Genomic DNA, 223,723 nt, shown 5'->3' on the forward strand with positions numbered 1-223,723 from the left:
CCCCCTCCTTTTTTCATATCAAGGTGCTAATCTCCTCTTCAAGTATAAGCCATTATGTTGTGGATTGGAAGTGCTTATTCCCGATCTAAAGATTGAAGGTTGCTGGAGGCAGAATCCAGATTAATTATCAAAAAAGAATATGTACTTCTACTCCATTAACAGTTATTCACAGACAGAATTAGGTATCCAGCTGAAAAACAGCCTCACTGGAAGAAGAGGTTCTGCAGCAAACTGAATGGCTTATTTGTTTGATTTTTGACACAGATTACCACAGCAAGAATTGTTTCCCCAAACATCTCAATTCAATACCTTAAACTCATAACAAAGCTCTGGTCTGCAAATACTTACGTACTTGTCCAAGTTTCCTAATAGAAGTAAAAGAACTGTCATATACAGTTCGTATAAATTGTCATATACAGTCATATGAAAGAACTGACAACTGGCAGGCATGTGCACTTGTAGGATCAGGTTCATAGAGCATATAATCACGTCAGTTGGCAGACACTTCTGGAGGTCATCTAGACGGAAGTCCTTCTCAAAGCAGGACAAATTACCAGGTGGCTCAGGGCCACATGCAGTTGGTTTTAGTGTCTTGAGGATGGAAATTCCATAACTTCCCTTGGTTCCTGTTCCGATTTCTGACTTCTTGTATGGTGACAATTTTTTCCTAATGTCTAATCAGAATTTTCTATACACCAACTTCTCTCTGTTGCCTCTTTCGTATCCCTGTGCCCTCTGAGAAGGGTCTGGCTCCATCTTCTGTATACCCTCCCATTAGATAGTTCAGGACAGCAGAAAGGTCTCCCTTAGCTTTCTCTTCTTAAAGCTAAGCAAACCCAGTTTTCTCTCTTACCCCTTGTGCTCCAGCTCCCGATCTTGGTGGCATCTGCTGGACTCACTTCAGTATGTCAATGTCTTTCTTCTACTAGGGTGTCCAAAACAGGACACAGAACTCCAGATGCGGTCTTATAATTACTGAATATAAGGGAACGCTTACTTCCTCAGCCCGCTGGCTTCATTTTACTAATGCAGCCCCAGATGCAGCTGGCGTTCTTTGCCACAAGGGCACACTTCTGGCTCCTGGTCAACCTGCTTTTGAACAGAACGTCCATCCCCTTTTCTGTGAAATGTTTTTTCAGCCAGTACTACTGCATGGGGTTATTCCAACCCAGATGGAATACCCAGCCACACTTGCCCTTGTTAAACTTAATGAGGTTTAGTTCAGCTCATTTCTCTTCCCTGTCAAGGAACCTCTGAATAGCAGCTGTGCCCTCCAGCATATCATAACCTACCTGGTAATCTACACTGCTCTTGATGGAAGCAGCTATTCTGAAAAAATCAGGCTCCTTACCTTTGTAGAAGCAGTAGATTTTACAAAATGTATTTATTGATTCCCTTTGCTCTGAACATGCTACACGCTCACATTAGCAGCTTTCTGAATGTCTTATGAATACAGAAGTGTTGCCTCTATTTTCTTCTATGGGTTTGAGCTCCTTCTGGCATCACCCAGGATGCATCAGCCCCCCATCCGACTGGTTTGGTCAGTGCCAGAGGGTAACATCAAGAAGTACCTAGGCCACAGAAGAGAACTTAGACGATTTGAACTAAAAAAACCATAACGCATAGGGACCGTGCAGAAGGACACAGACTGATACTGAACTGGGACAACAGGAAATGTTACAATTCAATTCTACAAATGCTGACAAGGTTCAGATCAGGAATGTTTAACTATTTTATATTAATAAGAAACCCTGGGACAAAGCATTATAATGGAAATCCTTTCCAAAACTTTGTTCCATTACAGATCAACATTTTCAGCTGACACTGGATAGAAACAACTTTTTTTGAAGTAAGCGTTTCTCATCACATGAGAATTCTTCATTTGTTTGTTTTTTTAAAACCAGTGCTAGACTAGTAAGAATAGTGTGATTCACTGTCAAGAAACATTTACCATGATTTCTCATGAGAGCTAAAAAGGGAACAAAAGTTTTGTCACAGAATAATTCAAACAGATAAATCTTATGCCACATTTCAAAGGCTGACATCAAAGCAATTTTATGTAGACTCTCTTTATACAGTAAATAGTTACATATAATATGCACGACAAAAATATGACAGTTTCAGTATTTATTATTTAATATCCAATTTAAACATAAGTATTCAAAAGGAAGTATTTTTATACCATTTCAGCAGTCACTTAGCTCAGTAGTTGGTTGCAATAATCCTTACTGTTTTCAGGAACTGGATGGAGCTATAAGCATAAAAACTCCCATTAAAGTTAATGCGTGACAAAATTCCACTGCAACCCTCTGAAAAGCAAAGAGTTACATTAAAAGAAATACAGACACTGAAGTACATTGAAATGTATCGTGTCCTACAGTAGCGTTTGATACTCTACTGGTCAGAAACATGATGGTAACTTTAAAAGGCACTCTGAGTTAAACTACAGTAACTCCGGTCCACAGGGATTTTAGAATCTTGGTATTGTATAGTAGAAAAACCCCTATATTTATTCAATATAAATTGCTTTAATCTCTGTTCTAGCCCCAGAGCAGTCAAATTATATTGCACTTTTAAAATATTCTGCGTAGGCTGTGATAAAAATCTAATATTTACATGTTGTGTTTGTTAAAGAACAATGCATTACTTTGTAAAGTATTTTAAGAACCAAGTTTTAACACTTATTCTTGCATTATTAATATAACCAGAGGCTACACCAAATATGGTTTTTTTTTTTATTAGCTCCTATTCTAGAAACAATTTTGGTCCTTCAAAAAAATTTGCTATGCTGCAATTCATGTTCACAGCTAGTATCAATGTTTGCCTGAAATTGCAGTAGTTAGAATATTTAAATAAATAAATATTTAATTTCTAAAGAAGTAATAGCTATGGAGTTTTGTAAACAAACTGCTGTGGAAAGTCTGTAAAAAGACTCAATTTGGCATGTTATGACTTTAATTGGCAATACTTTAGAGTTATACAATCTCTGCCAGTGTATAAAACAGTTTGGTAGGCACATCTTATAAATCAGTCTGGAAAAAAAGACCCAAAAAATACTTATTGTTCCTTAGGTTGTATGAATAAATAAAAATGATCAAAGTAACACGATCCACTGAAACCAAAATTGACATTTATGTGATCCGTAGGAGGAAAAAGAGAAAAGCAACTCTATTCTTTTTTAAATACAACCTAAAGGAATACAAGCCATAAATGAATATATGATAACCAAGATATACAAGACACAAAGGCTGGCAGAATAAAATGAGCATTATGAATTTATAGAAATACTGATCTAGACAGAACTGGTATTTTAGCTGCATTGCACCAGAAGACAATCATCATTCATTTTTCAAACCAAAGTTGAAGAAACATTCCAAATCTGTGTTTGGTAAAACAAATTCAGCGCAATGCACTAGCTCTGATGAACTTTTGCTGACATCTAGGTTGCCCTACATTCCGTTAAAATATGAGTGGTAACATAAACAAAACATAACAACAGATGTACAGTTATGCCATTTACATACAAATATATGTATATGCACGTTTTAGAAATTCAAATGATGTCAGGAGGTCTCACAGGCTGTGTTGGATATATTTTATATAGTACAGTTGTAGTTTACACGTTCAATTTCATGACATGTCCAAGTGCTCTACATATGCACCCCTGTGCTTCTCTATACTTTTTTATTCTATATAGAATAGCTTTCTTTTGGTTTTCATCACTAAAAACTGATGGTTTGAGAGAGCAAGGAAAAGCTACTCGCAGGCTTTTGTGGAAAACACAGGATTTACTCCTTAAGATTGTTATTGATTGATGAAATGATTAAACGTTTCTGTTCAAAACCAAGAACCATGTTGGTAAGCTTGCTGTTAGTAGAGATTAAGAGCTGTCAGAATATCTAATTTAAATGCCTAGTCTGTATAGTTAATGGAGCCTTCAAAGGGCAATTGAAAATCCTTCAGTTCAGTAACCTACCCTTTCTCATTGCCCATACAGAGAGATGTTTCTAAATTTGGTAATGAAAATTCCTCTCCTTCCCTTCCTTCCAAAGTAGAGAATTAGAGTAATATCCAGTGCTACATCAAATTAAACCTCTGTCCCATCACTAATAAACTGCATACCTTGCAAGCAAAGGTCAATGTAGTTTGAGAGGAAAAAAACAAAAACTCGTATCAAGAATTAATATAGCTCATTAAATACTACACAATGTGATTTGTCCATAAGTTAAACAGTTAAGCTGCAACTGTACTATACTTGAGCATATACATTAAACTTAATTGTAACTGAGTTAACAGCCACATTTGCCTTTTTCTTGCTCCTCATTCAGTTGTTCTGTAGAGCTGTGCCCATTGGAGCGCACCACCCCTTCTGGGATCCAGGATTTATCCACACACCGTTCCATGCGCTTCATTATGAGGTCAAGCAGGGTTTCAATGGCTTTGCTTACATTATTCCCATTAGCTGCACTCGTTTCAAAATACGGTATTCTGCAGAAGACAAAACCCACAAACTTACATCACACAGTTTATATTCATAGGACCAAAACCAATGCATGCCTACTGCCACATACTTAGAAATCACACAAACACGGTTATTGCTACTCAACAGCAGAAAGACACTAAGTGGTCAGTGGTCTGAAATGCAAAAGAAATTTAATGAAATGGCTGATTCTGCAGGTAGGGCAGAAGGATAAGCTTTAATTTATATCATGGAGTCCACAATTTACAGAGGCACTGTAACTGTAAATGTTACAGTGTATATGTAAAATAACTTCCCAAAGTTATGCTCCCGAGGTCCGTTTTTTTCAGCTCCGTTCCCCACAAGAGATGCAATTACTTTATATGGCCTTGTGTGCGTAAGTGTTCTCCTTACTGATTTCTATCTACATCAGCTAGGGTGTCATTGCAAGAGCGGGAATGCTAGTATGGACGTAACCCTGCAGGCAAGGCAGTAAAGACTCCTAATGTGGTACTCTTTTCACTACAAAAGGTGACTGTTTCTTCTGCTGACACCTCAACTATAGACTCTCTTACACACAAAAAAAAGCCCCACTGCTCAGACCACCTATGTCTTTGTTAAAAAAAGGTTTCTGGGCACCTTGGTATTGAAGGTATTGAAAATACACAGCTAGTTTTCATTATCGTTGTGGGTCAGGATGTTTCAATGGCGGGTCTGGAGGCTTTTGACCTGTGCTCAGCGCTCCCCACAGGGTCGTGCTGGCATGGCTACGGTAGTGTCACTCCCCAGTAACGACCGAAACAATCACTTCATAATTTTAAGTATTTCTTACTTAACTTGCAAGTTAAGCAAGACCGCATGAGCAGTCAAAAATATTATATTACTGTCTCAGTGTGTAGGTTTCCTGCAATCGTTTTCAAAATATATCACTTACCAGTACAAGGCCTTTCCAGAGAGAGAGCATATTCACTATCTCACACACTTGTTACCAGAAGACCGTTTGCTGCAGCAGGATTTATCTTGCTTCCCCTCAGGAGCATTTGGGAAACTAATTGACTCCTAGCAGCTATCCTGTCTCACTTCTACAGGGCAGAGAACTTTGTAACTGCCTACAGATTGAATGTGATCTACAACTTTGACTTTTAGTGACCTATTCCTAAATTAAGTTGGCATTTTCAGCCACAAAGATAAACATTTCATAAATTATTTCCAGAAGGTGAAGTCTCATGCAAAGAGATCTCTTTCAAATCTTTAAGAAATGGCTACATGCCATCTGCTGCTGTTCAGAAGTTTTTGCTCCTTCACAAGCAGCTGGTTAAAGTACCAAATGCACTTGCTGTTGTGTGTGTGACAGGGACTTCAACCACGCATTGTCACAGGTGAACAAAAAAGTAAGAAGGTAATACTGCACTAAACCCATTTGTCTTTAATAGACAGTTTGCTCCTGATTTGCCTCCAATGACTCTTCAAGGTCAAAGAAAGCTAATTTGTGACTATGTGATAGGAAACACAACAGGACTAGACCTGCAGAACTTAGCACTGAGGACCTAGTGTTCATACTATGCATGTTTTGTGGGCTTTATTTTGGACCAGCTCTAATCTAGTCCCTCAGACTGAATGCAGATTACTGGTCCAGTTTAGTTTTCAGCTGAGAAGGAATCCAGTTCGCATGCTAGAAAGCTGCTCCACTGTGTGAATCAAACCACAATAAATGGACCAGAAGATTTGCTGCAAAAGTGCACCTCTGATCCACACTGAAATGCAAATGTAATCCAGAGATGAGACCCATGGAAGAGTTAAGGGAGTGTAAGAGTACTATGGGATTAATTAGTATTTGATAGGAACAAAGATTTCACATAATTCCGTTAGGGATACATGACCTGTGCCTGTAGGGAAGGGGAAGGGCAAGGCTACCCTGTCTTCCTGCTGGTCTGACTTGGTTTTCAGACTCCTGGGAGTCTCTGAGAGTGCGATGCCTGCAAGAAAACACTGCTGACCCCTTTGAGGCTAAGTCACTAAGAATTCACCTAAGGTACAGTCCTAACAAAATGGCTTGAACAGTTGAAGGAAGATTGAATGGGGAGGGGCCAGAGAACCAGGGAACGTGGTCTGGGCCAGAACTGCTCTTCTGTGGGAACCCAGCACTCTGTAAGCAGACTGTCCAAATGCCGGTGAATGGGTCCCAAGGCTCTCCAAGAAACTGAGGCCGCATGCTTCCATGGCCCTGCCAGAGACAACGGCTACTCTACAACAAACTTTTGTAAAACAACTCAGCTTGTAAATTAGGATATCATTGCTTGGTATTATTTTTGTTTTCCCTAAAATCTGATGTGACACTCATCACCTCACCAAATGCTCTTTCGGATTTCACTTTTTAAGAGACCTGGGTTTTCTGTGCCCCATAGAAAGCCTCACCACAGGCAAGAGCAAAGAATTAGACCACCATCATTCCCTGCCTCTCCAGCTAAATTCTGTCTCTTTTCCAGAATGTTTGTGAAAATTTACTTTGTTTACTGCCAAGGAAAGAAGAAGTCTCCAGTGCAAGGTTATTGCCATACTAAGTATGAATTTTTAGGCAATGCAGAAAACATTAATCTCTGACAGAAAAAAATATACCATACTAGCCAGTTAAGCATTCTAAAATGCTTATTCTCACAATAACCTTTCAGTATACAGAAAAGGCATTATAGAAAACATTTCATTCTGCTTTAAACACAGCAATAACTGGAAGGAAGTTACTTACCCATATTTTTCTGCAAGTTCCTTAGCCTCTTCTTCTTTCACCATTCTTTGGTCTTCCAGATCACTCTTGTTTCCACATAATACAATGTCAGGGTTTTCACAATATGCATGCATTTGTAGCTGACCTAACAGCAACAACACGAATAGGGGTCACAACTTACTGTCACACATAAAGCTCACTAAAAACACTACCACATTTCAGGCGATACAAAGTTCTTCAGGAAAACGACTCTTTGAAAGACAGAAAACAAGCATGTTCTCTGTTATCTCACAGGACTTCTGCTATTGCACTAAGGAGCCAGAGAACAGGTGGACATCCACTATCATGTACCCTGTGAAAAAGCCAGGGAACAAGCCAGGGAAGTAGAAGACTGAAAAAGTTAGCACAGAAGCTGTGTATTTGTAGCTTAAAGAGTTACGCTCACCGAACATCTTCAGTGAGCTGCCAGGAAAGGATATGCTTCCATTTCCTGATGGATGATAAAGTTTTGGAACTCCTTCGCCTAGATACACCAGCCTAGTAACATTTGCCTTCCATTAAGTTTTATTGACAAAGCTTCAGGTGAGTCAAAATAGAGTTTTGCATAGGCTTTCCACACACTTAAATTACTGAATATCACCAGAGTCAGGGATATGATGTTCTCTCAGCTTGCTTTTATATAGGTTAAGATTCAAGTTCAGTAGACAAAGCTGAATTTCAGGTAAACGCTAGAAGCCACTACTAGCAGCTATTACAGTTTTGAATGCAACATTTACTTTCTTTTACTGAGAAAGCTATAAAAAAACCAGTATTTTCAGTTCTATTTCTCAGTGAGACTCCGTATTTACAAACATAACCCCCTCCCCGCCCATGCAAAGAAAGAAAGAAAAAAGAAAGAATAAAGAAATGCCATACTTATCCAGTTCCTGACATTCAGAAAGCTTTGCTCATTTGACAGATCAAAGAGTAGAAGAAACCCCATGGCATCTCTGAAGAAAGCTGTTGTCAAGCTACGAAACCTAGACCAGCAAAGTGAAATTAGTTGGCTCATCTGACAAGTTACTTTGAAAATATAACTGCATAGTCATAAAACTGAGGTAACTTAAGGCTGAATTACCTAGAATGAAATAGTCATCATAATTGTTTTGCTCACGTAGGGACTGGATAACAAGAATTGCTAACATTACTATGGCCTAATCAAGGCCTAAGGAAGTCAAGGAGCATGACAGCTTTAGATAGTGTCTTCTACTATAAAGCATGACTTGATCAAGATTCAGAAATTAAAATAAGAATGAAATTCAAACTTCTAACAGGAATTTGTCCCCTATACACATCAGTTCTTGATTTTAAGACTATGAACTACTAGGATGCTAGTCTTTTGATGAACAAATAGAAAAGAATCCTTTGAGGTGATTTCATCTGTTCCCAAGACCTCAACATATTTACAGAAATTTAAAGAAAACTGAAAAAAGAAAAGCTTTAAAAATACCTATATGCATTGGCCATGAAAAAATAAACTGAAAGTTTCCGAAAGACAAAAAGGAACAATTACAGTTTTAATGTTCTACAGTTATAAATTACAGTTGTAATGTAATGGGTATTCATAGGAAACTTTCCATCACTGTTAAAATTAAAGTAAGTGCACTTTCCCATCTCGAGTCATACAATTAAAATGTAACAATCAATAAAGAGAATTCATCTACTCAGTTCCATTTGCATCTAGCTTGATGACAACTGCCTTACTTGCTAGGTGGGGGGGTGGAACATACCTTTCCTGCCCTGCAGTATCCCAGAGCTGAAGATGTATCCTCTGTCCTCTGCCACCAACGCCATCTGGCCCATTGGGTCTATACACCTGTAAAAGGTAAATTTGCAAGACGGAGTGTTAGCAGTCCAGTCTCTACAGAACACAAAATAACTGACATTTAAAGTCATTAAATGCAGCAAAACTAGCATTGCCGATTCAAAGATCCCAACTACAACTCAATCCCTCTGCTTTATAAGACAAAGGTAATATAGGTTGCATTTTAATTTTGCATCCAACTGAATATTTAAAAATAAGGGTAAAAGTGAAACCGGAAAAAACAGTATCCAATAGATTACGGACCCCAAAAGATATTTAGAGCGGCCATTAAGTTTCATTAGGCAAACTTAATTTTAGTATTTTGATTTTTCTATTTTTTGCTATTATCTTGTATCATGTTCAAATTAAAATGTAATTGTAAGAAAGCAACAATCGGATCATACAATCTGGCAATAAATTTGTACCACTAACAGAACCTCATTAGCAAATAGAATATACTCATAAAGACATCTCTTATAAGCTGCCAAAAGATTGCTGAAAAAGAGCTGAGGGTAGATCTTATCATATCACATCTTAAAAAGCAGAAATTGGATGATGATAATAAAAGCTGAAGAGTTTACTCAGCGTGAAAATATAAATACGGGCATCAGTTAGCTTTGGAAGGATCAGATAAAAATAGACTCATTTCTTGTTTAGAACACTTCATGTTAGGTGTTGTTCTTTACCTTCAACTGTCATTATACCTGAGATTACCAGAGCTACAAACATTACCTTTAGAGACACATAAACTTGCTGATTTGTGGATTTTATGATTCAGGTTGAGAAACCTAAATCTTATCCTGAGTTATCAAATATGCTGTAAACCCACCATGTTTACTATCCTACAAAAGGAATACTAACTTATGCAAGAGACCGGGTTTGCATTTCACAAAGATATTTACTCCTTCCACTACTGTGGTAAATGTCATCCATCAAAATGGATGCACAATGCCCATTACCCCATCTGGACTTCTGGGCACTTGGCAAATCATCAGACTACACTGGAAGGCATTTAATACTTCTACATAAGAATGAAAAAAACTTGTGCCAACTCAATTTCTCAGTGCAGTAAGGACTAGCATCCAATTGGCTATCATGCTCAGCTTCATGTCAAAAGTACATTTGCCTAGTTTAATAACAATTCAGGGGTTACTACCATATTTTTCACAATTCTCTAGTAGTGGTAACGGCTTGGAAAGCCAGATCAGCTCCATTTATCATGCTATCCCATTTCATTCACATGTTTTAAAACTGTTTTAAAATCAACATTGCAGTCTTTGTTCATTAGCCATTTCAGTTCACAAACAGCAAAAACATTTTTACTACAGCCCAATCCTTCCTCATGAAGGGAGTTCAACAATAAAAGTGCTAATCCAGGTACTATGTGCACAACTCACAGAGTAGATACACTTGCTGAGCAGTAAGAAGTGGTCGCTTAGAATCAGCTCTTCTTACTTTAACTTTGGGGGAAATGGGGGGATGACAACACACAACAACAACAAAAATAACCAGGTAAAATGAGATTATTTCCTTGTCACAAGATTAAGTACACAACAACTACTGATTGCATGCCTACACATAAGGATCAGCAGGTTAGATTTTTAAAAAATAGATTCTAGCCATCACCAAGACAAATACCATTAAGTAGCACACGGTTTGTGAAAACTCACCACTCTCTTTTCCCGAAAGTCAATGCCCACCGTTGTGATAAATTTGGAATTAAATTTGCCATCCGTATATTGGTAAAGAAGGCTGGTCTTTCCTACTCCAGAATCACCGAGTGCTAGAAATTTTATGAGGTAATCATAGTCCCCATCAGACATAGTGAGAATTCAGGAGACACCTTAAAAAGCAAAGCAAAAAGGATTAGTTAGTAAACAACTCTGCCAAGGCTTCTTTTGACAAATGTTTAAAATAAAAATAATTATTTGAACCACAAAGTATCCAGCAGTGGGACCAGTTCTGTACTCTTATACACTGGTTTCACCTTAAACTCTCAATTATGCCAATTACCAATATCAAATTCAGCTGTGACTGAAAAACTGCATAGTTAATTTTACCACATTCCTCTTATTACAAAGAGAAGGCAACATAATTTTAACTTCTTCAGGAAAGACTGAAAAATCAAGGTCAAAGTATTCAAGATATCTGGAACATGAACTGCAGAACTGTTTTTAACCAGCATGGAAGCTGGCAAAAGCTACTTAAACGTACCAGCAATGCAATTCTGACCTCACATTCACTGTGACATTATTAACATATGCAAAAAAATTTTTTTTTCCAGACTGCCTACTATAGTTAAATAAAAATGACAAAAATTTTCTATTAATAGCTATTTTTCAGTCTTGAAAAAGTTTTTTCATACCAGGAGGAAAAATAACCAAGCAACATTTTGTGGTTGTTGTTGATTTTGTTGGGGGGTTGTTTTGTTTTGTTTAGAGGACCAATTTTCAAAGTTTTAAAAGTTTTTATCATGATGCTAGTTAATCATTTAAACTAAATCTTGATTCTGAATTGCCATTAAATAACACACACGTCTTCCCGTGGCCCATACACATTTAAGAAATTTCTCTCTATCCTTTTTGTGCCTTTGAAAAAATAACCATATTAGTTACAGTCTGATCAAAGTGCAGTAACAGCTAGAATGTATAACAAAAATCACTGGCAAATTTCATATATACTAGAAAATATGACGTAAGTGCACTAGTACTTTCCTGTTGAGTACTTACTAAGCCTCTCTTCCCCCAAAACAAACAGTAGAGAGTTGCCTTATGTTGTTTTCAAAGAAATGAACATGAAAAGATAAGCCTAAAATAACCATTCTAAAAGCAACTAAAAGTGGCATTAAATTGCCTTTTGTGAAGGAGGGAAATAGATACCAAAAGACAAAAAATAAGATATATGATGAAACAAAATACTAAAAAAAGGAAAATCTGCTGTTTTAGCTGTAAATAGTTATTTTTGGAACTATCTGTAGCTTGAACTAGATAAAATTATTAATTTTAAGTCAAACACTACAGTAGTTTGCATCAATGGCAAAACACCAATTCTTTTCTTGAACAGCAACTCACAGCTTGAGGTTTGGAACAAACTCCGTATCTCAAGTACGTGGGCATCAATCACCACCATTAAGCTAAAACCATAACTATCTTTAAAGCTTCAACTTTATGTTAGTACTGCTCCTGGTTACAAGACAGAACTGTGATTAGCTGACTTAGCCATGACTGGACTCACCGCGATCAAACGCAGATGACGGTCAGATTTACACCCAGATACTCTCCAACTGAAGAGTCAGTGGAAAGCATCTGACATTTTTTTGCCATTTGCAGTTTTGAAGTCTCCCTCTCCCCAGCCAAAGCATATTTTACAGTATGCCCTCACTGACAGTAAAACCTCGCAGGAAAGGGGTTTTAGGTGACAGAGCTCACACTCACTACCACACCACAGCCAGCTAATTCACTTTCCACTGTTGTGTTTTAATACAAAGTTTTGCAACAGAGCAAAAGATTGAAACAAAAAACCCCGCTATAATAGTTATCAGTGAGCTTTTTACATAAATACACCACAACTGCAGGCCTGCATCCACCACGCAGGTCTGTAGGAGCGGTATGTTCAAATGAGCAAGTGGAACAGGCAGCCACACACTGACATAAGAACATTTTTAGAAGAAATTAAAAGTCCTGATCCATTAGACACACTCACACATAGCAGCAAAAGGGGGTTTGGGGTTATTGTTTCGTTTTTTAAATCCTCCCCCCTGTTAGGGAAGGAAAAAAAAAAAACAGTAAAATCAGATCGCCTACCTTGTAGCTCTACAAAGGGTCTTTTCATTGAAATGCACTAGAAGAAAGGGAAAAAAATATTTTAAAAAGCAAACAAGGAGGTTTTTACTAAAGACTGGATTTGATTTAGACTTCCATCTCTTATATGGTGTTTTTTTTGCCCTCAGATTTCTCCAAGGGCAAAGGGCTGTGTAAGCTCCCTCTCTACTCAAGTACATGTTCTTTCAGCTTCAATACCCCTAAATTAATTGCTGCTTAAAAAGGCTTAAATGCATATCTTAGGGCCAGTATATTATACAAAAACAAGCTAGCTTCATGTCTTTCACTATGCAGTCCAACTTGTACAGAAGTGTTTGCCTTGTCTTGTTGGTATTTTGTTAGCTATTTTGTATATAGAACATACTTTTAATAAAAGATACAAATGATAGAGCCACCTAATCACTGCTAATTTATGTTGTAAGAAAGCTAATTTATCTTGTACCCTATGCAAGGCCTTATGGAGGAAGAAAGGGCGCTACAGCTCTTACTTGGAGCTGTAAGAAACTGTTACGGTTCAGCTGCACCCTTCCACTGGACAGAGCTAAGTGAAAGCTCTGGTTAAAACAGAAAGGTCAAGGCTAGACCTCGGGGAAGTACAACCTAAAGGTATTCCTAGTGTCATATCTGATTTGTAGCATATCTGTTTGGACAAACACACCACATCACTCGGACCACTTAAACCTTAATTCTCCATATGGTTGGTAACGAATGCAATTTGCAAATGACTGATAGAGGACTAGGAGCCCTTCACAGGAAGGGCATAAAAATGCCTCCTAAAGGATTTGCTTGAAAAGGAAATTTTCTCCTTAGGCTTTTGAAATGCCCACACCTTTCACTGCACCCATCATGTCAATTATTCAAGTATCTCCAGGGAGTGGTCCTTGTGAAACTCTGCACAGTTAACCTATCATTGGAGACATGCAAAGAGCTATTTTCATAGCAGTTTCAAGCCCTGTCCTCCTCCCTGTACAAATATTTAAAAAGTGATCTCCACCCTCTACTTCCGAGACCTGCAGTCCTAGGGCCAAGACACATCCAGCTCCACACAACAGAAATAAGAATATATTCACAGCAAAGTATATTCATAGCAAAAACTGCTGTGGATTTTTTAAATAACTGCTCTGTTACTATAAATCCATCCCATTTTTTCCTTCCCATTTTTCTTTTTTTAAAATTAGGCTTTATAGCTTCACACCTTCCAGTCTTTCCTTCCACATTTCTATACCTCGTATATCAGGACAGTGGGAGGTAGAAAAGGAAGAATCAGAAAAAATTGGTGATACAGTTAGAATTCATCAGGTCACCAAAAGAAAAAACAACTGAATTCATTTTAGAATAATCATTCCCAAATCTTGCTTCTAAGAGTAAGAACTCCTTGGCTGAAAAAATTCACTGATGGACAGAGTTTTAAGCTCCACATCAAGCCCTCCAGGGTTTTTGCCTTTTGTAAACCCCTCCTTGAATCCTTGCACTTCGCCTAGCATGCAGATGGACAGAGGCTATGAACAAGTGCTAGGAAAACTCCACTGGCCTTTTCCATTGCGGACAGGACCCCCACAGCCATCACTTAAGCTGTGCCTGTACAGCTGCCACTCCAAAGCCTCCACATACGCACACGTCCAGATCATGGCTTGCCAAGAAGGGATGCTCTGCAAAGCAAGTGCTGCTTTTGTTCAGTGGATTTCCTAGTCTAAGGTACTTTCACATTAACAGGCATCAACGTTAATAGGCTTGTATTTTTGCCTCCAGGACACAAATACCACAATCCTATTGTGTGATAAAACATTCAAGACTATGGCATTGTTGTTCCTGAATAAATTAAGGAAATTGGCTTGGCATGCAGGATTTCCCCTGTGCAGTATGGGGACAGGGAATATGATTTCTTAACAAACTGGCCTTGCACAAAACATGCAACTCCTGTGCTGCTACAGAGCTGATGGAGGGGAGGAAGAAGGAAGAAGGCACAAAGAGATGAATAAATGAAAACACAAGCCAAAAAAAAAAAAAAGCATTGAGCTGCAAATAAAAATGTGTACACACACACACAGTGTAAAATTCAGGAAATTTGAACATGCTCTTAATCAGACAGTCCTCAAGCACATCAATTTAAAGTAAAGTATACCACTTACCCCAAACTCTGCTAAAGGAATAGTTAGGGCACACTGGAGATACTACTTCCAGTAGGAATATTTTTCTAGCACCACCTCTTTAGCACACAACCAAGAGACTTACGCGTCACCTGTTTGCATTCATGTTGATGGGTGCTCAGAGATAAAGAGGTGTGCCTCATGTCTCCATGTCTATGGAAGGTGCTGCCTGACAGCACGGCTGGGAAGCAATTACACAGTTCACATGTCCCATTTATTCCTAGAGGCAAACAGCATTTCAGAAGAGATTTGTGCATGACCTACCTGGGAGCAGATGTAAAGTACCTGCTAAATCACCCACACACCTTACTACAATTACATCGTTCCTAGTAAGTGTTTTCATACAAAAATGTGTTAATGATGGAGTATATGGATCACAGGTGTCCAGTTCCATTCATAGCTTTACATTCTCTCTCACATGTAAGGAGGATACAGCAGTCTCAATGCAAATTGCTGTTTTCTTTCTTTCTCTCTTGTGCAGACTCAAGGACACTGCGCTGCCCCATAGGTACCATGGTCAAAGCCATCTTTACCAAAGAAGAGAAAAATTACTCTTTGGCAAAGACTGGAACATACGGTATTACATCTGACATGACTTCAGACCACACCTGCAACACCACCCCATTTCGCAGAGAAGCAATACATATTTAACAGAGGAAGCTTCTGTGGGGTTGGGGGGTCCTCCCCACACTACATCACCTAGCCAGCCCTCCCAAGAGCAAAAAAGCCACTATTCTGTATGAAACTACTCAAATAAAACCATTTGTTTGACTCAGCCCACTCTTCCCCCTCATACCAAATGAAATGACTCTCTGTACACGAACTCAGACATCACCCCAGCATCCCAGATCTGCAGTGCAGCCAGCCATAAAGCCAGTGACTAACATGGTAGGATATACCACACAACTATAAAGAGACAAACTAATTTGAATTTGCCAAAACACAGAGACTAGATCAATAATTAATTTATATTTTAAGGTACCACAGGATTTCATCACATTATCCTTTTGGGGATGGACAGCAGGCACTCAAGGGTTACAGTTAACTTTTAACAGTGTCCACCTTCTCCAAGTGTCACTCAGCTTTCAGTTAGATCTTATAGACAAAGACAGACAAGTTGTACCTTGGCCTTGCCTTCTTTGCTCGGGAGAACCAGACCCCCCTGGAATAGTGGGACATTCACTAGGCTGTGTCCTAGAGGTAGGAGCCAAACTGCAGTGAAGTCTGCACATTCCTCCTGCAACAGAGATCCAGCCCTCAATGGATGGAGGGAGCGCAGTGAAGGGTTACATCCCTTGGCATCTACAGGCAACAGGCATAGATGTGCAATAGGCAAAAAAGCTGGAGTCTGCTTAAGAAGGTTCCACTGCATTCATATATAATCGAGCCATATTTGTAAATATACTGTGAAACAGTCAATGCTGCTTAGTGTTCAAAAATGCTTTGCAAATGAAGGTTTCCCCAAATATGGCTTTATTCTTAAAAAGCAGTTGAGACTGCATGCTTATGATTAAAGAGTTGACATGGGCATCGGGGGAAGAGGGTCCAAATCCCACACAGACAGAAAAGGAAAATACTGCAGGTCTCTCAATGGACAATGTGTAAATACAAGTAGATGGTAATAATTTGTACTGGTTTGATCATTCTGCAAGTGCAAGTAAATTCATACTAAAAAAGCTTCTCACCAGGGCACTACACAGACTTAAATAGTTGTTTTATACGTCACCTGATCCGTTACAGAAGCAGCACTGAGAAAGCGATCTGGACCTCAAAGGAATACGTTCGCTAATCCTGTCATACCAGCACTCCCGTCACACTACAGCAAAGCAATAACCACATTCTTGCCTAGTGTGGGTGAAGCATAGCAAACATTCTCACCCTGCTCTAAGGCTTCAATAGCACCCTAACGCTTGCAAAACTCGTCACCATCAGATACTTGCCAGCTCTGTCAAAACAAGGGACAGAGAGTTAAACAGTGTTCCTACTTAGTCAACACTTTATTAGAAGTGCCTTTGGCTAAAAGATGCCAGATATGTACAAATGTTACATAAACAAATTATGACAACAATTTTCTATAAACTCAAGTAACTGCTATGCTGGGGGAAGAGAGTTAATAAATAAGCACTTCACCAAAATATTCTGAGCTGCACTCTTTTTTCCTCATGAAAATATATGACCTGGCTTGCTTTAATTTTGGCCAAAATGACACTTTCTGTGACTTCTGCGACTTTTCTGTAATGTAAATAACAAGAAGGAAAATACGCCTTCCTCTCACAAATGAGAGGAAGAGATGCAGTTGCTCTGAGCATTTATCTTTTGGTTACTCTCATTTGCTTTACTTGACATTTCACTGTTATGATTTTTTTCGTTTCAACTATAGAGGAATTCTAAGGAATTGTGGGATCAATGTCTAAGGATTGTCTCTTTCCTGGAAGGATCTAAGTCATTTTAAGGGTGATCAGGATACATACAGGAGTCTGCAAAAACACATGCGAACAAATAGACTGCAAGGCTTTAGCTTCCAAATGCTGATGTCACTTTTATCTCAGCTGAAAATGCTCTAGGACACTTTGTAAGCTGTCAGCATTGCTAAAACTGCAGAATTTTGCAGAGCAAGAAGAACTGACAGGCACACAAAGCACTCTGAGAATGAGTTATAATGGCAGATGCAAGGCATAAAATCATGATCCTACCCAGAAAGGGGGCACAAAAGGGGTAAGTGAAGCAACAGGTCTGCAGATGTGGCGAGAACCTTGCACAACAGGCCGAGCAAGGAAACAGCAGATTCTGGATTTCGTTTCCAGACAGCCAGGGGAAACTGGGAATGGAGAAGCCAGGAAAGGAAACAACAGTTAGTTTTGCAACTACAACTGCATTTCAGCATAACCAAACTACCGAAAAGGAGGCTGAATTTCAAAGAATGGCTCAGTTACATAAAGGAACGAAAGGCAGCATGGAACTGGAAAAAAATGGAAAATAAAACCAGGAATGTTGCAGGTGCTACTCCAACATCACCCATACTGAAGGATCTCTCTACAGTTTCAACTTCGCTGCAAAAAGCACAGCAGGATCTCTTTTACCTCATCAGTTTCTAACAGTTTCATGCTTCATGATAAGAAAATACTGTAGATAAATAAAGATTTGCAACAGTATCTGATGAAAACAGTTGAACTCCCTGAGAGGACCTGTCCCCCTCCTGGGATCTTTTGCCTCCCAAGTTACCTCTTTGAACTCTCATCAGAAGTTGCTTTCAAGTTGTAGCAGTGAAGCAAACGTCTGTACCATGTGAATAAACTCCAGAGTAGACTGGGAAAAACAAAGCAAAGATTTATTTTTTTTTTTAAAAAACAACTCCATACTACTTACTCCTTCCTCAACCATTCAATTGTTCCTCTAATAAATACATTAAGCCACAATGCCTTACAAGTTAACATGCCATGCTTTTTCACTAACTTATAAACACGAAATTCAGAGCGATGCCCAGCATCCTTCCTTGATGTGACAATTCTGACTGCTTTGGGACCCAGCTCATAGCTTACCCACAGCCTAACCTTAACATTTATAACACATCACTACACTGTACCTCTCTTGACAGTATCAAGGAATTATAAATGACAGTCTTACATAGATTTCCACAGTGTCCAACTCTTTCAGTCAACACAGGAGCCACCAGGATTTCACCCACAAAGCTGGTCGTATTCACAGAAGGAGGGAAATATCCAGAAGTTTGCCCACCCACCCATTCAGCAACACTTCCAACTCCAGAAGGGCACGGAAAAAGAGTACGCTTCTATTTCTGCCCTCAGAAATAGTCACTGAAAGATAAAGGAGAAGATAATAAGAATCACAAAGGGTCATAAGAATTGAGCATTTCTTTAATGAGTGTTTGGGTTTTCCTAGAGATTACAAAAATCTCCAGCAGACAGCTAGAATAAGCAGACACATGAAAAAGCAGAATAAAAGGAATAAGAAAAGGTAAAAATCTGAAAACTGAGAAAGGAAGCAATTTCATATATGCAGTTAGAATATGAATGAAACGACATCTCAGAGAAAACATGTGCATGTACTCATGCTAAAGAAAGTATTACATTTTATGCTCTGCCTATGTGGGCGATTCAGTAGGCTGCAATACACATTACTCAGGCCAGGTTCTTTGTTTAAGCCCGTTAAAGCACATACTGTGAAGAGCCAGCGGAAAATATTTGCGGCTTCTTTAAAAAAAATTTTTTTTTTTTCCTCCTCCAGGGCAGGAAAGTTCTCAGCTGCCTTTGTGGTGGTGCATTTCCCCCCGGCCTCTCCTGGGCCGCTCCACGACCTCAGGAATTCCCATTAGGCCTTGGCCTTTGTATAAAGAGTTGGGCCGTTAAGCATCCCTGGACCATCACTTGCATGGCGAAGATGGGGAGTGGCACTGACCATACCAGGAATTCCGTTGCCTGGCCAAGGTGGGGAATGAGAGTGGGAATAGTTCATCATCCCCTGACAGCCTTGGAACATCCCTTACCTGGATCGTAGCTCGAGTGGAACGGTACCAGCGTTACTGGAATTTGGAGAATTTCAGTAATTACCGACCCGCATTGTGGCCAGGATGGAAATTTACCGATGACTAAAGCCAACCATCTCGCGACCCTATAAACAGCGGTCCTAAGTGAGGCCCTTTGAGCTCTCCTGGACCACAGCGGGCTGCAACCAGCATCTCAGAGCTCACGAACTTTCAAGTTTGCGAAGTGTGGAGGACCGTTGCTGACAACAGGATCTGGGCCGAAACCCTTCACTCCTTGAGGCTCAACGCCTGCCCACTGAGAAATGCCAAGACATTTGAAGTGAATATTTTACCAAACTTGAGGGGAATTTTTAACAGGTATACCTTTGTACCTTTGTGCCTGTGTGTGTGCGTGTATGAATTGATTTAGGTACCTGATAATTATAGATTCGAGATGGTAATATTTAAATCACTGTTGTGATTGTAGTAAATTCTATTAACTCACTTGGTAAATGTTAAATCAGTCAATGATTAAGTGCTGCTAAAATCTTGTGATTCACCTTAAAACTGTGAATGAACCTTAAACAGCTGCTAAACACTGATATAAACCATTGACCAAGTCTGGGACTAGGAGTGGATCCAGCCGCACCCAAGCTCCATCAGGAGCTTAGAAAGCAAGAGTGTCTTCTCTGAACCTCTTGACTCAATGGAGAGTCTCCCTTACCCTTTGGATCTTCGGTCTCTGTATAAATCATTCTAGCTCAATTCTAACTCGATTTTTCCTTTGTATATTTCATGCATATAGTAAGTGATAGAGTGAACCTTGCTGTCGAACTTTTTTAAGTCACACTTTTATAAATTCCTATTAAAACCACTTTTTGCTAATACCTTTGACGGTGATTCTTTAAGCGGCCTCTAAACCACTCATTCGCGACAGCCTTCCACTTGTTTTGTAGGACACATACATGGAATACAGATAATGCTTCTCCAAAAGATCACAGCACCAAGCTTATGAAGGATACAAGATACATGCTGCATTAGAGGGAAATAATCTGGCAAAAATAAATTATCATGATTAGGTCAATTAAAAGTCTATGGAGAAGGTCAGGCAACAGACAACCTGAAGATACCTGCTAGTCACTGTTAGATAAAAGTGAAATTCACACAAATATGATACAAATGGGACTATAAAATAGAATGCATCATTCATCTAACATGATGTGGGCAAGCGTACAAAGGGGTGAGGCAGGAAAGAATTTCAGTGCAGAATTTAATCCATCTTTTCATCCTTTGGGTTGGGAAATATCTGCTTCTCTTGTTTTTCATAGAAGATAAACTCTTTTCCTTGCTAACTCTGGTTTTTGATCGGAAGATGCAACAAAAGTTACTTTTTTTTGCAGCTGCTGCCATTCTTTAGCATTATTGCTTTTCTGTAATATTGTGATCTGTCCTTATTTTTGGTGCAAGTTACTTGATTTAACTCAACAATAAATAACAGAGGGTCACAGTATATAGCATTTCCTACATTTGTTCTGGCTATTTATTCCTCAGGAAGTTAAAAGTTTTCTCATTACTTAGATGACCCAAAGATTTTTAAGTCCATCAGAAGTTAGTCTGTCTACATCTGCCAAATGAAAACAGTTAACCACAAGGCATCGCAGCCTTTTGGAGCAGGGCTGATGTGTCAGATCACACTTTCAGCCACCAGTGAAAACATCCTGTTCCTCAGAAAACTTCCTGGTTATCAAAGTTATTGACTGAACAACTGTCCTGGTTTCGGCTGGGATAGAGTTAAATTTCTTCCTAGTGCTGTGTTTTGGATTCAGTATGAGAAGAATGCTGATAACACACTGATATTTTCAGTTGTTCCTAAGTACCTTGTCAAGGACAACTACCCTCTGCTACCAAGCTAGACTGGGAGGAGGGAACACAGCCAGGACAGCCAGCCCAGCTGGCCAACGGGGTATTCCATACCATGTGACGTCATGCTCAGTATATGAATGGTAAGCGTGATCCAGGAAGTACTGGTCGTTACTTGGTTATCGGTCAGTGCGGGTGGCGAGCAATTGCATTGTGCATCACTCATTTTGTATATTCTATCATTATCATTATTATTTTCCCTTTTCTGTTCTATTAAACTGTCTTTATCTCAACCCACGAGTTTTTCTCACTCTTACCCTTCTGATTCTCTCCCCGTCCCACTGAGGGTGGGGGGAGTGAGCAAGCGGCTGCGTGGTATTTGGCTGCTTGCCAGGTTAAACCATGACAACAACTGATCAATATCCATTTCTAATGAGCTGGAAAATCCCTATTATTTATGAATATCGGGCATGACATTAGGAATAATAAGTTTTTTGTGGAAATATTTAATCAGAAGGGTTTCTTAAATGGATCTAGCAAAAAGGGCAAAATTAAATTTTTAGTTATCTGTGGCAAAACAAGGGAAACTGCCAGTTGAGAAAAACCCTGTCTAGTAACTAGAAAAGGTTATTCCTTCTACTCCTTAATCTCAAACCCAATGTGATTGGACTTGAAATACAAGGGACAGTCAGAGATGCTAAGCAGGGAAGTGGTGCACATGGACGGAGATGAAAGGATGTATCTAGATTGATAAAGCTGAGGCTCACAGCTAGCATTCACCTCTCCCAAACTTTTAGAAAATCATAAAACAATGACATAAGCATCCTTGCAGGTGCCAAGCTCACTGGGTCTGCTCCAGATCTTCTGGCAACCACTGAAATGTGGAGACAGTCAGAGCAGTGCAGGCTGGCAGCATGACACTTCAAAGAAATTGAGAGATGGGTCAGCTGTGAATGATCTGCTCTTAAGAGGTCTCAAAAAGAGACTGAGCCTTTGTTTTCAGAGTCTGTAATAGCTACAGACTGAGAGAGATATTTCCAGGCAGGATTTTTTAGTAAACATGTCTGGAAATAGTAAGCATATGTGATGCTTCCATGTTTCAAAAATGCTATGAAAAGGTTAGAAATAACTCGCTGAGAATACTCTGGGCATAATTTAACTTGTCCATTACATAATAAAATACCACTTCTGCCTGAAATAGAGCCAGGCAGTATTCAATAGGCCACGACCTGTTCGCTTCAAGAAGTTACTAACATGCAACAGCAAAGCAGAAATCTTGATCTGTGACAGCAAGACAGTCATTTTGGAGCATGCTTGTGGCTCAAAAGTTTCACTCTTAAACTCTTCTAACAAAGCAAAGCTAAAACTACAGGGTGGTTTTTTCCCCCCGCAAGAATTGAAAAACAAGCCCACACTTTCAACAAGTCACTGAATCTTCCATTTGAACAGCTCCAGAACTGCAGCATGTATTAACACTGTCCAAGCTTTCTATTGAGGCTCTGCAGTCTGCCAAAATATTCAGACAGTGCTTTGGCAAAATGTTTGCTTCAATTCGTATCCTAGCACGGCTTCTTTTCTAGAGCCTCAGGGAAGGGATAATTCAAAAGAAGCACCGATTAAGCGGGCTGAACCGCACAACACAAAGCTTCCATTCAAGCAGCCTGCTGTTTTTCAACCTTTATCTTGCTACTCTGATCAGAATCCCGTATTACAGTATGAATGATAGTTAAATCTTGATATACAGCAAAGACTGCTCAGATAAATGGCACAGCAAACTAGAATTTCTTACACTAATTCTTGTCATGGAGGTACGCCTGAGCCCTGCAAGGAAAGCAAAAAGAATCACAAGTCTAATGCCACAGTTTGCCTATACTACTTACTTTAGTTATTCCCGGATAGAGGGAGGGCCCCCAGATGGCTGCAGAGTAACACCCCTGGCTGAAACCTGGCAGCTGTTGCCACTTTTTCATGAATTCTTTCTTAACATTTCAGGCAGACATACAGTGTCCTCAAGTTTCACTTTAACTGACCTACAGTAACAGGCAACTTCCTACCTCTCCCCCCAGAAGTCTTCAATTAAAATTATTCTTCAGAATGTTTCTGCTATAGCTAAGAAACAGCTTAGCAGCACCGAGCTTACAGAACAACCACCTCTATAACCCAAGTTCCAGAAAAAATATGCAAAGTTATTCTAAGAAAGTAAATTGCCAGTCAGACTGCTCTAATTGATCCAAGCAGTGCAAGTTCCCTGTAGAAAACTGTGTCAGGAAAATGCATATGTAGTTGTCATACCACAGTGGATTCAGACTGCTTTCTTGACTTAACACTAAGTATAAAACTTTGCATACTTATGAAGAATTCAAAAATCTCACACAAACTGACAAATCAACTTCATAAAACGATTTGCAATTTTTTACGTTCTACATTATGACTGAGAAAGGCATCAAACCTCTGAAATGAAAAACGGGATATAAAGAGTAAGTAGATATGAAAGAATCAGTTCACCTACGCACTTCTGTGCACAAGTCACAAGAAACTGGGAGTATGCAACGGTACTGTCCAACAAGAGTTTCTATTTGAAAAGACTCATTAAAGTAAGCGCTGCTGTTTCACCTTCTGTTAGAAGACTGACTTTGGCTTGCAGTGTTTGGTTTGATTTTAAACCAGTGCATATGATTTCCTACAGAAAGAAATAAAAACCCAGTAATGTGATCCAGTAAAAACAAATTCAGTATGTGAAAAAAGAAAATCTCAGCACTAATCAGTACAGCTGCAGTGTCTATAGTGGACCTATGCTAACAAATATCAACCCACTCACTCCCAGAAAACTCTCACCTCACCAGGATCCCAGTTCTGCTTCTGTTGATAACAACAGTTGCACCTTAATGCATCAAAACTGAATTTTTGTAAAGAAACTTTATCCCTATGACACAGTGTTTAAACAAAATTCAGAAGCAGGAGGAGCTTTATTATTTCCTAGTTATGAAGCCAAACATTTTAGACCAAAGAAAAGTTACTCTTAACTTTTGCTCCTTAAAAAGTTATTTCTACTTCCCTTTGACTGGAGCTCATTTCCCTCATTCCACTAGGATATATTCCAGGTCTTTTTCCATTAACTGCTTTCAAGATTTTTTTAGTTAATTCTTTAAATTTTGTATAGTTTCAGAATTTTTGTGGTCTTCTTTTTTTCAATTTATATTCTTAAAGGCAAAAAAAAATTACAATTTTTCTTTGATGCCATTCTTTGTGACATGTTTAAAGAATTCCAGCTGAATTAGATTCCTAGTTTGTCTTTACCAGGCTTAATTACTAAGGGTGTTTTGTTTAAGAGAGTGTTGTAAACGAAAGGCATGCTGCCAAAGAGCAAATATACCGAAAACCACTGGGAGCAAGGTGAGGGAAAGTGGGGCAGCACCACATGCTAGAATATTGTTTTGCTCTATACAACAGAATCCCAACATTATCAAAATTTAATCCTCAAAGAACTTAGGCTATTAAAAATCACTACCCTAAAAAGTGCTGGAAATTGTTTCTGTAACACACATTCAACATGCACATGTAATGCAGTAATTGAAAAGCATTATATAAATTACAATGAAGCAACTATGACAACCAATCCATCTGGCACAGCACAGAAAAAAACCACTAAATCAAGCATCAATGCAAAAATCCTTCCTCCCAGTTATTTTATATAAGCTTTTTCACACACTGAGGATGTCTACAAGGAAACAGCAAGAAAACATATTTATTTAACTACATTTATGAATTTGTCACTTCTTTCTCATAAACACAAGTCAAGGGGTGATGATCAAGACTATAAAAATCATCTTAAGATACTCTATGCTAGACATCAGTTAAAACCCTGGGAAAGCCTTGTGACCTTCCCACAGAAGTGGAGGAGAATACTGTTTTCTGTTCTCTGAACAATTCCTCCTTGGTTACTTACAGTCCACAAAAACCGGAGTTTTGGTTCATGATTAGAAAAACACGGGCAAACACATGGGCTAGAAAGGATGCCTGATTGCAAATTCATGCTTGGGGTGGCAAGGAATGACCTAGTCAGATGGGCTCATACATTTTGAGTTTCTTCCAGAGAAGATACAAAACACAGTAATAACATCCCACCCCCATATTGCCTTTACCATAATTAATTTTAAGGTTGAAACCATTACTATATGATTGAACAAGGAATGTGAACTAGATGAGCTCTCATGGTTCCTTGCAGTCCAATTTCTTTTGCTAATTAAAAATAACACACTGTGCAACACACCATTTTTATTCCTTTTATCACCAATACATTTAGTATACATGAGAACAAACACGGTGCGCAACCCAGTTAAAAAAACCACCATTCTAAAGGACTGTTTTATTAAGTGTAATTTATCTTTATATGTTAATGAGAACACAGGAATAAATAGAGGGGGAAAAAGTTCAAGCAGTACAACATTTAAAAATACCTAGTTACTTTGTTCTGTATTATGAATCGTTATTTGTGCAGTACAGTTTACTATCAAAGGTCTAACTCCACCTTCTAACTGTAGAATAAGTTTGACTTAACACAGCAGGAAATGTAGGCTGATGACTTGGGCCCAGAAAGGGCATCTTATGGTTACTGAATCCAGACACTGGTCACTGCAATCATGTATTTTAATCTTATTGATAAGCTTATCCAGGTTTGTCTTTAAACCTGACCGATTTCCTTGCAAAAAGCAATGACCAAAGACATACCAAAAAGCTGCAGTTTTGTCATTTAAACCCAAAGCCTATGTTTTACATTAGGCAGTATACTTCCCAGTTTTAAGTTTACTTTTCCCTTTAGAACATGAGGATGCAGCAATGCTGAACTGTCTCTCAGAATCAAAATATTTCAGGCAGTTTGTCAAAAGTACAGCAACATTGTTTCACAGCTCCTAACAGAGGAACAGTTAGCATACAACAACTGTCAGCTCAAGGAAAACAATGTAATAAATCTTATGAAAATAAATAAAAAAGAGAAAGTGTTTACATACCTATGCTTAACAGCTGCAAATGGATCTGTAGTTTTCCAAGGGTACTTCAGTGACGAGTTTCCTGACACAGTTCAGATCTCTTGAATACCATAGTCAGGCAAAAAGAGACGTTTCTCATCTACAGCTAGTATCAGCAGAGAAAGAAAATAAAAACCAAACAGTATAGTTCAGAATAATAGCTCTAAAATTCGCACTGACATGCCAAGCTGCCAGCCCCACAGAACCACCCTACCCACCTAATTACATTCAGCTGCTTGTCATGTGGTCTTGCTGACTGATCAAGTGATCTCTTTTCCCCTTAAAACTAAGCAACGTAGTTAACTAGATCTCCCTAAACCAGGTAACAAACATTGAGCCTTTGCTCAAACTACTGACCCTCCCCCTTCTTGTCACAGGGAGAGGAAGTTGCAGTATGTTTCATTCCAAAAAAATAGAATAAAATACAGCAAACACAGTAGTCCACTATAATGAAATACAGTGAGCAGCAAATGCTTGCAAAACCTAATGGAGAATTTCAGTTTTGAGCCTGTTTTTATTTTATGCCTTTACAGACAGCAGAAAAAAGTTACCGATAACAAAATTGACGAAGACACCTGAGTGAGACCACTTGAGAAGGAGTTGGAAGGATTCGGGCGGGCAGTGGCAGCAGTACCCGGGGCTTTGTGGGCATCCATGTCCAGCCCCTACTGCTGGAACCACTTCTGATAGTAACAAGCTCCAACAAAAGACAAGAGTTAAGATGTTGCCAGAAACTTTCTGAACAACTGCAGCTAAATCTGCAAGCCCCCTCCTCAAACCTGAGAGACATATGCAGACATTTTACACATCTAATAATTTCAAGGAAATAAAGTTACTGATTTAATATGTAAACCAACTCTTCCTCAACAACAAGTCCATTCATCAGGGCCCGTTAACACAGACACCCAACAAGCAAGATTCATGTCTGGCCACATTACGGCACTGGTGTCTGCACCAAGGCACTCGCTGGACAGAGGTCCCTGCGCTGGGTCCAAGGGATAAGAAAAGAACTGCGCAGCCGCCTGCGGTCACCACGAGGCCTCGTCCCCTCTCACAAACGCTCCTGACATTACAGATGCTAACAGCAGAGGACTGAAAGGTGTGGACAAAGTGAGTTTTGCACTCACCATGTAAGATGTAGGAGATGTGAGCTTTTACAGAAGATGGGTCGCCTTGCACAACCCTTTCTTGTCTCAGTTTCTTTCCTCACGGTGTTTCACAAGCAGAAAAGTAAGAAAGCAAATTAAGAACGTTTCTAAGACTACTCCCCAGTCTTATAATTTAAGAAGTGCTGCAGACAGCCTGCTACAGCATTTAATGTATCCTTAATGCATTCCTCTACCAGTAATGAAAACAACTCCACAAGCTCCTTAATTCACTTGTCTCAACTATCTTGCCTCCTTTCCTGCAAATCAAAGCAATTTTTATTGCCCTTTCCCCAGAGAACATTCAAGTTCTGTTATACTGGCAAACAACTACCTGTGGTGGAACGCTTTTTCATGCCCTACTTTAGCATTTGTACAGATTTAACTAAAATCCTTTTCTTTGACATTTTGTTACAGGTTATAATTTTTAAAACTCTACCCATTCTTGGCTCATTCCAATCTATAAATTTCACCACAGTTTCAGAAGAATACAGAAGTCCCTTTTTTACTCCCACATGCAATAAAAAAGTTTGTGTTCAATTTTCAGCAACGTGAACACTTGTAATCTTTAACTGCTTCCCTGATCAATACCAGCGCATTTGCTTACTGTGAAGAAATATTCAGACCACAAGCACCCAAGAATTTCTGGTAACTGCTCCAGAGCACAGAAGGAGGAACAGGATAAGAAGTGTTGACAGACAAAGCAACAACTCTTTTGCCGTGTTGCAAACAGCCTGGGGGGTGGCTACACATGTTGAACACAAACTGCCTATCTGGAAGTCTCAACCAGCAATGTAAATGGAGTTCAAGCTCTTCCACACAGTAAGATTTTTGCTATCTTTGAGGGGAAAGCAATTCATAAATAATTTCCAGACTTCAGTTTTTGATTTCAGGACAAAACGAGGCTTCTTAACTTTGCTCTTACCAACCTGGTGTGAGGGATACCAACCAATTTCCACTTCCCCCTTCCAGGAAAGGGTTTTAGCCAAAACAGTAAGACTTTGCTAGGAAGGTACAGCTGAAATAAAGCTTATTTTCTGAGGGTGAAGTTACATTGATTTCAAACTGCAGAGTTAGTACCAAAACAGAGGGCCTCAGTTTACAAACTGGTTGAACATCAATGTTTGGTTATTTAAAGTATCTGTTTTTAAATAAACACATTTGCAGCATCTCAGCAAATGCTGCACAAACAGCTGAGCCAACCCTACTGTGGTGGCAGGAAGCACCCGCAAACGGTATGGCAGCAGCTGGAACAGGAACCACTGCAGCCAGCCCACGGTAAGCCTTCCTCTCGCTGCTACCCGAATCTCAGGGGGTTGTAAGAGCTTGGACATTTTCTAAGTTTATGTAGGGGATCAAAATTACACCAGTAAAGTCCTGAAACCATGAAATGCACTTTTGAAGCTACAGCTCTACAAAGGAATGGCCACCTATTTAGTTATTAAATCTTCCCACCGTTTTTGTGAACAGGTTTTATGAACAGGTTGTATGAACAAGATTACCTTAATGCATGGAATTTATGGCCGTCTTGTAAAAAAGACCTATGCTACACAGGCCTAGGAATTTAGGAGGAAATTTGAGGAGAGTCAAACACAGTGGACAGTGTGGAGCATTCTTCATCACAAGCATCAGAATATTTGCCTTCATACATTTCCATGCTCTTGAGACAATCTGCAAGTGTCCAAACTGTCCTGTAGCAGGTGTTTCTTCTAGAAGAAAATGCTGGATTGTTACCTGTCTGACCATGGTTCATGCAGGAATTAAGACATCTGCCACTGGAGACAGAAACAGGGGAAGAAGAGGATCTAGCAACAGTCCATTTCAGATAATGCTCCAGAACAACTCATCTCTCTTTTCAAAGCCAAAACTTTGAAAACTTGCCTAACATCAGTGTCAACCGCCTCCACTCTCCCCACTCCCCAATTACCCAATTCTGTTGGAGGTCTCCTCTTCAGCACTTTGACCAGTTAATGGCTTTTTCCAACACACACTGAAAACTCACCATGCCCTTACCAACGGCCACAGTTTTTACACGAGCATTCAACAGATGACCTGCAAGACTATGGAATGAAAAACCAACCAGCAGGCAGCCAAGGCTAACGCTATTTGTTAGCATCCACAAATCTGATCTGTGCCACAAAACCTCCACTGGCAATCAAAAAGGAAACTTAAAAAATGCAAGAGGGGGGAAAGCAGGCACTGGGACACACTGCCTATGAACTGATTCGTGTGTATGCTGGCAAACTTCAAGAAGAGCCAGAGCACATGCTATACAGCAATTATTTCACAGTGAGAGAAATACTCTACAAAATACAAAAAGAAGTGAGAAAAAAGTAAATAGGCAAAATATGAACATATTACTTGGTACAGGCAGATTCCTACAACTGTAAAGCAGAATTATAGTTGTTCCCTTGGAAGAAAGTCAGCTTCTCATGAAAAGACACTCTGGAAAAAATTAGAGGGGCTGATGGGATGTGCTGCAAAGGAAAACTGACCAGCTGTCATGTGAATGAGCTTGCTACTTACTGCCGCAGCAGTCCATAAATGCAGTAACCGCCAATACCTCAAGACAGAACTAAAAAGATCTGAAAGGAGGAGACAAAGTCCTTTATATTGAATTTTTTCTGCTTTCCTCTCACCAATATCACTCCAAGAAAAAAAGAAAGAAACCCACGCTCAGAAGATCAGCTTTCACACTAGAAATGTAATAGCTGAACTTTGCCAGCATCAAATCATTAAATACCCCTTCAGTGATTAAAATGAAAGTAGGTCAGGCAGGCCTTCCTGCTATCCAAAAGGCACATCTGCTAAATATTTAGTAATACTATAGATCAAAGTAAAACTTTCATGTTTTGTTCTTTCAACTATAAGCCAACCTAGGCAGTTTCTAGTTATGGTGACAGAGCTTTCTTTTAGCATTGCAAGAGATAAAGTATTGATATGTTTAAGGTCAGTAGCGTTTTACACAGAAAAGAGCTTCTTAAAAATAGTCCCCTCTAAGAAAGGCTCTAGATTACTAACTTCCAAGAGTTACCAGGATCTCTTCAAGGATAAAAAAAAGTTAACCCTAAAATAATCAACAAATTAAAAGCATCAATTTTGTTTTCATGGAACATCATACTGCCTAAAGACAGGAATCCTTCTCAGCAATTGGGCACTAAACATCAGCACTTTGGAAAACTTTAGACCAAACTCTGCCATCTTTTTCACAGGAAAAACATCAAAAGATTGCTTCCTGAAGTAAAATTTGCTTATATTTGAAGAAGCTGTTAGTATCTCAGAAAAGACCAGTAAAATTATCCCAAACAAGGGGATCTAATTGATTTGTCAATTCTGTTGAACTACAAGTTTACTGCCTCCACATCACTTTCTAGTGATGTGTGTAGGCACAGTTTACCCTGAGGCACAGTTTATCCTGAGGCAAATCCAAGAGTGTAGGCGCTTGCTCCAGATCTGAATGAAAAGGGAAAGAAAAATAAATTTTTAATTCCTGAGTGAGGTTCTCTCTCTCTTACTACAGTTCTGAAATATTAGAAAGAAAATAATAGAAAAAAATACAGTGTCCACGTACAAGGTGTTAAGGCACAAAGAAATGGTGAATAAAAAGTTCTGTATTTAAAATGGCAATAAAATATATTAGTGTAAGAACAAACATGATTATTCGTTTTGACGGAAATGAACAAATTTGATCCTTTTGCATGTAGGAAACGGTATTTTGGCAACATTCACACTATTCAAATTACATCATCTGTACTCAAAAGAGGAATATTTGACCTAAAGATGGATTAATTACTCAACATGCTACAACTCTTCTGTGAGACTTATGTTGGTTCCACGTTTTGTCAAACTTATGAAGTGGCTGCCTGATCGCATGATGAGAGTGCCTAGAACAGTAATGCATGCAGATAGAAGTGTCCCTGCATTTTGGTAAGAAGCTGTAAAAGCACGTTAATAATCTGATGTCTCCATCTTCAGTCTGAAGAGTTACAGATCTTATTTTAGATCAATGATCTTTATCTACGTATTAAAAGGGTTGATGACTAAGTGTATTTTTTTAAATTAAAAAACGCAATAGCTTTACAGGAAGCTGTTGTACCGATGTAAAGGAACATGTACACTACAGCTTCCTTAGAAAGGATTTTCAATGTTTTACAATCCTATAATATTAATACAGTTTTGAAAGTTGATTTGATATTGTTACTCATGCTTAAGCTTAATTGATATGCATTTGTTCTTTGCACTACCTGATCCAATATGTCATTGCCAAGTAGAAGACACTGCTTTTTAAAACTGATCTCAGCAGAGTTTCAATTTGAACACAGCTGGGCTTTCTTTCCAGCTCAAGACGACCCTGTTCAAATCTTTCGTAGATCTACTTAACAGGACAAGTGGTCCTTCATGGGGGAGCCATAAGCTGACAACAGTGTCTTTTCCACTTTAAATTTGTTCTCAGGAGGAAAAATTGAAAGGGTAGTTATTTGCACTATTTGACAGATATAGAAGCATGCCTCTTCTGAGCTACAGGAAAGTATTCCTTTTGTCCTATATTATTGTTTGATCTTCCATGCAATGAAGCATATGAAACCTAACCAAACACCTGTGATGCCTATTTTTCTCCTCTACCATTCCTTAAGCCACGAACATCATTAACATTAGAGCTCTTTCATTTCCACATTTATTCAGTGACTCCCTAAGTTAAGTATGACTAACCTGACTGGCTGATCTTACCTCCTTCAGAGTGTGCGAGAGGAACGAGTGGGCTTGTAAAGATGGTGGTTCTGGAGTACATTAGCAAAGTAGGTCTTTCAGTTCCATTGGCCCTATTCCACTCCCTGTGCAACTCCCAGTTAAGAAAAATATTACTGCTCCCATTCTTTGTGATCCCTCAGGATGCTAGGCTGAAGAAAAATTCCCTAAGGCTCAACACACCACACTGGAGATTGCAAATGCAGTAAGGACTTCTTGGAGCAAAGCTCCAAATTTGCAATGCAAAAAACAAAGCTGAAATGAGGACGTGCCTCTTACCCGGTTTCCTAAGGAAACAAAGCTTATTAGAGAGAGGGGCAGACACATTGAATTTCTCTCATTTCTGCCTTCTCCCCCAACATTTGAATCCGTTGATCAGTTTTAACTCTCCTTCACAGAGGGGAAGAAGCCAAGATATGAAGTTCCTATACACTTTGTGAAAAACTGGCAGCTGGATAAAGGAAAGAGTCAGATGCACGCCTCCACTGAAAGCTGGCAGTTACAGTTTTTCAGTTCTAAAGGGGCACCCACTCGCTGGCCAAGCTGTACACGCATTGCTCCAGGCTAGCCGCAGCACATACTGCCACAATCATTCAATTTTACACTTACTTTCAATTTTGATTTAAAGACATTTTCTATTTAAAAGCAAATTAAATTTAAACACATCTATTATTAAAAATAAAAAGTTAATAGAATAAAAACTAGTTCAGTTTCACTGTAGTAGCAGTTCAAATTTTGGGGTTTTTTGTGTTTTGTTTTTAAACCTATTAGAAAGCATGATTGTACTTCTGCAGCACGCTCTTTTCATAGGTCTTCCAAAGCCTGCTTCTGCTGACACACAGCAGGATCTCAGCACCCGTCCTGTGCATTGGGTGCTATATCCAAACTGACTATTCTAGAAAACTATCAAATAAAGATTTATAGTCACCTCTTCTACTTCATAGCTAAAGAACTAAAAAAACACGACTTTAACAACTCCAACTTCAGGCTACATTTATCCAAACTAAAATTATGAGAGTTTTGCTATCAAATTCAGAACAAATACAATCAAATTCAGACAGTACTGTCTTCAAACTTGGATGACACCATCTCTGTACAGAGACGTCTATCCTGACACTATTCTGATGCAAGAAAGAATATGGAAAAATTACGTACAGCAAGACAGTTCAAGCCCCAGCAGAAAAGACCTGTCAAGTTGAATCATTGTTAGAGGAGAAAGTCAGCAGAGCATGTGCACAGGATCTTACAATGCTGGATGAGAAACACTCTGTTGCAAATGGATGATACCAGCAGGGCTTGAACCAAACCCGATACCTGTATTTTGGGTCACATTCAGTCATGCATACAGTTTGGTGTGGAACCAAACAAGTGGGGGGTAGGGGAACTATGATTAACATTTGCAATGTAGGGAAAAAAAAAAAACCACAAACCCCACAACTATTCTACTTTTTGCTATAGTCCACATTCTGAATGTTAGCAAGGCTTCAAAGAAGACTTGGAAAGCACCACCCATTGGCAATAACTATAACAGCAATTCATTCTCTCATGCAAACCTTATATAAAACAGTTTCACAGCACAAGCAACTCCCGCAACTGCTAGCTTTGAGTGATACCCTGAAGTTTTCAAAATGCATCACACTCCATGTTAGTCATGCAATTATCAGCACAGATTTGCAGAAGGAATACAATTTCCCTCAGCAACTACTAACATTATACTTGCAAGACTGGCAGATACACACAAGAAAACCAGAAAACTTGCATTTTTAATCATAATCATAATTAATCAACTTTTCTTTTCCTCCTACCCAACATACATGCTTTATTAGTCCTTATCACTGATAGCAGCCTTCAGTCTAGTCCAAATATTCCCGTTCCCCAAGGATGTTACTGGAAAGAATTGCTTTCTTCCTTTTCAGTTCACAGAGCAACCTTTCTCCTTATAGCTCTTTCACTGAGCAGCTAAGAGAACCAAATGAAATACCCAACAGTTATGAAAATAATGAGATAGGCCCTCAGAGTGAAACTTGGTTGACTTTGGAAGCACATGCTGTTCACTTTCATGGTTGTATAGCAGCTACCGTGACAGCACTGCCATTTTGAAGTGTTTAATTAGAAATGGGAGGATGCCTTTAAAGCAGCAGTACTTCTGCAAGAGAACCTTCATCACCTTCTAATTACATATGCTGCCCCATGGGTTAATACGCTTAACAGAAGTACTATAAAAATCGTGTATCAATTGTTTTCAATTTTGTTTTCTATTCTGCTGTTTCTAATTCAAACCTGAAAGGGGCTTACATACCTGAAAGCTCACCTACCCTTTCCAACAACAGAAGTTGATCTAATAAAAGGCATTACTTCTACCCATGGAGCTCACCTTACTGAAAAGAAAAAACTGAATCTTGAGTAATACTTAACTATTTTGCTCTTTATTCCTTTATCCTTTTATCACCTTTCCAACTGATAGCTGTACATACAAGCAGTAAGATGGCCAGCTGCAAAACTGCAATCACAAGCTCCAAAGTTAATCTGGAATCAGCTAATTGATTTGTGTAGCAGTTGCCCTTATACCCATCCAGTGTTTTATTTGCATATAAAATATTTCAGCTAGGTATACTCCTTACAGTCCTTTCATTCACATAACTCTCTTACACAAAGAATCACTGCAGAAGTATAGAGTGATTTTCAAAATACTATTTGCAAGTGCCCACAAATTTAACTTTTGATTTAAAAACACTGCTCATATATCTACCAACTCCTTTTTTCCACTGCAAACCACAGATTTCTAGAAAACCTGTACTCCTCCTAAGAAGTCTGTATCTTCATTGCTGCTTCCTGCCCCTTTCCTACCTTATTACCAGTCTTCACATTGTCTTCCAGAAATGCCTTTATCTAATATGGTTTAGTCTTACCCATTTCTCATCAGTAAAAGTATCAGACAGAGCAAAAGGGAACAGCTGTGAGAAATGGGTTTGCAAACTCAGGTAAATAGCACTGCATTGGTTTACACTTCGATATTATCTTCAGAGCTGTAAAAGCAAGGACATTTGCTTTTTTTTTTCCCTGAAGTAGTTTAAAATACTGAAGAACTTGTCAGGTCAGCTCCAAAGTGCTGGCCAGTACGTGAAAAGCATTCCAACGCCCAGTACTATGCAAAACTGTTATACATATATCAGAGTATTTTCAACCCCTTGAAGCCAAGTAACATCACAGGAAAAAGTTATGCTGGTTATATGTCATATTTTAATCTATATGCCATAACTTAATCTTCAAAGCTTATTAGATTGGAAAATAAATCACAGATGTTGAGACTACTTATTACAATAATCAAAAGTAAATTCTGTTGTATTATGTATGAAAACAAAACAATGTAAGGATGTTCCAGGAAAGAAATTAGGGGCTAGGACTTCTCATTCACTATGGTTTTCCTCCACTGGAGATAAAAGGGTATGATCTCAGCTGATTTAATGTGGTTCAAGTTAGTCCTGCCTCCTGACAGGGATGCAGTTTTCAGACTAAGACGACTAAAAAAGAAACAAGGAAAAGAAATCTCATAACCAGATGCTACTCCCAGAGGAAGACTGTTTGGGAATATATTTGTATAAATAGAAAAAAAAATGTGTTTCTGCTATAAAAAGCTGCCTTTTAGGTAAGTATTTCTTAAACCATGTACTTAAACAACTTTTCAGCCATGTTTGAAGTCAGTTCTGTAAACATGATTGTATCTCCAGCATGAGTGGTATCTGCAAGACAAGAGGAGCGAAAGCAAGTCCTTGAGCATTTGACATGCCCAGCCCAGCAAATGCTTAGCTATAAATATGTAAGTAACCCTTTGAATTTACTGAAGAACAAACTTAACTATCTGCAGGATCAGATCACATGTGCAGCAGAATACAGTAACGCAGCTTTAATACAGAAGAGAGTATTTGATGATTAAGTATTTAAATCATAAGTTTAATACATTTTAAATGCACCTTGTTATAATTATTTGCTGAGACGTTAACAGGGGAAAAAGAGTTGTCATTCCTTATACTCCACCTCTAGTGCCAATTTTGCCTGTTTCTAAATTAAATTCTTACTAGCCCTCTGTTGACTATGACAGACTGCTCTTAGTAATGGTGTTGATCTGCAAGTCCAGGGTTATGCTGAAAACTGACAGACTAATTAATGGTCATTATGCCAGCACAGCAGATACCTGGCAGTAACAGAACAACCAAGAATCCAAAGAAGACACACAAGGATTACTGCTCATAATACTTGTTTCTATACACGCCAAAAGCTACTTGAAATTTTTTTTATCTCACCAATCTTCTCTTTGAAAGACAAGGAAATGTGTAGTCAAGTGATAAAATAATGTGTTCCCATGTTTAATGATAGTGATGAAAACAAACTTACAGTCTGGTTTTAGATATGTGGTTGCAGATGAGAAATTTTATTAACTGTAAAAATAAAACAGTGTAAGTTGTAGCACATTCCCCCCACCCAGAACTCCTTTGTGCAAGAGATTAAGTAGATGTAAAATTAAAACCCTGAACTAGAAACACAGGAACATGCTGATCTTTTTTCCATCTTTTTAACCATGCTTTTGAGACATCCATTTAGCATCACAAATACTATTCCTACATTTATGTATCAACATTTGAAATGCATATTGTATTATATGCTCTTCCCTGGCCGGAAAATACTTGGAACAGTCACAAAAGTAGTATAAGTCTATGAAAAGAAACAAGGGCTGAGAAGACAAGTCTATGTAAGAATAAATTTCCAAGAAAAGGCAGGTAAAATAGATTTTATTCTCTAAGTATAGAGAAACATCACCTTGCCAATAACACCTAGCAGAACTCCTAACTCCAAACATGCATATGTGTTATCCTGATGAAAAACTCATAAGCACTAAACATTAGCAAAAAAGTTTGAGGAGACATACGATCACAAAGCTCAAAATACACCTGATGCATCTCTAAGGAGAGATAAAAATTAAAGTTGGGTGTTTTTGACAGTTCTAGGCATGTCCTTTATACTTTGCTAGCACCATAAAAAAAATACTACTTATTAATATAATCTAGTCACTTTATTAATATAATCTAGTCATTATGTATTAATATAATCTAGTCACTTACAGAGCTAGAAAAACCAAGACGTTTTTCTGATGGATTTAGCTTTCTTTAGTTCCAAGATCATCAAAGCGTTAGTTTAGCCCACGCATTGCAAACCAGGTTGAAGAGACCCCTGGAACCCTCTCCACAAGCAGACTTTGTCAGACATGCAGTGTTCAGAAAGAAGCAACAGATCTGTTGATACTCAAATACAAGATTTACGTTCTGGCTAAACAGATAAAACACACTTATATTGCTCCCTCAACAATTTAACATTTTAAAAGGCTTTTTTTCTTTTTTAAATCAGACATGCAACCCACTCCTCTTTTTTACAAAAGAAATGCACGTCTTGAGCTGTGGGAAACTCGCAGGCTCTACAGCTGCTACATGTGAAGGCCTGAGAGGGACTATTTGTGTAGTCGTGTTCACGGCAGCGGTTGTAAAGTTAGGCACACGCACGGGCAGTCGGGAGGCCGAGGCTCCAGACTTCTTCCTTTAACCTGACGAATGAGGCCCGCCTGTTAAAAGCCCCACGCAGCCAGGTTAGCGAAGCGGCCGGCCCCGCCGGCTGCGGAGGCGGCAGGTGGGCGCGGGCGGCGGCTGAGCCAGGCCGGAGAGGGGCTGCGCCTTCTGCGCTCCCGCTGCCTTAGGAGCGAGGTCCCCGCAGCCTGCGACGCTGGCCCGCTCCGAGGGCCCTGCAGCACAGAGAAAGCACCTTTTTCCCAAGTATTTCGAGTTCCCTGCCCAAACCACTCGTCCTGAGATAATTTATTAACTCCTTTTGCAGCGGAGAAGTTCTCTGAAGCCCGCTCCCCTCCCCTGCCTCCCGCAGCGGCAGCTGCCCCGTCGGAGGGTGACAGGGCGGCGAGAGCCCCGCGCCCCCCCGCCCCTCAGCCCGGCTGGCTGCCCTCTTACCTGCTCGCCTCCCCGGCCACCGGGGCTCCCGCAGCGCCGCGTCCCTCCGCACCTGCCCTTTCTTGGGCTGCAAGCGTGCGTTTTCCGTCAAGGCAACATCACTTCCCGTAAGGCCCGAGGTAGGGGCGGGAACGGCCCCTCCCGGCCGCGGGGCAACAGCGGGCAGGGCGGGCAGCACCGCCCCGGCGTGGCTCGGCTCGGCCCCCCCGTCCACCGGGAAAGTTGAGCGGGCTGGGAGCAGGGCCCGAGGGCAGCGCCGCACGATGCGGCTGCTCAGGCACCACCGTCTGCTACTCGCTTTGCTCCAATTTAGAAGGCCGTTTTTAATTAAACAGGCTGGCTCTTCAGTCGTACTCCTCCTCACTTTTCTGACAGATCAGACGCCGTTTAATAAAAATTCATGCGAGGCAAAACAGGTTTTGAAGAGAAAATACGTGGCGCCAGGTAACGTCCACCACTGTGGATTTAGCCAGTTGTTTCTGCCGCCCGCTGGCTACCCTCCCTCAGAAGAGGAACGTACTTCTATTTGCTCTCTCGACAGCTGCTCGATACACCCACTTTATACCCAGCAGCCTCCAGAATTCAGCAAGCACAGTCTTAAGCTCAGTTGCATCAATAACCCTTTCTGTCTGCATCAGTTCAGATATCCTCTTTCTTGAGGCTTTTTAAAATCAACTGCCATCTTTATGGAGAAACTTCCAGCAATTATGCTTACGAAGAAAGTGCCTACTGGACTTCAGTTACGCCTTTTTAAAACAGGCTTTTCAATATATAATGGTCTTGTAAACAAAGGAAGCTGCTGGAGTCACCACAGCAGTTCTTCTGTGTTTGCACTCATCACAGACTTGTGGCTTTGCCTCATGTCCAAACTATCACGCACTCAACTGCACCTCCCAGTCCACCTTCTACTGCTATCCTCTCATCTTAGCTTCTGCAAAGTCCATCCACTGCTCCCGGCTGCCACGTCGTTCCTGGCTTTAAATAAAAGCACATCCAGGGAAAGAATTTCTTCCCTCAGGCTGGTGTTGAAACCAAAATCTGAATAAAGTTCCTCCCAAGATCTGCAGGTTTTGGTTTCTTTTTAGATTTACTAAAGTCTTGAAATACCTACTGATCTAGTTTCCTTGAGTCTCAGATGCTGTTCTCCTTGTCAGACTGATCCACACCCGTTGCAAGATTAATGCTGTCCTACTGAGCTACACGCTGAAGCACTTCTCCAAGTACAACCTTTCAGGCAATCCTACCTATTAAATAGCCCCTCTAGTCTCATTCTTTCAGGAAAGATGCGTATATGCATGTGTGGTACATATGTGCATGTATATACATACAGGTATGAATATAAACGAAGGACACCAAAGTTGGGTGCAGTTCCCTTCTCAGCCATCAGTACAACTGCATTCCCCACAGAACCGAAGTATTAAGAACTGAAACCGTGACAAGCAGATAAAAATGGTATTTATCGCTTGGAGGATCAGATCAGAGGCAATCCAAAAACCCATGAAGTGTAACTGTACAACAGTGACTTTCTTTTTCCAGTTCCCTGGTGGTTACTTAAACTTAGACGTGAAGACATTCCATTAAACATTCAGAATTTTATACAAATTTCAACATTCACGTCCCTACAGGCTGGTACGAAACACACGCGTATGCAGTTACATCTTCTGATGGCGGATTGCTTCAGGGCATGGCCGGGCTGCAGAGGAGGCCGCCCGGGCCCGCCACGGCTGGCGCACGGCGCAGAAAGGACCTTCCCCGCCAGGCGACGAACGCCCCGACTCCGTGAGAGGCTTGGGCGCCATTTCCTCTGACGGGAGGCGCGGCGGTCCGGGCGGCGAGGCAGTGCCGGGGAGCGGCGTCAGGGCAGCGGCGCGGCTCACAGGACTCCCTCAGGGTCTCTTCTCCGGTGCGGCGTCCGCCGGCGGCTCCGCCGTGCCCTCGGAGGGCTGTCGGGGCCCGGGCGGCTGGAAGACGGGCCGGTAGATGTAGAGCCCGCTGACCACGCCGAGCGCCACGGCCAGCGCCACTTGCGGCAGCGGCAGCCGCCCCCACATGCCGGCAGGCGGCGCTGCCGCACCTGCGCCCGCAGACACGCGCGCTGAGGCGCGGCGGCCTCTCCACGCTCCTCGGCGGCACCTTCGCCCCCCGGCGGGGAGAGGGGGCGGGGGCAGAAAGCTCGGCGCTCCCCGGCCCGGGACTGCTTCGCCCCACGGCCCCGAGCCGCGCTGTGCCAGACCCGGCGCCCCTCACCTGAAGGACGGGAGACCACAGAGCGGAGACCTCCCGTTCGCTAGAGTGACCGGAAGGAAGTGCGGGCCGTGTCCTCGCGGCCGTGAGGTCGCGCATGCGCCGCCGCCGCAGGCCCGCCCCCGCGGATGGAGGCGGCCGGGGGGTTCTTGGCGCGGGCGCGGGCGCGGAGGCCGGAGGCGGTGCGGCTCCGCAAGCGGCGGTCGGTGCTGTACAGCGCCCCCGGCGGAGGCGCCGGGCAGCGAGGCGCCGGTAAGCGGGGCGGGGCGGGGCGGGGGGCGGCGGCGCTCGGAGGGACCCTTGACGGACGGCCTGCCCTTCCGCAGGCGCTGCCGGCGGGCCGGCGCCGCTGCTGGCGCTGACGGTGGCGCTGCGGACGCTCAACTGCTTCCTCGTCCAGACCAGCTTCGTCCCGGATGAGTACTGGCAGTCGCTGGAAGTGGCGCACCGCATGGTCTTCAAATATCCTTGGCGGTGCCAGCCCCCCGCCGGTCCTCGCGGCCCCCTCGCCATCGCCGTCGCTTTCTGCGGGCCGCAGGGGACACAGCCCCGCGTCCCGCACCGCCCCGGCGTGACTGGGGCTCACGGCCGCAGTGTCGGGAGTGGGAGGCGCGCTCGGGAAGAGGTTTCCACGGCAGTAAGGCGCTAGCTTAACCGGTAACAGAAATCTCGCTGCTTTTGGCCACGAGGGTAAATGTCTGGACCCGGACCAGTCGGAGAGTAACGGCTCGAGTGAAACTTCTCCTTCCAGTTGTTCGTGATCGATCCTTAATATTAATAATTATGGCTACCTAACTTGGGAATGGGCAAATGGCTTAAGGGGCTATTCATACCCACTGATCTTTGCAAGCATCTACAAAGCTTTACAGCTGCTGGCTAAGGATGATGTGCAACTGCTGGTGAGTATAATCAAAAAATGCATCCACTACTAAAATTCAATTTAAAAGCACTGTATTTAAATTCAGTGTATTTTTATCATTGTCCAGGTAAAGTACAAAGCCTTGAATTTGGCAATTAGAGACGTACGAGCACAGACACCTCACTGGAGTGTTTCGCGTAGGTGCAGAACTCATTCATAGATCTCCAGTCGCAGTACTGACGCCTGTGACTGCAGAGGATTATTCTTGGCCTCCATCACTCTCCTTGAGTTTCATACTGATACTGTTTGCCACTACATCGTAATTGCTTAGTGGTTCAGTTTTCCGAAGTGTTTAATAATACATATTTGTACTAAACTTAGTAACAACAGCCCCTTTTGACTTCTATTGGAGATCAATGGCAAAGAATTCTACTTTCAATTTCTGAACACTTTCAGTTGAACTTTAGACTTCCTTTGTTTTGGCAGAAATACTAGTCTTATCACAGGACATTACTATTTAAAAAAAAAAATCCTAAGAAGCTACAGAGAACATCCACTAATTCACACTATTTTCATGTCAGAACAGTCATTCACTAATTCGGTAGTCCTCTCTCTGAACTTGGAATTTAACAGGTTTGTTGCAAGTAAAATTCTCTCTCTGCTTACACAGATATGGGTCCCTAGACTTGCACAAGCAGTGCTGGCCGCTTTTGCTGATGTGAAGCTTTACTCATTAGTGCGACACCTTGAAAATGCAGAAACAGCAAAGTGCGTGGTGAGTCTCAGCCTTTAAAAAAATTTTATGCGTGTTAATAAACACTGTTTGTTGCAGTGTAAACAACAGCAAAATGATAGTAAGTCACACCTTGAAGAACTATCACCTTCATTTAAAACTACAGCATTTGTTTTAACATTTCTCCCTGGGCATCCTGTTGTTATAATTATTTTCAGTACTTCTGCCAGCTGTGTTCCTGGTTTACATGGTATTCCTGTACCAGAACTCTAACAAACACCATGGAAACTCTTCTTACCATTTTTGCTCTTTCCTACTATCCGATAAAAGGTTCCAAGATGGGAAGCAGGTGAGAAACTTTCTACTAACTACTGATAATTTTGGGCTTGGGATAACACCAATCTACCGATACTGTTTAAAATGCTAAATTTTATCTTAAAATATAAGGCAACCAAAACCACTTCATTCATGTAGCAAGAGCTCTAAATCATGGAAGGAACAGCAATTGTGGTATTTCCGCTAAAAATTTTTTTGAAGCTGTGATATAGCTGGTATGTAAAATTATTATTCTCCAGTTCCCTTATGCAACATATCACTTTATGGGAAACTTTAATTTAAACTTTAAAGGACTGGAATTTGTGGTAACTTGGGAAAAGATAACAAAAGCTTTTTTGGGTTCAGATATAGGTGAATTTGTGATCACGACTTTCTTCACCAGCTATCTATTTTAAAGCAAGTATGTGCTTCTAGTTAGCAACTCCATTGCTAATAAAGCAATTATATAGTTGGCAGCCTTCCAAGCAAAACAGAGTATCTGGATTGAGAGAATCAAAGTTATCTGCAGTACAAAAAACTTTTGGTCAGAGACATGACAGCATTTAAATTGTTGAAATGGCACTGTCTGCAAAAGACTTGACCAAACCTTTTGATAAACTTTTGTTTTTCTTACGTTCTCTCATTCTAGTTGCAAATATTTAGCTTTGATAGCATTTGCAATTGTTATTCGTCCCACCGCTGTTATCCCATGGATACCTTTGGTCTTCAGTCATTTTTTGCAAGAACAGAGGAAAGCAGATCTTATCCTGCATAACTGCATTCCAGTTGGGTAAGTTCTTTCTGAATTTAAACTATGACTCTGCACAGCTGTATCTTAAGATTGATTTTACCATGGCAAAGGCAGACAACCCAAAAAAGCTGATTTCATGTAAAAACCAAGCAAAAAAATAGAGTGCTTTTGCAAAAGTTTAAAGAAGGGGCATGCTTCCTTTAAATTAACGTATATGCTGCAAAAAAGCACTAGGAGAGATTTCAAGAGGATGAGACAAGAACAGCATTCCAGCTTAATCTGGGATTGTGCCAAGGATACTGGGTGATGGCAACTGGCCACTGTAAAATGGCCATGAGTATGGATAATCTCAAAAAAGATGAGGAATCAGGGAGTTTTGCCAGCTGTTTGGAGAAGAGTAGAATCTGATACAAAAGCAATTCAGGCAATATCAGTGCAACCAACTTTCCATTTTTGCAGATTGGTCACAGTAGGAACCTCTTTAATAATTGACCGTGTGTTTTTTGGTGAGGTAAGTTGTTTTAAACTTGACTTATAAGAAAAAGCTTGGGTTTTAGCATTTTAACATGGACAGATGTTTCAGACTTCTCTAACTTCTGTTATTTCTGTGACTGTGTCTGGGCTATGATCTCTAAATATATCCTAAGCCATAAACCCTTAAACACTGACTTCTCAGTTATTTTAAATGACGGACTGTTACTTAAAATCAGTATGCTCAGCTCAATAAATCAATAGTTATCAATGAACTACAAAACTTACACACTTCTGTGCTTAATTGCTGAATATAGGAAGTCTGTGACGAGTCTTAGGAGAAAAAAAACCATCAGTATGAATGAAAATGCTGTATCATTTAAGGCCAGCAATGACTGTGTAATTCAATTTAGCTGTTGATTTTCACCTTGGATTTGTATTTAACGTTTTTGCCCCCTTCCTCTAAATTTCCCAGTGGGTACTGGTTCAGCTGAACTTCTTGAAATTCAACGTGCTGCAGAATTTGGGAACGTTTTACGGATCTCATCCTTGGCATTGGTACTTCACTCAAGGACTACCAGTCATCTTGGGTACCCATCTACCTTTCTTTATTCATGGCTGTGTGCTGGCACCAAAAAGGTATCACATCTTTCTAATGGCAGTGATTTGGACAGTGTTGGTATACAGGTAATTTCTCCTAAGTGTAACTACTATCTTTCACTGGTTCTGTTCTTTTCAAAGCTCATGTTCTCTCTAGAATAAAAAAAGAATAGTATTCAGGTTAAGTGACAGAAAACTTTAACTATTCAAACACTCCAAGAAATGCAGTCAATTATACAACAGTTTCTAGAATTTTATGTAATACAACTTCTTGTATCATTACCAAACATGTATTTTTAGAATTGATTAGACCCTTAAAGAATAAAATAATTCAGCATGAAATTCAACGGAAAATGAAAAAAACACTCAATCACGAAACAGGTGTTTAAGCAACAATAGAATTAGTTAGAAAACTCTGTTTACTAGATGCCTGTTAACAAAAATACCATTTCAATTGGTTCTTTAATACATCCCTAGTAAGATGAGATGTTCTTGGGCCTCTAAAACTTACTCCATTCGCAAGTCAACACACAGCTCTTAACATTTATCATAGGGCTGTATGTCTTATTTTAAGCTGAGAAGTAGAAGAAAAGGTAAGCTATTTCTAAAGCTTCAGAATTAACTGTAGATTAAACAAGAGAGACACTTTCAGACAAGAAAAGACACAGCAAATTAATAAATACTAAGTAATAAATGGTATTAGACTACAGTAGTAACAGAATACAGCAGAACAGTAGGGAGGCCACAAATGCCATCTCTTCTTTCAGTCCAACTCAAAACTGGATGTAGTTCTATTGGTTTTAGGACTTTATCTCCCTTAGTCTTATAAGAACCTGTTTCGTTCCCATAATGTAAGTCTTGCAAAAAAGCCCCAAAAAAGTCCCCCAAAAAGCCCCAAAAGTTGGCATGGGAAATTGTGTAAAGTTGTATTAGCAGAGGTGAATGACAATGATAGACACAAATGTGTACTTGAATCTTAGCTTCTCATCCACACTTTTTATTATGTTTTATTACAGAAAGCAAATTGGTGAAGTACTGGCTAAGTTATATCTAGTAGTCATAGAATCAGACGACTTAATTGCTATAGTGGTAGCCAGGTACTTTTATTAGTGCTTGGTTTAAACTGACCCAATAATCTTAATTCGAATGTACTTACTATGTTCTTAAAAAGTGACAGTTTGGATTTTTACCCTGAACTGCTTCAATGCCAAAAGCTTTTTAGTACATGCAAGTGCTTTTCTTCCAGTCCTCCATGCTCTAAAACACATTTTGTCAACAGAACTGATGCATTTAACTTTCTCGCTGTAGTATTGTATCTGTTTCATTACAGCACGCTGAGCCATAAAGAATTCAGGTTCATCTATCCAGTACTGCCACTTTGCATGTTTTTTTGTGGTAAGCATTGGTTTCAAATGTCTTGCAACCTTCCCTGTATATAATTTTTACCTAAAGACAGATTGTTAATAGTCAATGTAGGTATTTGACAAAGGATTCGTAGAACTGGCTTAACCTTCTCTCACAGCTAGGAGAAAAACAAACAAACAAACAAACAAACAACAACAAAAAAGACGAGGAGCAGCAAGAGACTGAAATACAGATGGAGAATCCTTAGCATGGATAAAAGTACTTCCTGCAAAAAATATGAACGTTGCCTCAGTGACTTTTTAGCAATGCCACCTTTACAGTGAATTTTGTTCCTTCGCTCCTTTGGAGTATTTTCCACCCAGTTCTCTCAAATATGCCTGACAAATGCCTTTGATTATGCAACAAAAAAAATTAAGTATTCAAAAACTAAAATTATCCTTTTCTAGATTCAGATGTTAGTAGATGATGCTAGTTTTCTGTCTGCTCTTGACCAACCACCAGCTGGAGGCTACTTTCCACAAAAGTTTTCGAGCAGTTAATGTGATAGCTTTTTCCTTCAGGCATAGTAAGGTAAATTTGTTAAAACAGGAATAAGGTCCCTAAACTAATGTGGTTAACTTAAAAATTAATTAAAGAGAATCTGTCCACAGTTTAAACTGTAAAGCATATTGATTTTGCTAATGAAGATTTTTCTGATACTTTCAACAGAAACTTCTAAAGATTTCTTTTTTTTTCCCGTTTTGTGGTTTTTGTCTTTTAAACACAGAAAAGAACCTAATAAGGAAGTATTTTATATTTTAAAAAACTAGGTATTAACTACAGCAGTGTACCTATAGGAAAAGTAAAATCATGATGTAAAGTCTAGTATGCTGAAAAGTTACAAAGGAAAGATTAAAACTTCTGGAACATGAAGCTGAATAGCTTTAGTTTAAATACAAGTTCAAAAGAGATGAATCAATGAAAATCGTACTTTAACCTGTTTTGCTAGTCTAAACAAAAGAAAATCTTATTTCAATAATTTTGCTCTCTGCTGAGATCAAATATGTAGTATGTCTTGGCTTAGTTCAATAGCAGATTTAAGATGAACCAGTTCTACCTCACATGCAGAAAAATTCCAATCAGACCACTATTTTTTGTTAATATCCCTCTTAACTTTCATGGCTATAAGGGAATGAGGTCATCTATGCAATTTATCAAGAGCTAATTATCATCTGTTTGGATACTTCAGTAAAGAAAAAAAAATGACAGAAGTTATTTCTCATAACTCAGTTACAAAGAGGTCTTTAAATTGCTCAAAACATTCTAAATAAAAGCAGAAAAAACCCCGCATGAACTTCAAAGTCATTCCCAAGCAGACTTAAATATAAGAGCTTTCACAAAAGCAGTAAAAAAAATGCCTATAATAGAATGTTTCCACTTGTTTTTAAACCACAGACTAATTAGTGGACTTTGTTTTCATCTGAGATAAAGATCTGCAATTTGTCAGAACAGACCAACTAAAGACTAATTTAACTTACTTTTTACTGACTTTTGAAACAGGCATATTTTAACTTGTTTCTTGTGATTCAGTAAAGGTGGTCACATAGCTAGGCTGCATAAAATATTTTTATCTCCCGATACTGACAAGCACGTGACTTGGTAAGGGTTTCCAGCCTGACTGCAACATGAAGCTGTCTTCTGGGCCAGGTTCATCTAAGTTGTGATTGTGAGAAACAGGTTTATATCCTATCGCCCACCAGGAGAAATGTCTCTTCCTATTGTTAGCTCCTTCAAGAAAAGCAAGGGGGGAAGGAGCAAGGATGAGAGATGGGAAAAGATGGAGGAGTAAGCTTTTCCAAGGATAGCAGCTCAAAAATTAATAACAATAAGGGAATGGTGTAGCTTCCAGCATGTTGGAGAAAAAGAATACCACAGCCATACCAAAACACATGTAGTTACCATTTATTCTGGCTCTACTTGGACATGCATGAATCAGAACACATCAGTAAGCCGCCACATATCATTCATCCAAACTACTGAATGGACTATTTTTCCCCCACAAGAAATGAAAATTAAGCTCTAAAGAGGCAAAGCACTGGCTTTAAAATCATACTTCTGTACTTCAAAAGACAGGTATGGGCTTAACATTTACACTGTTAAATTGAAGACTTATTAAGAGCAAAGTCTAACCTTTGAATTTCCATTCAAAGAGTAAAGACTGAAAGAACACTGTATTAAAATACCTCAAAGCAAGGTACTGTTATCAACTGAGTAATGGTTTTCCAGGAAGTTATGGTACTTTCAAAGATACTATGTGGAACTGTTAGTATATGCTCATCTCTCAAACTTACTGAATGTTTCTGTAGGATATTCTCTGAAACACCTGAAAGCATGGAAGAAATCTGCAGCAAGTTTCCTGCTTTTATCAAATTTACTCCCAGCCCTGTATACAGGCTTGATTCACCAGCGAGGCTCTCTTGATGTTATGAGTCACATACAGCAACTCTGTAATAACTCTTACCAGTCACAAGCTTTTGTCTTCATCATGATGCCATGCCACTCTACTCCATTTTACAGGTATTAAAATAGTTAACAGTGTACTATATTAAAATCCATACACTTAAGCAGAAATTAAGATTTTTTTTTTCCCCTAAGCTTAATAAATTGAGATGGATAAACATATACAGGAAGAGCTTTGATTTTTCACACAGTTAATACAGAATGAATAGGGGAAATAAGCCAAATGCTTATACCACAGTGTAAAATTGAGCATCTAAGCTTTATTCAGTTTTTCTAAAATAGCTTTGTATGAGGATATGCAGTAAATCTTACGGCTTCCGAAAGTAAGTCATACTGCTTCATTATGGTCACTTTTGTAGCAAAACTAAAGACTTATTGTTACAGTCAAACTGTATTAATTTTACCTTTACTAATTCTGCTAGAGAATAAAGAAATGTAATTACAACATACAATGACTGAGGTCACTATTCCAAAAAGTTTGCAATAGATCCTGGCAAGTAAACAAAACATTAAAGCAGATATAAACAGTGAAGCTGATATGGAACAGTATCTTTTTAAGAAACTGATGTTACACAGACAGTATTTTTATTAAGATAAATCTGCTTTCTGTGAACTGCCAACAACATAGTCACAGCAGTTTGCAGCTGAATCCACTTGTTCTACTTTTGCTATCATATGAAGTACAGAAGGGAAGAAAATATGACTCTGGGGGAAAAAAACGAATTACTCAATTTTGGTTTTGACTGAGGTATCTTTAAGTGATGAGTCTTTTCAAATCTTAGATCCTGAAGTGTTTGTTTTGTTTTTCTCCCTAGTCATGTTCACTGTCCTCTAAAAATGAGATTCCTTCAGTGTCCTCCAGACCTAACCGGAAATGAGAGCTATATTGATGAAGCAGATGTATTTTACTCTAATCCACTTGGCTGGCTTAATAAGGAGTTTTACAATGATACATTATTACCCAGTCACTTGATCTTCTTCAGTGTGCTAGAACAGGTATGGTAACTGCAAGGTGAAACAAACTAGCTTTGAGGCCAAGTTAAAAAATAAATTAGGGGACAGTTACAGTTGAAAATTGTTGTCCACAACTTTTTAAAACACAGCTTAAATTAAAATTGAACCCTCTAGTCCATAATATAGTAGAGATACCATTCCAGTGATATATACTTAACATTCATGTATGCCCTTTCCTCTGCGTGAATTCTACATGCCATGAAGTAATGTTTTATGGAATTCTCCTCAAGCCATATTAAAACAAACGTGCGGTCTGTTCCCAGAACCATACACTTTTAAGTATGCAACAATGACAAGCAAAAATGCCTGCAGTCGGAGTACCTTTTTCCCCTCAGTTCTTTTGTGAAGTCCGTGTACTCAAACAACAGTGTCTGGTGAATATCCACTCCGGACAGGATCAGACAGGATAGGTACCTTTTTTTCTAGCAGTCTTTCCTAAAATAAAGGATAAAACTTCCAGGGGACAGTTGAATTGATGGTTTTCAGAAGACTTTGGAACACTGTTTTGATGCTCCCAACTACACTTTCTGACTGTGGAAACTAATGTATGTTCATTTACAGGAAATATCATCATTTCTAGCTTTAAGGGGCTATGAGAAAACGGCCACTGTCTTTCACACTCATGTACCTCAAGGACGAGTTGGAAGCCACATCTACGTCTACAGGAAAAAAACTGAAATGAACCATACCTGAAAATCAGTTTCTAGACTTAAGATCTAATGAGATCAGTTTTGCATAGCAGTACTATGCTTAAAAGATCTTGTACTGCAGAAAGGAGAGAGTAGTGAGTCTGAAACCGGGTAAGTCAAATGGGGAAGTCTGATTAGGCAGCCATTGGCCGTCTGGAAACACCTAAACCTCTTCCTGAAGGCAACTTCAGTAGCAGAATGGCAGGGTGGGGGTGTTGACCTACCTTACAACACTAGAAAACATCAGGAAGACCAAAAAGTTACCATATGACTACTTAAACAATAAGAAATTAGACAAGGTTGGGCCATTTTTATAGAACTGTACAGCTATGCTAGGTTTGTTTTATAAATAAAGACTTTTACCCACAATGTCTCTTTATTTTTCTTCTACAATATGCAGATATGCAAGACATTTCAAGTGCTTAAATCAGCAAGCTGATTAGAATGCAGCACAGCAAATTCTTCACAATTCAACAGGCTCTTGAACCCCCCCCCAAAGACAAGAAGCAAGTGTAAGATTACAAAACACCAATAAATGCATTACCATAATGTAGACCTATTTTTTGAAGGATGAGATGAAGTTAGTATATCAAACATTGGTACATTACGCATGACTCAAGCTTGAACTACACTAATGGAATGCAATTAAGCATATTTTTCATACACAAGTCATTGCATGCCTAGTTTCTGCAACAATACTGCTGGCACCCAAACTATCATCACTTCCAAAGAACAGTTAAAGCAACAGTACAGAATATGCAAATTAGAAAGCTTGACTTCTGCCTTTTAACAAAGATGTGTAAAAATCAAATTATTTAGAGAAAAACCTTGGATCTTGCTGCTTTGTTGAAAAACAGTTAGTTTCCGGAGAGGATGTGAATTATTAATTCTAATCTTATTTTTACCATAAATTACTCAATATTTTGGATCAAAGGGTAATTGCCCCAATTCTATTTCAAGATTTGCCATGTGTCTTCCATTAGTGCGACCATGTTTATGCCATTTACCTTCTCTTTTATTACGGTGGTGGTACTTCTGAGCTTGTTTTTCATGTCTGGAATTTTCAGTTTGTGTAAAAGAAGGCCTTTTAGGTCGACTGCAAGGAGTAAACAAAAGCTGTTATTACTACTCTTATGAAGGCATCTCTCTAAAAACATTTTGAAACACAATTACATTGTCAAGAACAGCTTTTAACATGCTGAGGTTGACTGAAAAGAAAACAAAATTAGTATTAAGTCCTTTCTCTTGTAAGCAAAATGGGTGGGATTTATTTGTTTAAATCATCAATAAGTTGGTATATTTGAAATAAATCCTTTTTAAAAATAAAAATGCTCTGCAGCTGGTTGCCTTAAGTTCTTTTTAGAACAAAGCCAGGTAAACAGCTGTTTTATTATCCCTACTGTGATGCTTCAGTGAGGTCTCAATTTATTTTTCAGTTATTCTATGACATTCTGCTCTATAAAAATAGTGAAAACAGACCCTTAGGAAAGCATGCTTTGTGTAAACATAGGCACTTCAGAAGTTTTCATGTACAGTAAGTACATTTATACTGACAAAACAGTTGCTCACCTGTTGCAGTTTTTGATGCAAACAGTCCCATTATACTACATGCTGTTACATGACTAGCATCTCTAGCCTTCTGCTAAGCTGAGTTAAGGCTATTTTCATCCTCGGCATCATACAAACATCTGTATAATACTATCAGTAAATGAATTTGAAATTCTGTTTTTCTGCAAACTGAATTAAAGTACTCAAAAATTAAGTATTTAAATTAATTAAAAATTAAATTTCATTTTAATAATAAATTAGTAAGAAGTACTTGGACTATGAACAAAAACATAAAACTTGTGTCATGTGTTTGCCAAAACTACACATTAAAAAGGCTCCTTGGTAGCTGATAATAGGAGTATCATCCTCATGGTTCAACTTTTACGAAGAGAAAGTACTACCTCACATAATATTTAGTAACCTCAAAGTAGTTAAGTATTCAGACTTCCTGCTGCAATAAAACACCTGAAATAATAAACAAGTCCAAAAGAGAAACCTGACTGAAGAAACGTACCTTGATCTAAATACTGAATATGCTTTGCACTGAGTACCAGCACAGGAAAAAGTTCTGTTATGGCTACAAGGACAACTTCTTGTGTATTATAAATTAGTTAATATATCACATTTTTTCTTACATGATCAAATAAATATTAGTACAAGAGACTATATAGCCAATTTTGTAAAAGCAATGATATTAAAAGCCACATAAAATATACACGAGTGTTCCAGGAAGAGCAAGTTCCACACAATATATTAAGTCTGTTTGCTTAATTTTCCTTCACCAAAGTCTACGCAGTAGAAACAGTCCACCACATCTAGCTCCATTGGGCCAGCCAGGCAGCGTACCACAACTGCTCTGTAGAAGCCCTGAGAATACCGCTAGATACACGGAAGTAAGGTAGGAAACAATTCATCAAGGACAAAGGACCTTTGTCTGAACAAACAAGTCTGAACAAAATGTAGTCAGGGTCAGGATCTGAACTAAAGCCTGCCATTTGAGTAGCTCTGCTCTGGGCATACAGACTGACTCGGTATTACACTAAGCTACAAGAGAGTAGTGAAATTCCTGAAAAGCCGGCAGGGAATATTACCTGCTGGAACCGGACTTTGAGACTCTCAAATATATCCCAAAACCTTCTAATTCAGGGAAGGACAACAAGGAAGTCCTAGTTAATGCTTCTTCGGAGTTAGTTATTCATTCCATCAGAAAGGCAATCATAGCTACTCAGTCTAAAGTAATCCTACTTGCAGTTACACAGTTTTCTAAAGAACTCAGTAGAAATACTAGATTGTGCTATGTACAGTGGATCTGTAACAAACTAACATCACACACACACAAAATTTATATATAAGGTACTACAGATCCACTTTATATATAACACAATCTAGTATTTCCATTGAGTCCTACAGGAAGTCTTCTAGTGTGGATATATGTATATACACATATACATACAGGCTAGAAGACCACCTATTAGAACAAGGACACTAGTTGTCTTTACACAGACTACTTCATTGTGTTAACAAGTTCAGGAAACATGGAAACAAACCTGGGTCCATACTGGGGTAAATTATCATAATGAAAGTAGTATCTGTAGATGTATTTGTCGAAATCCTCAAAAACCTTTTCATTATTATTTTGGTATTCCTTCATATCTTCCAGGTAATCCTTGACATCATTAACAAAATCAGTGAACAGCATCTGGTCATGTATAAATATCCCATTATGAAAAAACTTATTGATGAAATTTTCTAGTTCTCTCCAGTGATGAAAGTTATGTACAACTTGTTGCAAATACTTTTTCATTAGCCGATTAAATTCATCCACCCTGATAGGATCCGATACTCTGTTAAAGAGACTAATGAATTCTTGATGAGCACATTCAAAAATACCAGAGCAGCCCTTTAGGACAAACTGATGTTTTCTATTACACAAAGGATCATTGAGACATTTCTGTGAATCCGTATCTTTTTCAAATGTTGTAAACTGATGTTTTCTTCCATCTTTGAATTCTTTTGGCATGTTAGGTCCCCTGTAATGCATGTGCTTCAGATTCTCATAAGAGTTATGTTCTCGGTAAAAAGTTCGGGCTTTCTTGTTTGCCTCGTGTCTTTTATCATTTGACTTCTTCTTTTCATCAAAGATGTTTTTTGTGGTATCTTTGAAGTGTCTGAATGTAGACTTCACAGAATCAGAGAATTTCTTGAGGTTTTCTTTCACTGCTTCTTTAGCCTGCTTAATCTTTTCTTTATGATGTCTTACAAACTCTTTTGTGGAATTTTTCATAGCATCAAAAGTTTCTTTAACTGAACCAAAAAATGATTCCTTTGATTTCTTTTTAGTCTTACTTTGCCCTTTAGCACCTTTCTTTTGTCCCTTTTCATTCATTTCTTGTTTTTCAGTTTGGTCTTTCGCTTCAACATACAGCTTCTCCCATAAGTCAGAGCGCTGTTGCTCAAAGTTTAGCTTTTTTTCTAGTTCTACTAGTCTTCCTCGCAGAGTTTCTATTTCTTGATTTTCTCTTGAAGTATCATCATCGGCACTGTCAGGTGTGTGACGAGAACTTAACTGTTCCAGTTCTTTTTTTAGAGCTTCTGTAACATGACGTTCTTTGTCCAGTTCTCTCCTTAACATCTGTGCCTCTGCAAAGAGTGTTTCCTTTTGCCTAAGAAAGTTGTGGTTTCTTTGCTTTTCCTCTTCCAAATATTCCCTTAGTTTCTGATTTTCCATTACAATAGACTCAGTGCTAGTACCTTTATCTTCTAAGTTTCTAATTTGTTGTCTTAGCTTCCTTAATTCTTCCTGAAGTGAGGCCAAAGCTTTTTCTTCCTTCTCTAGAGATTCTCTTAAGTGCTGATTTTCTGCAGCAAGACTTTTTTTTTGAGATTCAAAGGACTTCTTCTCCACCTCAGTAGAGGTCAAACATGTGGCAAGATCTCCCTTGAGTGACTAATACAAACAAAAAGAAAACAAGCAAAAATACTACAATTAGAACTGTTACAATTTCAACTAGAAAGATGAAAGACCAAGGTAGCCCAGACAGAGTTTACTTTTCATTTTGGATGCAGTGACACGTTACCGCAAGATGCAAAAATAGAGCTAGTTTGTTTATCTCAGATACACACACAAACACTGTCTTGGCAACAAAGACCATGTGAGGGGCTCCCCCTTCCAACCAGAGATCATCGCCCTTCACTTGTATTGGGTTAACTAGCTGAAGTATAGCAAACTGGGTACGTGAATTGAGGAAATGAAAATGTGCATGTTTGCTGTTGATTTATGTTCAGCAAACTCGATTTACAGATTACAAAACCAAATACATTGGCAGAAGCAAGGGCATTCAACAGTTGGGGCAGAAATTCAGGAACTGATCTTGAACCAAATTTGCTGCTGAAAATACATGTTCATGTAACTATCCTAACACAAAAGGATCTCCCGAGTCTCTTGGCATCCTTGACAAACCCTAGAACTAAACATACTGAATTGTGTATAAATGCTGCTATCAGCAACATAAAAGAAAACTTTAAAAAAAAGACACACACACAAAGCACTCCCTTATCTTCTCTCTGAATGATCTAACAGTAAAAAACTAAAAGTACAGGTTAAGTATTTAAAAAAAATTAATAACCACTGACAATTTAGAAAGCAAATTCACAAAACCTGTAGGTTCAACCTGTCATAGGTTTTTACCAGCATGTTCTACTTCAGCTGTCTTCATTAATGACAACCTGGCATTATGTCATAGGGAAAGAGTCAGTCTCTGTGTCCAGATAACTCCTAGACTACATACACAAAAAAGAGTATGTTTAAACACATTCCAGTAACAATTTCATCAAAATACAAAATCTTTGTCAAGAATTCAGGGAAAAGAAAAATGACATTCTCAGAAAGAACTTACGAAAGAAAAAAAAAGTAATGGATTTGTGTGATAAATTAATTTCACTTTGTGTAAATTACACACATAATGACAATAACCCAATGACTTCCAGCTAAACTCACACCTACCCCCACTTTATGATGCACTTTATCTCCTTGCTCTTGTTGGCACTGGTAAAGGTCATCTTTCATATCCTTTAATTCACGTGTCTTTGTCACCAGCTGCTGACGTTTCTGGATCTGTATTGTACCTACAAAGATAAAAACCTTCTTTTCATAGTCTGACTTACATTAAGTAGTTAGAGGAACAGACGAACCTAAACATAATCTTCATTTTCTCTGCAAATTCAAAAACATTCTTACCTTGCAATTTCTGCCCAGTACTTACTAGCAACTGTTTAGCTGTAACAAAATAAAGATTATAAAACCAGATTGTTATATACCGATTCTGTTTCTTCCAATGAGAAACAGTTTCTCAGACCCAAAAATTCACTGTCTTTTATTTGATGATAACAAATGAAGGAATTTTGCAACACTACATAGAAATAAGTTAGATACGCAAAACAACAGAAGTTATGCAGGAAAGTATATGTGTGATTTTTTTGTCGTTTTTTTAGTAACGTGCAAGCCAATCAGGATAAAAGGGAGACCATTAGTCCATGCATTTTCCATTTCAGAACTACAGCTTTTACTGTTAAGTAAAGTTACATGAATAAGAGGATCTTAACACAGTACTTAAACTTTCATGCAGAAACACAATTATTACACACTGCTCACAAAGCAGCAAGTATTTGCAGGCCCTATCTTGTCGTTCTTATCCATGAGTGAAGGCTGAAGAGCAAGCAAATAGCCTATCTTGCAATTGTCAGATAAAGGCTGAGACACACTATTTTTCTGAAAAAATATCTTCATTGTACTAGCCACCAATTTTTTGCATCAAGTAAAACTTCTTTACTGGTACTTCCCTACCTATACACATGTTCTGTAAATCCTAACACCGATGCAGTTTTTATTTCTTTGCTTTTAAGATTCTCTTGAATTGACTCTACAGCAGATGGCAACAGCAAGTTTTAGGTATTTCTTTCAAAACCAATGCAGCATATGTAGAGTTCTGTTTCTGTATTTAAAGGATGGGGTGTATTATTAAACAGAAGAAATTCTATAAATACTATTATACTGAGGAATTTTTTGTCCTCTCTTAATTTCTGTTTGAAGTATTGTCAAGTATGAACCTAAAAAACAGACAATGCTCTATTAAACCAAGTTGAACCTCAAAGTTCAAAATTCAGCTAAGGGAAAGCAAAGTTTTTATAGCAATGATTTTAAGTTTGCAGAGTCCTAATAAACACATATTGGAAGCATAGACCCTTGCATAAGTGAATTTAAGTATACTGACAGTAAATTTGTTTTTCATATTTATGTTTTATAGATACTTTTGAAGAAGTCCATTGATCCTAAGAATCTGAAGACTGCCTCTGAAAAATCATCATTTAGTGTAAAGGGTTCATGTTAAGAGGAACCTGAATTACAGAAAAACACTTAAACTCTGTTTCTCTCCTTATCAGGAATCATAATTTAGATACTGACACCCCCACCCCCCAAAAAAAAAGAAAGTAATTTCATAAAAAGTAACCCTTTCCAATCCTCCTACACGACAATTAGCCTAGCATTAAAAGACTGCTGTGGAAGTCCATTCCAAGCTGAATCACAAAAATGCAAAGTAGTCCTCTACGGAGATGGATTTCTCTCTGCAAGGTTGTGTTTAAAAAAACAAAACAAAACAAACAAACAAAAAACAGGAAGATGGAAAGCAGGGTTTGATTTCCTTTCTAGTGGTAGAAAGATTAGTTATCACATAACCATGAAGAACTTCCACTTGAAGAAGCAAAAACTAAAGCCACACAGAGTTGCCTTCTTTCTGCTGGGAATGCCGTCAGCACTGTCATCAGCGATGACAATTTTTCTTTAGAAGTACGAGTCAATGAATGAACAAGTCAAAGTGAATCCCTTAATAAAGATATGACCCTGAGTACATTTCCAAAAACTATTTCTCATCCATAGATCTCAAAGTTCTTTAAAAGGATAGTATTTATCACTAACCCCAATTTAAACACAGTAAAATGATTAACAGAAATGAAATCTCAAGTTACCACCACAAAGCACTGTCATAGATCGGTCTAGCCATAGTACTCCTCTCTGCTTCTAGCATGCCAATATACATCAATCAGTTTTTACATCAGCTACTATGTGCTGCAGCTGCTAAATAAAAAGTATTTTACAGGACTGGATTAGTCATTCCTGTAATCCCGCATACTCTAGTAATTCTTAAGACTTGATTTTTTTTTTTTTAATGTAAGTATGCATACATATATGGATGTGTGTGTACACATACACCCACACAATTTAAAAAGGAAATCTGAATGCAAGCACAGCATCCACAATACATCACTCATGACTCTTACCTTCAGGTTTACCTAAGAACAAAAAAAAAAAAAAAATCAGGGTCGAGTGAAAATTAGTATAAATCTCAAAACAAATGTCAAAATTTAGAGCCCTAAGAATTAGTCAAAGTCAAATCCAATTAGAATCATATTCCCAGCCTCAAATTGAATCACAGGTCTTCTTATGAAGGCACATTTTCATATAAAACTAAAACTACTCAGGAAAAATTACTATTAAAAATAAATGCTCTCTATCATTTTTATCATAACACATTTATCTTAGAAGATCAGGATTGCCCTACGTAGATTTAGATCTGTAATGAGTTCTGCTGTTTTGTTAAATGTAGTAACAATCTGTGTAGTGCTTAACTTTAGGCAACGTACTGAACACAGAAAAATTGCTGCTATGCTAGATTCCCTAAACCACTCTGAAATTGGAAGGACAACTACAGCATATTTTTCACCACTGGAGAGAGAAAAATATATAGACTATGAACTCCTGTAAAAAACATGCCTTGCTCTTACATTTACCAGATGAGCACATATGGGACAAAAGCCTGAAATGACTCTGTGAATGCTGTTAAGAACGACGAGCACTACCACAAATTTATTTCAAAAGAAAAGATGTGAAAAATTAAAGGTACACACTGCATTATGAGAACAACAAGAAATTTCTATCTGGAAGGGCAACCAAAAATTAATTTCTTTTTATTTACTTTAATTTTAAAGTAGTGTATATTAAATACAATTGCATCGCTGAAGGGCCTCCCTGTATTATCCATACATTAGCAGTTGCTTTTTCTCACTTTTAGGTTTAGATTGTTAGCAGAGAACAAGGGCAGGGGGGGAAATCAGTCTCACAATAAAATGATATTTGTTATGGAAGACGTTGATTCTATGTATTTCGTTCTCTATAAACTCACCATAGAAGTGTCCAAAGCCCATGCTGATTGCAATCACCAAAGCTAGTATGATGCATCTGTTAAGGCCACTACTGAACTGGCGTTTGTGCTGCTCTTCTCTGGGAGGTTCCGACTCCGGTTCAGCAGGTGACCCACCCTCAGCCTCGCAGCTAGAGATCAGCCTCTTCTTAGCCCGACGTTTTCGTACTGTGGGACTGGACTGACTGCTAGTTTCATCACTACTTGATTCATCATTGCTAGCCTGAGACGAAAAAACTGAAAACCAACACAGAACAGTCTTTAAAATGCATTAATTGTTGCTTTAAAAAATCAATGTGAGTACCAAAATCCATCATATTTATGAAAATGTATTTGGCATTTATCTTATAGAACATGGATAAAATAAAAATTCTCAACATGATAGTTTATGCTGGATATTACACATGGAATGCTTGATGTCCAAAGTTAAAAATTCATTTTTTAAAAGGAAAAGATAGAGAATCAAGAAATCATCAGCAAAAAACTGTATGGCACTTCCCCATACCTTATCATTCACTCATTAGAAAGTGTTTCTTTCAGACAATCCTGCTTCTTAAAGCACCTACATGTATTGCCTCTGCAAATTCTTGTGAAGTAGAAAGGTTAAGAATTCAGTTCTCCTTCTCTTACAGATATTGAGACTGAACTATTTAATAACAAAAAAGCAACAGAAAGGCTTGCTAAAATAAAGCCTTCTAAAAGACAGACATGGTTTTATTATATTCTCTAAAAAAATTTCACTGTGATCTACATGCAGCTGCAGACAAAATGCCATTAAAGTTCCATTAATGTAGGTATTATAAATATCCAAACAAAGCTTTGCATTACAAATTTATTTAAATATGTAATTTTGTTTACTTTTAATATCTACCATATACTACCTATTAACATCTTTACCCACCTTTCAATAAAGCCATTTTGAACCACTACTGCACAGGAAAAGAATGAGTCAGGTGCTTCTGTGTTTGTTCCTCCCTAACACTATGAATTCAAAACGCTTCTATTACCTGACTGATGTTTTGGAAGATTGAATCGGCAAAGATTTGAGGTAAGAACAAATTCTAACCATAAAAAAAAAAAATCATCTTTTATAGCATTTTTGTAAAATGGTATTTATGATACCATTTGTATGTTTATGTTCCTATGGCCCAAAAGCTATATATTCTAACTAAGAAAATAACAACAGAGCTGTAATTGCTTGTTGCTAGTAGTGGTACAAATGCTTGCTGCATGTACTGTAAATAAATTTATATAATCCAGTATATAAGTAATGATTATTTAATCTCCCTCCTTTGAAAGCATCATTTTCAAGTGTAAGGCAAATATCAAGGGGAAGCAGTAGCAGGGTGAAAAAGCAGCTTTCAAATATCTATGTTCATGTACCTAATTCACATGCCTGAAATAGACTCAATGTGATCAATGAAGCCTCCAGCACATGACAAAGTGCTCGTGCTCCTGCTCGGATAGTTCTAAATTCGATGCCTGCAATTACACAATGCTAATGCCCCTTCTAGAAATGCAGTTGTTCATTCTCGTATCAGAGATCATCACTCAAACGTAAAAGTATAAATACAGAGTTACTGTCCTTGAACATTTCACAACTGAAAATCATTTGAGCAAAGCCATGCACAAATCACTGAATAGACAAGAATGCCAAGCAGTGCTAGCCATTATCTATAAAAAGCATTACCAGTTAAGATTCTTCACTGAAAATAAATTCCAGCTTCACAGAAGTGATTGCATCAACCCCAGAAAAGATTACCAATTAGTAGCTGGAATACATGTCTAATTTCTGACTCCATAGACAAGCAACACATCAGACAATGAAAGATAACTTCCCCTCTTACTAAAAAAAAAAAAATCCATTTTAGTCAATTAGTCAAACCAGACTGACCAAGCAGACATTGCAATAAAGACAAATCATTTAAACAGCTAGTTGACATGCAGATTCTTCAATGAATTTATATCACTTGGCAGAAAAGGACACTATTTTAGAATCAGTCATTTAAACAGATGCATACTTCCCCAATCCTGGACAATAAAGACAAGCATTCAGAAATTAGTCAGGAAAGAGGTATTTTTCCTAGAATGCAGAGGTCAGACATTATAAAGGATTATACAGGACATACTTAATAAGACAGGTGTTATTATTGCTTATTTGGTTTTTTAGGGTTTTTTCAACAACCAAAGAAGCTTACACATATGAAATACAAAAATGGTTAAGGAACAAGCTGTTTCTAGCCAAATGGGAAATTCTTTGATATACTGGACAGCAAAGTATAGGAAAGGAAAAAAAAAAACAATCAGAAAGCAAAGAGAAAAAGCTGTAAGACACTTAGAGCCATTCATAAGCACTTACTGGCAAGTTATTAACAGCATTACACTTTCAGGCAAGAATGACATTGCCTTACAGCTGCTCTAAGAATTCAGTACAAAGCTGTACTCTAACATTCACAGGATGAAAAGGAGTATAAATGAAACAAAGTGTGACCACAGTAGCAGTCCAAAATTCTAGCTTCTGCTATGATTTTGAAGTGTCAGATCAACACTAGAAACCAGATGAAATAACAATGTCAGGTTTTTTCTTTGACATTTCTGCACAGACACGTCTCAAGCCTAGATGCAGTTTATTTCAGTATATGAGCGCTTCTGCTAGTTAACTTCATTCATGAAGAAATATCAAAACATTTCTGTTTGCATGGTGAAGACAGCCTAAACAGGAATTGGTTTGCAAGTAAAAATGGCAGAAAATCCTTGTAGAACATTTTAGTATCTGCATTAGGAAAATCTGAATCTCATCCTTTTCCAACACAATAGAAAACTCAACAAGAAGTGGATGGCAAAGATTTCCATTGCCAAAAAGCGGCATGAAAATTTTGACTGCTAAAACTTTGGCATTTAAAATAAATGCAAAAGTACTCCAGACATTTTCTATAATACTTGGTCAATAAAATGCACAGCACTAAAGACTATGCTGAAATCAGCTTAAGTTAGACGGAAGAAATTCTTTTTGCCAGTCACACATAGATTCGGAATCCAACAAGACCCATTCATTTAAATGGTCAAGCATACATATTAAAATGTATTACAAAGCTTACTGATGCCCATTCCAAATTTACATGTAAGCTTAACATTTTTCAAAAAAGCAAATAAAACACTGACAGCTTAGCCAAATTCTTCAGTGAGGCTTTCAGCATCTGTTTGGAATATCACTATTACAAGATCAAGTCAGATTGCTACTGATAATTTTAAGAACACTCCATGCAAGCCATAAGCAATCAGCTTTACACAAGCTGATCAAATTTAATCACACCACCTTGGAAAGGAAGACTGTGAGACACATGCTCTTTCACCTCATTTCCCCATCCCCTTACACAATCGGGAATCTTCCTCAGCTTCTCCAGCCAACTGACTTTTGAGTACAAAAACATGAGGGGAAAAAAACAACACTTTTAGAACTCAGCCCTAAAAGAAAGAAGAAAGTCAACTAAATTTTAAATTAAAAATTAAGTCAAGTCATCCAGAAGGCTTAATGAAGGCGACCGCTTTGTTACAAATCATCACTGGTCATAATTAGATGCTAAGCTGTCATTTTCTGATTCCAATGGATACTATACAGATACATGAACCTTTAATGATGCTTTATTCTACTTCTAAGAGAAAACAGTATTTTAAGAGAAAATCCTGCTCTCGTAATAAACTTACTTTGAAAGGTCAAAGTCAGTAACACAAAAGTGTTATAGAGAATAAAGATGACAGAAAACATTACAAATAATCAGCCAAACAGAATTAAAAAGGAAGAGTAGAGAACTAGAGAAGAGTAACACAACAGTAATTCTTTTGTTTGGGTTTGTTGGGGTTTTGTTTGTTTGTTTTTAATTGGCCAAATATTTATATCCTTTCTCCTGAATATCATGCATTGCATTTCTGCCAAGTACTGGGAGTATCTTAAAATATATATATTCTACATAGTTATGAAGGTAAGCAAAAAGTTTTTGTAGTCATGCGGCTATTAGCCCTCATGGCCCCAAAAATCAATTCTCTCCCAGTTGCTAGTTATCTATGCCAACTCTATAAAAGCCAAAAAAAATGCCAAGAGAAAATGTTCAATTATTCTATGAACTAAAAGTAATTTTAATTCTCAAAAATATGCTAGAAATTTACTTTCTATTTAAAATAGTGAACACCTAATGCAAGAGAATGCTTTCAAATAAAAAGATAGCAGACAGACATTTGGACAAAGTTTTAGATTTAGGGCAACTAGAGCTGTCCCAGAGACTGCAAATACTTGGACATGTACTCAACAAGACCAACTTTTTTTCCCTCTCCATACAAAAAAGCTTCCCTAAGCAAAGACTTCCCCCCGCCCTGGTGACATTTTTGCACACAGTTGCTTAGTAATTTATTACTCTTACCAGTTTCTAGATGGGAAAACGCATATTGACTGCTAGAGGAGGAACCCATGTTAAAATCCTCTGAACTTTGAGCTTCTTCACCATCAGCTGGAGCTTCCTCCTGACTTTGAGTTTCTTCTGGTTTTGGAGCTTCAAGTGTAACAATGTCAGAATCATCGCTAGTAGTTCCAATGCAGGACCCATCATCAGGGATTTTTTCTTTCTTTCCCTAGGGAAGTGGACAACATAAAAATTATTGACATACATACAACATAAAGTAATTTTAAAAAATAGCAAGAATTCCTAATGCTTTAAAGAAAGGAAAAATCAGTATCTTTATTTTAATGCCTTCCAAACATTGCTTGGCATTGTCAGATGGGGCTTACAGAAGCTTCTGAATAACAATGTAATTTACCTCCGGAACTGTCTGAGTTTCCTCAAAAGCAGAGAGAGTATTATCTACTACTGGTATCTCTCCATCATCGTTGCACTGAGCTATATAAATGAAAAGAAGAAAACACAAACAAACATGGGATTAAAACCAGTAACTCCACAAATTATGCCCACTCCCATGTAATATTAAAATATATATAATTGTGACAGATTTCTATTATCTGCTCATACCAGGGAAGATTTTCTAAAAATGCACCAAATCTCATTTTTAATATCCCTCTAACAAACATCAGAATGCAATTTGTCATTATGTAATACAATGTTTTGGAGGATACTTAAATTCAAATGCTTATACTGATCATAATGCAAGTAACCTATAAATGAAAAGCACAGTTAGATAAAAACCAACACTATACTGTAAGGTGATACCACAGTACATTTGTATGCTAGGATAATTAAAGTATTTTCCAGATAGTCATTGGAGTTTGAGTGTCTAGTCCTGTTTCTACAAGGAGAGGTTATGAATTTGGAAACATGGCCAAACTCAAATTTAGTCAACTGCACTCTGAACATGTCACATCTGTGTTCTCATACCAATATTAACAAATTGAATATTAAATTTAGTAATTAAAATAAGAGGAAGGATTTTCATTATATTAATATGCACCAGACTTACACTCCCAACTCAAGGAATGCTAACACAATACCACAATGTTGTTTTTTAGGTGTGATAGTTCCTTCCAAATTACTTTTATTTGATCTATGACATTATTAAGGAATGTTTAATATAATAAATTTCTTTTATCAATAGCACTTCTATAAACTATTTTCCAGCAACACCAGTGCATACTATTCTATAACACATCTAAAGTATTGACAAAATGAAAGACATTCTACTAATTTCATCTATTTCAAGAAAAAATACTTTCATAAAGTTGATAACTGAATATTTTCCACAACAGTGATACAGCAAGTATTTTGACAGAGGCCTATAAAGTATACAAACTCTATTAAAAATACTAAATTTGTGGCCAATGCCACAACAGACACTTACTTATTTTACGGAACTGCTCCTCTTCTAATATCTTACCTTGCAAATCAATTGGTTGCTCCTCTTCTTGCAAAGAAACGTATTCTTCTGAAACAAACTCATGGTTATCATTTGTGCTTCCATTTTCTGAAGTCACTGTCTCTATGTCAGAACCCTGGAGTTGAAGAGTTTTAAATGAACATTACAGTTATTGGGATTTCCAACAGTAAAGCAGAAGGAAAGGGTTACAAAGAAAACAGAATATTAATAATAAAAACAGAGGAGAAGAATAATAACCTTTAAAACTGAAGAAGATTTTAAGCAAAGAAAAGCAAGAGAAATACCAAGTAATTAACTAGAGGGAAAAAACTGTTAGTGTGTAATACTTATGACCATGATTGAAAAAAGGCAGAGGAGGACAATTCTAGGGAGAAAAAAAAAAAGGCAATTTAGGCATCAATTAACATCTATGTTAAGTATTTTAAATAACTATTTTCTATTAGCTTTATTAGACCTATTTATTAAATAGAATTTAGAGAAACAGAGAAGGTTGTCAACTGAGTTTTGAATATGGGATCTAATTTTTGCACTCATGTCCATGTATTTTATGTAAATACACACACCCTCCCCAAAATGGAACTTCAGGAGTACCAGCATAAGCTCTAATAAGTACAACTACCAGGGGAAAAAAAAAAAAAAATTATATATATCTCTACTCCATCTTAATTCCTGTCAGCAAATTTGAAAGGCTGTTTTAATAATATATCTTTGACACTAGGAAAACAAATATTTATACAATCTCGCAATTGGATTTCTGTTTTTAATCCAGAAAGGAGCCTCAGTTATTAGTCAGCTGCCAGTCAGCAACATCCTCAGAGCAAAACAGGAACTGAAGATAAACAACACTCAAGACTTCAGGGCACTAAAGGCAAGCAATTTGGTTGACAACTCTAAATATTTAATCTTCATATTGTAATTTTTGTTTAAAAGAACTGATGAAACACAAGGTTATTAGAAAACTATAAACATGCAAAACATAACTGAAAAATACTAAGTCACTCTGATCCATAAATAACTTGAGCTGTTTTTGTAAACAGAGATCTTTATTTTTGCAACGGCAGGTGTGAAATTACAGTAGTAGTAATACTTCCAGATCAGTTTCCCTAGATGCCTCATTTCAGGACTCAGGCAAACATGTATGCTTTTGTTTTTAAGAGCAGACTGTACTTCAGGAAGATTAGATACCTCAAAAAGAGTTGCAGAAGATACATTCTACGATCACATTACAAAGTTACGTTCCTTTTTAAAAGGCTTCAAAAATTAACTGCTTTAGCAATCCGACAAATACTTCATTTTTTTTTCTTTTTACTACAAAAGTATCACAATTTTAATCTCAAATGTTTTGCAGAAATTTGCCACCCAATTATACGTAACTTATTAAAATCTGAGTGAAATCTTAGGAAAGAAAATACAAAATTATCTGGGGTTTTTGGCTTTGTTGGGTTTTATAGATAGGTATATAGATTTATTATGTGACAATTGTTCTCTGGTGTAATAGAACCATAACTTTCATTTCTTAAGATGTGAAGAAGAAAAAGAATAACAAAAATTTAGTTTGCCCAGGCTCCACAACAAGGCAAACATCAGGACTATAGCTTAAAACAGATTAAAATTTTAGCTAAAATACCAAGAAACTGGGCTAACTAATACAAGGTAAGCCATCCTTTTTTAGACATGTGCAGTCTAGTGTGGATGTCCGAGCTCTCCGATTCACCTAATCTGTTGCAGACCTCCATCACCCTCACATTCCATCAACAGCAAAGAGGCTGAGACAGGATATTGTCTCCTCACTACTCCTCACTCCTTTTCCTACACTCCTACACAAAATTAGCAAGTCCTTTTTTAAGAGTAGTCCAACAATACACAGCATCACTTCTCTGTTCAAAGCAGGTATTAAATTCAGCACACACAGCTGTCAGTTCTCTGCAATCACAATCTAGCCAATTGCCATTTCTTGCCCCTCTTAACTCGGTGCATTTGTAAATGGCAAAACAAATCCAGAAACTGATTCTGTTGTGTCATCATCAATACAGGTTGCAATAATACGTGAGAAAGTAATCTATAATATTCCAAATGTATCTAATCCTTAGCTCTATCCCCTTCCTAAATATCCAAATAATTTCCCCGAAGTATAATATACACATGCCACCCCTTCCCTGGATAAGAAGTGTGTGAAGGATATCTAGCTATCCCATTCATTCTCCTTTCTTCACGCTCAGATTCCAAGCTGTCTTGCCAGGAGAACACCAATAATGGGAGCTCTTAAACACCAGTGTTTTCCCACCCCGAACAGAATTATTTTATTTGCTTTAATCAGAGGAGAATAACCGGGAACAGAAAATTTCTACACCACAGAAATCTGTTTGGCTTTGGCTAGACAAATCCCTGCCTTCCTATAATCTTGTATTATGTTAATTTATTTAGACTGCATAATTCATTTTCAGTTACAGTGTAAAATAACCATCCCAAGTATGAAAATAAAGCCTGCAATTCACAGCTGAGTAACCCAACTGTTGTAGCCAACTGCTAAACCCTTTCACTTTTATTAGAGTCTGCAAAGTCCAGCAGCCTGTGCACTCCTGTATTCTGCTTGGTCTTGGTCTGAGCTTTCAAAACTTGAGTACAATCACAAGCCTGTAATGGGTTGCCTTTCGAATTACCCAGATTTTCATTAAATCTGCAAATAGGGGAGTGTGCAGTGAAGGAGAAACAGCAGATCACCACCCATGATCTCTTCCCATTATTTCCTGTTTTCCTCCTATGAATGAAATATCTCAAGTACTGTTTCTTGAAAACGTTTCAGGGCAGGCAACAAGAAGATACAGACAGCCAATATATGAGTGACATTCCAGGAAAATAGTTAACCCGTTTGCTCTGAGGATTCTGGCTCAGTAACCTGCTCAGTTTACAAGACAATGCTAAATACTTAAAAAACAAAACGAACCCAAAAAAGCCCCCATACTACACCCACACATCAGCCAAGATCTGAAGAGATATAAAAATCCTCAGGACTAAAGGATAAAAGTATATTGGAGGTCCGCACTAATAGGTAGGGCCTCTCAGAGTTTCTGAGCAACTTAGGCCTGCCTTGTTCACTGCTAGGGGGAAGCAAGATAAAACATGAATCTTACCTAACTTCAAGTGTCTACACCTGAGCAAATTGCTGAAGGCACCTTTACAATCACTACAGTCAGTGGAGTCAAGACAGCAAATCATTTGATCAAATATAAGTGTTGACCTTAGCGTAAGAATTACCGCTCTCTAGACTCCATTGATTGTATTGATTTAATCTATACAATGCAAACTTAGAAACCAACATCAGATTCAGACGCCTACTCTGTAGATGCCTAGGCAACAACAAATCCCATCCCAACAGACCTTTAATTGCTTCACTTCTTTTCTTTTGTCTCAAGCTTTATTCTACTAGGAATTACAAATTACTTTTGTTTTAATAAAGCCATTGTCACTTTATAGAACTAGTCAAACATCAGAAGATAGGAAACACAAACACACAAATTAAACCAGGGCTACCAGAGACATAATAGTGACTTTACAAATAGCTATACCCGAAGACCTGATCAAAGAATGAGGGAATTCTAGCATTTCATCCCAGATAAAAGTATGCCTAATAAATGAAGCTGTAGCAGAGATCAAAAGATGGAGAGAAACACAACTGAAGCCATACAAATTTGATAGAGTTCCACACATCAATTGAATAGGTCTTAAAAGACAACAAGCATTTTGAATCAAGAAGTTTTTTGCCTTGCACACAGGCTGTTAGCTCTTTCCACCTGCTGCCACACAATCTACCATCACAACTTCCTTACACAATGATCAGATTGCTTTGTGTATTTCCTTATGGAAAATACCTCTTCAGTGACGGTTTGCCTAATAGAAAAAAAACAACACATTCTCTTAGTGCTGCCACTAGCTCAGTCCTGCACTGCCATATGAATTCCTCCTCCACAAGGTGCCAACATCCAAGTTATTTCTGCATATTTTATGCCTTGCGCTCTCCTGCCTGAACAATAGGGCCAAGGAAACCCAGAATTCCAACATGAATTACAAAGAACTTGTGCTAAAAGCTGCTGTGAGTCCCTGGAAAGCACAAAAGAAAGTCATTTCAAAACTCAATCCTTCTCACAGAAGAATCTCTTACCACCTCCAAGCCTTTTCAGGCTGTTACAGTTTTCAAGACCCTCCAAGCGTAAATATGGCAAGCCCTCACAAATCATCATTTTAAGCTCCAAGGCAGCTATACTTCTTATTCCTGACCTTCCAGTACAGATGTAAGGAGAGCTGCCCTGCCCTCCCATTACCTTAATTTTCCAATAAAACTAATAAAATGTTGGCACTCCTTTACCCACTGTAGCTTCCCCCAGATTCCACTTGCAGCAAGAAAGCCTGGGAAAACTTCAGCATCTTGGGTATGAAATATATAATTACATTATCTCTGTAACACAACCATTTCCAAGGGATTTCCAACCAGTCTTTGCAACACTGTTGATTTCTGGAGACCCCAGACCCTCTAAACTCCCCATGTCTTTCCTTCTCAATGCAGAACAGCATTGTACAGAAATGAAAGTGCTTAAAATCCTACAAATAAGACCCAATAGGCCTATGCGCATCTTTCTCCAAACTGCCTATGCATTCTGTAGAGTGAGGCAATACAAAAGATTAGAGGCAGCACATTTCACAGATGTCTTTATGCCAGTCCTCAACCTCCTGAGCTCAGAGGCTCCAAGACAGAGACTGTTCCAGTCAGAAACAAAAGCAGTCGGTTATGCACAAACTATAGCATTCACATGAGCCTTGAAAATGCCGCCTTCTAATATTCTAGTCATCGAGCATAAACTTATCTCTATCCTATTTTTTCATAATAGGAAAGACAGAATGTAAGAACAGAGGGCTCTTCCTAAACAGCAACTGCTAAAGCTAGGATCAAGATACCTCAGTGGTAGAAAAGACTTGGAGAAATCATTCCCTTCTGCATGAGATATTTTTCCTGCCCATTATTCCCAACTTTTTTTTTTTTAATTGGGGGAGGATTTGAAAGGAAAGGAAGAAATATATTAGCAACAACAGACAAGTTACACAGAATTTCAATGTTTTCAGGAAAGATGGAACAGAGGACAGCATCTCACTAAAATTCTTTGTAAAACCTTTGTAGAAAAAAACCTATTCTTTTAAATAACAATATTTATATCAGCTATAGTAAAGGATACACATTTTTAAACAGTAGTTTTATGTTTTCTTATTTATAAATCTCTCTTCTCTATTCTCTGTTGATAGCAAGACCCACACAAAACAAAAACTACAAAGTTGAAATAATATTCTTCTGCCTATGGCTAGTCTTAAACTGACAGAACTTTATTAATTTGAGATTGGGTACCTCATGGTTGATGACAGTCCAGCCACAAGATGAATCACTGTCACTGGAATTTTCAGACATTTTCAAAGCACACTGCAAGTAAAAATAGATTCTTTTAACATGCAAGATAAGTAATTTCACTGCTCTTTTGAAAAAAGATAAAGAAAAAAGAAGAATCCAAATCATGTTATTCTAGAATTTAAAAAAAAAAAGATAGAATTAAAGTTTAGAAAGAAAATATATTCTTTTGTACCTATTTCCTATTATCTTTTTTATACTTGGAGCAAATACGGCTTTGCTAGGTACATACCTGTTTTAGCTAGCCAAAAAGGTCTTAGACTAGCTAAAGACACACACACACACACACACACAAGGCTAGCCAGTAAATCAATAATCAAATTTAAAATTTGTCTGTAGCATCATTGTTTAAGACATGTTTCAGTAGTGAAGTGATTTCTGAATTGTTACATGCACTGAAACTACAGTTTATTCAAGAAAAACACTGTGCTTTTTTTTGTGAAGACACAAATTAGGATCTTTTGGAAATAATTCTCTTCAACTACTGGGCAACACAATGTTTCATGTTTCTTTCACTCCTTTCAAGTACTCTCAAACATACTGATTCCGAAGAAAATTGAGAGAGTAGCCGGAGAATACAAAAACAGAACAAAAAAACCTGAAGTACAAATTTTAGTTGTTACAATACTACCAGATAACTTTGGTAGTTACTTTCAGCAGAGAGCTGTCTGGCTGCAGCTGCCTGTTTATTTTTCCTCCTGTACGAGGAATACAGAGTATTCAGTATTGTTACACATTCAAATTATTTTTTGAAGTTCTTAACTAACAGAAAGACTTTAAAAAAAAATTTAATGCATTTCTTGTTCCTTAAAATAAAAATATATCAAGTTGTTAAATAAAATTTACTATAGATTTATCTTGCAGAAAAAAAACTTCCCAAAAATAGAACAATTTCCAATCAATTGTGTGTTACTTTATGCATCCAATGTAATAAAACAGCAAAAGAAATCACTGTTCAATAAAGCTTCTATAAAATGACGATTATATTGACAAAGCAGAGAGTTCCGAGAACTTCAGACATCTGCTTTACTTCCCACACCTAGTTACTTCCGTAAGAACACAGAGAAAAGCACCTATTTGTTTAAATTTATTTACTCTCTACTTTATTATCAATCCTGTCTTCACTCCCAGTTTGTTAACACAGAAAATATACACAAACCTTGAATAAGAATATCTAAATATGCCAGTGTGGCTAGAAATTTGCACAACAAAATACGAAACTTCCAATTCCATTGAGGTTTCTTAAAAAATACAGTAAATATTAGTCTTAAACCTCTGCATTGTGGTAGTTATTACATGTTTGTCTAATATAACACTTTTTCCTCATAAACTTCAACTAACCTATTTGGGGTTCCTCTGTAAAAAAGCCAATGGTGACAATCACAACCACAGTTTATAGAGCAAAAACATCCACTAACAATCAGCTTAGGTATCAAACTTACAGAGAAACTGGATTTCCATTTATTATAAAGCCCTACTTTGAATATGGACGTCATTTTCTTTTAGATCTTTTTCATCCTTCATAGTGCTTTTCTGGAATCTCAGCTAGGGAACATCAGGGAGGCGGGGGGGAGTGGTTTTCTTTGGAGGTTTTGGGGGGGTTTTGTTTGTTTGTTTGTTTAATCATACTTCTTCAATCGTCAAAATAACAAATGCCCAAATGGCAAAGACTGCGTTCCAGAGTTCTCATGAGATGATAACATCTGCTTGCTGTCATTAAATTACTTTGAATTTGACCAGGCATTCAGCAGCAGAACCTTTTACGTAACCACAAAAAATACAGTTTGGGGCAAATATAGTACAGGCAGCTACCCAGTCCTTACTAGCGAGTGTGACCTCCACCGTGGAAGAAATTCAGGCTGTGGTTTCATAACATGGCAATTCCAGTTTTAATGCATCTAGTGCTAGATGAAAAACAATGAAGTCACAAAATGCAAGTCCTTTAATAAACAAACAAACAAAATCTGTTGATACAAGTGCATCTACAAATTTTGAAAGGGCAAGTTTTAACAGCAGACTCTGCTCAACATTGTAACATCTGTCTTCCTCTAGCTAACTCAGCATTCCATCATGGGCCCTGGCTAACTCAACGTAAATGCTATCGTGCTCTCCCTCTCCATCCAGATCACAGACTGACAGGTAATTGAGCACTGCACAAAACCAATGCTACTGAATACACACCCATGGCTTCAGGCTCCACGGAGCATTAAACATCTCTCTTCGCTTCCCAAACAAAAGCTTCAGGACCTAACTATGTGGGTATCAGCACAATCAAAAATATTAAAAAAACGACGAAAGGAACAAGCAGACAAACAATGATCATTTTCTACTGCTTGCTGACCTTGATAAATGGCCTTGAGTTAAAAGTAACTTATGTTGTATTCAACCAGAGTTATAATATTATACTAATACTGAATATTTAACTGCATACAGGTGATCAACCTCCAAAATAGAAAAGTTTTTAATATCATGAAAAAGAATGGAATAAAAAAGAATAATTACAAAATCATTGAGGTTTACAGGTATAACTGCTAAATTTATCAAAATGATGACGATAGATAGATAGCATGACATCAGACTGAAGGGCATCTCTAGGGTCGCTATATTCCTACAAGCAGATTCAGCAAACATATACAAGTAGAACAGTTATCAGAAGTAAAGATTTTATTAATTATAATTAGTGAGCTCTGAAAGAGCAGAACAGCCTAAAAAGCTTTAATAAAAAAATATCTAGGTATAGTGTTCCTAAACTTCAACAACAGCTAGAGTAAACAGCTTATTTCTGTAGAAGATTAATAAAACACTGGAGGTCAAATCCAGTCCCTTAAGGAAACTGAAATACAGAAGACTAATCTGAGCCCAATGGCTAAACTGCCCTACTCACAAAATCTTCACCAGCTTGTATTCACCACGGAACGACAAAGACCCACTAAGAACCAGGAAGCTTTTCCTACCCACTCAGAGGTGCTGGATACAGTTAGCACTGTCTTCCTGAATGCAAGCTATTAAAAAACAAAACAAAAAAAAAGAAGTTTTGGGCAGGAATTAAACAGACATGAAGCCTGCAAACTTCCTAACGAATCAGGACTGTGCTAATAGGTTCTAGTCCAATAACAGCAGGGATAACTGGAGGATACAGTTGAGTATTCCACAACTCCTGTATGTCAGGCCAAGCCAGAAGGAAAGACTGAAAAAAAGAAAAACTCACCCCACACACACAGCTTCACTGGTTTGGCTTCTCACTAAATACCTTTATTGACACTATTTTTCAAAAGAAAGTTACAGTTCAAATTCTTCTATACTCCAGTTCAAACTGCAAAGCTTTTAGGCCCACAAATGTCCTACGCTCTCAGTGACATCGCCTTTTAAATTTCCATCGGGACAAAATAAATATCCATTATATTCAGAGTTCAACATCTACATATTTTTGTTGGGGGGGAGGAGAGGCAGGGAATCAGAGGTGTGAACTACTTTCCTAACCTTAGTGAAATGCAAACCAGAAGCATAAGGTGTAAAAGTTTGCAGCCATTGTTGATAACGTAATACCAAGTTATCCCATCTGTCTATACAAAGATAAATGAGACACCACATCCTATTTATCCACTGTGAAGCAGAATAAATGCCAGACTCAGAGAGAATAACCATTCCAGTCTAAACCAACCTCTAAGTTATTCTGTCTTCAAAGAGGATTTCCTAGACTAAAAAAACACCTCAGTAAGTGTTGACAAAGAAGATGAACGAGGCACCAATGGGAATCAGTGTTCTTGGGAGTTTGCTGTGCTGTCATTCCAAGTAAAAACTCACGGTTCTCTTCTACAGTAGCTTCTTTGGTGCACAGCAGAAATAAAAACATGTTACAGTGGTACTATTATACTTCAGGGTTTTCAAGCAAGTCTATTATTTCTACTAAGCGGTATAATTTCTTCCCCAAAGTAACATTCTTCTTCATGAATATATTTAGCAATCCCTAAAGACTATTTCCTTGCTATGATTTCCAGCAAGGCAAGTGTGGCTTCTGAAAGCCAACCGACCCCAAAGCCAGGCAGTCCCTGCTCAGCACCCACTGCTTCTTCTCACAGGTCTGCCTGCCACAGAAAGCGGCACCCTGCCAGAGCAGTTAAAGCAACAATAACACAGTTTATGAAACAGAACACCTTGCATCAGCCGGAGAGACAGAGGCAGATGATGAAAGAGAAGGAAGTTTGCAAACGCCAGCGGCCAGGGCCAGGGCCGGCACGGCGGGGAAGGCCGCCCGCGGAGCCCGCTCGGCCGCCAGAGAGAGGCGCGGCCGCCCGGCAGCGCCCCAATTACTCGCTCCCTGCGATCAACAGCGGCAGTCCCGGCCCCAGCGCCCCGGGGCTTTGCCCGCTCCGGGCAGCCCCTCCACACCCCCGGCCGCCGCGCTCCCCGGGAGGCTGCGCACCGAGGCCAGGCCGGAAGGCGGCAGCCCCCCGCGGGCCGGTCCCGCCGCCTACCTGAGCGCGGCCCCGAGCGGGGCCCGGCACAGACGAGGAGCCGCCGGCTGCGGCCACCAGTGACGCCGTCAAAAACAACACCGACCCGACCCGCCCGGGCCGCGCCTGCGCACGGCGGCGGCGCCCCGCAGCACCCTGGCGAGCGTAGTCCGCGCTCTGCCGCGGCCCGTCGGCCCGCGCGCCTCGCGAACTACAGCGCCCAGCGTGCATCGCGGCGGGCGGCCCGCCCCGCCCCCGCCGGGCCCCCGGGGCTCCCGCTGCTATGGCAACGGCGCGCCGCTGGGCTCGGGGCCGAGCGGCCGCGGCGCCCCCGGGCAGCGGCAGGGGGTAGGGCCGGGCCGGGCCGGGCCTGCCTGAGCCAGGGCCAGTGCGGCGGCACCGCGGAGTGGAGGGAACTTCGTGCAGAGGAGGCGCGGGGGCGGCTCGAGAGGGGCGAGGGCAGCAGGGCGGCCCGGTGACGGTGTCTGTCCCTGGGGTAGGGAGCTCGGAGGCACCTGCAGCGGGGGGAGCGTTCTTCAGGTGTAATCACAGGATAACCAGGCAAGGGGACAGCCAGCTCTGAAGGGAGGCACTCCGTTACATGCGAATAATGCTTGTGCCAAGGGAAAGAAACAAACCAACCCCCAAAACAAACAAAAAAGCCCCACCAAAGAACACACACACCCTCCCCGCCCAACCAAAAAAAAAAAGTCCAGTATATGGACTAGAAACATTTGACCCTTCTAGTCTTGGACAGGTGGAAAAACTCTGATGACGGTGAATTAACTAATTTGGAAAGTCTCCCAACAGCACAGGCTTGGAATGGGATGCCTGCGGCCGTGCTGCTTCAGGAGAAGCTGTCCTTGCCCGGGAGCCGCTCACGATGGGGTAAGGCAGCTCCTACACCCACCATGTTACCTAGACCGCATCTCATCGACGGGCACAGTACAAGCAGAGTAGATCCTAAAGCTCAGAGATTTAGGCCACAACAGTGCTCTAATACTGGTGCAAAAAATAAACAGGAGACAACAATAGGCCTCATTAATAAACAAAGCAAAGGAAAAGTCAGAATTTCTTACTTGAGTTTTATCTAAGCTAGCAACTTAAATGTTTTCTTCATCTCTTACATGATTGAGAAACAAAGAGAAAAGATTTCATTGCACCTCTGAAGAGCAGCAGGTTTTGAATGGCTTGCTCAGCAAAACTAAGGGAGGTACCTTGTCCAGTGCAGTTTTACCGCATGCTCATCAATACAGCATTAGAGCACTTTCCGTTAACGTAGTAAGAAGTATCTGTCATATGTCAATTCCCTACAGAGAAAAAAAAATGCACGCATGTGAACATGAGCGAGGAAGTACAGTCGTTTGGAGGTTTGTTTAGGGGTCTATTTTAGCATACATATTTCTATATATTAGAAAAGGAAAAGTCAAAACCAAACCAAATCATCCAACAAAGCCTCACTATATTCTTACTCTCATTCATATTTTTATTATCCACACTAATTATTTCTGCCACACATATTAAGATATTTTCTATGCTCAAGATTATCACCAATGCAGAAATTGATGCAAATTCCAATTTTTACTATACTTCATAGTCAACATGAGCCCATTTATCACTGTCCACAGTTTACTAAATAAGGTCAAAAGTCAGCAGTGTTAAGTTCCTCACTCTCCACCATGCATGTATTTCAATACATATCTTGAGCAACATTTGCTCTGACCACAAACATTTAACAAATTTGAAATGCTTTGCCCTGTTATTTAAAAGACTGAACTGAAATCTGTCTCCTTAGCAGGGAAAGAAGATGAATTCTGCCAAGAAACTGCCATCGAGTCCGAACACTGAGCAAAACCAACCTCCTCAACTGCCTCTCTGCGCAAATCCTGGCAATCCGGTGTTTTCCTGCATGCTGGACCCCAAAACACTCAGGACCAATGGTTCTTTGACAAAGCCTCAGATTCTACTGTTTAAAACAACTTCAAGTGAATATGGTGCTATACCACCTGTCTCACAGATGGCACCCTTTACTTACCATCCAGTGGATCAAACCTTTTCAAAACACTTACTCACTTTTGGGTCATTTCAAGATAGTTATTTAAACACTGCCATTGACAGAAGTAGGGTATATGACTACCCCAATTTACAGCATACTCTGTAAAAATGCATCTCCATTTTTTTGTCATAGACACTTAGCTTTACGAAAACAAATCTGACATTTCAGTCATTCTGGGAATAACTGTCAGTATCTGATTTATTTTGGTTTTGCTGGGTTGAATAAGACGTATCAAAAAGGATGTAGCCCTTTTGATGATACGCTTCTCTCAATCAGACCTAAACCCATAAAAATAAAACTTTTGAAACTGGTATCATAAATGTGGAACTCTAATTTTATAGACAGAGTTAAGTGCAAGAGACAGTGACTTGAAGGTTTATTTGTTTTAAGTAAAGTATTTTCTGGTTTTAAAACTTAGAAGTCAGTCTCCACATTCCTACATCTCAGGACACTAATACCAACGCAATGCATATGACTTTGATATGGTGTACACACCATCAGCTCACGTATTGAAGTCAGAAGTTTAACATCCACTTGCTCTCAATATAATCAGGTGAAACAGGCAGATACTGTTCATGCCACCAAGCACATCTGCTTCCCTAACCTTTAAAGAGGGTACTGTTTCTATTTCATAGCAGTAGAAAAAGGTGCCTCTCTACATCAAAAAAAGCCTTGAGTAGCTATTACAAATCACTATAATACAAATAGCCTATATAGATGTATACAGATCGTTCTAATAGGCTCTGGAACCAAAACAGAAAATGAGGAACTTTCAACCAGTGTCTGCTGCTTTGCATTTTCTTTTTCCCATTGCCAGTGTCTCTCCTCCTTAGCCCCCACCTCCCCTCAGAAAATAGTCGTATTTTGGCAAGTATACCATCACACTCAACGGAGGCACTAAAGCTCCTGCACTGCCCTCCTTCCAGCTGCTATAAAGGAAGTATTCTCACCCCCTTCCCTTGCAATGCAGTAGGTATCTGCAGGAAAGAAGGAACAGCAGCTACCCCAGACATTTCTGACTCACCTCAGCACTCCTCTCAAGGCTCTATGTAAAGAGCAACACCTGCCACCTTCTCCCTGTTCCAAGAGTATAAAATTTACACAGAATAACATATATCTGCATAATAAATATTTTTGTCTAAAGACAGAAATCAGTCATAAATGGTATTCAGGAAACAGACTGATATAGAAAATTCAGGAGTCTGCTAAAACTGCTACCGAAAAGAGTGTAGGAGTGTAGTTGAAATGGCCACAATTTGGATAGAATGCCTAACAAAACAGAACTACTTCAAGTCCAGTGTTCCAGGTTGTCACATATGCTAATGCTAACACATTTATATAAACCATACAATTTTATATTACATTCTTCCATCATCCAAAACAACAGGTGCAGGACTCCCAAGCACAGTGTCATGCTTCATGTCATTTTACAACACTTGTAACCTCACCAGGATGATCCCTTTTTTGAGAATCTTTAATCATACCAGAATTCCTGAGATACTGGTCAATGCCAACAGAGTACAAATTAAAATACCAGCTCAAGAAAAATACATATTCTCATAAAAGTAACAATGTTTTTGATTTAGAATATGCTTTACAGTTATACTGTAAGATTACTAATTGTAGTAGGATGGAAGAATTAAGTCATATTCATTGATAGGACAATTTGTCACAGGATTAATTTACCACTACACTACAATACCGCACTACAGGTTTATAATTTTTCCAATTACCTTGTTTGTTCAACCCAAACAAATGTTTCAAAATAGTCCAAAAATATTCAATGTACATTAGTTAATGTTAAAAAGAATGTTCTGCATGACATAAAATCTACCTCTATGCTTCCAGGTGGAGGTTTTCCAAATTGGATGCCTGAATTAGAGTATCTAAATTCAGTGTCTTAGTTTCAGATGTGCCAAACACTATGAACAATAAGAAAAGAGGAAAGCATATAGCCATAGCCATATAACACATAACTGTTTCAGCTTTGGTGGAGAACAGAAAGATAAGAAGTTAACAGGTGTTGACTATATGGAGCTACTGAAGTTGTTTGAAAACCCGTTGTCTAGATTCAGTAGGTATTTCCGGACAAATATTTCATTTAGTTATGAGTAACTTTAAATCAAGTAACTTTAAATCAAGTACCAAAACTATGTTTTAATATTGAGCCCACCAATATTTCACAGAACGCAAAAATGACAACTTTGTATCAAAGTGATATAAAAATATATCTAATCATATTTGTTATAATACTATACTTTCTAAAAATAGTAATTCATATATCCAATCTTTTACCAATTCTGTAGGTGTTCTGAGTGAAACAGAAAAATGTCTAGTTAACAGCATATTGAAGAGAACTAAGATTCCTTCTGATGCCCTCAAAGGCATCCCCCTTAAACTTTTTTTTTTTTTTTTTAAGAATCTTGCATTGTTCCTTGAATCAGATGTCGGATCTTCTCAGCATCTTTTTCTATACTTTTATTTTTAGGATCAATCTTGAGAGCTGCTTCATAATCCTGGAGACCTAATATAGATACATTAATAAGAATGTCAATCAATAATGCAAGAGCATCCTCTTTAGCAACTAACTGGAAATAACTGCTCCCTAGTCATATGCAGAAAGTATCGATCTTGAGTTTTGCTGTTGAGCAAGATGGAATCAGAATGACATTAGGTTTAACTTTTGTCAGTAAATACATTTATATTTTGTTTATATACTTTACAAAACATTTAGTGGCAACGCTGTACTACATAAACATTTGCAGGTATTGAAACATGAAAACAGAGCCTCTTCATTTACATATATATAGACATATATGTTTATGTGCATGAGGCGAGTGTTCAAAAGGGTTCTGCAGAGGAGAGAAAAATTGAATGACAGAATGAAAGTGCATGAAAGCAAGAAAAAAAAAAGACATGAACTGTGCATACTAGAGCTTGGGGGGGAAAAAGCAAACCGTGAGTACAGGAAGTAAAATAAAATCTTGATTAATTGTCTTTTTTATAATGTTTCCAAGTGCAAATGAAGCTGTAAGGGAATGACAAAGGGATTCATAGGTAGAAAAGGGTAACCAATGTGAAAAGCTTAGTATTTCAACATTGACATTTTGAATATTCTTCACTTTCTATTATCGACTTTCACTTGTAAATTTGCCTTACAAAACTAAACCCTTAGAGAACTCAGTAGAGACACTGTTAATTCAGATATTTTCACACAAATCACATGTACTTGATTAAACATTTTGCTCATTAATATGTGTTTCATACATCATTTTACAAAGATACGTTACTAAGCACTTTACAAGCAAATATTTTAGAAATATTTAGGTTATTTTAAGTTAATTTGTTCAGTAGTTGGAAATACTGTAAATATAATCTCAAAACCAATAAAACATTGCTTCATGAACAGCAAAACTAGTGCAGCTCAGTTTGCATCCTACATTTGAATGCTTCCCAATGCAGATAACGCATGTCTGACCTCTCATTCGTTCCTCACTAATGCCTTCCACGGCCACCAAGATGCTATGGTCAATAGCTGGCCATTACACACAGAAAGACTGATTACCCAATAGACCAAACAGAGGATACACAAAGCTAAAGCATTTTCCTCATCGAAGAAACTAATCTGTACTTGTTAAATTAGGAGTACAATCAATTTTCTTAAAACTTGTAAAGATTTTTCAAGTGGAATTGCAATTAGCTAGTAAATTAAAAAAAAAAACATATTAAGGAATGTGGTATAAAGGTTCATAACAAAAAGAGACATAGATTGTATAGGCCTCCTTTAATGTCCCTCCTGAAAAAATAAAAGTGTGAGAGTCTCATTGAGCTAAACAGAATTATTTGCATGTTACTATAAATTCACGTGCATGTTTTCACAACGTCAAGGTCTCACCTTCAGTATATAATTCCAGCTGACAAAATGCTGTTCCACGTCTCACATATGCTTTTACTCGAGCATTCTCATTATCAGGAACAGGTGGTGTCAGCAGTTCTAGTGCCTTTACAAATGAAGACACCCAAAATATTTAGAGGTAGATTTTCCATAATTTTGGTTTTTTTTCCTCATTTACAGACACTTCTCTCACCTAATTACTATTATTATACACTAACAAAATAACTATTCAAATAGAAATAGAAAATAACTATTCACATTTAACTATATGGTTTGTGAATCTAGTCATTAAGATTTGTACCTGTGACCCCACTGTTTGCTAAATACAGTTTCATTGCCATGGCTAAAAACTGTGTTAAATGTTCATTACAGCCAAATAATGTATTCTACCTTCATACATAATATTACATACAATGCTACAAAAAAAAAGAAAAGGCAGCCCAAAAAAGCACGTGTTGTAGCAGTAGTTACTAGAAAAAACAAGTTTCAAGCCTCAAGTACTTATTAGTTAAAAAAAATAATAATTCTGGGACAACTTTTTCCAAATTATTCAGGTGCCATTTCAGATCACTCCTCTCTCATTGCACAAATAATGGCTGCTAAAACATCGAGATGATACAGCCCTTCTTTAAAAATGTCTGGTTTGCTGGGGTTTTTTTAAGGTATCCTCCCCATCACCATCACCTTTTTTTTTTTCTTTTCCCAAAAAGAAGAAATTAAGAACACCACAACATAATACCAAAGGTATCTGTGTATATTTTTTTTTCTGCTCAAAGTTGTCTTTTTTTTCAAATGTATATATTGCTACAATATTTTACCTGTAAAGAAACATGTACTGAGTCAACATATGGCCATTTGGCCCAAATGTGTAGAAGCATGGTTTGGGGTTTTTTTGTTGTTGTTTTGTTTTGTTTCATATTTCTGGAAGTTCATTAATCAATCACTATCAAATTTTAATATTTCATCATGGCTTCATTATATCAATTTCGAATTTAAAAATTTTGAATCGCACTAATAAGTATTTACAGATCTGCTTGAAACAGAAGCATCACAGTAATAAATCACAATCATGTATAAGATGACAGTCTGAGAACCTATATATTTGTACCTTAGAGGAATCTTCAATAGCTTTATGTAAATTTCTCAGTTTAAGATGGCAAGCAGCACGATTCAGATACAGTAGGGGAAGCTTATTGTTTAGCCGCACTGCAAGGTTATATGCATTTACAGCTGCAAGATAGTTTCCCGTTGCAAACATTTTGCTAAGTATAAAACAAAAAGTGAAACATGCACTTTAAACAAGATGATACATCACAAAATAAATACCTACTTATTGTTAACAATTCATTTTCAAAAATTTGACGTCTTAGCAGCTTTTCCTTGGAAATGGCCATTTATAGCCTTTCCCTGAGAACAACATAGCTGAAGTTCAGTCAAACTTTATGCTGACAATATAGCATATAGACACATAGCTTAACAAAAATAGTCACTGCTCAAAAGCAGTGGAGAACAGTAAGAGGTGGACATATCTATGCAGACACAGGACTAATTTTGAAAGCCGTGTATCTGATTACGATTGCCTAATCAAACCTTTGTGTATAACACAGCTATATAAACATACCAATATTTTTATCAAATTGCTAAAGGTGTTTAACCTCAACAAAAAGTACAGATGAAAGGAAATCCACCTAGGTATAAAATTGCACTGACTTAAAGCACTGACATAGAAGAGTACGCATTATGTGTTCACAATGATTTTGTTCATCGTAAGCTTCAGCAATTGCATCTCATGGCTTTATCAGATTCAAACCCCATAAGCTGTCAATAAATTCTCTACTAAGTAGACGTTCACCATCTATGTCTAGGATAAATAGAAAATATCAAAACTAAAATACACACATTATATAACTAATAATTAAATACATCTTCAAATGGAATCTAACTTACTTTCCTTTGTCCTTTAACCAATCTGGATTCTTCTCCTCTTCTTTTAAATCTTCCAGCTCAGACAAATCAGCACTTACTGTTCTTCGAGCTTCTGCTTGTTTACGTAGCCACTGTAAATATACAACGTGCACGTATTATTTCTGAAGGAAAATTCAAATCCAAAAAGGATTTTGCTTTCATCTATTCACTCAGTCCTATCAAAAGAATTCTATTTGCCACGTATTTTGGACAGAGAGAAATATTTAATAATGTCAGATATGAAAAACTTCCAAGTTTCCCCAAATATTTTATTACTATGTGAGAAGTAAGGTTACTGCATCACTAATTAATACATTTTTGTTTGCTGTTTGTTTTGGAACTTTCAAAATTACTCTTTGTGTTCATTCAATATGGCTCAAAAGAGCTGTGAGCTTCTTTTTAAGAAGTCAGAACTTAAAGAATCTTAAATATAAGAATAAAGACATTTCAAATTTTGTACTTCAAAGAATTCAATTAATATCGCTGCCCTTTTTTTTTTCCCCCTCCCAAAAAAAGGAACATGCTATTTATTAATCTGCACAATCACATGCTTGGTGAAAGTAATTTTTATCTAAAAGTGTTTCTTTACATCTTAATTTAAAAAAGACTGCCTTCCTTGGAAGATAAGAATATTGCACAGGTGACATTTCTTGGCACAGGTAACATTTTTGTCAACTTACTAAATAAATGGTAAATAATTCACCACCTTGGAAGACAGTGAGCAATCCTTACCTCCTCCTCTTCTGCAATGCGAGATTCTCGCAGAGCTGTAGGAAAAACTCGTGATGTAAAGTTGATTTTAATGGTAGCAGCAGATCGAGGAGCTGGTAACTGTTCTTCCTTTACATTTTCTGAAAACATACTATAGAAACCATGACCTATGAAGAGAATTGGAGTACTGGAAATGAAAAATGAGGCAAAAGGGATGTTTCTCGTTTTCTACCAAAGTCCAAAGTACACCTAATTTAGAAATTCTGCACATTAGAACTAAATCTCTAATAGCCTGAGAAAGGTTTAGACTTGTTCTTTTGAAGGGAAGGTTCAAAAAATGTTTGCTCTTTCTGTATCGTGCCATCTATTTACTGGCTACGTTATCTGTCACAAATGAGCTTTAACTCCTCTTACACCACTATCTCTGTCACTTATATGATTCTCTGCCAGGGCAACTACAAGAGCTAAAACTAACCTTACCAAACAAACAAACAAACCAAAAATAAAATATTTTCTGTGGTTTTAGTTCCCTGAATTGGCTCTCTGTGGGGCCAAGACATGGGATAGAGAGAGCGAAAGGAGATTGCCTATTTCTACGAAAACCAGCAGTTAGGTAACTTAGGGTAACAGGAACTCCACCCTCAGAAAGTCTGCATTACACTGTCAGAAAGGCTTTCTCTTTTACTTTTCTAAAGCTTAGAACAAAACCTGCCTTTGTATTTCCAAAGACTTAAACGAGAGCTAAGAACTCACATGCTTTAGCTCAATAAATTGCCTGAACATAAAGACATTAAAATAACTGCAAAGAGAATTAGTTCAGTATGGTGGAAACAAAGATAAATGATGAATTAGAAACACCTAGGAATAAAGTTATACCCACACTTTAAAGAACGATAAAATACACTTCAATAATACAACCTTTAGTAGGTTTGAGTCTTGTCTTAGAAGTTCCTTCATTAGGAATCCTAGTTTTGTTCATTTTTTCCTTTTTCTTCTCCTTTAATTGCTCTACTTCTTGATGCAGTTCCCCTTCTTTTTGTACCCTCTTTTGTTTCTCAGCATCTTTTTGCTGTTTTTTCCATAACTCCAACTCCTTAGTGACCCTCTGCCGCTCCTTTTCTTTCAGATCTTCAATTCTTTTTCTTTCTGCTTCTTCTAGCTGTTTGAATGATAAACCTATGAGATATGTAACATCTGATAACAGTAAGATGACTAAGTTACCATTATTTTCCCAGTTTCATAACCCAAGCATAGCATCATCATTAATGTGATCATACAAGCAGAGTTATGAAAGATGCTTAAAAATGATTGGGAGAGTAAAGATTTCTGAAGAGCTTTTAAAAGTAATTTCTTTTAACTGTTTTACTACCACTACTAAGGTATGATCCAGAAACATTCTGAAATAAGTTTTACTTGTAAACAATGAAAATCCTAGCCATATTCTAACGCAGATCTCTGGACTATACAGAAATGCAAAATATATGGCTTCATTTTAATACACTATTTCTTATTTCTCCTCTTCTCTTTGAGATTATTAAATAGGCAGAATAGGTACAACGTTGCTACTAGAGAAAGTCACTAACTGCAGTTCATTTTGGTCCAAATTGCATATGCAATCTGAAAATTTCATTGTATACTTTAAAAAATCCTTCTAAACACAAATGAAGTGACCAGACTTTTTATGTACAAAAAAATTTTGAAGAACATATCTTAAAATACATATAAAAGGCAGAACGACAGATACGCACACACAAAAGGCAATAAACAGCAAGACTGATATAAAATATAACAATGAATATTTTTTTTTAAAAATCAGTATTTTTGACAGTGCTGAATGACTAAACACTTGCGCTGATGCAAAGGCCACAAAAGATTACACTTTTGCCACATTACTGTAGTCTCCTTTCAACTAACAAAAATCTGAGCTCCTCACCAAAAATTTTCATTAGTATTACTAATGGAAAATGGCAACTTCTAAGTATTTTTTCTGTATCATTTTCCTATTTGGTAATAGATATGTTTTAAGTACAAAGAAATAACAAGGTTCTCCACCACTGCAATAAAAATGAGTACTTTTCATATTTTTTAAGGAACATTTAACCAAGCAGCTGCCAGATTAGTTGGTAATTATTTACATGTATATGTCTTGCAGAGTTTCTTCTAAGCTTACCTTCATTGTGGCCTCCAAAGCATATTTTTTGTGTTCCTGTTTTGTAACTTTTTTTGCTTCTGTCTCCTCTTTTGCCTTTTCATGGGCTTTTAGAACAGCATTCTCTCTTAGACATTGCAGTTTCTCCTTGTTAGCTTAAAAAACAAATTAAAACTATTTTAGTAATTTAGACCTGAAGTTCTACTCTTAATGTACCATATTCATAAAAACAGGATTACTTTTGCTACTTTGTCTGGGAAAATGCAACATGGTTCAAATTCCACAAAGCAGCCTCCATCAGGCCCATCTCTAAAATAGAAAAACTAAGATTTGCTTACACAAAAGATGTAAGTTTTACAAGAAACATTGTTTTGTTTTGTATGCATTACAGCCAGTAAATATTCTTTGTCTGTTTTCATATACTTTCTATTTTTAACAATGAACAAGGTTTAGCTTAAAAGATATCTAGCAGCAGAAGTTTCACATTGCTTGTTATAGTTTGTACATTTTTGGCACAGTTTGGGTTTCTTACATGCAATCTACTTATCACAGTAGAGAACTTACCATTTGCTAGAGTTAGGGAATCCCACATGGCCACTTCTTTTTTATATAAAGTGAAGAAAATTATTCCATTTCCAATCTTTGCTGTGCTATTTGTGTCATCAATAGGAGCATATAAAATGGCCTCAAATAAAAAGGGAGGGATGCTTACCTATAAAAATATAATTAATTTGTACTAATATTTACAGTTTTTTAATTAAATCTCACATATTCAGAATACTCAGTACAAGCATACAGTAAACCTCAAGAAAACATGCTATTGACAAAACTAATTTGCTTAGTATCCAGTATAGAGGTTATATATTTTATTAGACCAAAGAGGTTGAAAAAGTTGGTTCTTCAGCACTGCAACAGAGCTGTGGACCTCAAATTTAGAATTATTATTCATAATATAAGCAGATGTGTATAATTCGGGCCATTTATAAGAGAAAAGGCAGCTGGCACCTACTGAGTAGCAAGAGCATTAGTACAGAGAAGAATGAAGAGTGGTAAAACCATCATCTCTAGTGGGATAGGGATTTAACAGCCTGCAGCATACAAAGGGAGATTTTAGATTAAATATTATAAAAGATTATAAAATTGACGGCGCTGCCGTGGTGTATTAAGCGTGTGCTTTTTAACAGAGCTACAAAGTAACGCCAAGCCACAGCCCACGGGCGCAACACATCTCAAGGCAGCGATGCAGCACGACAGAAGGCCCGTAAGACGAGCGAGGGCGCGGTGCGCGGCCGCCCCACCTTCAAGTACTGGTCAGTGCAGAAGATGTTGGCGGGGGTGACCCGAACGCCGCGCAACGGCAGCGAGAGGTACACGGCGGAGCCGGTCTGCCGCCAGCTGTACTCCCGCAGCCACACCGGCATGGCCGCGCCTGTTGCTACGGACGCTCCGCCGCCGCTGCTAGGGGCGGGAGAGCTTCCGGTGCTCTCCAGGAACACTTCCGGGTGCCCTCCGCGCTGCCCCCCGGAAGGTGCCGCCAGGCCCAACCCCCGACCTTAGCCAATGGCGCCCCGCGCAGAGCGGGGCGGGGCGCGGCGCACGCCGGGAGTTGTGGGCGGCGTCCCCGGGACCTCGCGGTTCCCCTTCCCCGCTGCTGCTGAGGAACACGGCGACAGCAGCGCGATCCGCAACGCGCCGGGCGCCAGGGGGGGCGGGAGAGCGGCGCCCCGGCACGGGAGCCAGCCCTGCGGGGGAGCGCCGCGCCGCCGCCAGCCCGCCTGCTAACGACGGCCCAAGGGCAGCTGGGGCTCCCGCCGAGCCTGCTCCGGCCCTGCCCGGCACGGGGCCAAGCGCGCCCACAGGGCTCCCCTGCACGCCGCGCCGCCCGTGATGGGCGAGAAAGGCGGGGTGCGGGCCGCCAGCGACGGGCGGAGCGGTGCCGGCCGCCCGAGCCAGCGGGCGAAGTGCTTCTCCTGCGGGTCCTGCGCGCCTTTAAAACAATCAAAGCCGTCCCTGGGCTCGGAGGAACCCTGCAGGAAGTGGAGCAAACGTGCAGAACCTTAGACTTTCTAAAGCTTAGCGAGATAGTTGACAGAAATCCTACTGTAGATACTGGCCACCGACTTACCAAGACACGGGGAGCGCAAGGCGCTGTTCTGGCTTTCATCACTCGCACCTAAGCAGAGTAGGAAGGAATGCAGCTCTTATTATCCAAACACATTTCCATAAAGAGACAAACCGCTATTAGTCTGAGAATTTCTGGTAATAACTATTAAAAGCTGAGGAGTGATTTAGCAATACACTGAAACTTCCAGATGTCCTCTAAAAATAATTAGGTCATACTGGCCGCTCCATGCTATTGCCTCGCAATATTGTCTGTTTTGCTGTCTTTGCCAAAAACGCAGGAGGTAATTTGCACAATGTTGCTCAACCTTCCTCAAACAAACAGTAACACTGTATCTGCCAAAATAAAGTCTACTATATAGAAAGCAACTGCTTCTGGGGAATATGGGTTGAAAGGCAAGCCAAACACATTTGGATAAACATTCAGGTATATTTAAGTTCCTCAAAAGTATACAAGTTTAACATTGCACACGTAAGCTAAGACTTCTGACGCGTATCACTGAAGACTTAATTTTTATGTTCTATTATCTATATTCCAAAGCAATGTTCAAATGGTAGTGGTTACTATTAAGTAGTATGTATATATAAGTAGATACCACAGAGGTTTAAAACTTCTTCAGAGCAAGAAATTCATCGTAATTGATATGATTTCTGGGTTATTCTCCACCCTCACCCACATCAGTATCATCTGGATGAATGCTTGCATGGACTGGAATCTAAGAACTGCATTAAATTCCTCATTCCAAGAGCATTCAAAAGTATAAGAGGAAAGAGATTTAACTGAAAGTCAAAATGCTTTACGTATTTTTGGCACATGTGACTTTTTTTTTTTTAAACCTTGCATGATATGTATTTTCACTTACAGTAAGCTCTGCACCATGGCATAAAGAGCTTTGCTGTCAGCTGCAGCAGATGAGACTTCTGTGGTTTATGGTTCTGAACCTAGATTTAAACCATGATGTCTCCGTAAACAGACTGCTATCAGTCTAAGAAACTGTAAGAGAAAATAAATAAGTAAATAAAAGCTAAGGAAAGATTCTCCCTGCGAGAACAAAACTCCTCCTGTTTGTTTTAAACCTGTCTCATTACCTTTATTTAATACCTCTCAGTTGTCTGTATTGCAAGACAAACTTTAGGCAAGTGCAGACAAGGATGAAACAAGGAAGTTCTAAACATCCCTTCTGTGCCATTCAGTTTTTTATAGACCTTTCTCCACTCTGAGAGACATTCTTTTTTTCTGGAAAGACTCTTAGCTTACTTACATTGCTTTTACATAGCTTTATCTTCCTTGCTGACCTCCAAAGCTTTCCCAGTTCTACTATATCGAAAACGGAGAGGCCAGAACTGCACACAGTAGTCAAAATCCTATTTGCCTGCTTCCTAGATGAAGTAATGGAAGAGTTGGGGGTTAGAAGGGATAGTGTTTTGTTTTAAATCAAGGTGTTCCAATAGCAGTATTGGCTAGAATGATTATAAGGTAATAATAACTCAAAATCTCTTACCACTCCAGAATGCAGCTGTAGTCATCCGGAATCCTTCAGTTTGGAGTCTTTATTCACAGACAATAAAAGTCTTAGATTTGTTGTGTGCTGGTCTTCTGCCTTGGTCATCCAGGTGTCATTTTTAGTTTAATCACAGAGAATATACTGAAATGAAGCAGCTTATTATTTATTCCTGCCAGAAAGAACGTACTATGTATACATACTTTACAAGACAGGACATAGTTATGGTTACCTGTATTTGGTGTTCTCAAGTTACAAAAAATAGCTCCAATACATTAACAGAAAAGGCTATTTACCTAAAAGCTAGATCTCCAATGAAAAGCTATGTATTTCACTCATAGAAGACATAGTAAATGTCACTTATGCATTTCTAAGTCAAAGTAGCAGATTTAGCTGCTAAAAGACACAAAAGAGACTCAGCAAGGTCTTGGATCAACCTTAAAAGTATTGTATTGACGTGTATCTGCAGAACCACCACCTATATCATACACATACCAGATTGCTAGCTTACTTGGACAAATGACTGAGCTCTCATTATGACACTTTTGCAAAATAAACCAAAAGAGAGGTCCATTCAGGATCTTTCTTCTGTTGATACTGCCTTATCAGTCAAAAGTGGAAGAAACTTTGTAGTGAAAGGAGATACATTTTCCCTGTAAAACTTTATTCTTAAATTCCCACCTCCTGTGCTATGAAGGATGGAGATTTATATTCCAGTCAAATCTTAATAATATTACTAATACTCTGGACCTTCCAGTTGCCAGTACATACATCTCTTCCAGGGGTTATTTCACCTCTAATGGCTTCAGAGGCTTTAATACACGGGGAAAAAAAGTCCTTTCAATAGTTTACATATTCTTATCTTTAATTTAATAAATAACCTTTTTTCCTCCCATCCTTTCTAAATTCTCTCTCATTTCTCTCATCCCTCCATATTTTTTAAGAAGAGCAGGAACATTTTGTGAGATGCTATTTATTCTAACGAAGTGTTTTGCATGTGTGGCTTGGGACGACCTGTATCAGCTGCTTTTAAAGATTATTGGTAAGGTACTGATTTGGTATGTGTTAGTTCTGGTATTTCAACAAACAGGAATAGCTTAGTAATAATTTTATAAAATAGAATAAGTAATTCTTTGCATAAACTTTTCCCAAGTGCAGAAAGCTCTAAAAAAAAAAAAAAATCTCCTCAGCCAAATGTGCAAGACCTCTTCTAATCTGCTTTGAAGTTACTTCAGATTAATGCCTTTACAGAACAGCGGACCTCTCCAAGAGAGGCAGGAGCTGTCTTTTCTGATCAATATGACCCCATACTGTTTCTTGCAGGATTATGCCTAATCCAAATGCATTCTCAAAGGCAAAACATTAGAAGAGTTAATCTAGGCATTACTTCATCTTTATAAAATCAACAGGCAACTTCCCCGCAAAAATTATCTTTATTTTAAAAGAAACTGAAACCAGACAACAGAAAGCAACAAAGTTACATACAGTGCTGGACAAAATCTACCATACACATTTTCCAAGAATGCTTGAATCAGATTCTGATACATGTTCTTCTAAAAGGTAAAATATCACATCATTATTAACAAAAAAATTAAATGTCAACAATCTTAATCAGCTTATATTTTGCACTGTTTGGATGGCAGTAGATTGGTAACTTGCCTTTTTCAACTCATCTTTAACACTGAAAGGAGAATGTGGACAAAAAAATTCCAAGTCACAGGCCTTAAAGAACAGTGTCTGCTCTAAAGGCCATACAGCCACATAAAAAACCTTGGAGGAGAGACTGTCTTTTAAGTAAAAATCCCTCAACAACTCCATATTATTTCACATTTCAGAAAAAACTATCAAGAAAGGCAAAAAAAAAGAAGAAATATATTAAAAGCTTGCCCTCCTTAAATTATATGGAAGTTCAGATTTAGACCATCCTTTAGAAGATGAGATGAGTGTCTAGGAATAGACACAACATCTCTCATGACTCCAATCCCAAACTGTCTCCAATACAGCAACTCCTGAATTACAGTGCACAAACCTCCGAGTGAAAAGGTGGAGTTGGATCAAAAATTATTTTAAGACAGACAGTTTGTTTGAACATGAAAAGGAAAATTAATCATGTATGGCAAACAATACAAAAATAGGTATTCCCTATGATATTGGGATAAGCCATTTCTGAACCAGGAAACTAAGGGCGACATTGAATACTTTAAGCTATAGGCAGCACCTCTAAGGGGCTGAACACCATTCAGAATTAATTACTGCAGAACTGATGACTCACAACACTAGGGCACTAAAGGGACCCTTCATTTCCATATAAAGCAAAAGCCAACAAGAAATCAGAGGAGTTCCATACAAAGGAGTGAATGTGCATAACTCAAGATGTAGTGTAGGATAGTTATATTGCCTTAAGAGTTCTGCTAAGTACACTTAATTTTCCAATTTTAAGGAAGAGTCTATTCTAATATAGAAAGTTCAGACAAAAGTTAGTAATTGCAGAATAACTTTAAAATACACCCAGTTCTACATTCTCCTGCATATATCTAATCACATCCAACAGATAAAAAAATTACATGTTTTGTAAACCAAATAAAGAGCGTTAGAATAGAATTTTCACACCCATGAGCTTATTACCAAATGTTCACCCATTTGTCAGTGGACAATATTAAGAAACTCATACTAACGGTTATGGCAACAAGATGACAATGCACGTAAGTGCTGCGTGTTCTGAAAGGTAGTCAGTTTTAATTACCATGAATTACTACCATCTATCACACCTCATTCTATGCAAGATACCACGCCAGCTACCAATCCATAAACCATAATGTTTCACATACTTCATAGAGTAGCTTAAAACACATCGTGATATGAAATAATTTGTATTACATAGTAATTTAATCCCTGGCCACAGGGTTAATGTTGGACAAAGTCTGGAAACTTTCTTCCAATTTGAATTACATACATTAACTTTGCCACACACCACAGCACTAATGCATGTATTACTTCAGACATGCTCTAATTTAAAATCGAAACAAAAAAGTTGTTGCAAAAATACATGTCACCAATGTGGAACACATTCAAGATTGTATAAAAAGTACTGAACTGATATCCCAAAACAGGTATATTTAAGCAGTACATAAGGAAAGATTAGTTTTAATATGAAACAGTCATTTAAGTCACATACAACATGATAAGAAGCATGACTTCCTTTTTTAAAAATGTTACACCAATACTTTAACTGCCAGGCAATGTTTATTTATAAAATGAAAGGGATATATTTAATGCAGATGTGTTATCGTACTAAATTGGAATAAAGACGAATGTTAAAAGGTGCTACATTTGAACACCATGGATTTTGTAAAAATCTCAAACCATAAAAAGCATTTCACTTGCAAATATCATAGGCCCTGAACTGCAAACACTTTGAAATGTTCTTGACTGTGTGCATGCAGTTCCACTGACTTTGTTAATTCTCACACGCTTGAAGTTAAGCCTGAAAAATGTGATTACAAAACTGGTTCTTAGATGAAAAACTTCAGAGGTCACAAAGTATATTCTTCTTTGAGCAGCCCCCAAAATTATATTTTTGTTTTAAATACAGCAAACTTTATTACTTTCTTCTAGTCTCTTTCGTCTGAAGATCTCAAATAATAACTAGGCCTCTAAACACCCTTGGGAAGTAAGCGTTAGTCCAATCTTCTGAAGGAAGAGATTGAGGCACAAACAGTTAAACTGCTTGTCTCAAGTTGTAGAAGGGATCAGTAAAACAGCCAGAAACAGGATTTTTGGTATCTACCCTCTAGCCTATATGCATGCTATTGTCACTTACCCTGACACCAATAAAACAAGTACTTCAAAAAGCAAATCACGTATTTTATATTTAAAACTGGTATCTGGCAAAAAACCTAAGTATTAAGGACAGTTCAATCCAGTTTATACCTATTTATTTCATCTGGGGGGGGGGGGGGAAGAAACAACAAACACCAACATTTTGGGCAATATAGGCTGCATTTCTGACCATGACAAGGAGTTTTTTAAAAAGGACACAGGCATGTCCCTCAAAAACGTTAAGGTTTGTAAGATTTACAAAATCTTTGCAATATTTTTGGTGTGCAGCACCAGTACGGTCTAAATCACTAGTAATGAAAGAAGCATGTGATCGTTCAAGACAAATTGTTTCATGTAGAGTATTACAAAAAACCTCACCTACTCTAATCAACCCTCCCTCCCACCCTCCCTTCTATAACTAATTTCTAATTCTAACCAGCTGACATTTTCCTAGTACCTTACTAACAAAACATGATTGTTGTTTTTCCTGTGCATACTTGAACTACTACTAGTCAATACATGCAGAGAAAAACAAAGTGTAACCCTCTCTCTAGATAAAGAGTCCAGGTATGCCAAGAGCGTATCAGCAGGGCAAGCATATTGGCTGGGTGACTTTCGGAGATCCTAATCAGTCATATCTCTATGATCAATGTGTAACAAGTTTGGTTTTGTTGTTCATTTGTTTTTATTTGATATAATTGGCATTTGCTAATGTCTTGAATTTGTAGATTAATAAACACAGAAAGTTTACTGGGTTACCCAACATAGTACCAGTTTAGAAAAACTGAAATAAATTGTTAGAGTAAGTTTCACAAATACACAATTAAAGGCCTTATAAAATGATACTCCAGTTGATTTTAAGTTTGTAAGAACACTATATTTAAATTCTAATGTCTTGCTAGCTAATATAGAAAACACTTGCCTAACTTCATGTAGGGTTGAGGAAGAGATTAAGGAATACACGGCTATTTTAAATACAATGTCTGCTCCAAAATGTTAAATTGGACTTCTGAGAACAAATGTCCCAAACATCTTCTCACAACAGGAATGGGGTGGGGGAGTGGGAAAGGTATTGTGAACAGCACGCTTGGGTAACAATATCATCATTGGAGCTTTTGTTGAATTTTCACTGAGCAAAATTTTTTATTCCATTTACATTGCTGGAGGTCTGAGCCAGCTCCACTACCTTCACAGTGCAAACTGTTGCAGAGATTAAATTGATTCCCAGAGGAACGACTCTATCTAAACAAGGTTTGGTTTAATTTCTACTTTAGATACCAAAAGCAAATTCTAACAGTCAGTAAGTCAGTCATTAGGAAAACTACTGAAGAATAAATCTTTCTAACAGAGATTGTTGCTTGGTTGTTTTTTTGTTGTTTTTAAATATCACACCTCTAACAAAACAAGATTAAGTTTAGTCTCTGTACTAAACAAAGCAAATAGTGATGAAAACAGAAGCCCTGGATCTGCCTGACACTTTCTTCACATCTCCATGCAGGAAATCCTCAAGATATAAATTGTGTCATTTACATTTTAGACATTATTTCCTTTTTCCTGATGAGAGGCAAGACAAAAAAGGAGGGCAATACTGCACTTCTCCAGTAAAAGAGTATATAAAACTTACCACTTTTAAAATAAAACAAAGACAGTTATGTAGATCTACACAGTATCTTCCAGGAAAGTACCACAGTAGAGCCCATTTAAAATCAAACACAATGGTGAACTATCAAACAGCCTTACTTTTCACTCATTAGCATAGCTTACCATAAAAAGTACCTCTTTATATAGATGACTGTATTCAATATAGGCTCCTACATCACTCATCATCACAGACCTGAACAATTGATCACATTAAGGAACGTGACTAGTACCTGTAATGCTTGACATACGATTTAATTGCTGACTGTTTAAAAACTAGAAGTTTCCAGCACAGTGGTGAATATTAAAAGCAGAGTCTGTTATTACAGTGCCACCTTTTATTAAATTAAAACTTCTCCCCACAGAAACATTCATTTCCGGTTGCATATGCAACTTTATCACACTGCTAAGGCTGAAGTCTTCAAGGCTAGATGTTTCCCCACATTAAAAAAAAGGGGGGAGGAGGATATTTTTGAGATCAAATTACCCATATTAAAATAGAATTCTTAGCATCACACATGAAGCTCTAGTGCCATTCATACTTGTCAGTAGGATATCAAGTTTAGCAAAGAAGCTAAACTTCTGATTACTTGCTCCTGATGCGAGCTAAACTAATCTGGTATGAAAGCTGTATTTTTCTTCACCCTAGATTTCCCACCCCCTCACTGCAAGACTGGCTGAGGCAGTCATGGGAATTCAGTTTTAGGACTTTGCTGGCCAAATTAGCTTGCAATTCAGAGCCTGTGCTGAGCACACTCCATTGCTTTGCAGCCTCCTTCATGCCAAGTGGACTGCGTAAGCTCAGGACAACCGAGCAGGCTCTAGCTGAAAGCCGTAGAAGACAGGCAGGACTTACCCTGCACTAGTTCATTCACAATTCTCAGGCAGCACTGAGGCAGGAGACTAGAACCATCAATGAGAAAGGATGAGAGAGAGGTGCACGATTGCACAACCATGACAGATGCAGAGACTGTACCCTAATGTATGTGCTTAAGATAAGTGAGTTAAGGTTATATATGCAACTCTAGTTTTGGTATTCTCTAGATTTAAAGCACTGGACTTCATAAAATTCATGTGTTCTTTTTCCAATGTAATCATATTTTATAACTATTTCCAAATACTGCAAGACCTAGCAAGAGTCTTCAGCAAGTAAGTATTTGCTGAGAAGTCAAAAGAGATCATTGTCTTTTCAAGGAAATACAAATGTGTAAGAGTTAGCAGGTTTCATTGTGTTACTAAGCGTGAAGTCATTGATTTTTGAATAGTGTGTTAATGCTTTACTTCAAAAATAGGAAAAAGCACATACGAAATTCTCTGTATTTACCCTAAAATAAAAACTATTAGTACCGCACATTCCTCCATGTCATCTCCACTATATTCAAAGAAACAAAATGTAATAAGTACTTGCAAATATAGTACCATTAAAACCGAGCAGTAAATGCTAGTGTTAGTTAACACATTAACAGTAGCAAATTAGGGGCTATTCATACAGGCACATTTTTGCCTTCAATGAAATTGTAAAAGCACATCCTACTTCTGATCAGTTGTCAGTTATGTTTTACAGTTTAATCAGAAACAAAAAAATATTCCATCCTGTAAAACATTTGCACACATAAAACTAAGAGTACAAAAGCTGAGATGGAAGTTTATGAATGAAAACAGATTAGGGAAAAAAAGATGACAGCAACCAAACACAACTGATTGTCTGCAGAAAGTGAAGTACCCAATTTGTAACCAAATCTTCATAGCAAGTATTTCAACCACTACCACCGATTCACGTTGTTAGCCATCCGTATTCAACGCAGGTGGTCCTGCAGTCTCTCTTGTACGCATTAGCTGGACATCTTTGTCAGCCATGCAAGTATCACAACCCCATACCGCTGATGCTTCTGCTGTAAGAAGGCCATAAGCTGACTCAGTCATGCCTGTACAGATCCGATGAAACCATTTTTGACAAGAGGCTTCACACAGGATGGCATCCTGGTCATCATTAACTTCATGTGTACAAATTCCACATGGATAGACGGGTTCAGAGGACGAGTGACCATGACGACTGGGATGAAGGGGTGTTTTGCTGCTCTTTTCAGAGTTGCATCCTTCAGCAGAACCTCGAGGCTGGCGGGACTTACTCTGAGTCCCATTTGAATGACCAGCATTAGTGTTATCAGCACTATTAGAATGGCTATTATCCTGATTTACCACATTGTTTCGTGTAACATTTTTGAGGTCACTGTTACCTTGACTCACAATGTCCTCTGTCCTGTGATGATGCTGATGAGCAGCAGTGTTCTGGCTGGATGCTTTGCTCGCACCTTGACTAAAGTCTTGCTTTTGTGCTGATGATTTTGTCTGGTTGTACGTGTTTGGTGGAGCCACAAAAGAATGGTTTGACTCTAGCTGAGAATTTGGGAAATTTGGATTGTTTCCAGGACCAAAGTTAGATGGCACGTCAGGGTGAGGTATCTGACCAGAATGGCCGAAGTTCTCACCAGGATTTGGTCTGAAATGCTGACCAGGCATATTGACATTTTGATTTATCTGACCACTACTATAAGGTGGTTGATTCCCAAAACCTGGGTTATCATGTGGACCGAAGCTGAAAGAGTGGGGTCGACTAAAACCCATTCCCACAGGGTTTTGAGGAAGGGGATGTGGTTGGTTTCTGAGGGAGTAAGAACCACCATACGGCGAGGATACTCTGGGCAGCATGTGAGGTGGCATTCTGAAAGTGTTATAGCCTCCAAAGCCAGGATAACCAGGATTACTAAAATATGGATTTCCTGAAGGAAGTGGTTTATAAGACACAGTATTATAGTTGTCATCAAATGGATTTGCAGCTACAAGGTGGTCAGAGCTTGGATTCGGCGGTGGAGCATATTCAGATGGAGGAGGAAATGATGATCCCTAAAAATATTTTAAATACAACATTTAAATTAGTTTCAGTATTTCCCTGCAAGACAGACCAACCACAAAGGTCCTGGATTAGCAGCACTACTGCTAAAAGAACTGTTCAGCTGTTGTGTAAAGCTCACACACTGTACCCTGCCAGGCTGTCTGAAATTTCAGTAGAGAGGTAAGAGAGGAGTTTGGGCTCCAGATAACATGGTGTTTTATAGTAATCTCAGTGTTTTAAAAATTGTGCATTTGTACGACCATGCTTCTGAAAATACTACTTGATATGTGACTTCTATTTTTTAATCTTTTACATAAGAAAAGCAACAATACAGAAAGCCATGTGTCACTTAAACACATGCACAAAATATTTCCAAATGTTGAAGAGCAGATTTGAAGCATTTCTTTAGTTTCATTTCGGGTTCATTTTACTGAATATACATCTCTTAAGACACCCCACTTCTATGAGGATATACAAACCTAATGTTACTATAACCCTAAAAAAGGTATATAGAATATAGGAGTCTGCATATAGGAATTTTCTATATTCTGTGTACCAAACAGAGGTGTCCCTTATGAGCATTCAGTGATTGTGCACGGTCTGCAAAGCATGGTCAGCAGGTATAAAATACAAGGATTTCTGGTTACAGGGCATAATCAAGTGTTTAATGGAGCCCAGAGGTTGTTTAAATGTCATCAGAGTGGCTATACAATTGAATTTCATTCTAGACTGGCCTGTGGGGAACATCTAGCTGGTTCACCCTCACACTAACTGCTCACAGAAAGCATTTCCTCCTCAATACTAATAAACTGAGACTGACCGTTTTTTTTTTTCGCCAAAAATTTCTGCTGTGCTGCAAATTTTGAACCTGGTAAGAAGAGAGGAGACTAAACTGCATGCCCTCCACAGTTACCACCATTCCAGAACACAAGGAAAGCTCCACCAAGAAAGAGGTCCGAAACCCTTAAATTAACCAAATATTTCTCAGAGCAGGTTTCACCATGACTACTTTAAAACAAAACAAAAATTAAGAAAACAGATCCACATCTCAATGGAATCTGGAGAGGCCTAACAGAAAGTGATTGTTTGACCTACATAAATAAAATTAGTCTCCCTGGGCGGTACCAAATTAACAGACACTCTTACTCAAAGCTGAATGAACACACAAAGGAAAAATCTGCACTACAGATATCTAATTGCTTGAGATGTTTTGTATTCAGGCTTCCTTTTCTGGAAACAGAAACTGTAAAGAAATGCCAAATCGCCGGGATTCACTGGAAAGGAGCCGAACCTGCCTCACAGCTTTTGCTTGAAAATCACTTGCAGAATATGCGAAGAGTTTGGTCAAAGCATTAACAAACTGTACTGATCCATTAGTCCACAAACCTACACATACAGGAATAAAAGTAAGAAGAAAAGTAGTCTCACGGCAATTACTCATGCTGTACAGATTTCTACCAATGGCTACAAAGTCATTAAAAGAAAGTCTGTCTCAGAATCAAATCCATATGGTAAAATACAAGTTGCAGTCTCACTGTTGCAGTCTCACTGTGCTCCTCTCTTTACAGGTCTTTGGAAACCCACAGAGATTAAAATAACTTCAGTGAGAATAACTAGTATTATGAAGATTTCAACTTCACAGTACAACTGAAATATTTTGTATGTAACTGCTATTTGTGAGAACAGACTGATATTCTCAACAACGCGAGATAGTCATACCATCAAACAACATCTGAGTGCACCATTTATTAAGAAATAAAAAGAACCAAAGGGAATTTACCTGCGTATTTGCTTTGCGCTTTTTCTTATCAGGGCTTCCAAGTTGTACTCCTGGTCCTCCTAACCCATCCAATCCGCTGTCACCACCTACAAAATTTCAATCAGTACAATACTGCATTAGTTTTCCTACAGACTGTATTTTAAGTTTGCCTCTGTCTGTCATAGCAACAGATATCTGTTACAAATACTGAACTTGCATTAAGTCTGGTGCCTTACATTGCAAGTCCTTAAGGAGCAAACATCTGGAGGTAAAAGTTATCATACCTCGAATACAGCTATCTTACTCTATTACCAATTCAATGTCCAATTCATGCTCAGTACAGTTGGAACAAACATTTCAATTTATTTTATGTTTATCTGTCCCTTGGTTCTTAACACCTCCACTTCACCAGTTAGAAATATTTCTTGTTTGCATAATGCATAAAACTTCCAAAAGAACTGCTTAAAACCATGCCTAAGATTCACCTCCTATTCAACTTACACAGACATAGCATTTATCAAACTCACTGTACCAATATACAGCAGTAGGTTACAATATGCCATGAAGGAAAAAGCAAACAGTAGTAGGTCCATGACTGAAAACCACCGAAAACCTGCCATGTTGTTTAAACAGATCTCCGGTTTATCAGATCTAAATTTCACTAAATGCAAGACTTGATCAAACAAAAAGACCTGCCAAAAATGAGAGGGGCTCTAAATGAACCTGCCCTACTCTGCAGAAACCTCATAGAATAATTGAGCATGGCTGCTCTGGCACAAAAAGTAGTAAAGAATGTTCATTTTATTGATCACTCAATCAGACTTGACTCTGAGCAATACAAAGAGATATCTGTACTTCACTTCAAAGAGATACCACTTCTTCACCTTTCATAACAGTGGGACAAGCTCTCAAAGTTATATAAATCGTGGCTTTTGTTTTTAAAACTCTAGACCATAGACAGGGAAAAAAAAAAAATTCTAGCACATTGCTTATTATCCCAGTCGGTCTGCCTTCATGGGGCTCAAGTGGATTTGCCATCATATGGGAATGCAAAGAAAAACCCTGAGCTTAAGTATGAAAATCACTTTCGGGTGATATGAGAGCAGCACATGTTAAGATACTAACATTGGTACATTAAGAAACTGTATGTTAATTCTTTTTTTCCCAGGCGCGTTAAGATAATAGCTTATTTGCTCTTTAAAAAAAAATATATATAGTAACAGTATAGAACAGTAAGAAGGGGGCAATCCAACCTAAAAATTTTACTGTTATTTGTTTAAAACTCCTCTTCAGAATACAAGTCAAACTTTATCAAGATGCAAGCATACAGCTGAATGCATGGGTTTGTCTTGCATTCAAAGGCAACCTGAAGATAACTGTGAATTATCAATAATATTATGCAAAGAAGCATAATGTATGACATTACACACTCTACGTTAAACAAGTACTCCCAGCAGACAGCTAAACTAGCTTTAGGACTATTCAGTAAAGTAACACAAAATCCCTTCTCACAGGGAAGAAGTAGACCTACTGTATACAGACTGAAATATCCAAAGTTATTTCAAATACTCCTGATCAAAGGAGGCCTGACAAATTTTCACTCCCAGCACTTCCTTCCTCCCCACCTCCTTTTTTGAGGTTTCAGGGAATTTACCAGTCCTACCTCAAGTAAGAATCCAGTTCTGCCTCTGCGTTAATAAGTTCCTTTTGGCTTTGGCTGTCATTGTTGAAACTTAATTTCATTTTTCATTATACATAAGGAACATACTAGACATCCCAAATCAACACCTATCAAATTTTAAGTCTGAATTTCAAAGACTAGGGCATGAAGTCATGATCATGTTCTCAAAATAAACTCACGCTTGAGCATAGCATATCCTGGTATAACCTACCATCAGAGTAACTAGGGATTACTCTTTAAAAAAAAAAAGAGTCCTTTTTGCCTTGTTTTAGAACATAAAATCCTGCATATACTTAGTGTGCTATGAAGCCCTGCCACTGCGTTAACTGTAGTTACTAAATAATCACAGCATAAAGTTTTACATAAAGAATTATGACAAATCTCCCTTAAATTCCAACTCTATAAATCATCTTCTTGATAAACTATTTGCTCAAAACTGCCCCTGCACTACCCATTAACTTCTTCTCCACCATTCCTATACATTAATCATAAATTCACTGGGAGATTGTACTGTGAACACCATTTCTCACAAGTGCATAAAATACACTCGTGTTCATGGTCCTTAATACATAAACGTTAACCACCACTGATAGCAAAATACTACAAATTTCTTTTAATAAATTCAACAACTAGCAGAATAGATATTAGTAAATCCGTGATCAAATAGAATACTGAGGATCATAGGCAAGTGCTGTTTTACAGTAGCATAAGTTAAAACATTATAAAACTATGTATAAATCCCCTCTCTGGGATATCTTTCTTCAAAAAAAAAAGCATATGAATATTAGAATTCCAGTGACAAGTTCCACCGATTTCTACATGAATTACTTACATGGGTGAAGCCATTCATATGCCGAGGTTTGCAGAACTGAGTTCTACATCTGGAACGGTACAAAGCTTTTGTATTTTCAGTTCTCGCTGTGTGAGGCCAATGATTTAATTTAGCCCTAAGAATTTATATTTTCCCTGTGGATTTTATAATGATTTAATTTATACATGAAAGGAAACAGAATGTTAGTCCTAGCATACCTCCAAAAAAGAGTGAATAAGGGTCATTTTCATGCAGCCAAGATAAACTTTCCAGAAAGTCACTTTTGGTACCTACCACACAGACTTTCATTAAAAGGTGTACCAAGCATTTTGGAACGTTGCACTAAGGGTGCAAAAAATTATTTAATCGTCTGAGACTAATTTTCCAGGAAAAAATACAATCCTTTTGACTAGGACATCATATATGTAATGGATCTAGAGATATAAATATGTATCTGATAACTATTCCCTTATTAAATAACAGATAAAATGTATTTCAGCCATTTACATTTAGGAAAAGGAGAAGAGATAAGTCCCGTATTCTTTTTTACTTCATACATTCACAAGACAGACATTTTCAGTGTTAGTCAGGAGAACTGCAACGTGTAGTTTTGTTTACATATTAAGACATTATGACTTTGCATGTAATTTATGCCATATTTAACATACTGCAAATACACTATGGAGTATTTTCATACTCACGGACAAATCTCTGTCTAGGTTTTTACAGAATGGATGCCAGAGTCTTTTTAAACAGTGCTTTATCTCAGTAGGAACGTTTTCCCAAGAAACATAAATGGCCAAATAAAGTTTTTATTATAGACAGAAAACTAAAAAAGAGTATAATTTCAACCAGATTTGGTGAGCCTATTCTGTGGCCCTGATACTGTAAACAGTTTTGATATTAAGTGGTAATTGCATGGAACTCAGTAGGTAACTCAGGCATGTGAAACTGTACGTGCTTAAATATTTGCAGAATCAGGGCTTGAGAGTGAAGGAATCTAACGAATCCCAGCCTCCTTTGTAACACTGCTGCATATTTTCATTCTCTCATTCTCAAGGTTGCAATCCAGCTGCTACAAGAACAGTTTTACAAAAGCAAGCTGTAAATCAATGACAATATGCATAGCAGAATCCACACCTTTCTCCACTTACCCAACCATAAAAAAGCTTAAAACATCAAGAACAATAGAATTCTGGGGGCAAAACAGGAGGTGAGGAAAAGAGAAGCAATAAATTGCAGATCTTACCATTTTGCCATGATTTTCACCCAACTCGGTCACCCTACTGCCTTTCATTACTTCATTCAGAAATGCATTTCAGTTTTTAAGGACCATAAGGACACAACTACCGCTACGTAGACTGATGTGCTACTGCCATTAAAGTCAGTTGCACAGCCAAAGTCGGAAGAGATACCATATTTCTACCCTTCTCCTTACACATTTGAAAATAAATGCATACTTCAAACCTCACTAGAGCAGTACAACAGTGCTATTAATACAGAATAGTATTTCGATAAATTTTTCATTTCACGAAAAGAGAAAAAACAAAACTAGAATCAAGCACAAGAGCAAGACCGGGGTAGAAGAGCGAACACTCAAGTGTAATTCATGGGCTCTGCATCAACACGAACTCGGACATGTGGCACTGCCGACGTATTCCCTTGCACCAGGAGTATGCACGCTGCATACTAATGGGCAGCACATCCAGAAAAACACAAGAGACATAACCACGCACCCGCACGCCTCCACTCGCGGGTCACATCTGCGCGCAGAGCGAGCCCCGAGTTTTGCATTTCAAGGCCCGGAGGCTGCGGGAGCCCGCGGGGCCCGGCCGGGCCCCACCGTGCAAACTTAGCGCGGCTCCCGCACCGCCTGGCCCCGCCGCCGCCGTCAGCCGCAGGGAGGGACCGCGGCGGGGGCGCGGGCGGCCCGGCCCGGGCTGCGCGGCGGCCGGCTCGGAGCCCGGCGGGCAGCGGCGGTCGGGTCCGGCCGGTCCGCGCATCCCGCGGCACCACCAGCTCTCCTCACGGGATTTAGGCCCCAGCAGCGGCCCCCCCCCAGGCCGGCCCGGCCCTCCCCGTACCTCGGGATCTCTTCAGCGCGATGGGGTCCTTCTCCTGTTCCGCTGACATTACAGACAGCAGCGCATGGCTCCCAGGGCAGCAGGAATCGGGGCTCTTTGATGCTGCTGCTGCCGCCGCCGGCCCGCACCCCGCCCCCTCCGCCCCCGCCTCCTCCGCCGCCGCCCCCGCCCGCTGCAGCCGTAGCCGCCGCCGCCGCCGCCCCAGCAGCGAAGCTGCCAGACTTTGCAAAGTTTGGGCGCGGGAGGGCTCTGCGGCGGCCCGCGGCGGGGGCCGGGCGAGGCGGGCGCCGGCGAGTGGAGGGCCGCTGCCCGGGAGCTGCGCGGGGGTCCGCGGAGCGCCGAGCCGCGCCGGGCAGGGCCCCCGCGGGCTGCGGGCGCCCGCCTCGCTCGGCGCCCGCCGCCGGGGCTGCCAGGCCCCGCGGCCCCGCACAGCGCCCCCCCCGGCCACTAGCGCCGCTCACCGCGCCGTGCCCCGGCCGCTGTTGCCAGCCGGCGTCCGGGCCCCCACGGGCGGCGGCGGCAGCTCCCGCGGCGGCGGGGCGCTCCGCGGGGCTCCCCGCGCTCCCGCCATGAGGGCGGCGGGGCGCGGCCCTTCCCGCGGGGCTGCCGGCCCCGGCCACGCCGCCGCTTGGGGGCCGCCGCTCGGAACAAAGACGCCGCGCTGGGGCGGGCTCCGCTGGCGCCGCCACCCTCCGCTCGGCCGCCGCGGGCCTACGGCCGCCGGGACACGCTGGGCGAGGCGCCGTGGGGCAGCCCCCGGGCGGGCTCGGGCCGGCCGCGCGCGGCGGCTGAGGGGCGGCGAGGCCGGCGCCCAGCGCGGCCGTTGGGACCGTTAGCGCGCGTGAGGGCGGGGGCCGGGGCACGAGCGGTCTCTGCCCTGACTGGAAGCGACAGGGACGGGCGGGAGCGAGGGCTGGGGCCAACGCGCGGCTCCTTCTGGATTTCTCGGGCAGTCATCCACGTCAAGCGCCGTACGGGTAACCGCGTCTCGGATCTCGGGCTAGGCTGTGCTCCCCGGGTTTTTAATGGCTTCACCGCTTACCTCTCACCTGACACGTGCTTAACGCATTCTTCTCGCCTCCAGGCTGCAGCTCCAGTTCCTCCCAGTCCACACGGGCATTTGTCTGGAGTGCTGAAGCACCGTGCTCCAGCGGCTCGCTGGCAGGTAGGTCCACGCCAGCTGGAGGACCCTTTTCAAGGAGGGGCTCCCGCCATACAGGTATGACCCTCCCGTCTGATGTCTGGCCTGAGGGTACTACAGAGGAGACACAACCCACTGGGCCCAACTGGTGGCCCTCGCAGGGTCAGTAAACCCTTCTGAACCCTTGAAAAACACAAGAGAGGTAAGTCACTGCCAGCATCACTGTAGTTTTATTCAAACATACATTCTGCCACAGTTTCCCGTCCTCTGAAATGGCTGCATTTCAGAGGTGTTACATATGGAGTCCTCATCCTTGATCAAAACTGTTAATCAACTGTATTAAAAATAATTATCTTTTGAATAAGGATTTATCCTCCCTTAACTGGGATAAAGATACCCAGCTGTAAAGTATGGAGTTTACTCACATGCCTTATTTCACAATACCTAGCGGTACTATTTCTTTACATACCTTCTTGTTAGATGGATAGTATTTTCAGTATTTGGAACACTTTTTCTGAGGGAAAAAAAGTGATATATAAAGGTTAAGGTACTACCATGATTTTACTTTTACATTTTGCGTGTTTAACTAAATAAAATGGAGAAAGTCACTCAATTTTTTATGTTGATTTCTGTCCTTCCCTAGACGCCATTTTTCTTTGTCAAAGTCTCTTACTTTGCAGCAATCCCAGAATGCACGTACCTCTAAGTATAGCATATTGCCAATATTCTCGTGGGATCTGCTGGTTAATTTTGTGTAATCTTGCTGAAGAGAAGTATAGCCTGTTATTAACAAGGTGGGTGTGAGCTAGTCTATATTTGGAGGAAGATGTGTCTTATCTGTGAAGAGATTTGCATTTTCTGTGATGGAGCTCGCTGTAGGCCTAGATGATTCTCCCAGGACTGCATGAGCTTTTGTGCAAGGTTGCCTTGTAATAGCACGTAGACTGTAATTATGGATGCGCAGATTGATGTCACTGAGTCTATAAAGGTTCCTAGGGGAAGATTGTCTGCATCAGGAATGTGAGCAGGGAATTCAGATTTAACCCAGTGCTCTAGCTGCAAAAAATTATGTCTGTTTTGCTGTTCATCCAAATTCAGCTTCAGCTTGTACTCAGGTCTTTAGTGAGTGGTCTGTGAGAAGCCTGTTTACACTTCTAAATCTACATTGGAAATGGCTGACGCAGCGTCTGAAGAGCATTAATTCACTTGCTCAGGTGCCTACACCAGCATCTCAAGTATTCCCAAAAAGCCTATGAAAGTTCTCATTATCACACACCACTCATCACCTGATAGCCTCGCTGCTGATTGGCTGTCCTTAAAGTTACTCCAACATTTCTTCCTCTCAAAAGTGGGCATTAATTAAGAAAGCTTAGGGGTACCTAGTAGCAGCCTTCCAACACCTAAGTGGAGGTTACCAAGAAGAGAGAGACAGGCTCTTTACTGAAGTGCGTAACAGGAAAATGAGACTCAGTGGTCATAATTTGAAACGAGGTTCCAGCTGGGGGGGAGGCGGAAATTGTTTTGAGGCTAAGCAAGCACTGGGACAAGAAACTAAAGAACTTGCAGAATCTCCATCCTGGGAGGTTTTGAAGACCCAACTGGGCAAAGCCTGGCCCAAGTTCAGCGTTAACCTTGCTTTGTGCAGGAGGCTGGACTCAGAGTGAAGATCTCCCACGGTCCCTTCGAACTGTAAGGATTCTGTAATTCTGAAATAATTTTCTTCTTTTTAACAATAACCAACCACACAGAAAGCTCTTGCTCCCTCCCAGAGTACTCAGTTGTGAACAAATACTATTTAAGTTTAATACTTTATAACTCACCCTGACTGTTGCAAAGGGTGGCTTTGGTGAGGTAACAGTAACTTCAATCACATGTGACACATCAGACCTAAAAATGTTACTAAGTATAGAAGAGCTGGTTTTGGTAACTTCTAGGTTCCTTTCTTTCTGAATTCAGGTTAAAAAGAAGGCTACTAAAAGAGCCTTTCTGTACAAACTACCAGTAGGTAAAGGAAGTTCTTTTACTAATCATTGTCATAGCATCTGAACATTCAACACTGCATTACATTATCAAGAGAGAAATATCAATGAGACATGGATCCACAACAGAGCATTAACATTTAAAGGGTTTTTACTGCATCTTTTCACCTGTATCTACTGCAGATCTCAGGAGCAGAGAGAAGCGTAGAAGCCCATTTTGACAATGTATGAACGTATGCAAATGTGCTAATGGAAGAAATATAAACACCTTGGATAAATTTACTGACATTTAAGGAATTCAAAAAAGGAAAAAGTGAAAGATTTGTTCTGTTTGATTTTATGGGAGCCAAGATTTCATCCCAGAGGAATAATATTAGGAAAGAAAAAAGAAAACATGACATGAGAAGGAAAAAAGCCAGAAGCTGGCTGAACTGTGTAATTCTGCCACTTCCAGTAGCAGGGGAAAATACAAAAGTTTTCCTCTCATGTAAGCTATATATGTTCTAAAATAAAGCATGCACAGCTTTAACCTGTCAAGTTACTGTGATTTATCAACTCATCACAGAAGATTTCCTACACAGCGAGACAGAAATGGACCCCTGTGCAATGGACGTGGGAGTCCAGCAGGCTCATGCAGAAGGCAGTACGTCCAGCCTGCGTGGGCAGTGTCCAGGTATGGCACACGCACGGCAAGATCTGGCAGCACCTGTGCAAGTTTTCTGGCGTGTGGACGCAGAAGCCAAGCAGCCAGTAGTCTCTCTCCCACCTGGACAGAAAGTGTTGAGCTGGAGAAAAGGGACGCATTTAAGGGAATTATGGATTGTGATAGCCTTAGCTCGTAACAGTCTTCCAGCATCAGTAGATTTGATGCTCCCACCTGCTATGAGGGAAAAAAATAAAATCAATAATTCATTTTTCTAAAAGGCCCTTTTTCATGTTATACAAATTAAAGTGCTAGTTCTACAAACTTGTACGTGTTTCACAATGCTACTGTGATAAATAGGACTATTTATCAAGGCTGGAGGGAGTTTCTGTCAGGCCTGAGACAACACTAAAAATCTGTTTTTCTTGTTACGCTAGAGTTACACTTCTTCCTTCAGACTCATCTGCTCTCCTCCTCCACATCTCCCTTTTTCAGGGTAGTAAAACGAAACGTACATGTTTATAAGTCACACAGAGATGTGCTTTTTATGCCTTTTTAGTCTAGCTGGTTATGCAGCTGGTATTGCTCTGGAAAAATGTGTTAACCAGGTCCCTTCTGGGTCTATCAGATGTAGAGCATCTCTCTGCCAATCTCAGGGATTGTAACTGTAACTGAAACAGTTTGAGCACGAGTCATTGAAGCTATTTTAGTGCAAATTGCTTGCCTACTGGTGAATGCTACATCTGTTATAGCGATGTAAACCAGGTCTCACAGGCTGACGTCTGTTTCATTTCTGCTTTTAATCAACAAAAATTAAGGCTGTCTAAACTTCTGCATTAACCATTCATCCACATAATATAAAGTACAAAACAAAATCTAATTAATTGTCTGTTCATGTTACAACTTTAATCTGAAATGAATACAAAACTGCTTGTGGGAAAAAAATGCAGAACAGATTGCTTTACGAGTTAGTCCATGAAAGAATGTAAGATTTTTTCTGCAGTCCATTGCATTAGTTTTCTTCCATATGATGCATGATATATCTTGAAATCAAGTAAAAAGCCTGAGAATGATCATGCCTTTGTCTAATCACATAGCAAATCATTGTCTGATGAAACACCTTTTTCTAAGCTTTGCAAGACAAGTTATTAGTGGACCGATCAAAAAATGTCACAGAAATGTGTACAAAGGGCACTCTAGTGTCATATCTATACTGAAACAAAATTTTTAAAGTTCAAAGCAAGCTCTTAGACAGTTCTGAAACTCAGCGAGACTAATTGATTTCTTTTTTTGAGTGCACACTTACCTTTTCGACTTACAGTTAAAATATAGCCATGCTCAAGTATTTCAGGAAAAAAAAATTCAATGCACTCAGATACTCTTGCCAACAACACATCCGACTTATAAAGTTAAAACCTACAATTTACCAACAGTTTTAAACTATAAAATTTTATAGCCGATATGTAAAAATTAGTAAGTACAGTACCTAAACATTTAAAATATGAAGAAAGACATTGATTATCTAGGAACTTAAGTTTCATTATTGTATTTATTTATATACCAAAGTCCAAAAGTTTTTACAAGAAATCCACTGTGTGTGTATATATATGCATTAAAAACCCCTCATTTGATCTTCAAGTCACCAAGGAAAATAAGATTTCTTTAGCCTTTACCTCTAGGATAAGTAAAAGGGAACTTTCAGTTTGCCACGTTAAAATTATCAATATAATACATTTTAAGAAGGGACAAATACGTGTTTAACAAACGTTTGTGGGCTTCTCTGCAAAATGGACTACTACCTACTCAAAGAAGTGGTCGCCTGTTGAGCAATGAATAGTGAAATGGGGACACTCTGTGGGGAAATGAAAGAAATGCAATTTCTTGCGCTTTCTGGTTTATTATCTTCAATCCTTTACAGTAGCCTGTTTATCATGATTTGATGAAGAGAGAGACAAAGCATTTAATTCCTGCACTTACTCAGTTCTCTCAAGAGCTCTTTCTAGTTTTCTGCAAAGGCCACGCTGATTTTTGCAATAATTGGTTATGAATCTGCTCTTGGATCCAGACTCTGTTGATAACTTTGCTGAGAATCAAAGTTATAAAGTTTGTGTGCTGTAAAAACCTGAGGAAGCCTTGTCCCAGGGTGCCCTATGCATCAGTGCATTTGTAAGTAAGTGAGTAAATTTAGGCAAAGACTTTTCCGCCATTTGCATTGCAGAACTCCCAAAGTGAAATCTTTGCCATAAAACTAAAGGAGTGGTAACGCTAACTCCGGAGGCAGCAGAGCCTCTTGCAGAAGCAGCTCTCCAGGCTTAGCAGAGTTGTGTGGGTATTCTCTCCTCTCAGCCCTCTGCCTCAGCAAGAGCCCTGGGCAGGCACAGAGCTTCCTGACCCACGCGGATCTGGCTGCTTGCGCTTCCTGGATACGCTGTCTCTTTTCTCTTACAGACCACCACCAACTTCTTTACAAAGTTTTGCAAGTCATATTCATTTGACAAGATCTATATATTATAGAAACTTCCACACACAAAAATGCATTTGTTTTGTTTTATGGTCTGCTTTTTATGGTTTTGGGATGGTTTTTATGCCTCTGGGATAGATCAGACCCATTGAACATTGCTGAGTGAAGACTTGAATTTCAAGCGCTAGGACTGCTTGTCCAGTCAGAGTTAAGTACATAGAGAAACCACAGCTCAGAGTATCAGGCAGAGTCACTGAGAGAATAGCAGAGCCTCCCCTCGGTACCTCCGTAGACTGTTCTGGATTATGTGATACCACTATATACAACTTCTAGCCACACCACAGTTGCTCTAACCCTAGTTACAGATGGGTAAGTAACAGCTTTCTGCACTGAGGAAGAGAATCAGTACCTCATTGCTACAGTCAAAGAGCACACAAAGGAATAGATTCAATCCATGCATTTGTGATTCAGTGTCTTCAATTAAAACCAACGTGTATTAGTAGGGAGACAAAATACTGATGTTACTGTACTAGTTTCTCTTTTGAGGACTCTGTATTGGGGCTTATGGGGTTCATCTGATCTCTCTAGGAAGGACATGGATAGTCAAGAATGGGGACAGATTTTAGCAAGAACATGTCTGTCGAGGAACAACCAATTTTAAGCCACCTCAGTTAAATTCTATTACCTGCCCTTCCATCCACCCAGATCAGTAGTTGAGTTTTTCAACTACGATTATATTTCTTTGAAATTAAGAGCAGGATGCTTAGAAGCCAGCTCTATATTAAACAGCAAACGGGACCAAAATCTTAGTACAAAAATATCATTAATGTTTGTATTGGCTGTAGGTGGCATGGTTTTGGTAGCAGGGGGACTGCAGAGGTGGCCTCTGTGAGTACAGACCAGGAGCAATACATCAATCTTCCCCAAGTCAAGTCTGTTTTGCCTGTGATGGTAATTGGTAAGTGATCTCCCTGTCTTTATCTTGACCCATGAGTTTTTTCATTTTATTTTCTCCCCATTCTTTTGAGGAGGGGGAGTGAGAGAGCAGCTTGGTGGGCATCTGGCAGCCAGCCAAGCTTAACCCACCATAATGTTACAGACCTTCTTACAGTAAGACCTCATGTATTTGCAGTAATTACCAAGCATTTCCACAATTAGCAAGTAACAAGGACATGTAGTTAGTAGACAATCGAGGGGACTGCTACATGACAGTATGTGCTGTGTCTTTTTTTTTTTTTTTGGCAACTATAGCTTAGTCTTAATTTTTAAGGAAAATACTTACTGGAATGCAGTACAAAACCTCTATTTCAAACAAGTAGCTATGTCTCAGTAATAGGAGATCTGCTGGGAAGCAGGAACCAACTAGTGTCTAAATTTGGGGGTTTGTAGACTATGAAAGGAAAATGCAGCTGAAGCAGAAAAAACAAACCCAAAAACCAAAACGTATCACAAGCACACCATTGTTAGAAAATGCAGTTTAAAAAGGCCACTATGAAATCTCAGAATTCTGCCATCCTTTAAGAGGAGATTATGAATCAAACTTAGTTAGCTCTTTTGTTTATTGTGCAACAAAAGTAGGGAAGAACACAAGAACAGATAACTAAATATGTCTAAGTACATGGTGACCTAGTTACATAGATGCTGCACTCACCCATTACATCTGAGAGCAGCTTCCCTAATCCCCAGGCTAAAATTCACATGAAATCCAGGATTTCAAGAAAAGAATGTGGAACTAATTATTTAAAATGTATGCACTATCTGTGAGCAAACACCAAACTGGATTAAATTGCCTGACATGTATTATGCCTAGTGGGTATGATTCAAAATCTGAAATTTACAGACAGACGTTTTAGGGTGCTATACATCTGTCCCTACGGGAATCCTGTCGTTTAGTTATCTGCAACTGCAGGGCTGAGCTATAAGTTTTGGCCCAGCTGAGCTACAGAAGAGAAACATCATCACAAACGCTTAGAACCCTGTGGAACGCTAAACCAAATTGTGGAATGCTCCTGTTAAAAGGCTGTTTCCAGTCAATCCAACTACAAATGGCAACCTCGTCACTCGGGCTGAGACTTCTAAATCATAGATACAATACAAGCCAGCACACTCTGCTGGGTGCCAGGGTGCTTATCCCATCTCTAGCCAGTGCTCAAAAGCTAATCACAGAGCTAATCACAAGCTCACATAAATCTCTGAGCCTTTACAATGGCAGAAGTGGACTCTTGGGTATTTGTGATTCTAGGCTGTGCTACAATGGCTTCTAATATGCAGACCTTCTTCACTGATTTTGTCTTACCGTATGTAGATCACAAAGCTAGAGATGCAGTACATAAAACGTAAGAGGGTGCTTTCTTCTTTAATATAGTCATTTTTCTGTCAAGTATTGTACAAGCCAGTATCAGAATTCTTTCCTATTATGAACTAGAGGTTGTCTTGCTTTTGATTTTGCAGAAGAATTTTAATTGAAATACTTAGAACTCAAGCTTGGAGTTAACTTATCCTTTGAAGCTGGAAATCTTGATCTCAAGGGATTCATTCTGCCTTGACTGTGGGTTTTCTGTAAAGCAAAGCCAGATTGTTTTATTTGGTAGAGACTGAGCAAGCTGTTACTGACTTTTAAATATTCAGGATCTGTTCCAAAGCATGATGGTTGCTAACATGAATGATATAATTTTTAATGGAAATTAATTGTATTTTTATTTCACAGTCTGTGCTGTAAACTGTCTTACTTCTGACTTCAATCGCACTATAGGGAAGGCTATAAGCAAGTAGTTCAGTGGGATTGTTTTAAGCTAATATGACTGTAAACTGCAAAAAGTGAGGAGGCAGCATATATTAAGCTCTGCCACTCATCCCCAGTGGTAGCTTTCAGCAAACCAGAGGGGTTAATTTCCTAGACCAGCACACCAAAATGCAGGTTGTTAAAGGCTGTAGTGAGCTGTAGTGTGACCAACACTTTTCCCACTTTATGTGGTGCAACTGCCTGGCAGCCTAGCCAGAAATCTGCTGCTTTACTCATTAAAATCTTTTTTTTCCCAGGGTATTGCCATGCAGATAAAAGGAAATTCAAAACCATTCTATTAACATGACCTCTGGGGAGTCACCAGTCTATTTCCAGCTAAAGCAGAATCCAGTGTTTTGGGCACTGATTTAAAACTTCACATGGAGCAGTATAATAGGAAACATATCTTCAGTCACCCACAGAAATTCACTTTCATCCTTCAAAACTGCAGATAATTACAGTATTTAGCATCACCTGGACCCACCTGGAATCTTGGTCAATTTCCAGTGATGCTTGAGCCATCTCCCCAGAGAAACCCTGAGGAACCTGAACCACTTTGCAGCACTGCTGGAAAACCATCTCAGCTGGTTCTCGCAGGCCAAACAGGGATTCATGCCTGACAGTAAGGGCAGACGTCTCTCAGAGAGCAGCTGGCACCCAAACGTTTGCCAGCCCCCAGACCTCTACTGCCAGCCAAGGGAGATCCTACGGACTAGGGATATCCATGCATGGTATATCTTTCAGTGAGGCACAGCTAGGTTCTGAATTATTTGCATTTTCTGTATGTCTTAAGGGTGCATTCCTGTGTAAATAGGATTTAAATTACGGGATTTAAATAAAGCTTACACTCCACTTTCAGGTAGAAACAATAGGGTATCTCTTTGTCAAATCTGAGCTTCTTTACCCGAGGCTCCAGCATGCAGGTATGTGCAAAGAGGAAGGTTCATATCCCATCCCCTTCACTGTGTGGGGAGGAAACGGTGAAGCCAAGTCTTAAATACATCAGTTATAGAAAGAGTAGGACACTGCAACAGGGACAGCAAAAGCATTAACACCTACAGCTTCTCTCTTACTGACAGAGGATACCCTCTACTGTCCAGCACCAATACTGAGACCATGATTGCAGATGAAGGAAAAAGGGGAGACAGACTGGGCTGCACAGTGCCAGCATGCGTTAGAAATAAGATATGGCATAGGTTAACCCTACTAATAACAAATGCTTATGCATCCCCAAACAGAAAACCCAACTGGATTTACCTTTGAATATTCAGAAAAATAACTTCAGGAAGAAATGAAAGGAAAGCAGATGTCTTTTTTCATATATAACAAAATGCAAAGTCTGGCTTTAGGTGCAAAGGAGATTGCAAATCTGCAGTCACCAGAGCTCCAGATTTGGTGGAGAACTGGGCCGGTTTTCGAGATATATGTACCCAGTTTAGACCTTGGGGCAGCCAGTTCCATTAACGCTTTGCACAGTATTAGCAGCCAAATACAGGCAGAGGCTCTGCTTCTTAACAGAGATGTCAATTTTACCTGCTGAGTGAAAGGATGAGGACAGGGAGAGGAATTAACCCATAAAGAACTGCTGCTCACCTGTTGTAGTGCAAGGGATGTTTCACATACCGCAATCCTGATGTGTTGCCACAACTGCAGGTAGAGTCCTTTCCCTCCCTACTCCCTGCTTTCCTGCTTGCTGGGGGCCGAGCAACCTGCAAAGCATGGCAGAAAGCTGGCCTTCGTATTCCAAGGTATTAGTCCTTTTATCCAAAAAACAAACAAGCAGAGACTGTAGATTGATGTCACTGATAAACTAAACAAAGAAACAGCAATGTTGTCATTTCAATTAATGTGGCCATTCAATGTAAGTGGCCCACAGAGCTCACCTGTCTGAAGCTCAGACATTCAGGTTGGTGGCAGACTGCAGGCAGGTAGAACAGCATCAGGTCACAAACCAGGGCTGTTTTAAAGCTTTCCTTTGCAATAATAACTTCTTGAAAGATGGGGCTTTACTATTTATTTATTGCTATTGAGAATGAGGATTCTGGACTGTAAAATGCACCTGGTACTAACCAGCAGTAACACAACCAGGAACTGCAGTTGGTTCCTGTTCTCACCTAGAGAAAGAACAGCATCTCCGGTGGACTACATTGGTAGAGCTTTTATATCGCTGGACAGCCCAAAACTGACTGCTCCCTGGCTATTTGAAATTCTTTGTTATCTTTTAAAATTTAATTTATTTACTATATTTAAGTTTTATTCATTTTTTACAAATACTCTGTTAAAATACTGTATTATTTTTTCAGCATTGGTCTAATTTTATCAATTACCTCTGAATAACAGTATTTCAGTATTCCTATATTTGAACATAAGGAATAAAGAATTTTGGATTAGAGTCTGTTTTATAGATAGTCACCACAGCTGGTGCTCTAATACTCCCAGGGATAAATGTCATATAAGCTACCCAACTAGGCAGAACTGTTCTTAGGCAGACTCTGCAGGTAAGAACAGCTGTGATTCATAAAGAAGCATGATGAGGCTTTTCAGATTTCCTCTGTCTTCTGAGAATTCAAAAGGAAAGAAAGACATGATTCTACTGTAGAATCCAGGTAGCCCGACTCATCCGCACGAGATGCTGCCAGAGCAGAAAGGCTCTGTCTGCTAGGGGCGCATACAGCGTGCCCTCTCTCTTAGGGGCGCTTGGAAGTGACAGGGCGCGTGCCTCTTAGAGAGGGTCAAAATAAGAAGTAAAAATATGTGTATTCAGAAGCAGCCATTTCCTGGACACAGAAGAAAGTTAGTGAACATTTATTTCAAATCTTCAATTCCCAATACTGTGATTTCAAAGCTTTGAAATACCTGTGAAATATCTTTTCTTTCCCATTAAGTATATTCAGTGCCAGTGAAGAGTTTCAGTCTTTTCGGGAACAATATAGATGAAAAACCAAAGTCAAACCTACCTAAGTATTGCGAGAGTTCAGATTCCGTTGCTGTTTTGTTTTTATTCTCCCTAGAGACCCTGTAAATAACAGCAGTAATTACTGTAGTTTCATTTCCAGTAGTGTAAGATTTGCATGGGCACTACTACTCTAAATCCAACTCTATACCTAACTCTCTAAACTGCCTGGCCAATTTTTCAGTTGCTTTCAAGTGGCAATCAATAATCAACCTGCTAGCAATAGAAACCTTTTAATCCCTATAGAACATAGTTTCCTTGCTAATTTAACTTGACTGACTTCCGTCTAGAATGTAGTCCTTTGTAAAAATAGCAATTTGCTTTTGACCAACAGCAACTGCATTTTCATAGTCTCGTCATACGTTGAAATACCAGGTTCAACAGTTAGCATGTGTAAAAATGCTGGGAAAAACTCAGTAGTGCAGCTTTGTCAGCAGCTTTCCAGACTTTTGAGAACAACTGTGCCAAGAACCACATCTTCTGCGCCCAATGAAAATAAACCAAAACAGAGATCTTACCTGGGTGTTTGACAGTAGTGGGACACAGACACATAGAGTTTTTAGGTGGGAAATAATCCCAGGTACATAAATGATATATGAGTACGTGTTTGGGAAAGTTCTATGAATTTCCATGATAAGGCATGTGCAGTTTACTGTCTACCTCTTTTTATGACTTTTAAGTGCCAACATCTCCCTAGCCGCTCAGCCTAAAATGAGGCACTGCACTTGTATCTTCCTTGTTTTGAGCCACTCGTCAGAGACACTGAAAATAAAGTATTTATCAAGTAGTGCTTTTACTAAGGAAAACTTTTATTTCAACTGTGCAATCAATCAGTACTTAGACAGCAGTTTCATAAACATTTGGCATTTAAACTTCTATTACTTTTTGGCATGACCTTGGGGTAGTATATAAACAACCCTGGAGGGGAAAAATGAACCAACACACTAGGTAACATTTACTAGAATGCTAGAAAAAGAAAAACAAATCCACATTATTAAACAAAATAGTTTTTAAAAGACATTAAAAAGTTACATTCAAATCAGGGCAAACATTAGCTTCCCTCATGCAATGGAATTCACAGAGCTGATCCCCTGAGACAAATATAAAATTAATACAATTCAGCTCCATCCTCCATTAGCCAGTCAGCCATTGCTGCCCTTAGAAGAAAATGGCACACGGAGTGAAAGGATCCAGAACACCACAACATGAGATACACAGCTGGCTCCTACACTGGCAATTCATTCACAACTTTAAAAAAACCCAAAAGCCAAACAATCAAAAAGCAACATTTGTGTAAGTCAGTTTTTCATATACAGTCAGTCTTTACTGAAAACACACCAGGCAGATGCAATGTGAGTATATGCAACCATGAAAAGCTGAAAACTTCCAGAAGGAGCACAGCTCGCAATGGAACCAGAGGGCCCAACACGGCAAAACCTTAAACATGTGTTTACACCCCTTTTGAGTCAATTAGGACCAGTCTCAGTGTAAATATAGAGGAATTCCAAAGAAATAAACTTACTCGCGCTTGAGCCAAGTTGAATTTGTGTTCTTTTCATACGGGCCTCTATTAACAGAAAGTGATTTGGTTTGGACTTGCATTGAAGAATAGTATTTTTTGAAACACATGTTCCAAAATACACAGTTACATAAATAATATATTTTTAACTTATGTTATTATAGAAAGGCGCTTAATATTTCCTGCAGACAGTCAAATTCCTGTGCTTTAGAAATTGCTTGCTATTAGCAGAGCTGCAGTTGCAGCAACTACGTGTGTAACAATTGCTCAAGCTAAAAATTACCTCTTTAGCATTTACTAGGTGTAATTCTGCTTTCAATTTTACCAGAATAACTTCAGCAAATCGATTTCTGTGAAATACCACCAGAATTACACCTGTGCAGCTCTCTCTTCGGTTGGTATGAGAGAGATTTTTGGCTAAACATGAAGTGCCCTACAAAACCTACCAACTTTCTCCATGTTAGGAGATGGGCTTTTCCCTCCATGAACTTCATTCTGTAATGAATAAAATGAGCAAGAGCTCCTGGTCTTAGGGCTTACAAGTTTGCTCAGAGTAACATGTTACTGAGACCCAGCAGTCCATGGTAACTATTCTTGTGTATGCTCAGATTGCAGCAAACAGTAGTCATTCAAGTTGACTTGGTTTGCAATGAAAAAGAGGTAAACTGACTTGAAATACTCAGTATTTACTACAGGCTAAGACTAGATGCATGGAGAGTTACAGTGGACCTCTGATGCATGGTAACTTGTTACCTTAGAAAAATCCATTTGCCAAGGGGCGTTTTAACCCCCTAAGAATTCTGTCCTTTAAAAATAATAATACTGTGAAGACTTAAAAACCAACCCAACAAAAAAGAGCTGATTTTGTCTGTCCAGACCATGCAAACTGAAATAAAAATTAATTCTCCCATTGACTTAAAAAGAATCAGGATGAGGACCCTGATTTGAATAGGGCAAACAAGATTTAGCTCATAGTCTAAAGCAAGGGAATAAAACCAAAGAGGGAATGAATTATGAAAAATAATTAAAAACAGACAAAGAAATCTCTTGATACTCTTTTCTGTTAAAATCTCATAAATTATACAGAAAATGTACAGCTAATATAGGAAATTATTATAAGTATACCTAGATTTTTCAAGTTTCTCTTACAAAAGCAGAGCTATTAAAAACAAAACCATACCACAAACCAACTGATAGGCCCTGTTCTACACAGCATACACATTCCCAATTCTCCTAGATAATTCCGGAAAGATGAGAATACTTTTTATTTGTTAAATATGAAGAAAGTATACAAGTGTAACTGTGGGCAGATTTGGTTTTGGATCCAGGTCCTGCAGAACAGGCACTGCTGTTGCAATTGAAGGGCAGAGTCCTCACTTGGAAACACAATTAGCATGGTAAGCCAGTTTCAGGATTTCCTCTATAAGTTTTGATGCTTTTCAAGTCACATCAACTGTAACATTTTTGCTTTCTTTTTAAAGTACAAGGGTTGCATATACACTCATTACACCAGCCATGGCTCTTTAGTTCTTAATACACTTAAATGAAATCAATTCACATAGTGTAACACTAAATTCCACATTTATGTTCATCTTCCAGAACATATTTAGTAAAATTCATAATTAAAAAATGATAATTTTTTCTCCAGGACCCAGTTTCTACAGACATAACCGAGAAAAAAAAAATACTGGAAAACCTGAAATCATTCTGCCTGCTGTGTTCTGCCAGCTCTTTCTAGGCAAATGGAATGAACAAAGTTTACAAATGAAAAACTGATTTCCTTAGACAGCCACAGGTATAAACTTTTAAGAAAATTAGTATCTGTAATATCATACCTATAATTACATGTGTTGGCTTCAAGGATATGAAGCATTTAAACTTTGAGCCCAATTTTGCACTGTTACAATCGTTACTCTCTATTGAGTTCAATAGAGAAAGTATCCGTTTCTACACAATTTTTCTGGAGATTCCTTTGCTTACATTGGTGGAGTTTTCAATCATAAGACAAATTTTCTCTCACAAAATCTTGTGATATATTAGTAATAGGCCATGAATTTTGAGGAGAACATATTTTTTGTTATGTAGTAATCATGACTATGTGACAAAGTAAAGGGAAACACACGAATGTAGACTGGGTTCTGGAGAAATGTATTATATTTGGTTAACATAAAAATAAAGAAAAAGACAGAATAATTAATGTCTAACTAAGCTTGCCTGTATGCTGAGGTAACCTTAAATATCTTTGGTTTTCTTTATTTGCTGATAAAAAGTACCTTAATAAAACATTAAGTGATTAATAGAGTTCTGGATGGACTGCTCTCTAATACATTGAATATTTTCATCTCTTTGGCTGTTGAAGTTAGAGCATCTATATTAGATTGACAAATTTTATATGAAGTCTCTTTTTCTCAAATTATCCATGGATTAAACTACAGAGTGGGTCTCTGGAAGAAAAAGTTTAGGATTTCAAGTATTTACCTGTAATGAAGGTCATAAAATTACATCCGATTATCAGTACTTACAGCAAACAAGTCTTTGGAGAAGCAAACAGTTACCATCGGCATATCAGCTCTTTTTGAATTAAACTAACGAAAGAGGCTACTCTGAAAGATGAAGTGTGAAACTTCATGCTACAGTTACACATTCTTAATCTAGCTTTGATTAATTCACACTTTACCTAACTAGAAACAGTACTCTGCTGTACACTAAACATTCTGCCTGACGAGACCAAAAATAAATCTTTGGTGAAAAGGTTTTCTTTTTCTTCAGCAAGTAGATAAAAAACTGTTCAAAAATATTTTTTTAATACTGTATTGTTGATCAACTACATGCTGGAGAAAAACATTACACTTGGAAGTCTTTGGAGATATCTGCTGGTATTATCGTAACTTTCTTTAAAGGCTCTTGTAACAACAAGGTAGTTAAAATTGTAGAAGCATACAACTCACCTATGCAATCAACTACTACAATCCAGAAGCCCTATTGTTTTTTGTTAGTTACTACTTATACAATAAAATGTATTCAGCTCCTCAAACCTATAGCTTTTAACTAGTTCAATTATTTTTGGACAATATGTGGCTTCCTTCTCTTCTACAGAAAAGTCTTTGGTACAAGATTATTTTTAAAGCATTTGAATCAACACTGTTATGAAAAGGTGAATGTGTACTGTCTGGTTCAGAACTAGCAAACAGTTACAAGGTAAAGAACTACAGTAACTAGAGGTCAATTCATCAACACAAAACAGACAGAACAGTAGGGCTTATTGACGACTTCTGACCACCTTTTGATACATGAGGAACAATACAAAAGTCAGCCTGGCCTACCTTAAGGGTGACATCTGGCCCCAGAAAAGTCAATGGGAGTTCTGACAGACTTAACTAGAGCCAGGAGTTCCTATGGTTGCTTTCTCACAACATTACATTTTAAACTTTTTTCTTTTTAAAGTAAAAACATATGCCTAATTTTTTTTTTCTTTTCTTTCTTTCTTTTTTTTTTTTTAAAGTAAAACAGGGAAAGAGGAGGCATGGAGAAGAGGACTGGATATAGATACAGGCAAGTTTATAACATTGGATGATTCCAACCTCCTCCCTCTCTCTCCCTCTCTCCTATTAAAAAACAAAACATGATACCCTGTCAGTTTGCGCCACGTTTCCGTGAGGCAGCTCAAAAGTAACAAACTGTTCCCTGAGTACAGGAAAAAACAACAACAACAAAAAACCCAAAAAAACACTAGAATAACTTTTAAAGGAGGTAGTATAAAACAGGAATTGCATGGGTTCAAGGCAGTAGCAGTACTCACCTCTTTCAACAGACTCTTCAACTAAAGCTCTGGCTTATTTATTTCTCATATAGCCTAATCGGAGTTTTAGATTGGCATGTGGGTAAAGTCACTCCCTGAGCTAAAATTCCTGGCTAACAGCACACTAGGCGAAGGCAAGGAGCAGGGTTGTATCCTAACAACAGCTCTGAGACATACCAGGATGCTAGCAGTGCTTATCAGCACTCAAAGCTGGGTAAAAATGAACGACAAACTCATGATACAGTTTACTTAAAACATCCAAGAAGCGTTTAAGGCATCTTTCTGTACTCCAGAGCTTTATGAATACTAAAAAGGCATAAGGCAAATCAGTAATTTCATAATATATAATGCAAGGCACCATTGCTAAGAAGTACTGCAATACTGGAATACTCAGCATTATTACCTACTCCATGACTCTCAGGCAGAGCCAAACTGTTTGGAAATGCTGAATACTTCTTCATTTTGCCATGCTTTTTAGCATTAACTGTCAATAAAGGGGCAACATTTGTCACTGTGGGGAACCCAACATGTCCCGGAGCCCTAAGGATATAGCATACATCCTGTCAGCAGTTGTTGGCACAAGTTTCTGGGGGAAAGGCACTGTCCTAGGCTTCCTGGGGTTATGAGAAATCAAGAGGTACAAAAGACTTTATGTGGCTGTATACATGGAAGCACCAACTCCAGTTTTCCCAGTTTTTAACTATGTCAACCTCTATGTCAACCACATTAAATCATTACATTTTATACTCTGAGGTTTCCTTCTTTTCAAAGACAGAGCTTCAGCTAAACAATCTTGTTCACCTACCTATACAACTCCCTGATCACTGAGTGCACACACGTGCACACACACACATATTCTACACACAACTGAAAACAAACAAAAAAAAGAAACCCAAAGTAAAACAATACTACTAGGAAGTATCATCAGTTCCATAGCTGAGACCAACTAGAACACAAATGAGGTAAAGCAGTCGTCATTCAGAGTTCACCTCTCGGCAAACTGAGGTAGATAGTCAGCAAAAGGGCCAACAGCCTTCCCTTTGCTCCAGTGACATATTTTTAACTTTAGTCAGAAATTTTCACTGTCCTTTCACATTTGTTGACCACTGAACATTCAAAATGAGTGAGTTTTAAAAAACAAACAAAACAAACAAAGAAAAAAAAAGAAAAAACATTCAACAGAAATATGGGATCACCTGCTAGGTTAGTCAGGCTTTCCACAATAGAACTTTGGCTCCCTGTTCATTGTCCTTCGAACAGACATACACTGCAAGAATGTCTGGCGTGGCCCTAAGGATGTCAGTTTTGCACCGCAGAGTGTATCTGAAGAGGTGAGGTAGGAGTCTGGTCAGTAGCGAATGGCAGAGGAGACTCTGTGCAGTTACTTATGGCAGGGCTCATCATGTTTGCACCCAAGTCACTGCTTACAAAAGGACTGGTAGTGGGAGGGGTGGCACTTGTCACAGAGGAGAGGTGTATCTCATCATTGGACTCGTGAGAAAATCTTCCAGAGTCACCAGTCTCGTGGCTTCCTTCGCTGTTGGCCGAATGCTCCGTATCGGCAACAATACTGAACGGCACCTGGAAATTAGACTGCTGGCCAGGAGAGCTGGGGGAGTCATCCTCACTGATCAGCACAGTGGTGCCTGGCTGATACAGACACACCGCCTGGACAAATCTTCTCTGAGGCTACATGAAAAGCAGAGAGAAAAAGGTTGTTCAGCCTCTGAAAAGCTGAGCCATAATTTGAATTTTTACTGCATTTCCTATCTCCTATTCTGCCAGAGTGCCTCTAACAGCACTGGCTCGGAACAATCTGGGCTTTCCTACAGGAGGTTAAAAAGAATCAATCTCAAGTCTTGCTCATACTTTTCTCTTCCATAATAGATGAAATAATCCCTTCTAGCTAAGCGTGGTTAATCAAGAATGATTTCACTGGAGAGATCTGAGTGGTATTTTAAAAACATACTTGGTAGAGCACTCTCCTATCCCTTCATGCACGTTCTTTAAGCATTAGTCCTTGGGTGGTAGCAAATATTTTGCTTATAGAGGCATCAGAAATATGCAGCTGCTTCTGGAAAGATTTTGGAATACGAATTTACAACATGGATATCAAGACTTCCTATTCCTTAAACATACAAAAGCACAATACAAGTTACAATTCAATAAACGCTAGTTAGATGCTCCGTAGGTGTGAACTTGCATGATAATGTTCAGGATTTGGTTTAACACTTCAGTTTTAAACTGTTATCTTTCTCATCCAAATAGCAAAGGTGTCCAGAGCAACAATTTCAGAAGCCAGACAGTTCTACTCAGATTCTCAATTTCTTCAGTGCTCTGGGTAAATAATTTAATTTCCCTCTTTTGGTTTCTCTTCAGCAAGCAAAATTTTAGCTGTCAGGGTGGGGGGAGATTCTTTATATTTTTATATTATTTTTATTTATAAATACATATTTAATTTGTATTTATGTTTATACAAAGTCTCTGCAGATGTAGTACTGTAGATGCTATGCATAGACCCAGTACACAGAAATCCTTTTGCTCACAGATAAAAGGGCACAGGCAAGAAAGCAATCAGTTAACTGTAAAGAGTTACAGTATCTGACAACTTGGGACAGAAAATGAAACTTCCATAAGACTTTACTACAAGGTAGAACACCATCAACCTTAATTGAAACTATCCAATTAAAACTTAGACCACTAACTATACTTTTCCATAAATAGAAAACTATGTGTCTTCCTTTGCAAACACAGGGTATTACAGTAAAGATTGCGCATCTCTGCCTATTAGACCAATTACCTCCTCAGTCTTCACCTTCTTAGTATCTTGGAAGAACAGCCACTTTTTCTTGCAGTTAGCCTTTGTGACAGGCCCATAGCTGTTAATAATCAGATCAGATCCCCCCTACAATAGAGGGAGACACACAGACATTTATTTTAACGAACTAAATTTCTAAGATATTTGAAAATATTTTTCTATTCCTACCTATTGGCTCCATACTGAAAAGGAAGACAAATGAAGTCTTAGTGCTCAGTCACGTTTTTGTGGTCTGGTATTTATCTACTGCTCGAGACAAGTCAAGACAAGATCCACTAAATCTGGCAAGCCCACAGGCCAGACCCAACAGCTATAATACTGCAAACACACAGCAAAATATTCCAGCCACTGCTCTTGCTCTACTACTTTGAATGTGACCATTCATAGACATAGTGTCTGTGCCTGCAGTGGGGTCCATTTCCATTTCCCAGCTCTTGCATCTATCCTCAGGGAGCAGCTCCATTCAAGTTTGCAGTGTGTACAGAACAAGCCTTAAATCAGTATGCCTGCATGTGAAAGTAAGGCCAATGTGTTTTTGTCACACTGGACTCCTGGACTGTAGGATTCCACACATCCACTGATACATCCTGCCATCTAGATTAATTTATAATTTGACCAAATATGAGTTTATAAAATGTAACATTGTCTTACCAGTAAACATACAGAAAAATAATAATATTTTCTTTAATACCTGCTTAGTGTCATACTTGACTAGATCGTGCACAGGCACTTACTGAGCCAGGTGCTGACGAGGACTCTCTCACCTATCTCCTTGGACTAGCAGAGGCCACCTATAGAGCTTTTATCCTTTGATGCTGTGCCAGAGGCAAACTCTGCAATCTGCGGAGTACAGTGTAAGACAAGTGTACTGAATCAGATCTCTAGCTGATCTTTAAGATGAGTTTGAAAATTTGACCCTGGATTGCCAAGCTTGTGCTTTTCCCATTTAAAAAAACCTGCTGTGGATTTGTAGTGTACATATTTTACTTCTGATAAGGACTCAGATGTTATAGCAATGAAATGTAAAGAAAGATTTCTGTTTTGGGAGTGAGTAAAGCTCACAGTACCTTAGCATCGATGAAGCTGTTTCCCACTATCATTGGCAATAAGGATTCTTCATTCTCTGCAATTCCTTCAATATTCTTCTCCACCTCATTAGTACTGGCTAATGAGATGCTGGTATGTGACAGCTGGTCAGTGCTTTGCTGCACAGGTTTAGGAGCAGATGCTTTCCTACACAATGTTAAGCAGGAATAAAATTGACCCACAGGAAGAAAATACAGAAAATCAAGGATAAACTTTAAAGCTATTATTAATCAAGTAATATTGGTATATTCTTGGCATTTACATTTTGATATATAATACTCCTAACTCTCGCGGAATTTAAATGTTATTGCTTGTGATAAAAATAATATCTGCTTCCAGTTAATCATACACAGTAGGCTATAAGTTTATGTGCAGACAGAAATTGTCATGATTAGTAATATTACTTGGAGAACTAACCGCTAATTATATTAAGACCTTTCTACCATGCTACACAGAGACTGTCTCCCAATCCATATTTTTTCCTGCATGTATGCTAAAAAGCCCTTGTTACTAAAATATACTTTCAGACAACTTTTAATTTATTATTTCAAGTAACTTATATTTGTTGTGATCCCAAAGTTATGGGCAGAGTCACTGGGCCAGTTTATGCCCCATAGCAGCTCATGACAAGACAGACGGTGGCTTGCACCACTGCAAAGAAACTGCATCATGGGACTGCTCTATGTCAGAGTTCCTCTTGTCCAGCAACACCAGAGGGTTAAAGCCTTGCAAACCAGGTCTGGGCAGGCTGGAGGGTTAAACAGGAGGAACAGATGATGTAAAGCAGCATGCTCATCTGACTCAAAAATGTTTCTTTATTTGGAAACATGCCTTATACTTGGTTGTCAAAGCACCACTGACTCGCTCTGTGGGTTCTTCCTTCTTTTCATTGGAGAAGGGACTCAGGTAGAGTAGGAAGAGCCAACAAAGTGCTTTGTTTCCACTGCTGGTAGGAATAGGTGAGGAGACAGAGTACTTCAGAGAACTTAGCACTCTTGGAGAAGAAGGCACGTCCCAAGAATCAGTGCATTAAGAAAGAGCTCCATCTTCAAGAACAAAAACATACCTGGCTTTACTGCGATAAATCAAGATCAGGATGCAGATAAGGATGCAGGTCAAGGCTATGCAAACCCCGACAACAATGCCAGTCATTGATTTCTGGTCCAGATGGTAATAGTCAGAATATGCTATAGCAAAAAAGAACACAGGAAGGCTCAGTAAATAAGAAGAGTTACCCCCTGCTCCCTGTCAGGAAATTAATAGGGTTGCAGTCACAACCACAGAGACAAATGCTTCCTTTTAATGAGATTTCCAGACCTTCTCTGTCATACATTTTGACACTTTTGAAAATAGAACTTGTTGACCAAACAGAGGAGTGTATTCACTCCTGGTGTGGGAGGGGAAGAAGGGACTGCCCCACATCACACTCTCTTTGGTGACCTACAACATGGAGCAGAGGAGCTCTCTCCAACCCCCTCCTTACAGGGTGCTACTAGACAACAAAGGGAAAAGGCTTGGAGAACTCCAGCCACTGTCACCTAGGAGGGTTCACTTTGGTTTATGCTTTGACATCACATGTCTATTAACCTAATCCTGAGGGCATGACTCTATTTGCTTATTCAGGCCTAAAATATAACTGAATTCCAGGAAGGGAGAAAACTTGAACAAGAAAAATCCCCGTGTTTTAATCACAATTCAAGGTGTAGCAACAAGGAAAGGTTAAAAGGTTCATGTACCTGAATAATTACTAGCTCTTGTCTCCCCAAATAGCTTCAAAATCTGTAACAAGTCACCAAGATAAATCCTCTTCTATGTCAGACAAAGACAAACAATGTGTTCTTCCATTCTTATATGGAGAAACCACTGATGTTACCTTAATTTCCGCAAGGTAACACATAGCTTTCCCCAAAGAGCTGCAGGTGGGGCTGACTTTGGTGAAAATATATGCTGGTATATCACTGACTGACAGGTTGATTTGGGTTGCTGCAATACCAGGAACCAGCAAATTTCAACAGATTTATCTGAGATGCCACCTCATCTCTGCTGGGCTGTCTGGTTCTAACTGACCCAGTGCTACTCGTATCTCAAGCCAAATAAAGGACTTAAAGGAAGTGCCTTAAAAGAGTGGCTGCAAAGTTGATATTGATGTAAAATTCAAAACAGTTACGTATTCTCATTTGAAAGGCAAACTTCCACTTTCTGAGCAAAAGAATTAAAACAGTTCTGAGTTGAACTGAGATAAAAATTCCAAAATGGTTTCGTTTAGAAGAAAACACTACACTGTTAGGACTGCCTCACATAAAACAGAATGGTTTACCCAGAAAGCAGTTACAAGCTAAAACAAACAGGAATCTTTTTCCCTTTTACTTGTGATAGCAGTAATCAAAACATTGCTACTGACTTGCGGAATCTCCCGAATCCAAGCGTTTAGGTCTCTGATTAGACTCTGATGTCTCCTTCGGCAGGACAGCAAGTTCTACCACATTTGAGAAGGGTCCTTCTCCCACTTCATTGGAGGCTGCTATTTTGACCAAGTAGACATTTCCTGCTACAAGGTTTTCCAGCAGCGCCATGGTCATTGCTCCTATGAAAAGATTTGATTAACAGTTCCAGTTAGACAAAAACTGTGGGAACAGACTGAGATTTAGACATTGGGACCTACACTTTCTTTCCAATACCACCTCCAAATCTTGTTTGAGGACTGTGATCACTTTCATATGTTCTGCATATACAGTGTACAGAATGAACACTGGGGTTGCCTGCTTGTCCCTTCTGTCCTTTCTCTCCATACTGGTTGAACACAGCACACTGTGAAGTGCCAGTATAGTTCAAAACCAAGAGTCAAGTATTGGCTATGATACACAGCACACTAATCCTAAATGTAGCACTAGCAGCATTTCAGTGTAATAGCGTTTATGTTGTGATCGCATCTGTGAGGAGATGCTCCAAGCATTAGCCAGACTTTCAGGCAGAGAAAGCAGAACGTTAGACCTCTCTTGTATGCTAATCTATGTGCCTCTCCTAGATCCACTGTACCATGAATGTGAATGAAAATTGTCATAACAAAATAATTCAGGTTCAGTTTATCAAATTTCAGGTCTAGTTGGTAAAATGAACAAGACAGTTTTGGAAGACTACATTATACCACGCTTTTAAAATAAAATGGAATCCTATTTAGACCTGCGTAGGCTTCCTTGATTACTGTGCATCTAAGCTGTGCTACTAAAAATATTACAGAAAATGTCTCTCTCACATGCTAAGGATTCATTTCCTGAAGTCCCTGAAGGCAGGAAAAACAGATTAAGAACATAAATAGGATTCACTTGCATTGTCCTTAGACAGGCAAAACTCTTATCAAAGTCAATGAGAGCTTTGCCTGTCCAGGGACTGCAGAGTGCTGCTTAAAATTCCAATTCCTTTCTAAAATGCCTGTGTTTCTTCCTACCGTAGAAATATATTGCTTTTCTTTCCCTAAATAGTGTCAGTTACAGGACCAAATCTATCCCTTGTTCTCTTTCACATATTCCATTCACTTTCTCAGACTTAAGTCTAAATTTCAACCTTTCAAATCAGTTTCAGAAGTCAGAATTTATAGTATCATGGGAAGCGTATAAAATATAAGGTTGTTTTGTTGACAGAAAAGATTATACATTTGGCAAAAGAGAAGCTACTTCAAAAGCTATTTCAGCTCTTCCATAAAAACCACCCATTAGCTGAAAGCATTTGAAGTAAAATGTGAGGTATCTGTAACCAAAGGAGCTGTAATATTTAGCACCAGCAAGGGCGAAAGGTCATGTTTCAATATTACAGGCTCTTTCCCACCAGCTCCTTTCAAATCTTCTGCATTGCTTAAGCAAGTAAGCACTTTGTACTGATTTACTGCACACCAAGTGTGTAAAGGCTGTAACTTCTGATCCACTCGAAGAGAACTAGGGAAAAGGAGGGGGAGGTGGCTGGAGGATAACTCACATCACGAATCAGCAACAAACTGCAATTATATTTTCCAATTCAGCCTAACACAAGCTCAGTCAAATCAGAGGGTTTTGTTTTTTAAGTTGGTGGATCGGTAGAAATTTTCATGCATAAACTAAAGCTCATGCTAGGACTTTTATAGGCGGTAGAGTTGGTTTGTGGTTTTTTGTTTTGGTTTGGTGGGGTTTTTAATTTTTTTATTTGGGGGGGGCGTCTTTGGAGGTATGGGAAAGGAATAGGGTTAAGATTTCACAAACCTTCTGCAGAACAAGTTTAGTGTCAAGACAAAACAATGCTATTTATTGCATAAGGTTAGCTGATTTTATCAGGGTTGAAAATGGGTTAAAAAACCCAAACCCTGCTTCTACCTCAAATCACCTATGAAAGGACTGCCACAGGACTATCACAGTATTTGCCCAATTTTACCTCTACATACTAATTTTCTTTCACAGACTTTTCTTCATCTGTACTTGAACTAAGAGCATTACAGATTGTCCTAACATGTCAAGATGCCCGAATTCCATGCCATGCCTCAAACTCTAATATATCTATCAAAATACAAAATTAGTGACTCTAACATTGATGAACATAGTAATACACTGAGATTTATAGCTCTCCATTTGCTCATTCCCTCCAACACTTCCAGTATGGGAACACATGAAAATGTTTACTGTTATTGCCATCCCCTCATCTCAAATATCTATGGTAAAGTACTATTTGAGATGCTGTTCAGTTTCACAGCCATGGCTGGCTGCAAGCAATTCAGCCACTTTGCTGCATACAACAAATACAGCATATCATCACCAGAATGACAAAATTTATTCTTCAAATATAAGCTCTCTGTGAATTTAAATCTGCTGGGTTTTTTAGTGAGTAAAAATTAATATTAAATTGGTCCTTCAATATGGCAACTTTACATCACTGTTTCTTTCAACAACTTAATGGGACAACTTTATATCACTGTTTCTTTGAACAATTTTAATAGTGAAAAACCATGGGCTCAATCTTCCCCCTATAGTTAGACCTCATTGACATTTCAGAGACTAGTTATTTTTCACAAATTTTGCTTAATAGTCATTTTACTGTTATTCTTCATAGCTGACCATTCTATTTGAGGCCAGCCCGACAAATACCATTCTGCTCCAGCAAAGACAAAGTGGCACTACCACCTTTCAAAATGGCTGTTGTTCTTTCGTCCTCTCTTCAGGAGCAGCACAAAGGACAGTCACCATCTTTGAACTAAAACAGTTCACTCTCACTGATGGCGAAATGAATTGTCCTCTGTGAGTGCATACTCATTAAGTTTTATAATTTTCTCCACAGAAAATTTAAAGCCTCTGCTGACAACTAAGCTTTCAGCCATGAAACAACACAGAACAACAAAATACTAACTCTTCCTGGGCAATCCTCTTAAATAAGCTACTCAAGCACATGACTTTACTCTGTAACACTGAGCTTCCCTCTCTGGTTTAATACATCATTAGAGCATTATCATTCTGAACTGTCTCTGCCCATTTTGAAAACCAACTGAACAGTAAATGCCTTTTTCTTTTTTTCTGGCTATAGCAGAAATCTCTTCTTGATGCAGCTCTTGAAATCATAGTATTATTCTGGAAAGTGCCGATAAAAATTTAGACTATATCTACATCTAATCACAAAGATGTGACTGCAGTTCATATCACCATACCTGAGTTACTGTTAGATTAGCTAGCTGGGGCTCAGCAGTAGAATAGAGCTAGAGAGTTAAATTGAATTTGCAGAGCAATTTACTGGAAGTAGGGGAAAGTTCATTACGCAAACTGAGCTAACTGGATTGGCAGTGATCGAAAGAAACATACAAACCCACACAGCCACATTTATAAATTTATTTCTGGAGAGCAAGGCATCTCAGACACTTCAGATTTGAAAGAGTGCATTCACAAAATTAAACCATCACAATCATGGTTACAACAGAACTAAGATGGATGTAATCGGATCTATGAGACATTTTGGTTCACATACACACACTGAGCTCCAAAGCAACAGAAACAGCCCCTCTCCCCTCACCTTCTGAGTATTAACTGGGTTTTAATACATTTTCATCACAACCATGGGAATAATTCTAAACTAATTATAACTTTTAGGTGAACATTTATATGAATTTCTTTCTTATTGTAGTCCAAGGGAGCTGAAAGTAAGAAAGCATCTTATAAGTAGCGTCATTGTTTATCCAGTTCATAGGTTTATGATTTTAGTTTACCTTCTCTGTGCAACACTTGCCATTCCCCAGCAATCCAAGACTTCCTGGATGCATAGAGGATAGTGTATCGTGTAACAACTGTTTCAGGACCATCAGGTGGCTTCCAGGAAACCAAAGCAGTATCATCCTCTATCAAAGTCACCTTCACTCCTACTGGAGGGCCAGATGGTGCTGCGAGAACAGTAACACAATGCTATTAGGCTAACCTAATTTACATGCAATTAAATTGCTCAGAAAGAAACTGATGTGCAGACCTAATGACTACTGCTACATCCCAGATAAACAACATATAAACACACACATACTGCTCCTCAAGAGAAACTTTCCTGTTAACTCTGATCTGGTCAATAGCTTAGATTTTGTAAAAGCAAATTTCATATTTTTCCTTCCTTTTCCAGAAGGAAACAGTTACTGACAAAAAACCACATCGTTACCCTATGAACAGGTACATCTCAAACATTGCTATGCTGAGAACATGAAACTGAAGTTTTTGATTTTCACTGACCCAGCTGACAGAAAAGCAAACCAGCAGCTAGGGCAGTAAATGTGTAATATTCTTACAGTTTCTAAAACTTCTGGGTTTTAAAATATGTTTTCATAATGCCTATGAATCAGCTGTGCCTCTTCAATACATATTTTAAATTTTTTATTCAAGTTATTCCATTCAGTGGTTGCTAATGGTGTAAGTATATCACATTTTATATAAAAATCGTTGCTGATTTTAGGTAGCTTTTGAAAAAGAATTTCACAGTTCCAAAACAAGGATTTTCATGACAGCATTTTTCCATCTCTCACCGAGAAAAGCAATATCTTTATCTCAGAGGAAAGTAATTCTCTCTCCTACAGACAGCTTACAATTAATAAACAAATTTTCAGGCCATTTGGTTTACAGAGCTTTCTTTTTAGAACCATGTCGTCCTCTCCTAGTGCCTTACCTTCTGGAAGCGTAGTATGGTAGACTACCGGACTCCAGGGACTGGAGAGCTGGTCCACATGCAGCCGAACTGCAAATTCATACATGGTTTTTGGCTCAAGACCTTGAACTAACATGTGAGTCTCTGACCTGTACAGAAGAAGGAACAAAATAAATTTAACAGCAGCAGTTGACTTGAAGATCCCAAACTCAAATGGTATCTCTTAGTCACTGTGAGTAGATTCTCACTGTCAGTTCAACAGAAGACAAACCAGTTCAAGTCCAGACACGTGGTCCATCTGCACTGTATACCTGAAAATGTAACTGTACTAACCCTGGAGCTCTCTGGAGGACATTATGTCTGCTGTCAGTTCACTTGAGCTCAAGTTTTTGTAAGGGTTGTTTGGACAGCCGATGCACAAACAAGTCCAAGAATATTGCCCAGATCACCAGTAGGTATCCCAAACTCAGCTCTTTCCACATCTGTCCACAGGACACTATGCTTCAAGCTGGAGTAACGCTTAAACTACAACCAGCACCACAGCTGAAAAGGCGCATGCTGTTGGCTCCATCAGCTACTCCTGGATCTGCTTCTCATTTCACAGAGCAGACATAGGCTATGTGTGCAACTTCCCCTTCCACTTATGGCCTCTATCACCTCATGTTTAGGGGATGTCTGTAGAATATGAATGTTCCCTACTCACCTTGTAGTCATATTTGGTAATTTATTATTTGTAAAATTGATTATATTAATAGCAATATTGCAGTTTACTATCTGATCACAAAGCCAATTGTAGACATTCTGCTTTATTTTGATTCTGGGGGCAGGGGGAAATCTTTCACATACACCAGGGTTAACCCCGGGTGATAATACCCAAGTCAAGATTAAATCTCAATTTAAAATGGTGTTACTCTACAGATACTGCTTTATTCAATCTCATTTAGGATTTTCATCTTCCATACTGCAAAGGCAGTCACCAATATTTGCAATAGTCTCATCCTATCACAAAAAGCAGCATTCATTGCTATGCTCCATATGGCACACTAAGAATTTTACATGGTGATTACACTGTGTCTAATCGTTAAGTCAGGAGTTATACAGCAGGGGATATGCTCTTTGAAGAGAAAACCATCAATATTAGGATGGAAAGTATCTTTTAAGACAGCATTTTTCTTATTTAGAAGGCTTGAGTAAACCAAAGTATTGAGGGAGCTACACACATAAGGATTCCCTCAACAGCACCACGGCCCCCAGCACAGGCAGCCACAATGGAGCGAAGTCTTCTGCTCCCATACCACCAGGGCAGAGTTGAACACCAAGCCTAGGCAGAATTTCTTCCCTGTTCTGCCATTCTGTGGTTCATGCATTGCTTCTCTGAAAAGCAAGCTGTAGTTCCTACTCAGCTTTCTCCTGGCAGGGTGCCACACACCCAGGAATGTGGCATTCCCACAATAACATGCTCAACCCCTCAAAACTCAAAAATTCTTGTTTCCAGTCTTAAAATCAGACACTGGACTAAGTCCCATCTTTGCCCAGACAAGCTACCTGTAAAATAGGTATTCTCTTTTGTTTAGCTGAAGAAGAGCTTAAAATTAAATCCAACTTAGACAGCTAAAAAGCCATTAAAAATTCAAGAGCTCGTCCAGGAATCCAACACAAGGATCACAGGTAGAGAATTAAGCTGTTCTACGAACACATCTTAAATAACCCAAGAAACAGAACTAGCAGCCACTGGGCAAAACACACAGTCCTCTAAGGGAGATAAAAGTTGTTACAGTAAAAGGCAATTAAGAGAGGGCAAGAACAGTAGAAATTGAGTGGGAAGGATTTGGAAATGGGAAACCAAGACTCATTAGTAGCACTGCACTTACGTTTGAAGGTAAAGAACCAGAGAAGCGTTCTGCAGCCCCACTGGGTTGCAGCGGATTGTGTAGTTAATGACTTGCGCAGATGTAAAGGCAGGCTTTCCCCAGTGAAGGTAGATAGAAGATGAAGTGTTAGCTTTGGCATAGAGGTGGTGAGGAGGTGGTGGCGGTGGCACCATGCGATCACGGACAGCTGTTTAAAACAAAAAAGAAACATGAATTATTTCATTAACTGTATACAGATACTGGTAAGATTAAGAGACAGGTCTGAGCCCACAGGTTTTAGGGTCAAATCTGCCCCTACCCAGCACTACCTGGTGTTCAGACCCAGGAATCTGGTTCAAGCTATTAAGGACCCCTCCTAACCCAATACATGTCACATATTACTTCTGTAGTCCCACCTGTTTCATCAAAAACAAAGTCAAAACTATAAACAGAGACAAGAGAGAGATAAATCCCTCATAAGATACATGATACGTCACTGGTTAGATGATGCAGACAATCCAATAGGGGAGGAAAATGTGCTTGGTAGCTATCTTGTTTCCTCAGCTGCAGTGCATGAACACAGGAGACTGTCTCAGTTGCAGGATGACTAGGATAGTATTTGTAACAGATATGATCTTTCTGGTTCTCTGTTTTACATTGAATTAATTGATTATTTATAGGTTAAAAACACAGAGCTGCCGGGACCTTGAAACAGCTCAGCTCTTAATAAATTCTTCATGCACCTTCAACACTTACAGACACATCCTGGAGTGCTGACTGTTTGGTCTGCTTGATAACCTTCTTCCATACTGTTATATGCCAGCAGCCTTACATGATACTTTCTTCTAGGATCTGCACAAAGAGAAAAGGAATAATTAGACCCAAGAAAAAAAATAAGGATTTTCAGACTTTGACAGATAGTGAGATAACTTTATTCTCCTGCAAGTTTGGTTCAAAACTTGTCTGCTACGATCAGCAGACTGATGAATGGGCTGGATGCCTGGAAACCTGTCTTTTCTCCAGCTCTGCGAATTTCCCTGAATCTCTGCCCAGACTGCACTAGAATCAGTCACGTATCTCCCAGTCTTGCTTCCGATAGCCTGAAATGGAAGTTTGTAACAGAAATCAGTGGGAGTAGGATAAATATCACATTTCTATCTGTAACAAAATCACACCTTCACAGCTACAGAGCTAGATTTAATAGTATTATTCAGCATATTGAAAGTGCTTTCAGTCTATAATAAAGATTTGTTAAAACAAACAGCATGAGGTCCACAGAAACCAACATTTATTTCTGGATAAGCAGGCTGTAATGAAGCAGGGCAATCAAAGCAAAGGCAGGAAGACAGGACCCAGCAAAGAAATGGAAATGGTTTGGTTCCAGGTTCCGAGAGAAGATATACTGTGCAACAACAGTGATTGTTAATAACGCCTTTGACTCACAACTTCCGCTTCCACATGTTTGCTTGAAAGCCGGTTCTGGCATTCGTTGAGGGTCACTGTTCCTAGCTTGAAGGGTCTCCCTATTTCCCTTTCTCTGGCCATGTCTTTGGGTACCCATATAGCAGTTTGCTGCTTCTCTCAGTTCTGCTAGTGATACGCTGGCCTTGATCCAAGTGAAAAATTACTAGAGAGAAATGAGTTAGAAAGGGGCCTTGAGCTTTCTGTAAGTGGAGATGGCGTGGGGTACCCACAGGTGGTTAGGAGTGCAAACCACCAGGATGGCTGCACTGCTGCTCTGCAGCGTACTCCCTTGCGATGGTATTTGCAACAAATCCTTTCCATACAACGATGATTTGCAAGGTGGTAACACTTGCTACTAGCACATACGAGCTCTTCCGGGTTCAGCTAAACTTCACCCCAGTACTGATGTAGATGTTAGGACATTTTCCTCTTCTATTGTCATGAACCTATTTCTTTCTAGTAAGATTTTCAGAAGGTCTGGACAGATGCTATATAACTGTGCTGATCTTGTTTATTTCTTTTTTTCCTTGCCCTAAAATACAATAATATTATTCCTTCTCAAAATAAGCTCTCCTCTTTCTCAATTTAGCTGAGATTTGACATGGCCTCCCTCATGAAATAAACAGGAATGCAAATCCCTGACATTTCTTCATCACAAATAGGATTTTGTTTACATCAGATCATTAGCTCCCTCTGCAGTCTCTGCACCAGCAATACAATCTTAACAACTTGATTTGATGTTTCTGTAATGACAGCATAATAATTTCATAATAATGCATTTTGTAAAATCTTTTCATATTTATTTTGAAATAGACAATCTTTTTGTGCTATGGTTACCAACATCAGCTTTAAAGGAGATATCGCTAGGTAGAATTTACATCTCTATGTATGTTTATTTTTAAAAGACTATTTTACCAAAATCTAAATATAGGTGTAAAGGAAAAGAGGCTCTTAAATTTGGGTTAAAGTATTTCTTTGATGTGTTTAACACTAATGGTAGAATAGGCAAAAGGAGCCCATTCCCGTTTTTTAAATAGACTTTCACATGACAAAGACAATATAAATAAAAAAATGTCAAAAAATTAGGTTTGTTTAAACTAGAGTAAAATTCTAATTTGCTTTGAAGTTTTTTTTCCGTTTACAATATCAGTTTAACAACAGACGACGTCAGTTGTTCCTAGCCAACGAATTACAATCAGAGAAAAGGAGGAGATGGACACAAACACACAGAATAACCTTAAGCATGTGATAAAAGAAAATATGGTATTTTAATATTGAAAATTCAGAAAGATAGAAAGATATTATATGTAAATCATTGAAATCTCTTAAAAAAAAAAAAAAAAGACATGTGAAGGGGAGGTGCATTTAAAAACACTGAGCCCCACCAAAAACACAACGGCACTTCAAAAGTACCAAGTGATTTGAATACACCAAAATCAAGTTGTGGTGACTTATTGAGGCTAATTACAGCATGCATCTCAGAAAAGCAGAAATATATACCTTCCCAGGCTTCTTAACCTGTGGTAGGAATACATATATACATATATTCAAAAACAAAGCCAAAATTTAAAAAAGAGGCCATCAAGACATCTTTAAGATCTCATTAGGATTATGCTTTGGAGGTTGTTATAATGATCAACTCTCCCATCCATTCTTAGAAAAAACTTGAATTTGGGTACTATTTAGCAGACCCTTGAACATATTCCACATAAACAGGCAGCATCCAACCAGCCAAGTGTCACAGTCTCGCTTTTTCTTTACAAGTTCCTGCAGAAGAGACCCCTGCTGCATTTCCGCAAGACACAGGATGACAGACATGACAATTTATCATCCTGCAGAGCACCTTCAAAAACTCTGTGCCCTTTGAAAGTGGTCACCCAGAACTGATCATCTTCACTGTGAAATGAAGAATAGCTAAGGTCTAGTGCCCTGCTGAGCTGAATGAGGAGCCTGTGAGGTCTGTTTATCCTCATTGCCTTTTTTTTAAAAAAAAAAAAACCTGAATTCCTCATTAACACTTGATTGGGGAGGACAGGAAGAATAATGGGATGTGGAAGAAAGGCAAAAATGTAACTCCCACATAAACAATTCAAATGTCTTTGAGAAAGAGACATTTTTTTAATCTTATTTTTAAGTGTCTTTAACGCTCTACATTTAGAAAATGCATAATGTTGAATACCATTCATCTTACTCTTGTCTAATGCAAGAAGTTTCAAAAAGAATTATCTTTATATAGAACCACCTGTTTAAAAATAAAGTCTCTCAACTAGTCTCTACCATCTAAAAACCAAAGTTATTTCCACTTTAGGACATCATGGTTCAATTGATAGCAAGACTAGTTCAACCCAAAAGCAATGTCAGAATTTTTAAGCTGTCACACATTATTTCTTCTATGGTTGAAAAACCATCTGCTTGTATTCTGTAATTGAAACAGCAACTGAGGAGGGCCGCATTATGTACTGCCTAGAAAAGCCTAAATGTTATAGCAATCTAGAAAGGAGAATATAAAAGAATTTTAAAGACAGTGTACTGAGCAGCGAAAGAAACTGATGTGAGACTTGCTTCACAAATGACATGTATAACATTAGCAAAGACCAGTTCAAAGTACCTGCTGGGATGCTGTTGCATGTTGATCATAGCTTCACCATATTCAAAACCACACAACCAATAGACAAAGATCTGCCTCCAGTTCCAACAGATACTTGCACACTATTTGTTTTATGAAGTGGTGGAAAATATTTTTTTGCCTGATGTAGCCTCTGTTTAGAATATTTTTAACAATTGTTAGTTTCGTTTACAGGCTTATGATATGATTTACTCCTCAATAGCAATCCCAGTACAAACTTGGCATAAACACTTTCATATGTTCATCAGCTGGATCAAACATTCAAAGCCAGACATATCCGTAGAAAGAAAACAAACTTCAGGAGCTTTCTTATCTTTAACCAGCATAGGTATCCTGAATAGTTTACACATAAATCATTGATAAAAGATTGGGGATAGCATGGCCAGCTGGGGGGCTGATGGTCTCAAATTCAGTGTATGCCATCCATGCACATTATACAGCAACAGGAGGCTTGAGAGGCTCAGAAATCAGGGAAGCAAGTACTGAGGCCATCAGTCATGCTCATAACAGACCCAGGAGTAACACGTCTTTCCACAGAAGATCACTGCTATTCAGAAACAAATTAGGTGCTGTGATTTACTCAACCCATTCAACACATAAATTCAGTTTAAGTAAAAAAAACTCACATCAAGATTTCACCTCTGCATTTTCAAAATTTCTCTGAACAGCTGGTAACACTGAGTCATTTCAATTAATTCTCTTGCAATTGCCAGCATTTGTGTAGGGGTTGAAGGCTTGTTCCCAGACCTAAGGTGAACAGGAGCGATTTTGTAGCCTATTTACCAACTGGCTGAATTTTGAAGTTAATTTGTTTCTGTTGAATGTGGTTTGTTTAGGTTTGGGTTTTTTTCGGGCTGCTGGCATGAGGTTGTTATAAAGTGGCACAGCACCTACAGCTTTTTAATAGGCATTTTTATTGTTATTACTTAAATCAGGTGGTGGAAAGGGCACAAAAACTACACTGTTTGTACAAATCAAGAGGCCAGCACTGATGTTGATATAAACATGCTAGAGCTAATTCATAAATTTTATTAAAAGAGTGCCTCTGGAGTACACAGAGACTGTCTTAAAAGACATTATAGGCTGGATGTGATAAGCTGGCATAGCTTCACACAGTACAATGGATCTGCCTCACACATCCTTTTTATATAACCAAAACCTGTCAGTATTAAAAACACATGAATAATAGTTCAACCAGAGACACAAATTTCGCCTCTGGTAATAATACTCCTATAAAATAAGAGTAGGAAAAAGCTAAATATTCCTTGTATTGAGTAATTTCAAATTATCAAAATAGATACTGTCCCAAAAATCACTGTTTTACAATTTATGTAGGATCAGCCTATGGCAGTTTTTGTAGGTAGGTCACTGCTCCCTGGTGATACTCCTCTGGAATCCCATATCCTGTCATTCACTCTCCCATAAAAACCTGCAGTGAGCGCTGTGGATTCAACCCTGATAGGTCTTTCAGCCGCAAGACACAGGGGAGCCTTCTCTTTGTTTTGCGAGTCTATGAATAGGTGCTACACCTTATAGTAAAACTATGGCAAAGCTAAACACTGCAAGTATGAGCAAAAAAATTAAGTTGAACTATCATTTAAAACATGGATTGTAACTTGGAAAAAACATTAAACATTACAGTAGCTGAAGCTTGGTAAGAGTTCAGACAACAATGATTTACTTGTGTATTTTACTGTCTTACTACATCCTTGAGAGATAATCTTAGAGATTATGTTCAGCTTCTCAGAAAGCAGATTGGAAGCTCATAGCAGTTACTGGTATTAATGCTGTAAAAACAGATTCTTCAAGAAAAATATTACAGTGCACTCAGATGTTCCAACCCTGTTTTTGTGACAAGTAATTTCATTTCCCAGCATGGAGGGAGAACCACAGCTGCTTATCTGTCTGGACGCAAGAAACTGAGAGAAACTGCAAAAATATCATGAAGAATTGAGACTTGATTTATTAGCAGTTCTGTTGCTTTACAGTTCATTTGAACATCCATGCTTTATTGCACCAGCTCAAAGTTATTCAGTATTCTTTACTACTGCCATCAGCCTTGCTTCTACATAAATCTTCCCTTTCTCTTTCAGTAAGGGGAGAAGTTGCTATTACAAAGCAGTTGTCAGTCAGAAATACTCATATTCAGATTTTCCCATTTTCTTTTCCAAAACTTAAGATTTTAATATGTTCAAATTATATCTATTTATTAGTTAAACATGGATTAAACATACAAAGCCCAGTTTTCAAAGCTTAGGAAAATATAAATGGTCTAGTAAATACATACACAATGCTAGGCAAAAACAACTACAGACCTGATATCTTCTCATGCCAGAACTAGTTTTAGTGTGTGTTGGTGTATTCCATGGAATTCCATTGAGTTACTGTCTCAAACTTAGTTCTTCAGTTCTTCTAAAACATTGAGACAAATACACAAAAACATACAAGACCATCTGGCATTGTTCCACAATAGAATAAATGGTGCTTCTGTTGACCCTTAACTGGCCTCTGAAATATATCCACTGAAAACCTAGGTTTTGCTGAGATGACTGCTGTAGCAGCTACCATTATTTGAAGAGGGGTGGGGGGAGAGGGGGTGGAAAAAGTCCTCTGTTTTGAAGGCATTTCCCTAGTGATAAAGGTGACATGGGGAGAGGAAGGAACATCTCTCCAACCAACGTGGGTTAGCTCCATCTGGTAGAGTTATACCTCATTACTGCCAGATGGTGTCCTCATGCACTTCCAATGAACACAGCTGGAAAAACTAGAGGCATCAAAGATTAAATGCCTGTATTAGCAGTTAAACAACCAAAACCAAAAATGTGCTTCTAATCACTTTGCAGCTGGTGAAGTACTTTTTAATGCAACTACCTCATTCTTAAATGACCAAGATTGCACAGACTGAACTTTTAGGAAAAGTTACTAAGAACAATAAAGTCACTTCCATATTCATAATGGAACAAAAATTCCATTCTCAATACGTTCTACTACATAATTAAAACCCTCTAAGCTTAAAGCAGCATGACACAAACAACACAGCCAATGAAAAATCCTAATCCATATATAATTCCATCCTCCCTTCTCAAAAGAATACATAGAAATGCATATGTCCTGATTACATTTTAACGCTATCTTCAAATCAGTTTTCTGCAAAAAACAGAACTCAGATTTTGATAATTTCTCTTCATATGATTCTTCTATTCCAGGTAAATTTATAGCATTAAAGATAAATATAAAACCTGTAACAGCAGGTTCCACGACCACATTTTACACACGAGACACACTGGGTAACTATTCATTCAGCAGAAGCTTATATTGAATACAAAATGAAGAGTCCTAAACCAAGAGTGTTACAGAGCCATGTTTGCTGATATCAACACAGCCAAAATTTTGGCTTTCTGGCAAATGCTTCATAGAAAGCATCTGTTTACAGGCTACTTAGCCAAGGTTACAAGAGAGTGTAATATTGCAACCCCTAAAAGCCCTGTCATTGTTTCCTTCAGCTGCTGCATGTTTGTGAAGCATCGAAGGCCTTGAAAGGAGCCAGAGCAGAGCCAACAGGTCAGGGCTAGATAAAATTAAGAAAGAATCCGAGGTCAGACCATGAAAGAACTTTTTTTTCCCCCCACCCCTCCAGAACAGTGAGTCCACCTCCAGCAGCCTTTCATTCAGTCCTGATAAGAAGAGACAGCACTCCACAGTCTGGATTTCAGACTTTTTAAGTCCTCTTTGGGGAGAGGAAAAGATAAGGAAGCCCAAAGAAAATGGACATTTTACTATCATTTACTGTTGACTCATTAAGTCTGGATACTGAACATGCTTTCATACCTGTTTTGAACATCGCCGTTCTCAGCACTTTAAAAGGAAAATATTGATAGAAATAAAAGTATTGGGGGCTTTGTTCTTGTTTCTAAAAGAATTAAGATTGCACAGAATTTCTAGAGAAAAAAACAAGAAAGTTCAATGGCTTATTGTTCTGAGTCAAGTTCAGCGACTAGAAACCTAGAAATAACTTCTTAATCTACACCCAAGATGGTGATTCTAACAGTTGGGGAAGGGGATAAAAAACCCATTTTAGTTTTATTCTAGCTTACACACAAAATTTTAAATAATACTTTTTTCCTTTCAATTAAAGGTATCAAAACCACACTACACTCAGAAGGCTGAAAAAATGGTTATTCTAAGGACAGAACTTCTGTGGCCAAATGTCCATTTTTAATTTAATCTTTTGTGCTGCTGGATTTTTTGTGTAACCTACAGGTCCATTGTTGGGTAGTGGTCCGGCTGGATAGCTCATTGGTCTGGTTTGCCAGGGTGACTGCGCTGCCCCCAAGCCCGTCCCTTCAACACAATAAACTCCAGATAATTATTCAAAGAAGAGGCCAGCAGCATGGGCTGCTCTGACATCGGGTCATGGCCTTTGACATCAAATCTGGGGCTAGCCAAAGTCTGCTCCAAGCAACAGAGGTCCAGGGGAATTATTAAGGGGGAAGGGTGGGAAAGGAAGAGCACTGAGAAATACTATCCTTAAAAATGTACTTTTGAAGCAAAGTAATGTAAATACAGCAGAAACTTATTAGGAAAATAAGCAAATACATTTCAAATATACTAGATGAAAGGGACAGAGAGAAGCACATCAAAACATAAAGCTGGGAAGTAGAACGATGATACAGATTCAGGTCCGTTCCTCTCAAAAGCAGGTATTCCCTTCTCAGATTTTCAGTACTGGATTTTATTTGTCTTTTCTAAAAAATGCCCTTTTACCTTGCTCAAGTACATATGATTAAGCAAATAAACACAGGTTAGCAATCCTGGTCTATTATGGTTTTTAAAATCTTATCGAGGCTCTGGGTATGTAATTTCTAAGCATTATGACTAGCTTCAGATAATAATATTTAATTATTTCTATTTTTAAAGGAGTTGGAATGTCAATTGATCACACATTTTAAACAACAAGTTTTTAATATCAGATTTAAATAGTTTGAGAGGTTACAAATCACCAACATTTTACATCTCATGGTTTCTTTTTCAATTTAAAGGTAACTTTAAACAGTTAGGTGGAACAAAGACTGTCTGTGATACTCATGTTTTCCTTTGCAAACCAAATAACTGAAGTAGAAACTAAGCAATTTGTTCTTTGTACAACGTTGTAGAAGTTTATTTTGGTAGAAACTAGAACATATGACATACGTGAATTGGTCCAGCTAAACGGCCTGGATTTCCACGGCTTCGGATGGCTCTCGCTTATTTGTCTAAATCTGAAAAGGGTCTGTATCCCTTTTGTAACTTTGCACTATCCCCTTAGAGGGCCCCAGGACAAACAACACCTCACACCCCCTTGCAGTAAAAACATCACCTCTCCTACTGCCCGCCATCAGCAATAGCAGCTTTATACAAAAAAAGTGTGGGGGGAGGGCTAGCGGGGCAGGAGGAATTCCCAGCATACAGCATTTTGGCCTTTGGAGACTACAGAAACAAGAGAACTATCTAAAGGTCTCTAATCTTTTTAGAAGTAGTGAAGTAAATCTCGAGGATTTGCTCGATTTCCTTATGGGCATAGAACATTACCACTACGCCTGCAACGTTTTCAGTCAGTCCCTATGTTTCTCTTGCGCTTTAGAGAACTGTTAAATTGCACAGGCAAAAAGCTCTCTTCCAATATTATTCTAACACCACACTCTAAAACTAGCAGACACCCTTATGTTAACTAGCCTGGCTCACCGTTTTCAAAGTGAGCCCTCAAAAGCTAACTTGAAAGCAATACCAGAGGCCTGGACAAACACCTAATTTTGATCTTTTGTGCTCGTCTTTTCTTCTGAGAGACCTTTTCTTTTGTTGCTGCCCAGTGGAAAGCACATAGCTCATTGGTCCTGCTTTGAAAGATGAGAGCACTGCCCCTCAGTCCACCCCTCCGAGCACAATCACTTTAATGGAATTATGTAGAGAGGCCATCTCTGGAAGAAGAAAGGGAGGGCGAGGGGGGAGGGAAAGAGTGTCCGAAGGAGCCAGCAGAGCCTTAATTACCCCCAGTTACTAACACAGATATGTCCACTGAGAATTCACGCAGTGGTCCAAATAGGATGTGCCACCCCATACAACAGGTTCCCTTACATACAGCAACTGACCCGTGCACGCGTGACAGAAAACAGTTAGTGAATCAAGCATCACAGCAGAGGGTCAGGAAAAAAAAAAAGGGAAAAAAAACCCAAACCACACAAATGCTGCTACAAGCACACCTCAAAACAGGAATGTGCTATAAAAGGTTATTTTCCGTAAGATGGAAGAGACTGAAAAGATGATCTCCTCAGTGAAGACCAAGGAGTTGCAGATAGGAAAGAAGTTCAGACAATTTGCCTGACCTTCATGCTAAGAAGAATACTTCCAGAAAATGCATCTAAACACAATGCAATAAGCCCTCTACCAAGTTTGGTTTCACATCTGTTTAGGTACCAAGCTCTATCATACATATGCACTGACTGCCTGACATCCAGCATCACCTTACAAACAACACATTTTTACACAATGACAAAGGCAATCTGTTCACAGCGCCTAAACTTTCCCCTGAAGCTATGAAATAAATTTTCTTTCAGAACCAACATTTTCTGCTGGTCTGTCATGGACTCCCCATGCCATTTTGACCCTTTTGTGCAGCAAAATGAAAACACTATTTATCATTACTTGCACCGCAGTGACTTTCTAGGAGGTGCACAGTTTCATTGCAAAAACATCTGTGGTCTGGTGACTCTTCTCAGATCTCAAGCTTTAGGAGTTGTGCTGTTGCAAGCATGACTGCAAGATGCAAAAGTTTCAGGTAGGGCAACTAACAGTCAGTCTGGCTCTTTCCTCCTTGAGAGGGCAGCAAGGAACTGCACTAAAACACATTCAAATTGGTAGATGTAAAACAAGTCAGTCATGACAGGAAAAGAAACAAAGTATATGCAAGTAGAAACCACCACTATATTTTTCTTCAGGCAAATATTGGCTACATAGCTTATATCCAGCTGCATCTATAATTAGGGCCCAAACTTCAGTGGGACATTCTGTTATTGCAGGTGTCAAGGGCCATGTGTGCTCCCGCTCACACAGCGCTCCCTTTTATTTGTCAGACACCGGGTTGTGGTGGTGCACCTACTAGACAGATAGATACCTAACCTACACTCTGTGTCCATGGGCTTGCTGGCATGCACAGCTGTGTGAGCACTGAACTATTAATATACAGACACTTTGCAGATGTAAATAAAGCAACTGCTTAATGAAACTCAAAATTTGGCACTCATTTGTTGAATACAGGGTGGAGGGGCAAGTTAACCTAGAAGGCTGACAAGTTTTACAGTGAATTTGCTAAACTGACACATTTGTCATAGACTGCCAGTTAGTCTGATCTACATTTACTGCTTCCAAAATGACAACTCTCATACTTCATTTGCTGAAGTTAAATCCAGACGCATTAAAAAAACTTAAAATAAAAGGCTGGCATCGAGCTTCCTTTGTACGCTACTTTTAATGCAAAGTATTAATTGAAAACTCAGCATATAATGCTAAACATTTTCCAATTACACAGGCTAATAAACCAGGAAGCAGGGAAGACAGCTAATAGCACTTGTAAAGAGTTCAACTCAAATGCCTTAGCTTAGCAGGTAATTTCACCTGAAGTGTGGTGGCATGAGGACACAGGTCTCTTTCCTCAGCCATGAAATGCATTGCAATATCTCTCTCCGTACATGAACATGTCTGTTACTTTTCCCTCACTATCTTCCTAGATGCTTCACTCTCTACAGCCTCTCTGGCTGGTTACGTATCTTTGACATTTAGCAAGGGTATTCATTTTAATTACATTTAGACTATGCTGAACAACCTCCCTAGTGGTTTGGCGCAGCAGTGTTATTTTTAGCCTTTACATTTTCAGGCAGCACATCCCAGACTTCTAAAACATGCCCTGAAGAAAATTTCCATTTGTAATGATAATAAAAGTATCCAGGACCCTACAACGTCCTTGGCTTTAATATGCATCGCTGTTATATTCAATGGCACACTGGCATGAGCTATTCATAATGAGTTTTGTGGTAGGAATTTGCAAGAAAAGTGTATTAAAAGAACATAGTAAGTGACAGCTTGTCACTAGGCGATGAAGCCTGATATACTACACACTTATATTCCTTCTTGAATGCTTTCAGGGAGCTTAAATTTGGTACAAATACCCATCTAGAGGGCCAGGAGAATTTGCCTCTCTGTAAAAATTATAGCAACTTTTCATCTCCACACTGATTCCACCTAAAACCGTATTTCAATGGCATCTTGTGTTCATCTCTTTCCAGGCCAGGACTCCGCTCTTTTAAGATAATTCACCAGAAGGATTACTCAGTCTATATTAGTGGCAGCAGCTGTGCAAGTTAATGTTGTTGTTGCTTTTAGTTAAATAGATGTTAATGGTTTATTTGAAGGCTATTTAATTTCTGGAACGGTATTCTTGAAAGCACCATAGACAGATCTTGCAGGTGGTGTAAAAGGGGTCAACATGTGCAATCTGAATTTGGACCTAATATTCTCAGGAGCTCAAATCCTTTACTCAGAGTAATTCTCTGAACTGTGTTCCGAGTACTAATACACTTGTACAAAAATGTTGTTTAATGTCCATACAAAGAAGCATCTAAACGACAAGAATAGCCTGAAAGATTTCAGGCTTCCTGAAACTTTTGAAAATCTTTTGCTCTTCTGGCTGACAACACAGCACCTACTATTTCTTTTACACTTTATGGTGTTTTGTTAAGACAAAAGTGTATTTTTCCCCCCACTTGGAAATGGATTACAACATATTTTTAATGTAAATACTACTTACTACAGGTAAATACTACTATACTTTAAAGGATGCTCAGAATACCACAGAATAGCAATAACAACATGTAAAAGTAAATTACAACTTTGCAGAATCTGGAATAGAATTTCACAGATTGTGTCCCTTTTTCCATGAATGCTTTTTACATGTGTATAGTATTTTCTATAATCATATACATGGGAATTTAGTCTGGCTTAAATTTTTCCTTCAAAATGTTTTTATTTAACTTTTTTTTTTTATAAACAAAATCACTTCTCACGGGAAGCAATGCTGTTGTCATCAAAATGTTTGACCACAGACCAGCTGTAATTTAAATCTTTCGCCATACCTGCTGTATTTTTTAATTAGTTTTGTGAAGAACAAGCATTGAATACATGTCAAACATTGTATTAACAAACTGAAAGGTACAGAGTAAAAGACTAGGAGACTACTCATAATCAAGGTTATTTTTGTTATCTTTCCTAATGCATTCAAGATTTAAATCCAAGCTATGTTATGATCTTGATTGAAAAAGGGAGAACAAAATTATCTTGATGTAATTCCTCTGCATATGAAGTTTATACAACACTTAGAATATGGAAAGCAGTCTGACTGATTGATTACTCAAGTAAAATAAACACACAGCTACTTAACTCTTAGCGAGCTATCTTCCTTTGTACAATTAAAAGGGTTTCCTATCATTAATTCAGTTTTACAAATGCTAAGTTGAGCCTGCAGTTTGATGAGCATTTTAAACCAGCATTAGCGAACACTGCTGCTGAAAGAAGCCAGCCTGCTTCTCCTCACCCTTCAGCCACTCAGTCCTGCCACAACATTCGTTTACTGAATTATTTTTCTTTCAGGCCAACTTCCCGCCCTGTCCCTGTGCAACCACACAAATGTTCATGCAAGCACAGAGAGGAGCAGCACAAATTAGCACAGACAGGTACACAAGGAATGTGGGGTGTTTTCTTCCAAAAGTGCCAGCTTTTGCTACTTTATTGTGCTCCAAGTTGCACTTCGATGAACTCGGAGAACTAAGTGACATCCCAAGGCGACCGAGCAAGCCACTGGCAGAACCACCTCGCTATTCCCAGCTGTGGCCAGCTGGTTAGGACACAACACAGCCACCACGAGTCTGTTTCATCTTATGCAGCCTGGTGAAATCGTGAACCTCAAACCTATCCACACAAAAACTCCAATGATAGAATAGCCGTGTTATGAATTTGTTAATAAAGGAAGTTTCCCTCAAGGGGGAGCTGTTATCTAATAGACTGAATGCAAAGCTGGAAATCTGGAAATTTACAGCTCTGTTCTGCCACTGATTTCAGGGGTATCATATCACACTCAGTTTAAACCATCAGTACCAGAGCAACTCCATGAAAATGGCTCTTCTCTTCCTTGTGTTTCAGGTACCTAGTTTGTAAGATGGGGCAGTGAACACTCATCCACCTGTGAAACTCATTGGAATGGTTACAAAGTGCTAGAAGAATGCAGCACGCGTTATTAGCAGAAATAACAAAGAAAAGTGGATATATGAGTAACTGCCCAAAGTGGATTTTTGTCACACCACTCCAGGCAGCGTGCTCCAGCTGCCTTGCATGGGGGCACAAGGCACAACACTGGCTCTGGGGTCCCACAGGGGAGACTTCTCCCGGCTCCAACAAGGGGGAAAGATGACCCTTCAGAGGCAGATCTTCCAACAGGGAGGCTCAAGCAAAAGAGGGAGGTGTAGGCACTGCTGGGCTAGCCAGAGAACCCTGGACTTGTGCCTGCACTCTGAATCATGCTAAGCAATTCACTTTTCTGTCCTACAACATGACTGTGCTTTGATGCTTTTCTGCAGGTATTTTATCGGGTTGATTGGAAGCATGATCTGGCTGTCATTTCTGAAAGAGAGGGATGATCATCACCACATAATGACAGGGCTCTTCCAATCATGCATACCTGTCTACTCTGCTTGGATAACATACAAAGACTTAATACATCCAAGCCACCCCTGAGCAAAGTTTTCCAGCACAAATAACTGGTAGGGAGTGCTACAGCTGTGGGTTTTCCAAGGCAAGTGGTTGTCACCAAGGCAACAAGGTCTGATTGGAAACCAAGAGAAATTAGATAAAGGCAGGTGAGAATCAGTAAGAAGGTGGCCAAAAGACATGAATAGAGAAAAAAGGCTAGGTTAGGCCAACATTCACAATTATCATGAAAATAAAAATTAATACAAAGGACTAATATAGTAAGAGGTATGCTTCTGATGGAGAAGTGCTGGACTAGACTAAGACAAAGAGGATCAGGAAGCCAGAAGATACCCTATTTTTCTCCCAACAGTTTCTATATACACATGCAAATATAGATACAGATACACAGATACAGAGCTAGACAACAGGCTCTGAGCGCATCCCTCCCTGCGTCTTAAATATACAAAGGAGAAAGTGGGGAATTGATGGGTAAATGGACACAAGGCGCAGTAGCGCAACACCTTCCCATCTGCCTCTCTTCCCCCATATACACCATCCTACCCTACTGCTTCTAAACATCTCCGGTTCAACTGCCTTAAAAAAAGCCCCGAGATCTGATATGCAGACCACATTTTCAAGATGTATTTGCACACAACATTTTATATCTCCTCCTTTGTCTGAATATACAAATGTGTCAGTTGTACAAAGAGCCACAGCATGCACGACTGGATGCACACAAGAGGCAGAAAACTCAAGTCTTTAACTGATCTCCTAAACAGGATCAAGAATGTATTTCCCTGTCCCAGCTTCTACAAACATGTGCAGTAACAAGTATTTTTATTTTGTAATGATAACCAGCTTGAGTTGGGGTACAATATTCAGCTATCATAATGGTAAAGACACTGTGGAAGTGAGCATAAATGCTGAAATACACTTTTTATGCAAAACTTACTCTACTAAACTTTTTTCCCAGATGCAAAAAATCACAGGTTTGAAAGAGAAGTTTCACAGCAAGAGCTGCTTCTGCCAACACAAGATTGTTTTTTTCCCCACTTCCCGCATACCCTCCCTTCATTTGCCACAGAAGTGTGACTCCAGGCAGCCTGGAAAAAAAAAAAAATTGGCTTTTCCACAACTGCATCTTTTCCCAAAACAGAAAAATGCTTCTGTTAGCAATAATGCCTTCATGGCAAATATATAACCAAGGTGTTACTCAAGGCAGGAAAGCTACGAGAAAACATATTAACTTAGCTTTAGAAGTGCATTTACTTATCACTAACACAGAATTTGCAAAGAGCCCCTATTATCTTTCCCATACAACTATCACAAGTGGTAACATGACCCAAAAAAAGTTAATGCAAAAAAACTCAGGAGAAATTAAGTTAACATTTTGATCACAACATCTGGATTGTTGTTAAACAAAGGAAGAAAATAATTTTTAAAAAAAGGGAAAAAATTAAGAAATGTAACTAGCCCTTTACAGCAAATGTTTTCTTCTGTCCACTCTGAAGTCTCTTTCATGTGCTAATGGTGGCATTTTTTTAAACTCTTCCCCTTTGACTTACTCAGACCTTTAAGGACCTCACACATCTAATGGTTCCTCACATTCACCAAGAACAATCAAGAGAGGTCTGGGGGTTGACATGCAGTATGATTAATGGACAATGTTGATTTAATTTCCTATAACAGGAGTTTTCTCTAAGCTTTCTCCAAGGAGCAGTTTCTTTGCAATCCAGGACTTAAGTATTTTACTAATGAAGTCCAATAAATAGCAAATTAAATAATGCTGTCTCCCAGAGACAAATCCTCCCATTTCAGGAAAAAATTTAAAAAAAACCCAAAACCACCACCATATTTAAAGTCCTGTTTAAATCTAAAAAAGGTTGTATAGCAGGAATGTACCTAGTTGTTGGGGGCTTTTTTGTTTGGTTTGGTATTTTATTGTTTTGTTTAAGAAACTTGAGCAATTATCTGGTTATTGCTGCCATTGTTAAGTGCTTGGTCTTTTTTCTCTTTAAACAGGAGTACACATTTAACTTAATTTCCACTTCCAAGAAATTAGTCTTTAATTATTGGTCACTTTTACATTATAGCTATTAAAATGTATATTATTACATATACATTGTAATACTTAGAAACATTTCAAAAGCAACTTTGAAGGTCTTTATGTAAAATAATTTACAACTTTCTTGGTGTAAAGAGTGATCAATATGTCCTCTTCATGAAGCAAATTTTAACCTTCAGCTCCAGCAAAAGAACAATGAAGCACTATTTGCATACATCCTAACTGTTACTCAATCAACATGACACAATTTCCCAACTGAATTCCCACACAGGTTTAGCTTTAAATGGTGGAATTTCTACCCCAAGAACGCAGAGCAGCAGAGAGCATTTCCTGCAAGATTCTAATCGCTTTCCCACCACTGAAAATTTTACCTTTAAATACTTTGAAGATGACATATTTTGCTTTATTATAGGCTGGCAAGTTGTCTTGCCAGAGTGCAAAAAGTCTCCCCCTCCTATGCCAAGGCTTTGCAGCACCCTTGATTCCAGTTCTTCGAGTTGTGACACAATTAGTCTCATGTCCTTAGAGAAACAACAGCATCTGACTCAGATATGGGGACAGTTGATAAAGAGACAGAAAGTCTCTCAAAAACAGGCAACAACCCTCCATCTACTGGAGTGGGCCCATGGAACATAATCTCTTGTTACCCTAGTAAAGCCTGTATCTTTACATTTTTACCTTTAAAATTGCCACAAGGCATTGTCCCATGAAATAATGAAACTTCCCTCACCCTGACAGCTCCCACTATCTTTTTAGAGAGCCAGGCTTAACTGGTCTTAGCACTCCATTTTGTTTTTTGAAGTACAGTACATTCAATCTTTATTCTGCACTTGGGTATCTCCTCCCTCACCATGTCCTTCCCCTTCAAAGAGCCACTAGCTTGGGAAGTTAAAATGAATTACTGCAAAAGTCAAGGCATGTTTAAATGAAGATGTCAGGACTATTTTCCCAGATAAATGGGTTCAAATTGGAACAGTTCAGAGAGCATGTTCAAGAAGGTTACATAAAAATATATTAGGCAATCCTTCCAACACACAATCAACCTGTTTCTGAAAGATATTAACTGACTAAGAGAGCAAGAAAGCATGCAGACAAATTAATAATTTTCCATGAGTTTTAGAGCCATTTCATGACTCTGCAGTTAATTCAAAGAAAGCCTAGAGATTCCTTAGTGTCTTGCCATATGCAACATCTTAATCAACACCAAAACCAGTTATGCTGCTAAGGCAGATGTTACAGATTTCAGTAGTCCAGCGCCTACTGAAGTTGATTACTGGCTAAATCAGTAACCTATTGAGAGGCTTGATGGTGTAATTTAAAATTGGCAAGTACATTAAACATTAATTAAAGCTTTCCATTACAAGTGAACTTGTATGAAAACAACATTTACTTTCAAAAAACAAAAACATGCGCAGAAGTAGCTGTGATGTAATTTAAAAAAAAGAATTGATAAATCCAATTTCTTTAATAGAGGCAAACTTAAATGCTATCAGAAAGAATACATGACAAAGTAATCTTTTTTTTTAAGAACAAAAATTAAAGTGAAAATGTATATGTAATTATGATACAAACCTGCAATAGTGCACAGTGCAAGAGAAATAATGGCAGAACTACACAGGAAGGAAGGCACAACATTTTTACATATGTGGCACTTGAACTGCATAAGTATGCAGCATTAGCAGCTGATAGTTAACTGGCCTCTCCTCAGCAAATCTGCTCAGAACAAGCCGATATTTATCTAGGATTCCCACTCAGTCCTGTGTAAGAGTGCTTAAATAAAGCTGAGCCAAAACCACAGTTGTAATGGATGCCATGCCAATAAGCTCTAACAAAGGGCCACATAGTTAAACATGAGCTTCAGTTTTGCTCAGTAAGAATTCAATTTACAACCTGAGTGAATCAATTTTTCATCTGAACAGAGCAGTTAAATATTTTTCTGCCATAAGGGAGGCATGAACCAAGTCAGTGAGTCTGCAAATCAGTTTGTCTGGTCACCTCATGTCAGTATATTTGCACTGTGCAACTCCTGATATTCCCCGCTCGCTTGTCCTGGTACACCTCAAGCTGCACATGGACCAACAACTACATAATCAGAAATGCTGCACAAGACAGAGGTTTGATTCCTTCCCTGCCTCTGCCACCCAACCTAGATCTTGCACAAGCAAGAACAGTGAATCTGAATTTAAAAGGAGCTCTCTGCTACAAACATATCTAGAGAAATAACTAGCACTGACATAGATTTGAAACAAAACATGATGTGACAGTTTGTAAATTCCAACAACAAAACAGAACAAAAACCAGTTTGATCTCTATTTACCCTTCAGCCTGTAAAATGCAATATGGTTCCTTACATAAAAGGGGTAAACGCTTATCAAAGCAGCATTTGCTTTGGTATTTTGCACGTAAAAAAAGTTACAGGGTACTAAAGCCCCCTCCCTTCTCTCTTTTAATCTGTAAGGGTTTCTCCCCCTCCCATTTTAAATCCTGAAAGAAAAAAACAAGGGGGAAAAAAAAAATTATATGCAGATATGCCACGTCTGCATTTGGAAGACAGGCTCATTTAGAGTGGTGACAGGTCTGCCTTTCATGATTATGAAGTAAGGAATGTGTGTCTCTTGTTTATTGATGTGTAGGGGAAGCGCATTATCGTACCAGGACTAGCCAAGAGCTCGGGTTTGTTAAGTACAAATATACATAAACTGCCATGTCTGCGAAAGAGAAAGAGGTCACAGTTAGCCGAGGAAGAGGCTGCTTTTAAATATGCCCACGCTACTTCTAGGGCTTTTGGTTTTATTACTGTGCAGTATGACCAATTCCTCCTCCCCTCTCTCAGCAAATCCCTTATGTTTTAGCTGATAAGTAGTAGTAGCAAGCCTGTTACACACAATCAGGAGAATTGACAGATAAGAGGTTTAGTTTAAGGATGTAATCAGCATGAGTAAACACTAGACTGACCCAGCTGTAAACAGTGGAAATAAATGATAATATTTGTCCTGGTCACCTACTGAGCTATTAGACACTTTTCACTATGTAACAATGTAAATATAATGGCTACAGTATATACAGCATACAGTGCTATCATCTGGTTTTCCAAGCAAGAAAAGTGAGCTTTTAGTTGATCTTTATTAAGAGCTAAAGCAATTTCTGATCCTTTTTTTTTTAAACAGAGTTGTAGTTTGTTCAAATCAACATTTCAGTAACTGTGAATGTCTGATCTGATACAAAATAACTCAAGCAGAAATAAAGTATATCTGTAATACTAGATTATATTTTATTGAATGGCATTTGAGAACAGTTAACTATGAAATAAAAAAAAAAAAAAAAAGAGTGTTGAGGGAGACGACCTGTGTTTCTTTCACATAATTTTATGAAACTAGGAATGCCTGGCTCCTTGAATTTGTATGGAAATCCCAAGCTAAATTTCCATAGTAACTTATAACCAAAAGCAGTATCAATTCCCACATACACAATTTTGGATATCCCAGAATGTTCAGATACAAGCATGTGAGACTGCATTTTGACACCAACAAAACCTGGGATAAAACTGAAATTATAGCCCTAACTGTCAGAAATAACTACATTAACACATGTAATGCTTTTACAATATTCCTTCTCAATATTACAGCATTTGCAGTTCTTCCTGAGAAAGATGTCAAAGAGGTCATTAAGTTTCTAAAGTTTACATTTTTCTAGCACATCCATTGCAATATGGTGCAAACAAAACCACTATGTCATATCTGACCATCATATCAACTGCTTTACAAAACTTCATAAGCACTTTTACAGAATTATTACAAGAGACTTGGGTGAATCATAGAATCATAGAAACATTAAGGTTGGAAAAGACCTCTAAGATCATCGAGTCCAACCGTCAACCCAACACCACCATGCCCACTACACCATGTCCCCAAGTACCACATCTCCACGTCTTTTAAATACTTCCAGGGATGGTGACTCAACCACTTCCCTGGGCAGCCTGTTCCAAGGCCTGACCACTCTTTCAGTAAAGAAATTTCTCCTAATGTCCAGATTGGGTGACGTGCATCAGGTAGTTTAATTGGAGAAATTCTTTGCATTGACTCTTCTTACACATCTTTATTCAATTTCTATAGACTGTAGAATCACCTTGTCATCTTCGCTGCCCTGGACTAAAGTTTAGCTATAATCATGGTTGTAACACAATATAAATAGATACAGGGGAAATTAAACAACTGAAGGCCATGTCTCTGGGGGAATGCTAAGTGTGGAAGAAGTAGCTAACTCTTTGGCACAAACCGCCTTTTCAGAGGAGAGTGCCACGCAGAGTCGCAAAATGTATCTTTGTGTCATTTAGACTTTGACAAATTCTTCACTTGGAAATTTGGTCCAAGTCAGGGAGGTGGAGGGGGGATTGCACTTTCCCTTATTTCTCCTCTCTGCAACTGGAAAGAAGTAGGACATGGAAGAGCTTTCAGGGAGGTTCTTCTGATTAGGACCAAACTTTTTGGAGTAAACAGCACAAATGAGTCTGACAGAATCTAACCATTTTTCCAAAAGAACTAGATTGGGGCAGGGGAAAAGTGCTACCCGGTAATGTAAAACTGGAGTACCAGGAAAAACAGCACGGGGTTGTGATGCCCCTCATGTTAACCAGCTTAGATGACCCCAGTCAGCGAGCTTGCAGTCTCTCCAAGCCTCAGAGGAATCACCCATCAGTTTTTTTTTTCTTTCTTTTTTTTTTTTTTTTTTTTTTAAAGCAGATACACTCCATTTCATAGCCATCAAATCACTTGGCAGTTTCTGCCCAGTCCCCTGCAGCCTGCAAGCACCCCAAGCCCTGGGGAGCCAGCAGTGCTCCTGAGGGCTGTAGCCCCCAGCGCAGGACACTCACTCCGCAGGCTCTCCGGGGAGGGGCCTTCACCAGGGAAAGGCCAAGGTATGTGGGCTCCCATGCTCAAGGCGTTTTCACCAAAGCTAACAGACCAGTTTTTCCATCCCCTAAGGTGTCTGCCTGAAAACGGTTATTTACTGTGATATTATCTTGTATGCAACAGAAAAAAAAGAGCACCTAAGGTACGCACATCTCTGCCACAACCTGTTTGCCTCAGGGTTTTGTGTGCATTTAGTGAGTCCCTAGTTAGCCTTGTCACCGAAGTGCAACTTTTTGAAATCCGCACTGTAACTACCACCACTCAAGGTGGTACAGCTCCCAGACAGCAACTACGGAAGGATGAATTAGCAGAGTGAATTCTTGCTTTCCTCCTTCCCTCCAAGCATAGAAGGCATTAATGGCACAAGAACATGTTGCATTCCCCCATCACCAGTGGCATTCATTTAATTAGTAAAAATATTGCTGTTACTAGCATGATAAGAACTGAAAAATAAAAAACAAAGTTCAGAGAGGGAGACTTCCAGGCAGCTTGAAGAACAGCGTTCTTGTGTTACAGCATCAGAATTGATAGTGCTTTCTTGAGTTTGTAAACCAAGAAGCTGAATTTGATTTTACTCTCCCTAGATGAAGGTTCCAGGATGAGATTCGCATCAGCATTACAACCTAGTTATGAAGAGTTCCTGGCTCCAATAAACCAGATAAGCTCAAAATGGGTTCTTCTGAGTCACTGCCCTTCTCATATAGGTTCCATCTTCCTACCAGTCATATAGCTGCAAACACAGTGAGCTGTGACAGGCAAACAGTCCACCTAGCACAGCAGTAAGTATCAACAACATTGAGGCAGAGATGCATATGCACATGCTTAAAATCCTTTTTGAAAAAAATAATTTGAAGACATTGAAAGGGGGAGATGAGCTTCTCTGGACACTCCCTTTGTTTTAACTTTCAAGCTTTGCCAATCCCTCTCCTTTTGCATAGCAAGAAGGTTCCCAAACAAACTCTTTCACCAGCAAAACTCACTTCAACTTCTGAACACACATATTCTGAAACAGTACAGAAACAGAACCTGTACCAGCAGACTCACCAAGTCTCACAATGAAAGACCTTCTGTTAGGAAAAACTTTCTAGAGCAGGAGGAAGCAAAGGAGGAATTAAAAATAGAGGCAAAAATGCATGGTATGCACCCAAGGGTCTGCTCCTATGGCAAATTCAAGTGATAATGGAATTCTACACCGGACTAGGAAACGGCCTGCTATTGAAAAATAAATGCCAGGACCTTTAACACAAACAAATGTCTATGTGAAACTGTGGATATTTGTTTTGAGAATGGCAGCCCTGACTCTGATCAGATCATTTAATTCTATTTACACGGTAGCTATCATGCTAAATAATCCAGTTTAAAAATACACAGAAGTAACTGGGTAGACCTACACTGGAGGAAAAGAGGTCAGTTCTCAAAAAACGAGGTAGGAACCAACAAGAGATTAAAACATACAGCATAATATTCATATTGCTATATTTCATGTTCAATCATTGTAACCTATTTTACACTAGCATTGCTGATTCTGCTTTACCTATCACACTTGTCCCTCCATCAAGAGTCCTGTAGACATTTGCAAATCGTTTACAGTAGTTATAGCAATGATATCAACAATCAATGCAACCAACAGCGCTTATAATATCAATGCTAATGTTCTCTTTGATTAGAGAATATTATGAATTCTGATTTTGTGATGCACTTCAATTGCCACAGAGTAAGGGAACCGTCTTCTTTAAATACACAGATTTTGCACAATTGGCAGTTGTACCAACATCTGCAGAAAGTTCCATGGAGAGATGTATTGACATGCTCCAAATGTCACTAGAAGTCTATCTGCAGTTTATTAACCATGCAAGAGAACAGTGAATGGTAGAGCAGCCTTAGGTCATGACAAATTAAGCCATGAAGAGGGAGTGTTTTGGAAGCCACATAACTTTAGTGGCGACACATAATGCATGAGAAACTACTCTATCTTTGCCAGTGGGAAGCACCTAATACTATTAGCATATTCTTCCAAATTAGGAATAACCTTTTCTTTTGACCATGTTATCCAACATATATGAAACCAAAAATCTTAAGACACACCTTTCCCGTTCAGTTTTCACACTTGCGGTATTCTATTAATTCCTGTAGCTCATAATGAAGACATTTATTTTAAAGAGGCTGTCAATAAATCAGTAGTTTAGTGTCCTCAGGAGAGGCAAATGGATGACAGAACATTAGTCCTCAAAGCCTCTGTCCAGTTCATGAAGATTCAGTTTACCGTAGTCACAAAACCTAGAGTGGTGGCTTGCCTTGTTTTATCTCAAATTCTTCCAGGTAGGGTCACTTCCTAATAAGTAATATTTTAAATTTGAAATGCATAAATAAAATAACCTCGTCCAAATGATTTACATTACTAACAAGAAATAAAAAGAAGAGCAAATCAGAAGTGCATGGATGTTGCTACAGTCTTTGCTGGGTTTATATATTGCATGTAATTTTACCTGCTATATTCTCCACATGTGCAGCTGCCACAGGCAGAAAAAGGTTGGTTGAGTACTGTTTTCTAAGAAATAATTTAGCATGCAGAAGTATTTCAAGTAGGCAGCTTCTCAATGGGTAAATACAGTAGTCAGACAGGCACTGTCACTATGAGAAGTCTATGTGAACTTTCCAGGCTTCAACATATGTAATCATCTTAGCAGTGGAAAATCATGACCTAATCAAATTTCCTGTGCCAAGTGAGTCTTTTGTAGCTGTAGCAATGAATGCCTTTTTTCTGTAAATGCTACAAAGCAAACAAAAATAAGAAACCAGCAAAAAAACTTACACAGGAAGACTTCCCATATCTGATATACACTACAAATAACTCAATACATCCCGTTAAAAATAAAAAAAAAGATGACTTCTACCGAAGTTATTTGAAAAAAATACTCTTCAGTGGATCTAACCTATGGCAGCATAAATTACGCATATGTGAAAAATATAAATGATGGCAATCAGATTATATGGAATGCATCATGTTTTGGTCACCATATTTAGATACTTAGAATTACGATAAGGAATAAACACTCAACACATCACATGCACCATGACTGAATGGTTAACTCAAGCACATGAATTCTTCCATGCCCACACTTCTAGTAATTCAGTTAACAATGTGACCATGTGAAAGTTGTAATTTCCCAAACTCAGTTAGCTTTTGTTTTCTCCTCTGTCTACGTGCTTACTGGAAAGAAAAACCAATAAACACGCAGAGTTAATACACATTCTAACATAATTCTGTAAAATAATATTTTAATCTGAAGAGAATTAGTGTACTGACAAAATCCATATGACATGGATCACATAGTTAATAAGTTTGCATGTGTCTGAAATTACTGCTTTGTAACTGCATAATGAGAAGACAAAAAAAAAAAAGCATTTATGTCCTAGGACACAGAGACACCACATCCTTTTCAACCCACTGCTCTTTTGTCTCACAGCTCTGTTAAACAGTCAGCTGCTGCCAAATGCTCTGGCTAGAAATGGTCACAGATGGTCAGTTGTCCAGTTAAGAGACCAGAATGCTCTCCTCAAATCTCCCCGAAAATAGTATCTCAACAGTACGCAGCAGATGAGAATATCTGAGCATGGTCAAGAGGCCATTTGACCTAATTAAGACTGCAGGTCAATTTTGATAATTTAGTCAAGATTAATTCTCCACAGTACCCCTAAGTAAGCTATCTCAACACACTTCAAACACTAAGTGTCAAGTCCTATATTACTTTTGCTGATTAGATTATAGATCACATCTTTTTATGAAAGAAATTCTCAGTTGTATATGTAAACAGAAGCACCTTCTAGCTAGGGATAATACCAACACATCTGTACTAATACACATCGCAAGAGCTACAGGAGGAAAGAGTCTGATGATCAATGGAAAGACTCCAGTGGGACTCAGCAGGCTCTGTGCACTAATCTTTGTGCTCAGTCCTGCAAATATTTACCCGTACACATCAAAAATATTAACAGGATAATAACATGCACAAGGGCTACTAGCTACTAGAGTGAGCAAGCAGTGCTTGTTGTGCAGTGTAGCTGTGACAAAGGCTACAAATAACAGAGAAATAGGCTAGAAATACCAGAGAAAAATCTTTGGCATTTTGTATTAATCTTTCACTGTTACTAGATCAGGCGTAAATACACAAAAGCTGAAAAAAATGAATATTAAACTGAATATTAAAAAGACATGTCATTTATGAGCAGTTTTTACTAACTGTAAGTTCTGTATCTTGTGATAAGTAGCCGGGTGTCCTTCTTCCAACTTATACAAGATTTACAAGATCTGGTTATCTAAGTGTCACGCAACACATATTTTGGGAGAGGATTATTCCATCAGCAGCATAACTCAAGCTTGCAAAGCTTACTGCTGGGAAAATAGATGGCCAAACCTAACGTTGTTGCCTTACAGGTCTAATAATTTAAGCTCTCTAAGATGTCCTTTGACTTCGCTGTCTTCCAGAAAAGCTAAGAAATATTTTATATACTCACCTAAACCACTGACAGTGTACTCAAGATCACTGGCATCCAACAGAATTGGTCCATTCTCCTGTTGGCCTTCTTCTTTGTAATACAGCTTGTACCCTTGAATAGTTGCAGTGTCCTCAGAGTCCTGCTGCCACTGTACTGTAATGGTTGTACAGTTCATCGGCTCCAAATGCAGCTCAGGAGACTTTGGTGCTGGTTTTAGAGAAATATATATAATATTCTTACATTCTAGAAACAACTAATTTTCACGCAAAAATCTGGATGCCTCTCATTCCAAAGTTGGGCAATCAAGACTTTGATTCTGGCTCATCTGTGTACGCACATAATTACTTCTTTATTATGATGTCTGACTCCCTATAAGCTAATCTAACAACTTAATTCAGGATAAATCAGAATAGAAACATTTTTTAAATTCTGCATCTTAATTAACTAATTAATTTTATAAAGTAGTAATTTTCGAAGAAAAACAAAACAACTCCAAAGATAGTTATAAAATTACCTCCTGTTTTAAAGTGAGCGAGAGCAAATGTGATTAACAATAACATCACAGTTCATTATGTGCTAATAATTTGCTATAGTAGTTAAAACTCAATGAAATCCAAGGTGATGGATGTGGATTACAGCTAAGAAATAAAGTTACAAATACAAATCTACATCTTTTTCAAGCCATTCAGGCAAAGTTGAATGCTCTTCTGCATGACATTTCTAAATTATAATGTAATGGAAAGCTCAATTATAACAACTTAAATTAGACTTCAAATATTAAGTCAATTTGCATATTCAAAACATATGTGCATTTCGTTTGTAATATAGACATACATGCATCAATTCAGATCTTTTAAGTACCTGTACACACTACTAATGTGTAATGTCCCAATTTGCAGAAAGGTATTTTACACTGAACAACGATGGGGTTTGGGGTTGTTAGATTTTTTTATTCAAATTATATAGAACGGAATAAAACTGTTATCATTGGAAACGAGTCTACAAGCTAAAACATTTGAGCAGCTCACAAACATGAATTAAAGTTTCCCACCACCACGTCAAATCTGTGAACATCAACATGTGGAAACAATCAAAGATTGACACCAAAATAATACTTCAGCTTTTCCTTCTCCTGTCACATATAAAGCCTTTCATAAGACAGATTAGTTCCTCTTCAACTTTTGATCCTGAAACTATGTATTAACTGCATTTAATTTATTAAAGCAATCAGAAGTTTTTGCAGATCATGCACAGAATTGTGGTTAGAACACTACTTTCTAGATCACCAGAACAAGAACATGTAATGGGAAAACCTATTTCACATCCTTGCACTACCTGTCAGAAAAATTTCGTAGCCTTCAGATGAAGCCTGCAATTGACGCCATCTCAAGGCTGCTGGTAACGTTAAGAATTACCTTTCACACTTGTAGCTTTGGGAGTCCGGTGAGAAGTCCACAAAGATGCCTCTCCCCAGCCAATCCTTGTTGCAGCAGTGATACGAACCAAGTAGACACTGTCAGGCCTCAGGCCTTCGAGGAGGTACTCATCTGAAGTCCCTGGAAGCTCCAAGACTTGGATTTTGGTCTCTGTGCTGAGGCGGAAAGACAGACGATACAGGACCACCTGACCTCTCCTGTATTTTGCGGGAATTGGCAGCCAAGAGATGAGAATATCTGTAGGACTCCTGCTTGTCAAACTAATTTCAGGAGCTCTCAAGGGAACTAAAAAGGAAAAGACGAAGCTTTTGAGCTCAGGAAAAAGAGAGATGGAAAATTCTCATCTGACACCTTAGCCTATGACGAGGTGCCAGTAACGTAAGAGTAAATAATCCAAGAAGTTTTGTAGATTCTTGTTTATTTTAAGGGTAACTTGACAGTGCTCATACTTCTCACCTTTTGCATGCAGTATAGCCTTAGCAAGCTCCTTTCTGCAAGGCCCTCAACATTTTCTTCTCTTATCGCTGCCAGCAGTAATCAAAGGCAATCAGCACCTTACTGTTCTGACAAACTGTAAAGGTTAGATGCAGCAGCTTCAACCGAGAGTCTAGGCAACAACCTGCACTGTTGAAGACTCAGTGCATGTTCTCTTCTGCCAACCATGTAATGACAGTACTAACTCCTGGCAAAGAGACAGGCAGACAACTGCAATTGGCAATGTTCCACGCTGCCAAAGCTTAACCCTGTCAGAATTTATTAATCAGTTCTAATGAACTATATGAAACAGTTTGTTGTTGCCATGATGTTCACATTAGTTAAATCACTGCACAGAAATAAGTCAGTAGGGTCTTTTATGAAATTCTGATTCTACTAACAGGCACATAGACAAACAAAAAAAATCTTTTCTAATAGCAGATTTTTATTTCAAATTTTCCTTCAAAATTTGCAAAAGATGCAGTAGGTGTGCAGTTTGATTCACGTTTCAGATGCCCAAGAGAGAGTCATAGAGACTAAATCTTAGGCTATCATCAAATTCGCAGCACTGCGGGAGTTCTTAAAGATCTAGAATAGTTATTTACATGATTTAATGAAATGTCTTTCAACACAGAAAAAGACACCGTGTAATATACAATGCTGCCCTGTCAGAATATTATTTTAGTCTCATTCCTCTCACTGGCTGGCTCGGTCTTACATTGCACGTATCCAGAAGTCTCACTGACGTCAATGGAAGTTTGGGATGCTCAAGAGCCGTTAGCATTGGATTGCACTTTTCTATTCAGTGCAAATAAAAATGTTCACCTAAACCTGTGGTATTCGCCTTACCATCTTCAAGGGTGTGCTGAGTCACATGATCTGACATCTGACTGGCTCCCAGAGGCATATAAGCTACAATATAGAAGGTGTAGTTGCTGGCTGGTTCCAAGTCATCAATAATGTAATGGGTTGTATCATTTCCAATGACCACTTGGTACTCTTCATTATTTAAACCTGGCATAAAAAAAGGGTTAGACAAACAAAAATTCCTGACAATCCCTAAACATCACAGTATCTTGGCTTTAAGATCTTACAAAGTTATTTCATGTTCTTCCCCAGCCTACCTCTATTTTTTCAACCCTACTAAGTAAAAGTTCTTTATTGCACAGGAGTAACTGTATCTTGCTGTGGTGTAGATTATGGTGTTTCAGGATTTTCCTGAACAAGGGATGCTGAATGCAATTCTAAACCCTATTAAGAATCAGTCACAACAAACTGTGCCCAATGTACAGTAACACAACAGACAAGCTCTAATAGCCTTATCATTCATACCAAGTTTCTAAATCTATTTGTTTAGAGTCAGGGAGGTTTTTTTCAAAACCTATTTACAGAGCCTTTCTATAGCAGACTGCAAGGAATGCAAGGGCTCTACTCCATCAAAAACAAAACAAACACCCCCCCCAAAAAGAAACAAACAGAAAGAATTTATTCAGCAAAAGGATCTCATTTTAGCCTGCAAATTCTATTACATTTGATTGACACGGTTTTTCTTTAATTTGGAGAAAGGCCAATAAGAACAGACCAGAATGAGCTTCAAAAATGTTTGGCTCCTCAGTGAGTTGTTAAAAAAAAAAAAAAAAGGAAAAAATTCTCAGCAATTCACATTAAAATATGCATAGCAGTGCATGCAGCAGTCCTTGTCTTTGTTGGGCTTTATTCCTATAGAGGAAGGCTATAAAGTGGAATAAGTGTGAAAGCTGCTGTGTTAACGAACAATTCACACCAAGTGCATGTCAACTTAATCAAAACTCTGTAAGAGCCAGCTCCTCCTCTTCACAACTGAATTTATAAACAAAACTAAAGGCAAATTCCGCCATTAAGTTTTCCCACATTTATGAATTAACTTGATAGCATTTTAATTAGACAAGATTACGAGCATCTCACAACAGACTAGTTAATGGCTTGTTAATTAGGAATTGCAAGGCACGATTTCTGACCTGCTAAACAAGATCCTTGAGCTCAAATTAAAAGGACTTGTTCTCTCATTGAATGGATTGCTAGGCCTCATGCAGAGGCCCTAATGAAACAGCCATAATAGAGAACAAGGCTTGCCTTCCACCACAATCAGTGTTCCCTTTGTGCCTTTTCTAAATCACTAACAAGGAATTAACACACTCCAACATGCACGCTCATCAGACCCTTATTCTTCTTGCTACTATGACCCCGATTTGAATGTAAAATATTCTGCTTAAAGAAACAAAAAACAAAAACACAAAAAAACACCTGTTAGTTTCTACAACTAACTTGATTAAAACACTAACTTTTTTTTTTTTTTTTTAAATAGAGAAGAGGACCTGAACCTGTTTTTACAGTGAAACATCAGAATACTCCAGTTGTGAAATTAAATGAGTGATGGTATCTTTTGTATTCAAAGCACCTACCACATTGTGAAGTCAACAGAAAAAACTCTACAGAACTGCATATGATTAGTGTATTATCCAGTTTTCCTTTCTGTTTAAACATAAGCTTCAGTACAACTTAGGAGACTTAGCAAGCACTGTTTTTCTTTTGCAATAAAACGTTCTTTACTCACACTGACAAATGTGGTTCCTAACTAAAACAAGAGAGCAATATATGAACATAAATGTATAAAGTAAAAAGTTACACATGAGAAGCGTTAAGCAAGTAAGATATACTCTAGTTAAGTCAGATATATCTGAGATCATTTTTAATCTTCATTAGGGTCTGAAGCAGGGTGTGAGGGCAGACTGGGGAAAGACAGGCTGAAAAGAATAATGAAAGCAATACATTCATACAAACTATTTACATTAATACAAAATTGTCTAGAATACTTATAGAGTAAATAAGGTGTTGATAACATCAACAGTCTATGTTAGCACCTCTATGGCCTGCTATGGTGTGAATGTCATCAAAAGATTTTCCTTAATATTTAATTTGCATTTCTTTAAATATAGTTGCCTCTAAATTTACATTAGAGAGACGACTCGTGATACTTTCTCACAAAGGCATTTTCTAGGTTTTTAATAATGCCTCTGATATGTGGGCAACATCCTCAGAACGGTTTACAAACTATCACTTATAAAGCAATTATTTACAGAAGTGCAGTCCACTAGCCTTTGAAGCTCAACACCTTTTCTACAAAACGAGACAAAAGTGTTTTTATGTCCTGATGCAGATCTTCTGGTACTACCCAATCATGTTACCAAAGAAAAAAATGCATGCAGATCACCTACATTTTGATTCCCACCACTGTAATTGCTCCTCTTAACACAGCCCTCCCCACTCGCCCTGTGTGGATTTCTTTACTAATGTGAAAGGATGCACAACAGCATTGTATTAAATAAAGTAAATATCACAAGACAGTCTGGAAAGATGAAAAAATGGTATTTGAGAAAGCAAGTTCAAATAAATCAGAGTTTTTTGGTTGGTTGCTTGCTTTTGTTTGGTTTTTAAACCAAGACAAGCTACAATCTCATTTCACAAGATATAACCATTGGATAAGCAAGCAAATGAGGCAGGGATTGCAAACTAATTTTGCAGAAAACACATTTCAGAAGATAACTCCTTTCACTACTGTGTTTCCTGCACAAAACCACACTTCCTTAAGGACAGTTTTCCAGTTTTCTTTGAAATTACCAGGTCTCTGCTCTCTACACTGGCACCAGACATACAATTACCCGGATAACTTATCTAGTGTGACTTTATTCATATTAGCTTTAAGAGGGGGTTGTGAGCACAATACCTCAGTGACTGAAAGTGTAGGGGATAATTTCCCACACCTCTTGTCCTCATTATCTTTTAAAACTCTTTCCTTCCTTCCTTCAGACAAAATTCTCTTGTGTCCTGAAAGATCCCACTTGCAAAAGCAAAGGCAGCTATTCCTGCATCAGTATTAAGAGTAATTAAGCTGTCCTTCCTGTCCTCTGCTTAGCAGATGGCAGACTGGTATTCCACACAGAGCTGAGCATCTGCAGTCCTGTCCTTGAATAAACCACTTACTGAATAGAAATGGAAAAAGAAATCACTCCTAGGAAACAGAGCTGCATTGCAGCTTAGTTAAACCATGCACCTAACAAATTTTCAAGTCTTTTGGCAATCACTTCTCCTGCTTATGAAAAATATCTGTTGTCTATCACCTTAACGATTTCCTTAGCTTAAAGCAATTACATAATACTAAGGGGTTTTAAAATGTCTAGTTACTCATTTTTATTTTAACTATCCATTCCCTTTTATATAGGAATTTATATATAATTTCAGAGACTAGGATAAACCATTCATGGCTATTTCAGCGTATTTTAGAGTTTGAGTATACTTTTCTCATTATAGGAGACCAAGGGGTGAAAGGAGAGAGGACTTCACCATTCAGCCAATATTCATTCTAAGAGAAGATAATTAAGCCAATAAAGCATCAATTATTCTACTCCAAAATATATGAAAGCCAGTAAAGTCACTAGAATTTGGGGATCTAGACAAAAGAGCTGTCTCTGGTGGAAAGTTCTACTCTGTAAGCTTCCAGGATTCTATTGTATGCTCTGTCCTTCCCTGCGAAGCACACACATGGAAGAGAGTAGGCAGAAGTTCCTGCTGAGGATAGAGGGAAACCCAGATAGTAGTATAGAGGTCCCAGGTTTTAAAGCCCATTCCTAACTTCAAAATCTGCTCACTGGAGCAATCAGACAAGGGTGAGTTGGAAGAACACTCAGTCCCACAAATGAGATGATGTGGCAAAAGCATTTTCCCCCAAGCATGCCTGTTGATTACAGTATGCATTTATATGCTGGTATGCTCTGATGCAGCCCTGGTTATGAACCATTCAAATTTGACAGTCTTTGCAAGGACATTCAAGTTCTTACCACACACAAGTAGTTAAATAGTGATTTAAATCAAACTGCTTACCTTCTGCTTTCATGTAATGAACGGAGTATGCAATCACTTTGTCTGAATTATACAGTGGCCTCTCCCACGCTAGGAGGATCGCTGAGCTTGACATAGTTTCAGCATGGACATTGTAAGGTGCACTGGGTCTGTCTTCTGACATAACTACAGTAAGCCTGGCCCTGGAGAGAATAGATCCCTGGCTATTCTCAGCCATGCACTGATAAATGGCATCGTCTTCAGGAATGATCTGGTTAATCACCAATTTACTGAATCCAAAAGGAAGAAAAAGGGGGGAAAAAAAGCTTACATTGTGGATAAACTTAGCTCTACATATTGCAACAACAGTTACGTTTGCCTCTGCTTCATGAGTTTAGTATAATTGACTTGCACGCCACAAACTCTTCTGTTAGAAATGGATGTGCAGCTGTGAAATTTAGCAACTTGAAGTGTTCCTCAAAAACCTGCCATGTTTATGTTTATGCCTGCAAAGCCAGGCACAGTGAAAATAAACCTGTAAATCTATTTCCTGCCTGCAAAAAGGGTTGACAACCTTAGGGTTGTCATTTCTTAACCAACTCTTTAATATGAGCTGCTCGCTATACAGAAGTAGTGAAATGGAGCCTCAAACAACTAGCAAGATTCTGGTCTCTGCTACACTACTGTAAATTTAGAGCAACTCTGTGGTGAAATCACTTCAGTTTCCACCCCAGGTAAGGCAGTGATCACAAAAGCTTTGCTGAGGATTTTAGGTATTGACTAATCTGCATTCCTTCTGCCAAGTAAATGTCCATAACTACATTTAAAGTCCAATTTCATGTTTACTTGAGTTATATTTTGCTTGGCTATATTTAGTTACTGGAATTCCATCCTTTGGTAGCACATCACTAGCACAGCTGTCATATAGCAATTGTAATCTTACCTGTTATACATTTTTATTCTACCATTGGAGTGTATTCTCCTTCCATTTTTTAACCATGAAATTTTGGGGGCAGGATTTCCTTCTGCCTGACAAGCAAAGCGAGCAGTACCAGCTCTAGGCCTTGTTAAACTTTCCGGCCATTCCACAAATGAAGGTGGAGCTACAGATAAGTAACAAGGGAACAAAAAAGAAAAAAAAAAAAAAAATCAAGCCCCCACAAATGCAAGGACAGTCAGAACAACACAAACCACACACAAACCCCTCTCCTCAGGCCACTCAAATACACATATACCCAATGCAGAAAGCACATTCCATGTAAACAAAACACATTTGTTTAAAGATACATACTATCTGCACAGATAGCAACTTTCTACACATTTTTGTTCATGCATTTATAAATACAAACAAATCGAACTCCAGCCTATGACATACTGCTCATGAAGCATACATATATATTACATATTTCTACTTTGTTACAGGATTCTTTTCTGTATTGAAAGCCTGTCTTTGCAGAGCAAACATTGCACCTGGGTATCTCCAAGTGCAAATGAACCGCTGGTTTATAACTCAAACGATGAGTATCTGACATTTCTCATCTAAGTCAACAGACAGAAGAAGGCAGCCACAGTTCCGTGATCTGTTTTATCTCTGCAGTCTCCCTACAGACCTTGGTGTGCTGTTTGAGATAAAAAATTCAGCCCAGTACATAGCACAGCTCAAGACAGACACAAGTTGTTAAAACACTCTGTGGAAGTCAAAGCAGGCTCACCCAGCACAGTGAGAGTTGCCATTGCTACCGTGAAGTTTCGTGTGCCTGGGATAGTGGCTCGACAGACATACACGCCTGCATGCTGCACCTTTATGTCAGAGATCATGAGGTTCCCATTTCCAAGGACACGGGTATTGAAGACGTCAATGGACTTATGGTCTATTTGAGAGAGTGGGAGAAGTGTGGTTACAAGGCTGTTCAATGTATGTAGATAACTTACCTAAATAGGGTTGCCTAGGCAGTAATGGCATAGATTAGAGTTTAAAAGTCAAAAGATGCAAAGGGAAATAACAGATGAGCTTTCAGAGGTTTCCATTTTGCATTTGCTTTGCTCTTCACTCTAGTTATCTGACCATTCAGATAGTCGGGTCTCACCACTTGCTAAGCGGTTTATACCTGAAATTCACCATCACAGCTAATGCCATTTTCCCAGTTAGCTTCCCCAATTGTCTTGCACTATGATTCAGTTCATCACTACCAACATCCACATCATCTTTACAAGCAGGGATCATCTACCTCCTTCTCAATTCTGCTGGATTAAAATGAATATATTTGATTACCATACATTTTCTTCTATTTTCACAGCAAATGCTCCATGACTGTTAAGTAACTTTTTTCTTACTTGTTTGTCTACAAGAGCCACTGAATCAACTAGGAAATATATGTTTATTTCTCCTGCGTTTAGAAATAAAAATGTAGGAAAACTTTTCATGCTTCCACAGGTACAGTCCTGACTTTCACATTTAGGTACATGTCAGAATAAACACAGAGGTAGTTTTCATGGAAAAATGTGATGCGCCAATGGATGTTATTATTCTTACTGCATTCCCTCTCTTCTCCTCTTCAAGGCAGACTACTCGGTGTTTGACTATACGTATCCATAGTCCAAATGGCCCATTAACACAAGGTCCAAATGACATTCACAAACTGCTTCTAAGAAGACGAGGGGAAGAAACATTTACAGATCGTTTCATAGGATACAACCCCTCCAATCTGCCCTAACTCACCCTTGATTCTACTCCGAGTCACAGATCCCTGGAGGTCACCACCCTACCTGGTACTTTGCCCACACTGCGCTGGGGAGAAGCGGGGAGTCCAAAGCCTCAGAAAACCTCAGGGCTTCTTAACAGCAGTATGGAAGCATGCAACTAAAAGAGTTTCACTTATCCTATCCTAACCTACTAATCGTTACCTACACTACATGAAGCCTCAGAACAGTAACTTAATTGCTGAAATCCTTTCTTTCCAGTTTCACTTCCTCTCCACAGGCTGAAGGTCATATGCGGTAATTTTAAGACCTACCTAACCGGCTCCATGAGATGATTGGCTTTGGATTCCCTGTGGCTACACACTCCAGTATGACAGTTTGATGAAGAGATGCCGTAATGTTTTGAGGACCAGCTATTATAGATGGCTTGTAAAAAGGCTTCAAGTCTGAGGCTTTGGAGGGGAAAAAAATTTAAAAAAAAAAAATCAAAGAAAGTGAGAACGATTAAACAAAAATTCAATTAAACATGAAATAAAACATGACATTTTTTTAAGGATGCTTGAAATTAAATTTACATCAAAGCCTTATTTCAGTAATTGTGGAAACTTACACGGAACAATATTTTAGCTACAAGATATAAGCAAGCAAAATTATTACTTGGGCAGGTGGTTCAGAGGACAGTTACAGCTCTTCAACGCATGTAAGTGGTTTTGCTATAACGTAAAAAAGAATATAATTCCATTGAAAAAAATCTCACATGGTGAGTACCTGGAATAACACTCAGCACTGCCTCAGAGCTTTTACGTCTATTGGTTATTGTTGTGGCAACACATCGATAATTCCCAGCATCCTTCTGTTCAACACCATAGATTTGAAGAACTCCTGTAGGTAGAGCAGTTATCCTGTCACAGAAACAAAAAAAGAAAGGTAGATAAATGTTCAGCCAGTGAACACCATCATGGAATTAACTACTTGATTTACAAACAGCCATTGCTACACTGACCTGGGAACAGCAGGCTGGAGACTCAGAAACATTCTCTATACATGACTCACCTCCCCACATTTCTGAACTACAGGCGAGATTCCCTCCAGCACCATGATGAGAGCAGAGGAATTTACTTTCAACAAGCAGATCTTTCTCACCCTCAGAAGCAACCATCCCAACCTTCTTTAGCCAGCTACTACATTCATACTATTCAGGCTGGCTGATTTTTAGCAGTAATTTCTGATACACTGTCATAACTGGTGTACAGTTCCCAGAAACCCACCTATGCTTTCAATTTTTATGTTTCTCTTTTTACCTTCTTTTGTATGCTAGGTATCTTAGACATGTTCAACCAAAGTTACGTGTCGAGAAGGATGGGAGTAGGTTCAATGAACACAATTTGGACAGGGAAAGAATCTAGCAGGGAGGGGGCTGTAAGCTTCAAGTTAATCAATTCAAGAGAAGTCCCCCTGCGCAGAATTTCCCTAGCATGAAGTGTTTTAACTCAATTTTCTGTACATATAATTCTTATTGGCCCTCTAAAGAAAAACAGATTCAGCTAGTTCAAACCACCCCCACAGCCAAAGTCCATCTATTCGGTATCCCACAGCAATTCCCATTCCTGAGGATGACCTGCATACAAAATTCTCCAATGACAATTCATAGGTCAATGATTATTGTGTAGACCATAGCGGGCAATTCTGGTCTGCACTCATAACACCTATTTCAAATTCATTAACATAACTATTACTAGCTATTTTAATAGTTGACATACTATACACATGGAACCTTTTTTATGTAATGGCATTGCAAGTATTCAGATTTTCTTCTTGTAGCAGGCTCAGAATTATCACAGAAAATAAATGACATTCTAAAATGTGTAAGTCTACATACCTGTCCATGACTAAAGGTAAAGTTGTTCGATTCACTTCCCATGTTACAGTGGCAGGAGGGTTTGCTGTTATTTTACAGGCAAATCGAGCTACTCCACCTTCTTGGACCTCAGTTGAAAGTGGCTGGACTTCAAAGGCAGAAATGGCTAAAAATAAGATAACATTGAATTTAAAGGACCAAAATGAGGAAAAATTCCTTGCTAAACCAAACTCCAGATCATAGATCAACTTACAAAAATACCCAGAAATACTTCAAATAGTCCTCTTTTCTACATGCAAAGAAAGATAGGGTCTAATTACCCTGTCAACTTTGCTCGATAGCATAGTTTCATTCGTTGAAGGTTTACTTAAAATAACGTTGCTTTAACCTAATTCAGTTAAAAGATGTTTCAATGAAAATGAAAATGAGATTCTCAAATAGAATTAAGCATACAAATTGACTGGCATGCAGCTAGAAAGCATACCAGTTATTAAACTACTGAATTTCATGTCAATTCAACTAGTTTGGGACTGACCCCATTATACTTAAAAAAAAATTTGAATGCAATAGGAAATTTCCAAATTTCCTGACAGTCATATTTTAGTCCTTTAATAATACTCACTTTAGTAAAAGGATTTGGAGAGTTGTACAAGTTCATGTTTGATAAGAAAAAGAAATCAAAACCAAAAAAGATCTCAAAATAAGTTTAATCATGTAAGAACACTTTCATTTCAACAGTCTGAGTGGCCACTGAGCAGACGTCCGATGCACAGAGCATCAATATAATTTCAAGCATTTACAACTTAAGGAGTTGACAAAATCAAGCAAATTGAAGTGGCAGATCAATAAATACCTTCCAGCTAACAGACACCTAAGAAATTGATCAGTAGTTGGACTTCTTTGCTCAGAAAATAAAAGCCAAAGGGAAAGGAATACAAAACCCTCTAAGTAATTGCTCTATTTAGTGCGACTTACAAGATAATTAACAGAAAGAACAACTCTTCAGAGGCAACTCCTTTTGCATACTTCGCAATACAAATAATTCCACACACACTTCCACCCCCTGTAACTGCACAGGGAACAATCTCTGCATAAACTCAATGCAGAGTTTTTGTTCTTAAAAAAAAAATCAGAATTCAAATAAATTTCTACTCTTATATAAATTATACAGAAACATGATCTCAATACATAAACCAATATTAGTAAGTTACCCATCTCTTAACCTTGAAGTTTTGCGTTGAAAGAATTCCTCTATTTTACTTGTTTATTAATTGAAATGGCTTTTCATCCTATTTACTCTAACTTGTCCTCAATAATACCCTTCGGCGTAGAGGACACATACAGTAGTGATGCACATCAAGCATTCTAATGAATGCTCGCCACCTCCCATCCTTTTAATACTAACGCATAGCATCAATAGATTAATATTGGAGTGTGAAGGAAATGTAACATGACCTGGTTGCTTTTCCCTCCATGCACAAATTAACTCCTAACATGGGCCTAACTACATAACTTAAAGATTCCTTTTACGAATATACCTATTTCACTTCCCAGGTCAGAATAAATCCTGGTTTTTTGCACTGCATTCCTGTAGTTGCATCAGCACTGCAGGAATGACGGTTCCTAATCATAGCAGCAGAGTTAAAAGCTGTTGCATCCTTGTGAACAGACCTCCCAAAGACTGTGATTAACAAGACAACCGCCTTGTACAAAAAAATCATAGAATCATAGAATAGTTTGGATTGGAAGGGACCTTTAAAGGTCACCTAGTCCAATCTCCCGGCCGTGGGCAGGGACATCTTCAACCAGATCAGGTTGCTCAGAGCCCCGTCCAACCTGACCTTGAATGTTTCCAGGGATGGGGCATCTACCACCTCTCTGGGAAACCTGTGCCAGTGTCTCACCACCTCATTGTAAACAATTTCTTCCTTATGTCTAGCCTAAATCTACCCTCTTTTAGTTTAAAACCATTCCCCCTTGTCCTGTCGCTAACAGGCCCTGCTAAAAAGTCTGTCCCCATCTTTCCTGTAAGCCCCCTTTAAGTACTGAAAGGCTGCAATGAGGTCTCCCCGAAGCCTTCTCTTCTCCAGGCTGAACAACCCCAACTGTCTCAGCCTTTCTTCACAGGAGAGGCGTCCCACCCCCCTGATCATTTTCGTGGCCTCCTCTGGACCCGCTCCAACAGGTCCATGTCTGTCCTGTGCTGAGGGCTCCAGAGCTGGACGCAGCACTGCAGGGGGGGTCTCACCAGAGCAGAGCAGAGGGGCAGAATCACCTCCCTCGACCTGCTGGCCACGCTGCTGGTGATGCAGCCCAGGATACGGTTGGCCTTCTGGGCTGCAAGCGCACATTGTTGGCTGATGTCCAGCTTTTCATCCACCAGTACCCCCACGTCCTTCTCAGCAGGGCTGCTCTCAATCCCTTCCTCCCCCAGCCTGTCCCTGTCTTGATACCAGGGGTTGCCCCGACCCAGGTGCAGGACCCTGCACTTGGCCTTGTTGAACCTCGGGAGGTTCACACAGGCCCACTTCTCGAGCTTGTCCAGGTCCCTCTGGGTGGCATCCCGTCCCTCAGGCGTGTCGACCGCACCACTCAGCTTGGTGTCATCTGCAAACCTGCTGAGCGTGCACTCAGTCCCACTGTCTCTGTCATTGATGAAGATATTAAACAGTACTCGTTCTCAATACGGACCCCTGAGGGACACCACTCCCGATCTCACCGATCTCCATCTGGACATTGAGCCACTGACCACTACCCTCTGGATGCGACCATCCAACCAATTCCTCACCCACTGGACAGTCCACCCATCAAATCCATATCTCTCCAGTTTAGAGGGAAGGATGTTGTGGGGGACCGTGTCAAAGGCCTTACAGAGGTCCAGATAGACGACATCTGTAGCCCTTCCCATGGCCACTGATGTAGTCACTCCATCATAGAAGGCCCCTAGGTTGGTCAGGCAGGACTTGCCCTTGGTGAAGCCATGCTGGTTGTCTCCAATCTCCTCCCTGTCCTCCATGTGCCTTAGCATAGCTTCCAGGAGGATCTGCTCCATGACCTTCCCAGGCACAGAGGTGAGACTGACTGGCCTGTAGTTCCCCGGGTCTTCCTTTTTTCCCTTTTTAAAAGTGGCGGTTATGTTTCCCCTTTTCCCGTCAGTGGGAACTTCACCGGACTGCCACAACTTCTCAAATACTATGGATTTGAAGCTTAGCAACTTCATCCGCCAGTTCCCTCAGGACGCGCAGATGGATCTCATCGGGTCCCATAGACTTGTGCACCTTCAGGTTCCTTAGATGGTCTCAGACCTGATCTTCTCCTACAGTGGGCGGCTCTTCATTCTCCCAGTCCCCTCCTTTGCCTTCTGCGGCTTGGGCGGTGAGGCTTGAGCGGTGAGGCTTGAGCACTTGCTGGTGAAGACCGAGGCAAAAAAGTCATTGAGTGTCTCAGCCTTCTCCATATCCTGGGTAACCAGGTCTCCCATTTGGTGCCGGAGAGGACCCACATTTTCCCTAGTCTTCCTTTTATCCCCAACGTACCTGTAGAAGCTTTTCTTGTTGCCCTTGACGTCCCTGGCCAGATTTAACTCTATCAGGGCTTTAGCTTTCCTAACCTGATCCCTGACTGCTCGGACAGTTTCTCTGCATTCCTCCCAGGCTACCTGTCCTTGCTTCCACCCTCTGTAGGCTTCCTTTTTGGGTTTGAGTGGGCCCAGGAGCTCCTTGTTCATCCACGCAGGCCTCCTGGCGTTTTTGCCTGATTTCTTCTTTGCTGGGGTGCATCGCTCCTGAGCTTGAATACTAACCAGCTTTCCTGGATCCCTCTTCCCTCCAGGGCCTTGTCCCACGGCACTCTACCAAGCAGATCCCTGAAAAGGCCAAAGTCTGCTCTCCTGAAGTCCAGGGTAGTGAGCTTGCTGTGCGCCCTCCTCGGTGCCCTAAGGATCTTGAACTCCTCCATTTCATGGTGAAAATCACCTGAAAGCAGTCGTGGCCACATGATGCAAACACCGTGGCCACTGGAAACAAGATCTGGCACTTCAAATGTGATTCAGACTCCCAGATGCTCCTAGTATCCATTTTTATGACCAGTCCCATAGTTTGGCAACAGGTCGCCACAGCCCCAGCACACTCTGCAGTCTGTTCCGTACCCACCTTCACCGCAGAGAGAGCTAGCCTCTCTCACCAGCAGAATTTAACCCAGTTGCCTATGTTACACTTTTTGTTCTTTCTTTCACTTTTGAGCAGTACCATGTTCAAGAACAAACAAAAAAACCCCACAACTTGCATAAAGATGTTACAACAGAAGTCTTTAAAGCCTGTTGGGGGGAGACACGAGAACAGTTCTCTCAAACAGATTTTCTTTTGATCGCTAAGGAATCATCAGAAGAAAAAAAGAGAATTAATAGTTCTTTACCTACCTACAGAAGTTCAGCTTCACAGAACACAAAGACTCAGTGCAAGTCAAATAACCTGCACATACACCACGTTGTTCCCATAACTCTAAACTTTCTGGATTTGCTTTCTGCTGAATTTGATGCAGTCCAACTCTCCTGTAGTTTTCCACCACGGGGGGGGGGGGGGAAGGCGGAGGGAAGAAAAAGCATCCAGGCTTGTCTTCCTTCCCTCCTTCTCCATTCTAATTCCTCCCTACACAGAAAACGTGTGTTCACCTGGAGTCAGAATAATATTTCCCTAGTGCTGTTCTTAACAGATTTTTCTAACAGAAAACGTAGTGCTTTGCATTCTTCATTTATTTACTGAAAGTATGACGTAGCAAACTAGGCAAGTCTGCTTAGCTTTCAAAATAAAATCTCTAGGAATGTAATAAAGGCACATATAATAAGAACAACACAAATCAAAGTAACACGAATTTCAGAGCCATCATGTAGCACAGCTGCACCACACAGCCAGTGGCATAAGAAAGGACCATTTTAACAAGGCAGAAAGGTAATTATACAGTCTTATCAAAGCAAAGCTCTTACACACCTTCAAAAGTTTCATCTCCATAGGAACTATAAAATCACACCCAGAACTTTCTTATATTGGTACAATTATTTAAAGGGACAGAGTGAGACAACAGAAACACAGTATTTGGTTTTCATTTAGGTATATAAAAAGAATGATTTATTTCCATGCATCCGGTCACATTACAGCTAAAGATTAAAGACAGAAGTGAGACTCTCAAGAACTACAAAAGAAAATGAGGAAAATTAGTATTTCACAGAACAAAAAAATGTCATTATGATAGCAAGCAAGAACAGATTCAGCTATATTATTTAGAAAATCCAATGCAAGTTGTTAATTGAAGCCGGTATTTAAAAAACATTTTTCCACCTGAGCAGGAACAATGCATTTCCTCAGAAAATTAATCTTTAAAGATAGCAGGAGTCAGAACTACGGAGAACTGCACAAAATCTTCAGAAAAACTGATTAATGTCACTAAATGTGGTTTTAGAAATAAAAATCCCCACTTATCTCTCATCTAAATTTATACATTGTTTATCAGTTTAGCTCAATACTTGCTCCTTCTCTATCTCGTTTCTTTACGCAAATCTCTGGTTTCTTCTTAATTCTGACTTCATTTGTTCCAGTAAAATCTGTTTTTACAAGTCTATTGCTGTCTCGTGAAACCTGACCTCTTTGTAACAGACTTGTTTTCATGGCAAGTGCTGATACCAACTCAGAACCCCAAGAAAAAGTCATTAAAGCAGTGCTGTTAAGAGGCCAGAGCTCTATAAAATGGATAAGAAACAAAGTCTCAAGAGACATACGTTGTTCCCGAAAACAACCCTGCAAAATGCAATAAATGTAAGTGCCTTTTTATTTGAGTTTTCCCCCTCTTCTCCAGTCTATTTAATCATTTTGTTCCCAGATTTATAGCCAAAAGAAAACAATTAATGTTACTCTGAGAACCTGATGCTCCCACCCTTTTTAACTTGCAAGATACCAAACACTGCTTACAGAAGAAGAAAACAATAGCTAGAAATTGTATTTACTTTTATAAATTCCTGCAATTTATGTGATGGGAACATGTGTTTGTATAGTTGCTTTTGAGTATGCATACCTTTGATGGCATAAAACACACATTTCTGTCCTATAAAGTTATCTATGCAGAGCGAAATCAGAGTTCAGTTCTGGCACGAGTTCCCTCATTTACCATGTAGGCAAATATCCACAGATTCAAAAACCAAATGATTACTTGCTGTCACACACTGGTTAAATATTAGAGAAACACTGCTGCTGTCTCCTGTACCATACACGGACTGAATACTACCACTTCATTCACTCCTGAAATGAAGTCCTGAACCTCGTTCCAACGCAAGTCCAGGTGACTTGTTCCCTTACATGCTGCAGTTTCTATTCACACTTTGTCATTGATTTTCTGAATGAGCTTTCTTAAAAGGCAAAAGAAATTCCAACAACCTACATGTTTATTATTGTTAAAGCTTGCTGGTTTCATCACAGCTGACACTAGCCCAAGATTGGACTGCAACTGTATAATAAAGAAACTGAAAGAATGGAAGATAAAACCCCTGAACTGAAATTACTCCCTGAACTGAAACAGCAGCACAGAATTGGGTTTCATGTAACCAGAACGCAGCAAATATTGAGAAACTCTCCAGCACATGATACCGACCACTTAAGTGTTTCTCAAGAGATAATGGCCACTCAGATAGATGAGCTGCTCAGGTGGAAAGAACAAAAGTGCATAATGCACACAATAGCCCTAACCCTTCAAATGAAACCAAGAATATTTTCCTTTTTTTTTTTTTTTTTTTAATTCTCAGGTGAAGAGGTTTCACGTGCAAAAAATAAACTTGCATGTTAAAGAACAGCTATAGCTTCTTCCAAAGAAATGGATTTCAGAACGGCACATGATAAATTTAATATCAAATTTTCTTTTTTTATCTAGTTTGTGATGCTCTCTCTCTCTGAAACAGTGTTCAAAAATGCAACAAAGATACATGTGTATTAGATTTTAGTACCAAAGCCAATTTGCACATATTTTCCTTGAGTTTAGTGTTATTTCTCAGTCCTCGCAGGAGCGAGGCTTAAAACAGATTATGAAAGAAGTTATGCCATGCCTTTTGGTATATGGATGCATATTTCCAAATTATTTGCTACTCAAATGACACACTCTGGTCTGGATCTGGATTGGAAATAACCTTTACATGAGGACTGACGGATCCAGACATGTAGCACGACTACAGACACATAGCTATTCTCCCCATTTCTCATGAAGCTGTTGGGAGTACACAGAGCTGGAGCTGTCGTCAAGTGATCTAATGGATGGATCTTTGCTGAGTTTCCCAGGAGATGCTAGTAAAAATTAAATAAAGTATTTGGGAGCTCAAGTTCTGCTTAGTACATACAGTTCAGAGGTGAATGTCACACAAATGGAGCAATATGGATAAAGTCTTTCACAACTGTAAGTGAAAAGGGATTACTATGAAAGGGCGTTCTCTATGAGCTACCACAAGCACAGTGATTTCTTACATTCACCCTTTAAATTTTTATCAAGTATTGTTTGACCTAGAATTATTATTTTTAAAATGTGAGGCATAAAAATGGAGATTTCAGGAGAAAACAGAACCTGACCTGTAAGGAAATATTAAAAGAGCTGAGACCTGATTAGCCCTGGGAAAGGAAACTGAAGAGAGAAGTGACAGTCTTACAAATATACAAAGGAGATATTAGAGCGGACAGGGAGTGATGACTCTCATTAAGCAGTAAGAACAGAAAAAGCAGGAAGAGGCTTTAGCTCTAGCAAGGGAAGTTCAGGTGAATTTGCTAAAGGGAAATGTATTAGCAAGGAGCAGGCAAGAAAGGGAGGTGATACAACTGCTAGCAAAAGGGGTGCCTCGGCTATTACCTGCCTGCTCGAGGGCAGTGACATTGCTACTGCCACTCTCCTCACACCAAATGCTACAGTAAAGATCCTTTCACAAAGAAAATAATTTTGTCCTTCAGGAACATCCAGAATCTTTTGTTTTGTTTTTTCCCCCCCCCGGGCAAAAAGACAATTCAGAGTAGATTTGTATGAAGAGGCTCTTCAGTTTTCCAGCCTTCTGCCTCTTCCTCCCACCTCCCCCCCTCCTTCTCTTTCATTCTTTGCTCTTCAGAGCTTTATCAGCATAGTACATTTTACATCGATAGGCCCTAAAATCTGTGGAGATAAGATCATAAAACTAGTACATAAACAAAAGGATACCTAAGAAAGAGTCAGTGGCAGAAGCACCCCTCGGTAGAACACAAGTGTCAGTCAGCAAACGATCCCCTAAGGTATAATAGGCAGCTGAGGTGTGCCACCGCTCAACCTCATCTGGAACCACTGTAGCTGGCCAACTGTTTGTACACTTGCTATTCAACAGCTGATGCGTTTGAATAGCTTTATCAATATCCTTACACATCTCCATTCTTTTCAAGCCAAGTGAGTCAATAAACTTATTTCAGAGAAAAAAGTGACAGGATGATCAACAGGTATAAGAGGTAGCCTCTGATGCCGCAATAGCTGTTCAACTACATTGGAAAGAGGAGGATAGCCCTACCGATTTTTAAAAGCAAAACATCAACCTGCTTATTTGTCCTGGTTCCAGCCTGGGACAGAGTTAACTTTCTTCCAGTAGCTTGCGGGGGGTGGGTGGGTGGGTGTGCTGCGTTTTGGGTTTGGTATGAGAGGAGCGTTGATGGCCCACTGACGCTTTGGTTGTTGCTGGGTGGTGCTTGTACTGGGGACTTATCCCTCCCATGGTCTGCCAAGTGCAGGGGAAGCTGGAGCATAGCCAGGGCGGTTGACCCAGCTAGCCAATGGGGTATTCTATACCATGTGATGTCATGCTCAGCATAAAAACTATAGGGAGGGGCCCTCACCCACCATTCACAACACACAGTCGGCAACAGGTGAGCAGTTGCATTTTGCATCGCCTGCTTTGTATATTCTGTTATTGTTATTGTTACTGTTCTACTTTGGTTTATTTCCATTATTAAACTGTTTTTAACTCAACCTGCGAGTTTTTCTACTCGTGCCCTCCTGATTCTCTCGCCCATCCTACCGGAGGGGGGTGAGCGAGCAGCTGCGTGGGGTTTAAGTTGCTGGCTGGGGTTAAACCACAACATTATTTAAAATGATACATTCAGGATTTGAAAACAAGTTGAATTGGAGATAAGTTTTACAAGAACACAACCTAAACTGTTCGGTCCAAAAAAAACCTGACTATCTTAGAATCACAGAATCATAGAATCATTAAGGTTGGAAAAGACCTCTAAGATCATCGAGTCCAACCGTCAACCCAACACCACCATACCCACTACACCATGTCCCTAAGCGCCTCATCTCCACGTCTTTTAAATACCTCCAGGGATGGTGACTCAACCACTTCCCTGGGCAGCCTGTTCCAAGGCCTGACCACTCTTTCAGTAAAGAAATTTCTCCTAATGTCCAGCCTAAACCTCCCTTGCCACAACTTGAGGCCATTTCCTCTCATCCTATCGCAATCTTGAATCAGTATAGGCTGCAGTATACAAATGAGTGCTGCTTTTTTACAGACATCCATGTAAAGAGAACAAACACAAAGTGCATGGGGAAATCCAAATCTTTCAAAGTAAAATATTATTGGCTTTTTTTTTTTTAATTATGAAGCAGGTTATAACCTGTTGTGTTTCAATTTAAAATTAATAGTTTTAAAAAAAAAAAAAATCCGAAAGCCAACTTCGGCATACAACATAAAATGATCATAGTTCCATACTAAAGTATGGAACACACAAGGAGAAACACACAAGGAAAATCTCTCCAGACAACTGTGAAGTCTCATAAAATAGGATTTCTAGGATGCAGGTAGATGACAGCTCTTGAGGCATTTAAAATGCCATGTTTTTAGTAAGCTGCTAAGGAAACAGCTTATACATCATATACACATGTGCTTCATGCAGAAACACATAGTCTGTAAATGTCATCTAAGAGGATGACATTTTGCTCAAGGGCTTGGGAACATGCTGCTCCTAGTTCACTAAGAAATGTGGCTACAGGTCTGATTTAAATTATAACTTACATTCTAGATATGAGACAAACATCTCCCATGAATTATGATTTAAAGGTAACATAATATCCTCCCACTGAAGTCGCCAAAGTACCAAAAATCTCCCAACCGATTCTGAACATCTTCAGTTACCACTAAATATTAATATAAAATAGTGGATATGCTCATATAAAGTATGAGCATCAGAGAACTCGAAATTCTAGCAGGGACTGCTTTAAGGTTCTTGATCTAACCTGTCCTTACAATTCACTGTGTCATGATGCACTTAAAAAAATTTCAGTAACCATTAGGCTGCTAGAACAAGACCAAACACATGGACAAGTATAATTTCCTTGTAGTCTCCTGTCTGAATCTTTTTATTGTCTCTTTTTTCCTACTTAAAGTGTGAATTTCTTGGCACAGGGACTACATTTTTTTCTTCATTTGCTCAATTACAAGCAAATGCTGTCTTCTGCATGTATGAGGCCATATCTCAGTTTACAATAATCTTAAACCCATTAATAAGGAAGCTGGATTTTTCCTTCCCTCAGGTTCTTCCTTTTTTTTTTTTTTTTTTTGCAAACATCCTTTTCAATTTTCTTTTCATTAATGCAGGTACTATTCAGCAGGACTACCATACTGAACACAGGTGCTACAGTTGATGAAAGGAATTATAATGCTCAGCTTTTCCTTATGGATTCCTGTTGACTTTTTTTGGTCCAAATTATATCTGTTTTCAGCAAAACACCATGGACAATCACTGGCACTCTCTGCTCTGCAAAAACTCAGAACCTGCAGTGTTGTGGGTCAGTGGGAACGTGAGTAGGACCAAGATTGTAAGAGAAAATTTGCAAAGCGTCAGCCTGACTCCATCCAATGAATAAATTTCCTCTGTTTAAAGAAAAAAAAAATTTAAAAAAATAGAAAAGGAGAAAGAGGAGAATAAATTGAAAGAAGTATTATAACTATGTTGAAATCTCTGGATTACTGTAGTTAATTGGACCATTACACAGAGATCCAAAATTGTAAGTCATTCTGGAAAGCAACCAGACAACAATCTACTCTTGTCGCAGTGGAGACATTGCTACAGCTGCAGCAGCAGGAGACAAGATCAAGAGGAAATTGAATTTTACTGATACACTGTGACCAGATGAAGACAGCAGCACCATACTAAAGAACATGTCTTCATATAATTATGAGCTAAACTTTTGAGGAACAAACCATCTGACATCCTCTTCATCGAGCTGGATAAAATCCAACATAATTGGAAGAAAACCAAAGACAAAGTATTAAAGAAACAAACGCGCGCGCACACACGATGGAGAAGACTACTTGTTGGATTTTGCTTCTTGCAAAATATTCTTCTTTAATTGATCCTTCTCTAACTCCAAGGATCAGACTCAATTTTATCTTACCTTGCTTTTCTTTGAAATGCAATAGTATACGTTAACGTGGGACCAAAACATTAGTCCTCCAGTCTTCTTGACCACTGCAGGTATCCGAAAGATTTGCTTCTGAACTACGGACCTCTGGTAGTTTAGCTCATAAATGCAAGCATCTGCAAAGACTTTCTCTTCCTTCAGTCTCACCCATTGTCTGCACAGATATTTTCCTCCTCTTAATGGCTATTATTTAAGGCAAACAACTGAGTTTGAGACAGAACTGAGTTCTGTCTAAGAGGAAGTGATATCATCCAGAACACATTTGGCCCTTTCAGGCACAAAGGAAAAGTGTCACTTCATTCTGACTGTTATAAAAGAGTAAAGAGGAAAAGATTGTAATTCAAACAACATACTGGTAATGGCATTCTTGTAAATTACCAGAGATTTAACTCTTCTGATAAATTGGAAGTGTGGCTTTTTCCGTAAAGCCAGCTGTTATTTTTAATTTCTGCCAGAGTGGTTGGAAAATAAGCTTAACTAAAATACACTTTTTCTATATCCTTGCATTTTAAAGAAATATTCTGAAATTGCATACTTGTGTACTACTATTGCTTAAAACTTTAGTTTAATATACTTATTTTTAATTAATAACCAAAGATGTGTACAGTGCTGAAAGCATGATACTTAAACTGGAACAAAATAAGTCTTTTTTTTTTCCCCTCCAAAAAAATCAGAAGTATCACAAAATAAATAAATAAATAAAACCATCAAATAAACCATACAGGCTGCTGACATCACTGCCAAGATGTTAAGAACTCATAATGAAAATTCTGGATAACACTGTATCAGGTGCTTAACTTTTTACACTAGAATTGTTAAATTGTCTTTTTTTTCTCTGTATTAATCCTTGGCAGTAAATGCTATCACACATTGGCATATTAATGAGCTGAGACAATCTAACAAAAAGCAACTAATAGCAATAAAAAAACCAACCAATCGTCCTCTCCTTCTCCCCAGAATCTAAAAACAGGGGAGGGACTGTAGCGTCCATAAGCCCATCCTATGCCTCTCCTCAAATTCACTAATTCATAATTTAGGGCTCTCAAGCTGGTGGTTGTTCTCACTTGCATGTTTTGAAACACCTGTAGTACGAAAGGGAGGAGAATAATGACCAATCCTCTTCCAGCTACTCACACACACGGCACATGCTGCATACCCCTGCATACTTGCAGGAGAGGAGAGCGCAATATCGCACATTATCCTTATTTAATACAGAAGGAAGTCTTATTTACCAGTTGAATCTCCAATACCAGTATCCACAGATTTTAATGTCCTGAGCCCAACCACACCTCCAGTCCAGACCTATAACTCCAACTGCCTTTCTTAACATTTCAAACAAGCTTTTCCAGACAATTTCACTTCCCAGGATAACATACGTTATAAAGGATTATTGAACCAGTTCATCACAATTTTAAAATCCATACAGGTATATGTATAAATATATAGTATAACTGGGACAGTTAGAGAAATCACAGTCTTTAAGCCATCCCACTTCACCTCACTGACACCTTGGGAATAGCTTTGCTACAATGGCACCTTGTACCCTCTAATCCCAAATTAAACTAAATCCTTTTAATGTGCAACAACGAGATTGCGGCTATTAATCCTTGGATTTTAATGAGGTACTAACACTAAACTGTTAGACATGACTTTTAAATCAGTATTCGCTTGAATTGTCTGGAAATGTGGTCATCCATTGAGTTAAACATATTTCCAGGATAAACCAAATACACCAATTTTCTCCTCCTAAAATGAAAACAAAAGATCCAGAAATGTTCCTCCATGACTTTACCAATATTAAGAAATTCTTAGATTGTGATAGTATCAACATCATAGCAGCAGTTTTGAAGACAATAGTTCAGAATTATATTGAAAAAGGAGTCCAGCCTCAGGCAATTACCTTAGAGCATTACAATTAAATAATAGGGAGGTTAAATGAGACTGAAACTGCTGCATTGATTTGACACTATCAATAATTGATATGGGACACCTATTAATCTGTCTATCCCAGAGATTTTTCTTAACCATTTGCCATTTAGAATCTCCTAGCAGGCATTTTAACATTTTAAAGAAGGTGGATTGGAATTACAGCTTGTATAGAATACAATCATATTCTACAGTGATTATTATTATTCTGATGCTTTGGAAAACCCTGCTGAGTGGGAAATTACAGAGCTGCCTTTTTAGGAGCCACTAGCTTAGCACTACAACTTGGGTTCCTCTTCCCTTCCTACCAATTTTTCTTCTTAAGCCAAAGAATAGATTTTATCAAAATGGGATGACATTTTGGGAGTTACTGGCATAGCTTATTGGCATCCATGCACTTTATGTTCACAAATCCAGAGAGTTTGAGAGCCAGACTTTTAAGACTGCTGACACATATTTCTTCATTTTTTCCAACCTGTTGACACCTGTTAACCAGTAGGAGTCTTATCCTTGATTTCAATAGGCTTTGAGTTAGGGCCTTAACTTAGATAAGAGACCCTTTATTGAGCAAATACTGTGCTTTCTCAATTCTCTAGATGATGTGTGTGTATTACTCCAGAACTCTGGCATATATTGCTTTGTTAGGATCAGAAGGGGGGAGGAGGGAAGACTGGAAGGGAAGGGAGTTGTTCTGGTTTGTTTTACTAATCTTTACAAAGATTTTTTTTTTTTTAAATGAGTACGAAATATGCCAATACTGAGAACACAAACCTAAACACTAAATTAAAAAAAAGATTTTTTAAAAGGTTCAAATATTACAAAAAACTAACAAGATTAGAAACTCCACTTCTACAGTGTGAAAGTCATGTAAGCACACAGAATGAGCCAGGTTTGCCCACGAAATTTGACATTCCCTATAGACAAAACTGATCCTTCACACCATGTGCTCCTCACGTTTCAGTTCACAGAATAGTATTGGCAGGTTGTAGGTGAGGAGCAAATCTTTCTGAGGCATTAGTCTGCAAGACCCTCTCAAAATCACATTTTGAGTTTTGGAGGGACCAGAAACTGCTCTGCACATAAGGGTAATTACAGAAAGCTTTCACTAATAAATACCAAGGAGACCCCAGATGAGGTAATGAGTGAGGATTTAGGCCATCTGCCCTTTCTGCTATTCGCAATTCATTACCTCTGCTCTGGACAAATCTTCTCCAGGGCCCTGACTGCTAAGCTAAACGGTGAGCTCCTTTGCACAGCTTACTGCAATTTCACCTGCAACAAACCGCCAGTCAATTACATCTGGGAAACAGTCTGCTCTGCTAAAGCGTATGGTCACCTTATTGCAAAAACGTTTACTTCTAGCCTACCATATACTTAGTTCCACCACTGAAACTAAACAAAGAGAGGGAGGTGCAATGGAGAAAGTAATGGAAAAAGGAAGAAACAATGGTATGTTTTAATTTTTCCTTTCCCCTCTCATATTTTTGCCAACCTGCTGATAGATATCTAAGTAGTGTAATTTTTAGACAACAATTTCCAAACTGAGATGCAGATCGCTAGGAATTACTCTCCAATCTCTGGTAAGAAGGGAGAAAAGGAAATAAATCATTAGCTTCATATATAAAACCCACACTTTTAAAATACAATGCAAAACTCTTTCTTTGTGCATTAAAATCTTTGCACAGCAATGTCCACGATTGCCTCCCCCACCAAAAAAAAAAAAAAAAAGGTAGCATTTGCCCTGTCACAAACTAGCCACTACTTTTCTGGTACTGAAGAATGCTATAATCTAAAGGCAATGAAATGGAGAAGCAAAGAGGTCAACAGACTGAGCACTCTTGAACAAAAGTTCCCTTGGAGATGTCAGCTGCAATCTCATTTGTTTCCTCTAACACTTTCAGGTCCCCCTGCTCCTTTCTTTAAAGCTCCTAATTCAGTGGCTGACAAATGATCACTTTAAAAATCTCTGTACAGGAATAACCAAGTCTGAATATGTCCACTGAAGATCACTAAGCTCTCCACTGTTTGGGCTGGGACTAGGTGCTGTAGAAGTGCTTCTGGTCACACAGAGACACACACACACAGAGACACAGTTTTCACCAGCTTCTCAAAGTTAAGACCAGTCTGAAGTTTCCTATGTAGTATTTTTTCTTCCTGAAAACTTGGAAGTCAAGTAGACTATTCTGGACTAGGTTTTTAGGGAAATGTACTCATTTTCTCTTTCTTTCCTACAGTATCCTCTTATTCCTTACAGTATCCTCAGCGAGTAGGAAAGTATATTGTCTTCTCCACATACAGAATGGAAACTATTGTGAGCAAGTTTCTGATATATCCCAGTGCAGAAAGTCAAGATAAGAGGACTCAAATGGATGCATGTTGAAGACAGTTGACAGGAAAGGAGAAGAAACTTGACAAGATAAGGAAAAATCCCCCACACACCCCCAGGAAGAACCGAGAATAGCCTTTTCCTTGTACGTCCTGACTTTCCCAAGTTTGTTTTTGTTTTCATTTAAAAAAAACGAAAATTTTCTTTCCCTCTTGAAAGAGCTCTTTAGAAGTGCAAGGTCTGGAGACAAGGTCTCAAAGACAGAGTATCATCTTTGGCTGCTCCAGAGAAAAAAAGAGCAGAAAAAAAAGAATGAGGCGTGTGGTTCTGGAACAGCCTCCCTTTGGTAGGCAGTTTTGGAAATGCAACCCCTTCCTACACACCCGACATCACGGAAGGCAGAAGCAAGCCCTACCACTGCCATTTAACTATTGTCTCGGAAGCTTTCAGCCCTGTAAATGATTGTTTTCTGGGCACAGGACACATCAAATGGCACAGCAGACTCTCAACATTTAAACATGTGGCTGGCTGTCTAAGCTCTCCTTCTTGGGTAAAACTGTGAATCCAAAATTATTATAATAAGCATCACAATACACCAGGAGTCTCTATGATACTGATCCATTTTTTCAAGGATAAAAGCAATCATTTCATCTCAGGATATATTGTACTTTATGAAAGATGCTCTTTCCTTTTGCTAAATAGGCAGTGTATGTTCACCGTAAATTTTGGAAAGCGTTAACCTTAGCAATAGAAAGAGTTCATAATTAGCACATCTGCTGTATGTTAAGAAAAACATCAAGACAGTTAAAGAAAATTGGCTCCTCAGAAGTGGATAATCACCCTTCAAAAAGTTCTCTTAAATGCAGAAACATGTATGCAGGAACAGAGAAGTACAATTTGACAGGGTGACTATTAGACTGTACTGTTTCATCCTCACTTCTTCAGACCACTGGAACAGATACACAGCTTGTTATTCATGACATATTAACATAACTCTGACAATAAATGGCAGCACCATTGGCAGCACCAATGTGCTAGAGAAAATAACAGGAGGATCCTAACTGACATACTACCAACCCATGAGGGCCTTATTTTACTGTTTGTTCTCTGGCCCATCAGGTGCTCTTGGAGCCACACTGAGATGACAATCCAGGAGAATTGCAATGCAGGGGCATGCATCAAAATTCTCAATCTGTGAAGAAAGAAAGTACAGGATAATACACCCAAGTCCTTCTATTTTACCTTGGTCAAAGCAGCTAATGATATTGCAGCAACGGCACTTTCCACCCCTTGCACCTATCTGTAAGCTATTCACATAACTACAAATATTGCCTTACTACACCTTAACCATTACATACGTGGCAAAAAATATACCACTACCACCTTTCCCAATGAAACCAGGCATACACATCACCTCAGAAGTTATCACTAGCACTGTTTTAAAGGAAATAAAAGATTGAGGCTTAGAAATATGTGGTTCTATATATTCAACAGTTTATTGATGGTGTAACTGACATACCCTACTGAATCACGTAAACAACCATGAGAGATTTGATCTTTTCACTTTTGAAGGCATCCCAGCTGGGGTTTTCCCTTCTCAGTCTATCTATCATACAGGCAACAGTGTATGGCCACAGAAGTGCACAATAAATGCTAATGCACTTATCAAGGAATTCCCCTCTGCTCTTCTGCAGACAAGAAATGTAGGAAATAGTACAGAAAAGGCACACAGTAAGCCACATTAACCAGCTTCAAAGCTGTTCTACTTGTGTGGCTGCATGCATTCAGGAGAAAGAACACACCACTTTCTCCCTTGCAAGGGCTGCCTTCCTTCAGCAGTTTGCCAAGTGATTGCCTTTTAGTATCTAAGCTTAATCCTACAGACGCCTTTCTTTGCAGTTGTTGCCATCCTGTGAAGAAGTTCTGCTTAATAGCCCAACTGTTGCATGGGGAACATCCAGCACAGTTTTGCACTTTACAACATGAAGAGAAGGATCAGAAGACAAAGAGGATTGTGCAACAAAAGACGTATCCCCTCACAACTATACTAATTTGGCATCCAAAAAAAAAACCCCAAAGAAAAATAGAAATAGAAAATTAAAGATTGACGGCTATGATTCTAAGGTTCCTCAAAGAACAACCCCAAAAAGAACAACAAAAATGTAATAATCACTCAGTGCAACACAGAAAAGAATTTCAGCACTGTGGAAAAAGAGCCTCCAGCACTGTAAGTGCTAAAGCTGCCCCATTCCGATCAATGAATTTCACTGCAGATGCCAGCTGAAGGCTAAGACCTCTATTTATCAGTCATGTACCTTTAAAAATAAATAAACGCTATTCCTGGCTAAAATAAAACAAGACACTAAGTAGAATGCGATACCCACTCTTCACCTCACCCTGCCCAGCTCATCAATCAGAGGAAGCACCGCAGAGCGCATCCCAGGACAGGAGCGGGGCCCCACACATTCCTCTGCTGCGCCGCCCACCACTGCGCCTTCCCTCACATCTGGGGGGAGGCGGAGGAAGAGGTTTTATTTCATACAGTGGCAAACTGACACCATCCACATATGAATGAGCGTAAGCTGATATGGTGGTGCTGTAAGTCTTCAGACTGTCAGAAACGCTATCCCTGAGAGATAAGAGCACTCTCCATTTTTTGCTTACAGTGTTTCAGAATCAGCATCCTAGGATGAAAGACACAATTTCACTGCAAAACACTGAGGAGAGGCGCTGGGAATTCAAGCCCTTCAGCCCCCTCTCCAAATGTCAACATTGCGGCATCCCCATGGGGAAAGGAAAGAAGAGATGCTTCCACTCTCAAGGGCCAAACGCCTGCAGCTCATTTCCCTGTCACCAAATGCCCCCCCACTGCATTACACAGCCCAGAGATCTCTCCCCAATAACAGTCTTTCTACACAGCGTAGTAACTAACAGAATGTCAAAATTCTGAATGTCATAAAGTTTGAGAGCAGCAGGGAGAAAAACAGAAACAAACTTCACACAAGAAAACAAGTAACAAAAGGCATTGTCAGTACTGCTTATTTGTTGAAGTTACTTAAATCTTCTAATTAGAGCTTTATCTGAAAATTTCTGGAGGTAGGGGAGGGGAAAGAGTTTACAACTCTTGCAATTTTCACAAAAAACAAATCAGAAGTGTGGCTTCCAGATAAAAATCATATTGCCTTCAATGTCATAGAAATCCCTACATTTTTCCCCAAGTATATTTCTCTCACTCCCTTATGTGTCTGGAAAATATCCTGCAAATTTATTCTGAACGCACCATAAAAGCCCTCATATCAAAGGCAAACGGAAGAAACCAAAAAGTTTTGTCTTTAGAGGAAGTCACCTTGCTATGGCTATTGACTGCTTGGGTGGGAGGCAATAGTTGGATTTCCAGTTTGCCCAGTCATAGCGCAAGCAAATAACCATGTTCTACTAAGTAGGTAATACCTCTGGTTATTAGATTATTTATATTCTCTAATACACAATGACAACCCATTTTCCTTTTCCATGATTTTCAAAAGCTCATCTCCAACTCAAGGCCATGAATCAAAGCCACCACAAAGGTGCCAAGAGAAGTGTTATCTGGAGCACAGAGAAGCCAGTACCCCCACCTCAGACATCACGCTCCAGCTTGAAAAAGCAAGCTCTGAGAAAGGGGACTGATCCTCGGGAAATGCAACTGCAGACATGAAAAGAATACCACCAGGCCTCCATGAAAGAAGGAGGCCTATTCAACAGGTGTTGTACTTATCCCAGATTTCTGATACATACGTAGAGGTGTATAACAGAAGAGTTATGCAAGGTTAGATTATCTGAAGACTTCCTTCCTCTCTTGTGCTCTTAAAATAGTTAAGCCACTCATTTGTCTCAACAAATACAAAATTCTCCCTCTTCCCTCAAAAAAACGGAGAGAAAAGAATTCAACAGACCAAGCCTCACTGTATTTTCTTCTAAATTATGCACTTGTACTTCCATCGGCAGAAGTGTAACACCTTGGCCTGAAGCCAATCAGAAATCCCTCATAATGCTTTCAATAAGCCAAATCAAAACAATACATAGCTTATGAGAGTGGGGTAAAGAAACTTGAAGGTCATATTTCATCTGCTGCAGCTCATCATGTTCATTCAAACGGAGGCAGAAGGTTAACTGGCGGATCTGCTCTTTAATGCCTGTTATTTCCAGTGGAAGGAGCTAAGCAACAACGTTCTTTTCTCAGTACTTCATGAAGAGGATCAGCAAATAAATCCTAATGCTAAGGGAAGACAGCCCAGCTGAAGGGAAGATGGACAGAAAAGCCTGGCAACACGATGAAGAGGAAACACACCTCCCTAGTGCAACACAAAGTTGGTTTTTTGGATGCATTAATTATAAAATTGAAAACATGATTTAAGTTTCATAAAGCATGGAAACACTTTCCTCTTGTTTTAAAAAAGGGATTCTAAACCCTAAGCAGACAAATGGACAGATAGCACTCGTGTATTTGGAAAATGCTGCGTTTGTGCAACAAACTTCTGTTCCTCAGGTGAAAATGGGGTCTGGATAGAAAATACTACGTTCTATCCTCAGCTTTACAGCTGCCTGTGTTGTCAGTCAGAAAGTAATTTATTAGTTTGATCCTGTAGAATTTATTCTCTTCTCAGGTTTCTCCGCATCTAAAACAGAGGTAACACACCAATCTTTTACTTACTCTAGGCTTTTCTGGATTGCTTAACACCATATATGAGAGGTAATAGAAGCATTAATATTCATATATCATACACATTAAAATTAAGAGTGAGATTAATAGAAATTAGTATTCTTAACCCTCTGTCATATCAACTAACCACAAAAATCTATGAATTTGTTGGCAAAAAAAATGGTGGGGGGGACGAATCATAGAAAGGAGGGGGGAAACAACAAAAAACCCACAAAACAAAACAGCCCTATAGCACTGATGGAATTGAAACGATCTGTCCCTCTTCATGAGCACCACACTGTGCTGATAAACTAAATCTCTCTTTGATTGAAGGCCGAATTAAAACAGAGCAATGCAGGAACTCTTCTGACCCAAAAGTAATCCACTCAATCATATAATGCATCCCTTTCCTTTTAGTAAAATGAATAGCCCTCCATAGAACCTTTTTCTTCCTTGACAAGTCCTTGACAGAAGAATGTGAATCTGGACAGTTAAATGAATCAATCACCAGCTGCTAGTCTAGGGCCAAGATGGTGAGCCGAGGGGCCTGCCAGAGTTCACTGACCACTGGTCAAAGCAGGACAAAGGCTTCGCCTCTATGAATAGCCCGCTTCTGGGATCCAAAGGTCACTTAGCTGCCTTGGAAACAGTCCCCTTTGGTTATTTAAAGTTCTCAGGCTATTCTGCTGCAGATATTATTGTTTCAGGTGGTCACCATCTTTCCTCTTCACAAGTTCATGAAAGGCCAGGCAACCATTATTTAGGTAAATGCAAGACAATGGCAAACACGGCAGCAACTAAATAGTGAGGAAAGGAACAATTAAAATAAGCACAAATAATGCTTTATGTTTCCTCATAATTCCAGCTTCTGAACATGCCTGTGAAAAACATCCTCAGAGAAAGAAGGTCCCGGCACACAAAGGGCCAGATCCCCGACAGGATCCAGGTGCGTACCTTGCACTGAAGGCATGAGGTGTTGAATACTTCACTGCCTTTGAGATTCTTTACATAAACGTGTCAGGAAAAAGAACAACAAAAAAAAAGCGTCAGGGCTTTTCTCTAGTCATGACCGCTGGGCTGTATTTCCAGAAAGCTGCCCTATGGCTCCAGGTAACACCTGTAGCCTAACAAGTAGGTGGTACTCTAGGTTATGTGCTGGAGTAAATACTTGAGAAAAGAGACAGACCAGATGAATGAGGAGGTGAAACCCCCAGGTGCTAACTCCTCCGCAGCACTGGAGCCCGCAGTCCTCCCTGGCACCTACCTAATACCGTGCACCACAAAAAAGCTCTTCTCCCATACACCAGCAATAAACCCAATTTCCTCTCAGTCAGGTCACAGAGAGAGTAAAGGTTGCACTGACAAACACCACAGAGTGTATAGGTGAGCACTCACTTAAGCCCTGTCCACACACAAGCTTAAACTGTAGTCAAAAGTATAAATTAAATGTGGGGTTTGTTAGTACTGTCTTAAAATGGTTTCCTAAGTCAGATTACGCTCTGATAAACAATACTACCAACAGGTTTATAAATGTTGCTGCAGATCTCTACAGCGTCTTCACTGGTCAGTAAACCTTTATATATATACAAAAAAATTATCCGAGGATTATTATTATCAAGTTAAAGCTATTGCTAAATACATGCTTAGACACCAGCCCATGTTTTAGTTGAATCAAAAAGTTCTGATAAACTTACTTAACTTGTCTCAGAAGTTGTCCCAGTGCCCCCTGTTACGAGTCTTTTTTTCCTGACACCCTGCTCATATAAAACTCTACTACTTTCAAGAATATTTATTTCATTTTTTTGCTGCATTACATACATCATTAGATAAATTAAGCTAACCCCTAAACTTTTCCACTAACACAGCATTCAGTGTATCTGTCTCTTACATATGCGTATACACACACACACACGAGATGAAAATTTCCAAATCCAAATGCTCAGAAGTTAGGAAACTGAAGAAATGAAGCTGCTTATGTAACTGATTTGCTCTGTTTATATACATGCTTTAGGAAACAATCCAACTGCACAATCACACTTCCCCCACTATTCACAGCACCAAATGAATGGTGCTCACATAATGAGCATCTATTCAATATTTTGTTTTCTCTTCTCTGTTCAGTGTGTGGCCTCATTCCTTATTTATTACACTCTATTAAGCACTGCCCTGAAGACAGAGTTATTAACTTCCCTATGGCCTTTTCTGCAGGGCTCTGCACTACAGTTCTTCACAAATGTTAATGCATCTACTCTCTACCTTGAGACGACATTCTATTATTATTTTAATTTTACTGTTGGGTATGGACAAACAGGTTGGATATTCTGTAAATTTAGGTGTCCAAGATAAGACACTGCTCCTTCACAGCACTCCAGGGGATGCAACCACAGCTCCCCCAACTTGTTGCAGCTCCATTGGTCAAACCTCAGAACCTTACATCAAACACCAAGTCCACATGAAAGATGTAATCACAGACTTCCCATGAAAAGTAGGGACACGTTGACTTGTGTCACATATTGTAGAAGCTTCTGGCTGAAGCAGTGATGCAATTTAAATCCTCCAAAGCTCTGCTGACTGGGATGTTATTCTTTGTCTTTCTGAAGTTCCCAAGGGAAGTCCCGGACTCCTGGGTCCACATTCCATGTCCTGAAAGTTCAGCTGCTCCGATGGGCACACTCTCTTCAGTCAGTCTTCGCCAGGCCCTCTGTCCTCTCCCACTCCCAACTTGTACCCACGGCAATCTCCAAACCGAGCCAACCCCAGGCCTCACTCCACAAGCTTTTCCTCAGTACTAACCGCTTCCCACCAACGCGTTTCTCTTCCCCTTCCTGACTTCTAGACACATGAGAGCACTCACACCTCCACCTCAACCACTTCCCCTCCCAAACTTCCTCTCCAGGTAATTAGGCCATTGTTTTCACTTACTCCAGCTTTCTATGCCAGCTGGTTTCTCCAGGCAGTGTTAGATCACACTTCAGCTCCTCATTAATTCAGAAAGGAAAAAAAGGCAAGTCCACAGCTGCCTAGGACTGCTTAGAGGGAAAGCCCAGCTCTGTGTTCACAAGCAACATGCTTAGCACAAACAGCATCTTCTGTGTCTCTAGCTAGTCAAGCTGAGTAAGTCTGTGCTGAACATTTGCAAAAAAAAAAAAGTTTGAGATTTTTCCGCAAAACTTACAGGACAACCAAATTTGCAAATATATTCATAGCAACAGCAAAAGCTACTTCCAGACACAAAGACCACTTCCCCAGCAAATCCCATGTCTCTGTTCCCAAAGCAGACATTCCCATGCTACCCTAGTGAAAAACAAAAATACAGAAAAAGCAATTTCATCTTAGATTTGTCCTAGGGAACAGGATAAACAGTCCTGCAGAAGTATACTGTATAAAAAAAAAAAATTAAAAGCAAAGAGATGGATACTGACATGCCAAATTTCTATCCAAAAGGTAAACTGTCAGAAACTTAACAACTACAGTCCTGCAATATAAATATTTGGTAAATTTAACAGCAGAGTGCCACCAGCCCCCTTAGGATAAGATCATCATTTGCACAAAACAACAGAGCAGAAGCAAAGTCTACCACTGGTATTTTTTGCAAAAGTCATGATTAAAAGCATCAACAGGCTTCACCCCTACTATGTGAAAATAAAGTTTGGCAGCCAATTCTCTTTCTTGGGATGGGCAATGGGAAGACTTTTTACATGTTCTCAGAAAATCATGGGTTTTTTGTCCCATTGATACAACTCTAGGCTCTGCTATTCCTTCAGAAACAGTCCTGCTAGCAGGACTATAGACAGACCCTGCTAACAATTCAAACCTATTTCACCTTACCTAGAACAAACACTTTGATGATTTTAAATCAAAGTAACACCTGAGTGAAGTTAACTTCACACTGCTGTTTCCTGAGATGGTCAGAGCTAACCTACCAGTTAGCAGCTGCTAAAAAGTGAAGACAAACTCTTCCCAGATAGTCCCAAATCCCCACTACTCTTGCCTACTTACCTCCAGCCAGCTCTAGCACTTGTCAGATAACACAGAAAGCCAGTTCAAATCACATTAGTTAGATAACTATCTAGTTAAAAAAAAAAAAAAGAAGAGTATTTTTTCTGACAGGTTATCAATCAGATGAGCACCACAGACAGCACAAGGGATATGGGATTAACTGCATCCTATTCCACATTTCCAAAATTTCAGAACTAGCTTCAGCCACCTTATGTTTAAAGCATGATACATTGTTCTCTTCTTGCAAGCTTGCTTCTTTTTTAATAGCTTCATATTTATGTCATCAGTGGACTTTTGTATCTAGCACACACCAAAAATCCTGCAGGCTACTATTAATGAAGGGCATTAAAGAAAATGTCAGCATTATAAACGTTCATCTAAACACAAAGCACAGATTTTGAGTATGCTTCATTCTCTCAGTAGGATCTACTTCCAGTATCACCTCTGGTGCACAAAGCGTAATATGCCTTTGACACAGCTTTAAAAGCAAAGAAATACTCTTTCTAAACTGAAGTGTAATAAAATTCGTCATGAGAAATGTTTATTATATTCTTAAAATTGACCATTTTCAATAAAATCTCTGACCATGAAAGAGCCTAATATACTACCATATATCTCATAATGATACCTATTAGCAGATTAGCTATGTCGCCCTTTTGTGCAGAGAAATAGTTTCCTGCAGTTATTTTATGATAGATAAGTATAGGGGGGTTTCTAGTTTGCATATTTTTTGTTTATTTACCTTAAATAAAGTCATGCAAAAACAGTAATTATATTGGGGGGGAGGGGGGAATAAAGCACTGTGTAGATTTGAGGGATTCACCATCTGAAAGCTTTTATTCTTCCACAGTGAAGGAAAGTTATGACCTTTGACATGTGGCCATGGTGCCAAAGAAACTGCTCATAAATGTGTGTCAGTAAAGAAGCAGAAATCAATAAATTCATTTAATCCAGTGAACTATTATGTAGTGAGACACAATATATTTTAAAGAGGCAACTGCTCTACTCTTTCTTTCAAAATACAAAAATTTTATGTAATGGATTTTTGGATATTCAATTTTTGGAAGGTTTTACAATCTGAACATTATCTTTTACCCTTAATAAATATTTTAGTCAGTTATGCCACAATTTGTTAGTACATTCATTCCTGTTTGAAAGATCCCCGATACAGTTGGATTCAGGTAGCACAACAGGAACACTAGCAGGTGGGCAGATATCCTATTAACAACCTTTACCATTATTAGATAGCTATCCACAGGAATCAAACACAGGCAGGTGTTAAATTTTTTTTCCACACTGGGTGCTCAAGAGCAGAACGAATGACATCTTGTTCATCATTCCAAACACAGCAATTTTAAAAGACCAAATGAAGCACTGCTCTACAACGTATATTATAAAAGGCTTTCAACAAAGCATTTGGTCATCTACCATTTATTCTATGTGAATCATCAGTAAGCTACCATTAAATGACCATTAAAAACAAGTACTAAATGCCATGTGCTGGGAATGTCACAAAATCCCATCAATGCTACCAAGAATTCCATAGTTAATTTCTTGTATGCTGTATCAATGCTTACCTCTTCTAGTGTTTAGTATATCCAAGAATTCCAAACACTAGAAAACATAATTATTGCTAGAAATAAAGTTCACACCCTTAAAAGGAAAAAAAAAAGAAAAAAAGAAGGAAAAAAGAAAAGAAAATTTACTAACTGGAATAAACAAAAAAATTCTACTAATGAGAAACAAAAACAAAACAAAAAAATCCCCATACCCAATTATGTCTCAACTTCTTAAATAAATGAAATACTAATTTTGAGAGCACAGGCTAATGTATTTGAATACAAACTCACATGTACCGGTTCCATGAGCCACTGTGCACAGAGCACTGTGGATTTGTATTATGATCATTTTTACAATAGTTTGGTCGTGTGATAAAATTGAGCTGCCTTCCTGGCACAGACTGGCTGAACAAATAAAAGCAGTACCACTTTCAACCTCTATTTAAGATCAATGATAAATCTGCTTGCAAACTGCGGGCCACAGGGTTGTTTGCATAAATAAGCATTAAAAGCAAGATGAAAAAAGAGTTGGTCATATGCTCACTTATGCTTTTGGGGAGGGGGTGGGGGAAGGAAGTTTCACCCTTGTAATTTGGGACATGCTATGTACAAAGTTTCTCTCTCCTCAGGCAAAATGACAGAGTCGTGCCAGAACTCCCAGAGAATATTTCCAGTTAACATCAATTTGCCGGATGTCACAGACAAGTTTAATGAACAAAATGATAAATGTCTGTCAATGGCTTCATAAAGTCAATGAATTCTCGTTACAAAGAACATACATAATGCACAGCTCTGCCTGAGGCACACGTTACAGTTATTAGAGGTTTACTAGAGATCTTGATGTGGACAGTGAAACGGTGATTTAACAATTTACACTAGTTAATTTGCTGATAAGTTACCTAAACAATTATTAATATGTTGAAGATTGTACAAGCAAGAGTAAGCAAAAAAAAAAAAGTAAAACTGTTCTGCATGTTCAAAGACCTTAAGGTTAATTTTAAGTTTCTTTGAAAAGATAATGGCTTATTTGATGACTTCCAGTTATAACAAGTTGTAAAACAAAAAACAATACTGTGTAACACTGAGCTGTTTTTATTGTACATTGTAATGGCTATCAAAACAGCTTTTTCTTAATCATAATAATTATCTGATTTTGTGACAGCCAGACCACTTGAGACAAGATATTACACTGCTGTCGAATCATTTTTCCTTCATCTAAATTTGGGGTCAAAACTGACCTCAAAGTATCCTATGACACTTCCCTCTTCTGCCACAGCTGTGAAAATAAGCTCCACTGGAAAACACTACCTCCTTCCAGTCATCAGACAGGAATAAGAAACAGGGGGTCACCAGAAGCAGTTTTGCAAATCCCAAACAATGATATAGCATATATGTGACAATTTATAAAGAGGAAAAGGAAAAAAACAAACGGACTACATGCAGCAAAACTAGCCTGCATGTGACATGAGAAAGAGAAAAGAGTGGGAACATGTGAGAGGACACAAATGATGAGAATTTTGAATATCAGAACAGATCAGCAGATAAATGAAAAGCTTTTCTATTTTATACTTTTTCCTCTCCATTTCAAGGTGTACAGGAAGTGAGTGTCTCTCAATACAGCTTAGAAGAACTGACAATCCCACTCTGTAAACAGGCTGATAGATGACTTTCATGATTTTACTGGGAGAAAGAAGGCTAAACATTGCTACTTCGCATGAGAAACTCATGCTGCAATGGTTGAGGAGATATAGAAGAGTAAGTTATTTTTCTAATCGTATTTTATCTTGGTTTGTCTTTCATCTGAAATGGCTCGAAGGAGAGCCAAAAAAAAAAAAAAATCAAAACCCTCTTGACTGGAAGATTCAGAAAGATTTTTGGTGTAATGCAAGATTTTCTGCACTATGAGGGTGGTGAGGCACTAGAACAGGTTGCCCAGAGAAGTTGTGGATGACCCATTCCTGGAAGTGTTCAAAGCCAGGCTGGATGAGGCTCTGAGCAACCTGATCTAGTGGAAGGTGTCCCTGCCCATGGCAGGGGGGTTGGAACTAGGCGATCTTTAAGGTCCCTTCCAACCCAAACCATTGTATGATTCTAAGGTTTTAAAAATGAGTCATGTATCTATCAGGGTGCCCAAAGATGAGCTAGTACACGTGGTAAAATTACACTGATCAATTAAAAATTCAACATTTTTTCTACTTTTATAATTCTATCAATTTGCCAGTGATACCATTAAGACATGAGGGTTTTACACAAGAAATGCTGATCTACTGAAATGAGAACAAACAATATCATCAATCAATGTGAACAGGATTATCATCTGAAGACACTAAAAATCAAATCTGAAGGTACAGAGTTGCTTCTGTTCACAGAATCCCCTCCAGTTTCCAACATTCATGCATCACTATACACAAGATATACACAAGATATACCTAACAAGCTGTAAAGACTTAGTTTAACTGCCCCCTAGCTATGTATTAAAAGAACACCAGATGACATGTTTAATGCTTGTAATAACTTTTACGTATCCCTTATCCCTGGTCAGTCAGGTGATTATTTCTTTCAAAACTGTCTCTCATACGCAAATCATTTCAAAATGGAACTACTGCACCTCAGAGCTAAAGAGCAACTTTCCATTACACATACTTCTAAGACAAGGCAAATCATTGCTATTAAATTCAAAATCATAATTTTAGCATGTTCTGAGGCTAGAGGACTAGGCCAAGGTAAGTTTTGCTGCTTTGCCATCAATATACCACTCAGAGTAGCCTGTAGTTAGAGACAAATTCTTTTCTCCTTTCTAAAATACTGTATTCGTCCCACCTAAAGCTGTGATTCAGAAAAGCCTGCCAATTTTGGACAGAACTGTAAGCTTGCACAGAATGGAATCTGTTGCCCATTCCCCATCATCTACTTAAACATGGGCTTGGCCCATCTGAATACAGATTTAGTGAATTGCAATGTTCTGAGACAAATCCCATCCTACCACCAGTCCCTTTATATCGGCCAGTACGTAGGAAGTTTTCTTCCTAAGATTCTATAGATGGGAAAGGGTATCAAAGATCCTCTCTGCAGTTAGATTCATGCTTTTCACCACAGATTTCTGTCATAATTCAGAAACAACAACAATCTTACTCCTTGCTGTCCAGGAGAATTTTACCAGGGCTCTTATGGCAGGTGCCGCTTTCAAACGCAGTTCTTCTCAAAGGCTGGACATGTAATTTGCTCAGTAGTATTCTACCATTGAAAAAGTTGGTAAAATAGAAGTCAAAGTGTAACTGTGAGGTCTTGAGAGGAAAAGCGTTGCTCATTATTGTCTATGGAAGGGACTGTTGAGATTTTTTTTTTTTTTTTAATACTCACTTAACTGAGCAGATGGCTCAGCTGTATTTTCTCATGTAGCAACGTCCCTTAAAAATGGCCATTGAGAGAATTGTTTAGTGTCTACTGAGGTATCCAAAGGCAGGACTTCGACACTTGCAGATTATTAAACATTTTTGCACATTTTTGTAAAAGAGAAGCCCTGCTCTTTGGATTTTCAGTTTTCCAATGTTTTTTTTTGTCGTTGTTGGGTTTTTGGTGTTTTTGTTTGTTTGGGCTTTTTTTGGTGGTTTTTTTTGTTTGTTTGTTCATTTTGTTTTGTTTTTAGAAAAACAATTTCCTGGTTTATGTTGTACAAGGTAAAATTACATGACCTGGCTGCTTCTTATACACTCATTAGTTTAAACCAATGCCCAGATTTAGGGACAGGAAGAAATATCCCAGGTGAAAAAATTGAAGTTGCATTTCTTTCCTACTTTCCTTTCATTTCTCAAGGTCACCCGAGATATTTTCATCGAACAAATCCCCTACAATCACAGAGATGTAGGATATGGGTGGCACCCTTGTGCCCTCATGCTCTTTTCCTGAATTAACAATCCTAGACAGTAAGGACAGGTTTCTAGAAGGAGCTGGGACAGACTGCGTCACATGTTCTGTGAGCCTTGCAAGCCCCTACACCCATGACTGCAGGAAACTCTACTAGAAACAGGTTTCTGCCTGTTTTCTAGTTTTATAACAAAAGTTCTTGTCTGTTCTCAATTTTGCTAGAACTTTGCAATCAGTGCATTTCCATTTATTTCATATTCCAGAAGTCATTCCTTTCCTCAAAACTTTGCCTACATGCAGAAACAACTTCATATGATCGTTTTCAAATAATTTATGGGAGTAAGTGTGCATTCCTACTACTTTAGTCAGAAGAGGAAGTCAGATTATACAGGTATAAACCCAAGAACCACAATTACAGAAGATTAAATAACTGCACTCCTTGCTGACTTTCTCCCTCCCCAGTAGTTAAGTCCCCAGTAAACCTTCCAGAGATGGTAGTAGTATCTTAGTACATGGCAACTTTTGCCTCAAATTAATGATTAAATTCTGATAACAGCTTTGGATATAAAGCTTGTTGTCAGCATTCCTGTGTCTTTTATTACATGTTCATTTTCAGTATTTCATTTTTCACATTGCATTCTACTGCTCTGACATCCAGTAAATGAGAAGGTGCTCACTGAATACTATCACAATTGCTACAATGAAGTGTTCAGGCTAGAAGCAAACATAACTTCCCCAAGCTTAACTACTGAAAAATTTACAGAGTTTTCCCATCAGCCGAACTCAGGCAATACCCTGACCACAGCAGGAGTTTTAAAAGCTGTTTAGTGTAACAGTGGCACAGAAAGACTCGGTAACCCTGAAGTCTTTACCCCATAAAACACAAAGATTGCACATACTGTTATTTTGGGGTTATAATAATAAGAATCTAAGTGAACTTCATGAGCACACAGCAGACCTATGTGCATCTGGGGGGAATGATACCTAGATACTATTCCCCTAAGCTGCAGATGCACTGATGTGTCAGAAACCTCCTACCAAAAGCCCAACAGCGATAGGCAATTGAGAAACAAGCACTTTGGAACAGGGCCTTGAGATGATAACTGTATTATCCAGATGCTACTTAGTTTATTTTGCCTTCGTGAGCGTTCATGTTATTAAAAACGAAAAAAAATTCCACTCACCTAAGGAGATCAAATTCGATTTCTTTGAAAAAAAACTAACCAGAATTACTGTTGAGAGTTATGAAACAAAGTAAAAGCAGTAAAGAAAATCTGTCTAGTACTGCTTATTTACATTTTCCTCTAATATATTAGGAAGGCCATCTCCCTCCAAAACTTCTACATACAGAAAAAACAACGCAGAAGAGGAGGTTACAATAATTTCATAAAGCAAGTCACAGACAAACCCTCCACACTCCGGCGGTTTCACAACCATCTCCTCCTGCTGTTTACCTCCATCTATTAAAAAAGTAACAATTTCATCCATACAAATAAAAAATGCTGTCACTATAGATGTAGGTTTTGGAAGGCTGCCAGATGGATTTCTAACTTCCAACACAGATCATCTAGTGCGATTTTTTTTTTCTCCTTTAACTCAATTGCGGAGACAATCAACTTTAAAACATAGCCGCTCCTTAAAATGCTGCTGCTTAAAAGCTACACAGAGGTTGACCCTAGTAACTAACGTTGACCATACAACCCACACTTACTCAACAAAATGTGGAGACTTGACATTGTTGATTACTTTTTCACTTAGGTGGTGATTACCAGTTATAAAGACTGGAAGTAATCAATCCCAATTTAACAGCTGGGCCTATTGATGAAACAAAAAAAAACAATGCAAAACTAAACAAAAGATTATGTCCACAATTTTGGAGATAAGATGAGGAAAAACACAAAATCCTGAGGAAAACACACAAAAACTAAGCACAAATTTGTCCAACAATGGAAATGACCGTATTTCTGTAGGAAAATGCTTAGTAACTTTTAAATTCTTCCTCCAAGATTCTCTTTGTCATTGTCTTAAATTGTTCTGCACACCATCAATAGCCACAGCTGTTAAATTGTGAAGACGTGACAACAAGTCTCTAGGCAAACAACTGCTCAGAGTGAGATCCTTTTCTTTAGGATAATCAGAGCTGGCTGACAAAAGGGGGCCTTACTGAATGCCCTTTCAACAATTTCTACACCAAGAAACGCAAAGAGAGAGGGAGGGGGAAGAAAGGGAGCAGTGGGGGGGGAGCACCACACTGCAAGAACAGAACAGCATCCTTAGCTGCCATACATTGCTTTGCAAGTAGAAAAGAAATCTCAATAGTTTAGTGCACGTATCACACGCAGAACTTTTACCCGGTAAGAATTGAGTGCCTCTAGTCACAGCTCTGAACAACTTCTACCATGGTACCACGTTTTCCTTCAACATTTCTCACGTAGGTGAAGGTTTTATTAGCTACAGAGTACGCTGTCAATAAGACTGAGCATTCCTTTAAAAAAGAAGCTGGTAAAAACTTTATACATTATAAAGTTACGGTGATAAAAACTAGTAAAAACCATAACAGCTTTGGCCCTACTAGCTAGGAAGAAAAGCAAGGGCATGAAATGCCTCAGCTTGGCATTATGCTTGACACAGATTTGAAACTGAGGTGTTGAGGAAACCCATAAAAAGCTCACTTCTCTAGTGATGTGGTAGCGGAAACAAACACTGTTCATGTGCACTAAGCAAAGTTTCATACATTTTTTGTCCTGGCAACAACATAAAAACCCATCCATCCCTTAGCCTGTGGAAGAGTTCTTAGAAGTGCAGACCAGTCATTGCTGAAAGAACAGGGAATGCCCTAGAGTCAAAAAAAAAAAAAGTAACTAGTGGTTATGTCTTAAAAGGATGTTGACAATTTCTTCTGTAAAGTTGTAGGAGTTCAGGTCCAAAGATGTCTGGGGGAGTTCTAGAGGAAAATCCTACAAGAAAAAGAGTTAAGAAGGAAAGTATTTCCCAGTTTTCTTATTTCTTCAGTGTATTTCAGTTAAAGAACAAAAATCTTACTGCTCTTCTTCACCGTTATCAACTGACATTGCCAACTGAGTCCTCCTCCTGACTTAAATATTGGAACTTAAATGCACTAAGGATCAGCCATGTGCACTCTCAGCTTAGGAACAGATCCTCCTCTCAGGATATTCAAATCAACTAATCAAAGTAATAGCAATAAGGCAGCACTTGTAAAAACCTAAAACAAGAGCTTCCACAAACTGTCTGTAACCACACCAGTTCTACAGCATTAAGACTTTGCTATCTCTTTTAATACAAGACCATTGTCTATAACAGCCATTTGCCATTTCACTTCCACCTCAGTCAAAAACCACTTCTGCCCGCCAACCCCACCCTTCCATCTCAGAATTTGTTCCTCTCTCCATTACTTTTTAAAATAATTAAACATACCTTTGAGCTCTATATGCATTTGGAAGATACCTGAAATGACAGATTCCATACAAAATGAAAACTATATTGTTAGACCACAGCTATTAATCCCTTCATTTAAGGCAGGACAGTAAAATTAATTTTAAAAAGTTAGTAGCAGAAGGACAAAATTTTTGCCTACACACGTTCCATGAAGGCCATAGTTTGATGAACACTTATTTTTGCAACAGCCTAAATTTCAGGAGCCTTCCTCTGTCCCCACTAAGCCTTCCCACCTCCACATCATTCCTCTCAGTTACTCTCATCGCTGTGAGTGGCTCCATGACAAAACGCATCAGGGAACTCATTTGGGTTAAACACCATCTTTTGTTTTAATTCTATTATTTTAACCCAGATCAGTTCCCTGTTCAGTTAGCCACACATGCAGCTGTGCCCACACAAGGAAGGGCACAATGCAAAAGTGGGAACAAACAGCTGGAACTGCTAAGAAAATAATGATTGTCACAGTAGAGAATAAGGCTCAGCTGGATGCACTCTTAAGTGCAAATATTTAAAAGCAGAGCAAAAGATGTTGTTAGGATATCAAAACATAAATATTGCCAATTATTGGCACGATAGTGGGACCAGAAGTCACATCACTGCCACAGCAGGTAAGCAAAGTTACAAACTCCCCACAAAGTATAGCCTGCTACATGTAAAAGGCCCAGCGTTTCACAAATTGCAGTGCAGCATGCACACACAGTTTCCCTCCAGGAGCATGTTCCCAGAAACCTTCTGCTTGCATAACCTTTCACTTCTGTGAAATGTAGAAAGCTGTACACGAAGAATTGGGCTTACGTTTCCTGTAATTCACAAACATTAAAATCAATTAAGCCAAGTTACAAGAGGAGAAAGGGTTATCTAGGAATAACCCAGCTGTATACATCCCATCCAACCATCTTAAAACTTTAATTTCCACTTTTTGTGGAAAGGAAATAAACGATGGTCATCCTGTCCAATCCCTGCCCGAAGCTGATGTTACTAGCTTAAGAACATGATCCACCTTCTCCATTTTTTCTTAATATCATCTTATTGGAAGTCTAGCTTTATTTTTAGACAGAATCTTAGTTAACTGTGGTTAAATAGTCATAATTTAAAAATGTAGGAATACAAAAATCTCAGCTTGTTTATTTTTGGCTGATCCAAAGTTGTACCAGAAGTGCTTAGACTTTCTTCACAGTCTACATTCCTTTTATACTCTGTTAAAAGAGACCTCTCTTAGTAACAGTGGCAGCAGCAAGTTGAATTTTGAGTAAGTCGTACTCTTCACTATTAGCATTTTACCCCCACGTGTTGCCTCACAAAGAACCACACAGGAACCTCCTCCTCTCCCCCCCACATCAATTAGCCTGCTTTGGAAGGAACCACAAGCATGTGCTGAAACTAATATTTATTTTTACCTAAGCAATACCTCAGCCCCACAGTTTCCTTTAAAAAAGTAGAGAGATCTCACCGAAAAAAAGCCCTAAATTAGTCAAATTCTTTTGTGCATGGATGAACAACAGGAAAGTAAAGCCTTGGGGCCTCTGGGGAGGAACCCTGTCCCTGCAGACCTACTCTGATGTGCTCGGGAGATAAGGCTCCATAGTGACACTTAAGGAAAGGCCTGCTCACATTTGAATTTCTGCATTCCTCAAGAACAATTCATGGCAATCACTAACTTTGCAGAGGAGCTACATGAAAGCTTTGGCCAATGAATGAGGGTCATCTGCTCTTTATCACAAGGGTAAACCTCATCCTGGCCAGTTTCTAACCTTTTAACCCTGTGAATTCTTAATTTGCACATGAATAATGGAATTCTTGCCAAGAGTGCAACCTTCAGCTTCCAGTTCCTAACTTTAGAAACCAAGACCTGATCTCCTTGTGTGTTCAAATCTTAAACTCTTGGACAGATTAAAGTTTTTGATTTCCAAATGCAACACTAAACATTACAATTCTGAAGCAAAAGATAAGCTTACTGGCAAAATCTCTGACTAGGCAAAGTAAAAGAACATCCTCGCACCCTGCTGCTACCAGAGACTGAAGAGAGCATTTGCTTTTTTCCTCCAAAGAAAGGATGCCCATTTAATGCCTATTCTCCACCTGTTTAATATGTATAGTTCCTTCTGTACCCTGACCACAAGGTAATTTGCCTTCGCAGCAACCAACAATTGCTCCTAAACAAAATTATAAGCCTACAAAATCCCCCACAAGACTTTAATTTATTTTACTTAAAACATCTGCAAAGTTCAATCAACTCATGATAGCAGGCAGAAACACTGTAAAAATGAGATATAAAACTAATTTGCACATGTTTTATGGGCTTCAAAATATGATACAAATTGCTGCCTTATTTCACAGCTTTACAGTAAAGATGACATTCTGAAACTGGTCAGATTGGAATATGACAAAAAAGAAGAGACTGCTACATAGGATAACTTCATGTTTGGCCACTAGTTAACCACTTAATCGCTAAGTCAACAACACCTACTGTGATCATTATGGATCCACTATCTCTTCCAGTTTTCTCCAACAGCCATAGGAAACCTTTCAAGTATTCAAAGAAGAAAAAGAAGAAAAAGAAACCTTTTGTCACAGTCTTACCGGGGAGGGGAGGGGGGAAAAAAAAAAAAAGAAAGGGAAAGAAAAAAAAAAAAAAGGGCTGCAAAACAAGAGTTTCACTCCACAGCATGCGATCTATTGGTTCACAACTCTTCCTCGGTGAAAATCTTTCATTATCAAAAAAAAAAACCGAAACAAAATTAAACCATCTTTCTGCTGAAATAACGTGCATGCGAGAAACAAACATTTATAGAAGTTCAGTACTGTCTGAATAAAATCAGATACTACAAGTGTATTACTATGCTGTATTACTATAGTACTCTGTACTATTCCAGAAGTTCTCTGATATTGAGCACAGAGCTCATCCTGCAATGTCTTGGATTTAAAATGGCCCTGAATTTTCCAGTCCTACATGCAGAATCCATCAGCCACTGCTTTGCTTTATATTTATTAACAACAATAACAACAGAATTCCTATCCTCTTAAGAAAGGTTTTCTTCAGTCTGTTATTACTGGTGCTGACACTCTGAAACTTAATGATGTGAATTTAAATGTCAACAATATTAATACTTCATTTTTCAAAAGTATCCAAGAACTCCTTGGTCCATTAATCCTCTATGTGAATAGGATCCCATGATACAAAGTAATAAGAAGCCACTTTCTGAAATCGGGAGTTCGCAGATCAGCCTCTTACAGCACGTGAAAAACTCATCACTTACATGGAGCCACCTGCCTCCAGGCTGGTTTTCAACTGCCCAACGCTCTAGCTCACTGAACAAGGTATTTCACACCTTCCTGGGGTATCTTATGGACAGTTTTTATAATCAGTTCAAGAAGCACACAGAAAAAAAACTAACAAATGTTAACATTCAGACTTTTTTAATGTAAGCTGATTTCCAACTAGTATTTACTAGTTTCCAACTGAATTTGGTAAAACTCGCAATTTACAACTAATGTCAAGTTTCCATAGAGGTATCAGTGCCACAGTTTTGTGCAACTTGCTACTAAGAGCAGGGTTGAAGAGGTCAAAGGAAGCCTTCTCCTATTAGATTAAGTTCATCAGTTAAGTCCTATTATAGATGGAACATGAGAAGACTACATAAACTGTGTACCCTCTGTGTTATACTTTCTTTGAAATGACTCCATGTACTTTTGGAAAGCAAAAAGGATAGTGTTGTAGAAGCAGCCTACTGGCAAAGCTCTGAACTGGTATGGAAAAAGGGCATGGCATTCAGCTCCTAACACACATCTCTTGCTCAATACGTTTAAAGATGCTGGGAAAATGGAGGGCAACACACACTGAAGGTCAGACTGTTAAAGCCATAAAGGCACTTACACACAACTATTTCCTTCACTATTCATCCAGTAGTAAGGAGTCACCCTAGAAACGTGTCTCTCACTTCCTAATGAAACCACATAACAGGCCCTTACGGTTGGTTCCGGAGGACCCTGAAGCAGTTCCAACAGGGACAGCACCCACATCTGCTTGACTGAACACACGTGTCAGAAAAGCAAGGGTTTGGTAATTTAACCCTCATGGTTGCCCATAAAACCTTTCCCCTCTTCCCCCTCCTAAAGACAGCCATCTCTATTATCCTTCATGCCCTGCCCCAAGACAGCAAAACACAGTATCAAGCTATTGAACAAGCAATAATAATTTTTTTTATCAGATTTGTAGATAACCCTTGTAAGGCTGCCCTGAACAGCACTTGAGAAACAAGACCCAGAACTTTTGTAGCAGGTTGCCAGCACGGCTCTGCATCACCACCTGCTCCGGAGACCAGTGACCCACATGAGCCACCCACACAAGGCACCACTGCCCAAGAGGTCTCATGGGCGGCTGTGCCACTCCTGCCACATCAGGGACTCAAAAAGAGGCCACCACAAGTTTTGCTCATAATCTTTACACATTTAAAAAGAAACAAAGGTTCTGCAGAATTGACTTGCTCTTTACTTTTGCTATTTGTCTCTTCAGGGACACAATCAAAACGATAGGTTGTTGTGCGCTGTTCAGGGAATTGCTGTCACAAACTCAGGAACAAGTAAATAAACATGAGCTGGAACTTACTTGCTAGTGTGAGATGGCTTTTTTGACTGAGAATGGCCCCATATTTGTTCAGAGCTAAGCACTGGTAAAATCCTTCATCAGACAACTCTCCTTTCTTTCCTTCCACCTCACTGATATATAATGAGCCATTGGATAAAGTGTAGATCCGTTCATTTTCAGACACTTTGCCTCCATTTTTCAGCCATGTAATAGTTATAGGAGCTTCACCACGAGCCTGGCAGTCTAAAACCACCGGATCCTTCCTTGAGACAGTAACATCCCGAGGCTCTTTCACAAAAAACAGTTCACTAAAGCACCACAGTCCTAAGAGAGAGAAAAAAAGATTTTGCCTGTAAGTATAGACATGCAAGTTACCAAGTGCAGTGGCGGGCTGCGAGTCATCGTGCTGAACCCACAGTATGAGGTAAGACTATCGTTATTACAGGCTCCGAGGTCTCTGAGCCCCCCAAACTCGGAAAACTCTGGGAAAACTGTGGTGCTGACTTCAAGCGGAGTAAAGCCATCAGGCTGTAAAACACTCAGGCGTTTGCCTCCCAATTTTCAAACGCATTGTGTAAGGAGCTAGAGAACCAGAGCCTCCAGTACCCGCGCAGCCGTCAGCAGGGCGCAGCACGGGAGGCGCTGGGTGTCGAGATGGGCACCGGTGACCCCCGCGGGGCCGGCCGGGCGGCGGGCACGGGGAGCCGCCCCGGTGCCGCCGCCAACCCCGCGGCGGCGGGGGCTGCCACACAGGTGCGACCGCTACTGCTGCCGGGGCAGCGCCGCCCAGGGAGCCGGGGCGCCCGAGCCGCTCGCTAATTTTACAAGCCTGCAAAGGGAGCCGGAGCGGGGCGGGTCGTAAAAGGCTAATTTTACAAGAAATCGTTAGCGAAACCCCCTCGCCGGCCAGCGGAGGGGCGGCAAACCGCCCGGCGCCCCTCACAGCCCGCCCCGAGGAGCCTCCTGTCCCCGCTACGCGGCCCCTCAGAGCCCCCCCCGCCCCAGACCGCAAAGGCGCGAGCGCGTGGCTAATTAACGGTCGCTCACCGCCTAACGTGGCGGTGGGCAGTTACCCGCCGCGCGCGCGCGCACAGGAGCGAGGCCCCGCGGCCCGCTCGCGCCCCCTGCCGGCGGGGCGGGGCGCCCGGAGCCCTCCGCGCCGCCCGCCCCGTCGCGGCGCGGCGCGGCGCGAACAAAGCGCGGGGCCGGGGCCGGGGCCGGGTCCCGCTCCCGCTCCGGCCGGTGCCGCCGATGCCGGATAAATAAAACCACGTGCGGCGGAGCGGGGCCGGGGCGCGGGCGGACAATGGGCCTTTGGGGCGGGCGGACTCACCTGGCAGCGGGAGCAGCAGCGCCCGCAGCAGCGCCCGGCGGCGGAGCGGCGCCATTTAGCGGGAGGCGGCTGGCATGCCCCGCCGGCCGCCGCGAGAGAGACCGGTCAGCGGACGAGGGGAGGAGACAGGGGACGGACGGAGCGGCCCCGGCGCGCCCGTCCCGGCCCTACTCTCCGCATCTCGTCTCCATTGGCCTTTGGGGAGGAGAGGGGCGAGGGGCAGGGCCGGGCGGGGGGCGGAGGGAGGGACGCCGCTGGACGGGGCGGGCTGCGGGGCGGGGGGCCGCGGCGGACAATACCCCGGGGGCGGGGGGGGCGGCAAGACCCACCAGCCCCGCGCACGAGGGGCGACGGGCTCCGGCGCCATCTGGGCCGGTCACGGCGCGGGGGGCCGGGCCCGAACCCCGCCCGGGTGAGCACCGGCGCTGCCCCAGAGACGCCGCCTCTCCCGGACGGCGGTGCCTCGGACAGCGCCGGGACCCGACGGCAGCTCCCCGCGGGCCCACCGGGACAGCCCCGAGCCGGCCCGGCTCTGCCAGCTCCGGAGTTTGGCGGGCTGGGGCTGCGCCCCTCCGGCCGGGGCGGGGGCTGCCGGCCGTGCCGCCCCCCGGGCACAAGGTGCCCTTGGACGCCACAAACGGCAGCGCTCTCCTCGCCGGCATGGCGAGCATCTGCAAAACGTGCACTTAGCCAGACCCAGCGTTACCAAAGGTCTGTGCCAAAAGCAGAGATGCCCACCCACGGCATGCACCCGGTGGAGGTGCTCAGCCCAAGCCCCACGCAGTGGACGCTGCAGTGCCAGCTGCAGTGGTGCCCAGGTTTGGCAGAGCACCCCGCACCCAGGTGAAATTGGCTTTCCCACACATGCAGACTAATTTTTGAATGCGAGGATGGGAATTGATGAGAAATGGAGTGCCATTTTGTCAATGGTTCTCACTGACCCCTTCGTACAGCACCGATAAAACCACTTCCAGATGGCCGTGCAGGGCAGCGCTCTGCTGCCGAGGATGAGCCACCCTTTACTTGTCTCCACCAGAAAGCAGCCCTAAGTTTACATCTGCCTCGAGTCCAAAATGCAGCTTGCCAAAATGCAACCTAAACTGCAAACATACGGCTTGAGAATCACGCTATCAACACCCTATGGATGATTTGTATGAGAGAGATCATCAAATCAAATGCTGCCACTATCATTTAAGCTTTCAGCTTCACCCATGATTTTACTCTATGCTTGCAGCCAGTGATTTCTAAGCTCTTTTTTGTCTGTTCAGAGTTCTAGTTTCTAAAGTTACCATGTAGGAAGGCATCTTCTTACTCAGCAGATTTGCCCCCTGTTTGCATTCATTGTGAGAGCTGCTGACTTCAGTGACAGGCAAGTTTTTACTGCTTTTTGTTCCTGCCAGCGCTGCAAAGCTCACAGAGCCAGGAGCCGGCAGCCAAACTTGGTCCCTTCTGCTGCATCATCACCGGGACTGGCTACAGCCTCAGTCAGTGACTCCTCTGAAAGCCTTCGGCAGAAAATCAGAGCTATCTAAACACAACGTAAGCCGTAGTTTGACCTATATCACCTTCCTTACTTGTCAAAAATACATGAGCAGAAGAATTCAGCTTGGTCTGAGCTTAGCACGAGTTTTCAGGAAAGGTAATGAGGAGAGATTTGTTTTACATGCAAATCAGTTACCCAAAAGGCATCCAGGCAGTTTCACAGTCACTTTGCAGAGCAGAACTGCACATCACCACTCTGGTGTCCAAATAGGAGTATATACAGCAGCAGGATCCACTTGACCCAGTAGTTTTGAATTTTCCCCAGTGTTTTTTACTTCATCCAGTCACAAAGGTGTGAACTATGAAAAAAAAGTATCACTTGCAAGCAATTTTGGTTTTATTATTTTTGAGCATTAATGATTAAACGTTCATTGTTTCTTGTGGCAAACTCACGACTTCCATCTGCAGCTCATGCTGGTACTGTACGCTCTCCTACCAAACTCTGGTTGATCAGAGTGACCTGAATTTGAGATTTCGTAGATGACCTCAGCGCGTCTAGAAGACAAACACACCAATGGGTAACACATTACCCAGTAACATTTCTATGCCATGTGCTTTGGTCTATTGGTGGAGAGGCTGAAACTGTCCCTGGTTAGACATAATGTTATTTCCCTGCAATCTTTTGCTCCGCGCAGCAGGGCGCTGCTTCCCACAGGCAGGAGCGGGTGGCTGTGCCAGCTGTACTGCCCCAGGAGGGACACCTCCTTGCCCAATTCACCAGCCCTTTTTGAAGCAGGAGTTGGTCCTAATGGACCAGGGGACAAAAAAAGCCAGCGGAGAGAGAGCAAGTTGTAGTCCTACTTGTGGGCTGGTTTCCATTAGCTGTGTCATCTGTGCTCACTGCTGTATTCTGCTGTGGCGGGGAAACTGCTTTACCGACTCTCTGGACTATGCTGTGCCAGCAGGAGGTTTTGACTCATGAGATCAAATGCAATATTTGTCTTAAATGGCTTAACAAAGAAAAGTGCTTCTGGCTGGAGCGCTCCTTGTGCCTGGGTACAGGCAGCTGGAAACACCAATATTTCCATTTCCACATTTCTGTTGAGCAAAACAAATAATAAATTCCTTACTAGAATTAAGCAGTCCTTTAACTAGATGAGCATAAACTCTCCCTCCTTAATCTGTCAGAAGTCATTATTTTAACACATTTTCCAGTAATTAATTGGATTAGAGATAGTGCAGACTTGCGATAACATATCTAAATTCATACTTCACTGCAGGCTGATAAACCCACTGAACCACAGTTCAAAAGCACTGCCAACCATAACTTTGTCAAATATACCATATTAGTAAATATGGAGCCAATAAGCACAGTTACCTACTTGGCTAACCATCTCACAGAAGCATTATCTTGAGAAAGCCAGAAAGGCAGTCCAGGATGAGTACAAGATACTGCCAGCCAACATAAACAAAGCTATGACTACTTTGCTTCAGGGCAGCAATTTTTCTTCTGTCACCAACAAAGACTTTTTTGCTTGACTCTATCTGTATTTTTGGTGAAAACAAATGATGCAAACTTCCCCAGTTTTTGTGGTTCTTTTCAGACCCATATAAACCCTTTTTTATGCTGTCTTTTAGATTTTGGGGTCTGCAAACAAGCTGTACACACCTTTCAAAGAAATAATAACGCGTAATACTTCAGCAGTCAGCTCCTCAATGCCTTAAAACCCAAGTCAGTAGTAAGAGCTCTCTTTGAAGTGCTACCAACAGCTGGAATAACAGCATGCTGTCCAGGTTGCTGTCTGTAAAGAACCTGATTTACCTTATGCCGCATTTCAGCCTCAGCCCTGGCAAGCCCAGTTTATGTTTCCTGAAAAGAAAGATTTTAAAAATCAGATTGACATGAACAGATCTAGCTCAGGGCTTTGCTCCGCTGCTCTTCTGTGTGTGGGTGAGGGCAGCTGTCAATCCATCCAGGACTGCTAAATGGGGCTGGAGCCATAAAATCCAGAATTTTGGTCCCATTATGAACCAGCAAGGAGAGAGAGGGACTTTCCAAAGGTGAATGAAGTCTCATGACCATGGCGTTTATACACTGTCTGAAGCGTTACCAACATCTCTAGAAAGGGAACTAATAGGCAGGACTCCTCCCTGGGATGGAAAGTAGAAGCCTCAGGAAAAGGAAAGAAGCTGAAAATTCACCTGTAACTGGAGCTTCCCACAGTGAACTCTGTATTTAAGAGATCTCTGCAGCCACAAGCCCAGGGTGGAGAATGTGGTTTCCTTCTGGGTTAGAATAAGATTTTTCTGGTGTTAGACCATTTACATTTCTTTCAGCTTAAACCAGAAATAGTTCAGTTTGGTCTGTGGTCAGATTTGCGCTGAGCATTTCAGCTCCACCTGAGAAAAAGAATAGCATCACGTTAGCTCTCTCATCCCTGTGGTCTGGGAAAAGCCATCACAGCAGCACGGATGGTGTTTGGCACGGCCACAAACTGCCCAAGCTGGGTGCCCACATGCTGCCGCGTCCCACCTGACCTAACAAGCTCAGAGATGGGGAAGTGGCTTTGCCCACATGATCCATTCCCCGGTTTGGCTTCGCACGGCTCTGCTCTAACACCATAACGTCGTGGGACAGAAAAGGATAGGGATGAGCACCCATAGGTGGGAAACAGGAGAAGTGGGGAGCGAGCTGCTTACAGCAGTTTAAGTGTCCCCGTTGCCACATGTGCAATCACAACACTATCCTCAATTAGCTGCAGCCTGTAAGAGGCGGTAGTAGGGTCCTGGAGCCCAAATCTATTTTCAAACCAACGTATAATCATTATCCTGGTCCCCCCACTGCTCCCAGCCCCACAGGCTCAACCCTTCTCTGCTACCAGTGCCAGGTCCCAGCTCACCCTCCACCTCTGCCGGCAGGTCACCGCAGGAGCTGCCGGGTGTCACTGCTGGCGTGAGGAAAACTGTAGCTACAGGCAGCCGGGGCAGAGGAGAGGGTACAATCACCACGGGCAGCTTAGCACGGCTGCAGCGGTCTCGGAGCTGCTGTCATTTTTCAGGGCAGGCTGAGAGCAGTGGTAATTGCCAGAGCCCTATTAACTGCAGGGGAATTACGGCAATTTGCACCGGCTCAGCTCTGCCTTCAGCCAGTGGAGTCCTCAAAACCCAGCTAAGGGGCTGCCACTTTGCTGCACTCCCGGCAGGGTGCCATTAACCCTTCTTCTCAGGGAAGCCCCTTTTTTCTTTACAGTTCTTGCTCTGAGTGTTTTTGATCTGGAATCACCGTAGGCATGTTTAGACACTTTCTTGTTTCTCATGCCAAACTCCCGACTCAATTACAACTGTATTCACAGATTTACAATATGTTAAGCTAACTCTATTAAGACCCACCATACAAATGTTTACTTTCGGCACATTTGGTCACTTAGTGGATTCTCGCTTCATTTTGAACCTGTGTACAGTTACCATCTCCGTTGCCTTCTCAAAGGAGATTCGCTCCTTCCATGAGCAGATGGGCAAACACACCTTGGGCCGAGCCCTTGGGATGCTAATGAACTTTCTCTCCAGGGAGCCTTCCTCCACAGGAAAAGCACACCTCCTTGACAAAGGGATTTTAACACAGATCTCATCTGGTTATAAACCAACAAACACCGAAGTGGAAGGAGTACAATTATTTGCTATGCTAACTTTTTTTTTTTTTCTTTTTTTCTTTCCAGCCACCTTCCACGATAGTGCTCCACTGGCCCAAATCAGTGGGTGTACCTCGGCTGGGTTGTTTCCCAGGTTGTTTTCTGGAGGCAGCCTCCAGACGTTTACCCCCACCCCTGAAGGCACATCACACTAGAATGAAGAGGGACCCTGCCATGAATTTCAGCAGGAGAAAGAGGACACCCCAACATCCTCCCCTGCTGCTGGAGGTAACCGCAGGCAGTTTGGAGGAGCAACCTCACAGCTATCAGGCAAAGTACATTTCCTCGCTCTCCCATGGCCGTTCACTGCTGCTGGAAGCTATGAAAAATACCCAAGTATTTTTGGTCAGTCACTCTGCTGTTTCCTAGATGCAAGCCATCAGGTCTTCTTGGTACTTTTAACAAACCACACAGCTACAGCTACAGAAAGAGAGAGTACCTGCCTGAGGGCACACCCGATCCCAGATGTGCTCTTCCCCTTATACACAGTGAGGAGCTCTTATGGTGTGGAGTTTGGGTTTACTGCAGCTCCATGCTCTCTCTTCTGGCCCTCATACCACAGCTGATGCTCTTCTACCTGCAGTGAGCTCCTCCTGACACCTAACCTGCCAGAAAACTCTTCCTTTTTTTCAGTAGCACTTGTTTTCTCCTGGTTTATCTCCCTAATCTGGCTCTGTGCAGTGTAAAATGAATGGTGAAACACCAAGGGTTGCAACATGCAGCTGCAGGTATGGCGATAGCATGGGACAGCGGCTACCCTGACTCAGATCAGCCACCGCCATGAACGTTTCCCAGGCCAGGGCACCTCTGCCGTGCCACCTTGGGCTCTCACACAAGGTGCTGAGCACCATTTACTTCCTCTGACCTCAGGGATGCTCAGCACTCCTGGGAGGTAAGCCCTCGGTGCTCGGCTGGCTTGGGACCAAAGTGACAGCAGATGGGTGGCCGCAGCTGGAATCTGCGCACTGAAACACATGGAATAACTTCATTAAGGGTTTATGCATATGTGGAAATCACAGCGAGGAGCAGGAACGGCCAGCAGGTGGAGAAGAGCTGCCCCACAAACAGCATTTGCAAGGTATATATTTTTTCATTGGCTCAGAACAGTCCCCTCTCTCAACCCTTTCCCCAACAAGAAAACAAAACAAAATCCTGGGAATGCTGCAGTGCTGTACTCTGACGTTATCTTCCATAAATCAAAGCGTTAATACAGTAAGTATGGGTCGATACAGTAAGTATCAGACCAAGAATAACTGAACAGAAAGAAAATATCTCCTAGGTTACCACTTTCTGTGTTTGAATCTACAAAGGAATCTCTCGAACCTTCCAGACAGAGGCAGCTTTTTGTTAGTGTCTTTCTTGCTTATCATGACGACCCACTGTTCTGCGGCTATTTGTTCAGCAACAGGCATGAAATACGGTCTCCTTTCATCCCTGTATAAGTTACCTTCATTCTGCTGTTACAACAGGAAATACGCAAATCATTCCTGCCTCTTTTCCTCTATATGTTTGCAATCAGGAAACAATTACTGGAAATAAAATAAATGAAAAACAAGGCAAGTCAGAGGCTGACTAGCAGCTGGACATACTGCTGAATATACCATGCTACAGATACCTATTTATTTTTGCTGTGAAAGATTGCAGCCCTTTCCTTTGTCTTTGCATTCTCAGCTTATTAACAATGCGGTCTCTCCTCTTATCTACAATTTATCCCAAGGAACTATTAAAAAGAAGGATTGGAGGGGGCTTCCCGCTGCTCTTGTCCCATTTCATCTCACAGAGACATAAGGAATTGCTGGTCAGGGAGAGGCCACTTGGCCAAAGCAGCCTGTGCCCCATAGGTTTATCTCCTCGCTGCCAGCGCAGCTCCCTCCAGCGCGCTACCCTGTCACGGGAGAGCGATCGCCTCTCAGGAGTGTGAAGATAAACAGATTTGAAGCCTTCAAGGCATGTTCCCAGCACCTCCTCCCCCTCACATGCACATAGGCTCGTCCTGCAAACGCCCCCGCGCACAGCACGGCTTTGGGGATGGATTCCGAGATGTTTGAAGGGCCACGCGAAGCTGTGACTTATACCAGAACGGCTCTACCAAGAATTCGGGCTGAACCGCTAAAGGCAACACCCCGGTGCAAGGAGCAAGCCAAGGGGGGGGCGAACCAAGGGGAGCCAAAAGCTGGGCAGCACAGGAGTGATTTCTTTTGATGCCAAAATTACTGCCTCCATCAGCTGCAGTGGCTGGGATTTTATCTCAGCTGAGCTGTGGGAGTCACTTGGGAGCCCAAGGGATTTCTCATTTTTTTAGAGGCTCTGGAAGAGCTGTCTGCCCGGTGCGGGACAGGAGCTGAAGGCAGGAGGCATGGCTGGATCACAGTGCCCCGCGTGGCCCAGGGGTCTGAGGGGAAATGAGGCAGCCCTCCCCAATTCCTCTTTGCCCTGCACTGTCAGTAACCTGGCTCAGGTCCCTCTGGCCCCTGCCCGGGCGCAGCAGGGCAGGAGGCGATCGGAGGCTCTGCTGGAAGCCCATCCACAGGCACCCCCAGTTTGATGCAGTTCAGCGCTTGGCAACTTGCAGTGCCGATGTTGGGTTGGCATAAGAGCTTGCGTGGCCAAGCAAGGAATCAGGTCAGAGAACCGACGCTGATGGAAGTAACCTGGGGGGAGAAATACAAGTACTTTTTGCTGGAATCAAGTCCCTGGTTGAGTTCAGTATGTGACATACATAGATGTGCCTGCATAGTGCAACAGGAGAGCAAGCAGCAGTAAAGGCTGCTGGTGATATAACTTGGTTTCAGCTGTGCTGCTCTCCAGTATCTAATCATTACCCCAGGATTATGTTTGCTAAATGCTAAATAACATTTTGCTGTCATTTATGTTCAGATACCTCGAGAAGGTCACAGCTGCCAAATGCTGGCACACGACAGAACTTGCATTGGGCAAATAATACACCTATGGAATACACAGCATGTGCATGCCAAAATGTTCATCCTAAGTAACTAGGGAAAAAAGTGTGTGTGGTGGGTGATGGGGGGGAGTTTTATGACAAGTTAGTGAGATAAATTGGCCTAACGTGCTCAGCTGAGGACCAGGCCAGTGCAAGTCACTGAGTGGAAATCCCATCTGGAGCGGCTGGGGCCACAGGGGCATCCCGTCCAGGTCAGCCAGCTGTGGCAGCATGGAAAGCATGATGCCTTAGCCTAACTAGGTAAAAGAAAACCTTGAACATGCAGAGAGCAGTCCAAACCCTCCCCAAGTATTAAAAATCCTACCGGCTTCAGGAGGGGCAGAGAGGGACAAATGCCCTTTCCAAGGCATCCTGAGCAAGCTGCAGCCCCCCCCGTTAACACCTCCGGTGCGGGATACCCCGAGTCACACCCTGCAGCTCCGCTCCCCGTCACGTCACACCCCGTCCCTGGGCAGCTGCAGCTCAGGCTGCAGCCCCAGATCAACCGATTTAGCTGTTCATCTTCAAGTTAGCCGCAGTGTGAGTAGGGTTAGCTTCTTTCTACAGTGAGAGAGCAGCTGATCCAGCCTGTTTGCACCTTAAGAGTCAGTTAAATAGCTAGACTTTTTCCAGTACAAAAAAGTTACATGACTGAAATGTTGTTCGCTTTCCTAATTCAGGTTTACGTAAGCATGCAAAACATTTCAACTTCACTTCTTTGTCTTTAAAATTTGTAGACATTTATATAACTGAAAATTTGATCTTAGAATGATTTACAGCCAGACTTTGAATTCTCAGTGTGGAGAATAGTAAAAATGAATTATTTTTGAAAAAAGGCATAATTTTTATCTACATGTTAATAGAGCTCAACTATATTATTTTTGCCTTGGATGAAGCAGCACCTTTTATGTTTTTATAGCTAACTTTTAATTACACTAAGAGAAGAGCAGTTGTAATGTTCTGATAAAGCACAGAGAATTATTTTTTACTAACCTGTGAAGTAATTATTCTGTGAGTCTTCAGCACAGGATATACATGATTGCTTAATACTTTTTGCACAGGATGCCTATAATTATTGGACAGAGACTCAATATACGAATGAACAGCTTCTCAGTCCCCTGGTTTTTGGTCCATTTCTGTAAGCCTACATAGAAAGGAAGGCATTTCTTTATAACTCTGCATTACAGCAAGCAATAGTGCATGAACAACTGATTAGGAATAAATCTGTTAAGGATGGACAATTAATTGCTGGGCAGCAATTCATAGAATGGGGGGGGACTCATAACTCCACCAAACACTTTGCGCATATAATGTATCATAACTACAAAATAATTGTTATAGCTATTCAAAGTAAAGAAAATATATTCACAGAAACCACAGCTTCAGCTAGGAAGTAATTTCCAAGCTCTTCAATCTAGCAACCACCCAGAAGCTCTATTACCTGGGCAAAGAAAGCAGGTTTTCAGGACAAAGGGATGGCATGGCATGGCGAGGGTAACCTCTGTTAAAGTGGCATAGTTTGTCATATCTGACAACCCACTGAAGAAAGTTATCACTAGTTAAGGGCCTGACCCTGCATTCCTTAAGTAGACAAAAATCCCTTTGAAGTCAATGAAGCATCCTGCTCAGATAACTATATCAGGATTTGGCAATTAATGAAAACTTTTAATTTCTTAAGTAGATTATAAAAGGTTTTCCCTGAAAAACAACTATTACATGTTACTCACAGCAGCTCCGTGGCAGTGGGGGTTTGTTTCCGGCAGCTCTTGCAGCACAGTAACTGTTTCTCACTAACGAGGAATTACCAAAAGTCAGAACCACATTGTTTTCTATTTGCATTGATCTGCCTTAAGTGTTCTTCTCTAGCTGATGTCTAGTTGAAGGTTTTGACAGCTTCGCATTCAAAAGGTCAGTGAGCAGTCCTCAGGGCAATTTGATTTAAACCTTTAGCATTTTGCATACTCCCAAGCAGCAGTGCATAGTAGGACATGTGTGTTCACAGCCTCCAAAAGGTCACACTTCCCAGCACTCAAAACAAAACCAGAGTCAGAAATACTTCAGCTTGAGGAAAATATCGGAAAAGCTATCAGACAATTACGAAAACATTTTCCATTAAATTAAACTCAAAAGGGCTTAAGAAAAACAAATTGTGATGTATGTTTTAAGACTGCGGTGTATTTCAACAGAAAGTTTTACATTCTGTCACATTTAGGAAGGCTGCCTTAGCTGTCTTTCCTCAAGAGGCACGCTCACTTACTTAATGGCTGCTCAGGTTTTCCAAGCCGCTTTGCCTCCCCCCTCCCCGAAATCCCAAGCCTCTCTCTGGGAGGAAAACCTGAAACCTACAATGCAGAATTTGTTTGAAGTATCATTAAGCAAGAAACCTCAAATTAAGGACAGCTCAGCAAAACAAAACATTTTTCTACAGAGTCACGTGGATGTAAACCAAGCATTACATGGAAGTTCTCCCTCATTATCCCCTTTGCGAGCTGTTTGTATTCTGATCAGCGTGCTAATGATATATGTTCCACATAGAAAGAGCAATTAAGTCTCCACTTCAAAGAAAAATGATTTAGTATAAGAGTACCAAAGCTTGTGCTTGCATCTCCTACTAATTTTGTGAGGCTGCAGAGCAATACGGCAGCTGTTAAATGCTTAATTCCCATTTATAACAATGGAAGATGGTAGGTGTTGGTTGCCTTTTAAACGTATAGACGTTTCAATAAGGTGCTTCTATGGCACCAGAGGTATGGATTCTTGGTGGTGGTCTAACTGCAGATAAGTGAGCTCTTCTCAGTTCACATCATAAGAACTGCACATTGATTCCTTTAAAGAAATTGTTCATTAAAAAGGGGAGATATTAAAATAAACAAACTGCCCTAAAAAAGCAGGATCTCATACAAAGAAAATCATTTGATGAGACCCTGTATGAAGAACCCAAGCACCACAACAAACTAATTAATGAGAAACAGAAAGGAAAACACAAATGAACAGGCAGCATGAAGAATGAGACAGAAGAGCCTGGTCTCCTAAGAATCTTTTTGACCACACAAGAAATGAGTAAAATGAAAACAGTACTTAAAACTACACATACTCAGTTTTAATTACTTCATATGTGTTTTAACATGTTATCATCATAATGATGTAATTCCCACTCTAGCGAATTGATAAGAGTATCATGTATTTGCTAAATAACATTGAAGTCGCACTGAAAAAAGTACACAAGAAAAAAAGGAAATCTGTGCTGATCCAGGACATGTTTCACATTGACAGTATGCCAGAGGCATCTGTGGATTTCAATGAGACACAGGCAGATTTTTGTAAAGATACCGTCGATTAGTGAAATAGCACCAAACCGTGCTACGGATTTACAGAACAAATCAAATGCCAAGGCACGAGGTAGCTTGCAAAGTAAGTTTATGTATGAAACAATGAGGTTAGAGAGGGAAATATAGGATAGAGAAGGAAAATTAGTAACCTACACTCACATATTTTCCTAGGTTTGATGCATTAGTACTCAACCCGGTCTCTAGTAAAAAAGAATTTGTTTAATATGCTACAGATGTGACTTATTAATAGTAATTAAAAACAATTTATTTAAGTCTTGTCCTTTGAGCAGCATAAGTGAAGCCTCAGAGGCACTTAAAAGAAATTATTGGCTTAGCTGCCTACTAACCCACAGCTCTGCCTCATGATGCAACAAGAATGCTGAAGGATCACCTGTACCATGTGGAGAAGTGATTTGATACAAATAACACCCAGCCTGAAAATCTGTCAGTTGAGAGAAATGAATTTTGAAGAAAAAACCACAGCCCCCACTGCCCCAAACCTGCAAGTTATTGTTTAATGCTTCTTGTTCATACCTAAGGTCTCATTTCTGTAACACCAGACTGCAAAGCATTTCCACATACTTGATAACCTTCGAGGTAAATGAGAAATTTTAGAGAAAGACAATTTCAGACCAAAACCCTCCAAGTCAGTGCAAATCAAATTACTGACATTGATTGAAAATCTAAGAAAACCTCACCCACAGCAGTCTAAGTAGACCTTTGAATTATAAACAGTTTCTACTGCAAGCCTCCATTGAGGTTAATCTATATACTTTACCTTTTTTAGGCTAAATAAATTCACTTCTTTGACAGCATCATATTTATTTATTCAGAAACAGAAACACCATTCACTATATAACGGTAATAACTAATACACAAATAAGCGTCACCACCGTCCTCGTTAAACACGAAGGAGAAGTGGTTTAACTTCGCCAGAGAAGTTAAGCCCCTGAAAAACTTCCAAGAGGTTTTGCGCTGTCCTCGGATGATCTAACCCCGCCCTGTAAGAAGCTTGCTGCATAAATCGCATCCCTCTGCCTCCCGCCCCGCTCCAGGTAGCGGTGAGGACCAGGTCTCGTCACGCTGTTGACTCAAGGGTGGTCACACCCGCGGCAGCGGTTGCGGGTGGGCTGCCGGGACCGCCCCCGCCGCGGCAAGCGCCCCCGCCGCGGCAGCCGCCGCCGCCGCCCCCGCCGCCGCCCCCGCCGCGGCGCCACCTGGCGGCCTTCCCCGGCGCCGCCGCTGGAACGCGGCCTCGCGCAGCGCGGGCAGCGGCGGCCGGGAAGGCACCGAGCAGGGCCCGCGGTGTCCTGCGGAAAGAAAGAGGGTTAAATACAGGGCAGGTTCTCAGGTTCTGTAAAAGCCGGTTGAATCGGTATTCACCTGCAGAAGCCATAATCAGTGGCAGGGAACTGTTCTGCTTACAGCTCTCAGGCTTGGAGCAGCCCAGAAAACTACGACCAAAAACAGCCATGAATTTTCAGTGGAGTTTTTAAAGCTGAGAAAAGTGAAACTATTCCTGTTGCAGCCATCTTCTTCCTCATTTTATGGTCCAGTCCCTGCTTTAGAATTAGCATCTTGCTCAAGTCTGCCCTGGAAAGATAGTTTCTTCACAGCTCTATGCTTTTTAACCAGATCTGCACAAAATCTCTTACCAAATGTCAACCCTACATACTCCGTATTTCAACAGATTGGTACATTCAGCTCTTACCTACCTGGGAAATTATTCTGCCTCACTCCTCATCTGGCACTGCTGGGTGTTAAGAGTAATGAAATTTCAGCGTAATGAGATGACCATT

At 39.7% G+C, this 223,723-nt stretch overlaps 7 protein-coding genes and 1 long non-coding RNA gene across 33 annotated transcripts; 3 read left to right on the forward strand and 5 right to left on the reverse strand.

The window, feature by feature from the left end:
• Positions 1–1,365: 1,365 nt before the first annotated feature.
• Positions 1,366–28,671, reverse strand: RAB27A (RAB27A, member RAS oncogene family). 6 transcript variants are annotated; one of them, XR_012675234.1, is made up of 10 exons: positions 18,215–18,298; positions 16,116–16,229; positions 15,085–15,212; positions 12,828–12,864; positions 10,695–10,867; positions 8,951–9,036; positions 8,097–8,200; positions 7,203–7,326; positions 2,230–4,488; positions 1,366–1,571 (listed from the first exon to the last, which is right to left on the reverse strand). XR_012675234.1 is itself a non-coding variant. In XM_075160134.1 (10 exons), exons 6-10 carry the CDS (start codon positions 10,845–10,847, stop codon positions 4,290–4,292), a joined length of 666 nt encoding a protein of 221 aa, XP_075016235.1. In that variant the 5' UTR covers positions 10,848–10,867; positions 12,828–12,864; positions 15,085–15,212; positions 16,116–16,229; positions 18,215–18,298; positions 18,617–18,852; the 3' UTR covers positions 1,366–4,289. The 6 variants fall into 6 exon arrangements, 5 of the variants coding, with proteins under 5 accessions (XP_075016235.1, XP_075016231.1, XP_075016236.1 ...); XM_075160134.1 differs by adding an exon at positions 18,617–18,852 and having other exon boundaries at positions 1,366–4,488; XM_075160130.1 differs by having other exon boundaries at positions 1,366–4,488; positions 15,078–15,212.
• Positions 28,672–39,838: 11,167 nt separating this feature from the next.
• Positions 39,839–74,636, reverse strand: CCPG1 (cell cycle progression 1). 9 transcript variants are annotated; one of them, XR_012675231.1, is made up of 12 exons: positions 74,407–74,636; positions 69,875–69,946; positions 64,483–64,597; positions 63,415–63,494; positions 63,021–63,228; positions 58,588–58,842; positions 55,353–55,474; positions 52,897–54,296; positions 50,809–50,897; positions 49,434–49,547; positions 40,509–42,151; positions 39,839–40,222 (listed from the first exon to the last, which is right to left on the reverse strand). XR_012675231.1 is itself a non-coding variant. In XM_075160110.1 (10 exons), exons 1-10 carry the CDS (start codon positions 74,614–74,616, stop codon positions 44,377–44,379), a joined length of 2,562 nt encoding a protein of 853 aa, XP_075016211.1. In that variant the 5' UTR covers positions 74,617–74,636; the 3' UTR covers positions 44,250–44,376. The 9 variants fall into 9 exon arrangements, 6 of the variants coding, with proteins under 6 accessions (XP_075016211.1, XP_075016210.1, XP_075016212.1 ...); XR_012675230.1 differs by having other exon boundaries at positions 39,839–42,151; XR_012675232.1 differs by lacking the exons at positions 39,839–40,222; positions 40,509–42,151 and adding an exon at positions 44,313–44,387.
• Positions 41,939–50,427, forward strand: PIGB (phosphatidylinositol glycan anchor biosynthesis class B). Its single transcript, XM_075160115.1, has 9 exons — positions 41,939–42,139; positions 42,316–42,446; positions 43,062–43,202; positions 43,623–43,674; positions 44,110–44,321; positions 45,565–45,629; positions 47,945–48,155; positions 48,914–49,094; positions 49,674–50,427. Exons 1-9 carry the CDS (start codon positions 41,939–41,941, stop codon positions 49,803–49,805), a joined length of 1,326 nt encoding a protein of 441 aa, XP_075016216.1. The 3' UTR covers positions 49,806–50,427.
• On the reverse strand, positions 53,735–103,523 carry DNAAF4 (dynein axonemal assembly factor 4). Of its 13 annotated transcripts, XR_012675233.1 has the most exons (15): positions 86,460–86,647; positions 85,726–85,873; positions 85,183–85,316; positions 83,931–84,171; positions 83,034–83,179; positions 82,284–82,393; positions 81,445–81,598; positions 80,337–80,442; positions 69,875–69,946; positions 64,483–64,597; positions 63,415–63,494; positions 63,021–63,228; positions 58,588–58,842; positions 55,353–55,474; positions 53,735–54,296 (listed from the first exon to the last, which is right to left on the reverse strand). XR_012675233.1 is itself a non-coding variant. In XM_075160119.1 (13 exons), exons 5-13 carry the CDS (start codon positions 87,323–87,325, stop codon positions 78,856–78,858), a joined length of 1,188 nt encoding a protein of 395 aa, XP_075016220.1. In that variant the 5' UTR covers positions 87,326–87,334; positions 88,146–88,276; positions 88,545–88,662; positions 88,785–88,928; positions 103,470–103,523; the 3' UTR covers positions 77,742–78,855. The 13 variants fall into 13 exon arrangements, 12 of the variants coding, with proteins under 12 accessions (XP_075016220.1, XP_075016226.1, XP_075016223.1 ...); XM_075160119.1 differs by lacking the exons at positions 53,735–54,296; positions 55,353–55,474; positions 58,588–58,842; ... (3 more) ...; positions 69,875–69,946; positions 86,460–86,647 and adding exons at positions 77,742–78,965; positions 87,287–87,334; positions 88,146–88,276; ... (1 more) ...; positions 88,785–88,928; positions 103,470–103,523; XM_075160125.1 differs by lacking the exons at positions 53,735–54,296; positions 55,353–55,474; positions 58,588–58,842; ... (3 more) ...; positions 69,875–69,946; positions 86,460–86,647 and adding exons at positions 77,742–78,965; positions 87,287–87,334; positions 88,146–88,276; ... (1 more) ...; positions 88,785–88,928; positions 98,915–99,000 and having other exon boundaries at positions 85,726–85,761.
• Positions 76,193–76,546, forward strand: PIERCE2 (piercer of microtubule wall 2). The gene has a single exon (XM_075160137.1). It carries the CDS (start codon positions 76,193–76,195, stop codon positions 76,544–76,546), a length of 354 nt encoding a protein of 117 aa, XP_075016238.1.
• PYGO1 (pygopus family PHD finger 1) lies at positions 90,199–103,648 on the reverse strand. The gene is made up of 3 exons (XM_075160129.1): positions 103,470–103,648; positions 98,915–99,000; positions 90,199–97,145 (listed from the first exon to the last, which is right to left on the reverse strand). The coding sequence occupies exons 1-3, from the start codon at positions 103,516–103,518 to the stop codon at positions 96,024–96,026; spliced, it is 1,257 nt and encodes a 418-aa protein (XP_075016230.1). The 5' UTR covers positions 103,519–103,648; the 3' UTR covers positions 90,199–96,023.
• Positions 103,649–104,416: 768 nt separating this feature from the next.
• LOC142086458 (uncharacterized) lies at positions 104,417–107,512 on the forward strand. Its single transcript, XR_012675128.1, has 3 exons — positions 104,417–104,446; positions 104,554–104,634; positions 106,773–107,512. It is a non-coding gene; the product is annotated as an uncharacterized LOC142086458 (long non-coding RNA).
• Positions 107,513–121,405: 13,893 nt separating this feature from the next.
• PRTG (protogenin) lies at positions 121,406–210,559 on the reverse strand. Its single transcript, XM_075160138.1, is given in 20 exon segments — positions 121,406–122,435; positions 123,547–123,651; positions 124,632–124,797; positions 125,717–125,837; positions 127,052–127,234; positions 130,862–131,032; positions 131,797–131,924; positions 133,647–133,833; positions 134,382–134,477; positions 159,976–160,164; positions 161,373–161,678; positions 162,717–162,881; positions 166,785–167,032; positions 167,686–167,845; positions 168,455–168,613; positions 169,757–169,894; positions 170,211–170,344; positions 171,322–171,466; positions 209,172–209,474; positions 210,484–210,559. Coding segments are annotated over 20 exon segments (3,570 nt in total). The 3' UTR covers positions 121,406–122,045.
• Positions 210,560–223,723: the final 13,164 nt, after the last annotated feature.

Source organism: Calonectris borealis, chromosome 11 (genome assembly GCF_964195595.1).
Source record: "Calonectris borealis chromosome 11, bCalBor7.hap1.2, whole genome shotgun sequence".
In the NCBI taxonomy this organism is placed as follows: Eukaryota; Metazoa; Chordata; class Aves; order Procellariiformes; family Procellariidae; genus Calonectris; species Calonectris borealis.

Bases quoted from the DNA above. Each gene is read 5' to 3' on its own strand.
- RAB27A (XM_075160135.1), bottom strand. From the start codon at position 10,847: ATGTCTGATGGGGACTATGATTACCTCATAAAATTTCTAGCACTCGGT. The intron at 8,201-8,950 runs GTATGTTCCACC...TTGCTGGTCTAG, and splicing joins GATACTGCAGGGCAGGAAAG to GTTTCGTAGCTTGACAACAG. The intron at 4,489-7,202 runs GTAAGTAACTTC...TGTCTTCTGCAG, and splicing joins GAACTTGCAGAAAAATATGG to AATACCGTATTTTGAAACGA.
- PIGB (XM_075160115.1), top strand. From the start codon at position 41,939: ATGTCAGAACAGTCATTCACTAATTCGGTAGTCCTCTCTCTGAACTTG. The intron at 44,322-45,564 runs GTAATTTCTCCT...GTTTCATTACAG, and splicing joins TGGACAGTGTTGGTATACAG to CACGCTGAGCCATAAAGAAT. The intron at 45,630-47,944 runs GTAAGCATTGGT...ATGTTTCTGTAG, and splicing joins ACTTTGCATGTTTTTTTGTG to GATATTCTCTGAAACACCTG.
- CCPG1 (XM_075160108.1), bottom strand. From the start codon at position 74,616: ATGCACGCTGGGCGCTGTAGTTCGCGAGGCGCGCGGGCCGACGGGCCG. The intron at 63,229-63,414 runs GTAAATTACATT...CCACTTCCCTAG, and splicing joins AAACTCAGACAGTTCCGGAG to GGAAAGAAAGAAAAAATCCC. The intron at 58,843-63,020 runs GTAAGAGTAATA...GTTGGTTTTCAG, and splicing joins GTTTTCCCATCTAGAAACTG to TTTTTTCGTCTCAGGCTAGC.
- PIERCE2 (XM_075160137.1), top strand. From the start codon at position 76,193: ATGAATTCTGCCAAGAAACTGCCATCGAGTCCGAACACTGAGCAAAAC.
- DNAAF4 (XM_075160116.1), bottom strand. From the start codon at position 86,582: ATGCCGGTGTGGCTGCGGGAGTACAGCTGGCGGCAGACCGGCTCCGCC. The intron at 85,317-85,725 runs GTAAGTTCTCTA...TTGTTTTTTAAG, and splicing joins TTCCCTAACTCTAGCAAATG to CTAACAAGGAGAAACTGCAA. The intron at 82,394-83,033 runs GTAAGGATTGCT...GTATATTTACAG, and splicing joins GCATTGCAGAAGAGGAGGAG to TGGCTACGTAAACAAGCAGA.
- PYGO1 (XM_075160129.1), bottom strand. From the start codon at position 103,518: ATGTCAGCGGAACAGGAGAAGGACCCCATCGCGCTGAAGAGATCCCGA. The intron at 99,001-103,469 runs GTACGGGGAGGG...GAAATTTTGTAG, and splicing joins CGCGCTGAAGAGATCCCGAG to GTGGTGACAGCGGATTGGAT. The intron at 97,146-98,914 runs GTAAATTCCCTT...AAATATTTTTAG, and splicing joins AGCGCAAAGCAAATACGCAG to GGATCATCATTTCCTCCTCC.